The sequence below is a fragment of the Cydia fagiglandana genome, chromosome 22 (assembly GCF_963556715.1).
Source record: "Cydia fagiglandana chromosome 22, ilCydFagi1.1, whole genome shotgun sequence".
NCBI lineage: Eukaryota > Metazoa > Arthropoda > Insecta > Lepidoptera > Tortricidae > Cydia > Cydia fagiglandana.
Genome location: NC_085953.1, coordinates 415,831 through 653,326, shown reverse-complemented (window position 1 = coordinate 653,326; position 237,496 = coordinate 415,831). Strand labels below are relative to the sequence as shown.

Below are 237,496 nucleotides of genomic sequence, written 5' to 3'. Positions count from 1 at the left end.
GAAAGACCAAATCAACAATTTTCGTATACTCCAAAACTTAGTCTAAATTAAGTTTTTAAATCAACAGATTGAAATGTCATTTCGTTAAGTACGTTCTGAACCCGCCGGCCGAGACCCACGGCTAATACAATTGAGCACAAGCTTATTAGACTAAAATAATAAAAAAACATGTCAATAAATTTCATGGTTTCAAAAAATTGGTTTCGTATATACAAAATATGTACAAAAAGTGTCAATACCGAATCGTAAGCAAATTTGGCCACTTGAAAATTTCTATACAAAATGGAAATGCTTAAGTTATTTTTAGAAAATATATTCGACCTCCGGCGCTTTGGGGCCAAAAGGAAGACGACATTTTCAATAAGGATAATACTTAATAAATCATAAGTGCCAACAGTAGACGATAAACTAAAGGAATATGAACTAAATAGGAACTGAGTGCGAAAGTGATGTGTAGAGAGATCTGCGCGATAACTAACGTATACAAAATGCAATACAAACCGAACATAGTGATTTCAAGACTACTGTCACTAAGAATAATTTTATCTGTCAGGAACTTTCATCTTTGTGTGTAACGCATACTGGGATATTGATAATTTAAAAGCCTTAAATAAATACATTGTCCTATCTTTTGCATTCATACCAAATATATTAACACCAAGTTTAAACTGGGATCGGAAGTTCGAAGTAAATATATTTACAGAAAATAATATTATTGCTAAACTTAACGATTAGTTTTCTTTAAAGCAGTTTTAATTATATCTAGTTTTTGATTCGCAGTCAAAATTAGAAAATCAACCAAGCTTGTTCTATGTTCCACCAGAAATGGTTCAACTAACTCAGCTACGGACAAAAGGGATCCACTTTCAGAAAACTAATCAAAATCTCTATCAATGAATGATTCAAATCCTTGAAATCACATTTCATACCCAGTACATTTGAAATCTACTCACAAAAATTCAGAGTATTGAATACACGATATCAATTTTAGTCTAAAAACATGAATTTTCATAAACGACAAAAACGTTCGTATTTCATACATTCATAATACCACTGTCTTCGAGAGCGAGATTCTAAATATTATATATTTCGTTAATTATACTAATAATACCATCGTAAGTACTAGAAGTAGCTAGCTGCGAGTTACTGTTTATCTTTGTGTGAGAGCGCGTGGGGGAGGATGTGCTCGGCCGGCAGCAGCGCCGCGGAGGGCTGGTGCGCGTAGTTCCGGATCTGGTGCAGCGAGATCAGCTGGTTGGGGAAGCTGTTCGGTTGCTGCTTGCCCTGCTGGAAGTGCAGCGGGTCGTACAGGTACGGCCGCGCCGGCAGCGCGCTGTGGTGCGACAGCCCGTTCAAATGCGGCGCCATGGAGTTAATCGGCGTGAAAGCCGAATTCGCCGCAGAGACGGGCGGCTGCAAGGATCGTTCCTCTTGTGCCTCGTGCTGCGCGAACAGCGCCCGGTGCTGCTGCAGCTGCTGCTCGTGGTGCTCCTCCTCTCTTTGCTGATGATAGCCACCATCATCAGACATATGCGCCGCGGAATCCGGACTGACTTTAGGCCAGTACGGATGGTCGCCGAACGGAGTCGCCGTCGGCGCCGCTGCGGCCAGAGACCTGTTTAAACCGCTCAATCCTAAAGCGGATATCGGGGGCCGCTTGTCAGCTCGCTCGGCATGCTTGTTCATGTGCTTACTTAGATAAGTTTCTTGGGTGTAGCTCTTGCCGCAATACTGGCAGATGTGAGTCTTCAAATGCTTGGACTCTTTGTGTTTGGGAATGTGTTCGAGCAAGTCCTTCTCGTGGGTGAAGCATTTGTAGCAGGAATTGCACTTGAAAGGTTTGTCGGTCTGGTGGCAGCGGCTGTGGCTCTGGAGGTTTGAGAGCTGGGAGAAGGCCTTGGTGCACCCTATTTGGGTGCACCGGTAGGGTTTGTCACCGGTGTGCGTGCGTATGTGCTGCTGGAGATGGGAGAGTTGGGTGAACTTGCGCTGGCAGATTTCGCAGCGGTAGGGTTTGATGCCGAGGTGGATGCGGGAGTGCTGCGCGAGGTAGGAGGAGTTGGCGAAGGCCTTGGGGCACTGCGTGCAGCGGTAGGGCTTGGCCTCGCGCAGGTGGATCTGCGTGTGCAGCTGCAGGTCCGCCTTCGAGCCGAACACCTGGAAGGAAGAGAAAAGAAACATTAATTTGGTTGAATTTTAGCTTATCTATAGGGAAGGTGTTAAATTGGTCTTTATTATTTTCTTTTAACACAGACTTTTGACTGAATAAAAATTTCGAACTGGTAATTTTTGACTCATAAATCTCATAATGTTATTGTCTAATTTCAAAGAACTTGCTACGTGAAAAATGTCCTTATATAATCAATCTCAGTCGAATTCTAGACATTTGTTTCTTAATTATTGATACTGTAAAGTGAATGTCAATATCGAATGCCAATGAATTGTCAAGGAATGTCAAATTATGTCAAATGTAAGGAGCGGTGCCGAGACACCAACGAAAAGATGTCAAATCTAAGAAGCGAGTTTTTACTGCATGGTTAGAAATTACAATGAATACAAAATGTTGATCTTATTAATAATTACAGCTAGGTTGAGTGGGAAATTGCGATGCGTGTGCAAGATCACGCTCTACTTTTTGGACAAAGTACAGATGCATCGTTTGCACGGAGATGTTGTTTTGGGTCAGATCAAAGTGCACATGCATAGCTGCAGAAAATGTACATCTTTGTACAGATAAAATAGACAATTAAAAAAATATTGACGGATTTTTTTTTGATTTAGGAAAGACAAGAAAGAGGTCGTTAAAGAGTACATTATCATTTTGACATTTAGATGTTAATAATACATGAGTAAATTATACATGTACATTTATTGACATGCAACACAGATCACATTGAGACATACACAAATGCGGGTCAAAGTAAAAACAACAGTTTTTATGTATGAAGGTAATTTAGCTACAAAATAAATTAATAAAACTTGTAATATATTATGAAAAACAGTGTTAAAATAATAATTATCTTTAAACATTTAAAACATTTAAAAATGCACAGAAAGATGCAGATTAATTAACTAAAAATATTTTTTAAACATACTTCTATATGTACTTATACAAATGTATGGTTACAAAACCTAATGTCTTATGTAAAAAAGTGGGTAGTGTAGTAAAAACATCTAGTATTCCGGCTTTATCAATTATTAAGTTATGATTATAAATCGCTGCTATTTTAAAATTATTGCGAACATTCGTAAGTTATTAACCTATTTACCTACTGCAAAATAACTCCCAAATGCCGCGTAAACGCAATCAAAAGTCCCATTATCGAGTCTTTTCCTATTTTTATTTTTCACAGACAACAATACACCATTCTAACCCTTACTCCTTCGACTTAGGGTACACGCAGACACGTAGCTGTTTAAAATTCATCATCAGAACCAGCAGAAAGTGAATTCTGTCCTTGGACGACATCCGCAGCGAAACGAATGACTGTTAGGCAAATAACTTGGCTTTTAGGGATCTCTAGCTTTGTAAAAACCTTTTCTTTATACAATTTAATAACATATTTTATGAGCAGAAAAACATTTTTGGGAATTTCAATCTTTAACTATGGTCCTGCTTTTATAAATAAGGTTGATTTTAAAAATTTGCAGCAATAGGTATTTTTTAGTGAAAAAGTATGTATATTATATAAGTGGGTCTATTAAACAGTTTTTTTCCAACAATCTACGTCACTGTTATTCCTTGGCGCACAGGACAGAGTACAGCAAAAAAGTTGATTTTTCCAATATTTTAATAGTACCTTAAATGGTTTAAATAAAACATTACCAATAAAAAAAAAATAGGTACATGACTTAGTAAAGTATCTCTACAGCACATGTAACTTCAAATGGCATTTCTAAATCATAACGCTCAGGTTTAAAAGTAGTACCTTATACAGTAAAATTACCTACTTAACTAATCCTAAATATGGACCAAAATTAAAACAAATATCTTTATTCAAAAGCGACTATTGTTTGAATGCCGTAGTTCAAGGGCAGCATATTTTTATAAATAAAATAAATAAATAAATATTACACGACATTTTTACACAAATTGACTGAGCCCCACGGTAAAATAAAAAAATGTAAAAATAAACGCAATAAATGTAAGAATAAACGCAGATAAAGCCGAAGAGAACCTTTGTATTGTATGTACTTAATTTCGTATCGTAGTGGACTACAGTTGGGTGTTTTACGGTGTAAGAAAAGTAATTTGTAACCCCTCCTTGCATGACTGCTCGTCACACTTAAACACCCAAAGGAGCAGGACGCCCGCAGCATCATGACTGTGGTCATGACATTTTTCACGCCTCGAATCACTTCCTCCGATTACCCACAATCACGGTAATGATGATGAACTTAGATGCTGAGCAAGGTGAAGTCAAGGTTTTGGGAAGTACCTTAATAAAAGTAATTTTGTTGAATGCAAGTTAACTAAAGATACTAAATTACTTGAGTGTGGACAGAGGATAATGTTACTGAATTTTTTGGAAAAGATGACTGTTGCATTGTAATGATCATTACACTAAAATGTAAGAAATTCATGAATATATTGTCTGCGTCATTATTAAAGTATTTGACGAAACCTTCTTAAGCATATCGTCTTAGATGATAATGCTAGATAGCATTGTCATTTAAATATTTATACCTAATAGTAAATCTAAACACGAATCAAGTACACGTGCCGGCAAGCGCCTTCGCACATTCAAAAGACTGTTTCGGTATAGCATTGGTCTTTGTTACATCCCAAATTAGTTTCATGAAACCCGCCAGTCATCCCGCCGCGTTGCCTCCACAATGCCGCCGACTATGCGAGCCACGACTCAATTTTAACGCAACAATCAAACCCTACCATCCTATCCTCAATTATGACCCAAATTACACAGGCAATAAAGCTCAAATCGACGCAATCGATGATGATGTAGCTAGAACCATTCTGGTTAACAATGAACGCGTTTTCAAAAATGGAACAGACGAAGTTAAACTTTAAATTGAAAGCGATAAAGCTGATGTTGGAATGGAGGAGAGGAATCTGGATGTAGGATTCGGTAGCACGTCGGATGACTTGTAAGAAAATCTGAGACACGAACGCGATTGGTCACAGCCCGGAGATAATTAAAGTTTGGAGCTAATGGTATGAGGCTGCAATTCGAAGTGGTGGCTGACTTTTAATAGGCAAGGACCGATTCAGGAATCTACACGATAAATAACTTAACGTACTTAATTATAACAAAATCGAGACACGTATAGATGCAACAAAAAACATGGATGCTTCAGATATTGATTGCTGTGCGACAAGCGAGGAGACAATTGTAAATATTACGGTGTCTAAACAAAAACTAAGGTATCTAGAACATGGCGACGACGATGAAGACAGTCTTGAAGGACGTTAGAACTATTTTTGGAAGCTAAAACTAGTTCCGACGACTTATGTAATATGCCGTAAAAATTTTCGATGTATTGAAACGTGTTCTTTGGCATAGTGAATGCTATAGTAGTCTATATCTTTAATTTGCCACATAAAACTCTCAACCACTTTTACCATACATGAAGTAGTAAGATCAAGAAGAAATGAAGCAAAATAACGTGGAATGTAAATCGAATATCTCAAAATTTGATTGAAACTACATTGATTACCGCGCATTCACTTACGTTAATACACAACAAGACAATCACAACCTAGTCAAATTAATTTTGAATTGAATTACTTAAAGCAAGACCCAGATTGCTTCTTACTATAAAAACTAGTGGGTCCTCAAGACTGTTTTCATGGTCCAATACCTCGTGATCGGAGGCCTCCAGAAGACCCCAATGTGTGGGGTCGCCGGCGCCCCGTGGGACCCCAAACTCGTCTGAAATGGTCTTTTTCCGTCCCCGTTTATCTCCACTGCTGGTCACCTGGTCAATTCGGGGCAATTTTGAATTATATGCCAATTAAATGGTTAATTGGTTATATAGAGAAGGGTTAGGAATATGGTAAGAATAAATCAACTTGAAGGAAGTACGACGATAAGTGTGAATAGCGAGGAAGATTGCATAAATAGCAGATAGACAAGAGACAAAAATACTATATTAAAGAAATGGGTTATTATTTGTAAGTTATTAGATTATTTTTAGAAAATTATCGTAGTTTTTTGTATTGAACAGCAATACTGTCCATAAGTGGACCTTATGCCTATTGTAATAAGGTTTATCGATGGATAGTTATCAGTGTGGGCGATGGTATAAGATGGACAGACAGAGTTGTTAATGCTAAAAATTTTAAAACACAAATGATACGACATAATTATTATAATGTTCAAAAGTTAATACCAAAAAAATTGTAAGTAGGTACCTACATAAACCCAATATGAACTGTCATGAGTCATACTAACATCAAGCTATTGCAGAGACTTAGGCGAATGGCAAAAAACCGTATTAGCTTTTTTGTACATTAAACGTAATAAATCCATATAAAAGATAGATAGATAGATAAAATCTTTATTCAACCACAACTTACATGCTTTTTGACACAATAAATAATAACAAGAGACAAAAAGAAAGTTGACAAGAGACAAAAAAAAAGAAAAAGGCAACATACAATTTTACACTACAATAGCAGTAATAGCAATTTACATATTTGACATATTTTAAGTAGAGGGTCATGTGTTGTGGTAAAGAATAGGCGCTGACTCAGCATAAATACTGCGGAGACCGCAGCGCTGATCTTCCGTCAGGACCTTAAATAAACCTACAGTTATGAACGACCAGTGCAGCGCTGGTCGATGTATGTATGAAATATATATAATTAAATTTAAAATTATATATATATATATATATATATATATATATATATATATATATATATATGTATGTATCTATATGTATTTGTACATTTGTAATTGTGGATATTATAAATAATTGAAAAAAATTAAAAATTAAAAATAAAAATAAAAATAGAATATACATAATATGTGTCGAGGAACGGTGTGTGTGTATGTGTGTGTGTGTACAAAGTATGACGTATAGTTAAATACTTACTTGTAGTAATTAAGTATTATAAGATTAATATGATGTGAACGCAAGTGGACAGGCGGCGATAGGTATAGGTAGGTAACGGCAGGTAATGGCAGGTAATGGTGTGAGGGGTGGGGTTAAGTTTAAGCATTTCGTTTTTGTGTTTCTAGTAAGTATTGGCGTAATTTTTTTTAAAATTGAGGTTTACTTTTTAATATACGGATTGGTGGCGGTATGTTATTCCAACACTTTGTAGCACTATACCTAAAACTTCCCCTAAAGGCAGCAGCCCGGTATTTTTGAGGCTGCAGCATCAGAATACGCGGGGCTCTAACTGAGTGACAGCTTCTGTTTGTTGACCAAACCAATTTTTTGTATAGATAGCTTGGAGTCTGAGTGTTTATTACATCAAACAGTAAGCATGCCAACATTAGTTCCTGACGTGGTAGCATTTTGAGACAGTTACCGTTATTTATAAATGGAGTGACATGAGTCCGCGGGGGAATATTGTAACAAAACCTGGCACATGCGTTTTGGATCCTCTGAATGCAGCGCTGCGAGCGCGCCAAGAGGCAAGGCCCATATACAGTAATACAGTAATTTAATTTCGATATAATAAGGGCTTCGCATAGTCTCACTCGCAGATCGACACTCAGAAATTCACGAACGTTGTATAAAACTTTTAGACGGTACATACAGTACCGGAATATTTCAGCAATGTGACCTTCGAAACGGAGGTTACTATCCATCAAAAGACCAAGATTTCTCGCTTCGGTAACTGGAGCCACATTCATACCATTCATTTCTATTACAGGATTACAGGCTGTTATAGAGTTTGTCTGGTGCGGTGAACCCAGGATCATGTATTTGGACTTTATAGGGTTTAGAACCAGGCAGTTTTTAGAGGCCCATTCTGAAATACGTTTAAGATCAGAGTTTATGTTAGCGACTGCTGAGTCCGTGTCGTTGGGAAAGAAAGAAAAATATATTTGGAGATCATCCGCATATAACTGGTATTTACAATGATTAATGCATTGGATGATGTCGGCACTGTACAAAATGAAGAGCAAGGGACCCAAAATAGAACCCTGCGGGACATGTTTAGCCCTGTAGACGAAGCACTAAAAGGGTTAAGCGACAAGCGTAAATCTAACTAAAATATGTCCACCTGTCATGTAAGAACGTACTCACGTCAAATAGACACACAGGATTATTCAACCCTTGCCCTGCGGCCGGAAAAATGTGGCAAATCTCCGAGAGGGTTAATCGCCGTAATCTGAGGTCGACATCTGAGAGCCTACAGGCTACTGAAGGGTTAAGTGGCCTCCATTTTACTTGTCCCGATATCTCGTCACGAAAATCTCTCAAAAAATGTACTCACAGTTAGCAATGTACAAATTGCAGAACATTCCCAAAAAGCGGAAACGTTCTCGAGAATGTTCTCAGAACATTCCTGCAACATGGAAATTTTTGTTTAAACAAGAGAATATACTTGAAATAAAGTTTAAATAGGCATAACTTAAAACTAAATGTTATTATGCATATATTATTGTCTATTACAGTTAGCTATTTTGTTGATGTGACAAATTTACCAATAAGTTGCTTAAATTCTCACTGTATATCAGAGAACATTTCGACTTTCGACAATATTATCCAAATTTTTTTTTTGTTTCATTAGAATCTAGAGGCCTCTATCTCCCGCCATGCCAAATCTCAGCGCGCTCGGACCAACTTGAAAAAAATAAAAGAAAAAATCAGCCATTTTGATTTTTTTTAATGCAGATTGTTTTGTCTCAGGGCCCTCTATGACATTTGGTCGAGCACCCCCCACCTATCACGTACCGTTTAAAAGTTGCCATACAAAATAAAAGTGGCCAGTTTTTCCGCAATTGTAGCATTTTTCCAAAAAAAATTTTTTCATAAGTATCTAGGGGACCCCGAGATTCCGTGACCAAAATTTCAGCGCGCTAGGACAAAATTAAAAAAGTTTAAAAAAAGTCGGCCATATTGAAAAAAAATGGCTGCGTTAAAAACTGCCAGGGTCCCTCTATGACATTTGGTCGAGCACCCCCCACCTAAGTCTGACCGTTTGGCCGGGCCGTCATACATTTTTTTGACCGGAAGCGGACGACCAAAAGTCGGAATTTTCTGGGGGTTAGGACTACACCTAAACTATCGTGAATATTCATGGTACAGTCAAACTACGATAAATAAATAAATTCTCGTTCTCGAGAACATTCTCAGAAGTTACCGAGAATTTCTCATGTGGAAAGTTTCGCAACTTTGGAAAGTTCTCGTGCGTGCATTGCTACTCACAGTACACTATGGAGTCACACAAACATAACTGATACAATTATAGTTACGCTCATATTTTAACGTAATTAGGGTTCCGTATCCAAAGGGTAAAACGGGACCCTATTACTAAGACTTCGCTGTCCGTCCGTCCGTCTGTCACCAGGCTGTATCTCACGAACCGTGATAGCTAGACAGTTGAAATTTTCACAGATGATGTCTGTTGCCGCTATAACAACAAATACTAAAAACAGAATAAAATAAAGATTTAAATGGGGCTCCCATACAACAAACGTGATTTTTGACAAAAGTTAAGTAATGTCGGGCGTGGTCAGTACTTGGATGGGTAACCGTTTTTTTCCATTTTTTTTTCGTTTTTTTTTTTGCATTATGGTACGGAACCCTTCGTGCGCGAATCCGACTCGCACTTGCCCGGTTTTTTTTTAAATAACGTGATATTTGACATGGTTGTTTAAGTAACATATATCTATATCTGTAAGTAACTAGTTAGTTAGCGTTGCTAAAAATTTTTCCTAATACATACATATTAGAACGAATAAAAATTTTGTATGTAAAACTTAAGTTTAGTTTAGTTTTCTATAGTTCGTTTTTTTTAGCATTAGAAAGAACTTGCAAGAAGGTAAGCGATCTTGACATGTCTTTTAATTGAAAAACGCTTTTTAAAATTCAAAAACTATTACTTATGAAAGCCAAAGAATATAAATGATCGTATTAGATTCATAATTGTTACATATTTGCCGTAACTTATTTTTAAAATGTGTTTTTCAATGAAAAGACACTTCAAGATTGTTTACCTAATTTCTATTGCTAAAAAAAACGAACTATAGTTTAAATTTTTTTTATCTTAATAAAAATCTGCTTTCATGCATTTTCTAAATAATTGGGAAAAGTATCGTTACGTAGGTATGTAAAACTTTCGTAGTATGTTACTAATGTAACTTTACTCGTAGGTACAGTCAACAGCAGAAGTTGCTAAGCGGGCGAGGTGTTCAAAATTACCTTGACACGCTCTTATTCTCTTATCAATAAAGTCGCGTCAAGATCATTTTGAACACCTGGCCCGCTTACCAACTTCTGCTGCCGACTGTACCTACTCTGCTAGCCATACCAGTACGTCTTCGAAAGACGAATGGAACTCTGTTTTTATACTCTTTGATCAATTCTTAATAAATAAATAAGCCACAAGACCATTAAATAATGTCAAAAATAAGGAAAAGCATAACCCATATTATTCGAATACACATTCGTATTAAATACCCGTAGGTAGACCCCGTAGTAACCGCAAACGTATAATATTTCCACTTTTGACATAGAACTTTAACCAAAAACGACAATGACAGTTTGTATATGAATTAACAGTCATTTTTATTTATTTAGTTAACTAAAATGGAATAAAACCTGTTGTATGTCTAAAATATATCTTTTATATTTTTATTTATTATTGTGTTTGTACACGTGTTAATTTAATTTAATAAATTAATCTGTAAATATTTTCTGGAACAAATTAATTTCATTCGTTCATTCAGGCGGTTGGGAAAGAAGTTGCGCAGTGATTTTCTAGTAAAGGCTGAGTTTTGGGACTGAAACTAGTTTATACGCATTTTATATTTTCCTTACACATCAACGTTATTAAACCTTCAATTAGACCGTATTCATTTAACTACAGGTGTGGCTCACTCCGCGATTTCGTCGCTTTGCAACAGGTAGCTACAAGTATGTACATCCGTTCCACACCAATTTTGGTGGCTAGCCATAAGCCGCGCGTGGCGCTGTCACCACCTAGCGGCCATATCTGTCCTGATCTTAACAGACGCGTTTTGTTAGAGAGAGAGTCTTCTGTACGTACTATTTATTTTGTGCCACAATCATTCCTAACCTCCTCAGTTAACCGGTAGGCCTATAGGTAAAAAAAAAACTATTCAATTCTTCGTTTAAATTGTCACTTAATTGTTTACAATCGAACTCAGAATCGGAAGTAAGTTCTTCAATTCCTGATTGCTTTGTCCATCAAATGATAGGCAAAGCAATCGATTTGCGACTTCGATTGAGCATTATTCACGAATTATCCGTCAAACGGATTGTTAATTAATCGATGATTGATTATCTTTATTGATTTTTGTAGTGAATTAATCGTCAAGTAATAATACTTAAAACTACGGCTGTCATTCATACTTAGTGAATGTGTACGAACGTAACTTACTCAAGTAAGTAATATTATAGTTAGATATTAAAATGACATATAATGAAGTATCTAATAATAAATAAATAAATAAATATTATAGGACATTCTTACACAGATTGACTAAGTCCCACAGTAAGCTCAAGAAGGCTTGTGTTGCGGGTACTCAGACAACGATATACATATATAATATACAAATACTTAAATACATAGAAAACACCCATGACTCAGGAACAAATACCTGTATCATCATACAAATAAATGCCCTTACTGGGATTCGAACCCAGGACCATCGGCTTCGCAGGCAAGGTCACTACCCACTAGGCCAGACCGGTCGTCAAACTCTATATAACTTGTATATCAATTAAACGTGGTATGAATAAAGTTAGGTTTGTAAAAAAACAAAAGAGTAGGTACCTACTTGAGACTCAACTCGATTTTCTTTAAGTCGTTTTAGGGTTCTGATTTAATTTTAATTCATTAACCAATTTTTTTAATATTTTATTTTATTTTTTATTCTAGTTTTTAATCAAAAATAAATAAAAAATATTATCAATCCACTTTACCCCTCTCTCCTCTCCAAAATCCACTAATCCAAGTATTAGAAAATGCTTAAGCATACAATCTTAACATGTCAGATGCCTGCCACGGTCAGATCTAGTCAGACAACTGACAGGCTGATGTGGGTACATTTAAATTGTGCTCAAGGACTTTTAATTACTAAATGCGTGGTTATGATCAATATGAGAAACATTAAATATAGATAAAAATTTGTAATAACATGTTACATGTTAGTACAAGTCTTTTCTGTAAATATTTCAAAAGTTAGAGTCAGGCTAAGCTTTTAAATTAGTATGATGTTTTTTTTTTGAAATAACAGGCTAATCCAACTCTGCACCGTGTTTAATAACACAGGGTGTGGAAGTGTTATCATAAACGTCAAACTTCATAACTTTTAAAATAGCACTTGCACACTCTGTGCTATCAAATACGGTGCAAAGTTGGCTTAGTCTGTTGTTTCTAAAAAATCATCATACTAATTTAAAGACACAAGAGTTTTAACATGCCGATAAGGATAAAGTACGATTTAAGCATAGTTCAAGATATTTTAATATTTTTAATATTTTAGGCAGTTAGGAATATAAAATTATTGAACAGTGTCAATGTTAACTCGAAATTTTCATATAGAAAAATAAAAAAAAACTACGCAGCACCAATAACGATTTAAATAACATGCATAATTTCCAAACTAAACAAAACAATCGAAGGCGTGACAGTTCCAGCCCACCGAAATGACAGGACTTATTACCATAATCAACCCAATGTCATAGCATTTGACATTTAAACAAAAATACGGAACGAGAGGAAAAAACTACGGGTCTTATTAAACCTTTAAAGGTCGCAAGTGCCGGCTTTTCTAATAAAACGTGCCCTTATAAGAGAAACTCAAAAAAGGGCGTAAGTGGAAATCCTTGGCTTTCAACATACGACCTTGTTAAGGAAACAGCCTTAGGCCAACCCCTAGATAACTCGGGATGTATGGGAACGATTAATAATAATTTTAGGGCAAAAACTGGCCGGTCCGTTTTTGCCGAGCCTCCCCTTTTTGCGACGGATTTTAAGAAAATTAGTTTACGCGGTGACGAATAAATCTTGGGGAGGCTGGGGACGAAGGTAAACATTCGGCTTTGTTTGTTTATTATTTGTTTTATTTAGATGTTAAATATTTATAACTGTAATTTACGTAAATACCTACTTGACATAATATATTACATACATAATTATATTAATTTAAAATTTTAATTTGTTAACAAGTTATGACAAAATAAAAAAAATATCGTGATGTCAAGCCTCGCTTGTGAATAAAATATTGTGGCTAAAATAATTTATAGCTATGTAAAAATGATATGAAACACATCAAAAGTGTGTGTATTTAGTGAGTTAAGTACCTACATTAGTAAGAATAGTTATTTACGATACAAGTGCGTAAAAGAGGAAATTCGAAACGAGTGGCGATAAATTAAAACATGACCGAAGAGGGAGTGTTTTAAATCGAAACGAGTTGTGAATTGAGCAAAGACATTGACATTGTACAAACTTGACATTTATAAGAATTTAGTAATTAATTGATAATATTTATAGATCGATATATCTTTCTTTAATCATGGACGAAATGTAAAAGATATTACAGTCGATTCAAGATCAACAACAAAAGCAAAGCGATGAAATAAAATGCTTAGGAGACACGGTCGCGCAAAAAGTGATAGAAAAGTTAGACCACAGATTAGTCGCAATCGAACAAAAACAATTAGACCTCGAAAATAAACTAGTACTCCAAGAAAATCATATAGAAAACCTAGAACGTCGTCTCCGGCAGAGAAATATCATCTTGTTCGGCTTAACGGAAAACGAACGAAGTTATTTTGATTTAGAAAAAAACGTCCTCCAATTCATTAACAACACGATGCGAGTACAATGCTATGAAATAGATATAGAAGCAGTGAGAAGGATAGGCAAGAAGGGAAACAAAACCAGGCCGGTTATTATCACATTCACAACGCTCAGCAGGAAAATTCAAGTTTTATGGAAAAAGAAAAATCTAGAAGGAACAAATTGGCATATAAAAGAAGATTTCACAGAAAAAGTATTGGAAAAGAGAAAAGGGCTTCAAGAAGAGGCGAAACAAGAACGTGAAAAGGGTAACAAGGTGATTATTAGGCAAGACAAGCTAATTATATTGAAAAATAAGGACAACCCCAGCCAGCGTAGTGAGAAACATTATAACAATACAGAACACAACCTGAAGAAACGAAATATTAACTCCGTATACTCACCTCCAAGGCCTCCAAGCCAGAGTTCTGACAAAGAGAATGAAATTAATGTTCCCGATACACTAAGCGTCAACCCGCAAGCCCCCAAGAAAAACAAATACACAATCACAGACTACATGACATCACCTATTGGATCAGCCCCAGCCAACGCAGCTAGCACAACATCAGCACAAAGACCACCACCAGTGCAGATGCCGCTAACACCAGCGCAAAAACTGCCAACACCAGTGTATAACAACAACAGCGAACGAAAAAACTTATAACTAGAACCCCTCTCCGCCTCCCACCACGGTTGGTCACCGAGGGAGAGCTAGACCGCCACCCTCCAAGGACACTTACCCAAACAAGTAAGACTTCCAAACCATCTACTAAGAACACTACTCAAAACAAAAAGCAAAATTTACTCCAAATAGGAACATACAATGTCAGGACACTTAGGACATACGAGAGATTGCTAGAACTTTCTGAAGCGCTAAAAATTATAAAATATGACATTATAGGCTTATCAGAAGTCCGTCGACTAGGCACTGAGATTGAAGAACACAGTGAGTTTATATTCTGTTACACAGGCCAGACACTAGGACTCTATGGAGTAGGATTTATAATAAAGAAATATTTGAAAGGCAACATAGTAAGCTTTCAGGGACTATCAGAAAGAGTAGCTCTATTAAGAATGTTGATTAACAATCTCAAACTTTCTATTATTCAGGTCTATGCCCCAACTGAAAATGCCTCCGATGAACAAATAAAGATTTTCTACGAAACTGTCAACAAAGCATATGATCAGGCAGACAAGCAAGTGATCATTATGGGTGATTTCAATGCCAAAATTGGACAGCCTAGACCAGAGGAATACCTGATTATGGGAAAGCATGGCTACGGCTCACGGAACCAACGAGGCGAACTACTAATAGACTATTGCTATGAAAAAAAATTAAATATTATGAACACATATTTCATGAAAAATCAGAATCGTAGATGGACATGGATCTCACCTGATAGCTCCATAAAAAATGAAGTTGATTTTATCCTAACAAACCATAAGAAAAATATAAACAATATTGAAATACTCAACAGTGTTAAGTTTTCATCTGACCACCGATTTGTAAGAGCAACATGGATACTTAATCAGCCAAAAAAAAGCAGACACAACTATAGAAAAAAAATTGAAAATAGCTTACAGACTGAAACTGAAATACAAGACTACTTAACCTGCCTTGAAGAACAGAGAGGACCGCTGATGACCCTAACACAAGAGGATTCAACACAAATATTCCATGACAAACTGATCAGCTGTATCCAAACCTCTATAAGGCACTCTCAGAAAAATACCAACACTAATCCCAAAAGTATGCTATCAGAAGCTACAAGGCAACTAATAATAAAGAGAACTGAACTACAGAGCATAAAACCCAGAACAAAGGAGACAAGATCTGAGCTAAGTTATATCTACAAAAAAGTCAGTAAAAGCATAAAAGAAGATTATAAAAAACACAGAGAGTTAAAAATAGAAAGCCACCTTCATGCAGCTGGTAGTTTGAAAAAAGCCTATAAAGAACTTAGAACACATAAAAATTGGATACCAGAACTACAAAGATCAGAAAAAACTGCACAATCTCGAGATCAAATACTGGAAATAGCTACAACCTACTATAAAAATTTATACAGCTGTCAAGACCCAGAAACACCACAAATAGACTTACCAAACATAAGTACCAGTGAAGTCCCAGTAATAGACGAAATAGCTATACTGAACCACATCAAAAACTTAAAGACTGGCAAAAGTCCAGGGCCCGATAATATCACTAATGAAATGCTAAAGACTGCCGCTTCTTTGATAGCTACACCATTGGCACACCTATTTAACCTTATTTTAAAAACTGGAATTACACCTAAAGAATGGGCACAGTCAAATATAATTCTGCTATACAAAAAAGGAGACCCAAAGGACATAGGAAACTATAGGCCCATCAGTCTGATGTCTTGCATATATAAACTATTCTTCATATTATCCCGAATAAGTGAAAAAAATTACAAACATCAACCTTGCGAACAAGCCGGATTCAGGAGCGGTTACTCAACTATGGATCACATCCACACTCTGGAACAGCTTATTGAAAAATATCAGGAACACCGTCAACCTTTATATACAGCATTTATAGACTATGCAAAAGCATTCGACACAATATCACATACATCTATATGGAAAGCTCTGAGTCAGTGCAATATAGAACCAGCATATATAAAAATAATAAAACATATTTATGAAAATAGCACTAGTAAAGTTCAATTAGACAAACTTGGGCAATACATACCAATAAAGAGAGGTGTTAGGCAAGGCGACCCGCTGTCTCCAAAGTTATTTCTAGCCGTACTTGAGACCGTATTAAGCAGCATTAATTGGAAAAAGTTAGGGATAAATATAAATGGTAATTATCTAAACCACCTGAGATTCGCCGACGATTTAATATTATTTTCAGAAAAAGGAGTCCAACTGGAACACATGATACAGACTTTACACGAAGCTAGTGCCAAAGTAGGTTTAAAAATGAACTTCCTAAAAACCAAGCTTATGACCAACATCATACAAAAGGCTATAACAGTCGACAACACACCTCTGGAGTACGTCGACAGTTTTACTTACCTAGGCAAACAGATATCTTTCAACAGTGAACGGCATGAACAGGAAGTTGACCGTAGAATAAAAATTGCTTGGAATAAGTTCTGGAGCCTAAAAGAAATTTTAAAAAGTAATATGGACATGAAAGTAAAAAAACAAGTTATGGATATGTGCATTTTGCCTTCATTGACGTATGCTAGTCCAACCTGGGTGCTTACTACAAAAATAAAATCAAAAATAATTACATGTCAAAGAGCAATGGAAAGAAGCCTAACAAACATTAGAAGAGTGCAAAAAATACCGCACATAAATATAAGAGCAATAACAAAATTAATAGACGCTTTAAAGCATGCCAAAACTCAAAAATGGAGATGGGCTGGACACGTTGCCAGGCTTTCAGACTCTCGATGGACCTTAACAGCTACTACCTGGAAGGGGCCCACAGGAAAACGCCGTAAAGGCAAACCAAATAGCCGCTGGGCGGATGACATTAAGAAAATAGTCGGTATAAATTGGAAACATACTGCATTAAATAGGGAAACCTGGAAGTCCTTGGAGGAGGCCTTCACCCGATGAGGGGTTCTGGTCCGACTAACTATATCAGTGTAAATACCTAAATAAAATGTAAGCTTTTCTTGACATACACCTTGTACTTAATTACAACTTTGACATAAGAAACAATGCAATGTAATACTAAAAAACTAGATAAGATTATGTAATCGATGAACCTTCTTACATTTTCTCTCCAAATGACTAGAAATAAAGGCTTTTTTTTTTTTTTTTTTTTTTTTTTTTTTTTTTTTTTTTTTTTTTTTTTTTTTTTTTTTTTTTTTATTATTTATTATTACGTGTATCGTACAACAGTACATATGGCCCTTTAAACTTTTGACATACACACGAAAGGTGCTATGTTACGCACTAGTGCGGCAAAATAGGGCCATATGTACTGTAAAAGCTTTTAATGTATTAATAATTAGGTACAAAACAAATATACCATAATATACCGTCACCCAACACCAGTACGTTTAATTAATTATTAATCACCAATAATAATGTATTTTATACGCCCATAGAATAATAACAATTTGTGAAAATGTATATCCATTTCAAACTATACTTGGTCAAGCAGATCTTGTCAGTAGAAAAAGGTGGCAAATTTGCAAAATGTAGGCGCGAAGGGATATCGTCTCATAGAAAATTTGAACTTCGCGCCTTTTTTTACTACTCTAGACGGTCAAGCAAATCTTGTCAGTAGACCATCTTATTCAGTTTTTGCCCTAAATCATCTTAAATTTAAATACGCAATCCAGTTAAAACCACTGATCAGGTGACAACTCACTGAACCGTCTTTAGTTTTTCTTGGCGACCTTACCGATTTATTTTTCCAAGATGGCGGCAAAAAGCGTCACCGGACCAATGTCACCCGCGACCATGCGTTAAACTTTGGCGCAACCGCTCGAAAAACCGCGTAATCTAGCTAAATAGCGAGAAATCGTTGCTACACCAACAATTTCAAGTATTGTAATCGAATAATTAGAATGGACAGATGAATTATTGCTGGCGGAATGAAGCACAAAATTGACAATTGTAAACTAGTTTTGACAGCTGAAACTGAGACGAATTAAATGACATTTGAATCGTCAAAATCCGTAAAATATTGTAGGCTCCTTAGATTCCTTGCCCGCTAAATCTTTTTTTCCATTAATTTAAATTATAGTCTGTCTAGTCAGTAGAAAAAGGCGGCATATTAAAAAAATGTAGGCGCGAAGGGTTATCGACCCATAGAAAATTTGAATTTCGCGCCTTTTTCTTATATCATTTCAAATAGAGATAGAGACACTAGTACTAGCACCCAATAAAACGAGATGAGTTAAATTATTCTTATTTACGCCACATATACACATTGGGTTTGCCAGACTATAATTTTATTTAACTACAAAAATTTCGGCAGGTAAATTTGGTACTTATCATTCAACCATCGTGAAACGAGATATACCGGGTGTGGCCTGTAACACGAGCAAATAATTAAAACATAGATTGTACTGCTCAAAAGGTGACACTCTCGTTCAACAACTTTTAAGAATTATGAAGTATTAAGACTCCCTATTTTTTATACAAAATAAATATTATCTTCAATAGACGCCATCGCGACGCCATATCATTGTGATTGACGTTGCTTGTCACGACTTAAACATAACAAAATTCGCAATCCATTGCGTCTTAGAATAAACTTTAAAGTGTATTAAAAATCAAACCCAAAGGTTTTTTTAAAAGTCGCTGAATAAATGTTGGTCAGTATGAGGAGTACAGCCTACAGTTAAATTTTTTGCTTATATTACAGGCCACACCCGGTATACCTACGGCGCGATTCGGGAAATGAATTAGAGATTCACTAGATATGAAATAGTAAAGATATGTGACGTTCCACGACAAAAGGTACCATTGCCCCGGCTGAATATTGGAGCGGCGTTAATAATAGCGTAAGCGCCTGCCGCCATAAGGTACCTTTATTACTTCATATCTAATTAATCTCAAATTCATTTCCCGAATCGAGCCGCTAGGCTACATTAACGCTTTGTCTCAAAATGGTCTAGTATTTCAAGATTGCACATTAAATAGAAAAAACTGTAAATTTAAACAAATATCGGATAACGAAACGCAAAAGCATTCAAATTTGGAATCAGCGGGGGGCAAGCGCGTGCCTAGCGAAAAGCGTTCAGTTATTGCTGCGCACCGTTTCCATGACAACAAGACCCGAATCCAAGTTTAAAATTCAAACGCTAAATTAAACTCTTTTCCATGGACATAAAAACCGGAAAGACGGTTTTTTTGTTGAGTTTTTTGGTGCCTTTTGTCACCCATAGCGGCGGAAAAGATCGAAATCGTGCTCCTGATATAAAATGTATGGAGCGAGCGGAGTTGATACAGATGGGTTCCGTATGCAGATTAGATGAAGTTCGCAGTTAGCAATTAGGTGCAGTTATGTTCAGACAAAGTTAGGAGTTGACGCTATGCTTGAAATTAGGTATTTAAATACAAAACAACAATAGCTTGTTGGTTAAGGAGTTGACGAGAATCACACCTGGTTCAAAGTGGTTTTATGATGAAAAAATACATTCGGTAACGAAAAATCGTGTGTTTAGTATTGTACCTCAGTTTCAGTCAAAGCGTTTCACAACGACTTAAAAAAAATGGTTCCCATAAAAAAATTAAACCCTAAAATCAGTTAATATTGTCATTGAACGGTTGTCGCGGATTTGCCGTGAAAATTCGAAATTCGAACGATTCGGCGCGAGCCATTGCATTCCTATTGGTCGATCTAGCTAAGACTATTCAGATTTAAGAAACACCAGTGTAAGAAGACCTCTAGACACGAAGCATTGCTCAATTGAACAGCGCACTTATATACTGGTTGTCATGAGGATTATTTTCGTCGATGTTTTACAAGCGGTTGGAATTACAATGGAATAGAATAAACGTCACGATCCAACGTAAAAAAAAAACATAAAACCGTCTTTTGTTGTGCTGATAGGTTGATACATTTCACGGTGTTGAATTAATAGGTGCTTGGATTTTCCAGATCTAAGTAGGTAATACAGGAGAGGAAATTAATTAAAACCATACTGTCAAGAAGACAGTGTTTTTTTACTATTTACCTAGAAATTATTTCAAGGTGACGCACTTACATAGTTAATTTTCAATCGTTAAGACGAGAATTCCACAATATGAATATTTTATCACTTGTCAGTTTATATCACCCATGCAAACTCTTAATGATTTTTGACCTAATTTTGACATTCTTTAATCAAAAAAAACCCTACGTGGCAAAAAATACCGTGACATGAAGCTTGAAAGAAAGAAAAAATAATAATTACGCTACTCGTTCGACATATAGTCAGGCAAACCAATTTTATAATTAGAAAAAGGCGGCAAATTTGAAAAAATGTAGGCGCGAAGAATCGATCTAAGGTTTTGTCAGTAAGTACAACCGTTTATGATTTAGTTGGCGAGACTCTGTTAGGTAGGTATATGTAGTTAAAACTGGCAGCTACACATGTATGTTGGGTAATATTTGACGTGCACCTGGCAGCTACCGTGCGACCGCACTCCTGCGCAAACATGGCGTCGTAATGACATGCAGACACACGAACATACAGAACTGACAGTAATATGATGAAGGGGTTACATTATACACCTAATTTATATCAAATATGGATAACAATACTTCTAATTCAACATTTGCAATTGTAGCGTAATGACAGCCCTTATAGCATTTTCTGTACAAAACAGTCTGCCGATTTTTTGCGGGGTAGGGGAACGTCAAATGTGTGGCTATTTGTACATGGTTTGTAATTTTGTACGTAACGTACAAATAGCCATGTCAGATAAACGCCAGTCCATACAAAAGTTTGCACAATTGTGCAAGGTTTTCGGCAGAGGGGTCTTAAAGGCGACTACGGTTATTAAATGCTCTAAGTGACAGCCAGACGTACAGTCAAAGAATTGAATTTCCATACCTACCATTTCCACAGTACCATAATTACCATACACCACCACACTACCACCACCACCACCACCATCATGCCACTGTACCATTTAGCACAGTGTTTCGTAAAGTACGAAATGTGAAAATTGTGAAGTACTAAAGTACAAAGTACTAGTAGTAGTAGTAGTAGTAGTAGTAGTAAACTCTTTAATGTACAAAAAGACATATTAAAAATAACATACAATTAGTAAGAGGTACAAAGGCGAACTTATCCCTTTTACCCCTTTATCCCCCTTAACCCCCTCCCCCCTTAAGCCCTTAACCTTATCCCTTTTATCCTTATCCTTTTTGTAACCCTTTTTTACTGCTATATATTTAATTTTGATTTTGAATGGACAGTCTATATAAAATTTGAATAAAAATGGAATGAAATAAATATTTTGTATGTAAGTACCTAAATATAAACACATAATATAACCTTTTAATTGACTAGATACCCTAAAGGTTTTTATCATAATCGTGTATTAGCAACTTCAAGAACAGAATAATAATTAACTGTTAAGTACGTAGTTAATACGTAACTAATGAGCACTAAAAATAAACCATTCATATTATTAATTATCATCTTTTCGTATTTTTTAAATAAATATATTTAAAAGTTAAATAAGTTTTGGTACAAAATGCTTGGCTATTAAATATAATAAACGTTATTTCTACTATTTTTAAGGGGTGGGGCAGAAGTAGGGGAGGCTGTGTACGTTGTAACAGGGTACGGTTGAAACAGAAATTCTTAGCTTATGGTCAGAGACCAGGGTGGGGCAACTGCCCCACCTTGCCCCACCGTGCGTACGCCTATGATGTGAAGTCAGGAATTATATTAATTTAGCTAAAAAACTAATAAAATAAATCCCAAGATTAGATCATGCAATATTGCCTTTTACTCTTTAACTAGCGACGCGCCCCGGCCTCGCACGGGTTACACAAAATCGTAACAAATTGTACACCTAAACCTTCCTCAAGAATCACTCTATTGATAGGTGAAAACCGCATGAAAATCCGTTCTGTAGTTTTTGAGTTTAACGCGAACATGAATACACAATTACACACAAACAGACAGACGCGGCGGAGGACTTTGTTTTATAAGGTGTAGTCATAATACATAGTTTTGTTAATTTTCATTAAATAAAATCCTGTTTTAATTAGGGTGGTCCCACACTGGCTATTAATGTTATATAAAATCGTGTGACGAGGACGATATGATATAGTATATTGATAGTATTTTATTGTGTTGTCCTTGTCACAAAATTATATATTATATTTTTAACAGCCTGTGTGCACCACCATTAGACAAACTTGATGGTAAGTATATCCCTACAACATATTCCAAAACTCTGTCCAAAAAAAAGATGTTGACAGATATCTCCAACTACCCTGACAATAACACTCGTCTTGACACATTAACAAGCAATGAAATCAGCTATAAAAATTCTAATGATCTATAAAAACCTTCTCGAATGTAATCATTATTAACACTATGGATCGGATCGATGGATCCCATCGTTAGTAAGCCTTGGGATCCATTAAGATTTCCGTCCGTTGAGATGTGCAGGAGCAAGTATACCTTACAATTGCGAAAAGGCCTAAGTAACAGAAACGATACAGTCTAATATCAACCTTATGATAGTAAGTTAAGAGTTGGTTTTTGATTAACTGGAAAACTCTTTATAGATATGGATTGTTGAATGTTTTTGTGCTTAAAAACAACTGAACTAAAGTTTATTTTCAATTGAAGCTGCTTATGAATGCAGCGTAAATCGAATGTGTTTTCGTTCAATGCAATTTGAGTTTTATTGGTTTTATATTAGAGTATGTTTTTGAGTAAGTTACGTTGATCGATTTGCGAAAACTGATGTTGTTTGGTATCAGTCATTTTTATAGTGGTTTTAAGATAATGGTATTGATTTACCACTATACAAGGGTTTTGTGTGTAGGCTGCAGTTAACCGGTACAGTCGGACTAATATATAAGAAAGAAGAAATCGCTGGAAGAGATCGCTCTTCAGCGATAATACCGCCTGTTGTTACCTCTATTGTCTTTGTTTATGTTATTGTACATTTATTGTAAACTACGCGTATGTGAGGTGTGCAATAAAGAGTATTGTATATATATAATTCACCAATAACTCTGTCGGTCTGTATGTCCGTTTTTTTGGTTTAGTTTAATGATGTCGAATATAATGGGTTTCTCTGAATATAGCAGGATATGGAAACCTTTGGATGCTTTAAAGATGACTAACACACATAATATACATTAGTAAAACTATGTAGGTATATATCAGTAATTGTGCTCCATTGTCTTTGAATGTACATACCTATGTGTTCGAAAAAAAAAGGTCGGTGTCTAAATGTTTTGAGATCTATTCTAGTTTGCCAAAGTGTATGTATGTAAAAGCCATTTATTCGGATTTTCTGGATCGGTTTATAATAAAAATATCTTGAATAAGCATTATGCCATATCGCGAAACATTACCGTCTTGATAATATGTAGGTATCTAGAAAATTTGTTCAGATATTTATGATCACATCGTTTGCTCCAAAGTATCTGTTGGCGACTGTACCACAGATTATATAATAGTTAAAAATTTAGCTCATTTGTCTGACTGTATCATAATTATTTAATTACACAAACGGGTCTACCGCGATATAATTTCATTGTTTTACCTTAAATCGTTTTAATTATATCGCGGTAGACCCGTTTGTGTAATTAAATATGTGTACAAAACGCCAGATTTTAAAAAGTGTTGTACCATAATTCTTTATTTGACAGACCAATGCATTGACAAAGCCATTACTCTGTCGACTGTCAATTAAATCGGCAATAATCTAGAATAGTCAGCTTGGACGTTATATGAATAGAAATAAGAATCCTACGTGCTTGGTCGGGAGGAAGTCTCGTGTCTCACTTTAACACTTGGATAGAATATTGTTGTCCTTATCTACAGAACGCGGTTTGGCAATACATGTTTACAATTGTAAAATATGATTTAGAATTACGGCCCGATTCGAGCTTTAAGAAACGTCATTTAATAGATCTAGAAACGATATGGATTAGATATGTCAGTGTCAAAAGTGACGTTTTTGTTTGAAGAAACGTCATATTTGACACTGACATATCTAATCCATATCGTTTCTAGATCTTAAATTGACAAATTTTAAAGTTAGAATCGGACCGTTGAACTTAGGGTTTGACGCTGTTTAAAATTAGTTTTGGTTTTATTATCATGTTTTCTATATTCATGTTTACAGTACATTAGATCATTAATTATTTTTTTAAGGTTCCATAGCCAAAATGGCGAAACGCCTAGCCATGTCTGTCTGCCTGTCCGTAGGTATGTCGTAGCATCCTTAAATTGGCGACGGGACAGAGGAGGCACATAACCTTTGCTCGTCTTTTTGCATTTTTTTTAAACAGAATCAGTAGTACTATTGACCACTGAGGAGGCTTGAACTCACGACCTTCCATATTCATTGCCAATTTAAGCATCAAAATTTAAGTTAAACCTTTGAATTAAGAAGATACATTTGAATTAAGAAGTTACAAGGCGTTATTTTGGACAATAGATTCCATAATATGAATGACTATAAAAGAATAATAGTATAAAATAATAAGACACTCCTTATTTAATAGCTTGTCCTATCACTTTACAATAGGTCCGAATAAAGAGACTCCATCAAGCAATATCTCAATATCTACCCGCTTTTCTCACACTCTAAGATAATCCCCTAAATAGATGCACATATTCAAAATCACAATAAAATCTGAATGCCAATAAATCTAATATGTCACTGGCACAATACTTGTGCAACGGAAATCGCGGGATGTTTAGAAAAAAAAAAGTTTCCACAAATGCGTAAACTTTCGTTCCCACGAGATCTATTAACTAAATGTACACAAAACTGTCTTACTAATCTCAACCGTATTTGTAAAGGGATACAGTTGGTTTTAAATTGAAGGGGACGTCAGTAAACACCATATGTGACGTCACCTGCAGGGTCTTAAGATCGCAACATCCCTCTCAAATCGAGCATCCTGTTCGAAATTCGAAATTCAAACCTGTGCGTCCTGTTTTTAAACATCGAATGATTTGTGTCAACACGTTCCGATTTTGAAAACAATCATAGACAATATTTTTTATATATTATATTTTATAACAATTATGTATGAATATTATAGTTGGTCAAGCAGATCTTGTCAGTAGAAAAAGGCGGCAAATTTGAAAAATGTAGGCGCGAAGGGATATCGGTTCATAGAAAATTAGACTTTCGCGCCTTTTTCTTCTGACAAGCTTTGCTTGACCATCTATATTAAATTTATTGTACTAACCAGTTTTATATTAACGACTTTTTAAATAAATTATCCGTGAGTTTTAATGGTTCGCTCGTAAAGCCAGTATTTTTATAATTACCTAAATAATATCTGTATGGACACATGGCTAAGCTAAATATTATTGCATTATTTGCAGCGGGGCATCTTCAATCATTACGAGTAGGTAAGATCCGCATTAGCAAAAACTAAATGTGAGTTTTAAATAATTAAATAAATTCTGTGAACATCAATGACATTTTAGCGACTAAACAGTAAAAATTATTTTCGGCTCAACTCACGGAACGGATGACTTGTATTTGTATGTTATGAATAACTTGTTTTATACAAATTAAGACAATGCATACTTATTTTAAGTTTTAATGTGAATTTCAATGATTTTTGTACACACCTGTAATAAGCATACTTATACATATATAAGTTCGTAGTTATTTCGTGCAGTTAATATTTTTTGTACTTCGAGCAAAACGTTGTTAACAGAGCACTTACAGGATAATTTCAGTCTTACATTGCAAGTCGGTAAAATGTTTTCAGAGACCGTTTGACGTAGATACATAGCAAAAATTTGGAACAGTTATAATAACTACCACCACTACCTAAATATTAGAAACGTTGTACTGTTTTTTAAACACTTCCTCAACGAAACAAGATCCACCGAATTCATAAGACTTCCTAACATTCTGTGCGAATCAGGTCATATGGTCAGTGGGACCACCATACACCATAAATGCGCAATTACATGGGAGAGCGCGTTAGGTTGGCAGCAGTTGTTTTTTAAACGCCCGATGGCACTGTCACCTGTAGGACAGACTGGTTTGACAGTTGCCGAGGTAATTATATGCAAACTTATTTGTTCGTAAGGAGCTGGTTGAGAATCTTGAGAATAGTTTTTGAAGTATGAAGCTCTAGCGGTACAAGAAATGTTGGCAATTTTGAATCATAGGTGTTAGAAAAAAATATCTACTGTGTTTTTTTAAATCGAGCGAAAGAAAACAAAAGCTACTCTGTTCCATTTAATAATTACGTAATTAATTTAAATTTTAGAGAATTAGTACTAGTGTTAGGACGGTGGGATACTAGAGGTTATGCTGGGCATAGACCCAATTGTTTACTTTTTTTAATCGAACCTATCAAAGAACAGTAGATAGTTTTGCCAAATAATGTAATACTTTTGCGTCATTTTATATGAATGAAACTTAATAGAAACGCTTATTAATAATTTGTTATTGTGCTTATTTGTGTATTGATATGATAATTAATTAATTCTAAACACAATATTTAATTTGGTACATAATAATATATTTCTTTTAAAGTAACTTTTAAATTAAACTTCGGTCGTTAAAACTAAAAACATGCTCATAAAATAATAATTGCCTTGCAACTTTGTTGTAGTTATGAGATCAATAAACTAAATTATGGCGTCTGCATAATTTGTTTGGTTTTAAACGAGACATTTCAAAGAATAACAGGCCAATTCAAAAGTACACTGATATCAGAATTATATTTTATTTGAAGCACGAAAGTGCGTCTCGCCCGAGCTTATCCAAAGTGGCAACACTGTAGTGTCTCTTTCAAATCAATTTATATAAGAGAACAGGACGACACTACAGTGTTGCCACTTTTTAATTTGTACTCTTTTTTGTCAGGCTTTACGGAAATGTACAGAAGAAATCCACAAATGACATCATTTAGATGTATACTGATATCAGTTTACGTTCGAATTGGCCCGCAAGTCTGAGGTTTAAACCAAGATATTAGTTCACCAAGCCATGTTTATAGTAACAACTAAATCCGTATTAAAAGCCATATAATGCAGGACAGGTACCATAATAAATTAGCAGTAAAATGCAAGATAAGCGTCTTGGCCGCCCGAATCTGTTATCTATGCTAATCGGCGGGATAATTTATCTGTGGCCGGTTTTGGCGGGAACTAATCGTTACTATTTTGTCTATGACATGGGGTGGGGTTAAGTTGGCAGCAGTGGGACGAATGGCAAATGGCGGTAGACGTAATTGAGCGGACATGTAGTATAATTTTATTCTATTATAACAGGTTATCATACCTATTCGTGCTTAATGTGTTACGGAGACTATTAGTTTAAATTCGCTTTAAAAGAAATTAATGCTTATTTACTCAAAGAATATTTACTTAGGTTCAAGTAGGATATGTGTAACATCGACATACACACACGATTGCAAATTTTACGGTAATTCTTTGTTTTATCACAACTTCATGTTACAACATGATAATGATGGTCTACTTTATATGAATAGGTATACCAACATAAGTACCGCAATATAATGATGTAAAAAATTAAATTAAATTTCGAGGAAATAAGTCACATTTTTTCAGGCGTGGAGACCACGGGGACAACGCCGTCCACGTCTATGGCCGTCCACGAAACTTCGGATAGTTTTAAAACTTAATTTTATTTGATTAATTCCCATTTTAGTAAATAATAATTTTACAATATTATAAGTAGAATGACACTCAAGGATTGAACCTGCATGACTAGCGGCCATGACTGGCGTTGCCATAACGACCACTTTAAGCGCCTGTTCTTGCTAGTTCCGCCGTTATTAATTACTTTGGGCAGGGTTTAATTACGGGAACTATTGAGGTTAAAAATATGTAAAGGGTAGAAATTGGAACCCCAAATTCGGTCATATTTTAGTGCATGATAAGCAGAATTGCTCGTGGAGTAGGTTGTGTGAACTTGTGTGCTCAAATCTCTCTCGGGCTCTTCGTATTTTTCTTTTTAATTTCATCATCATCTTCTTCGCTTTGTCCCGGCATTTTGCCACGGCTTATGGGAGGCTGGGGTCGGCTTGGCGACTAATCCCAAGAATTGGCGATTCTTTATTATTTCTTACTAATTTAACAAATTACATTTGCTATTTTTTTGGTTATAAATAAAATATTTAGACTATGAATATTGTTTTATTTAATTTATATGTATACATACATATGTAGTTTATGGAGGTTTTTCCTAAGACTTGAACCATTGATGGTAAAAAGTAATGCATGGACAGTGTATTTAAATTATGATCGCAAAAAAGATTCGATCAAAAAGATTTCATCGCACCTTTTAAATAGTGCAGGCAACATTATATTGAATGGAAAGTACCTAATACCGGTTACGGTTCAGTATCAAGTCATAAAATCAAGACGAGATAGTTCGGATGCCGCTAGACTTTAGAGCACCTGCGCGGGCGCAACAGAGGCCCAAGGCCGCCTAAATGCGCGCGTGACGTCACCCAGCGCAGCTCATTACAAACGTCACTCGAACTGTTTGTTAGTGCGTTCTTCCAGAAGAGGCAAACATAATTTAACTACATTTTACAAGATTCAATTTAGTTTCACCTGTCCCGTTGTCTGCCTGTAAACAATACTCAATACTCAATACATTTATTGCACATAATGGTTACAGAGTTAATCTTGCAAGTCAAAAGTTTGACCCAGCGTAAGTCAGGTGACAATGCAATATACCACGGAGCTGATCTGATGATAACACAGGAGATGGCCACAGGAACTCTGTGATAAAACAACGCAGCTTAATTGTGTTCTCGATGAGTATTAGTTGCCTGTACGGAAAATGAAATTTTTGTCACAAACTTATTTTGTTTAGAACTTTAGACTGAATAAAGCAGGAATATAACATAAGCCTAAAGTATACGTACTGATTCGTATCATTATTAATTCTACATGAGACATGCTCACATGTTTCTTTTAAGCATTTACTGAATTGACCCTAGTACCCCAAAATACTCTTATGTATCCAGCTCCACACTATAGTCTGCATCTTTAGGTATTTCAATAAAATTAAACATACAATTGGTACATTTTCGGGTAAACATTTATTGGCTAACCGACCAATTACAAAATCGCCTGGATCTGTAACTGAACGACCTGATTTTAACCTACATTTAGGGAATGCTCCCGTACTGAGTTTGTATGGCGAAAACCGGGAATTCCCGGTTTCGGTACTGTATTTGTATAGAAAACCAGTACCGGGAGCACTCCCTACCTACATTACAGCTTAAGGAGCCATTTGAGGGTAGATTTTGTTTACTTTTATTTAAATACCCAAAGATACAGAGGTTAGACCATGCAGACTGAAAGAGATCCCTCAAAGGGATAAGTTCGCCTTTGTACTTCTTGCTAATTGTATGTTATTTTTAATATGTCTTTTTGTACAATAAAGAGTTTACTACTACTACTACTACAGACTGACACCATCAAAAAAGCGTTTGGACCATAAATATAAAGGAAAAGCTTGATTGGTTACAGTACTGCACTCTGTTTTGAAAGAATACTCAAGAAGCGAGCATCTCAATACAATGACAAAAGTTAATGAAAACTAAAACTTGAACTTGACCTTTTAATTTAAATAAATAAATAATAAATAAATATTATAGGACATTCTTACACAGATTGACTAAGTCCCACAGTAAGCTCAAGAAGGCTTGTGTTGTGGGTACTCAGACAACGATATATATAATATACTAATACTTAAATACATAGAAAACACCCATGACTCAGGAACAAATATCTGTATCATCATACAAATAAATGCCCTTACTGGGACTCGAACCCAGGACCATCGGCTTCGCAGGCAGGGTCACTATCCACTAGGCCAGACCGGTCGTCTGAAGAATTTGAAACAGTAGAAAATGAAGCTATAAATACCGATACAATCTAATTTTAGAAATGAATAAATATGAATCGAATGACTAATAAGATTATTTACATTTTAATATTCAAGCAATCCGATTAAATCAGCGACTATACTTAATGTAAACGTGTTTAAAGATAAACTGCCCGATTCGAACTATTAATAGATCTAGAAACGATATGGATTAGATAAGATGTCAAAAGTGATTTTTTCTTTGAAGAAACGTCACATTTGACACTGTCATATCTAACCCATATCGTTTCTACATCTATTAATTGACGTATCTTAAACTTCGAATCGGGCCGAAAGTGTGAAATGTACAATCACAAAGAGAAGTAAGGTTAAAGCTGAACTGAGGAAAAAATGACAAATTGACAATCGTGCATTGAAAAACGCTAATAAATAGAAAAAATGTACCGGGTAATGTACAGTCACCTGCAATAGTATGTTACTCTTCGAAGGCCGCAAAAATATGTGACACGCTCTTATGGCTCTACAAATAAGATCGTGTCAGATATTTTTGCGGCCTTCATTTTGTAACATATTATTGCAGGTGACTGTACCATCGCTCACACTGTTAACTGTACAGTCGAGTGCACAAATCATACCCAAAAATATGTCCCATAGCTCTTATGTCAGCGAATTAAGAACTATGGGACATATTTTTGAAGTTGTTTACACTCATATTTTTACAATCGGTGGACCTTATGCCTTTTGTTATAAAGTCCACTGATGTACAGTTAGGAGTATTGCTGTTTGTACCTATGACTTTTAAATATTAGTGAGATAGAGAGACAGATAGCTATTCGTTGTCGAAGTGCAAACGATTGGCATCTTGGCTAGGCACCCTAAGGGGCCTACCGCCAACATCGGAACCGTATATAATCCACTCCGCTGTCGCTCGAATATGTATGAACGATAAATAACGGTATAAATTCATATATATAGCATTAATAATATGTTAAGTTCATAAATAATTATAAAATCAAAATAAATACCTACAGATAATAATTATTAATTATGCAGAAATCGTGAAGCGTTTGGTTGACGTAACTGGTGACCGAAGAGCTGGCGGCTACTTCGCACAACGTATCAGCATTGTGATACAGCGAGGAAATGCCGCCAGCATCCTTGGTAGGTACAATGCCTCAAGGGCCTGTTTTAGTTTTCAGCTAGTTATTAGGTAATTTCGTTTAGTAGTACCACTGTATTATATGTACCTATGTAAATAAATGATTTTTCTATTATGCTTATAAATAATTATGGCGTCAAGTAGGTATTAAAATATGAATAATATTGATATTCATCAAAGTTGTTTGAAGGCCTCTAATTGGATCTTAGACAGGTTACATTAATCTTGTGCTTTAGATATTTAAAGGTAATGTGACCTTGTTACTTCAGAAGTTTTTGGAAGAACCAACATCCTATATAGGTAACACCAAATTATTATTAGAGCCAAAACATAATAGGGGACATTACTGCGATGTTCTGCCGCCAGAGTGCAGCACTACCGACTCTAGTAAATTCATAGACTAACTTATACTTTGCCTTAAACTGTTTTTTGACAACTTTTCACAGGCAATACCATATGACATTGATGCATCAAGGCGGTTTGTTAACAAGGGCCTACCGGTAAACGGTTAGTTATCTGCCACTTTATCGCTCGAATATAGAGTGATAGAGAGATTAGATAACGAAATTTCGAATTTCTTGTTTCGCGGTAGACCCCCAGTTTGTGACAGATATTGGTAGTGGCGCCTACGCAGAGTTTCGCGTAATACTTCCTATTCTCGATGCAACATCGTATTAAGCCGACCACTGACTAACAGGCCGCCGGACGATATCGGCCTGTCAGTTAGAAAAAAAATTTGACAGCTCCGAACAACTGACCGGCCGATATCGTCCGGCGGACTGTTAGTCAGTGGTCGGCTTAGCGATGCGACGTCGTGCATGTCGTGGCACGATGCGACAATGTGACACGACGTTGCGCCGTGTTTTTGCCCTTAGGGGAGTATTTTCAAAAGTTTATTAGTATGTCACATTATGGTTACAGTCTATTTGGCTTTGGTTAGAAAAATAGTAGTTACTCAAATGCTTTCATAGTTGCTATATTGTGACATTACGATTTGGAGTTATAAGTTTTGTACCTATGTACTTATTGCGCTTTTAATTAATGTAATTTGTGACCATCAAATCAACAGGGTTCCTATTCTTCTCCTCATCTCTCCTTTACCCCTTCTTATGCCTTATCTATATTTTACTTGTCATTATTTTTCTCTGTCACATCAGTTATGTCTATTTAATAAAAAACCGGCAAGCGCGAGTCGGACTCGCGCACGAAGGGTTCCGTACCATAATGCAAAAAAAAAGCAAAAAAAAAAACGGTCACCCATCCAAGTACTGACCCCGCCCGACGTTGCTTAACTTCGGTCAAAAATCACGTTTGTGGTATGGGAGCACCACTTAAATTTTTATTTTATTCTGTTTTTAGTATTTGTTGTTATAGCGGCAACAGAAATACATCATCTGTGAAAATTTCAACTGTCTAGCTATCACGGTTCGTGAGATACAGCCTGGTGACAGACGGACGGACGGACAGCAGAGTCTTAGTAATAGGGTCCCGTTTTACCCTTTGGGTACGGAAGCCTAAAAATACACTTTTCTCAAAAATGGACGGCAAAGTCGACTTTGCCGTCTAAAAATTAGGTCGCGAAGCGCGTAGTTTATGGTCAGTCAAAAATTAAAAAGTTAAAAACATTGCAGTCTCGATTTTGGAACTGCAATGTTGCATACAAATTCCATTATTTGTCGAGTTCCAAACTTTTTAAAAGTTGAAATGACCATATAAATGAAGGCACAGGCCCATTAAACAGCCAAACAGATGATTAGTACCGCGACTATTTAACTGTCTCAAATAGTTTGGCGTATTTTTGGCACAAAAATACACTTCTATTTTTTTATTAAAAAAATAAAAAGGCGGCAAGGGCTTTTTTTCTGTGAAAATATATACGTAAGAACGTTGCTTTTGTAAAATACTTCTATGATATTTTATTCCTTGCACCATTTTTGAGAAAAGCACTATATATGACTCGGCTGGAAGGCTACTTGCTGGCTTCGGATTCAATTAAACGGACTCCCAAGGTCGTCCGTTTAAAACGAATCCTCAGCCTGCAAGTAGCTACTTCCGAGCCTCGACAACAATGTACTTATATATTTTGCGAGATTTCTTTTTATTAGTGAACCAGCTCGCAATATGTTCACATATCTTCTTTTATATCATCTTTTGGTTTCAATACGTTGGTATATATGGCTTGAGCTACAATGTGGATGATATCCAAACAATGCGGCCCCAACCACAACATGTAATTCAATATAACATGTGACATTTCGGTTACCAACTTCACCCGATACTCAAGATATTCTGTATTCAAGTTATGGCATTCCAGAAAAGTGTCGGATACGTGATAGTAATATAAGTTTCTTAGTTAGTGTTGGTCAAATTTTGGAAGCTAAATTTGAGCACTTCCCTTTTCAAAAGTTACATACCTATTTAAAAATATGATTTTTCACAAAAAAATATGGTAAATACCCAGTTAAGTTGAGTGGTTATCTGTATGATTTAATATTACATTACCTAACTTAACAAACTGAACCCCACTGATCCCGGTCCTGTGCCGTTTCTTGCCAGTTATCAGGGATCAGTGGCGAGCAGTCGTGTTGGAGGCCAAGACACACTTTGGGTCGCTGCGCCAGAGGAGTAAGTAAGTAAGTAACCTAATAAAGTTATTTAATATCAGTGGTAAAATAAAGAATAATGTTTCACATTCAATAGAAGGTGTTGTTGTATACTATCGCCTATAAGATTTACTTCCAGGTAAATCTCATCCAAAATTAAACCCTTATTCAAAGCTGTGAGGGCTTTATTTTAAAAGGCATTCTAGTTAACATCCGTTAATATTACAACATGTTACAATACATCGATTATATTGTAACAAAGAGATCATCAGTGTGGTGTTATTATTGCTTTGTTTTGATCCCTTTGAAAGTATTAACCCTTCTGTTTCTATTGTTTTTAAGTCCTTAGAAGAGGAATAATAAAAAAATGAATAATAATATAGCTTGGAATTAAAGTTTTATGCGTCTCCCTGTTTTTAGTTTACTAAGCACAAATTTTCTGTTTTAGTTTTAATCGGATAATTTAAATCAATCTGAAACTAAATGAAGTACTTAAGTAAGTTTAGTAGTAAGCTTTAGTAAATAATGTAAATATGTCTCCAGACAATATAATTGACGTACTATATTTAAGTGTTTATAAAAATAGCATATGGTCTATGGTCAGCAAGATTTTAAAACAATTACTAAAATATAATCTAAAATAACTACTTTAATTTAACAATATTACGGAAAATTCACTTAAAACCTACACCAAAACTCAGCAATTCAAAGTGAATCTTAACACAAGGTCATATAATACATTTTGGTGTACTCCGGAATAATGCAGTCGAGTAGTCGTTACTGCCATTGTTTTACGGTTTAATTTAGTTTGATCCAAGCGTTAGGAGGTTGGCTAAAAGTTGAAGGAAGTAATACAAGATATGTGCTTATTATAAGTAACCAAGAGCTGAGAACGCGCTAGTGTAGGGTAACCATCATTTTCGAAGTTTTATTTATTTATTTATTTATTTATTTAAAATTTAAGTCAGGCAACAAGGCCCATATTACAAATACCTTACAGACTAACATACATATATATTTTATAAACTTATAAGCTAAACACTATGAAAAAAAAGTAAGTATGAGTGAAGAATGAAATACAAAACAATGCATGTTGCTTTAAAATTTTCTATTTTAGTGCTGTGTTTAGTACCTATAAACGTAATTGATCCTACATAGCGCGAGGTTTTTTTGCAATGTTTATAAAAAAATATTAAAAAAAAAACCTAAAGTCGGAACAGAGTAAATGGGTCCACAGATTACCAGTTCGCCGGACGATATCATATTGTTAGTTGTTCGGAGCTTTAATATTTTTCGTTAAACGGACAGGCTGATATCGTCCGGCGAACTGTTGATCAGTGGGCCCCTTTAGGTTTTACAGTGCTCTCTATTTATGTTTAACGAAACAAAATCATAATGAAATAATGGTATATGTTAATAAAAAAAACGACCAGACTAAATGAACCCATTTTAATTTATATAACTATATTTTTTGTATCTTACATTTGTAATACCTGTAGGTAGGTAATATGCAATTGTAATTATCATATAGTATAGATATAGAAGAATATGCTCCTTGCATATTCTTCTATATCTATATTTTTTTATGTAACTCCTACTGTCTCCTCCATATATTGATATTGTATTGTTTACGTCGAAATATATTATTTTTACACATTCTTCTATGACAGCACAGAAGTTGGAAAAAGACAAACGCCAAACTAATACCCAGAACCATGGTCACCCCATGGAATGCCCATAGCCTGCGGCCAAATTATATCACCCGAGATAAAGATAGCCGAATCGCGTGTCAGCGCGGGCGCAGCTATTACAGCAATTTCGGTACTGACTCACCACCTCACTCCTAAAACGACTTAAACATCATTAAGTCGTTTTAGACTTAATTCCTTTTAAAACTGAGGGGATATTTTATACCTTATTAATAAAAGAACTTAGGTATAGTTTGAGTGGCAGGGATATATGCCCTTTTAAAACTGAATAAAAGTACCTTAGCCTGGCCTATTAACTTTGTACTAGTACATAGACAAAAGAGTACATAAGTTAATAAGTGTTCCGTAGAGGTTTTCAAGCCGAAGGGCAAAGATTCGAACTCGGTCCTAGTCACGCGATTGACTACGTCTTTTTATTTTTAACCGACTTCCAAATCTCGAAGAAGGAGGTTATCAATTCGGTTGTATTTTTTTTTTTTTTTTTTTTTTTATTATGCATGGGTTTACTCATGGCCACAGACTAGCCGAGGCGAGGCGAGGCGTGGCGGTATGTTTTTTTATGAAATATTGGTGGCAAACAAGCGTACATATCTTGTGACAAGCAGTCATCGTAGCCTAGGGCCACTCGCAAATAAATTGTATTGTCAAATGTATTGCTATTTCTACATGCTTTGTACGTAACGTACAAATATCTAGCCATGTCAGTCCATACAAAAGTTTGCACAATTGTGCAGGTTTTTCGGCAGGTGGGTAAGCTCTTAATGGCCACTCCACTTATTAAATCTAAGCGACCATTTGATACATTAACTAAGTACGAGAAACCTCGTCTCCTATTGTATGGCTACTAAAAAAAAAGCACAAAAAACCGCTATAGCAACAACATACCATTACCAAGTTACCAACATAACGAAAACGGTGGCGCGAGTAGCATGATCTATATCATAGTCATACCGATTACCAAGTCAGTTATGATAAAAAAAACCGGCCAAGTGCGAGTCGGACTCGCGCACGAAGGGTTCCGTACAATTACGCACAAAAGTCCAAAAAATCACGTTGTGGGAGCCCCATTTAAATATTTACTTTATTCTGTGTTTAGTATTTGTTGTTACGTCTGCGGCAGCAGAAATACATCATCTGTGAAAATTTCAGCTGTCTAGTGGTGACAGACAGACAGACGGACAGTGGAGTCTTAGTAATAGGGACCCGTTTTTACCCTTTGCGTACTGAACCTTAAAAATTAGTACTTTTAGATTGGAATTTATGTGTAATATTTTTTACGAGAAAAAAAATTTAATCTACAGCTTAAGTTAGCATTGGATTCCAACTTGCAGTTACGTCGAAGTATTGGTGTGGAAATTAATACAGCTTCACTATTTTACAGTTTTATCAAGAGTTTGAAAAGAAATCCATAGATACTGGTACTATCGTTAGAGCTCATTTAGACGATGCGAGAACTCGCATGAAACTATCATTACATTGCGGGTTTTGATCGGCCGGTTGAATTGGACGTAACCAACAGTCCGCAATGTACCTAAAATCGCATGCGAGTTCGCGAGCCGTCTAAATCAGCCTTTATTGGTGTTTTTGGCGGTTCTGTATGTGTATTGTCTCTTTGTTATGTACTTGTTTTATGCTATACTATTTCAAGCACGTTTATCTTTGTTTTTCTGTTAGGCTAATATATTGTTGCCAGCTAAATAAATTGTTGCCGCAAATTTTACACTGGGTCCTATTGGTTTTTCTATACGAACCCATGCTAGTATTCTTGACATTTAAAGCGTGTAATATGAATATGCCTAAATTAATATCTTTGACATTGACTTTGAATAGTAACATATGAAATTAATGTCAATAGGATGCATAGACTGTTATTATTTATTTATCTATGCTCACTATGCTAGCCAGTATGTATGTATGTAGTTATAATGGTGACGCAATACGTGCTCGTAATGGTTGGTGTCAATCAAAATTACACGCTAACAAAATTCAAACGCTCTTCCTAAACCCGCTTCAAGCCAAAACCGACTCTAAGCCAAATTAAAAAAGCCGTAATTACTTTACGTATTTTATTAGTCCTTGGGGGTTCTGAGAAGTCTAGCTGCTATAAATATATTTTGGTTAACGTTTTGGTAATTCGAATTTGAAGTTTTAATACGATAAATGGTTTTTGAATAAGGATGCGAAGATGAAAGATTGGCGGAGAAGATTAATGCTTTTTTTTTAATTCGAGTAGGTACTTTTTTAACAAAATAGCCTGTATGTATATACCAAAATTTACTTTGTAAGGAGACAAGTGCATTTATTGAATTTAACAGATTAGATTCATACGAAGTTTGTATACGTCACGATGAGGGTTTTAAAATAAGCATCGGGTAACCCTGTTAATTCCATATTATAAGTAAACATTTACATTAAAACCTTATCCACTATGCTAAGTGTTTAAAATATAAACAATTAGCATATGATAAAAATAGCAAACACTATCAAAATAGACTGACTATGACAGTTAAATTAGTTAAAGACAGAACACTGCAAATTCTTAATAAATAGAAAGAAGAAACTACGTCAGCCAAACTAAAAAAAATCGCAGAGAAGCGAGTAGCCAAAGAAAACACATCAGTCATCGCGCGACATTGACAATGGTAGGAGCCGGTATGCGGCCTTGAGTCGATTCGGACGGACGCATTTGCGCGGGATACGATCGATATTTCTAATCGATTATACGCACACGATTATGTTGGTAGCATTGTAATTGATAATTTGTTTATGGCCAGTTAGCACGCGTGCTTTCAAAATAGACCTTGTTTGAGGAAAGTTAAGGTTTGGTTTCCAGGAATTGATGTCGTTACTTTGCTGGTTTTTGAAAGTAGACTCTATTTTAATTTTGTTAAGGATTGTTTTTAAGAATTTAAAGAAAGAGGAAGGCTTCGTACCTATTGCGAGCTTTTGAATATTGGTTTCGATCTGATATAGTATCTTTATATCACGTTAGTTTATAAAGTATAGTTAGTTAGCTTATATAAATATATAGTTATCAGTATCACTTACTTTGTCATTTACCATCACGGTCCGCGTTTGTTACGCCATTTATGGTCCTAGCTGTATTGGTTGTTTCATACTTAAGCTATGGAATGTCCAATTCAGCTAGAAACCTAAATGCCGTATCAATCACGGAGCGTGACTGTACATGTATTTTTCACTTATCTGATCTTATTATCAAAGTTAGATTTTCTTAGTCTTTTTATCAGAGACGTGATAAACTCGTTGTTTTCTCTTTATAAAAGGTAAACCTACCTACAGTCAGATGCAGTAATGTTAGTTTGTAAGCAGTGACATTAGGTACTTTTGCTGACTGTATAGTCGACGTCGTGTATATTATTCGCCTTTTCACAAAGGAGTAAGATACAAAAGTGTAAATATATCTTTTACGTCGACTGTACTTAGAATTCAGACGCTTATAAAAGTGTCGATAAATATTTAAGATATTGTTGAGGCGACCCAATAAATCGGAAATTTAAATTCGGGATTTTTTTCGTCGCAAACTCATCAGATTCAAATTTGTGATAATCCCATACGAAGATTTGAAGGTTAATGGTTTTGAAAGTCAGATTTTGGGATAAACGAAGCTGTTTTGGGTCAGACTGCGTGAGCAAACAGGCAAGTAAAGTGACACTTTACATAGGGTAAAAGCACCAGTAGTCAGCCTTATAACGAAATTTCTATGTTCAAGATCGTATAATTTGCACACTTATGGACCAATAGGTATTATTAATGTTTTTTCTGTTCAAGAATTTAATAAAGTTTAATTTTTGTAAAAAATAAAACTTAATTGAATTCAACTTTAGGAAATATTTAATTAAATATAATAAAAGGGCATTATTGCCAGTAATCAGCCCCATGTATACCAATACACAGCCTTTAGGTACCCAGTGCCCAGCCATCCCATTCTAATGGCTGATTAGTGGGTTCGAATAGAGTGAGCTTATTGTCCAGTGGTCAGCCACAGGCTGACTACTGGGTAATTAATGTATTTCAATGAAATAAATTCATAATAACGTATTTTTTAAAGGGGCTTGATTTAACGACTTACACTTCATTTTAAAATAATAACAAATCCTAAATCCTATGGTCAGCCTCCCCCGGCTGACTTCTGGGTTTACGACCATTTTAAAATTACTGCTTCAAACCCAGTAGTCAGCCAGGAGAGGCTGACTATTGGATTTTGTACAAAAAAGTAGTTTCCAATAGTCAGCCGTCATAAAAATGTTACTTCCACATGGATTAATATTAATCTTTTACGTTTTTCAGATAGTTTAGGTATTAACTAAGTGAGGTAGTCCATACTCTTTTAAAAATAAATCACAATTCGGCTGCTATCATCTTATCAAAATATCATGTGACATTCCAAAAAAAATGGCGCATATCTCTTAACCTTCCATGTCAAAAGACACCACCACTTTGAATTTTTTTTGTGGATCATCGTAGAGTATTCGATTAAAAATTAAGGTATTTTTCAATGAATAGCTTATCAATCTACAATATTACCTAGTTTTCAGATGAAAATTAGAAAAACTTTATTATTTACAGCCAAAAATAGGCAAGAAAGGCTGACTACTGGTGCATGGCTGAGCACTGGTGCCTTTACCCTATGACCTTGATATTGGAACGCGAAAATCTTGGAACAACGTGGAATAATTGAACACATTGAATTGAAAAACTTACGTAATGGGGTTAGGTGGACTTCTCAAAATTTAGCATTACTTATAATGCAATTTGAAATATTATGAAATCGGCCGTTGTAGGTATTAAACATAAATCCAATAGTATTATTGGATTATGTGTGTAATTAGTAAAATATAGATTTTTCTTCAAGAAAATACAGACGTATCTTAAATGAGACAACCCTATGCCTCCGAGGAACGATCTAAGAGTATAAAAGAGTAGTTAAGTAGCTAAAGAAAGAGATTGTATTACATTGTACACCCTCATCTCACTCACACAACAAAGTTGGATAGTAGGTAATGTATTATCTACACGATGATCTTTTACACACACACGTTTAGGCAGGTGTGGTTCCTACTTTGCTAGATTTAAGTGAATATTTTGCTAGATTTAAAAGACTTAAGAAGAAGTAAAATACATATGTACAAGTTCAATATTATTTACCAGTCGCCAAATTTGGTTGAGACAGTTTCTAAAAATATCGATGTTATATGTAAAATACCTACTAAAAAGGTATAACCCATTTACACTGATATATGCGACCTTGATAATCATTTCCTCGCCCATATAGATAGCGGATCCAAGTAAGCAAATCGTATGTATTTTGTGTAAATTTAAATTTTGTGTAGATAGAAGTGATGCAACTGATAAGGCATTGAACGCACTCAGACGTTGATAATGATAATACGTTTTATACAGTATTGAAGTCATCGAAAATGTTGGTAATGTTGAAAATGTAAAATTAAACAAGAATGCTAAAAGCTAAAACTGTCTTTTCAGAATTACTTTTCTTGAAGCATGAAATAAGTTCCAAAGTTAAATTAGTTTAATGTCTTATAATTAGGAAGGACTCTGTAATCTTATAAGAATGTTATGGAAAATCCCAACAAGGCCACACATATATCTAATTCAGAGTATACGCGGACAACTTATAGGTAAGTTGAGTTGATTAACTTGTATTGTATAGGAAATAATGCATATGTTGGTATGTCTGGCTCTCGAACGGGCTTCTTTTGACGTAAGAAAACAGGGAACAGATGGTGTATTGCCTTTATGTCCGTGATAAAGCATCTGTCTTTCACGAACTTACGCATTTGTGGACTTGTCAAGAAGAGGCATTGGCTTATCTATGATACTATTGTAGCCACAGGTAGCTTTAAAAGCTTTACGAAAAGTATCGAGGTGGTTGCCTACTATGATGATATTTTTTTTATATAGCTTGGTATTAACGTTTAAATCAAATCAGAGCATTTATATTTAGGCAACTGAGGCCCATAGATTGTACATACCATATCAAATTTAGCTTTCTGGCGATACAATTGGATTAACAGTAGCGCGAAGTGACAATTGGAGTAAGTATGACGTTCTTGATGAAATAATGTTGCTGAATATTTGGAAAGAATATTAACGGCCAGTTGCACTAATTAGCGGACTGATTAACGCTACTCAGCATTGAATTATGAAACTTCCCATACAGTAAAATTTAGCAAAAGTATCAACGGTAACAGACGATTTGGTGCAACCAATCCTAAAACGTGCCTATGTTTTGTGTATTAAAAAAGCTCAACATTATTTATTTTCGTCAATTTTACAGCTTTAGTAAATTATAGTGATTGACATAATTTCATTTAAGATCTCCAAAAATGTTGGCACTATTATTTTAAATTTTCAATAGCGTCCTTGAAATAAATATTAACCGCCTGTGGAGACATATCCCTACCTATATTTGCATATCGAAATACCCACTAGCGGAGTTTATCGTTACGCGAGGGGTCCTTATCAAGACCTTCGAATTCTACCGGGTCACGCTCATCAATTGTGTCGATTTCTTGGATATTGTAAGAAAAAAATGTGTGACATTTATTATTATTATTTACAAGCTACCATGTTTGATATTGCGATCAAAAATGCAGACTTTTTATATGGATTAGTAAAATATGTAGATAAAAAGCGGGTCAATGTTTGAAAATTTAGTGGGAATTATTTAAAGAAGTCTTATTAGATTTTTTACTATTAACAGATACAATCTTAAAGCAGTTCAAGCTATCCTCAGTACAGAAAATATACTAAATGTAACTTATCAATCAGAGAAAACTCATCACGTATACGTATATTCAACGACATGTAATGTTGTAAACTTGTTCTGTTGTACCATTAAAATGTAACATTAGTAACAATCATGCAGGTAGTAAACATGATTTGAAGACGCATGTGAGCGATAAAGTCAAGGCCGAGCTCGACAAGTGCCCCGCGCATCAACTAGCACCAAAACCCGAAATTAAATCAAAGATCCCAATCTCCCGGAACAAAATTTACACAAAATTCATTAGCACTCGTTATCTATGTAATTGAATTTGTTAAAAAAAAAACACAGACAATAGGTATCGTCCTATACAACCTCTGCGCGACCCGGGGACCTTGGCTCGTTCAAGGCACATCCGTACTCATCAGACACTAATGACTGCCGTCACTCTAAGGCTTTCATTCCGACAATTGTCGAATTAAACAATTAGGATGATTTGGTATGTGGCGACGATGATTTTCGAGCTAATGAAGAAGTAGCATTAGGAGTTGAAGAAACAATACATGTTTAGTCAGCAGAGTAATCGATTGAAGATAAATAATTCTATCAATCCAAGTAGGTACAACGTAACTGGTGACCGAAGAGCTGGCGGCTTCCTAGCACAACGTATCAGCATTGCGATACAACGAGGAAATGCCGCCAGCATCCTTGGTACAATGCCTCAAGGGCCTATTTTAGATATAAGTTAGTTATTAATTTTGTTTAGTATTTGTAATACCTCTGTATATTTAATTATGTTAATAAATGGTTTTCAAAACTTACGTACACATAAAAAAAATTAACCCAGTGTGTAAAGTGGACTAGCAGATAATAAAAGGAAAACGTGGTACATATTAATTTCCATAATGACAATTGTAGGCGTGGCTCTATTGTTGCATAAGATGACAAGGAAATCAATAAAATCAATGGAAACACTGAATTTGAAGTACTTGTGAAGAAAAAAATCCACTTCTAATCAAGCGTTGATGAATAATTTATTGAACATGATAAAGCGATCCATCATTTAGTACATTAACATGAACGTCTAAATTTATTGAACTCTAATTTATGATTAGAAGGAAGTCTTATTATATAAGATAAGGTAGTATTTACAGACTTATAGGAAACGTCGGATGGTAAGAAAAATGGCGTATCAGAGTAATTCCCAATTGGAAACTCGAAACCCCTTTAAATATAAATAAATACTTTTACGGACTTATGCCAATAAGATTCGCCTCACAGCTATTTGGAGTTGAGAGGAAATAAATCTATGTAAAAATGGCACTTGAACCAAAAGCGTTTGAGAGACGCTATTAAAAATTTACCGCATGAACAGGGAAGTGTCAAGAATTGCTACGCAAACATCTTATTGAATAGGCGTACTTTGAAACCCAAAGACGTATTGAAGAATTTATTTATTTAAGAGCTCTCCAACAAGAACACGTTAAACTGCCCCTGCGCATGTTTAAGGCACTCTTGTCAGAATAAATAATTATATACAATTAAGATACAGAGCTAAAGATAATATTCATGTTGATTTAGTTGAAAATCCGTATACGACTTAGCGTGGAAACAAAATTAGTCAGATAAAGTCGAGAGATCAAACCGCCAACGGCATGATAACTCAAATTAAAGCTTAATTTGATGAGCGTAAGAATCATCTCGAGATTGATAGCTACGCGGAACAAACTCGTGCATCGTGATTCTGTATAATGATCCCCGAACAATGTGTTAAACCACCGAATATTACCAGGCGTCATGACGTCAGGTAACGTTGAAGACTTCCGAAGCCTTCAAGGATGCTGATCCAATCGTTATTAAAGCAAAAACTCTGACCTTTTCCTCCTGGATGCTATGTCCTCCGTTTTCGGAAAGGGGGGTCGATGGCGCGCTGTATCCCTTCGGCCCATCGTCGTGCGGCGTCATCTGTCGCTGCACCTCGTTCTCCTGATCGTTGTGTATCCTTATGTCTTGCAAACCACTTTTAAATTCGGATAGTCTTAATACGGACGGCTTGATTTCAGGCATTTCGTCGGGGTGTTCGTATCGCCTCAAGTCTGTGAGGTTGGTGGCGAGATGGCGGTGGTGGTCTAAGGGCGGAGGGACCCCTATAGATCTCAAGTGTTCTATGCTCCTGTGTATGTGGGAGTAGTTGTCTACAGGTATCTCGGCCATCAGAGGCGAGTTGTGGTAGTCCAGACCGCCCCCGTCCGGCCTGTAGTCGATTGTCCTTCCTTCCATCATCTTGGCAATTAAAAATGTCTATCTAAATATAAAGTATAATTATCGTTTCGATCGTTCGATCGAGTGGTTATTTGGCACTATCTTACAAAAATATACGGTTTCTGTCTTCGTATTCTACGCTTTTTGGGTGTCATGGAATATTTCGAGATCCTCCGTTGAGATTTGGCTGGAAGAACAATAAATCAAAATTTAAAAGAATGCTAATTGCTTTGTCTGAAATGTTGTCTTTTATCAACATCATTGTACAATCGGGCATGAATTTATCAATTGCTTTAAGCTCGGTCATTTAAAACTAGATTTGACGAGTGAAAAAAGCCGGTGTTTTTTTTTGTGTGGCAAGCAGGTGACGAGAGCCGCCGTGTAGGCTGTGTCAATGATCTAGCCCCTAGCCCACATGCCGCATCGAATAAGGCTTCGATAATCATGCGGCGTACAGGCGCGCTTACAATCAACAACGATTTTTATCTCATCTGCTTTTAAACCTACCAACGTATCTGAAATATCAATTAGTTCTCTCCACAATTAATTTTTTTACTAATGGGATTTGACTAATTGATATAGAATTAGCAGCTCCTAACAACCTTTTTGAGACCTTTTGTAACATAAAAGCTAAATCACACATTCAGAATGTAACAAATGTTAAAACAGATTAAGTCCATTGGTACGCTTCGGTAGTACGTCTAATTACACTTGTGCCGGCAAGTGTACGTGTAGAGACCGGCATACACGGCTGTCAAAGATATAATTGCGCGTACAAAGAACAAGAACATTTTGCCGTTGATGCTACCAATCTCCAAGCAAATATGGTTCTTACTGATATAGCTATAGGGGTGCATGGAGGAGTTGTTGGAGTAAAGTTTGTATAGGGCCCCACGGTTGATCGACTTCAAGATTCGTAATCATAATACTTGTTCGGGGCAAGGAAGTGGTTCGGCCGGTAATTAGGTTTTTGTTAACTATCCGAACTTACCTATCTAACTCTGGACACGCTTTGACGGAGTTTAGAGATGACAGTTTTGATGATGATGGTTTTATTGAATTTTTGATGGATTTAATAACAGGAGATTTATTTTTCTTTAAGCATCGTGTAGTATAAAATGACAAATATTTAAGTTAGGGATTTTGTAAATAAAAAAAATTGATGCTTCAGATTGAAGCAAGTCCGTCTAAACATGGAAAAAATATTTTTTGTCAAAAAAAAAAATACAAATTGACGTACGACAAGTATTAATAACATATTTTTATTTTAGTGTTATTTTTAATTATTATTGTTATATATTTTGACAACAATGTAAATTCAAGTCAAACAATCGATTTTTATATTTATATTCCATATAAAAACGTTTACAGATCAAAGCTACAACCAATAATTCCTTAAATTGGGGCATTTTTTCGAATATTCGTAGTCGTGTCAAGAGCATTTTTTGTTAAAAAACTGTGTTCCACGCACTTTTTGTGCCGGTTGGTGACACTTCATAACTGGCTTACGATATTTCATACCTAGTGGACCGTGCAATACAAGGTTAGGTGGCAAAAACTTTTGCCATGGCGCGAATTGCGTAAAAAACTAATTCTCTATGGTCACTTTAAGATAAATTTAAAAAAGACAACATTACAGACAAAAAAAATGAAATTTATATTTTTTAGGGAGTGGATTCCTTGAAATTTTTAAGAAAAATAATAAGTAGTAAACTAAACATAAACAAAACAAATCTTCATCGCGATCGTTAAGCTTCATACTGCAATAAAAGTTAATTTAAAAATAACATCACGGCACACTGCCCAAAAATATTTCCGTATTTATAGTCGGGCATCCAAGGTCGTCTGCGAACGAGGGATCTTACGTAAAGTTACCCTCTTACCCTCCCAGGGGGAGTCGGCAAGGAGTCCACCCCCCTTTAATTAAAAAAGAAAAAATCCATACCTGTCACTGTCCAAGTCCTCATACACCAATTATCACCATTTTAAAATCACAGTTTGTTCCTATCTAAATGTCACTTATTTTATATCACATAATAAAGGTAAACACTATGTCACAACACGGCAAGGCAGTCCAAGGCTTCGTCGCCAAAAATTCTCAAAAACACGAAAAACATTAAAAATAAAATTCGGAAAAAAAATGCCGGCCGAAAAAACGTGCCGTGCTCTTGACCCTGCGGCACAATTATGAATGCGGCGTCGTTACTAGGATCAAAATTACCAGATTTTTTGTGCTCAATATTTTAGTGTGCTATAGGTGTATAGTTGTGGAGACCACATGTGGTGAGGGCGTCCCTCTCGCACTCAGGGATTCGCGTGTGCTTTGGACATGTGCTCCGAGCTTGCTCGCTTGATGCAGGCCAGCGCTGACGAATGCAACTCGCCGCCTCAGAGCAGCGCGGCAAAAACGAGACTGAAATTCAGATCTATAGTAGAAAAAGTGAACTACCGCGCGAGGGGTACACTAACACATAAAATGAAAAAAATCACACGGACGCTAACAACGAAAGACGCGAGCTTAAAAAAAATGGAGTGGGGATCGGCGGTTCCGCTCGGCGCGCTAGCGCCGTCCCGGTCGCTCGCGAGCCGCACGCACACAGCGACGCCGCGGTTTAAGCGAAAAAAATGTGTACACATTTTTTTATTATTCACCATTTTTATGTGTGTAAGTGCGCCCAGTGGAAGAAGGACGGCGCGACGCCGGCGGGGCGCGACGCACAAGAGGGAGCGAGACGGGGTGCACGCCACGTGCTCGTCCCCCGGTATTAAATAATAATTAAAATGGCTACAAGATACGAGACGATTTTTTGGCCGAGCTTTTGGCTTTTTTGCGGTGCTTTTTGCCAATTCGTAAATTGGTGAATAAACGCCGATTGACACATATCGAGGTGCGCGAGTGGCATCGCGCCGAGAAAAAAGGCGAAGGCCGCGAAAAAGAAGTTATTGATTAAAGCGGGGTGTCCACGGCGCAAATGAGGGAGTCTAATTGTATGCAAGGGAACCGGTGTCGGGGATTTGCAAGTGAAATCGCCCGAGCTTTGGAGATCGAACCAATATCGACGACCAATCACAAAAAATACTGACGGTTTCTTACCCAGTCTCCATAGTTACTTAATATTAAAAAAAAAACTAATTCCAATGCATTTTGCGTGGAAAACATTGTCACTCATTTAAATTGTTAACATATTTTTTGCTAAGTAAAAAAAAACTGCAGACATATTTACTCAGAAATAAAACAATAACAACCTACCCACAATACCTATCAAAATTAACTAGGTGCAACATTTATCTAATTCTGTTAACGCCATAGTGTAAGAATATAGGCATTAAAGATTTTAATGCCTATATTCTATATTTTAATATAAAATGTGTACCGTCTATGCATAGTTAAAAAGTTTAAAAACACTGAAATTTTTACTAAGCGTTTTGTCAGTTTTGTCTAATCAGCCATTAATAATATTTTTTTTATAATTTTATTATATTAATATTTACAATACCTATGTAACATTATTACATTACATATTCATAAAATTACAAAACATGTCCATATGATACATCAACAAGAAAAAAAATAAAAAAATACAAAACCCAAAAAAAATCAAAGGACAATAAACACCACGATCATTTTAATACCAATATAAATAAACCAATTTAAATATTCATAGATATCATTAAGCCCGCAATAGAAGCTAATAAGGGCAGTGACACACGATCGATGTTCATTGTATGTATGTTTGTATGTATGTATGGAGGGAGCCGGCAGATGTTCAACCAGTGACCGTGGTCAGGGATACGCGGACATCGGAGATTAAAGCCCTAAAAAGGGGATTTCGTATCGGCATATTTTATTTTGAGATTAATTTTTGTTGCGTAATAACTATAATAAGTTCTATACTGAAAAGTATAAAGATAAAGGTATAAAATCGTTTGAACAGTTCGGTTTATTAGAAAATAAAAATAAACGAAAAAACGGAAAAAAACAAAATTGATGCTTATTTTAGTTTTTTTTAATGGGAATAGGTATCTAAGAATTTGTAAATGCATTTTTAAATTGAAGTACCTACATTACATTGAGTTTTGATATTTTTTATAATAATATCTCTTAATGACATTAAACAATAATTATGAGAAACTACATTACATACCTACTAGGCACTTTAATAAAAATATCAAAATATTTAGTACCTATGCACTGATTTGCAATTGCAAATAACCACGATTTGAAACTTACGATACGAGACCCGAGGGAGTTTACGATAATAAGAATTAATATCGTTTCATTCCACAGTCCAAACAATATTTCATTTAAAACAATACAATATAATACTGACAAGGAGTAATAAAATGAACTTCTAAAACACCGACATCTGTAGTCTCATACAAATCGGTTAATCAGTAAAGACAAGATACAAAAGGAGAAGATAGCGACCTTTTTATTGCACTAGTAATAAAGTTTTATAATAAACTTTCGATTTTACCGAAAAGCACAACGTGGTAAAAAATGGCCTCCCGGTTTTCGTTTTTATTATTTTTTCCTATAACTAATTCCATTTGTTCATTATGTTCGAAAAACAAGAAACTAATGCAAACACTTGTTTGCACTAACTTTTTGCTGTAAAAACTTTTTAGACACTTTTGTTTTCTAAAATTAGGGTTGCGTCCAAAATTGAATAAGAAATGTCCTTGAAGCTATGATTTTTTACTCGTCTAAACATGTTGACGTTTTTTACTCTGTGCAAGGGTTTGACAACAATTGAATGAAAAGGTTTTTTTGATGCCAATTCACCTGCTTAGGGACGGAAGTCGGATGTACGATAAGAATGTTTTATCAAATATAATTCATTATTTTTATTTAAATTGTGCATGATCAAGTGCTCCCACAGGTGTTGTAAGGACTTGATAATCTGATTTAACAAAAAATAAGTGAAAAAAAATTATGACTGACTTTTTTTTTAGTTTGTTAGAGGTCTTCAAATCCAAAAGTAGATTTAAAGGTCCACAATAATCTATAGACGCATCTTGCTCGACTCGAAAGATAAAACCAAAGCTACAAATCGTTATAACATGAGCTAGCAACTGACGTGTGCAACTAATTTCCTACGTGTTCCATTCCATCATCACAAAACCTGTATTTTGGGAGTCCGCCATTTTGATCTACACGATCTATAGCTCGTCACTATAATCATAATTTAAAATTTCCTTGAACAGTTAAAATCCCTGCACCTCCACCACTGCTGCTTTTGATTGCTTCAAAAAATTTTTCGTGGTGCAAACGCGTCGATGGATAGTGTGAATGGTAATATGGTCATGTAAGTTGGTTAGAGGGGGTGAAGTAGTAGGAGGGGAGGAGCGTGCGAGTGGCCGGTGATCCATCACGCAAATGTTCTGAACCGGATTCGGGACTGGTTCTACAGAGTAAGACGATTTTTCAAATTGTCTCTTGAAAATGTTTAAGTTTTTCGCCGGTGAAGTCATGTTTATTACCGATTGTAATTAGTTGGCTGTTTTATTTTTAGTTTAAGACTGGTAGTCAAAAACAGGTCCATGTCAGATTCATACTTTAGGTCAAAGTATAGCCTAAACTGAATACTTAGGTAGACTCATCCATACGTCCTTTACGCTCTACTGCCAGGGCCGGATTTTTTCCTAGTTTTTTTCCTTCGGTTTTAAGACGGGGAAGGGAGCCCCCCTAAATTCTAAGTGCCATACCAATTGCCCTTGGTCTTTAAATAAGGGCCTGTCTACTGCTGGGCACAGGCATCCTCATAAATACAAGTGGGCTCGGGCTACAAGCAGACCTTATCTTAACTCAAGTCAATACGGATTGGGGACTTACCCACACCTTGGAATTTATGCACAGCTGTATGCATATTACATTACAATATTTTTCCGAAAAGTAACAGATAAATATTAAATTATATTTCGTATATAAGTTCCAAACAACATACGAGATATTTATTGGATCTAGCGAGAGTTCGAACCTATACGAACTTGGAAGCCGCACTTTAGTATACCAATACTTTTTCTATAAATACGTTGTAAGATAGATATTTTTTAAATAAGGTACAATTTTACAGGACTTATAATTATTATGTTTTATTATTAAATTTACCCCTAATAAAACATAAAATAGAGTATAAGGAAGCCGACATAATTTTATAACTCCTTAGTGAACAAAAAGTTGCACTTTCACTTTTAAAATTACACCTATTTACAGGACAACAAAAAGTCTTTTAGCTACCGACCAAAAAACATGGGTGGTCAAAAAACTCACTTTTTGCATTCAAAAGGGGTTTTCATACAACTTTTATTACTAACCAAACAATAGTATGGGCTTTAAAAAACAAAGCTTCTTGTCTATGCACCTGGTTTATTTTTTATTTTGAATCAACCTAATGTTTATTATAATCAAATAAGTTCCTTTTCCTGTCGGAAGATGTGGGCGCCTGTTTTTTTCTTAATTTCCATTTGATAAACAGTGGAAATTATACTTTAGCTACTAGCCATAAAGTTGAAAGTGTTGTGTGTATTTTTTAGGCTTTATTGTGGCAATGTGTTCCGATGAAGATCTTTTTGTCCAGTATTTATTCAGAATAGATTGTTTTATGCAGATGTTTTTATTAAAATTTGACTGATTCTTTCTTATAGAGAATATGGCAGGTTAAAAAAATGTGAGAAAAACTGGCTAAGTAGATATAAGGTGTTCAGTTCACTTAGTAACTAAATACACCCAATAACTAGGTATTTAATAATGAAATAAAATAATAATTGTGGAAATGGGTTTCTTGGGTACCAATTTTCATCTTTTTTTAGACCTCTGTCTGCGGTCAATAATTAAAGATTCAAGTTTATGAGTCAACGGTAAAGATACGATATATCTTTTCAAAAATCAATGCAACTGGTCATATCTAATTAAATGTCTCGTCATTTCTGAAATCTTGAGTAGAATCTAAAACTGCATCCGCCGCATCGGTTCCCAGCATGACGCCGACACCATCTTTTGTATAATAGACCCTTATTTTTTCTTCATCCCTCAAAATGTTCAAATTTCTCTACCTGCCAGCATCCCTTATCTACATCTCGTCCTATATCACTTCACACAATCAACCCATCTTCAACCTTATTGTTAAGTACTAGAGCTTCTTTCTCATTGTTGTTAAAGTAATTTGTTACGTTTGGCTCTGAATTATCTACAGCAACATCTTGACAAGCATCCCTTAAATCTTAATACTTAAAGTGCCATAATTAGTTATCCCATTTAAATTCCTTTGCCTTTCAGTTAAGATTGACTTTTGCTTGGTATTTTCGGAGTTTATAGCAATCATTTTGTGATTAGGGGCTCTAGAGAATTTTGCTATGGCGTATACGAAAAATGTGCGTTTCCCGTAGTTTTGGAATTTATTAGAATTAGTGATCCTGCGGCGTCGACCATAGTTTTAAAGATTTTAAACTTTAACAAAAGATGGTTAATGCAGTGCAGATGTTAGGAGATCAGGTTTAAATTTATGCCTTTGCACTGACTTTAATTTAAGTTTGTGTTTATTCTTCGAAACATTATTTAATGTTTCAAAGTAGTCAAGATGTGTTTAATATTCATATGTAACGTCGCTAATGATTTTATCATTTCTCGGATAAGTTATATGTCAATTTAATGGAACTTTCTCAAGTCCAGTGTCGCTTAAGTTATTCTTGATAGTATAGGGTTTACTTTAATCACCTGATATATTATTTTAGGCTATAAAATTATTAACTGAGGATTCAATTAATACAAACCGAATTTCAATCCTTTAATGATTGCCACAAAAAATTATATAAATCATAAAGAACAAGTCATGGCAATTTCCTCCAACCGCCATAATGATTTCAAGTGACGCAATTTATTTCATAAAATTGTAAAGATCGATCCCGTGCCATATTTTATGGCTAAAATCTGTGCTATTCATGCGAGCCACCTGAGCCACTACAAAGAAAAAACCTCCCCTTTTGGAGTAAAAAGAGAAGTTTTATTTACAAAAAAAAGTCTCCCACGATGTAGTAATGCAGTTTTTTAGGGTTCGTTTTTGAACGGAAATATTGGTGTTTGTAAGTTGTAAGATGATTTAGATTTTAGTGCAAATTATGGAAAAGTACGAAAGCTAAGATTACCACATAGTACTTACTCTTTTGGAGGTGCTTAGTTTTAATTATGGAGCCAAATAACAACCACAATAATAGATAAATATGGATTACTGGTCGTCGATAAAGAGACATTTTTTTCATGATTTTATAAAAATTAAAATTTCTAGCTAAATAAGTTGTCATAATACGACTGCGAATCCGGATTACAATTCAAATGTACATAATTATGTTACAATACATTACAAATGTTTGTAAGTATGTACATACTAACTTCTATCCAGCCATTATGTACAAAAAATGCTGACTAAAATAAATATCTACCTAACGTATTTTTTACATAATAGCTACCTACAACCAAAATTAAAATATGATCTTGCATCTCGCACTTGTAAGTAAAATCAATATGTTTTACAGGAGCCTTAGGTAAAAGTCACCTGAAGACATGTCACAGCACATGCCCACCGATACAAATTTAGGGCACTTTTTTGACAAAAACTTTTAAAAAGCATTACGCCCCTCATTGTCACGGAACCCTAGAACCCACCCTGTTTCTTCAACATATCACCGATTGTCCGTCTGTCTGCAGTTTTATTGATTCGATCTACTTCATTGTCAGATGCATTGTCCAATGAAGCTTTTTAAGATTTACCTTTTTGTCCAAAATTGTATTTTTTAACATTTTTACTAGGTCAGGATATAAGATTTTAGAATCAGTAACGAATTGTGTCCTTTTCAAAGATTTGTTTGATCTGACATATTTTTGCGATACAATAGCATTTTGCTTTAGAGCCAATGCAATTTTGTTGTTATTATCAACTGTGATATAATAAAAGTAAATCATATTAAATCATTGCGAAGAAAACCATGGAAAATAAAAATTGCATCAATCAGGAATGTCATTGTTTTGGAACATCTGTTGAGTTTTTTGAAGCGGAAATCAAACTTAAATAATCTGAACTTGATTTGATGTTAAAACGCCTCTCGCGCTTATGTTAAGACATTGCAAGCGAACTACATTGAGAATAATTTCTAACAAATATATTTAGGTACATGATGCACGCAGGGAGACTTAAAAAACTGTTAAAAAAGGCTGTTAACAATATAGACCCCATTTATAATTAATAACTTTTGTATGATCAGAACATGGAATTAATATTATTTCTGGGGATCATCTGTGTAAGATTATCTTTCACGAATTTATTAATTTACCTCAATTCCTTACACGTCTTAAAAATCATTAGCGTTTAATTCTTCAATAAATTTAACTCGTTCTTTGTCTTCACAAATTACTTTATCAATCTCAAAAATGACAAATGGTAAAATTTTATCATTGCCAGTCGTAATAACTTTAATTACTCCCTTAAAATAACACTTTACCACGGCCACTGATTTGGTCAGTACCCTGACTAAGAATAAACCTTATTTTAAAGACAATAAGAACTAACAACAGTTAATTGTGTGTCAGTACTTGTTGGCCTTGGCGGTATGATTCACTAGTACTTAGTTTTTGCTTCCCATACATTACACGATACGATCTATTTGAAGCTTCCTTAAAAGGTTGGGATATTGGGCTAAATTGGGATGTTTTGTTGCGCTAAAACGCAAGTTAAGCTGGCTTTGATCTAAAATGCTAAAGAATTGTTGTGAAGAAACTTCTCTATTACTTTATATCGCTATAATGGTGCTTGATGCTGCTTGATACAAGTGCGATTGCCTATAAGCGGTTACCATATCCTTAAAACAAGTCCTCTGCATTTTCTAATATGTATCTTTAAATCTACATGTTTATTGGATTTGCTTCTTGGCTATTAACTCGAAAGAAAAGTGGCTATGGGCCCGATTCGGATTTTGAAATAGCCATCTATTAGATATATTTTAGACATTACCAAGATACGATAACGATATGTTTAAGATCTAACCTGTCAAATTTGACATTTGCGCAATTCTGGAGATACTCTTGAACGATTTTCACAGGATATGACTTAGAGATAGATATTTTACTCTATCTAACGTAAAAGTGACGTTGGTTGCCCGAATTGCGCTGCAAAAGAGAACTAGTTGATATCTAATCTATAACGTATCTAGAATGGATCTAGTACGTGTCGTCTCTTCTGAATATCTTGAAGTTCGAATACGGCAGTATTTAGCTGAGCTCGAAACATATGGTCTGGTCTCGTCTGAGAGCGTTTAAGGCATCGCGAAATCTAAAGACAGTACCTCGTCAACGATGATTGGACAATCTGGACTAGCATTTGAAGGGTGTGATAGGCGGTCAGAACTGGGTCTGTACTGAGGGAAATAACTAGTTAGGGACGTTAGCAAATACAGTGGAACGAGCGGGATAAGTAAATCTGCCTAGCATCTCTAGCATTTTCAAGTGCTCAAAGGTTAGCGATGGCGATGGCGGGATGAACTAGACTCCTTTATGAAGGAGTGGCCAGACACAGCATTGGAAAGAGATCTGTGGAAAAATGGGGGGGGAGGCCTTTGCCCAGCAGTGGGATACGTAAGGCTCCAAATAAAGCATCTGGCATCAGGCATCTGGGATTCAGGTTATACTATGTATAATATAAATAGGAAGGATATAGTGTAGTATGCGTCGGAGCATTAGTTGGTCGCTAATACGCATGCGCGCTATTAGGCAATGACCGTGACTTTCGTGTGGCCGCGAAACGAGTTTGTCTGTGCCTCTCGATTGATACTGCCCGTACACAATTCGGGGATACGGTATTTAAAGTATTTTCATGGCATCATCATCATCATCATCATCACCAGTATATTGATACTGCCACTATTTTCATGTAGCCGCGAAACGAGTTTTTCTGCGTCTTTCGATTTATACTGCACTACAGAATACGTTACTAAAATACCGTTTTGTATACGATGTTGATGGCAAACAAGCGTGCGTATCACCTGATGTTAAACGGTTACCGCAGCTTACGGGTTTAAGTTGAAATATAAATAGAATTAAATTTATTAGCGAGAATGTAAGTAATCAATCGATACAAGTTGAGTACCTTTTACTTAGAGTACATTCCGAAACATAATAACATGCAAAACATGATATACCTATAAGATAACTGAATGACATCATTTCGATGTAATTCTGATGTCTGTGTACGTTTGAATATGCGGCTAAGGGGCCCACAGATTACCAGTTTGCCGGACGATTTCAGCCTGTCAGTTGTTCGGAACTGTTAACTTTTGCAGTTTAACTGACAGGCTGATATAATCCGGCGAACTGGTAATCTGTGGGCCCCTTTAGATTAGAAGCGTTACACATTGCTGGCCCAATATTACAGGCTTCTAAGTTACGTTTTTAAGAGAGTTGAAATTCGACTTAATGTCACTATGACAGTGTTCAAATTTCAGTTCGATAAAAGTGAAACATAGAACCCTGTAATATTGGGCCAGCGACATACTGACTATTCACAAGAGACGACACGTACTAGATCCATTCTAGATACGTTATAGTCTTATAGTTTAGATATCAACTAGATCTCTTTTGCAGCGCAATTCGGGCAACCAATGTCACTTTTACGTTAGATAGAGTAAAATATCTATTAGATGTGAATTGGATCTCTAAGTCATATCCTGTGGAAATCGTTCAAGAGTATCTCCAGAATCGCGCAAATGTCAAATTTGACAGTATACATCTTAAACATATCGTTATCGTATCTTGGTGATGTCTAAAAGATATCTAATAGATGTATATTTCAAAATCTGAGTCGGGTCCATTGCGTCGTGCATTAAGTACCCCAACTACGAGTAAAAGTTCCTCAATTCGTGTACCGCGTCGCACAAATCGGTCCGTACGACTCGTTACAGACATTACATTATATATAATGTTAATGTAACACTTGCCACTGCTATTGGGTGTTATTCAAGTTATACAATGATGTGATATCATAAATCATAAAACGGCGTATTTGTATGGGGGGTTTTATACACTTACGTGTTTTAGTAACAAGGAAGTCGAAGACTACATACTTAGTAGTTCGATTATTTGATAACAAGTCGATCTTTTTAATAGTTTTAATGCTGACGTATCGTCGAAAAGTTTCCACAACTGGGAAATTTCCATTTGGAAACATTTCGGAAACTTCTCATATCTTTGTATAGGAACATATATTCTTATTATTTTGTTGTAAAATTGAGCCTAAGGCTCACTTGCACCATCCCAGAAACCCGGGGTAAAGCGGTTAAATCGTTAACCCAGCAGTGTCAAATTGTACCGGTAACCATGATAACTCCAGGTTTAACTGGTTAATCACGGGTTAGTGAATGGTGCAGGTGGCCCTAAGTAAATTAAACAGACATCTTAGTGCCACTTGCACCATTCACTAACCCGGGGTTAACCGGTTAAATCATGGTGTTACCATGGTTACCAGTACGATTTGACACTGGTTTAACGGTTTAACCGATTAACTCCAGGTTAGTGGAATGGTGCAAGTGGGCCTTAAAGTATCAGGAACCTACCGACACACTACAACATAAATACTTTAGTTATCTACTAGGCAACATTGCTCCAACATCACAGCATAAGGGCAGAGCACAGCTATGCGAAGGGTCTCAAATCTCGCAAGTCGCCACATTGTTGGCGATAAATCTCGTGCGCGTGTGTGCGTGCGCAGGAGTGCGGGCGGGCGCACCCCCGCGCGCTGCAACACACTTGATACTTGCTGAAGACTATGCTATCCGGAAATCTTTAATATTTTTAAGATGTAAATTTTTTATTTGTTAAGTAATTTGAAATTTTTGTATATTTTTATATTCCATACACAATTAATATTGTTCATGAATAAATAATGAATGAATGAATGAATCCAACTGAAGAGCGAATAGTCATACCCCCTTAATTATAAAATTACCAAACCCCTGTTTAATTTTATCGTTTTCGAGGAAACTCAAATGTCAAAATCACAGATAAGGACAAACGCTTGGTTAGACTTGACAAGCGTTTAGACAAGACTAGGAAGAAGGGGAGAGAAGATGTCTAACATCTTGTGTTTGTAAGAGTTTTTATATGTATTATTAAATAAGTTATCAAAACTAAATACCTATATACGAATAAACTAATAAATAATTCAAAATAGTTACGTATTTAATCTAAAATATAACTCATCCTGATCTCATAACGAATCATGGTTTCTCAGCTATATAAAACCGCTGTATGTATATTAACATTAAAATGAAAATATTTACTTCCCACCTCTTTAACAAAACTGCTTAAACTTCAAGTAAAAGACTCTCAAATAAACAACTAATCTTCCTGCGCTTACCTATAATTATCTACAAATATCTATAAATAACTAATTTGATAAATAAAAATCTATCCTCAATTTCTGTATCATATCTCGTTCCAAATCCTCATATAAGTTCCTAAAATTTAAAATGTTTCTCATCCCAAGTATCAACACTACAAATCCTAGACAAGCGCAGGCGCAGCAAGGGTCGCACAAAGCCATTTTTTCATCGCATCCACCAAACATTTTTTCTACCTGCGCCGTTTTTACCTGCCTCGTGCGCCGGCGCAGACTTGCGCCCGATTTTAGAAAAAAGTCGAATCGCAAGTGAATGTTGTATGTTAGGGGTGGTTTTTCTGGGATTTTTTTTGAAATTTCACTTGCTTTTGGAAAGTTTTTTGGTGTTTACAGTTTTTACAGAGGTGCGAATTTGGTTTGAGGTTGATTTCAATATAAGGGCTGTGGCTTAGAAGGAAAAATAATAATTTAATTCATTTAATTGTAATTTATATGCGTGTTTCTGTTTATGTAAATAAAATAAAAAAAGTACTACTTTTTTAATTAATTCATAAGTAACAGTATAAGAAAATAAATTAGGTATCTGTTTAGTACATTTAACAAAACAACAAAAATAACACCCCCGTGATTTACGTTTGTAAAGTATTCAAATATATGTAAAAATCTTAGGAAACGCTGTACTTAATGTAAATTGTTTAAATGAGCAGCTATGGAGACACAAAAAACATTTTCTGTGATATCTTACTACTTCACATTACTAAAACCGTTTCTTTTTCTTTTAGATGATTATGAAAGCAACCTTGTATAGATTTTTTTTTTAATTTCGCACATAACTTTAAAGTAGCAAACGATTAACGTAATAGGCCCGCACGAAGCGAAAGCGTACCACAGTCGCCATCAGATATATCGGAGCGGCCAAGGTGCTCACAATCATCTGAACACGCCTCTATTGTCAGGGCGTTAGAGTGCGTGTTCAGATATTGTGGACACCTTGGCCGCTCCGATATATCTGATGGCGACTGTACAATAAAAAATTGGTGAGTATGTGAAGTAACCAATACAAAATTTTCCATTCAATCTTATCGCACGTCAATCAAATTAAAAAAAATCTAAAAAAATATCTCATCTCATCCAGATCCCAGTATCAGTAGAAGCAAAAACCTCTAACGGGGTTCTTTCCGTTAAGGGTCAAAAATTCCTGGACAAGAAATCAAATAAAGCAGTCCTAAGATAACACGATAATAGCTACAGGTGATGCATTAATGGTTGTTTGTAGGCGAATAAGGGCTGATTTAGACGATGCGAGAACTCGCATGCGAGTTTCATACCATTGCGGGTTTTAATCAGTCAGTTGAATTGGACGTAACCAACATTCCGCAATGTAAAGAAAATCGCTAGCGAGTTCGCACGCCGTCTAAATCAGTCCTAATTCTACTCATAGTCTAAGAAAACATGGTCTTCTCTTCCAAGAGTGACACAAGCCTACGTCACAATAAAATTGCCACTTTATGTAGCGCTATCGCATATTATCATATAGCGTTGTCGCATGATGACGTAGGCTTGTGTCAGTCACGTGACCACGAAAAGACGGGAAGAGAGTACCAGGCAGAGTATATGTGGCGTTATCTATGAAAAGGGACCTTATTGTCGATGGCGCTTACGCCATTATTAACGATGGTCCGATATAAATACAATGCCGCGCGACGCTGTGCGGCGTAAGCGCCATCGACAATAAGGTCCCTTTTCATAGATAATGCCCCATATTATTATACCATGATTCTACTGATGTAGCGTTTGATAAACCCTAATTATAGTAGCGTTGAAATAAAGGTCTGTGACGTTAAGATCCTCTTTTGGTGATTAACCTATTAAGCTTCTATTCCACTATTATAGGTAGTTGTAGACGTTGTAGTACTGCTTAAATATGGTGGTTTTGAAGGTCGTCTATCAATAATGCCAACCTTCCAATACCATCAGTTCCACAGCTAAACTGTGGAGTGAACTGTCACCCGCAGAATTTCCGGACCGATACGACCTTAATAGCTCCTCTACACGATGGGCCAACGCCGGCCACTCCAAGGGACGCAGCCACCCTTGAAGTGGCCGGCGTTGGCCCATCGTGTAGAGGAGCCATAAAACCTTCAATAAAAGAGCTTACTCCCATCTTAAAGGCCATCAGCGTAATCGAAATATCTCTGGTGTTGCAGGCTTACCTTCAGGAGATTCGTATAATGTTTGCCTTATCATAAATAACCTAGTGTATCTAATAGTAGGTAAAAGGTATGAGTTCGAATGCTGGCAAGCAATTTTAAGTCAGAAACTTGAGCATGAGTTTTCCTTTAGTCTTAAGTAGTTATCTAAGAACCCATGGGATGTAGAGTAGGCCGTGTAGATCGATCCATATTTGGGTTGCTAAACCAGCCAACTTATGAATGAACCTATGATTTACAAGATGATCTTCACCCCCAATAAAAACTCAATCAAACCTAAAAACAAACCAAATAAACGAAATAAAAACCCCTCAATGACTCCACATTCCCTGTGTACAAAAACTCCTAACGGGTTCCGTCGTAAGGCCGAAAATTCTTTTTTTTTAGGGGCAAAAAGATGAACAAAAAGTACAATGTCTTGTTTTTGCAAATACTTTTTCTCCCCGTTAGCACGCGTTACATTTTTTGTTTTCGTTGGGTTAGGTCGTTGCTCGGATTTGCATTTTTCTAAAAATGGCCACCGTTTTTGTGACCAATCTTAACAATTGTACGTGATCATATGAACATGTGTCACATGCGTGTTGACTGTTGAGGCTACTTGTATAATCTATTGTCGTTATTTTTTGGTTTTATTTGACTACAGACGTGCAATTTGGGGAAAGTTTCAAAAAAGTTGAAAAAGTTGTGGGAATTTCAGGGAAATTACTTAGAAAATGAAGGAAACTTTCATTTTGGAAACGGAAAATTTCGACCACCATACAAAAATATGGGAAATTTCCGAACATTTTGGCTGTACTTGTTTGATGAAACGTCACTTTTGTCACTGACATATCTAATCCATATCGTATCTAGACGTAATATTTGATTTATCTTAAAGTTCGGATCGGGCCTTAGGTACCTAATGTCGCAGTGCTAAAAATATTGTTTGTCGTAGAATATCTATGTTTTATACATAAATTACATAATATATACGACATTTTTGCCATTATAGTGTCCAACATACTTAAATAACTAGCCGTCTTTTTACACTAAGTTATAATTATATTTTAGTTATAATTATTTAAATATACCTACAATGGCGCAAAAACGCAATGCTTTAAATTACTGTAATTATGAACCATCATAAATAATTCAAATTGGGTTTTACCAGATTTTAATGCAATTAAATATGTACGGCTAGGAGTAAAAATAAATTCGTAGGTAATCAAGTAGGTAATAATAAAATATCTCCATTATGATTTTTCTAGGCTAGATAAAGAGCAATAAAATAACTGCAGAGATAACTGACGCCCCTTGCATAGATAATTGTTTGCAGGGGGTCAGATATGTCTGAAGCTTACTGTCCACTACCTATGGAGTTTCTTATGAACTCACGAGTCTTATTTCTGTTTTTTCTTCAAAACATTACTCTTTTCACACCACGAAACTTCATCAATTCATTATATTCAATTCTGTAGGTAGCTATTTAACGTTTCAATAAGAATTTTAATCAAATTAAAATGAGATTTAATTAGTGAAGTTGTTGGCTTCAACAATATTTTTATAAGAAATGCACAAAGCCTAAAAATAAGTTATAGCCTGTGACAGCCGCTTACCATCAGTCGACGTCAAAGATATGTTTGCACTTTTGCACCTTACTCCTTTGTAATAAGGCGAAAAGTGTAAACATATCTTTGACGTCGACTGTACTTACCTATAGGTAAGTACCATACACTTGTTTTCCACCGTCGTGGTATAAAAATTGCTTGCGTAAACTGCGCAATAACATACAACATCACATAGGTACCTATAATTATAATTAAAACATACCCGCATGTATAATTAACGTGAAATGTAAATTTTGACAGATGGTCCGCCATCTTCCGCCCAAAATGGCCGTTGCCTAGCAACGGGTGCGTAGGCGCAGCCTTCCTCATTTGAAAAAGGGCTTAACCGACCGATTTTTGAACTAGTAGACGCCACTTTGTTTACAGGGCTTGTAAGAGAACAGGTGTTGTGTGATTTTTTTGAATCTGAGGGGACGGCGATACGCTTTGAGGATCGATGGGAAGATTTTGAAAGATTACATTTTTTGTGTGTAGGTATAATGTTGAGAAAATGTATGGGATCACGCTAATGTGGAAAAGGTAATTTGGTGGCTATTTGTTGCAATCCCATCCCATATCCCATATCCCATCTGTGATTTCTAGTTTAAAATGCCTATGAGGATATTTATAATTTAATGCATGCATATATCTATATTATACTTCACGTACAAACAGCACCACTCCTAACTGTAGGTACATCAGTGGGCCTTCCAAAAGGCATAAGGTCCACCGATGTACAGTTAACAGTGTGATCGATGGTACAGTCAAATAATTTGAAGAGAGAAATGAGAGCGTAATTTTCATCGTATGGCTGCAGCTAGGTTCGTGTCACTTATAATGCCGACTGTACACACTCGTCGAGAGTACCAGAGACAAGCCGAGACTCTCGGCGAGAGGTTCTCGACGATGTATACAGCCGGCATGGGGGTTCACACCCTTGGTTACGCAAATTCCATAGTAGGTGAGGAAATTCCTCCGAAACCAAACGTGACCATTCAGGTCCCAAGGACTCCAAAATAAACTTCACCCTGACATGTGTTCAAGATCAAATGTTACATCACAATGCCTGATTAGTCATAGTCATAAGAGTAGGTATATACGGTCCAAGATTGGTCCACATGTGCGCAACACTTGCTTGACATCCGTCCCTCGGTAATTCATTTATCGATCTGACGACACTAATGTGGACATGGCTTAAATTTTAAAGTAATCTGGAAATTAAACAGATATTTGGAGTTTTGAACGTTTTATTCAACCACCCATTTATTTAATTGGACGGTTGGTGCAGTCGCCATCGGATATATCGGAGCGGTCAAGGCGCTCACAAATATCTGAACACGCCTCTATTGTCAGGGCGTTAGAGTGCGTGCTCAGATATTGTGAACACCTTGGCCGCTCCGATATATCTGATGGCGACTGTACGTGAGAGGTGTTGATATAGGTTCCTATGCTGCACTGATACGTTTGGCATTTTTGTATATTTGAGTAGTAACACGCATAGAATTTTTGTATATTTACATATATTTGTTGCTATTTAAATTATGTTTTATTTGGTATTTGGCGGGAAATACTTCTCCTTTCTCTGTCTTGTCTTAAGGTTGAAGAAAAACTCTTAGCATTGAGTCTGCGTACTGTGTGTAAAGGTTTTCTCTGGTGCTATAATGATCAAATAAAATAATATACACAGTTAAAACTGACTGAAACCAAAAAAATAATTAAATTAGCTGGATTCAGTCATAATAATGTGACATTAAATTGCTTTACAGTCGTGTCCTTATTATGATTTCTCTACGAAAATATGGCAGTGGTAAGTCAACACTCGAAATTGGTGTGTGTTAGAATCGCATGCCTTCACTTTTATTTGTTTTCTATAAAACTTCAAAGCATAATATTTTTTTACTTTATTTTCCCCTTTACAATGAGTGCCGCTTGATAAACTGGCGATAGAGATTATTAATTTCTGTGAAATAATAATAGTATTTATCGACCGTAATGTGGATGTATCCCAATAAATTATTATATATACATACATATATCTTTTAATGAACCTACTATTTACGAGATTTCAGATGTACTTATAAAAAACCCAAAAAAACAACTGAGCATTTTCTATTTAGTTTTTTATTATATGTAATTATATCCCTATTCACTCTATTGACGGGACCGATGTTTACTTCATAATAAAAAAAAAATTGTGTTTGTCCTTGGTTTATATGTAACTACACTAGACTGGATACCTCTATAATATGTAAAAATACCTATAAGTTGACGTCCATTTCTAAGAACTAGGGTAAATTGCAAGAGAATCTTTGAATATAAGGACAGGTACTTTACATAATATAGTCAATCTGCATAGGTACTTATTGCTTAATCACGACAATTTCTGTGAATCGCGTGTTAACATACAAACCTATTTATCGAGAATTCTCACCTGAATTTCCCACTGTCAATGTTTCCTCTCAATTTTCTCACTAAGTATAGTTTGTAAAGAATACTAGATAAAGGAAATCAACGGGTTATTAACTGTCAAACGATTTTACCAATATTAACAAACTAATTGACTTTAACAGACGTTTTGGTAAAAGCTCCTGTCATAATAAATGTTGTAGTCACTGAAAATTTACTGCCATCTATCGACACACGACTATAACTCAAAATAAACACGTATAAAATTATCAAAAAAATTAATATATATAGATTTTATTATTTTTATATAATTTTGATCCATGTTCATTCACTGATATCTATGTGTTAAAATTGTTAAATATGAAACGGTGTTGTCTCGCCATCTAGCCGAGAATAGGCCAAAGGTGTGTGCGCCATCTATGCGAAAATCATCTATGCATCTATGACTTTTTCTTGATTTTCTGAGGCAGTTTTTTTCTTAGACTTTATTTATCTTATACGAAGTTACATATGTCTTTGCTAATACTAAAAGGCAGTTCAGTCAACATCAAAAGTAATGTAATATTCATAAAAAAATAACAAAAGGAGATATCTTATCTTATACCTTTTAACGAGCATTCTTGTATATTTATTTATTTATATCAGGGAGCTCGAAAACGGCTCTAACGATTTCGATGAAGTTTGCTATATGTTCGGGGGCGAAAAATTATACGTCGAACTTGGTCGAACAATCTGTAACATATAATTTTGAAGTGATATACCCTCACTTGGAAATGTATTCCAGGGTGGCAGAGTTTCATGCGCTGCGCTACTATACTGCAAAACGTAATTCAAGACCAAAAAAAGTAAGAAAATGTTGCCACTGCAATAATTTGTTTGTAAAATATTAAATTCATTTTGATAAATAATCACGCTAAGATAATTTATTCATTAGAACTTTTACTCCTACTATTTAAAAAAGTACTTTTATTTACATATTTGTACATAAATACAAGACGCCCTAGTAAAAAAGTGGTCTTGAATTACGTTTTGCAGTTTAATGATGATGAATATTCAATCGAAATGAAAAGACACCGCACCAACCACTTTTTGTTACCATATTGAAGCTTTAATTTGTATTAATATTTCGTACAACATTATAATGAAAATATAATTAGCTCAACATTTATTTAACCAGTAGTTGTTCATCTTTCGGCGTCTTGCGGATACACACACACACAAACATTGTTTTTGCGCGATGATGTAATGTTGCCGAATCTTGAATTATTGCTATTATGATTTAAATGCTCGCAGATTAACTTATGGAAATGTTCGTTAGGCCGTCTGTTACACCGCGACGTGATCTAATATTGTAGTAGGTACGATTTTACTAAGTTACTAAAATCCTTGACATATCTAAGTACTACATTTAACTTCATATCCTCATAGAGTCCTTCATAGAGTCTACGGGACATCATCTCGGTGTTCAAGGGGACCGATTCATCAAACATGCCCTCTTTCGTGGCGAAGGACCTACATCGGCTACCTGTCGTCTCGTTGGACCATGTTGACGTTTCCAGGCTGCTAAGGGATATAATTTTCCTGAAGGACAGTCTGGCTGAAATGCAGGCTAAGTTGGAGGTATCGAACAATACCATCAGTGAATTACGTTCTGAATTAGCGTTAATACGTAGTGCTAGTTCGGAATGTAGGTCAGATAACTCTAGCATAGCCGTGTGTCACGTTGCGCGGAATGCGTCCATCGGCGGTTTCGAGTCCGCAAATTTGGATGCGTCGGCGATTGCTGAGCAGGCGACTGCTGACCCGCGCCCCGCCGCCCGCCCGTCTACGTCACCGGAGACGCGCACGTCACGCGAGAGTACGTTGACCCCAAAACGTTCCTACGCTGCCACTGCCGCTAAGCCGCCTGCTGTGTCCAAGTCTAAGCAGCGGCCGAAGAAAGGGGTGCAGAGCCTTCGTGAACCTGTTCACAAGGATCGGTCACAGCTGACTCTAAAAGAGTCCGGATGCGACAGAGATGGCTTCAAGAAGGTGGAGAGGAGAAAGAAGTCAGCTCGTCCGAATCAGTGCGGTACCGCACCGACTGGACCTAACCATTTGCTTCGTCCTGCAACACCGACAACGCTGCTGTATGTGTCCCGATTACACTACCTTACGAAGGTCGAGGAGATCGTGAAGTATGTACGAGCCAAGTCCGGATTCATCCTGAGGGTCGTGAAGTTGGAATCTCGACACAATGTGAATTTTAATTCTTTTGTGCTAAGCGTTCCGACTGAACAACTAGCGACCTTCACCAAGGAGGAGTTTTGGCCGAAGGGTGTCAAGTTCCGGCGGTTCCGCGGCCGGCTGCCTGACACTGCGGGGTCTCGAACTGCATCGCAGCCATAATTTTGTTTTTAGTTTTAAGATATATTTTGTATTAATATGTATGCTAGTTTTAAGGTATTTATGGCCAATAGTTGCCTGAAAATAAATGTTTTCATTTCATTATATCCAAGATCAATATTTAATAAATTTTGATTTATAGGTCGAAATCGGAATAAATACCAAATCGGATCCAATCGGTACGCTATTAATCAAATTATAGGCTTCAGTGATAAGAAGGACAAATTGAAGTACCTACTTATAGTTTTGTGCCAGTTAACTATGTGTGCTTAATTTAAATTAATGTGTATATACGGAACTACTACACTTCTAAAAGGTTGCACACTTGTAATATAAGCGATTAAAAAAAAGAGTGGGGCGCGTCTTCGTGGATAGCACGATTTATACTTGTGTTTGAAGGCCCCTTTTATTTGTAGATATATACATACCTTATACACCTATACCTTATGCAAAAAACTATACGTACAATATTCGTATATAAATTAGCTTTGGTAACATTTCGATTTGATTTTCTTTTAATGTACGTGGACAGGGCAGGGCTTGGTGCACTCTATCTTTAATATTCGTCTGATAACACAGAAAACTTAATATACCTAAATGTTATTTGTCTATTGCAAGAAAATTTTGTTATTTGTTATATACTTTTGTGATTTCTACAAGTAAGAATAAATCAAAGCTTTGTTACGCGACGGTGTGAGAGGAGGACGTATGATGATTTTGACAGGCACTTTAGTAGTAGGTATTATTAGCATTCGGAGGATCGTGTGGTCAAGTTGGAACCGTGCTTATCATACACAAGACAAGAGGCTAAAGCTTTGTTACGCGACGGTGTGAGAGGAGGAGGTATGATGATGTTGACAGGCACTTGGGTAGTAGGTATTATTAGTTATTAGAATTCGGAAGATCGTGAGGTCAACTTCGAGTTGCTTATACAAACTTGCTTATAGGGTAGCCATGATTACATGTAGGTGGGTAGAACCAGTGAGTTAGTACCTATACAAAAAAAACCGGACAAGTGCGAGTTGGACTCGCGCACGAAGGGTTCCGTACCATAATGCAAAAAAAGGCAAAAAAAAAAACGGTCACCCATCGAAGTACTGACCCCGCCCGACGTTGCTTAACTTCGGTCAAAAATCACGTTTGTTGTATGGGAGCCCCTCTTAAATCTTTATTTTATTCTGTTTTTAGTATTTGTTGTTATAGCGGCAACAGAAATACATCATCTGTGAAAATTTCAACTGTCTAGCTATAACGGTTCGTGAGATACAGCCTGGTGACAGACGGACGGACGGACGGACAGCAGAGTCTTAGTAATAGGGTCCCGTTTTACCCTTTGGGTACGGAACCCTAAAAATACTAAGAATATACAATTTTTGTAAGAGGAATCGGAATAACTTTGAAAATGGGATAATTTTGAAAATCATTGAATCTTTTTTACATTACGGCCGTCACCGTAGCATATGGACTCCAACACCTGCAACTGCGCGTCGCCTTCTTAACAACAATGCATATTATTAAGTGTCTGCAACACTTAGGTATTGATATTATAATATCTAGGAATAATAAACATAGTTTAGTTCTAGAAAATTACCTATTAAACGAGAGAAATGAAGTACCTAATAAAATTAGCATGTAGAAATATCCAAGACACGCTCAACGAAAAAGCGTATTGTCATTTTTTTACGACATTTTGCAACACGTGTATGCTCTAATGATTGTGTAGTTTTTTTAGAAGCACAAAAACGCGTCGATACGACACTCTACTTTATTTGGAGGTGAAAAAAGGGTTAATTATATAACAATGATAATTAGTCATTTTACTTATTTAAACTTTATTGCATAGAACATAAAAATAATGTAATTTTAAACAATCCTACTTATTTTTTTCAAGCCGTTGATTCCAGTTAGAATTATAGATATTTTCAACCGTTTACCTATAATATTAACACATACCTAACTAGCCGCCGCCATACGAAAAATAGTACAGTCGCCATCAGATATATCGCAGCGGCCGAGGTGCTCAAAAATATCTGAACACGCGCTCTAACGCCTTGACAATAAAGGCGCAGATATTTGTGAGCGCCTTGGCCGCTCCGATATATCTGATGACGACTATACTAGACATAGATATAAGTTACATTGTTAAAGTTTGCATGTAGTTTTAAGATGAGAGGGTAACTTCGATTAGTACCTACTGTCTTTAGATAGTAGATAAATTCTCAGCATCAACCACGATATGTCAAACCGTACCTTTCAAATGGTTCTTTGTAACTATAGTTCGTTTTTTTTAGCATTAGAAAGAACTTGCAAGAAGGTAAGCGATCTTGACATGTCTTTTAATTGAAAAACGCTTTTTATAAACCAAAAACGATTACTTATGAAAGTAGAAGAATATAAATGATCGTATTAGATTCATAATTGTTACATATTTGCCGTAACTTATTTTTAAAACGTGTTTTTCAATTAAAAGACACATCAAGATTGTTTACCTTTTTTCTAATGCTAAAAAAAACGAGGTATATAACACTGAATCAATTTACCTCATCTAACTTTCGTACTCGAATCGGATACAAATCGGATAGTGTGAAATCGCCCTAACGCTTATCTATACCTTAGCAACAGCGTTTCGTCAGTTTAATTCTTAATAATAAAATAACAAATTTAATGATTTAATACCTGTTTACCAACTTTATTTCAAAAAGGACGTATATTCGTAAGCATAGCAACATCAGTTACAACGTTTCCAAAGAGTGTTCGTCAGAAGTACGAGTAAAGTGAAGGCGTCAATCATATATACGGTGCAAAAACTTGGTCATAACATGTGAAGTCATGTGCTTAATGTATGTTTTAATCTGCCAATTGAAACTAAAGTACATATGTTGACTGATAGATTGGTGAATAGATAGATATATAGATAGAATACTCTTTATTGGCACACCTGGAACTCTGGCACAAGTTAAAGATAAAAAAGAAAAAAAGAATTGAATAATTGTGAATTTTTGGTGAACAGAGATAATTTTATGTACGGTCATAGTAACACAGAAATGAAATTCCTTGACTGTAGGTCATCAACAGTGTAACCATTTAGCTTTGTCACTAAATAGGTAAGGTGTAGGGGGACAATTTATACTAAAAGATCTTCCATGTTTTACATTGTTAACTAGAGTTACACACAATACATCTTTTTCTCTATCTGGACATATATGGGCCTCTAGTTAATAATGTCAAACATGGAAGATAATTCGATTAGTTTTAATGTTTAGTATTACCCCGCAGTCTAAATTGCCTGCACCTTAGTTCAACTTTTAGAAGCTTATCTGGCTCCATCTCACCTTAAAAAGATATGTTCACGCATTTGTTAACATTGTGGATTTTGGGATACCATTGTCTATGCACCCTTTTTCAGGTAGGTGACGTTTGCTATCTATAAATAAAAAGTACACTAATCCTAATCCTTTAGGAGGCTTATTTATGGCCCATCTTTATCGTCTAATCTGATCCCCCGCTAATTATTATATTTTAATGCCAGTTTTATCTATTGCAAACACGGATAATTTTACAAAATCCGATAGTTTTTGAATATTTTGCTTGATATTTTTCTGTAAATTCTTTTCCGGAAGTCGTATTCTGATTGTGATTCATAACCTGTTATTTTATTACAATCAGAATACGACGATTTTGGTACCAAAAGTACGTACCAAATCGTTTTTAGAAGCAGCAAAGGAACTGTGGGTACTGTACTAAAAATAAACCAATTAGGGCCTTTAAATAAACTAAAAATAAACCAATTATAAACGTGAAAGTTTTTATCTTTGTTCCTCATTTACGCAAAAATGTTGAACAGATTTCAATAATTAAAATTAAACAAATTTTATGTCTGAGAAAAAGGCTCAAGATACTTTTTATCTTCCGAGAATCATTCGCTTTGAGGATTGCAATTTTGAATACCTACGTGTATTGGCGAGGGCGAGACGCACAATAACTAAAATTTAACATCGTTCAGATATTTAAGATATCATTCTGATGTCAGTGTACGTTCGATTTGCCCTGTTATAGACGGACGCAGGCACGGGTAGAGGCTAATAGGTACCTAATAATCCAACCGGAATAAATCGATCGTTACTTCATCTATTCAAAGTTCATCTTCCTCAGTGGGTATTTAATTTAGGCATGAACTAAGATTAGGTATGAATTGGTCGAGTGCGGCCTTGAGCTTCGATGAGCACAATAATTCATCTTGTCACGACCTATGCATAAGTTGCTAAAATAAGTTAAGCTCTGTACACATCATCTATACGCACACGATTCTAGAACATTATAATTTGTTTTATTTTTCTTTTGTCAATTAAAAAAATATATTTCATGTCTTAAAAACCCATATGACATCATATTACAAAATCATTAAAATTAAGTAAGGTCTCGGCCGATATTAGTTTTAACTAGGATTTTTCAGTCAAAAGTAGGTTTCGCAAAAAAATGTTTTGATTTGCAGACGACGTTGTTTTCGGCACAAACAATATACGAGCGATCTTGACGTGTCTTTTCATTCAAGAACACTTTTAATTTTTTTTAACTATAACTAACTTAACCAAAATAATATATATGAACAAGTATGCTATATAATTGTTACATATTTGCTGTGGACTTATTTTTCAAAAGTGTTTTTCAATAAAGAGACACGCTTAAATCGTGTAGTCTCTTTCTAATGCTAAAAAAACGAGGTATAGACATAGCTTAAGAGTTTAGTTTGCATACAAGTCTTATCAGAGCTTGACTTGATATAACAAGATATATTATGTAACCGGCGGTATTTAATACCGGTATTTTAGTTTGTCTGCAGGATCTGATCACGCGGATCACGTGTTATCCGAGTGTGAAGTGACCATATACCGAAATAGAGGGAGGACATAATAGGGATATTGTTTTTGTTAATATGTTCATGTGATTTAACCTTTATTATAGTATTAATAACGATAGTTATGTTATACTTTTGTCCACATTATACGATACATGGCTAGAAAAAAATGTAAAAAAAATCTTCAATCAAATTTAATGAGCACACTAAGGAAATACTAGATAACACAAAAGATACGACATTAAAACTTGGATTAATTTCGTTTAGTAATACCACTGTACCTATATGATATATCTTGTATGTAAATAAATGTAGAAAAAAGGGAGTTAGATTGATTAACAAAAAAATGCATATTTCCACTTTTAACCCTAAAATTACAATTTATGTGCACTTGTAAATAAATTTAATAAAATAAGTCGTATTTATAAATAAATACCTAAGACTAAGTTGTTATAAGGAAGAGCTGATAAATCAAAAAGACAATCAATAATTACAAATACTACAAAAACATAAGTTTAAACAATGCTAATATAAACTACTAAAGAAAAACTGATATCAATAATATAAAATTCAAATGAACCGGCATTTTTACGTAAGGATGTGTCTAAAAAACAAACAAAAGTAAAACCAAACGCTATCCAAGTTAAAACTAACACGAGTTTACATAAAACAGCAAAAAACGGAATACATTAAAAGGTCAAGCTATCAAATGACATAATAAGGCAATAAACAGTTAGTCGGCTCACGGATTTGAATAAAAATTGTCTCAAAACCTGTTAAAGGACAAATAAACACAATGACCCAGATTTCTTTTAACAAAAAACTATTATAAAAACTGGCAGCAGTTCTAGCAAAAACGGTGTTTTTTGATACGTAGCGTACAAAAAAGGAATGGTTTAGAGAATGAACATTATTGTTTTTGCTAGTTGTGTGGATGATAATGAAAGTTTGCTTCTTGCGATTGAGACAAAAAGTATGCAGTGAGAGTAATTAATACTGGATATGACACCATATTACAACATATTGACGCTGCAGTAAAAACTGTCGAAGATTTCTCAAGAGATTACACTACTGTACTCCTTAATAATTGCACACCTCAATGGAAGAAAATAATAAAGAAATAATTAGCATGAAAAGTAGAGGTAAACAACAGCAGACTTCTTTGAATGTACATTAACCAATTAAAACACCTCATACCATACCTCGGTTTAATTCAACCTTAGTGAAGCAAAATGCGATAATGAAATTTTAAAATTAAAGGAAATAAAAAAAAATCGCCCTTTTGGACAAAGCTCTTTGCGACACCTTACAGGATGTCCTTTGCTATTTTCACGGTGATGTCAGACACACACAATTTAGATCAACTTCTTTAGGCAATCTTATTCTTTCTTATTCTTTTATTAAATATATTGATTTGTTTTTTAAGTAGTCACATATTATTACTACATAAAATCCGGCCTCCGCCACTGGAGGGCTTGGTCAAGTTTTCTTTAGTATATGACAAGTTGACAACTATTTTTTTTTCATTGAAATTCATTTATCACTCTGCCACAGTAACAGTCATGTTTTGAAAACATCACTGTATGAAGTAGGTACATATATCTTTGTAGGCACTCATTCGATTTTATCTTTAAAGCAATAAGTTTCGTTACTCTGTTTTTAATACCATCACTTAAATTAAAGCAAAATATTTAATGTATTCATTGTTAATTGAGCTTTATATGAATATTCATATTAATGTTTGGACCAATAAATATCTTTTGGACAAGTTCCGTAACATAATCAGTTGACAGTCGTAAATTTTATAAACGCGTTTTTATAGGTATGCATCATCATCAGAGATAGTAGTTTCTGTGGCAAAAACGAGTGTTTGAGAAAAAGAAACATCGATAAATCTGTTATTGATAAGTCATAGATTAATATTTTAAATATGACTGTAACTTCTAGGTAACTATTTGCTGTAGGTAAGTTACCGAGAAATTTCAATAATGCAAATCAATTACGAAGCGGTAGGTACTAAATTTCTTTATTACATATATACTCGTAATACTTAATAATTACAACGTAAACTGTAGTAGACAGTGCCAAAAGAATAGACTACCAATAGTTATATCAAAAGAGAAGAAGATATCGAACGTGATGTGTATTTCGCGGTAGCTATCTTCTTACGAAATGTAATAAATACCTATCTAAGTATAACGTTACGGTATACACGGTGTAACATGAGTAAACCGAATAATTTTAACAGCGTATTCCTGATCATATTTAGAGACAAAAATGTCCTATAAACTTTTTTTTAAAAACGCCTAGTTTCAGTGATAATATAAATTTAAAAATAAACAAGTTTTTGTTGTTACATAATGTAAAAGGCCTTTTTGATGGTAATGTTGCTGCTATGGGACGTAGTCTAAATATCCTTATTGATAGATGTCAAAAAGTGACAAGTAACACTTTGCAAAAAGAAGGTTTTACGAAAAAAAAAAAATAATTTTAAGTAATAAGTTTACCAATAAAATTTTTTTTAAGGTACAAAAAATTGAAAAAAGCAAAACAAAAGAGAATTTTTTTTTTTGCGAAATTGACCTAAACTCATATTACATTTTTTCCTTCTTTTGACCTCAGAAACGTGTGGTTAAAATTATTCGGTTTCCTCATGTTACACCGTGTATAAATGCATCAAGTATTGCCACAGGCACTCGTTTTTACAAATGCAATTGTCATCTATCAATGCAGACTCAAATGATAGGAAGTAAAATATCAACGAATATTTCGTAGTTACTCGTTTCGAGAACACGATCCTGGTTTGAACCCACACCACTGGTTCAATAGCCGCAAGCTTAGCCGCTTGGTTACTATCGCTCCTCGTTTTTATATTCACTTTTTTATACTATGATTATAACACGTGTAACTGGCTATTGTCTATTGCCATTTGTGTATCTCTGACTGTCAATTTCGCATCGATGGTCAAATAAATGTTTGTAAGTACATTAATCTTCCTCGTGTTATCCCGGCATTTTGCCACGGCTCACGGGAGCCTGGGGTCCGCTTGACAACTAAACCCATGATTTGACGTAAGCACTAGTTTTTACGAAAGCTACTGCCACCTGACCTTCTAACCCAGAGGGGAAACTAGGTATTATTGGGATTAGTCCAGTTTCCTTACAAAAAATCGAAATCTCTAGGTACCTACACTCTTTCTCAAAAATGTTTCTAAAAAACTTTACCTTCTGTCAGACCTTGTTTCCCAGTACTAATATTACTAGTATCTCTGTGAGTTATAGACCTTGCGAGCATAACTTAAAATTGAATAGGTATATTATATAGGTAGTATGTCTCCGCCATTTTCACAAAATTCCAAAAACTGTATTGACAAAAATATTATATTTAACGGTCGAACTTGCTCACAAGAATAGAGAACATTCGAATATACGAAAGCATTTTTGCACAAGTTGAAACGGAGACCTTCGCTTACGCTCGGCACGAATGTAACTCTATCTGGCTGTCTGTCTATTAACTTTTCAAGTTTAAACCGCTGAACCGATTTCTATTTGGTATGGATATAGTTTGAAAATAGGATAGTCTTTATCAAACAACATCATCATCATCATCATCCCATGCAGAAGTCACGGGTAGAGCTAGTCTAGATTTCTAGAATCAAACTTTTGCCTTGCATAAGTAGGTACCTACGTTCTGAGCTATTTGGAGTAAACAGATGAGATCAGCAGATTTATTCGATGTATTAAATTTTCTTTTATTTTAATATTTTTAGTAAGGCAATAGGGCAATCAAATTAAATTAAGTAGCTACTTATTGTCACATAAAATTTCAGAAAGGAGGTTTTTTTTTAGTCAGTCCCGGACTTTAATAGCTAAGCCATTTCGGGTTCACCTTTCTTTTGGCTTTTCACTTAAGTATTTAACACTAAAACATCTTGAATAATGTACCAACTGTATTCAAAAATTGAAGTGACTGTACCTAATAGTTGTGTCCATTATGCTTAAACCAACAGAATAAAATTAAACCGTTCAAACAAAACTTAATTGAGTTTGAAGACAAACAGACTACCGCACTACCCCGTAAAAAACCAAAACAAACAATAGAAAAGTCAAGCAACACTTCAAACGCGGAAAAGATCCGGAAAAACCGAACGTAGCGTAGGTAGCTTCGCGACTATGCGTCAGAGTCTACCTTTCATTTCCAAAATAACCTAAAATCCACTTTCAAATGTCAAAGGAAAGCGAACCTACAGTGTTAAGAGTTAAAGCTCATGTTGGAACGGCATGGAGTATGAATTAGGGCATTATCAAACAGTGTGATGTAATACGTGCCCGCCACAAGGTCAGCATAGACCGAAAATCAGGTTTGCCCCCCTCCCGCGCTGGCTGCGCGTGAGACGGTGTGCGTTGTGATGGTTGGACTTGATGGATTTTTAATATATATTTACTTTTGTATACGTACTTCGTTTTTAGTATGATATATAATTTCGCAGATATAAGCATGAGGATTTTTATTTTTATCGAGAACTTTACGCGGCATAGGTAATAATGAAATAATCTCAACTGCCTGTGCCTGTATTTATTGATAAAGCCGTGTTGTACGGTTGCGATTGTGGCCCACAAATGCCACAAATGGTCTCGCAGGAAGACCAGCGCTGACTTTGGGGTTAGGATTATGCTGAGGCCGGACCATTTCGTGGTAAACTTCATGTTTTAAATATACTTTTTACTTTTGTATACAATTTAGTTTTATTTTGCCATGAATAAATTAAACAATTGTTCTAATTCTTATTTGAGCTTACAAACAGATACACAGTTATAAACAGTGCACACACAAAAATAGTAGTCAAACTTATAACTCCCCTTTTTGTGTCGGGGGCTCGAAAACCGCATATAGTGCCTAATTTAGAACCCCATGCTTACTTGCTTATTATGAGCATTTTTAATATTCAGCCGGATGATGTTCAATATCGGCCAAAGGTAAAGTGACGGCAATATATTAAAGAATGAACACTTATGTGATGCCTTATTATGTATGTTAGTTCCTGAAGGATAATTAATAATTATGTAATAATAACAAACAAATACAAATTGGCAGCACGCTTAGTCGGGCAGAAATAAGATAAATACAATTAAATATTTTTGTACTATGACAATGAGGATAGCAAAAAAGAAATTATTGGCCTGTAGCATAGTCTAATAAAACATGGTCTTCTCTTCCCAGAGTGACACAATCCTACGTCACAATAACATGGCCGCTATATATAGCGCTATCGCATATTATCATATAACGCTGTCGCATGATGACGTAGTAGGCTTGTGTCAGTCAGATGACCTAGAAAAGACGGGAAGAGAGTACCAGGCGGAGTATATTAGTATACCATGGCCTGTAGATGTAGCTGAGGGGTGCAACAGGAAAAAACGTGGCATCTTGGCAATTACGTTGTGAGCAAAAAGTAAATGAAAAATGCTTATAACTCATTAATTTGTCGCGCTCACCGTTTTGACTTGTAAAAGGTACATAGTTACATATATACTTTCCTAAAGAGGTTTGAGCAAAAATGTATCTGCATACATATTTTATGGCTATTTTCAAATTTAGTCGTAATAATAAATATAGACCTAATGTAAAAGAAAATATTTTTTATACTAAACTCTTTTTCCGTAAGAAATTTCTAGAAAGAAGTTTGTAGATTTTAAGGTAGTTTAAAGTTTTTAGGGTATATCGCGTTTGTTGGATTATAAGACTTACCTATTAATTATAATAATTTTATTTGTTTAGTAATTTGCTAACATAATGGTAATAACTGTAATAAGCCAAACGTAACGTATTATGGATTGCTATTTGAAACAACCTAACCTAACCCGGGGGACCCGGGTATGTCATTAAACTACGTCCAAGACCACCGGTGGACGGGCAGCAGCGTCCCTCAAATTCGGTGTACTCGACTGCGATCGCCAACCCGCCTGCCAAGCGTGGCGATTATGGCATTCACCCCCCAAAGGGGGAGGCCTATGTTCAGCAGTGGACGTCTTATGGCTGAGATGATGATGATGATGATTTGAAACAATAATATTTTTGTATAATAGAAATACATTAAAAGCAAATGCCGTGGCAAAATGCCGGGATAACGCGAGGAAGATGATGAACAATTTTGTATTAACCAGATTAACTTAACTAAGGCATAAGAAAAAAAATCAATAAACTTTTGGTGCAATACTGAACTTAAAACCAGTTTTTGGATCTGGCAGTAGGTACCTTGCATCAACCAAGAATACATTTAAAATAAATACATAAATATACCGCCATTAGATACAACCATTCTAACGCACACCAAGTTCTATTTGGAATTCGTCAAAATACTCGACAACGAACTACCACATGGCTGGAGTCATTTTTCATCCGTCCATGTGTGGGTGAACTTGACACGCACACATGCTCGCGTGTGTAGGTGCGCTTGCGACGCTCATATTTTTTGTTAGCTCGAAGTTTGCTCTTGAAAGTTTTGTTGCTTCTATGTAAATATGGACAAATGACTACTGCATGACTATTACAAGCTTCTTTTTGTATCAGTTTATATTTACTAAAGTGGTATTTAAGTATTAAAACAAAACTTTTAAATCGTACTTTATTACAGTTCATATTTAGATTATCTTTTATGCTAATAAACGAAAATATTTATATTTATGTAAATTATCAGTTATAAAATCTATGAATAAATCGCTTTATGTCAAGCTCCTAACAGTCCTAACGCTTACACTATGATCGATAGATCATCGGACCGGTAACGCCATCTCGATGAGTTGCGTTGAACTAGCAAGTTCCACCCACGCATAGTAGATGGCGTTAGGAACACGAATGAAGTGCACCGAAGCAGTGTTTATTTTGTATCGCATAATTAAATAATTTATTTCTTTATGGTGTTTGAAAGTTTTTATTAGCATTCCTTTATATCAGCTTTAACGTAAAGTTATGTAGAATACATTTGTGTGTATATCTTAAATTATATTTTACGAGTAGCTATATAAAATTATACTGAACAAACATATTAAAGGTCATATTAGTAAAAAAATAAAATAAAATGCTCCACCCTATATTTAAATAGCGCAACAAAAACTGTAGAATCAACTAGACACTTTAATTTAACTTTTAATACGTTTTTACCTCTGGACAAGTGTTTGTAAACACACAAATAAAAATTACCTCTTTTTTCGAAGCCAGTTAAAATATATTTCTTTATAATAAATGCTTATCATAAATATATTTCTTTATAATATATTATTTCAGATTTTATATTTATAAAATGGATATACCATACACCGCCATTTCTTAAACAAGGTGTGTTTACTTACAAAGTTGCAAATAGTACAGATAAGCTCACCGTATCCTTATCAAATGCCAAAATACAATTATTACTAAAAAACACATGCTCCGTTAATTAAACCAACGGAAAATGTCTCGACGTGCACTTTAAGTACCCCAACCGTTTCGCAATGATAAACCTACATGCAACCCAATTAATTACGATAAAAAACCCTAACGGCTCTTCAAAAAAACTCGATGAAACCCAGGAAGATTCCCACACTAGAACTAAGGACAGCAACAGACACATTTGCATACGATTAAATCGTTAATTTTTTAACTCGCCTTTTCTCTTCCTCATGCCCCACAAAAACCTGAAAAGATTCACCATAATGCGAAGGTATTAAAATAAAAGATTAAGCACACCCATTTGCATACGCTCTGTGAGAAAGGAGTTCCGCAAGGAACTATCCTGGGTCCGCGTCTTAATGTATGCATAAGAGACAATGCCAAAATTGTTTTTATGTTTATCACTCTCTCATACAAGCGGTTTTTTCGCTATTTGTTTTTTACTTTTAACTTCGCACGAATATTTGCATATCCAGTTTGGGTCCCTTTAAAATTTGCGTACTATTTTGCATATAAAAGTTCAAGACGGTCTTCTCGAGTATGTGTGTTTACTTTGAGCTTTATTTTAGAGACAGTGGAATTTTTAATTTCTTTAGAACGGTTAGGGTCAGGTTTTTTTTCTATAGGAATAATTGCACGGGTATTGTCAGTGTCATTAGAGATGCTTTTGGTATCGTGTGAGCTTTTTTTGCCTTTTGTGCAAGGTGAATAATTAAATTTGGAAATACTGTCCCCGCAGTTTTTTATCTAAATTAAATCCAGTTCTGATGCGCCAGTCATCGTTCATTGTTTGATGAATATTTAGAAGTAGTTTTGTAAGGACTTTGATTCCGAGTGCTTTATTTTTTAAGGAACAAAACATCTGCTTGGTCGTAATTAAAAAAAAACTGTGAGAACGTGGGGATGAGGATGTCCGCATTAAATTAGCAGTATTGTTTGTGATCTACCGTTATATAGTAACCGTCATTTTGCTGAATCAGTAATTAGAATGAACTTTAGTCTTCAAATCATTATTTCTATTGACGATTGCTTTTAGAGTCGGTATTTTACGAACAGTATTTATAAGACCAATTTGAGTTCTTTTGTGATTATTTGCCATTGTAATTGATTGACAATACCGGTCAAACCAATGACCCAAAGCCAACCCCTGTCAGATTTTCATCAAGCCAATTCCCAATCAAACGATTAGGGTAACAATAACACAATTGCTCTTTTTAATAATCGGCACGTAACCCTTTCACAAATATTAAATTTCATCAAAGGGCTCGCGACAATCATAACTGTATCGATCACAATAGCCGATCGACGCGTGCGCCCGATAAAGATCTATAGATCGATTTTGCTATGAAACTGGATATTTTTTGCGGTGACCACGATTCGCAGTGATTGACAACCTGGTTCCTGTCAGGCCGTCATTTTTAATGTTAATTGTTTCTGGTTTTTCTGCGTTTTCTTTTATCATATTGATTTGTGTTAATTTTCTTTTGTGTTAATATTAATCGATTTCCCTACTTTATCTCATGGATAGTATTATTCAACATGGTGATACATGCGTTTATGAAATATTAAGTTACTTATTTTATATTTATATTACCTTCTTATTTTCTACGGTTTTCTTCCTTTAGCTGGTTTTTATTTTTATTTATAGGAGGCCAGAGAGCAGACGAATTGCCTGATAATAAGCGATTACCGTCGTCCATGGACACCTGCAATATCAGTTCTACGTTCTACAAAATATTATTGTGTCCAATCTTTTTTTCTATATTGTCGTTTAGTAGCAATATGTATCAAGTGCAATTTTAATTCCACAATACCTATATTTCCATTCATTATCAGCTCTCAACTTTAGTATTTAAATCGTAGCACCAGATTTGATTTCTTCAAAAATATCATATCCCTTAGTTTTTTTACTTCAATACGTGCAATACCATTAATTGTTTCAATTTCACCAGCTGCTTTATCGGATTCGCTACCCTTCGATCCTCAATAGATGTTTTGTCTGTCCGTTCGTCTGGGGTCGCTACCCCTTAGCCTATTATAGGATTATTGGGTATTGATCTATTGTTGGGGGCGCGAAAGGGTTTAAGTACTTCTTGTTACCATTTTTTCTTTTCATTTTTTTTTCTTAAACTCTTTAGTATTGTAGATGTGATGTGGTGAAGTATTGGGTGTATTGATTGTATTCATATTGAGATTTTGGGTGGTACTGAAATGTGTTCGAAGGTAAATAAGAAATTGATGAATGTCTCGAAAGGTGTTGTCAGTAAAATAGCGTTTTGGTTTTAAAAAACTTATTATTTTATACGTTTTTGTCTATGCTCATTTAGGTGGTAACTTGTCGAGGTCTGTCTCGACGTGCATAAATATGGTGTAGGTACTTGATCTTATTGCTACAATATTTCAGTTAGTTTTGGTTGGTAAATTGGCTGTGTCGATATCTGAAACCTTTACTTCAGGGTTTCGAAATTTGTCTTTAATTTTCTTTACCTTAGTTTTTTTTAATACTAAAGTCTTAAGAGTGTTGCTTTAGTAAAATCTCAAGATCCGTTAACCATCGTTCGTTTGTATATATTTTTGTTTATATAAAATATGTTGTTTAAGAAGACATTCCCACATTTTAATAATATCGATTCTCCAAAATATTCACTAACAGAAATCGTATTCCTTAAAATCTTCAAATGCAACAAATTTCATACTCCACCAACTAGATCATTTATATCAATTCCAAATCTCCCGTTATCCACTGTCATTAACAAAACCTCCCAGTTCCCATGAAAATACCCACTAGAACATGCAAATGATCCTAATCCTCCGCATTTCCATACATTTCTACTTCCTTATATTTGGCAATGACAAATTACTTCCAACCATCGAAGACGGTTCTCACATACCAATGGAAACCATCTGCTTATTAGACTCGATGTTTTATTCAGTAATTGACATCCATTTGGTTTATCATGCAAAAATAGTGCATTGTGATTGTGCATGTTGACATAATACCATCAATCTAGTGTTTGATTTATGGGTGACGGTGTCGATAGATTTTGTATCGATTGTCGATGATTTTGCGGTTAGGTGTTTAGTAGAAATAGTTATACATAGATACCTTTGTGTTTCTGTTGCATGTTAAAGAGGTGTTTGTAATTAGTTGCGAACATGATAAAACTTGCTCATGCAATTTAAGAAGATTATTCGAACTACTTCAAGTTATTCCAACTTTTTTATGTTTTTAATATTTTGTAGTGGGCTAGTATTATAGTGCTAAACCATTGCACATTTGGCCAATTAAAAAAAAATCTTTAAAATTTGTCATAGAGAGTCGTACATTTTAGAAAGGTATACTTAGCCATTATGAACGCTATGGTAAGTCAAGACTTTTTAGCAAAATGTCAAAAAAAATCTAGATAGTGACAACTACAAGTAAACGCGATGTGCTTATTGTACTTATAGTTTTTTCATAATCTTTGTTGCAGTATTGCCGAAACAACGCTTAGCGCGTAATTAGTTAAACGTTTTCGACAGTATTTTAATTAGCACAACGATGTTTGGTGGTTCTTCAACTATGTGTTTTTTTACTCGGTTAATGAAACAGTTATTTTATGTCGTATGCAGTAATATAACATTGATGTACATTAGTAAACTTACTAATTATTATCAACAAAACTATTACTATTTATCATTGGTCGTTTATGTGCATTCTCTGACCTTTTCTTCTACTTAGTTTTAAAATGATTAAATTAGTACATGCTTTCTTATATATAATTATTAAGGATAAAATCTAAGTCATGAGTATACGATCATTCATTCAAAATTAAAAGTACATTAATAAAAAAAATTGAAATCGTTTTTTTCTCGATCTAAAAAAATACTTTGAAATTATCGATATTTTCCCGTAGCCCATCACTACCCTTTAAGTAATGACGGATTATCCTCAAGACGTCGACAAAGACCCCACCGCAACGCCTGCTGCGCACACGCATTGTCATTGTAATGCTGTGTTTAACCTGTAGGGTGCCTAATGCAGTAATCGGCAGCTTTGGGACTAAGTGCAGGGAGTGCAGCGTGCGACTGACAGTTTCATCATAGTGTTTAAGTTCAGCAATACTTAAGAAAACATACACATTAGAGCGTTACTCGTATGTTATTAAGTGCCACTTGCACCATCCCACTAACCCGGGGTTAACCCGTTAAACCGTCAACCAAGTGTCAAAAAACTCCTTACTAAACGTAGAGGCAGACAACAGGCGGTCTTATCGCTAAAGAGCGATGTCTTCCAGACAACTCATATCTGACAAATAGAATGCAATGCACAAAAATAACAAATATATGTAACACAACAAAACAAGAATTGGCTTACTACTCCACGATGAAACCAATATTGTCAGGAGTTCCACAGGGAAGCATCTTAGGGCCGTTGTTGTTTTTAGTATATATAAACGACCTCCCTCATCATGTTGAACATCCAATAGTCTTATTTGCGGATGACTGTACAGTCTTAATTGAAATGACGAATCCTAATACATATGAGTTTGAGATCAATAGTGCACTATCATCTGTCGCGCAGTGGCTTGAAGATAATAGATTAAAGATCAATACTACAAAAACTAAAATAATGCAGTTTTATCAACCTCTCTCAAATGCAATGAATATTAATATAAATTATAATAATGAAAATATTGAAGATGTAAAGGTCATAAAATTTTTAGGTTTAGAAATAGACTGTCATATCGATTGGAAACCGCACACTGAGTTTTTATGTAAACGTGTAAACAGTTTCGTATTTGCTCTTAGAAAAATGTCGCAAACTTCAGACCGCAATACTGTTTTACTAGCGTATCATGGATACATCGAATCTATTTTAAGATATGCAATAATATTCTGGGGTAACTCAACAAACAAACTACTCGTATTTAGAGCGCAAAAAAAATGCATTCGCGCCATATGTGGCCTAGCAATAGACGATTCATGCAAACCTTATTTCAAAGAATTAAAAGTACTGACACTTGCAAGCCTATATATTTACGAACTGGCAGTTTTTGTTAAATCTAATCCGGAACTGTTTCCACTAAGATCGAATCCGAACGTGAGAAATACCAGATATAGACATGCAATACAAACGAGAAGTGGCAAAACTGCTTTATTAAGGAAAAGTATATTAGGCATGGCGTCCATAATATACAATTCACTACCTGAAAGCCTCAAAGTATTAGAGATCCAAAAGTTTAAAAACATATTAAAGAGAGAGCTCATCAAAGGAACATACTATACCATCAATGAATTTTTATCTGACAAAAACTTTACCCGTGACCAAAAGTATCCTTTCTATTAATGTATTCTATTTTATGTGACATAATTTCAATGTATCCGAATGTAAAATTAATTTGCTATAATGTAAATATATAATAAGTTCTAAGCTATCTAATAGTAAGTTATGATAATAAGTTAGCTATAAGACTAAATATTTGTACACCTATATGGTAGATCACAGAGTACTATATCATTTCACTGTCATCTGTATAACCTGTGTTTCACAAATAAAATATTACTTACTTACTTACTTACTTACAACCTTACTGATACTACTACTGACAAGCCATCCTCCCTGATTATGTATACTAATGACGTAACAAAGTTAGTAGGTAGACTCTTGAATTACAAATGAAATCTTTCCTAAATTGACAAGTAAGATAATGTTCTAATATACCTAAATAATTCCTACTGTTATTTCAAACATTGTACGTAGGTATAGGTACCCACAAAATCATAAATATATTTGTAATGTTTTGAAGAAGTGTGGTTTGTGGCGACCACAAGGAGCTTACTGTTTGACGTCTTAAATCGTCTTCCAGCTTACGGGAAAAGTTAACGTATGACTTTATAAAACATGTGGTCAAAATATACATTTGAATATACACAATATACAAAGAGAGCAAAGAGAACCCCTTTTAAGAGAATTTTTACACGTTTGACCAAGGGCACAGCCATGAAAAAAATCATACGGAAACTATTTTGGCCCTATATATGCAAGGGTAGATTTCAACCAAACCTTAAAAGGTTAAAGTTGGCTCGATAGGAAAAATCACGAAAATATAATTTTAGTATAAAATAGCTAGTGATATAAGCCAAGGAATAAAAGCCAGTAAAATCTTAAACAGAAGTTTAGTTTCAGTGTGGTTTCTGGCGCAGTGGAAGAATAAAAAAAATTGTAATCATTTTTTCTTCGCAAGCTTTGCGAGGCGTGCCATGTCTTTCCTTCTTTAGATTTCCTTCTTATTTCCTGTACGGCTACCATCAGTTCGACATTGACATAAACGCTATCGTGAACGTAACTTACTTTCTATGCATCTCGCTCGTACTGACATATTAGTGCGAAAGACATATATAGAAAGTAAATAACGTTCACAATAGCGTTTAGTCAATGCCAAACTGATGGTAGCCGTACTGGCTCTCACCCCCTCTTAGAAGTCTTAGACCATAAATACAAGTATTCTAGAAAAGCCTTGAAGTGTAGCTATTCAACACAACACCCCATAATAGCGTGATAAAAATAACAGTTTTGAATTATTCACTTAGTTTCACTAGACCAATATTTTGACGCAGTTACATGCATCATATGGTTAACTGAAAATAGCGGGTGAGTGTCAAAGTTGTGTAGACCGCGCTCGGTCGAAATATCGCGAGCTCGAAAACAATACAAAAGGTAATCACGCTCCATATCCCGGTCGAATTACCTAAGTCTATTGATAAAAATACTCATCATAATAAAGACACAGTCAACTAAGTACATTAAGTGTCTGACGTCGCCACCGGCAGTGTATCAAACCCTCGGAGGCAGCTCGATTAATCTGTGTCACCGACAGAGGGAAACTTTGTGTGTGACGGCCGTAATGTTTAAAATTCACTTGTGAGGAAGTTGCTGGGGCATAATAATAGGTATCAGTGGCAGAGAAGCTGTGAAATAAATAAATATAATAATATTATAAATAAATATTTACTACTAAATATTAGATATGCCAAAATAACCATGTCTGTCTGTTTACCTTTTCACGCTTAACACCTGAACCGATTTAGATGTAACTAGGTGGAGATAGTTTAAAGCCCGGGGAAGGAAATACTGTAGTTTTTATCAATCATTATCATCATTCAACGTAGATAAAGTTGCAGTCTTTAGTAAATAATGTAACAACAGTTAAAGAGGCTCCAATGACCAATGGCTTTGCCAGCAACATGCTGAGTTGTGACCCTTTTATGGCATTTTTCACTAAATGTTATACATTGTATATTTGTCACCATGTTTTTGTCATCTGTGTTTGTTTGTCATAAATAAATGTATTTCTATTCTATTCTATTCTATTCTTCTATTCTAAAATTGTTAAGGAGAGTCAAATAGAAATCGATTTAGTAGGTAAGTACATCAGATTCTACATATTTTAATAATAAGAACAAAAGGTAAATACCCATTTTCATTATAGCTACCCAGAAAAAAGACAGGAAAATGTTACGAAATGTAACTTAGGTATACTTTTTGATTACAAATACTGGAATCAGTTATGTAACGCTGCCATACATGACCCAAAATTTTTTTATTAAGCTATGAGCTTCATCACATCTAATATTTGAGTAATTCTAAGCATTTCTAGCCTGGGGTGGGGGGGAGGGTGGGGTACAAAGACGGCCGCCACCCGTCATCTTTAAAAAAGATCTATTCTGATCCTGGTGGGTACTAGGGCAAGTTTGGTATCATTTTCGTATAAACCAAAGACGTAGAATTCATTGCTGATATTTGTTTTTTTCAGTTTCATAGTAATTTTACAAGAAAAACGTAAAAAGGTGAAAAATTTGGTTGGAGATTTTTGCTACGCGGAGCCGAAACTACAAAAGATAGAAAGTTGAAATTTGCACACTAGATTACATTTATAAAGTGTATTAGAGATAAGAAGCGATTTTGAGAAATTCAACCCCTAAGGGGGTTAAAAAGGGGATGAAAGTTTGTATGGGGTTCAAGTTTTATTTTAAGCTAGGAATTTGAAACTTCGTAAAACGATATATTATTAAAATACAAGAAAACTAATTTCAGCGTTTTTGAAAATTCATCCCCTAAGGTGGTGAAAAAGGGGTTGAAAGTTTGTATGGATATCAAAAAATTTTTCGAACGCGGGAACTTGCTTGCGAGCTTGAACCTTTGTATTTGGGGATATTATTAAAAGACAGAAAAAGTAATTTCAGCGTTTTGTAAAATTCATCCCCTAACAGGGTTAAAAAGGGGTTGAAAGTTTGAATCCATTACAAATCCGAGTAGACACACATTTCTTATTGCCTCCCAGGCTTGAAATGCTTAGAAATACTCAAGGAACGTATGTGATGAAGCTCATAGCTTAATAAAAAAATTTTGGGTCAACTTTATAACTGCTTCCGCTAAAAATAAAATAAATGCTTAAATTAATTATTTTTTGTCTTTCATAAACAACATGTTTTTAACTTTTATAAACAACAATTTCCCGAAAATCTCCCTACGACCCGAATATTCATTCTGACATGTGGTTTACAAGATGGCTGACTTCATAAATGGACCGCAATCCGCTTTGGGACTTAAGATGCTTACATAACAACACATGTACTCGTATCTTTATTTTTCTTCAACCTCGACCAAGAAACTGTGTCCGGGCCGGAGCTTCCAGCGCTTACTTTTCTACGAGATGACAGGTGATAACGTGATGCTTTCCATAGAAAACGATGCGCTGGAAGCTCCGGCCCGGACACGGCCCGGTCTAACGTGAGCCATCTTTAATCCCTACCGCATCGCTTCTTTCCGCCATCGCTCTAAGCGACAATTCCATCTCCACCCACTCACAAGGAAAGGTACCCAACTGTGCGGCTCCGATTTTTTTTTTGTTATAGAGTAATTAATCCAAAATAAGAGACACGTATTTTTTTAAATGCCCATACTCAACTTACTGGGAGAAATTGCCCTCCAAAGTATTGAAAGTGACAAAACCCTCTAAATTCTGTAGAGAGTTTTGTTCAAGCAAATTGCTAGGTAATTACTGGTTTGATTATATACATGTTGGAGAAAATGAAAAAATAATGGACATGTGTTTTGTTATTTCGACTCAAACTCATATTTTACAAAAAAAAACACTTTAACTTCATAGTTTTCATCATAGTACCGCCGTACCTTCAATCTTCATGCCTTTGATAAATTACCTTTATGTTAAATAGAGATATTTTTTTATAGTTTTATATAAGCCACGGAGTTTAGACACTTGCAACTGCAGTGGCATCATGCAATGCATATTTTTTACATGCATTCCTGCTAAGTGATCACCATAAAAACCGATTTGCACCTTACATAAGTTAACTTTAAAACTCCCATTTCTAAGACCCGTGTAAAACCATAAAGATTTAAAGATAAAACAGTTGAAAAGCGTTAACTTTATAATGAAACAATTAACTCAAAAGCGTATAACACTGTATCAACATAAAGTCGTTATAATGTTTAAAGACATGGAAAATTGTCCACTTCCTCCGATCGTCTTTGAAAAGGTCGTAAGAGTCATTTCTTTTTCTTTCAGTTACGACTTTTTTAAGGTAACTTATTTTAAATGCATCTTTCTGTATGAAGTGCAGTTTTATGCATTCGTAGCGTGCATGCTAAATGCATAATTAGGGATCGGTTAGAGGAAGAATACAGGTTAAGTTTAGGGGCGTCTTTTATTACTTTTTTCTCAATGAGAAAGTAAGTTTGTAAGTAAAATAAGTTTATGTTTTTATTGACTTAAGTTGTCTCTTAATAAGACATAAACTAACCTCGTGTGGTAGCTTTTAAGTAATTCTATTTGTTTTTGTGAACAGTTCTAGACAGCGGTATTAATAAAAAATAAAATATTTATTTATATATTTAGTGGTCTGACAAAGAAAGATCGGTTCTAAAAACCTTCTTGCTGAAAATCTTAATTTTACCGTTAGTATTCTCAAGAAAAAAGTATAAATAAAAACGCTTTTAACTCAGTGCCAATACTTAACGTGTAGTAAAATTTTACACAAAGACGCGCATAAATATATGACATGCTTTTATGGCTCTACAAATAAGATAAATAAATAAATATTATGGGACAATTTTACACAGGTCGACCTAGTCCCACAGTAAGTTCAATAAGGCTTGTGTTATTGGTAGGTACTAAGTAAAAATACTTATAATAGAAAACATCCAGAACTCAGGAACAAATATCCGTGATTAACACACAACTAAATACCTACTTTTATCGGGCATTATAAATAATATTTTACATTAAAAGTGCTGCAGAACCTTTACCATAAGTAGTATAAGTAGTAACACAAGCATAACCACCAGTTAATTTAGATAATAAATAATTGTTAAGAGAGTTGATAGGCGCTTAACCGCCACAAATGAAGATTGTTATAAAAATGCTAAATTACTGCCCCTGCGCATCGCGTGCTATGCGGGGCCAGGAGAGACGCGGGCGAGCGGAGAGGTAGCGGAAGCGATTTAATATGTGAGTGAGAAGTGGACGTTCGAATTAGCCTCGTCTCTTCGATAAGAGCCAGACAGAGACATATACTCAGAAAATATCATTTAAAACAAGCACAGAGTCGTTTCTAATAGAAACAAATTGGCGAATTATCATTAAAAGATTATAATTCATAATAATGTACATAATAAATAGTGCATCACTGCAGATGCCGGGAAAGAAGGGCTTGCCGGCCGAATAGGTATAGAGTGTATAGACGATACGGGTAGGGATATGTGGCTGGCAAGCATTTATCTACTTTTATAGATTATATACAGTATTGTTGTCTAGTACCCACATCACAAGCCTTATTAAGCTGTGGGACTTGGTCGATTTGTGCAAGATTGTTCCACAATATTAACAAAAAAAAAATATCGCTATAATCGCTAATTCCGTGGCCGCACACAGAATGCTCGACGGCGACGAGTCATTCATAATTGCACTCACCTGCCGCCCAACCGTCTAACTGTAGCTAACTAACTAACTACCTGATTATAAAGTCTAATCCTAACTAACTTGACACTTAAATGTCTCATGTTGGTTAAAGGGTCGTAATGTAAGATACGTTTATTTATTTATTTATTTATTTAAACTTTATTGCACAGTAAAAAATTGTACAAAAGGCGAACTTAATGCCAGAAGGCATTCTCTACCAGTTATACGTTGATCTTATGAAGTTATTTGGTTCATGTCTATGAATGCTTGTTTTTATGCTTTAAGTCTTCAAAATGGCAATCGGCGCAACTCGGGAAATGAATTAAGATTCACTAAATATGAAATAGTAAAGATATGTGACCTTCCACGGCAAAAGGGACGTTATGGCGGTTGGCTATCACGCTACTATTATCGCTCTCCAATATTATTGCGACAGCCATGAGGTACCTTTTGCCGTAGAACATCACATATCTTTACTATTTCAATCAATCAATCAATCAAAAATATTTATTTGCATAAATAAGGGTACAATAGGTGGTATACAAAGTTTTCAGTCGCATTCCTTATTTTACCATAATATGGCGTACAAATATTCAATATGTTACCCCTAAGAGCTATATTCTGGCTATATGTACATACATGCATTCTTATAAGCTAAGTATATGGCACAATTTTACACAAAGTCAAAAAATAATAATTTAAAATGAAATTGATAATTAATGTCTTGCTTGGTAACATGTCTAATAAATATAAAATAAATAATTTCATAATCAATAAATACTTTATCAAATTATCATGCTTACAAATTACAATTTTCCAAAAACTCATCGATCGAATAATAGCAATTCTCAATTAAATATGTATATAATTTTTTTTTAAATAAATTAAATGGCAGTTCCTTAAAACTATCAGTAAAACAATTAAATATTTGTATTGCCATTCCATATACATTCTTCTTAGGTAGAGAAAGATTTGTTGTCGGCATGAAAAGTTTATTCCTATAAGCACCTCGTTTTGATGTCATAGTGATAGTTCTAAAGCAAGACGGGTTTCATATCTAGTGAATCTCTAATTCATTTCCCGAATCGGGCCGAATGATTCTAAATTCTAATAAATAATTCAGACAGACATATCAGTTAGATAGTCAGATCAGTAGAGCCACTGAAGAGATCAGTCTAGGTTATTTAATCTCTCTGGTTTAACTCATTGGTTGACTGGCAGAGAATGCCTTAAGTCTGATGCCGCCATGTGTACCTTTATGTATGGCGCAGTAAATATTAAATAAATAAATAAATGCTTGAGCAAGGGTCCAGACCCTGGTCCGCCTGGTTCGTAGACGGGGTCACTGCCGACTACATAGGAAACAATGATAATAATAAAGAAAACGTAAATCAAAACATGATTATTTCAGTAAATATTTGGGTAGCGGAATCGCCCATGAGAAATTCCATTTATTACTTTTTTTAAATCATTTATTTACATACAATATATATACAGTGGTACTACTAAACGAAATTAATAACTAGCTTAAATCTAAAATAGGCCCCCGAGGCATTGTACCCAGGATGCTGGCGACATTTCCCCGCTGTATCGCAATGCTGATACGTTGTGCGAGGTAGCCGCCAGTTACGCGTTACGCTTCGCGATTTCTGCGAACAACTTATGCGCGCTGCGCTGGGACCCCATGGACCTAGAGTTTCAACTCCAATTACTTTTTCATTTTCTTAAACATAAAATGTCTGTCAATATCTTTAATTTCCGGTTTCACAGAATTCGCTTTCTTTAGTTTGTGTCTACATTTATTTTTGTTTTTATTTTTCAGCGCTGGTTTTATATCTAACATTATGCTGAGTTGGGTGGTTCATTTTCTGTTTCTTTGATTTTGTTGTCTGGACATGGTTGTACATGTGCGTGATTTTCACGAATATTTTTTTTCGATTTGAACTGTTGTGAGACATACTAACATTGAATAATTTTACGGTTTAGACTCACTTGTATTTAGTCACTCCGAACCTAGACCTAGGCTCTCCGACTTGTCGCGCGAGTGACTAAAAACAAGTGAGTCTAAACCGTATTTTTTTTTATCTTTATAATTTTTTATCTTTAAGAACTGGCACGAAGTGCTGAAACCTAAAGTAACCGTTACTTAATATGTTTCCAGAGTCATTAAAGAAATTAACAATTCGCATACCTATAAGTTGACGACCCCTGCATCTAACGACGTTATTAACACCCCTGGTCGGGGATCGAATACAGGGTGCAATATTATTTGTATTAAGGGTGTCACTTTTTTATTATTATACCTAACCGTTCGATTTTGATTCCAAAAATGGCTACAATGTCACAGGTAAATAACATTTAAACATTACTAGAAATTTCGAATAAAAATAATCAATGTGTGAATGGTAGGATCTCCTGACCTAATACTCGTATTAGTAAAATATTAACATACTAATATTATTACTATAAAAGTAACACTGTCTGTTTGTCTCTCTGTCTGTTACCTCTTCACCCTTAAATCGCTGAATCTATTTAGATAAACTTGAGGCGTAGGGAAAAACATGTAGGTAGTTTTATTCATCATTCCATGCAGAAAAAGTCGCGGGAAAAAGCTAGTTTCAAATAGCTAAAATCTTCTTAGGCCCACTTGCACCATCCTACAAACCCCAGGTTAAGTGTAATTAAACCGTTAACCTAGTGTCAAATTGTATGGGTAACCATGGTAACTCCAGGTTTAATCGGTTAACCCCGGGTTAGTGGGATGGTGCAAGTGGGCCTTAACAAAATAGGGATACCCTTAGGGCTGTGCGACATGACGCATTAGTAAGCGTACTCCACAAATAGCCATAATAAATACACCATAACCACGATGACCGGAAATCAAGCACATTTCACGCCAAGAAAAATGACACCCATCAGTGTCACACCGCCTTAAACCCTTCTCACAAACAAAAATCAACCTTAACAATACGAAATAGAATATAAATTTCAATGACAAAGCTGGGCAAAAATGCTGAAGTGTCTTAAGAAATACCAAGCTCAATGTACAGTTAAATTGACTCGTATTTATATAAAGATAGAGTTGACTTTGCATTGCACGGATTCGGTTAATAAAGTGGTAGTAGTGATAGGGTGCTTATACAAGATGGTGGAAATTTGTAAGATGATTTTGTCGGATCTAATATTGGGTTTTTGTCGTTTGGGGTGTTTCTTTTATTGAATGCAGTTTGTGGAAATGATCTGTCGATGTTCAATGTGAATTACTTGCATATTGCATTAATAGGCGATATATTTATTTATTTAAACATTATTATACAAAATGGCGGATTTAATGCCTAATGGTATTTTCTACCAGTCAAGGGCTTAAGAGAGACGCAAAAATCGTGCAAAGAGAAAAGTAAGAAAATTTTAATTTGGAAATTACTGAAAAACATACTAAACTAAAAATTATACATAATTGTCTTATAAAAATACTATAAAATTAATTTAGATTTACTACTACAGTAAAGTCAGTAGCTTTACAGATTTAAAAAAAATGTTTAAATATACAATAACCGTTGCATGCCGGAGCTAAAGGGCCCCACTGATTTGATTACCAGTTCGCCGGACGATATCGGCCCGTCAGTTAAACGCAAAATTTGACAGCTCCGAACAACTGACAGGCTGATATCGTCCGGGACCTGGTAGAGACACACTTGAAAAAAAAACGAACTAAGGGACGTCAAACTCAAAGATGTCCTTCTGTTCTGCAGGAAAACAAGAAGACTTGAGGAGAACAGTGTGGGAATGCCGCCGGGACAGTAACCTGCAGTTCCAACTCCAGGGAACCGGGCTGAATGAACGCGACACGTGATCGACAGCCCGCCTGCTTCCGGCCGGGCGTCCCTACACTACGTCTACATCTACATCGTCCGGCGAACTGGTAATCTGTGGGCCCCTTTAGTCGCTCAACTGACTCAAAATGGGCAAGCCTGTAGCAATCGAGTTGTATGGACATGCCACTGATATCGAACAATAGATATGATAATTTATGTGCAGTTTAAAGGCGCGTTAGATGTCGGTGTCGTAAAAACGCCTGATAGCGAATTAATTGTCCAAAGTAGAGTCCGCAGAACAAAAACAATATAATTTTGAAATTTTGCAATGAGTTTATTTTGTTGATTTAAACCCCTAATTTTAGATATACTTTTTACATAGTAGTTTCACTTCTATTCGACCTAAGAGACAATCGATTTGCAATGGAGCCAGTATAGCTTTATTTGACGTTCATATCAGCGCATTGTAATATGCCTACTTGAATAAACTATTTTTTATCTTTTTATCTTTATAAATCTTTGGTTAAAACGAATAGAAAGGCTTGGTTAAAAGGTAAAAATAATTATTAACAATGGAATTCATTCATAATGTTTCTATGCAATTATGCAGCTCGCTCTGTACCTATAGTTATTTGATATAGAACTTGATTTCAAATACACAGGACATAATTGTACTTTAAATTATTATTAAAAAACAAATATTATAAAAATATTAAAAGAAAAAAAGAAATCCCCGCTATCGGCAAGACTCGTACTTACGACCTTACAATTCCATTCAGGTTTCCATTTTTCATTTAATATAAAAATTTGTACTATGGCTCGCAGACGTTTCTGCTTGATAAGAGTTAGTTTTATAATTGTACTTTTTTTAAAATGTCCTTAACTGTGCGTTTTTGTCGCCTGCGGTGTTGCCGGACCGATACAAACTTCAAACCTTCAAGAAAAGAACGTACTCCCATCTTAAAGCCGACAACGCACTTACAACCCCTCTGGTGTTCATGGGCGAAGGTAACCACTTACAATCAGGCGATTCGTCTGCTCGTTTGCCTTAAATAAATAAATGTAGGAATAACATTATTTCAGTTATAACAACATAAATAAATAAATTAAATATTATAGGACATTTTTACACAAATTGACTAAGCCCCACGGTAGGCTCAAGAAGGATTGTGTTGTGGGTAGTCAGACAACGATATATGTCATATACCAGTATACATAGAAAACAAACATAGCTCAGGAACAAATATAAGAAAACAATCGAATTTAATCTGTTGTGAGACATACTATTATTGAATAATTTTACGGTTTAGACTCACTTGTTTTAAGTCAGTCGAGTGACATGTTAGTGCTTGAGAAAGGAGACCTAGGCTCTCCGAAACATGTCGCGCGAGTGAATTAAAACAAGTGAGTCTAAACCTTAAAATTATTAAAAAAATATATTGTTATAATTGTGTGCGCACCGTACCGCGCAGTTGTCGAACTGAATTTTGATGAGTGGCCACCGACTCTTTGTCATTGTCGGGGCCTTCTGTATATATCCATGTATTGGCTATATTTCATAACTGGCTGTGACTAAAAAAGGTTCATTATCAATGGAAAGTTTTTTTTATTCGGGATGCTAAAGTCGCACCAATAAAAGTCTGTAGGGGATTTGATAGCCCACGCAGTGTAAGTGTTATTTATTCGTGATAATTTCATAGAAGTTTGACGTTTAAAATTACACTTACACTGCGTGGGCTATCAAACCCGCTGCAGACTTTTTACGGTCTGACTATACTGCCTAAAGTGTCATTCTATAGAACTTGCTAACTATGTAAACAAACCGCCATATTGAAATTGTCTCTGAATGGTGAATTTACTACTGACTTGTTTACATCGTTAGCAAGTTCCATAGAATGAGACTTTAGTATACATAGCCTCGTTCTGCCCAATATATGTACATTAGGATGTACAGTCGCCATCGAGCGGCTAAGGTGTTCATAAATATCTGAACACGCCTCTATTGTCGCGACGTTAGAGTGCGTGTTCAGATATTGTGAACACCTTGGCCGCTCCGATATATCTGATGGCGACTGTACACTCAGTTTCATGGAGTGTCAGCCTTAATTAAAAACAATATTTCATTTACGAAACAAATTTTCGAACAAATGAAATTCTACCTAATTGACAATACAACAAGATTCTAACTTCCTTGGCTATAATTTTATTTATGTATGTAAAAATAGTAAATGCATTTATAAATAGTTATGTAGTAAAAACATTTAGGAGCACATTTTTATTTCTGTCGACCGCTTAGCTCAAAAATTTCCTTTAAAAAATCTCCGAAAAAGCATTTACCAAAAGAATTTCTAACATTTCTTGCAAAAAAACGTTTTTCGTCCAACTATAATTTCTGTTTTGTTTTAATAAAAAAAACCTCACTCAAAAATGTTGTTTACCCCTGAGCTGTATAGAGTTCAAAATGGCGTAGCAAAGGCTTTCGTCATCGTCAACCTTTCTAATCAAAACCGGGAGCCAAAGAATGTCATTACAAAAATTCTGGATGCCGGCGGACGGACAGACGGACGGACAAAAAGTAGAATCGGTTAATACTTATTCGGTTTGTGTAAATTTCGGGATTCCGGGGCAGCGTCATTTCGCTTTGCTTTCCGCCGGTGGCCAGGGGTCGGTAACATACTGTGATTTTTTTAAACATTGATAATAATAAATATTTATAATTTGCCAAGAGTCGTTTGTCAGTAGAGCATTAGTAGAGAGAATCATACTTTATTTTGTTTATGCTAGTATTAACTCTTAAAAAAGGAATGAGTTTTATTTTTTTATTCTACTGTTAGGTACTCATTAAATTGTTCTCCCAGACTATATCAACCAACAAAAACTTGTCTCATTTTTATAAAGCAGATACGTCTGCGATCGATTCTAATATTTTTTATACATATTAAAGGCAAAAATCAAAACTGCCCGAAGCAGTAAAATTATTTCAAATTTTTCTTCAATATAACTTTAGTTTAAATGAGTAGACTACTCATTAAATTGTTTCTTAAATATACACATTTTCATTTTGTTGTTGTATTACTATGCCTATTGCACTTATAAAAATGCAGAACGAGACATATTTCGTTTATACATTAATCGTTTCTTATTTGAGGGAAGTTTTATTGAAGTTTACTTTTTAAAATCAAAATGATTTGTAGGTTTTAACATATGTAGCAAATAATTTTCAATATTATTGAAAGTAAGTACTGCGATAATATTGCGAATTGATGAAATAAAGTAATTAAAAATATGATAATATTAATCTACTATTGAAACAAAACCGTTACAATTGGTCAGCATTGCCCTGCGTGCTATTTGGCATTAATTAACATGCATTACAATAGGTTAAGTTTTTTTCTTCAATAAATATTAGTTAAAATAATATAAGACAATTATGAGCAGGAACAACGGCTCATAAAACATCAAATTATCAGGTAGGTTTGTTGATTACAATAACTAAACATATAGGTATAAATTTAAGTATCGCTTTTACTTCGCTGGCATACGCCCCCTAATAATCTATTAAAATTGAAGTAAAAGAAAAGTCATTTATTCCATAAAGCTCACATACACAGGACAAGATGAAAGAAAAAAGAAGACAAAGATAACAGCTACAATACAAAAACAGCAGATATAATTATATGTATACACACAAGAAAATTACACACGGGGTCCAGAAATGTGTGCAAGGAATATTTCCTCGTAATCTCTCCATCAATTTCTTATTAAAAATCGAACATCCAAAAACCGGTTGTCGACACCTAGCCCCACAGCGGTCCTTTTATGCCGCGGCGACGCCAAAATATTTAACGGGACAAAAAGATCGCGACGGGAAAGTGATAAGGACTGTTAAGAATGTTGGCGGCATTATTGTCAAATCGGTGTACTGGAAAAGTTTACTAGTATACGGTCTAATAGAGATAATTATTTACCCCCTTATTCATAAACATTTACTAAAGTTGACAAGCCGATAGTAATCGTTTGTCCCTTTTCATCATACCGATACGTCGGAAAGGGACAATCGATTATTATCGGCTTGTTAACTTTAGTAAACGGGAGCCTCCCCCCCCTCCTCACACCTCTTATTAGTAGTAAATATTAATCTCAACTGCCTACTCGTTTGTCGTCTCGTCAAAACGAAGTGCATATTTGACCAAAGGCTCGTTGATGTCCTTTGTTCCATTGTTTTGATTTGGCTTATTTGAGACCACTAATGTCAAAATTGAGTACCTACATAGGGCGAATATGGAATTTCCGAGATTCAACGGGAATTATTAATTCATTTTAAAGGCGCAATATATTACTGGTCGAAGTGGCACTCAAAAAGGCACACAATAATTATAATAAAAATACCACATACCTGAGGGCACATCTTGCAGTGGTACTTCCTGGCGTGGGCGTGCAGGGGTTGCAATTTCGCGGGCCCCTTGCCGAGCGGCTGCGGGACCACGAGGAGGCCGCTGCCGGTGTTGGTGCCCCCGACGGGTGAGGAGGACGAGGAGCCTGGAAGGAGTGAGGAGGTTTGTAAGGGCTTCTGTTTGCAGGTGTCCATAGGTTACGGTGATCAGCCGTTCCATAGAAAACATTGACATGTGATTCACCAAAATGTATGAGACGGCTTTTCGGGATTGGCCCCATAGTAAAAGTTGTTCGGTATTAAGGTCTATCCAAATTTCTCTACATCTCGTCTCTCGTATTTGGTGACCACTGACAAGAGTGTTAGTGCACTGGTGGCCTAGCGGTTAGAGGATGCAACTTGCAATCCGGAGGTCGCGGGTTCAAATCCCGGCTCGTATCGTACCAATGCGTTTCTCGGAAATTATGTGCGAAAATATCATTTGATATTTACTAGACGATTTTCGGTGAAGGAAACCATCGTGAGGAAACCGGACTAATCCCGATAAGGCCTAGTTTCCCCTCCGGGTTGGAAGGTCAGATGCCAGCTGTTTTCGTAAAAACTAGTGCCTACGTCGATTGTTGGGATTAGTTGTCAAGCGGACCCCAGGCTCCCATGAGCTGTGGCAAAATGCCGGGATAACGCGAGGAAGAAGACTGACAAAGTGTTTATATCGTCGTCGTCGTTGCATTGATGTATTTAATAGTTCCATTCCTTCAGTGAAGCGAAAATTTAACCCACTTTGATCCCGATTGTTTTGTTTTCACCTTCAAGTAACAGGTTTGTGATTTGTCTGGGTGCTTAAGTATTTATTACGTATCCTCTATTTTTACTGTTATTAGCAGTCCATCCTAGATAAGTTATGAGTTCTATAAATTAAGTGTCTTTATTTTTTGATATTTTGTAAATGTATAAAACGTGATAGTATGTGTGAAATTGCGCGCAAAGTTTGATATATTGTCTACTCCATTTCTATCTGTGAGTACCTGTAATTGGCTTTGTATTGTTACCTAAATCTATAGAATGTTTTTGCAGCTGTTAGTACTCCTTACAAAATAAAATAATTATGTAAATAAAATAAATAAAGTGTGTGGGGTACAAACCTGATCGTCCTGGGCCTAGGCCAGCTCCGTACAGCATCTGGCTCATGGACTGATGGTGTCCGAGCCTTTCGTCGGCTTTCTGGTGACCACCGACGGTGCCATCGCCCGTGCTCATTTTGGCCTGAAAAGGGAAAGAAAACTTGTAAAATGATAATTTTATGACGATTTGTGTAAAAAGTCATCGTTTTTGTTTTAATCCAGAAAGATCTCGTGAAAGAAAAAAAATTTCGGATACTTATATCGCACAACTTCCTCATCATAAATGTTAAAAGATAATATGATAAGGTAAAACAGACAGACAGATAGACGGACGTAACGAAACTATAAGGGTTCCGTTTCTCTAAAATCAAGCGAAACTTGGCAACAACAATTTTTCCAACATTATCATGCTTTTGTAAAAAAAGAGGCAAATATTTCTTATTATCCTAAAATACTTAAGCACCTATGTCAAAAATACAGGTCATAAAAACATTGGTAGATTGCTAACTTTAAAAAAAGGTTATGGTAAAGAGCAGAGCAGCGTTGCACTTTTAATATAGGTAACCAATTCCAAATCATACTTTTGAATGTATGCTATGTATGTATATCAAAATATTATCATGCTAACATGCAAATATTAACGCATCTAACAAATTAAACAATCTACCGCACACACAATACCAAAGAAACATATCTCACCCTCTTTGGCTAAGTGACATAACTCCAAAATAATGAATAACTAGGGTGCGGTGGTCACTTAGCCCGTCTGATAAGGATAAATCATTCAAGTGGACGTAATTTAGTTAAATTATGACTTATGGACTTGGTCAAGAATGGGTATATACCTAACCTACGAGTTTGTTTGGATGGAGGCTATAAATAAATAGTTATAAATAAATAAATGCAAGCGGAAGACTAGCAATACTAGCATAGCATATTTACATACATAAAAATCTACATAGTGTTTAAGAAAAAAAACTTAAATGTTATGGGGCAAAAATTACTGTTTATAAAAAATCAATAAATAATGGGATTCCTTTATTCAATTAGGGTCTTATTTATTATTATTATTTCCTTTTAGACAGGCAGCTGATGCTGGTGCGTCTAAATCGTAGTTCACTTAGCACGATTTCACTGTTTAGATAGTTTATCCAGTCTATTTTTATATTGATTCACGCTTGTAGAGTTCACAACTGTATCGTTTTATTTGTGAGAAAAGTTTTTTCAATTGGAATATTGTGATATAATATTTTAAACTTTCGCGTTTTGAATACATATTAACTCACATTATAGACGGGTCTAACGCGAATTATATTCAATTACCTTTATTTACCGACGTTTCGACACAGGTTTCACTGGTCGTGGTCATGCACAAATCTCTGTTTTGACATTTTGCTGGGACAATCAGTCAGCCGCGACCACGACCAGTGAAACCTGTGTCGAAACGTCGGTAAATAAAGGTAATTGAATATAATTCGCGTTAGACCCGTCTATAATGTGAGTTAATATGGAATATTGTGACCCACTAGGGTTAAATTAACCCAAAATTCCTGCAACTAAAATAACTAACCTTTTACCGACGTTATTGTAACTACCAAAAATTAATTGTTTATGTTTTGTTTTAACGTTTTAATCTCTAGACTGTGTTTGAAACTGATTGTATGTATTGTCCCTACCGCATAAGCGTTTTGGCATCCTTAGCTGTAAGTTTATGCATGTGATTTAAAATAAAGAAATAGGGCGACCATTTCATCACCTAGGACTGTCCCATTAGTCACGCGCGATTTGTCCCGTTTGTCCCGCGTGTCCCGCGATCGTACTAAATTACTATTGTTTCAAACATTAAAATATTGGCGCAGGACCGCCCTTTGACGGCGGTTAGGACCGGTTAAGGATGTATATAGAACCGTAATATAATTTTCGACTTAGGTAATTTATTTATTTTTACCTGATTAGGTAATACGGCAAAGCGAAAGGAGGGTTATGATTTTGACTTGCACGGATATCATGGTCGCATTTTTATCACTTGTCATATCATGCGTCCCTTTCGCACTTTCATACGTGTTAGAACGTGATAGGCATGGTGACAAATGATAAAAAGACGACCATAATTAGCCTAGCTGTATGTATTTGGACTTTTAGGTGGGGTAACCTAACCTTATGTAATATATAAACTTGCGTTTTGCCCTTAGAATTTCGCTATATCTTTGACATTGGCAGCATATGGATAATCAAGTTGTTCTTTTCACCTTGGAGGTCTTCTAAAAATATTTTAAAGGACCCGCGGTCAAGTTTACTAAATTCAAGCCATTGAAAATGTTTTGTCACGCCATAGGCAAATTGTCAAATAAAAACAATATACATACAAACAAAAATAACTCGCGATATAATACATAGGTACCTAAATAATCTGAATATCTATAATAAATTTTTAGAAACGATATGGATTCGATATGTCAGTGTCAAATGTGACGTTTCTTCAAACAAAAACATCACTTTTGAGTCTTTTGACACTGACACATCTAATCCATATCGTTTCTAGATCTATCAATTGACGTATTTTAAAGTTCGAATTGGACAGTTATAGGTACAAGAACTCGAATTAGAAGTAAGATAAATTATATTAATCAACGGGAGTAATAACCACTCCATGTAATGCCTCAATATCCAAGATTGCACTGACCAAAGGGGTTGTTTTTGCTCCCTTGTCGAGGTTAAAGTGTCAATACACTTTGCTAAAGTTATGTCCTAGTTGTAGATACACCCTGTATATGTGTATGTATTTATTTTATTTTAATCTTTATTGCAATATAAAAAATAAGTACAAATGGCAGACTTAATGCCTAAAAATTCTCTACCAGTCAACCATAGGGCAAAATAGAAATTCTTGAATGTGGGTGCAGTGAGAAAAATATTTCGAAAAATGTACCAACTAAATACAAGCAATTTAGTTATATTATATATTCATTTCAAAAGCCTTCAGATACAGTTAAGACAAAATAATTAGTATCTCGCAGCGAGATGCGGCTCGATTCGGAAAATGAATTAGAAATCTATTAGACATCAAGAAGTTACAATATGGAGAATTTAAAGATATTTGTAATGGTAACATTCCATTTCTAACCGCAGCTGCATTACTGTTAATTTTACTATGGAAATTGACAATGACAGCGACACGTTTAGTACCGGTAGTGCAGCTGCGGTTAGAAATGGAATGTTACCATAAGATAGATATGTCAAATTTGACGTTTCCGCGATTCTGGACGTCCACTTGAACAATTTCCACAAGTTATGACTTAGATATCCAATTCACATCTAGTCGGTATCTAATGTAGATCCCAAAACTGATTCGGCGTGGAGCATACTTGTCAATTTTGACAGATACGTCAAACTATAAAAACCTATCCTATCTGACATATAGACTAACCGTCCCTCTTTAATTTACATAGCTGGAAAAAGACAGGTATAGTCTATCTCGCCACGAGATAGGCCTACTGAATCAACTGTGTCTTTCTTTCTTAATACCATGAAATTAAGTCGATATAAAATGGCTCAGTTAACTGTAAAAATGCAACATTGTATTGTATAAATATTCATGGTATTTGTTTTTAACATCGATCTTGATCCACGGGGGGTGAAATTCGTCATTAAGGAATCTCTTTTTCTTTTATAATTTTATTGAATAGGTACTTAATGCGATGTCTGAATTAAAAGCCCACACACAAAACGCTCAATTCGACTTGTATAATAACGGCGCGTGACATCGCTGTGTCGTCAGGAAAAAAAGTGATATTTAATCTTTTTTATGTATTTGAGTACCTATATTATTATGTCTTTCCATATCTCGGGACCATGGTATTTATTGTTGTTGGTTTAATTATAATAAAACCCTTAAAGTTCACAAAATGCAATAATTGCCCAAGCAATCTATTTAAATAAAATAATTGTTGTTGTTGTTGTTGTTGTTGTGTTGTACAGTCAGTAAAAACAGTATTTTTAAAGTATTTTAAACAAAATATTTCTAATGATCGAACCTTAAATAAAAAAATTGGAAAATACAAAACTTTGTTTTTTAAGCTACCAACGCCTTAATCATGAAGCTTTTTATTTTTTAATCGCACGTATTTATATCATAATCCGTAATATGTACAATAAAGTAGAGATGCCCCGAATAGTGAATTTGGCCGAATACCAAATATTCGGCCTCTCTCTCGGCCGAATACCGAATATTCGGCATGACATACGAACATTTTGAGCCACAATTATGTATTATGAAAACTGTTCGCCATCAAAGCACAACGTTTACTAAAATAAATTTTTATGTTGAACAGAATTAATGAATGTGATTAGAGTCAATCAAATCATACCCATGTAAAAATAAAATATTTTGTAATCAACAAATACTCAAAAACGTGGCTTCGCATTTAACTATCTTTCCAAGAATAAATTTTAAATATACCTAGGGTTTTGTAATTTTCTTGTGTAATTTTTCTTTTTAGCTAGGTGCAACAGATATTCGGTGTTCGGCCGAATAGTAGGCAACATTCGGCCGAATACCGAATATTCGGCAAAGTGGCCGAATAGGCCGAATACCGAATAGTTGCCGAATATTCGTGGCATCTCTACAATAAAGTGTCAGTGTCACCCTACACTCCTAAACTTTTTAATTAAGAAACAATTTCCACTACAAGCATGACTCTTAACCCTCAAACTGCCGGCGAAAATTAAATTTCCCACCGCATCGCCAGAGGGCGTTATCGGCAAAATTAATTTGACCCGTCGCAGAATAGGGTTAGTTTGATTTACGTACTACGGAAATTTAATATCAAGAACGTCGTAAGTGTTTGTAGTCTTTATTAAGATAGGCCGTTTTCGGGTTAGGGTTGAAATAGTTTTGGTGATTTATCATAAAGGTTTTAGAATTGTTTTGGACTGTGGTCAATTTGATGTATTGTTTGAGGTTAAGTGTGAAATAAAAAAAATATTGTAAGTATGTGTAATTCTTAGATGATAGCTATCTGTCTGACCGTCTGTTCGTCTGTCTGTCTGTTACCTCTTCACGCTCAAACCGTTAAATAGATTTATTTATTTAAACTTTTTTGTGCTAATATTATACATATACAATTATGTACAAACGGCAAGTCAGTCATAGGTCCAAACAGATACACTCTTCTTCTACCTAGCGTTATCCCGGCCTTTGCCAGGGTCCAAACAGATACACTAATTTATTGAAATTGTTTGAGGCCCTATACCCTACATAGGCTAGATTTTATCAAAAATTAATTTTAAAACAAATATTAAAAATTTGTGGGTAGATAATTTTGATGCGTTCACATCCGCTTTTATTGATGTCGACTGTCCTATAAAATTAGTGCGGCAAGATTTAAAACTAACCCACTTTTCTAAAAACTACCAGTATGATTTCTAGCACTATATCACCCAAACTCATACATACCATCATATAAATATCTGCCCTAAATTCAGCCAACAATATACTCATACTTTATGTGACACCGTAAAACTGATATAACCTTCCCAACTTCTCATCTCTCACACTTACATCCCAAATTTCAACCTTATCTGCTATACATAAACCAGCTTTTGCAATAAAGACGTTAAGTTTATACGACTTTTTGAAAGTTGGTGGGAGAGTGGCGTTCTGTTATATATTCTTTAGTTTGGCGCCATCTATCGTCAGTTATGGGCAACTTTGACGTTTAGCCTTCCCATCGCTGAGTACAACTAAGAATAACCATTGTAATGAATGGTCTCGAGATCCTTATACATTCTAGAGTAATAGGGAGTCAATTTATGCTGGTTATGCTGAAGTATAGGAATAATGGCTCTAAGATAGTAAATAAGATGTTTTTCGACCTAATCCGGAATAATGGTGAAGAATGAATTAAGTGTATTTAGATTACTTACCTGTTTACTTATATTATATTATGTAGGTACATATTTACAATAGGGTTCCTGGGCGCTGGGTCACAACATTATAGGGGTAGGTATACATATATTATATATTATTATGTTACGTGTTAATGCCAAGTTTCACGTAATCAGGTTACGCGTTGGATTGTAATAAAACTTTGCACATACAATGACATGAGGTTTAATATCTATGCCTGTAATTATTTTATAACGGGTGTGGCCTGTAACATGAGCAAAAAATTCAACCGTAAGCTGTACTCCTTATACTGACCAATATTTGTTCATCGATTTTTAAAAATAACTTGTGGTTTGATTTTTAATACACTTTAAAGTTTATTCTAAGACGTAATGTATTGCAAATCACAATGATAATGGCGTGGCGAAGGCGTCCATTGAAGATAATATTTATTTTGTATGAAACATAGGGAGTCTAAATACTTCATGATTTTTTAAAGTTATTGAACAAAACTAACAAAAGTGTCACCGTTTGAGGAGTACAATCTATATTTTAATTATTTGCTCGTGTTACAGGCCACACCCGGTATAGCTTCAGCTTATAAAACAAAGGAAATAGAGCAAAAACAAGTTTTGTATGACAAACTTTAATTCGCTGTATTTTTTTTATTATGGTATCCGAAGCTACATAAACCAATTACAGGTACCTATAGATATATGTAATGCTAGTTATTGTAAGTACAAAGTTTCAGAGCAATCTAGCTAGATTTAGAGAAAATGAGAGCGTCACTGGGGGTTTAAAAAATTGGGACCATTTACTTTTTTTCGAAAAACCATCAACTTTTACGGTTACTTAGACTCATAATCACGAGTACTATTGAATAAGGCAAAGAAAAAAAGTGTCCCCAGTTTTTCATACAAATTTTGGGTGTCAGTTTTGTAACGGCCCATACAGATTGTATGTGAAAATTCGTTACAAAACTGACATTTTTGGGACACATTTTTTTTCTTTTTAAATCGATAGTCCTCGATTTTCGAAAAGAAGCATATGGTACAATTTTAAGTGAAAATGTATAATTATGTTTGTATGGAGAACCGAGCTTGCTGCGGACTCTTAAGCATATCGTTTTAAACTTCGAATGTATAGGAGCGGCCTCTGGCGAGTTCGCGAGTCTTAAACACACGTCCTAAAAATGACGCAGAAGACCCTCGTGGGCGTCACTTGTCGCGTGCGACGGACGTTGTCAAATGACGCGCCTTGTCACCCCGTCACCCGTCGCCGTCGCCGAGTGCAACGTGACACAACTTGGTGTGGCATGAGTGTTTTATCGATATACTGCAGATATCTTTTACACACACTTACTTACAGCCATATTCGAACAATGAGATACGTCAAATACTAGATATTGAAACGATATGGAATAGATATGTCAGTGACAAACAAGTGTCAAAAGTGACGTTTTTGTTTGAAGAAATGTCAATTCTCGGTCCTGTGCGACCTCTCGCCAATTGTTGATCATTGTTATCTTTACACATATTAACCGTAATTTTAATAGGTACTTAGACCTTTAACTTTGATTATAAACCGGAGGTGTTATTAAAATGTAAAACGGCACTTAATCGCGTATTTAAGTTTTAAGATTTACCTCCGACCTCCGACGTTTCTAGGACGGAGGAGGTGGGGTCAGAGGTAAATCTTAAAACATAAATACGCGATTAAGTCCCGTTGTACAATTTAATAATGTGTAAAAATCGTGAAAGTATAAATCAGTGTTAACCGTTGGTATGTTTTAGGTGGTATTTGGTGTTTATATTTTCGTCTACTTTGAAACAAAGAAAAAGACACACTTAACACCTAAAATTACTCTAGGGACACAAACCACTAGGCACATAGGAAGTTCCTATTTAAGCATTTCCTATTAGGTACACAAGCTGACCACAAATATAGCTATTCTGCGGCCATACCTTATCTCTGTTTGAGGACCATGATACCTATGGTCTATGGTCACGTGGCGTACTCCAGTTCATTTTTATGACAATTATGCGTATCTAATATGGCTACGTCACACTACATAAAAAACAAAAAAATACTACATACACTAATGCACAATAAAAACTCTTTTGTGGGTATAATCTACTTTAAAACAAAGAAAAACACAGCTAATAGAAACAACTATTTAGTGGCCATGGCCCAACTATGGCCCATACCTTGTAGCCCTGTTTAATGGCCATGACGCCCCGTGGCCGAGACCACGCGGCGTATTCCAGAGCATATTTTCGTTGCTTATGTTTATATCGTTTATCTACTCAATATTACTACATAACACTACATGCCGAAGAAAAAGACGCGAAATAATCTGCATAAAACAGTAAACTAGAAACAAACTTTAAAAAAAATGAGGCCATGGCCCATACCTCGCAGCCCTTTTTGATGACCTTGACGCCCCGTGGCCGAGACCACGTGGCGTATTCCAGACCATATTTTGTTGGCTTTTCTGTTACATTTAAAAGTATACCTACTACCACTTCAGCTAATGAATGCATGCTAGTCTAGGCATGCTAGTCCAAACTAAATACGAAAAAATGTAGCGAAATAAATGAAGTCACAAAACAAAACCGCGCGAACAACAAGAGGCTAGATAAAACAGAACTGCTTAGCTATGTAGCGGCCATACCTCGTAGCCCTGTTTGATGGCCATGACGCCCCGTGGCCGAGACCACGCGGCGTACTCCAGGCCATCTTTTTGTTGGCAGTGCTGTTGGACAAATAATTATGTTGTTATTGTATCCACACGCTTTTATTCTCTTAACCAGTGGTGGGCAAAGTACGGCCCGCGGGCGAGCTCCGGCCGGCGAATGGATTTTATCCGGCCCGCCGCCGGTCTTATGAAATAATTAGTATAATTGTCAAAATCAATTCTGGCCTTCCTCTTAAATTTCTTAAACTTTCTGACCCCCCATGAAGCAAGTTTGCCCACCACTGCTCTAAACAGTATAGCCGTGTTTAGAATAGTTTAGATTATTTTGAACTCTTCGCCTGCTCGACTACTTCTGCTAGTTATATTATTCGCGACCAAACAAATAACTTTATAATTGAAACAACAACCTAATAATGTACTGAAACCTTCTACAATAGCAATAATTCTTTATTATTGGAGAATTTTCCACCGTAAAAGACATATACGTTTATATATGTAGGAAAAGCGATTTTTATATCCATGACCCGGCTAACATATAAAATGTTGGTCCGAAACCGAGTTGCCGTCTCGCTCTAACTCGCTGTGCGTGAGAGGGACGGGTGCATGAGTGACGCAGGCGAGTGTGCATGTATGGGGATACGTGTAAAGGTGGGATAGGAAAGGAATGGAGACGACTATTTTTTATGACTTTATTATAATTATTTTTATTTAACAACATGGTGAAGGAAGAATCTATGTTATATAAGGATATTGAGGATTTAAACGGCACATAATATATTTCATAATTTAACAGGGAGTACTAAATTATAAATTTAATAAAATGGTTTATAACTATTTTTAGGTATTTCACGGATTCACAACAGTAAAGCATAATGCTAATCAAATCAAATCAAATATCATTTATTATCAGGCAACTAAGGCCCATAGATACATACCTTACAAACTAACATACATACAATAATAAAATCTTACAAGCAAACAAATTAATTCGGCGACACGGCGGTTTTCAGTTGTGTCGCATGTTCCGGTGTAGGATTTGGATTTGGTGGATTTAGTTTGGTGTGCTAATGGTCAGTTGTTGTTAACAAATTTAATAAGGTTCGTAAATTAGATTTCAATTTAGAGATATCACTAATGTCATCATCACTAGCATACACAATGCACAATAATTTAAAAAAATACAAAATTATTTATTCATGTAACATGCACTAGGTATACTAGGTGTGTCGAATCCGCCTTTTTAGTTAATAATTTGTATAAGGAGGAATTAAGGTTCAGGTAATAAGGTTCCGATTTATGATGACTAAGTTAGAATGTACACAAGCATGAGTTCCTAAGCCAAAATCCTCTTTTACGATGATAAAAGTGCAGATTGATGACTTTATTTTATTTATTTATTATTGGGAAACAAACAGCGAAAAAATAATACACATATTTAAACAAATACAGAAAACACATAAGCCATGACAGTTTCCACTTATACAATGATAACATTTTTGTTGCTCAAACTAGACTTACACAATTTGCTTGAACTTATGACTTAGTATGGTTCATAGTTACACATATTTTTATTGATTCGCAGATTCACGAGATATAAAGAGGTTTTGTATAATAACAAAATATTGGCAAAGTGCGGCTCTAATAAAGTCATTATTAAATTATCTATATTCTGAATTGAGTGTCATTGTTTTATTTCGTAAATAGGTACCTAAGCATCGCAGTAACCGACAATAAATATTACACATACATAGATTCAAATTATATATTTATATAAATAAAAGCATACCAATAGGTTAGTTTATTATAAGAATATAACGTATTTTCAGTGAGTACATTCTAAATAAAACTGCCGCTATTTTTAAATGCCATATTTAAATCATAGAAAAAAGGCATAAATAAAAGCGCCTGACAACCAGCGAATGCAAATCCCTTGGAAACTATGTTTTAATAGCGAACAGTATTAGGCTTATTCACTCTAAAAGAATATACAGGTTTTAAAGGATCAACAATGCCCCTGGCGTTGCTGGCGTCCATAGGCTAATTGTGACCGCTTACCATCAAATAGGCCATATGCTTGTTTGCCACCGATATAAAAAAAGAACAACACCAAAAAATTTAAGTCTAACACCGTCTCCACGCCTCCCGTAGCTCTAAGAAAAACCCAAGACATGAGTATTTTTCTTACCCCGTGTGTGCGCTATGTGTGTGTGCACACACGGGCATTGCACACATGCACGCGTACGTCTCGGGTAGTAAAATATTATGCTGTCGGGTCTGAAATAACATTGTATAGATAATCAATAACTGGGTTTTATGCGTTTTAAAATTGTCGGTGCTGCTTGTTAATGTGTGCAATAATATCTAACAAGACAAGGGTGCAGAAATATATGTTACTAGCTTTTGCCCGCGACTTCGTCTGCGTGGGATGATGATGATGATTAATAAAACCTATTTTAAGTCCTTCCCCGGGCCTTAAACTATCTCCATTCCAAATTTCATCTAAATTGGTTCAGCGGTTGAAGTGTGAAGAGGTAACAGACTGACAGGCAGACAGACGGAGAGCAAGAACAGACAGACAAGTTACTTTCTCATTTAATGATGCCTGTTAGTATGGATTTTAAAGTACTTTAGTCTATATTAAAACATTTACACGGACAAGGCGTCAGGAATATGTCTACGTCTTATTGACATATTAGTGTTATTGCTTAGAATTCAGATTGGAGATGGCAACTATTGGAACTGCCTAGCAGTGGGAAATTTATGTATTAACAAAATATTTTAACTTTGGAAACTAATAGCTCGTAGCTTTCGGCCCCATTCGAACTTTAAGATACGTCAGATAATACAGGGTGTAATTTTTTACGTGATACAAAATATGTTTTTCTAACTCCATAAACAACTAGCAATTGAATGCTCCTACTCTCGTTGAAATCAGACAATTTTATTTTTATTTTTTTTATTTTTTTTCGTGATATTTTTTGTACTTTTAAAGGATATTATGATATTAAAACAGCTTTAAAATGTAAAGTGAACTAAATTACTTTTCAAAGTAGCGTAAATCACAAGTCATTAAACATTTTTTGTGATTTATGCTACTTTGAAAAGTAATTTAGTTCACTTTACATTTTAAATATCTTATAAAGCTGTTTTAATATCATAATATCCTTTAAAAGTACAAAAAATATCACGAAAAAAAATAAAAAAATTAAAAAAAAAATTGTCTGATTTCAACGAGAGTAGGAGCATTCAATTGCTAGTTGTTTATGGAGTTAGATAAACATGTATCACGTAAAAAATTACACCCTGTAGATCTAGAAACGATACGGATTAGATAATTGTCAGTGTCAAATGTAACGTTTGTTCAAACAAAAACGTCACTTTGACACTGACACATCTAAGCCATATCGTTTCCAGATCTATTAATTGACGTAAGTATGTTAAAGTTCAAATCGGGCAGTTTGAAAAACAGGTGAAAAAACTTAATTAATCCAGTGATCCTATAAGGGTCCCATTTTTTGAGGTACAGAACTCTAATATAAAATAAAATTATACTTGGGTTAATATTTAAGTTCTTTAAACTTATTACTGGTCATAAAATAGCCAAATTTCAAGACCAAAAGCTTCTGAAGACTCAGATGTGGCCACATTAAGCGAGCTGGAAGTAATTCCGTATAATGACGCTAAGCCGGAGGCGTCACCGCTGACGTAGACCGATGCGTCATTGGGGGCCATTTTTTTAAGCCACTTGAATACAGACATACAATACTTGAATACAATCACAAATATCTACAGACTATTCTTTCTAGGACATCAAAGATTTTTTTGGACTAACCAACAATTTATAAATGGAATTTAATAAGTAATAATTATTTAATGAAATTTAATTGAATAATTTAATCCTAAAATTTTAATAATATTAAATGTTATAATCATATCCGTACTGGTTAAGGCAATTGTACATCAACAAACGCCAAACGAAATGTATAATACCTAAATGAATCGGTATGACAGATGATAATGTGATTATTTCCATACATTATATAATAACACGCCAGCTTGCAACCCCCCTTTAGTAATCGGCTGCCGTACTTTATTGGCGCCCGCAACTCCAGAGGTGTCGCATGCGCGTTGCCAATATTTTAAATATAGTAACAATATGTTAATTATGCAAAAACATCGTGAGGAAACCGGACTAATCCCAATAAGGCCTAGTTTCCCCTCTGGGTTGGAAGGTCAGATGGCAGTCGCTTTCGTAAAAACTAGTGCCTACGTCAAATCATGGGATTAGTTGTCAAGCGGACCCCAGGCTCCCATGAGCCGTGGCAAAATGCCGGGATAACGCCAGGAAGAAGAAGATTATGTATGACGTTCTCTATCAATGACTGTCTTCTTGGCTAAGCCCCCTTTTCTCTTATTTAAAATGTCAGTACCTAATATAATTAGTAGGTAGATTTTTATAGGTAATCAGAAAAGGATTTGAAAGAGACAACCTTGATTACAAAATAGTCCAGATCCCAGGGAAGGCTCCAGCGAAGTATTTCAATAAACTAGGTCAGAAGAGTGCCTAGGTGAGTCTGGGACTATATAAACACATTAGTGAGTTTTTACTTGCCTACCAAAATAAATGTAGGTGCATTATCTCATGGGTTTATTATGCGGTCTGTCCCTATTTCCTTTATAAGGCTGAATTCATCGGAAGCGCCTTTCCGATATCGGATGTCGGAAGGCGCCTATGGCAAAAACAGCTGCAGGAAAGTGCCATTGGTATTTCAACTGTCTAGCTATCACGGTTCATGAGATACAGCCTGGTTCATGACAGATAGACAGACGGACAGTGGACTTAGTAATAGGGACCCGTTTTTACCCTTTGGGTACGGAACCCTAAAAAAGTGGCATAACTATCGTTGCATTTTCCTACGAATACGAATTATAAACTACGATTTTTTTGTTACAAAAAATGAACTAAATTGTTAGTCAGAATTAGTGGATGTTGTAACTTACATGTCACATTAAGAGCTATTTAACAACGTCTTTTCAAGATTTTTCGCGGATTTTCCGTGATGAAACATGTGAAAAGTGCGTGTATCTAAAATCGCGCGCTTATCGTGACGTTGATAAATTCGCGCGTGTGATGCGTGCTTTATGGATATGGACGTGTGTTTAAAGACGATGTAGAAGGGCCATATGTACTATAAAACGTTGTACGATACACATGCGAATAGCTGTGATTCGCAACTCGTGTCGATTTAAAACACTCCCTATTTCCTATTTTTCGCACCTGTATCGTAAATAATAATAATGTTATTATACATTAATCTACACTATTGACTGTTTTCTTTATTCGTTTCTAAGGACGTTGCAATTCCTACACTCGGGTGCTGTGCACGCAGCAAATTACCGTGATGGGCCGAGATGTCCTGTCGCCGCCCGAGATGGATGGCAGGGCCCTGCGGACTCTATACGCCGAATGTTGTATTATCTTATACATTTAAACGGGCAATTCTTATATATTTATTTATATATATATTTCGGGGATCTCGGAAACGGCTCTACGTTTTCTATGAAATTTGCTGCATGGGGGGCGAAAAATGGATCGAATGGATGGATGTGTTATCTCTGGGAAAACGCGCATTTTTGAGTTTTTATATGTTTTCCGAGCGAAGCTTGGTCTCCTTCATATTACATATTAAGGTTTAATTTCTGGATTAAGTAATTTAAAAATTAGTAATTCATCTATTTTTTGTGTTCCTTTAAATTTTACTATGTGTTTATATACGATTTGCGTATGAAATCATAAAAAAAATTAAAAATGGTTGAGAAAATTATTTGCCTCAACAATTTCTAGACTGCAGGGCACTTAACTACGGTCTCCCTGTGCCGAATTTCTCCGAGCGTTTTCGCAAAATATGCAAGACAATAGCATGGGGATTAAGACTACAATTATCAGCAATTCTCACTTTTTAGAAAGTCTTAACCTTTTTACAAAGACAATAAATAATACAATTTTAATAATTTTCTAACAACGAATCTTCATAGATATATATTATGTTCCATACGTGCAAATTACCGCGATGGGCCGGGATATCCTGTCGTCATATAATCAGTAATACGGTAGCGGGTGATCTGTCGCGTTATTATGCCCTCTCATTTAATAAGATCAACACAACGATTCGCCGCTACGAGCTAGAATAGATTCGTCTCAGCGAGGCGGTACTCAAGTATAATTAACAGTATTACATTGTATTACGGTAGCGGGTGATTGGTCGCGTTATTGTTTTCCCTCATTTAATAAAATTGACTCAACTATTCACCACTATGAACCAGCACTCGATAGCATAAATGCAGCGATTCGTCGCAGCGAGCCGGCACTGAAGTATAATTAACAGTATTACGGTAGCGGGTGATTGGTCGCGTTATTGTTTTCCCTCATTTAATAAAATTGACTCAACGATTCACCACTATGAACCAGCACTCGATAGAATAAATGCAGCGATTCGTCGCAGCGAGCCGGCACTCAAGTATAATTAACAGTATTACGGTAGCGGGTGATTGGTCGCGTTATTGTTTCGTCTCATTGACGGTTAATGGTGTAGACATACCTACATACACTCACGCTCTAGGGGGAAACATGCTCCATGACGGGTTGTTGTACTATTCTAATCAGAAACAGTATCACGAATGACATTTGATTATACTCAATGAATGAATGAATGAATAGGTACTAAAAAAATGCTAATTAATGTTAGCAATCTAATATTCATATTCATATTCATATTCATATATTTATTGCGATCATGTTCATTACAGAGGATGGTATAAAACATTGTGAAAAGTAGGTACATGATACCCCGTTAGGGCATTGCAATTATCTTAATGCTACTTAATGGTAGCTATTTACAAATGATACATTACATTATTAAACTTAAGAATTGCAAAATAAATTATAATAATAAACAATATATTAAATTTTAATTAAATATCATCCATATTGCATTACTACTTATTTTATATATATATTTAGTTCATCATAAAAGTCCAACAATAATAAATAATAAAATACGTCGGTTCCTTACTCTGCAGCCCTGACCACCGGCAGCTTGGGCCCTGCCCCGCTGCCGGCGGCACCCTAGGTTAGGTTTTTTATAATGTGTTTATATGTATTTTTTATTGTTTTGTAACTGTTTTTATATTTTACTTTTATATTCATATTATAAATAACCTATCCTAAGACGCAAAATAAATAAAGAGAAAAATAAATAATAAAATTAAATTAAAATAATCAACTAATATTTACTCCAATTCATTATCTGATAAAAATTCCTCGATTGTATAATATGCCTTTCGTATTAGAATTGATTTAAGTTTATTAATAAAAGATTGCGGTTTTTGCTCACTAGTAACGCTTTTTGGTAATTGGTTGTAAATTATCACAGATCTATAATGAGGGCTATTTTTAAACATTTGTAAATTTGGTTTTGCTGGCAACAATAGTTTATCCTGTCTTCGGGCACTTTTTACATGGTCGTACAATGTAATATGTTATGTGGAACACACTTTAGCGATAATAGCTGGCTTATAGCCAGTTATCTACGTAAATGAATAACTAACTCGTAAAATTTGTCGTGCATTTTTTTACCCGTGTTCATAAAGAACATTGTATGTATTATTAACTTAAAATTTAACGCATTCTAAACACAGAGTACTCAGTAAAGCGTGAACATTTTTCTGCGTAAAAATTATAAATTTTAGTGAAGACTAAAATCAGTTTGCAGATTGTTTCGTCTTATTCAAGTTTCGGTTCAAATGGACACTCTCGCCGTAGGGAGAATGCGTACAGAATATAAATGTTTGAAGAAAAGTTACCTTAATTTTCTACGTAACATTCTAAAAAAATCAGTGAAGACTCTAAATATTCTACCATGCGTTTTGTCATATTTTTTTCGCGTGAACGTATTTTAAGCTTATGATAGTATTTAATTAAGTAACTGTTACATCTGATACCTGAATTCGTCGCAGCGAGCCGGCACGGGAGTATAATTAACAGTATTACAGTAGCGGGCGATTGTTTCGTCTCACTGCTACTTAATGGTTCAAACGGACACTCACGCCGAAGGGGGAAATGTGGCTATAGGTAGGTGTGGGTGTCTGACGAAAACTTGTCCCAGTTTACTTAGTGGTATTATTAATAAATAATATTTAATAAGTAAAGATGAACAGAATAAACAAGCAAAACTTAAACTTGAGTACAGTTTTTCCATGATATACGTAATTCTCTTGAAGCCGAATAAAATTGTAGCCTACCCATGTAACTCATAAGCAGTAATCGGGATTTTGGTTGCCACTCGGGGTGAATTACCTCAGCCCTCAATAACGCTTATTTAATGTTGTATAATATTTTATTATTATTTTTAAATCGACATTTTTAAAAGAAGCCTTTATCAATGAGACATGTCGGCTCCGTTAGGCCTCTACATTAAATAAATAAATAATAAATAATTTCATTCAGGTGTTACTCGATATCAAAAAAAATATACACGTATTTCGCAGTTTCAGACAGGGGTTCCGCCAATAGCGAGTGAAAAAACCCCAATATCAGTTACTGCATAAGTAATGATGTATATTTTATAAATATGTTATCTACGTACACTTCAACAGCGTTGTTATCCAGCAGCTGTTTAAAAGGTATCGCGGGCTTAAAGGCGTATCCATATTACTATTTTTGTGGCAACCAAAACCCCGATCTCTGCTCCTAAAACAATTTAATTTAAAATCATTCTAAAAACTGGTTTAGTAATTCTGACGCTCCAGAAGAATACACACAAATATTCCTTAACCCTTTGCGTAGTCGGGCAAAATTACTAGGTAAAACAATTCATACATTTTAAGAAATAGCAAATCGAATAAAATACTAGGTACTTAGACTAAAACAAAGTAAAAGGTAAAAAGGTAAAAAACGATTCTAAACCGACTGCTGATATGAGTGATTGAGTTATAAAATTTGCTAACAACTTGCCAAGAAAAGAGGTGAACAGCAATATAGTAAAAAAACCTGCGCACAAACATTTTAAAGTATTTAATCCCCATTTTAATCCTTTTCTAATAACCATTGACTATTCAAGCACTTAAAAAAACAACAAAGAGCGTCTTCTATAGTTTTTTATTAATCTAACTGTACGGTAGCTTAAAAAGACGATGACAAATATGGTAAAAAAAGGTTAAGAGTGAGGCGGCCCTTTCAGAGTTAAAATTATGTTGTCACCCGAGTTATAAGAATTAAATGATGGCCCATACCGTGGTTCTAAGTATAGTTGGAATTAGTAGTTTTGATAGTTTGGATAGTTAGGTACATGAGTTATTCCTTAAGTAGTGATAAAGTTAAAAATAATAAGAATATATTAAAAATTTAAGTGTGGAAATAATTTCTTATAAACCCTATTGAAGGTCTCACGCTTGGTTGCAATTGTTTTATTTTTATATTTTAAATACGAGTATAAAGACTTTACCGTAAAATGGGGTGAGTTGGGTGAAATTTTACTTTCAAATCTCGATAAAATTTTATTTTTACATGTGAAAACTGAATGGTGTATGTAATAATTGGTTCGGACGTTTGTATTTTAGTTAGTATTTTATTTTGGGTAGTTCCATTTCATAACTTTGACGATAAAGAGGAAAACCCACCTCACCCCGTAGTATAACACTTTAAACTCTCGCGTTTTGTACACATATTCAATTACACAAACGGGTCTACCGCGATATAATTTCATTGTTTTTACCTTTAATTCCGACGTTTCAGCTGAGTTGCACCAGCTGTGGTCACGGAAAGACCTTGACCACTTTCCGTGACCACAGCTGGTGCAACTCAGCTGAAACGTCGGAATTTGGGGTGAGAGGGTTTTTCATACAAAGGTGATTTTGGAAGATTGTTGGATCGATCCTTTTTTATTATTCGTTTTACTATAGCCCCATTTTTAATTGGAATTAATTATTTTTGTAGCAGTAGCCTTAAAATCCCTTCTCACCCCCCCTCTCAAACCTTCTCTCCCCATTCATAACCCAACTCTCCCCGCGAAACTTACTCACCCTGTTTTACGGTATATCCTACAAATATTATAGATGACGTAACATACACGAAATAATTATACAGTGAGTAAATCTAATACGGGCGATAAATTAAATCGGACATAGTATTCATTAGTCTAATCATGATGTAAAAGGTTTTTTTGAGTTGCAGTTCATTACGACCCCATAATTAATTTTTTTTAAATTTCTCAGCAGCAATGTACTGTAAACATGGTTGCGGTACCGAAATGTCAAATGTTCATTAGCAGTACAACAATAGCATTTACAAACTTACCTATCTGGAGGAACATTCACAATACATGTTAGCATTACACTGCGTTTAATGTTTTGTAGTTATTTTGGTAGATAAAAATACTACTAGGCGTGTTAAAAGATATTAAATCTTATTTATTTATCAACAAGAAACTGACTTCATTTTAATCAGTCACGATGACAGCACTTGATTATTTCTAATCTGAGCAATAGACAAGCACCTTTGATAGCACACCCTTTTTGAAAATTCATCTAATATCAGTATTTCATAAGTGATTATTGTGTATTCATTTCGTATTTAATTTGCCTGATTTTTTATACCAGGATGGCGGAAAATAAGCATACGGCCCGCCTAATAGTAGTTGTACAGTTATTACCAAAATTATTTCGAGCATTAACTAAACCGTCTAAACACCACAAAACTTGGTTGGTACATTGTGTGAAAACGTGGCAAACTCTTTGGTGGAATTGCAAGTTTCTTATTTTATTTCAACTCTGATTTGACAATGTCAGTCGTTTGATTCAAAAGTAATCGTATGTTATAAAAATGCCTCTTTTAACAACTTTTACTGTTCCTGAATTAATGGACATGATTTTAATTTACGGTGAAACACTACAAAATGGTCATCGAGCGCTAGCTGTGTACAGAGAGCGATTCCCTCATCGGGTTGTACCAAGAAACGCTCGAGTAATTGTAAATGCGATACAGCGAGCTCGCGAAGGATTGCCCGTAACTGGAAGGGTGGAGGGGGCAAAACTAAATTCAAGTTTCTCAGAATTTGTATCGTTGTAAATTGTGTTTTTGTAGTTTTCTTTTTTAGTTGGTTTTCTTTGGTAAGTATTTCAGCAACTTCAGTAAATTTCAGTTGTAATTTGAATGGGTCGTTATTAAAATGATTGCTTTAATAAGATTTTTTGATGTAATTTGATTTTAAACTAGGTAGTAATTTCGTCCGATAAAAAACATCATACTTATTTATTATTTACCCACTCATGACAGTTAATGACATTACATACGCAATAGGAGTTTTTGAAAGTAACTGTCGACGAGCGTTTAACGTGAGTGTGTTTGCATTACATTGCGGGCTGAATTATTTTGTATGGACAAAATTATTGTTGCAACTTTAAGTAAATGTTATCTAATTACCTGTACTTTGTCCTATACTAACCACCGTTAAGAGATTCGCCCGTATTAGATTTACTCACTGTAGATAGCTTGTAGATATCCTGGGAAAAAGAGCCATATTACAGGTTGATTTAAAAATCAATAAATTACTTCCCAACAGTGTCCTAAAATTATTAACTTTTTGCAATGTGTAAGTGTGCCTATTGGAAGTGCCTACCTGTAGAAAAACAAAAAAGTCTATAGCGTCCTTAGCCTAGATTCCTATCCAAGACTACTTAAAGTATTTATTAAAACCTATTACAAACCAAACTATTCTCAAGACAGGTATAACACCCCTTTGCAAACTCTCACCCTATCGCCAAAAGTCTTAAGAACCGCAATGTCACAAAGGCATTCCTCCCCATAACGGGTTAACTTAGGAGGGTTGATATTTACGACACCAATAATACAGTGTGTTATCAACTCAATTGAAATTGTTTATGACGAAATTTATTTACAAAAAAACTGTCATTGGAATTTTAATCTTCATGCCTAGTAGATACAGTCGATATTTCAATGATTTATTTCTCTAAAACTCAAATATTTGTCTATACTTACTTATCTGAATTGACATATTTAACCGTAAATGCTCATGCAATTTTATGACTTTATATAATAGGAATAAGAAATAAACTGCCATGAACATTTAAATTGAATGAGGACATTTTGATTCTTGATACTTGTCGGTGGTAAAAGTTAATGTTTGTAAGAAATGAGTACAATGATGACTGTTTCACAATATTGAATAAAGAGAATATTTATAGGTGTTTTATCAAATTTATGACATAAAATAAAAGGTGTTATAGTGGCTTTTAAGCAGTGTGTTCTTACACTTAGTTGAACTTACAAATAAATCGTCAGGTATGTAATATATCGGTATAATAGTTTAGAATTGAAAATATCTTTGATGTTAGTACATAAAAAAAAAATCTTGCCCCCTTTGTAAATTTGGTTGACTGTTCGATTTTGGAAATTTTATCTAATTATATCTGATTTACAATCTCTTAAATAAAATAACTGTCTCTCTTGTGTTTAAAAACTAATATAAAACTGAATTATTGTTAAAACAACATTATTATAACGATATACGAAACTATAGGAACAAGGTTTCACTTATACCTTTTCAATCTTAGTACCAATAGTGTTTAGTTTAGTGTAATTTAAATTAATAATTGTAATTGTAATCTTAATTTGGAATGAAATAGGGTTATACCTTAAATAAATAACATTTTATTTATTTAAAAAGCAACAAAAATAAATAAAATTCACACAATATCGTATACGGACTCTAAATGAACTTGAAAACGTATCTTAATTTTCAACAAGTGCTTATGTTGAGCTGTTTGGATATATTACAACTCAGGAGCACTCTATATAGAAATTTCCCAACAAAGTGACCCTTCTTGATTGCTCTCGAGTGTATATCTGTTGACAACAGTACACCGATCGATTAGTTTGCAGGCCTCTAGGGCCCGGTGACCAAAGTTTGTCGTTGTAAACGAATAAAAACTTTTATAGTGCCTCTCGTTTTCTTTTTTATATACAGAGGTCAGAGTGTTTGGTACATTGTTTGCCAAATTAAAACGCAGATAGGTTGGGTCAATGCTATCTTCTCAGGCCTAGAAATATTAATTTGGCGCACATTTTTTTTTATTCTATGCCAGTTTTTCGTAAATTTCAAATTTTTACTTGCGTAGTAGTAAAAAAAACCATGGCCAATTTTGTTTTTCTAGGCATGAGAAGATAGCAAATGACTAAACCTATATGCCGTTTTAATTTGGCAAACGATGTACCAAAAAACCTGTATTCTGGGTACATTATGACAAAAACATAGAAGTGTCTGATTTGATCAATATTACTAAAATCATACCATTTCCTGAACTGAGAACTAGAATAGAGTGCGCAAAAATAATGAAAATAAATTAAAATTTGAATGGCGGCTACCTCGCACAACAACTTATCAGCATTGCAATACAGCGAGGAAATGCCGCCAGCATCCTTGGTACAATGCCTCAGGTGCTTATTTAGATTTAAGTTAATTATTAATTTCGTTTAGTAGTACTACTAAACGAAATTATACCACTGTATATATCTTGTATGTATGTACATAAATAAATGATATTTTCATTAAAATTATAATTTCATTAAATTGGTTATTGTTAAATGAATCGCGTGCTCTTGACAGTTGCTTATCATGAATAGTGACACAAAACAAAATGAAATGCCATTCGATTTTAAATCTTACCAGTAAAAGATAGAATATTAAATGCAATAGCATTTCATTTTGAATTGTGCCACTGTTAATGATAAGCGTCGTTGTGTTGAAGGCCAAGACTCAGTTTGGGTCATTGTGCCAAACTTAAGTAGCAGTAGTAAGTATCGCCGAATGAAATGCAAATCCTTCACAATAACTGCACCTTTCGGCTACAGTTAAAGTTAACCCAAACAGTTAAATTCGACCCCCTGTCATCCACACTTACATTACTCACTTGAAATTAACTCACAATACTAGGGCGACCAAAAACAAAAGCTAAAGTGAGACAATGCCTACACATATCTATCGTACGGTGGCCACAATTTTGACAGGCAGGAGACCGGTCCGCAAGATTAATGGTGGTTCTGCTCATCGTGGTAATGACCTCTCTGAACGTTAATGACATCGTAGGGTGGCTGCGGTTACGGGGTTTTTCTTGAGATAGCATCTTAAGATTTGCCGAAGGATTATGTGTGGTTTTGGGACGGTAGCTTTGCGTTTAAATCGTAGTGTGGTTTACAATTGAAAGGTAAATATATGTATGTAAAATGTATATTCTTATTCGTGTGATGTTCAGTATTCTCTATATAGGAAGGTGTAGTTTTCGGGAATGAAATGACTGTGTGTGTATACATCAATAGTTTTAAGACGTTCAAATAAAATTAATTTGATTACAATGAAAATATTGGCTAGTTTTTATACATTATTTAACGTAAACTGAGTTATTAAATATATTAAAATGGGTCACTCACGTATTTTAAGTCGTTCGACATGTGAGTACGGAGTGAAATATGTCGAGTGTGTTTCGACTTCAAATATGTGAGTGACCCATTTAATTTTAATATATTTAATGTGTCTCACGGAAATTTAGTTGTAAGCTGAGATCGCGCGTTAAATTTTCTATATGCAAAAAAATATTGATAGACTAATAAACAGACAAGAGTTAATTTTGCATTTTAAACAAATGTATGGGTTTTACAATACCGGTGTTGAAATACCAAATGAGTCAAATGACCCAAAGAGGATCTTGTTCTCTGTTATTTTTGATACATACTTACTAGAGCTCGTTACAAAGATTCTCAACTGGACTTAGGTTGTATTCCATAATTATAGGTAATTCAAATACAAGTATGCATCTTATAAAAGGTTTTACCTAATAAAACTCAACCTACCAGGTGTCAATAATATCTAGAAAATAAAAACATAATCAAGGAATGCATGCATCGTACTAATTTTAGAAAATCTAAGACTATATTTGAACATGTGGATGAAAAGTTTTTTAGTATGAGTTAAATTAATATGGTCCACAAAAAAGACACAGGTTTTCCCTTATTACTTATTAGCTCTAATAAAAAAATGATTTACGAACACATATTAAATTCCTATCAGTATATACGTATAACTTTACTTTTCACGCACTAAAACTCCACAATCACCATCGATCTAACCGAATCCCAAAATCCACCAACTCATGGTCGCCCCACTATCCTTGCTTAATGTCTTTGCCGTAACGGAAAAAAACCATGTTTATCTTGGTCGAGCCGCAGCGTCTCTGCGAATTGCCGGTCCCTTGAATTTCGGCCGGCTAATCGATTTTACCCGGGACTGTCCTAATTTGGCGGATTAATCGTGGACACCCTCGTTCGCGCCCAATTTCCTTGGTGCAATGATATTGCTACTATTGTTTTGGGAATGATTTTGGGTGCTAATGATTGATGATGTTAATGATGCGCGTTTGTTTTCTTTGTAATTATTATATCAAGGACGTGTGAATTAATTTGGGATAAACGTGGTTTGTAGGCTTTTTATCTTATTGCTTTTCCTGGATTAGAAAAGTAATAAGATAAAAGTGTTAGTATACATGTGATACTATTCTACAGAATGTTTTGAGGTGAAGTCACAGTGGATTTTGCACAGTTATCCCTACTTAATATTATAAATGCGAAAGCAACTCGGTCTGTCTGTCTGTTACCTCTTCAAGGTTAAACTACTGGCTCGATTTAGATTAAATTTAGTATGGAGATAGTTTGAGGCCCGGGGAAGGACATAGAGTATTTATCTATCATAATTTCACGCAGACGAAGTCCGGGCCTGTAACCGCGAACATCGAAGTTCGCAAATTGTGGGCCTTTTTCTCTGTCACTCTAAGTACGCCTTCATTGGAGTAAAAGAGAAAGATCCTCGCAATTTTCGAATTTCGGTTTTCGCGGTAACCCCTCTGAGCAGAATCTAGTCAAACATAATACCTCTCACTTAGACGATTGATAAATTGACAATATCTGGGAGACCGAGCTTTGCTCGGAAAAGATATAATAACTCAAAAATGTGCGTTTTCCCAGAGATAAGACTTAGCTAGATCGATTTTTCAGCTCCGTATAGCAAATTTCATTGAAATCGATAGAGCCGTTTCCGAGATCATATAAATAAATATATATGCAAGAAATGCTCGTTTAAAAGTACACGATTATTATGAAAAACAAAAATTTAATTTTTTTTTACACAAACGGGTCTACCGCGATATAATTTCATTGTTTTTACCTTTAATTTTAATGCAATTTAACCTTTAATTTCCGCGACCACAGCTGGTGCAACTCAGCTGAAACGTCGGAATTAAAGGTAAAAACGATGAAATTATATCGCGGTAGACCCGTTTGTGTAATTAAATATGTGTACAAAACGCGAGAGTTTAAAGTGTTATAAAATTCAAATTATCAAATTTAGAAACAAAAGTTACGAAAATTGAAACGCTTTTTCTTTTTATATGCTTAACTAAGTTTTGCCATTTCATTATTTTTAAATACTTTTAGACTAACTTAAAACTAACGAACAACGCTATTCTTAAAAATAAAGACATTATCCCCATACAAATTATATAAAAACCAGTTCACATGTTAATAACAAACAATGATACCGTATCAAATCGCTTTAGGCTATCAGAAGTTCAAACAACCATGCATATTCAAAAACTATCAGTCATATCGCACCTGGACGAATAAAGGAATAAAAGAATAATTAAATGGGGAACAAATTATTCTTTAATCAAGCGGAAACTTGAGACAAATGACTTGAAGGAATTTTTATTCTTATACGTCGTATGTTCATAGGAATTGTAAGGAGTTTAAGTTTATTGAAATGGAATATAGAGAGGCAGAGGGGTAAAGGCACAGGGTATGGGGCATTAAATAAAAAATATATTGTAAATAAATTGAAACGTAATTCTTGATGCGGCTGGCATGACATCTAGTAGAGATGACAAGAAATACCCAAATCCTATGATATGTTATATTCTAGATCAAAGACATATGTAACTCGACAAAATAGTTACCTACTACTACTACTACGGCAGACATGTCGGATTCCAAAACTGTCATCATTTTCGAATTCTGCACTCCTTGAAACCTATAAAACGGTACCCATGACGACTTTTATGTCAAAGTGCACGGCAGACATGTCGGATTCCAAAACTCTCATCATTTCCGAATTCTGCACTCCCTGAAACCTATAAAACGACACCCATGACGACTTTTATGTCAAAGTGCACGGCAGACATGTTGGATTCCAAAACTGTCATCATTTTCGAAACCGGCACTCCCTGAAACCTATAAAACTACACCCATGACGACTTTTATGTCAAAGTGCACGGCAGACATGTCGGATTCCAAAACTGTCTAACTATCCTTGTATTTTCGAAATCTGCTCACCTGATTCAAATAAGGTGCATCTATATCTAGTAAGCCAACATCAACAACATCTATACATATCTACTATCGAAATGTACTTTTGTTAGTAAAAGTACGAAATGTAATCTGAAAGGAATCAAGTAATGCATTCCTGTAATGAGGAATCGAAATTGATTCCAATTACTAGGAATTGTAATATTAGAAAAACTGATTCCTGATTCCTCAAATGGAATTGTACTTAGTAATTCGGTATTGTAGATTACAAAGTAATCTGGGAATCGGTAATCAGATTACAAAGTAATTTCGAGTAATCGTGGAATCAGGAATCAATTACGAAATACCCATCTCTGATCACTGATGACACGGTTGCAAACAAATAATACTATATTTTAGAAAATTAACTATAAAAAATATATTTTAGGATGCCACGACAACCATCAGTACCCCACCGGGATTTGACGGATGCCATACTGCTGGCAAAAGAAGAGCTCATAAATAAAACCACGAAGGCCATTTTGGGGCCTACTGCCGAAATTTGGAAGCAGTTAGCCTTGAAACTGAACACTAAGGTGTCATCCACATATATCTACCAGTATGTCAAGCAAAACCGACACGAAATTCAAGATATTCTCGGGTTGAACCAAAATTGCGGGGCTTCCTCACCTACTTACACTACGAGTACATCTTCGTGTTCAGACACAGATATGGTAGACGTAGAGGAAGAAACGCAAATGGTGCACCCCAGAAAGACGTTCCTAATAACCTTCACCCTAGAAGAATGACACACTATCCGGCCCGTCGAAACTAAGTATAAAAGAAAAGACTACCCGGGTACACGGGTCCGGATGGTGTTGCCACCTAACAGCTGGTCAAACAAAATTATTGAAAAACTTTGGGAAGGGCATACATTGCCATGTCCTTATACAATTAATCGTGGACACGTGACTTCTGGTGAGGACACGGAATACATCAAAATAGCCGCCAAGTGTAAAGTGTTGTATTCTGACGCCGTATTGAGGAAGGCCAAGCAAGAAGCAAGAGAGAAGGAGCTCGGAACCCAGGGACATGGCTCTCCTATAAATAGCCTTGTAAGTATGAAGCATTCTGCTAGATACGCTGGCATAATTCACGACATAGGAATAGATAAATTCTTCGTGCATTACTATTCCCATGCACAGCTTCTTTTATATAAAAGACACCGTAGGGCGTCATACACAAAGTTGAGAATTGATGCGACTGGCACATTAGCTAAAAAAATAGTACACGCCCCTGAACGCAAAAGCGGCCATATTTTTTTATATGAGACCGTACTAACATCAATGCCCAAAAGTGGTCCGCCTCTGAGCCTACCTGTGTGCCTAATGCTCTCTGAGAAGCATGACGCTAACAGCATCACTTACTGGCTAAATGAATGGCGAAGAGCCGGAGCACCCGTGCCACACGAAGTCTTAATCGACAATTCAGCTGCTCTGAAGAACGCAGTGGCACGGGTGTTCGCAGGAGTAGACATAAAATCTTACGTAAATACCTGTTTTAGACACCTGGCAGAAGGTAGTGGCCTGCCCAACACATATTTACGATTGAACGTTGCCCATTACCTAAACGCCGCATGTAAGTGGGGCATTTGGCAAGAGAGAACAAGAATAAAAGAATTCTACATGAGGTGCCTGGGCATTTTAATTAATGCCGAGTCTCTCGCGGACTTCACAGACAGATTCAAGGATATTATGACGGTCGCGACGTCACCCTGCAAGGCGGACAGTGCTGGAAACGACTTTCCCGTTGCTGAAAGCCTGTCCCGCCTTGCTAAGGTGATGCGGGACCACAAAATTGAATTCTGCGAAACCAAACCGGAGGGCGAAAACGTACTGCCAGATAGTGGTGAGATTGAGCTCGCCCCCGACGTGGATCGTTGGCTAACTTCCAGTACGAACCGAAATCTATTGTTTCCGCGGCGCCATGTTGATTATTACTAATTAATTAATTTACAATGACACTCGTGTCATTTTTTTTTCTATAAGTAAGGAGGGTAGCTCGACATATTGATGGCAGAATTATTCTGTTAGGTAGTAAAGTGAACCTGCTAGATTTTTTAAGTTCCATGTATCACGGGTGTTACGATGCCAAAATAAGGGTTAAATAAATAAAATACAGTACGTAGTCTCACATTGTAAACGAAACAGAACTGCAAACATCCTCAACACAATAAATATTGATATCGATTACATCCAAAAAAACATAATTGATCAGTTATATCGCGCGCCATGTAACTGAAACTAACTTAAACGAATGTAACACTAAAGTTTACACTGTGATTACTTGATTGCCATCTAATTTAAAATAAAACAAAGAATATAAAAACTACTCAAAGAGACCTCCCCGCGCTACCCCCGGCGCAAAGGTGCCCATCACACTCGCTGCGTAATCTAATCTTGGTATAAACTTGGGTCGTTTGAGTCTACATTTGAAGATCTAGACTTATTTTTACGAGGCTTTGCTTGCGCTAATAAAAAGTCCCGAGTAGTCTTTTATTGGGTTTTTTTAAGCATAACTCAAGAAGACTCGAGCCTCCGAATAAAGATTCCGTCAAAAATTTATGGATTATATCTAAATATTTAACAGTAAAAAAATAGATGTACCCATTTGTATAATTTACGTTTCTTACTCTTGAATTGATATGGCGACAATTTTATTTTTTCTAAGAAACTGAGAGTTATTTAAAAAGGATAAATGATTATAAGTTGCTAACAAATTAGTTACCGATATTGTACTACTATTGAAACTTGCTCGAATATACTATCTATTTTATCTCACGAGTTTCTAACCACATGTTCTATTTTTAATAAAAAATGCACTTTTAATGACCAAATCTGCATACCCTTTCAAATAGCCGAGAACAGAACTAAATGCTTCCATTTGCCCTATTAAATATAGGAAATGATTAATCTAAGTATCTCCTTAATGCCTTCAAGTATGTCGATACATTTACCTAATCCGTCATACTTCACTTAGACTTTAAAGTACATTCTAAAAACTACCTTAACTTTTTATACATAAGATTTCAACTTCAACCATATCCCCTTGTATTAAAACTACAACAGATATTGCACTTTATACCCTTAGTTTTAAAATTGAAATTCCAGTGAGGGCGTGTGGGAAAACTAGGGTTGTCCACGAACTATTTTGCATACTTTTGCGACGCCGCGGGTGACGGAATTTCATTGAATCAAGTACTTTGTGAAAATAAAAGGGTAACAAATTCCATCTATTGTTCGCGAATTCTAAATTATTCCTTAATATCTAAGTAATAAGGATGATAGTTCTATTAATTGGCGGTAAATTTAAAGCGGTTTGCGAGCAGTAATGATGCGTTCAGAATAGCTAAACAGGTTTTGTCTATTTAGTATACGATGCGCGATCTTTTTTCTTAATGTTAAAAAATGATCTAGTTTCTCCCAGAGGTATGCAAATTAGGATACGTGAGAAAAAATCAACGGTTTTCATACTGCATAAGAAAAAAACCAAGCAAGGCTTATCTTTAGCAAATCGCTAATTCTAGTTGCCTAATACGTTACCTATATATTTATGAAATATTTTAATTTGTTTTTTTTTAAGTAGTACATACCTAACACTATATTATATGTAAATTGTAAGCTGAAATAGATTTCATACGATGAATAAAAAGTGACTAAGCCGTCCCGTTGCCGAGGCGGGAATCGAACCGCTGATGCGGCTAACGCCCTGACCACTAGGCCAATCAGCCACTGAAGGGCTCGGTCACTTTTACTTGTTAGGATATTTTTGTAAAAACCATTTTGGTTTAATGTCTTTTACTTTTAAAATTACTATGGAACAATAGGTTCAATTAACGAAAATGATAATACTTAGTCACTTTTTGTTATACAATATGTTTATAAATTTAAATTTATATAAATTAGGATTGTTCATTTTTTTTCAAATGTTCTATTTCGAAAACCATTTCGAGATATAAGGTTTTTAAACAGTTTCCGACATTTGCTGCGATATAATAATTGAGGATTGAAGATATTTCAACAAATATCCTTATGACCTTAGTTTGACCTTCTCCTGGGCTGAATGTAAAGTCATTGCATAATAAAAGTTATCGAACCATAGTAAATAAATCCGTCACTCACGTATTGTCAAAGTTATCATTGTCATCGATTGTCATAACAAAAATTTTCAGTTAAATCGCTGCGCTTGTTTGTTACAATTTGATTTATAATTAATACCTAAACAGTAGATTTCATTGCTTAATAAATATCAAAAACCTTGTTCCTATGTGTGGGAATGATTCACAAAAATAATAGTTCGAATCCACGAAGACCTACGACGTGAAAGATGGTGCCGTGAATTAAACTTGGAATTCCTACCTACTTCACGTGTTACACACAGTATTGCTGTGAGAATCACGTTGATGTAAGTATAAAATTAATATTAATTTACTACAATTAAGTATTTAAAAGCTCACTTTATTGGTAGGGTCGTGGTATCTATTTATTTTCTGTGGTAATATAGCCAGAGTATCTAAAGGCAAACCGTTAAACAGAGATGGTGCCTACTAGAAAGAAGGAATATACAAGAATACATAGCCATACTCAAAATTCAGCCTGAAACTGCTTTATAAAGATATAATTTCTAATTTCCAGGTACATGTTGCAGTTCAAGCTGCTGATATCATGGTGGACGGTGGACAAAAGAGTTGTGAATAATAAAACATGTTTTTGTTTACCTACTTTTTTATTAATTTGGGAAATATGTTATATATGTTTCCAAAAAAAATAGTAACTTTACATTAAATGTATGTTTATCATGTTCTGCACGAGCATCTGACAATGATGGCTTCTTGTTGACCATCCAGTTTGTTATTTACTCTGTTCCCAGGCATTATTTACGGTCGTAAAGTATTACGACGATTAATAATTAATATGACGTTCGTTTCAATACAAAATGCTCAACTTTGTTCTGGGCCCAAGTGCAGTTACATATCTCACAGCTGTATCTAAATAGGAATCACGATGACCTGAAATAATAGGATATAATTAGCAAAATTGGCATGTTCCTAATATAGTAGTATAAGTATGTAGTACAATATCCAAACAATGGTGACAAGCCGGTAGAAAGCACCCTCTGGGTGCTAAGCTACCTTTAGCAATGGACGCTTGTAACGATTTTATGAATCCAATCTTCTTACAAATCGAATCAGTTAAAATATATATGATGTAGGTAACTTACATTTGTATTTTTGCTCCCTTGATTTCAGCCAAGTTATGGTTGGAGTTGGATGCTATATGTGTGGATACATACTCCAATAAAACTAAGTTATATTATATAACTTAGGCAGATTTCTGGAATCAGCTTTCTCAAATTTATAGCGAAGGTATTTTGAAATTAATGATTCAAAATAAACGAGTTTTCCATTCCAGACGATTGTTATTTATAGAAACACGTGACACTGACATTGTCGACAGGTGACATTACAATCAATTGACAATGACAACTATTTTTTTAATGCTTGTTGTTGCTTGTGCATTATCCTAATCAGCCGACGACATGTAATTTACGAGAAGTCGTATCTCATATTTTCAATAAATTATAAATATTCAACCGAGCCACGAATTACTAAATCATTCAAATTGGTATCTTAAATTAACCTATATTTTCAGAAAATAAAATAAAAATGGGGGTCTAAAAAAAATGAACAATCCTAATTCAAACAACACATCGTGACAGAGCATGTAACGTATTTATCCACATCCAAGCCATTGCATTTATAGAATTAAATAGAGGATTCATCATGTCTTGTTTTTCTACCAAGCAACTAACAAAGACATCAAAAAAGAAAAAAAAATCTTTAGAAAATTAATTGCATTTCTTTACCCCAATACATTCGCACTTAGGTAGACAAAAAAACTAACAAAAAGTAACAATACCGCATTGACATATCAAAATACAATAAAGAAAACGATCGCCGACAAAAGTCACGTTTTTTTGAGTTACGACAAAAAAATTGGCAATATATTTTGTGCGTGATAACCCTAACGATGTTTTGATGACTGCAGTGGGCTGGATAATGGAAGGATAAATAAAAAGATGGAGGGTGATCTGAGCCTGTGAAATTGCAACGGTGGCTGCAAGGTAATTGATTAGTAATCAAGAAAAAATAAAAATATATATTATTTATACAAATATATCTAATCAAAAATGAAATAACTACACAAGGACTTCGCTAATCCGGACTCTCGATAAAAAAATAAAAATATGTACAGTCACCTGCAATAATATATTACACAACGGAGGCCGCAAAAATATCGGACACTATCTTATTTGTAGAGATAGAAGAGCGTGTCACATATTTTTGCGGCCTTCGAAGAGTAACATATTATTGCAGGTGACTGTATAAATAAATATTAGGGGACATTTAACACAAATCAACCTAGCCCCAAACTAAGCAAAGCTTGTACTACGGGTGCTAGGCGACGATATAGTAGGTAATATACACTAGTAGGTACAGTCAAGATTTTTATTCAAAACTCGTAGAAAAAAAAAGTTGTACAATTCACATTGAAATACAAGATTGTAGTTTTTTTTATTAGAAAGAAGGCATTGTAGTTATATTATTGACATAATGAATGGAATAAAATATAATATATTTATTAACTTTTATTCTACTAATAAAAGTACAGCCGACGTCAAAGATATGTTTAAACTTTTAAACTTTTGCACCTCATCCCTTTATGATTAGTCGTAAATTGTAAACATATGTGACGATCCGTGGATAAAGGTACCCTATGGTCCCTATGGCAGTTATAGTTGATCAAGCAAAACTTGTCAGTAGAAAAAGGCGCGATATTCAAATTTTCTATGGGAAATTAAGCCTTCGCGCCTACATATTTTCAATTTGCCGCCTTTTTTTACTGACAGGAGTTGCTTGACCAACTATAGTGCTTATGGTATTATTAACGACGCTTCACTAGATACCAATACGACGGTGCCACGCGACGTAAGCACCGACCGCCAAAAGGCCCCTTTACACGTACAACGTCACATATCTTTAAAATAGTACATAATTCTGAAGTAGAAAAACCGTCGGCGCCTGAATTAACATTATACGACCACAATACATGAAGTATTTACATAATAGGCTATTGTTCGAAGACGAGCTGCAATCTAGAAATCGATATCGAAATACGTCGCTCGTAAACTGGGTATTTCATTATAAGTATAGGTTTTAAAAGGAAAACATGAATTAAGATGATTTTATGATGTATATCCAGAAGGCACTTTAGTATAAAATGTAGCAGTGGCCTTTATATTTTGGTTTTACTTAGTTGTAATATTTTTATTTTATGGTTTACTATTGCATAATAATGTGTTATTTAGGTAAAAAAAAATTACAGTTACACCAAATGAATTCAGTAATAACTAACATCAACAAATCGAAGCCTAATGAAAAGTCTACAATAATAAATAATCAATTATAACATATTATTTATAGGAGTATAAAAACAATTTGCTAACGCTGCTAACGTCAAAAATAACTGCACCCAAATTATTGTTATACTCTTAATACATTAGTATAACGGACATCTAAGAATCTAAGCCTTTACGTCCCATTTTCAGGAAATCTTTACTAAAAATAGAACAACTTTAAAGTTTTGGCAAATGTTCAAAATTTCACAAGTGTTAGAAACTTTTCACATTTACGAAGCATTTTGGATAAGGCCAGTTTTTTAGAAAAACATGGATTATGGTACGGACTATGCTAACTTGCTAAGGTGCTTTAAAATGGCCCATCGTTATTTTAATTTTATATTTTCTTATTTTTAATTATATGAACTTGTGCAATATTGACTATATTACTAGCGACCGTATAAAATTACAACTCATTTCACTTATTAAAGTATTAAGATTGGAAAATATGCAAACTTAAGAACCGGGTCATCTTAGGCACAAGTACATCTTTTCCATTACCAGAATTAATAACATAAAATTGGATTAAATTGGAGAATTCTGTAAAAAAGATTTTGAGTAAGATTCGCGTCCATTTTTTTTCAATTTAGCCACCTATTTTATTTCCCAGGCCATATAGGTACGTCCCAACAAAGGCGTGTAAAATGTGTACATCAAAATAGATAAACAATCAAACACAAATCCCACCTACAGAGAGCTCAATAAGGCTTGTATTATTGACATTTAAAACGAAATAAATATTCGTACCAAATTCGAAAATACGTTAGAATTTACATATTATAGTTAAACAATTAGCCAATTTAAAATTCAACTTTTCTCACGACCAGCACTGCCAGTACAAAATCAATTACACATAACGATCTATTTATTTCGCATAGATCATTATTAATCAAACGAGCCCACAGATAAAAAACCGCTCACACAGGATTTATTGGCAAATCAGTCAACCATCAAAAATGGAACGGAACAGATCATAGCTTAATTACATTATGTCAAGATGAATTGAATGTTTGAATACGATTAAGTCCATTGTAAAAGGCTTTTGTATTATCCAACCCTATCATCCCTCTGTTTTTTTTATAGCAAACGTGTACCTTGACCTCCTAAGTCCCAGAAGCTTTAGATTTGTGTTTGAAATTTATCTTATTTTACTGATGATGCTCTCCGAACCGATTTCGGCCACAGCGACTGTGTGCTCTGGAGTAGGCAATTTTTAACTCGTGTTATTAGAGTGTAGCTGATCCACTCTCTGGTTATTTTACTAGTAGCTCTATGAGATGCGGACGCGTCTAGCTTATTAAAAAAAGTCCTATAATTAAACCTAAGGCGATTTTACAGCTATAGTACCTATTAAGCACCTTAGACGGGATCCCTTTGTTTCCCACAAACTTATTGATATGATTTATGGACATAAACATATGGATACCAATTTTTGACTACTTATCGAAATTAGAAACAATAAGCAACCAATTTTTGAATAAATTAGTCATAATTTCATTGTTGCGGGCCGTAACTAGTATTTAAGCAAGTAAGCATTCCAACTATGTACTCGTAGTTGTACGGAACATACCCCACATACGGAACGTCCCGCGGAAAGTAAATTTAATTAAGTATAACGACGAGCATTTTCACAGATGACTGAAATAGATCGCTTTCAAGCAAAAAGCCAGACAAAAAGCGAATGCCTGTCGCCTATACCGGCGGGATTCTCACTACCCTATAAGGAATTAGAAACACATATCACGACAACTATAATTAAAAGACACATATCTTTATGCAGTGTTTAAATGGTTTTTAAGCGTTTTTTTAAGATAATAGGCGAAAGAAATCTAACGATTTGTCGTTTTTGCGTCGCTTGTGGAGGCGCGAAGCGTTATCAATAGTGCAAAAAAATCTAATCGTCTATGTGCCTTAACCATCATAAGGTTGATCTTTAATCTTGTCTAATTTTGACGGATTAACAGGTCAAGATATATTGGATAGAACACAGTTGAGTTCTGTGAAATATAATCCAATTCGAACGTATACTGATAATCAGAATGACATCTAACTGATGTCATTCAAATCTTGTGCATTTCACTCATACTTGTACGTACATGTATTGGCGCGGGCGAGATGCACGATAAAAATAAAATGATTAAATTATCATCCTGATGTTAGTGTAAGAATTGGCCTGTTAGTCGAGGCAAGAGCGAATCGGTTTAAAAAATTCGAGTCCATAATAGCTCTATTATGATATTATGATTAAGGAGTGTCTTCACCTGCGTGATAAGGTTTTCTTATCTATTAGAAAGCGCGTATTTATCGGTAATAAAAACTTAATGTCTCTATTATTGACTCGTTTTTTAAAAAAATCAGTAAGCAACTCCATTGCTGTCAGCAAAGCCATCATATAATAAAAACAAACGTTGTTTTTGTAAAAATGTAACGTTCTTGCTCTACGTTCTTTGTGCATTTAAACACATCTAGTCAAACAAAAACAAAAAACTTTATCTAGATACAGTCAACGTCAATACATAGGTAGTAGTGAAAATATCAAAATTGTCAAATATAAGTATAATGCTGTACAGCTCTTTAAAGAGCTCACAAAAAGGCTTAAAGACTTCACTGGTGACCGAAGAGCTGGCAGCTTTCTCGCTCAACGTATTAGCTTAGCAATACAGCGAGGAAATGCTGCCAGCGTCCTCGGCACCATGCCAAAGGGGCCCAATTTCCTAGACATTTTTTAATTATATTTTATTTTATTTAGTTTTAGTTTTTAGTTTTAATTTAGGTTTATTTTATAGATAAGTTAGTTTATTTTTATTTTTAACATTTGTATCTGCAGTATAATGTGAAAATATGTTTCATTTAGGTGAAAAGTTCTAGTAGACCCATACATTTTATCAAAACGGAGTATGCACGATTATTGAACTATCGGCGCGATTCGAACTTTAAGATATCGCGCCGTTAGACATTCACTAGATATGAAATAGTAAAGATATGTGACGTTCCACTGAAAAAGGTACCTTATGGCAGCTGGCGCTTACGCTTATTATTAACGCCGCTCCAATATTCAGTCGGGGCAATGGTACCTCTTGCCGTGGAACGTCACATATCTTTACTATATCTTTTCATAACGATATCATAAGTAGTTTTACGGCGCGATTCGGGAAATGAATTAGAGATTCAGTAGATATGAAATAGTAAAGATATGTGACGTTCCACGGCAAAAGGTACTATTGCCCCGGCTGAATGTTGGAGCGGCGTTAATAATAGCGTAAGCGCCAGCCGCCATAAGGTACCTCTTGCCGTGGAACATCACATATCTTTACTATTTCATATCTAGTGAATCTCTAATTCATTTCCCGAATCGCGCCGTTAGACTTCTAGAGATATACGAGTATACAATAACAATTAACAATGTGGCATACAGTCATAGACTAGGAATCCTCTAGACGGAGTTTAGAGTAATTATTTCATGCAACCGATGCTGCCAAAAATGCGGGGGTGCGTGGGACGAGGTGAGCGAAGTCCCGTGCCGTGATTGGTCCGTTCAAACGACGAACGAGTTCACGGAGGTCACACAAAGACACTTTCGACTCGAACATGGAGTAAAATTACCGTATGCGTGGCAGCGGGGGTAGTGCGACTATGCTCAGTCTAGAGGATGCACAGGCATACAGTCAAACAGACACGCTGATCACGTAGCGCTTTCCATAGAAAACCAAGCTTAAGCTCCGGCCCGGCCCCGGCCCGGTCTACCATGAGTCATCTTTAAAGGCATTTATTTGTGTGATGAACACAGATATTTGTTACTGGGTCATGGGTGTGTGTTATCTATGGGCCTTAGTTGCCAGAAAATAAAAATTTGATTTTGACAAACTGAACATTCTAGCTAATACTGTTTTTTTATTTAAAAAAATTGTTCGAAGAGCCAATATGGACAATGTTCATGATAAGTAAATGTCGGTATGTTATGCACTGACGATAGGAACGCTGAAGTTTCTTACGCGTGATAACCGCCGCTATTTCATGAAATTACTTTATTTACACTTGTACGAATAACTTCGCGGACCACGCCCGTCTTCCATAATAATGCACGAAGAAATACAGTAGGATTAACTTCCAAATGACCTGAAGCAACATCATGGTCGCATTTTTATCACCAGTCATGCCATGCGTCACTTTCGCACTTACATGTTTGTTAGAACATGACAAGCATATTGACAAATGACAAATAGCCGACCATCTTAGCCCTACAGCACTCTAACGTATTAGGCCTGGCCTAGCCAAGATGTTAACATTTATGCCGTAGCGAATGTCTCTCTATCGCACTAATAATGGAACATGGAACAGTGATAGAGATACATTACCTGTTCGTTCGCTACGGCGCAAACGATTGGCATCTCGCATATACCCTATGATTTGTCATAGATTGAAAAGCATCTGTATGTCCCAGGGTAAAGTTTTTGATTTTTTTTGAAAGATTATGTATTTTTACCTCCGACGTAAACAGAGAGAGGAATACTATAAGTTTTCGAAAGCATGTGATCCGATTTGAAATGGGTTTACAAAATCGGTTGATCCCTTTAATTGCGTACATTTTTTTTTCTTTTATACAGACAGAATCAATCGCCAAGTGGCTAATCGCAAGAAGCGCTGGTGGCCTAGCGGTGAGAGCGTGCGACTTGCAATCTGGAGGTCGCGGGTTCGAACCCCGGCTGGTACCAATGAGTTTTTCGGAACTTATGTACGAAATATCATTTGATATTTACCAGTCGCTTTTCGGTGAAGGAAAACATCGTGAGGAAACCGGGCTAATCCCAATAAGGCCTAGTTTACCCTCTGGGTTGGAAGGTCAGATCGCAGTCGCTTTCGTAAAAACTAGTGCCTACGTCAAATCATGGGATTAGTTGTCAAGCGGACCCTAGGCTCTCAGGGGCCGTGGCGAAATGCCGGGATAACGCGAGGAAAATGAGAATCAATCGCCAAGTGCGCCTACTGTGCCTCTATCAAGTACGCATCGTATCACTCTGCCTTATCAGTGAACGCACGCAAGCCACGCATGAACGCACAGTAGGCTAGAAAGTTGACTGCCTGTTTGTCTGCGGTTGACAGGCGTTTGACAGGCGTTTGACCGAATTTGACAGCCTGCGATGACAGTTGACAGGAGACTTGGTAGAGATTTATGATGTTATTCGGTTATTGCTTTTACAAAGTTTTAGGCACGTCGCTATTAAAATTGCAAGCTTGATGAAATTTGACAATGATTTTTTTTTTTTTTTATTATGAATGGGCTTACTCATGGCCACAGACTACTACGTAACGTACGTATTACGTATTTGCTCGAGACGTGACAAAGTGTTGCGTTGCATGTGTGTAAACTCGACGTAATAACATAATACGACAGTATATAAAACAATACAGTCATTCGACGAAGCCGTCTACAGGGAAATCGTGCGGGTGCGATGGGCGAGGGTAGGTCACACGCACCCGAGCTGCATACATCGCCATTGTTAGTAGCTCGGTACTACTACCAGGGCTAGTGTGTCTTATTTGAAATGTTTGCAATTTTTGAGCGGTTGTGTAAAAGTCTGACAGCCCTACTGTGTTATTGTGCGGTGTCGGCATTTACGCCATCATCAAAGGCGTCGGTCCACTGTTACTTTTTACATTGTGATAATACTGAGTAGAGTCAGTCTAAGCTAACACTGCACCAAGTTTGCATCGAGGGGCGGAAGTTGTGGAAGTGCCACTATTAACGTCAGCAAAGAATTAAATTTGTTGACCTTGCCTAGTCCAAGAGTTAACTTAGACTAAATCTAATTTAGTTTAAGAATGTGCCCTTATGGGGAACTGCGCCCACTCGACCATGTACAAGAATTGGACTCATATAAATTATACAATCAATCCAGATTCAAGTCTAATAGGAATATTATAGGTTAATATAAACGCTAATATAAATATAGAGTCTTGTCTCACTAGATCAGCTTTGAATCCAATTTTAGTAAAGTCTTACTTATTTTTCCAATTGGAAAATAATAATCTTACAAACGTAATTACCTTCTAACTTTTTATAAAGTATGCTTTTGCTCGTATTGATAGCATTATAGTTATTGCAAAAATGTTGATGCGAATGGTTTGACATTTAGCTGACCTTAGCATTCACCCTACACTGTGGAAAATTGCTTGGAAACGAGAGAGAAATTGAATTTTTGGTTAAAATTTTACAATATCGACTGCCTTTTAATAGATCAAGTTAAAGATTACCAAGCAGTCAAATAATGCTATGTCAAACATAAGAAAACAGAACATACTTCCTTTAGCTACCACATATCGAGTTTTTTTTGTTACTGTGCTTATCGTCAACTTACCCTAGCCAAAGTACTCATAGTAGCCAAGTAAGTCTTTTTTATCAAAATTAATTAAGTTAAATACTGCCCGATTCGAACTATACGATACGTCAAATATTACGGCTAGATACGATATGGATTAGATATGTCAGTGTCAAAAGTGACGTTTTTGTTTGAAGAAAAGTCACATTTGGGACTGACATATCCAATCCATACGTATCTAGCCGTAATATTTGACGTAGGTATCCTAAAGTTCGAATCGTGTCGATAGGTGGGAAAGTTTAGTAGTCTATGACTCTATGAAATATTCAGGACCTTTTCATGAGTGGACTAGTTCCAGAAATGTGATTTCGTCGCATTAATATAAGTATCCGCACAGCCCTATTTTCTGAGCTGGTCATCCTAAGCTCTAAAGATTCATGTATCCATAAGTAGCATAATGTTCGAAATTAGAAAAATTAATAAAAGTACTTACATCGACTCCGCCATTGTTCCACGGTGGCAGCGCGTAATGGGAGGGGTCGTGGTGCCCCCCTCCCATATGCTCCGCCATCACCGACATCCAGTGCACTAGGCCCTGCGCCCCGCCGCCGCCTGACGTGCCTGCAACCACCATACATTATAGACCTCTTGAGATATAAGGGGGATTCTTGGTGGACTTAGGAAAACATGAGATTTATAGTATATTGGCACAAAATCACCAATGTACTATTTATTAATTTTTACTATTAATTTAAGCTTGACATTAACAATAATTATGATAACTTGCTTGGGAGCAGAGCTCAATGGAAAATGGCTATTTAGCGACGTGTGGTCCAGGGAAGAGTGGGTGATACCAGGCCATGAACTAACCACTAATGAGATGGACAGACCAGATCAAAGCTGCAGTGGATGTTGGCACACAAATGTACCAGGAAGGCTAACAGAGAAGAATGGGGTGTTGTGAAGTTCGTCACCCATCGCTAAAATTATGTACACGTACTCTGTGGAGAGGCATACGATAAAGAAGAAGCAGATATTAGGGCCGAGTCCTGCGCAGCCCAGTGCGGGAGAGGCAGCTAAAAGGGCCTGTTTAGGTGACTCACCAGTAGGCACGGCGGCGGGCTGGGGGGCTGCCTGTTCCTGCCCCCCTCCCCCGCTCCAGACGAACGCGGACGAGGCGCCTGCCTTCTGGAACAAACATAAACGCATTAAGATCACCGTGTAGGCTAAAGCATCGATGAGCGGCATTCTGAGGTTGCTCAATTGCTGGCAATTGAGCAGCCTTTAAACTGGCTTTCCACTGAAACGGAGATGAGAAACGTACGAGAATCACCCAAAAGCATTGGTTGAATTCCAGCGGAGCGGAGAAGATGCAATGGCATCCCTTCTCCGCTCTGCTAGGATTCTATTGGTTCATTACCGCACGTTTCTTCCTCATCTCCGCATCTCCGCCTCAGTATATGTTCAGCCTTAGGAACATGAACGTATCACAAAATCGTGTACGGAAACGAATAGTATGGAAACGAAAAACGGCTTCTCTTCACTTTTCACAGGTAAAATGGAACTAGTTTAAAGGAAAACTAATAAAAAGCCTACAGAGGATTAATCACAAATAAAGAACATGAAATAAAACAATTTAACCGGATTATATCACGGATAATGAATATTAAATACATCTCGACGTTTCGAGCCCTTTTCTGCACAGTTTGGTCAGTCTATCCGTTTACCACGAGGGCCGGAAGGAAGGAAATTCCATGCGTAACTATCGCGGTAAGAGGAAATATGCTTTGTCACCATGCTTATCACGTTCTAATACGTATGTAAGTAAGTGCGAAATTGATGCGTGACAGGACAGGAGATAAAAACGCGACCATGCTACCGCCACTGTTACGATAAGGCAAATTTATTAAAAACGCAAAGGCAGAGTTGAAACAAAGAGGAAGCAGGGGAGACCAAGGAGAACGCACATGGTAGTAAAAGAAAATCTCAACTCGTATTAGTTTACAGGCTGCCAAAGAGAAGACATAGGACCGATAAATATGGAAATCGCTCCACCGACAAGAGTTTAACGCGTAAATTATAATTGATGATGATGATGAAGTATCGCGGTACGCGAAGACAATATTACAAAGAAAGTTGTCTAAATGTGTCGAAGTCTAGTCCAAGGTTCCACTTTGTCGATTACCATTATGACGAGATTTGCTTGAATCTTTATACAAATAACCTGCCAAATCGTCCTTATGGCAAGCGACAAGATTTTTTGCTTGGAAACGACACAAATATTGAAAGATTTTATCACAAACATGGTTGTTTAAAAATTCATCCGTCCGCCTACGGGGCTGCCAAGAAAATCTGTTAAGTCGTCGTCTTTTAAAACGCAGTTGCACTATTGCAGCCAATAAGTAGTTCCGCTTCTTAAGTGTCATTTGCCTAGTTTAATGCAAAAAAATGTATAAGCAAATAATGTGTTTTGTAAAAATGTGTGGTCTTCAAGAGCGAGTTTTTAGTCGGTCGTTTACTGTGAGGGAATAATGAGGGATTAAATCCCAACTATCCCTACCTACTAATATTATAAATGCAAATGTAACTGTGTTTATGCTTGCAGTTTCTGCCCACTACTTTGTCTATTGCTGATAAAAAAACGAACCTAGCTCTCCGAGCCTCAAACTATTTATCTCCATACAACATTTCTTCTAAATCGGTTCAGCGATTTAAGCTCAAACACAGGCAAACAGACAGACGGATTCTGAAAGCAAAAATAAGCGATAATTTCTAGAAAAGGGCATCTATCCTGACTGGGCCGGTCAATGATCTATTCGCGCTGCAATAAATTCTCATTGTTGGGTATAAACGTTTTTACGTCATTTTACTTCAGATTTCAATCGAATCTTTTAGTTTAATTTTATTTTTATATTTTCTTATGCAATGTTCATACATAATGTAAAAGATCAATAGCAAAAGTACAATGTTAAGTAAATTTAAGTATCAATTATTTGTTACACTCATCTACTTGAATTAAGTTCTATTAGTTTTCATTTAATGGATTAATTCTCTAAATATAATATAATGCCAAAAGATTAAATAAATTTAATTAGCTTTATTTTACAAAAGTGGACCTCTTTTACATTTGCCCATATACTTATACCTGCATTAGATCATACTAGTCTTATTAGAAATGTTCGACACTCCACTTTAGAACAGTAGAATAATACTTATTTAAAAGACAGTTTCCAATAAGATGAAAGGTTCCAATAAAAAAGAAATTTCTCTCTACTTAGGTATAAGTAGTACAACTTATTAGAGTAATAGGCTCCTGTCTATCTATTTATCAAATAATAGTTGAAGTCAGGCTATCAATAGAATATGATTAATCAGTCAATTGAAAGAAAACGATAACGAATCAGGGAATACGACTAAACAAACTATTTCTTAATGTACCTCATCAGGAGACTCCGTCGTCCTGTCTACATTATTCTCATCATCCGACACCTCCAGGCCAAATCCATTGGAAAACAGCATGTTCCTCTGATACAACGAATAGCATTCAGCCACGTTCCTTCTCCTCTTCCCGAGGCTCGCCAAGAAATTCTTATACAGCTGCGTCGGCAGCAAAAATGGAGAACGAGCATTTTGGAAGCCATCTTTGAAAGTAAAATTCTGATTTCGAAAAGGATTCGCAAAGTCAAAATCGGGTAGGAACTCTTTTTTAATAAAATCTGCGACCGGGTGAAGAGAAAACGCGTTCTCGGTAAAATCTAGCGCTGTATTATTAACTTCTTCATTAGGCCCGTTGTTTTCGAGGTCGCTAGACTCTGAATTGGCATCGCTTGAGTTATTATCTATCTGATCCATTTTGGCGTTGTCTTCACCGTTATATTCTTCAAACTCCGTCTTCATCGGTAGATTCATTGGGCTTTTTATAAACACGTTTGAGTTTGAAACTGTCACGGACATTATTTTCTTCGATCGCTTTTTGTTGAACACTTATTCTAATATATTTATCACTTTACACTACTTTTATATATATCGAAGGAAAAATAATTATATCTTCATAATTAAAGTAGGTATTTTTAGGAACTATCGTTGGGTTAGGAGATTCTGGACCAAAACTGAAAAAAGAAATGCTTTGATTCTTTAATTTTTTGAATATTATTTTCTTTAATTCTTCACCCGTTCCGTATATTAAGTTTAGGTTTTTATCACGCGCCATATAATTCGTTTTTAAATTAGATTTTTATTGTGATCTTTTTCGTTGTATTTTCTGATTAAATCTGATCATAGTGTTTTTTATATTTTAAGTATAATAGGTACAAATAGTTTATAATTTCTTATATCGATTTTAAGCCTATGAGTAGCATGAGTATAATTTAAATCTGGTTATAATTTCTTATCGGAATTTCAAATGATTTGATTTGGTTTTAAAGCCACTCTAGAACTTACAATTATTTTTTCATATTAAGTATTATTATTTCTTTATTGAACACATAAATCTAGTCAAGTTATTCTACTTCATTATGTTCATCAAATCATTTAATGAATGCTAAATTAACTTTGACTCATCATAAAAAGAATAGCTATTGTCGAAGATAAAAAATAAGTGTTTAACACTACGGGTGTAACCTAGTATTATGTCTTCAACATACTTAGGTACCGTAAACTCAGGTAACTTACAACTATGTCCAAATGTAAACTCAAGTTCCAGTAAAATAATTATGATAAAGTATTTTTCAAATTGTGTAGAGTATCTAATATAGAAAAAGCATTAGTAGGTATATATCTAACCTCCAAAATAAATTTAACGGGTTAAACCAAACCGGCTCGTTAATAATTAACGTTTAAAACTGGACCATAGTTGTATTATATGACTATAGTTACCAGAATTCACGGCACACCTACGTAAATTTAGAAGTACAAAGAACGATCTATACCAAACTAGGTCCCCCACCGACCTTTTCTGTTTTGGATTCAAGACACCGGGGCTGGTGATAAAATCGAAATCGATAATCTAGACCGAGTATTCTGGATCTAGGTCGACGGAGTAAAAATATTTTTGTGGAGACATTCGTCGCGGTACAGTCGGCTGTAATAATTATGCAAATATTTTATCACCATACCAGCTACTCGTAAAGGCTATATTTTAAATACACTACATAAATAATTTAAAACATTATTAGCTATTAATGTATTAAATGGATACTCTTTTATTTTTATTTCAATATTTTTATTTGTTTTAATTAATTAATATATATATATATATATATATATATATATATCACCAAAACATACATATATATACAGGGCATATATATATATATGTATATAAACATACATATATATATATATATACAGGGCGTCCCACGGCTATGCCACATGGAGGGAAAGTACCCTAAATATTGTAGATGGAACATTTTACTGAAAGAAGACATTATTTTATTTTAAAAAACAATTTAAACTACATTCATAGATTTTTAAATAATTACATGGTTGAACCGGGAATCGAACCCGCCGCACGAGAAAAAAAATCACCCTGTAGCTTTATCATACCGATCGAAAGGCTTGATCAAAAGGATTATTTTTTGCTAAATAACATAGTGTCGGAAATAAAAGGAAGCCCATGAATTTTAACATTTTTAATTCAAAATTAATCAATTTAATTTATCAAATGCTCAAAATGTAGTCTCATTCTGTTGAATACAAAGCCGCACTCTTTTGATTATTTCGCTAAATTTCACATCAAATGTTAAAATTCATGGTCTTCCTTTTGTTTCTGACACTATGTTCTTTAGCAAAAAATAATCCTTATAATCAAGCCTTTCGATCGGTATGATAAAGCTACAGGGTGATTTTTTTTCTCGTGCGGCGGGTTCGATTCCCGGTTCAACCATGTAATTATTTAAAAATCTATGAATGCAGTTTAAATTGTTTTTTAAATTAAAATAATGTCTTCTTTCAGTAAAATGTTCCATCTACAATATTTAGGGTACTTTCCCTCCATGTGGCATAGCCGTGGGACGCCCTGTATATATATTCTTCAAAATAAGTGTTCCGTAAACAAAGTTTTGTACGGAACACTAAAAATTTACGAACATCCATTAGAGAGGCTAAGTACTTCAATGCAAATTTTGAGTCGTTTCCTCATGTTTGCTGCTGGAATTGACTTTTAATTGATCATTTTAATGAATAGTGTTCATTTGGATTTGATTTGTAACGCAAAATTGTGTTTTATTAACCCTTTACCAGGCTGACATTTCAAAATGACAATCGAATGTCAGGCTTACTCATCGGAAATACCTTTCCTAATCAGAACACAATGCCGAATATCTTAAAAGGATCCCCATTATTTTTGTTACACCTTATATTTAATTTCAAGGTTATCTTTGAAACTAAACATTTTATGAAATATCTAAACATAAATTTAAGAATTTAAGTTAGGTAGTGAAACGTCTTCTATGTCGATTAGAAACGTTACTAAAATCCTTGATTAAAACAAAAATTATCCACTTTAGTGGCTGACTGTACCTAGAAGTTGACGTAACAGTGTATTCCGTCACAAAAGTCTATAATACGTTAGCATGCACCGATAAAATGCAACATATATTTAAAATGCTTTCACAAAAGTTTAAAGTTTACACTTTTTTTTTAGGTGCTAATAAAAACACTAAAAGGGCATTTCTATTTAAAGTTGTATTTTAGATTTTGGAATTTTTCTATTATTTCCACTCAGAATCATGAGCTCTTTTCAAATCATGAGCTTTTTTATTTTTTTCGGAAAAAGAAGTGTTCCCAAAATTTCGTACAATTTTTTTGTCCATTTTATTATGTACGGTCATAGAAGGTTGTATTGAATACCGTAACCAAACGGAACCAAAAATTTTGAGGACACTTTTTTTCTCAGAAAAAATGAAAAAAGCTCGCGATACTGACAAGAAATAATTCTAACACAATTCTTATTGGTACTACTATTTTAAATTAAAATGCCCAAAAACATGTTTTTTTAGTTTAAACTGTAAAATGTTAACGTTAAAACTGCCTAAATATTCTCTAACTGCTGTCTTGTGAAACAAACATGGAGAATTCAGCATTCATGGACGATTGAAAAGTTGCGACACTTCGGAAAACAAACAGACAAGTGTCGGGCCCAGTGCTGCATTCGAAGTTTTACCATTTCAGCTTGATTTGATACCGATTAGACGTTATTTTCAGCGCACATCATCATAATTTTCCTCGCGGTTTGCCGGCATTTTGCCACGGCTCATGGGCCGCTTGGCAACTAATCCCAAGAATTGGCGTAAGCACTAATAGTTTTTACGAAAGCGACGGCCATCTGATCTTCCAACCCAGAGGGTAAACTAAGACCTTATTGGGATTAGTCCGGATTCCTGACGATGTTTTCCTTCACCGAAAAGCGACTGGTAAATATCATATGATATTTCGTACATAAGTTCCGATAAACTCATTGGTACGAGTCGGGGTTTAAATCCGCGACCTGCGGTTTGAAAGTCGCACGCTCTTACCGCTAGACCACCACTAGGGAAGCCCCTAGGCTACCAGTAGGTACATACTTCCTTTCCATTGTGAATATCGAATCAACATAGTATTTCGAAAGTCCGAAAGCGTCTCTAAATTGAGCTGAATGTCTGATAAAGTTTCCTTGAGAGGAAGTATTTAGTTGCGGGACGTCTTTCTTCGTGAAATGCGTTTAGTTTAGATGTTGCATGATAAATATGCTTTTTGTATGAAACCTGTCGTGAGGCTTGATGTAATGTGTGAATAATAAAATTGAATGTTTTATTGCACTTCCAGATTTAAATATAAGTAATATCATAAAATTTTATCTATTTAAATTTTAAATAAATAATAAGGTGTTTTAAGTCGCCTATTCTGCTACTTTAATTATTAAAAGAGGAAGAAAATAGAAATAAAAATATTTTATGATATATTTTTTCTTCGTGAAATGGTGGAGTTTAGAATGCTACACTTATTTTTATTTATTATCTACATGTGTATGTTAAGTGTATGTTAATTTTAATATTGAAATTAAGTGTCGTATGAGAAAAATGATTCTTAAAAATCAATTAGATTCTTATCTAATTGGCCTTTGTCTATACAACGAAAAATAATGTTGCTAGTTACAAAAGAAGATAAGATCATTTAACAACAATTACACCAATTTTCCGACCAATCGAAATTTTAATTAATAAACCAATTAACCGAAAACGAACAAATATCATTTCACTTTTATCGCAGCAAAATCTAAACGTTTTAATAAGCGCGAAATGATATCACGCCAACTTATCACGCACAGAGACACACACTCACACAGCGAAACACTCATTAACACATTTACATCACTAATGTAACACCACCACGTGTCTTAGCCAACTCATTTAACTTAAAACCAACTAACTTTCAATTTATATGAAACTAAACGCTTTTGGCGCGTCTTTTTTTTTTCGTCTTTCGCGCGTTTCATTTGTTTTTAATTTGTGTTAACGGGACGGGTGAAGAATTTTCGAATTTGGAACGTCAGCGCGGCGGATCGATTTAGTTTTTTTTAAATTAGGCTTTTTATGGGCGCGTTTCGGGTTTAAAATTTGGTATTTTAGTTTTTAGTCGTCTAGATGTCTTTACCGCGAGGTATTCGCTATGAAACTCTTCCCAAGAGCTTGCTGCAAGGAAAAGCATTCACAACACATGGAAGGTTTTCTTCAGTTTTATCCAAGTGTGGGTGTTCACGTATATATCCACACGTGACGGTGTGTCCAGACGGGGGCTGCACAGCGCATGTGTGTGTACATTATTTGTCTGTGTGCGTATTTTATGACTCTGAGTGCATCCCTTTCGAGCTGCATGCGATTTATATGTGTGCTCTTATTTTTTTTCTAAACGGCGCTATTCTGTGTGTACGTTCGCGAAATTTTCGTGTATGGGTGCTCTGTTTTTTTAAACAGCGCACGAGATTTTGAGCCTTTTTAGGTAGCTGATAAAGGGTAGTTTTGTGTGAAGGGTCGAAATGTATTTTTCAGTTTTATATCGGCGATATGAGAATCGCGGATAGCAAAGAAAACGTAAGAGGAATAAAAAAATGCATGCATCGTACGTTTTCAGGTAGACACATTTTTCTTTAACCCCTTTATAGGTGTTTTGTGTGTGTGCGTGTGTGCATTGGGGGCCGGGGGGTTGGGAGGTGGGGGGTGGGGGACATATAAAAATGATAACGCATCGCAAGACGGCAGCTTTTATGGTTTTTCTTTATTTTTTAAAGGTTTTTTTTATAGGGTGAAGTAAAATTTCTTGAAAGAATAGTCGGTGTTTTCATAAGGAATGGTCCCTGAATTTTGCTGAAATAATATTGAAATGATACAAGAGACGATAGTTTCATTTGATATCGCGGATTTTTTTAATACTACTCAACTTTTCAACTATTATTATTTTTATTTTACCTACTCTATTTTTATTTCTATACACCTTGTTTATCATTAACATAGTTATAGTTACAGTCACCTGCAATAGTATGTTACTCTTCGAAGACCGCCAAAGTATGTGACACGCTCTTATGGCTCTACAAATAAGATTGAGTCAGATATTTTTGCGGCGTTCAAAGAGTAACATATTATTGCAGGTGACTGTACTTAGGTTTAAACTCTCGAACTGCAAGGACTTAAACGAAGATGTGCACTTATCATTAGGTGGTACGAACTCTTGTTTGTAACTTTTTATGCTAATACTTATTCTCATCATTTTATTTTACTTAAATTACATTAAAATTTAAATGACCCAATTATTTAATTTAAGTATATCAACTCGATAAAAATAAACAATAAGTAAATATTCTTACATTTATGAACATATTCTTATCGCTTAAAATATATTTATAAAACAAACATCAGTATTCACTACCTTCTTTGTGTTACGCATTACGAGATGCTTTATTAGGGTCAAGTTATAATCAAAAAGTGTTCACGAAATCATACTTTATTCCCATAGACGTATGGATCAGTTTTAAACAACAATATTGGAAAAGAGGGGCAAACTTAAATGCGACTGCATTTTTATAATATAATAAGATATGCCCCAGGTGAGAATCGAACTCGCGACCTTAAGATTACGAGACTTATGCACAGTCTACTGCGCCACTGAGGCTGATGCTAGGCTAGGTAGATGAAATAGTCAAACACAGAGCACAGTGCGGAGTACAGTGCGTTCTAAGTTTTTCAGATGCCTAGATAAGTGGTTTAACTTAAGAGAGGACATTAAAAATAAATTAAAACAGGACATAAAAAAGAAACAAAAGATATGACCGCGTGATGCTTGCGACGTAAGATATGGCCGTTGAGCGGGTTTTTAACTTTTATCTTAAATATACTTCTGTTTTAAGTTTTGTTCTTTATTATAACCTTGGCTATAATCACTAGTTACACAAGTATTTGTTAATTCGACCTGATTTATTAAATTATATGGTAGCACCCTAGTTAGTATATACAGTGTGGAAAGATAAGTCGGGCCCTAGAGGGAAACTACCTTAAATCCCTAAGCTGACTCATTTTACTTAAAGGAGACATTACTTTATTTTTAAAAAGAAACAAAACTGCATTTAAAATTTTTTCTTTTTTTTTTAAATTTGGCTAGTCTAAAAAAATCTTGAGTACTAAATATTAGATTTTATGGATATTTTATACGACAGACGAGTGTAAGACTTAATGTTTTGAAATATTATCATTAACATTAACTATATCGACTAGTAGAATAAAATTGCGAGTGTTTGTTTTTTGGAATTTTTAGTTCCCGGGCGAGGCAAGCGAGTTTTAGAAAATCTTTGAATGCAGTTTTGTTTCTTTTTAAAAATAAAGTAATGTCTCCTTTAAGTAAAATGAGCCAGCTTAAGGATTTAAGGTAGTTTCCATCCAGGGCCCGACTTATCTTTCCACACTGTATTAGCATCCATACACGACATTGTTTGTGTTGGGGAATGCTTATCTTTTTTATTTTTATTTATAATTTGATGTAGAGATCTAATTATGATCAATTTGTAACCTGTTTAGTAAAGGTTCGGGATAGCTACGAGTACCTATATCTAGAATTTTTTTTTTTGTTATAGGACAATCTTACACAGATTGACTAAGTCCCACAGTAAGCTCAAGAAGGCTTGTGTTGTGGGTACTCAGACAACGATATATATAATATACAAATACTTAAATACATAGAAAACACCCATGACTCAGGAACAAATATCTGTATCATCATACAAATAAATGCCCTTACTGGGATTCGAACCCAAGACCATCGGCTTCGCAGGCAGGGTCACTACCCACTAGGCCAGACCGGTCGTCAAATCAAATCAATTGACCGTATTGTTAGCGAAGGTCTCCATTTTAACTAGGGCACTTTGCTTTCGTATGCCTGGACGCTCTCCACGTGTCAAGCGAAATTTAATCTTAATGTGGATTCACGCGGTTCAGTTTCCATCTTACGAGTAAATCAATATTTTAATGTGTTCAGGAAATTAAATTAAAAAATAATACATAATTAAAAAGCGTTATAATATCTATAATAGAATAAAAACATAGATAAATTAATGGTGAATAAATTAATTATTAGTTATTAAATGCTTTCGTATCGTCATTTCGTCTATCATGTTAATTCGTTTTAACAAAATACATACTAAATTATGTTTTCGCTTAGGAACTTACTAACAATTTTACTGGGTGTAATATGGGGGTTGAATCCACGACCTTCAGTTTGGAGGTACTTCTCAACCGCACAGCAACAAGGACTATAAAATAAAACTAGAAAATCTTGTTACTAAAATTACCATTAAGACGTATTATTTTAACAAAATATTTCACAATTTCGCACATCAAGCTACCTTTTACAATAAACCACCTCAATTTTCTAGACAAAGAAAAAACACTGCAGCGAACGCAAGCAAAAAGTACCTATATACCTATGTAGTGAAATATAGGAAAAATATAAAATACGGGTAAAAAATAATATGGGAGCAACAAAAATAATTCTCAAGACGACGCGCACAGGTGTGCGTGGGTGTGCTTGTGTGCGGGACAATGGAAGGAATGGAGACTCCTTACTTTGCAAGGAATTTGATATTTACTATTAAGGGAACTAATTAAATTATTTTATGAAAATAATATTATTTGTGTTATTTTAAGTATAAACACTACTATATAAATTATAAACTGAAATAGATATCATGTACGAAAGAAAAAGTGACCAAGTCCTTAAGGGATTGCATTTACTTGGGAGAATTAATATTCATTTGGTTTGGAAAAAAATCGTTTATTTGGGAACAGAATGCATTTAATTTATAGGTTCCCTAAAAACAGGAGTGTGCAGATATTTTACAGATTTGGCAACCCACTCTTGGAGTTACTTATAAGCGTCCGTAGGCTACAGAACATGATAACTAGTTATTTTGCTAAACATAAATTAGACTATTTTTTATTCCAATTCTTGCATAAGAAAATAAAACACCAACCTATCGCCACTCCACAGTTTTCCTTTTAGCTATTCCTAGACCGAATAGGACGCATGTGTGGGGCACCTTCGAGCATAGACCACCGATGTCAGAAGAGAACACTAGCTAGATGTGACTAAATGAGTCGAAAATCTAATCGCGTCTCGAACAACTTAAAATCTTATACTCGTAAAACTCTTTAAATTATTGCATCAGGATCTCCCTTTTCCTTAGTACAGACTGAAGGTTCTGGGCGTCAAAAGAAAACTCTGGTGATGAGTTATGAAGATATATTTGTGAAAGATCTAGGAATAATAACAATTTAGGCAGCATCACGCATGGGAACAAAAGATGTTCATAATATTCATCGTCTTCAGTGAAGTTCGATTCATAATTTCTTCGACTTAAATCTTCATTAGGGTGATCTCCTTTCCTTGATTTCTATCTTCATTTTCTTACGCGATGCGCCGTGGTACGCTTCATTTTCCTGGTCCTCTTCTGGTATGGGTCGCCATCTGATGAGTTGGTAGTTGGAGGGTCGAATGGAGATTAAGGGCGGGTTGCACCAAACCACCTGCTAACGTAAGCACGGTTCGCTAAATTTTAACGCTGACGTGGGGGTCTTAACGATTGCTAAATAAAATGCGTTGCACCACCTATAAAAAACAGGACGTTAAAATTACTAATCGCTAATCGTATTGCCGCATTATGAACGCATTCCTACCAAAAAATTTATGGTAGAATGTTTATTTTATATAGCAACCCAGTCACAAATGCCAAAATGAATTGTCAAAATTCTCAACGAGAATAGTTTTGTAGGCGCGAACTAAACTTTCTTTGCAGATTTCATATCTAAATATTCAACAATATAAGCCATTCCTGAATATTATCAGAAAAACAATGTATCATCACGGGCTTCACGCTTCGAGCTACACTGGCTTCCGACAAGGCACTTTAAAGTGAAATTTCTGCCGATTATTAAAAGTCCAAGTGCTTTCCAAGCTATAGCCACACTGAAGGAGGCAGTTATCAACCTGAAGACCTTGCTAGGTTTCGTGAAGGAGCTGGGGTGGTTAAAGTAGGGCTACCTCGTTTCTCGCAAAATAGGCAGTGTTTGTCGATTTGCGGAAAATGCCCAGCAAAACTAACTAAGCTCTAGCCGAAATCAGACAACGAGCTACATGGCATGGTAAGTTATCTTATTAGTACTTATCCCTTACTACTTTTAGAACCGTATGCACAAGGCTTTACCTTTACTGTGCCAGTATGCCTTTACCTTTAAGCTGTGAACTGGCTCTGAAGCAGTTTATACCTTTCTTTTCAGGCTCAATTGGCAATAACATATTTGACACAATTGTGCATACCTAACTGCTAATTAGTAGTATAACATTCAAGTTACTTTTGTACATTAATTTAAAGCCGCTTGTTCTAAGCATATTCTTTTTACTGGTAGTCAAAGAGAAATACAAAATATTTTTTCATATAATAACATAATGTTGTTTTCTTTTCAGGATTGATTTTAATACAAGATGAAAGGATTGTACAAGTGAATCAACTCAAGAAACATGATGTTGTTTATTTTTCAGGATTGATTTTAATACATGATGAAAGGAATGTACCTACAAGTGAATCAATTCAACAATATGAATGTCAAATGCATAAGCACAACGAAATTTTTGTGGTTTAAAGTAACTGGAAGAAACTTGTAATTAAAAATAAAGTATTATAAATATTCTTATTTCCATTATTATTTAACACATTATAAAAAAACCTAACCTATGGTGCTGCCGGCAGCAGAGCAAGGCCCAAGCTGCCGGCGGTCAGGGCCGCAGAGAAGAACCGGCGGACTATCCGCGCCGTGTTTAAGATCACCGCCTTCTGCATTTGGCCCTTGCAGCTATGCTACTTTATTATTATATGATATCCTTTTTGATAACAAATTAACTAATAGAAGTAAAAGGTTATCCGGAGAGGGTTGACAGTAGATCAACAAATTGCACTTATTTTGCAATCATAAGGACTTATTTTTTCAGTCATACTGGTAACATGAATTGCTTATTTTCAACTATAAATATCTTTTTTCTTGAGGTGTAGATAAATAATATATGTAAACATGCATGGCCTATAGCAAAGTTTCTGACATGAGGATGATAAACTAAATAAAATAAATATGTATAACATAAAGGGGCTTTTCTTGCGACTGAACTCAGAGCTTAAGAACTATTGAGGTAGGTTAGGTATTTTGTGTTTAAATTTAGGGAATTGTATAGCCAAGTGAAAAATATTGGTGCATACATCCCACCCAAAAATATGTCCCTATAGCTCTACTATTAGCAAATCAAGAACTTTGGAACATTACTAAGCAAGACACCTACAGTGACCTACCTGATGTACCTACAGAGACACCCATATTCTTACACTTGACTGTAGTACCTATATCAACATAGCCTGGAATACATAGGTACATTTGTTACAGTGTATTATATTCATTTGATTTATATGTAACTTACAAAAGTCATACATGCAGGTAAGTCATATTCTATTTAATTTGTAAGTAAGTAGACATGCTTGTAGTGTGTAGATAGAGAAGTTGTTTGCCTAGGTCAAACCTAACAACCTACTCAACTTATCTCATGTGAGTATATTCCATGTTTCTAGAATAATTTAAGATAAGAAATAAGACTGATACCTGCCTCTGAACTTCCGCAGTCAAACTATATAGTTTTGTGGAGCTTAATTGCTACATCTACCTAACCGTTACTTGTTATACTTAGAAATAAAATAATAAAATCATGACTATGTAGCTATTGTAACGAACGGCTAACAAATCGATCTTAGCGCTCTGGTATATTTTGCAATAGACTACAACCATTGTACACTGTAGATATCTTTCATCTAAAAGCAGCACACATGATCAAAATCACTTTGCTTTTGTAATTAAATGATTTATTAGGTAGTAATAATAAATATTGGGTAAAGTCATAGTATGAAACAAGTTGTTTTAAAATTTGTTTCATGTATTCAGATACCTATATAGCTACGAAATAAAATTATTTCTAATTAAGTACTTGCAGAGAGCATTGTTATTGTTTCATAGGCTTGTGAATAATATATGTTGTAAAAACAAATAAAACACAAATAAGTAGGTAATAACTGAAACAGTATAATCATTTTTGCATCACACATTTTTCTAACTTATAGGTACCTAACCTATTCGGCCGAACTAGTCTGTAGTTGCTCCAATACATTTTCTTCACACTAAAATACTAGATTTCAATATTTCGCATCTTTTTTTTATTTACGTTTATAGTTCTAAATATATTTCACTTCTATTTTTGTTGCGGGTTCCGATTTTTTCACAGGTTAACTTTGGAACCATCATGCTCCAATATAGTTGCCATCTCACAGTTTTTGAGAATCATAGTTAATAGTTCACCAATATTTCCATAGGATTTTTCACTTTTATCTTGATTCCAATAAACAGAGGGCATTTTAAATTCATTTTAATGCCCAGTCTGCCGACAAGTACTTAGCGTTCATTACATGCCGTTGCGTTTTATTTGTTAAGCTGTGATAGCATCAATCTAGTCTTATCTTCAACTTAAGCTCATTCTGTTCACGATTTAGACTTAAAACACGCACATTTCTTTTAAACTATAAATAAAATAATGTATTTATGAAAGACGGATCGTCTCCCAACTATAATGACTTTAGAGCCATTCATGTCAACTGTCACACGTTTTTGCGTTTAGAAACTCCACATTTTATTGTTATTAACATGTTTTTAATAATTTAAATAACATATTTCCTAAAATTATTGAAAAATCAAATATAAATTCATGAAATACGGACAAGTTCAATAAAGTGCCGCCATTTTTATCAAACGGTAAAATCGTTAACCAGTGGTCTACGACCGGTTAAGGGCAGCGTAACTTTTTAACAGACGTTAGGCGTAGTGCAACCCAAATATGCAGTTAGCGTTCGTTAGCGCCATCTTTAGCCTTGATCAGCACATCAAATGGGCATGGTGCAACCCGCCCTAAGTGAAACGAAACATTACGTACCGAAGATGTGTTATACTCTCGGTATCCAAGTAATCTAAACATCTTTTAATCTAAACAGCAGAATCAGAATCAGAAATTATTTATTTGCATTGATACAGTATGGGGATGTTACAATATACCTAACATACATACTATAATTTATTTACACTGCATGCTATTTATATTCGCATATTTGCATTGCAGACAGTAATATGCTCAGCAGTGCGCGACTGAAGGCTAGAATGATGATGATGATGATGACTGTTAATATGTTAACTTAGGTATATAATACAATTGGTTTAATATTTTGGGTGTCATAAAAATCCTCAACTGTAACTCCAAAAAGCCGCATGCAACTCGCGAGCCGCGGTTTGACGACCCCAGAAGGCGTACTAAATCCCAAAACTTAGCCTCTTCTAGTGATATATATCCGTGGCGCCGCACACACGCGGACCTCAGTGTATGTTACGGCAAACCGAACTCATATCGTACTTACGCCCTTTTACTGCGAAACCTAACTGTACACTTGCTGCCAAAATAAAGGACGGTAAAAAACAAAAAAGTATTACTTAATTTTGTATTAAGGGCATTTCATATAACACTTAGATATAATACCTAGGGCAAAAATTATCACCCTAATAACATCATCTTTTTGTATTTTTTCATGCAGAATTTTTAGGACTTTGTGGAGGCGTAGGCTTGAATCGTGTATTTATTTTCTTATACAAACTATGGATCAACATTATCAGAAAGAATGATTATTCTATCATTAAACTCCACATCGGTTGAATCAGAAGTGTTAAACCCAAACTACCCCATTGATGAATATATGTAATAACAACACCTAATCATAAAACTCGCTAAGTAGTTTGAAGTAACAGAGCTTACAAAAAAGAAATCCTCTCTAACATGCTTATAGATTCTGCATCTTTTTTACAAAAACTGAGCAATGAAGCACTGAAGGAATTGACGACAGAGCCAAAGCTAAGGTTTGGCTAATCACTTTTACTCTTGCTTAGAATACACATAGAACTATTCAATTTCCGTTTTATAATCATGATGGTGTTAAGTCAAAAGAAGCTAAACCTACAAACTCCACTTCAATTGTCTGTAGTAAAATGAGAAAGAAGGGCAAAAAAGTACTGTACTAATTAAATATATATTGGATAAAATATATAAAATATATAAAAAATATATAATCTATATATATAAATGCAAGTGTCCTGACTGACTGATTCATCAACGCACAGCCGAAACTACAAAAGCCAGAAAGTTGAAATTTGCACACCAGATTGCATTTATAAAGTGTACAAGAGATAAGAAGCGATTTTGAGAAATTCAACCCCTAAGGGGGTTAAAAAGGGGATGAAAGTTTGTATGGGGTTAAAGTTTTCTTTCTAGCTAGGAATTTGAAAGTTCGTAAAAAGATATATTATTAAAATACAAGAAAACTAATTTCAGCGTTTTTGAAAATTCATCCCCTAAGGTGGTGAAAACGAGGTTGAAAGTTTGTATGGATATCAAACATTTTTTCGAGTGGTGGACTTGAATCTTTGTATTTAGAGATATTATTAAAAGATAAGAAAAGTAATTTCAGCGTTTTGTAAAATTCATCCCCTAACAGGGTTAAAAAGGGGTTGAAAATTTTAATCCATTACAAATGCTTTGAAACTTCTTAGAAAGGCAAAATAGCCTATTACAAAAAAAAGTAATTGCAACATTTTTGGAAATTCAACCCCTAAGGGGGTTAAAAAGGGGATGAAAGTTCGTCTTCAGGTGCAAATTTTATTTTAAGCTAGGAACTTGAAACTTTGTCAAAAGGTATTAAATTCAAATACAAGAAAATTAATTTCAGCGTTTTTGAAAATTCGTCCTCTAAGGTGGTGAAAAAGGGGTTGAAAGTTTGTATGGATATCAAACATTTTTTCGAGCGCGGGACTTGAATCTTTGTATTTAGAGATACTATTAGAAGACAATAAAAGTAATTTCAGCGTTTTGAAAAATTCATCCCCTAACAGGGTTAAAAAGGGGATGAAAGTTTGTATGGGGTTAAAGTTTTCTTTTAAGCTATGAATTTGAAACTTCGTAAAAAGATATATTATCAAAATACAAGAAATCTAATTTCAGCGTTTTTGAAAATTCGTCTCCTAAGGTGGTGAAAAAGGGGTTGAAAGTTTGTATGGATATCAACAATTTTTTCGGGCGCGGGACTTAAATTTGAGGATATTATTAAAAGACAATTTAAAGTAATTTCAGCGTTTTGTAAAATTCATCCCCTAACAGGGTTAAAAAGGGGTTGCAAGTTTGAATCCATTACAAATGCTTTGAAACTTCTTAGAAAGGCATAATAGCCGATCACAAAAAAAAGTGGTTGCGTTATTGGAAATTCAACCCCTAAAGGGGTTAAAAAGGAGATGAAAGTTCGTCTTCAGGTGCAAATTTTATTTTAAGCTAGGAACTTGAAACTTTGTCAAAAGGTATTAAATTCAAATACAAGAAAACTAATTTCAGCGTTTTAGAAAACTGATCCCCTAAGGTGGTGAAAATGGGGTTGAAAGTTTGTATGGATATCAAACATTTTTTCGAGCGCGGGACTTGAATATTTGTATTTGGGAATATTATTAGAAGACAATAAAAGTAATTTCAGCGTTTTGTAAAATTCATCCCTTAACAGAGTTAAAACGGGGTTCAAAGTTTGAATCCATTACAAATGCTTTGAAACTTCTTAGAAAGGCATAATAGCCGATTACAAAAAAAAAACGTTTTATGGAAATACAAGCCCAAAGGGTTTTAAAAAGGGGATGAAAGTTCGTCTTGGGGTGTAAATTTTTGAAATATAGGTATTAAATTAAAAACATGAAAACGAATTTATACATTTTTCAAAATTCAAAATTCATCCCCTAAGGTGGTGAGAATGCGGTTGAAAGTTTGTAAGGAGATCGGTTTTTTTGTTAGTGCGGAACTTGAATCTTTGTATTATAAGGGCATAGGTACCTATTATTAGAATACAAGAAAAGTAATTTCAGCAACCAACATCAAAATCCACTTGACTTAAAACTTGCTAAAAAAGAAAAGTAATTTCAACATTGCTTGGATATGAAAATTATAGATACTAAAGATGTAAAATGTTGAAGATAAGATTCCACGCGGACGAAGTCGCGGGCAACAGCTAGTCTTCTATAAATCTAAAATTTAATATTTTTAAAATTTTTAACTTTGGATACTTCTTTTGTCCCGATGTGCCCAAGAAAAGCGTTGTAGCGTCAGAAATTTCATGGAATATTTTATGAATTTATTTGAAAGATTTTCTTGACTCGCGACCGCTATACTAGAAGTTAATTTATTGCTTTATGAACTCCTTATATGTACTCCTTTATATTCTAATGATTATGTGTAACTTATTACTACTACATATAACTTTAACACTGTATAGACCATTCAGCATGTTATAGAGGATTGCCCCATAACGCGCTATGCCAACGGACCTCCTGAAGACCTGATCTTCCTTAGCGACGAGGCCACCAAGTGGCTGATTGGACTTAATCTGAATTTATAACTGTTTGCTTTCTGTTTATCATACTATGCCATACGATTAAATAAATAAATAAATAACTTTTACAAAATAAAATAAAATTAAATGCACACCGTTTCATCTGTGAAACAGTGAAAGGAAGTATAAAACAAATAAATTACATACTTATTTATTTTTATATACATATTAGTCATAGTTAGTTAAGAAGCGCTGGTGGCACTTGCAATCCGGAGGTCGCGGGTTCTAACCCCGGCTCGTACCAATGAGTTTCGAAAGTTATATATCATTTGATATCTACCAGTCGCTTTCCGGTGAAGGAATACATCGTGCGGAAACCGGACTAATCCTAATAAGGCCTAGTTTGCCTTCTGGGTTGGAAGGTCAGATGGCAGACGCTGTCGTAAAAACTAGTGCCTGCCTACGCCAATTCTTGTGATTAGTTGCCAAGCGGACCCCAGGCTTCCATGAGCCGTGGCAAAATGCCGGGACAGCGCGAGGAAGATGATAAGTCAGAGTTCTCAACAAAGTAAATACTATTTATTAGATTCTATTAGTGTTTTATCGCGAATTAAGGATTAGGTGTACTTATTTACCTATAATTTGGTACCGCGGCGGGTTGCTAATGTAAAATAATTTATACTTTATTTTTCAAATAATGTTGCTAATTATTTATAAAATATAATAATATTTCCTTTGCTATCCCTCCCCCTACCTTCCCTCTATAACTTATAGTTTCGGATAATGCATTAGGGAACTTCTTTATGGCTCCGAACATACATATCTATGTATGTATGAGTTATTTTTATTTGAACCGCCATTGTTGCCTCTAGAGGCTTCTAGAGGATTATAGAAGAAAGATACTTTAAAGAAGTAAAAGTATCATATCATACTAACTTTAAAATGTTTTTATTAAGTTTAGGTTGTAACTAAGTGATAAAAAGTGGCAATTAAAATATAAAATTAATTTTATGGTACAATCTTACACAACTCGATCTAGCCCCAAAGTATAAGCTCATTAAGACTTGTGTTATATGTACTATCTAACTGATATGTCTTATATAATTAATGCCATTAACGAGAAAAAATATAATAATACATATAATGACGAGTCTAACGCCGTTAAATTTCATTATTTTACCTTTTTTTCTGACGTTTCAGCCAGGTAAAAAAAAGGTTAATGAAATTTAATCGCGTTAGACCCGTTAATGACATTTTCATCACACTCATCAGTAAATGTGGAATTGTACGCAGGTTTAGCGGGAGTTGTAGAAAAAGCGTTCTCTCTAGGGAGTTATGAAGTTTCTAGTGCCATAATTAACAGTTTTTTGTCTTTACACTTAATTTTTGTATCGCAAGTGTGATGAAAAACATTGTAGGTATGTAACTCGGGACGTAATAATATTGCAAACTCGAGTCTATAAATCGCTCCGGAAAGCCATCGCGATATAATTTACTCTCGTTTGCAATATTCGACTTACGCCCCATGTTGCACAATGTACTATAATCATGTGTACAAAACGCGAGAGTTTAAAGTGTTATATGACTCCAATATATAAATTTGTTGTCAGATGCACGTTCGAATTGGCCTGTACGTCCATATAAACAACACTAATCCGCCACAAAAACGCGTTACATTTCCTCACCTCGCATTTCATAATCGATCATTAAAACGATTAGAACCATAATTGAGTGGATCAAGTAATTACTAATTAGTACAATGTAAAGTATTTTTGTTAAAACGATTGACGGTCGGCGGCAATTTTGGAAGAATATTGACCGAAAAACGACCAAATTGCAGGATGCAGGGCGTCGCTCGGTCGTGGGATAGGCGTAAGCGAAAATGAACCAGTAAACAAATTTAGGAGTAAAAGCAAATAAATATTTATATTTTCGAAGTATACTCGTAGTGTAGTGTTTCGTCGATGTAGTACAGTCATCAGCAATAGTATCTTACACAACTAGGGCCGCAAAAATATATGACGCGCTCTTATTGCGCTCCAAATAAGAACGTGTCACATATTTTTGCGGCCCTAGTTGTGTAAGATACTATTGCTGACGACTGTACCTATTTAGCTGCATAACAGATTAAGGATGACTCACGTTAGACCAGGCCGAGTCCGGGCCGGAGCTTCCGGCGCATCATTTTCTATGGAAAGCATTACGTGATCGCCTGTCACGTCATAGGAAAGTAAGCGCCGGAAGCTCCGGCCCGGACACGGCCCGGTCTAACGTGAGTCATCCTTAATTCTTCAAAAACACTGGACTGTCAGGTACATATGGTACTCGTAGATATTAATGTACCATCGAATAGTTATAGACTCGGTTTCATATGTATTACAATTCCAAACTTATTCGAAGTTGCATCCAACTTTTCTACAATTATGACCCAACTACTCTATAATATAGACCGATACCGATCCCGATATGAAACCGATGTAATAACCAACTTGCAACCTGTAACTAAATATCACTTAGATGAATGTATGTCATTAGTATCATCTGCAATATGATAAAATCACGTTTTTATCATCTATGACTCAGTAAGCATTAACATTTACAAACTGTAATCGTAATAAGTATAATTGTTATCACTTAGTATACTTATTAGGCTGTTGTATTGACATTCTCTGGCTATGTATTCTAAAATTGTTAGATATTACTTTTCAAAATGTGGGATTTAATAGAAGTGTCCTAAAATCCTCAAGATATTACCGATACTCATCAAACAATAAATCATACCTAGTGCATGTTGCATGACGCGATCCCGCGTAACTATGGCGTAACCGGTAAGCGGCGCAAAAACGTTTAATATCGTGTATTGAAAGTTAAGTGCCGCTATTAGGCGCGCCCTGAGCGGTGTCTTCCGGCTTGTCTTCAGGATTGTTTGCTTTGACACATATCTTAATATAGATTTTTGTCAAAAAGGAATATACTAAAGGGGCCCACAGATTACCAGTTCACCGGACGATATCAGCCTGTCAGTTAAACGCAAAATTTGACAGCTCCGAACAACTGACAGGCTGATATCGTCCGGCGAACAGGTAATCTGTGGGCCCCTTTACAAGCTTTCTATGACTGCACTTTTCTTTCAACAGGCAACTAATAGTTATCTAGACACTTTTTACCAACCCAAACAATTAGGTTGTGTAGTTTTAATTTGTTTCTAAGGTCACCTCCTGTGTCCATCATCTGATCAGCTCGATGTTACCCTATTATTGGATTGTCACCCAACTTACATGTGAAGTTTCCCTCTCGTGCATGAGAGGAGGCCTGTGCCCAGCAGTGGGACGAATGAATAGACGTATAGGCTGAATGGTGGTAGTTTCAGCTCAATCAAATATGTACTTATAATTTTTATAAGTAAGTTATGTACCCCTGTAAGTTAGACCCATTGGGTCAATGAAAAGAGATCGAGAGAGAGGAGATCCTTAGAGATCGCCCAGCAGTGATAGTATATCCTGTTTATCATCAATTTCATCGAGGTGACCATTGGGGTCTGCCTACACCAATGGACGCGGAATTGGCAAAAGCCGATAAAAAAGCTTCTACGCAATAAGAGCGACAAAGATGCCGCTCGGCTCAGCCGACGCCTTATGAACGTATTTTTTCAGAATTGTTAAAGTTCTTAGGCACCTTTTTGCTGGCAATGCTGAGTTTGCTTTGTTGCCAATATCATAATCAGCATACTACGGGGTTTTTTCTTGCGCGAATGTTTGATATTAGTAAAAAAATAGGTGAATAAAAAAACACGTTATCCAAACGTGAGATTTGGACACATACCACTTTCATTCATAATATCCATTACGACAGTTAAAACGCATGTTGCACCAAACGGAAGTCTCTCTTAATCCAACCCAAATCAACCTTACAACCAAATTACAGCTAGATACAGCTTACAACATAATCACAAACTAAAACAAATGGACCTAATAAAGACAAAATGAGACCAACTATAAGAAACTTTAATGACCACCGATTCGTTCCGACCAGCTTCCGTTACAAGATTCAAATTTTTTCCGTTTTTTGAGTTAATGGTTTTTTGCTCTTGTACTTATTGTTTTCGGGGCGTCTGATCTTTAATGATGTTGGTGTTTGTGTAATACGGGAGGTAATGAAGCGGGGTTGCGAAATCAGTTTTCAGATTAAGTGTGGTGCGTGAGTGATGGTTTATTTTTTATTTTTTAATAAATAAATATTATAGGACATTCTTACACAGATTGACTAAGTCCCACAGTAAGCTCAAGAAGGATTGTATTCTGGGTACTCAGACAACGATATATATAATATATAAATATGTACTTAAATACATAGAAAACAACCATGACTCAGGAACAGATATCTGTGTCATCACACAAATAAATGCCCTTACTGGAATTCGAACCCAGGACCATCGGCTTTACAGGCAGGGTCACTACCGACTAGGCCAGACTGGTCGTTTATGAATGTGCGTTTTGCTTGTCGGTTCATGTTCTAATGGAATTACAAGAGATCCTTTAAAAAAACAATATTTTATAAGGAAACGTTAATATAGGTTTATAACCACTACTGGACGTTTTAAGCCTTTATGGAAAACAAGTGATAATGATAACCTAATTTACGTTACGAATGATATATCTTTAAAATAATTTAATTTAAGTTAGTAAGTTAAGACACAAATACTGGACGTCAATAAACGTCAGATTCCTATGAAAATGTGCCATTTACACAAACAATTCCACAATATATTCTGTCGGTGCAGATTAAAATGGACTCCAGGTACTTCTACCTTTTCGGAGGCCATCTAAAACGCTTAAATCATCAGAACGAGCACCCTGATTGCCGTAAGCAGCGTCCATCCGGTGATTCCGGTGCGCCTGCGGTTGCAGCCGCACCGCAACGATATTGGTTTACTCCTGTAATTCCACGGATGGAATCATTCTGATGACTTTCGTTGGTTAAAGGGTAAGTGGTATAAAAATATGTTCTGATTTAAGCTATGTTCGTATTTGTCGCGTGATAGAGACAATCGGCTAGATTCGAACTTTAAAATACGTCAAAAAATTGCTGAAGAATCTCTCTGCTTTGCCTTAAGGTTAACTAGTAGAGAATGCTTTTGGTATTAAGTCCGCCTTTTGTACGATAAGTTTTTCTTTTGTGCAATAAAGTTTAAATAAATAAAGATACGGCATGGATCGTATATGTCAATGTCAAAAGTGACGTTTCTTCAAACAAAAACGTTTTTGACACTGACATATCCGATCCATATCGTATCATTAGCACATTTTTGTCGTATTTTAAAGTTCGGATCAGGCCGCTTGGTTGGTGAGTGGTAGTAAAATAATGAATGATATAATATAAAGTTCAAAATTCCAACTCTAATATATGAAATAACTTTTGGCTACAGCAATCAACTGAGAAAAATTTCTTATGCAACTTAAATACAAACAAGTTTTTTGTTAAAACATTAACACTTAAGATTTTGAGCATTGCAGAGTTTTATCCTTAAAAAGTGAGGCCTTGCTTATCTATGAGAAATGAGAAATTTCCGCAAAAACAACGAATACTAAGAAAAACAAGCGAACCAACACCAAAAGCTTTAAAATACAAGTTAACCAACCATTAAAGGTGCAAACTTAACTTAAAGCTTAATAAAAAAGCACAAAGCGCACACATATCATAAACGTCAGTTAAAGAAACATCGAGAAATCATCTCTCACCATAACTCACCACTAAAACATATACTATTTGTTTAAAATGTAAAGATGCGAGTTCACAAGCAGAAGGATGAATGTCTGATCGAGTATTGGTAATGCTTAACAAGCTATTGCCTCGATATAATCGATATAAAAGAGAAGTAAAGGTGAATTCGGTAAGAATTTAGTTCTTGAGAGTCTAAATCAGCATGTACTCAACATGCTTTAATGAGACGCTGTGCCTAAAGGACATTTCGGAGTTTATAGGGTATACCAGACCCAAAAATAACTTTTTCGATTTTGAAGGATGCCGCCACAGAGACCGGTACAGATAAAAGATATGATGTTAACAGCTTGATACACAGCATAATCATCATCATCATCATTTCAGCCTATATACGTCCCACTGCTGAGCACAGGCCTCCTCTCATGCGCGAGAGGGCTCGGGCTATAGTCCCCACGCTAGTCCACTGCGGATTGGGGATTTCACATACATCTTTGAATTTCTTCGCAGATGTATGCAGGTTTCCTGACGATGTTTTCCTTCACCAAAAAGCTAGTGGTAAATATCAAATGATATTTCGTACATAAGTTCCGAAAAACTCATTGGTGTACGAGCCAGTATTTGAACCCCCGACCTCCGGATTGAAAGTCAGACGTCATATCCACTCGGCCACCACTGCTTCTACAGCATACTGCCGGCCTAGCCAAGGTTACAATCGCTATCGCTTCGACAACGAAAAGCATTATGTCTCTCTATCACTCTTCCATATAAGTGCGACAGTGACAGTTGCGTTTCGATCGCTACGGAGCGTAAGCGATCGGCATCTTGGCTACGCGGCCTGTTTCTTTCAAACGTTATCACGTTCAACGTTGTTAAACGTTGTCGTGAGAAAGAAAGGTGTAAGTGCTGAAGTGACGAAAGACAGTGGAGAATGGAAGAGGGAAACATGTTGTGCCGACCCTGAATAACGTGGGATAAGGGCAGAGAGAAGAAGAAGAAGAAGAGAAGAACGTTGTCCATCATACTAATGATGCTTGTAATCATGATGCCACTGTAAATTTTGTATTGACTTGTGAAATAGAGCTACTTGCAGAATATATTTTTGAATTTGCACTGCTGTTTGTAAAATTCAATTGGCAGGGGATAGGTAGGGTAAGAGGTACGTAATCTAACAGATGTGTTCGCCAGTACTGTCTAACAGACGTATTTGACTATTCGATGTGTCAATGTTAATGTATGATCTGTCTGCCCATCCGTAGAGATTTAGCAAATCCTGCTACTGTCCTCGACTCGCTACTCCCAGAATTCGCGATACAAAATCCCATTGGAGTTACGACGTTCCTGACCGGACGGGTCGTAAGCTGTCAGGATGATGGTGACGGTTTTACGATACTAACGAGCCTTGGGAACGGGTAGACAGGGATGTGAGACTTTGACGCGTTTTTATTGTCTGGAGAGATTTTTATTTAGTTATCCTCCTGACGACCGGGTATCAAAATTTGCCAGTTTAGCACTCTCTGTTATAATGACAAATAGTTAAAACTTAAATGGGATTTTAGCACCTATTACGAGTAGGACGCATGTCGTTAGTAAAGTAGGTATCATGGGCGGAATATTTTGAACCAACTTTAAAAATGATGATCAGATTTTTCTGATTTTTTAATGTCCATAATTATCACAACATTCTAGAAAAAAGTTGGGCTGATTTCGAAAGGGAGAATCTCAATTTATACGAAATTTTTGATGAATGTTCCACAATTTCTTGGAGGCACCAGGCTCGCATTGGGTTAAATTTTGTTTGAATAAGTAAACTTTTTAGTTAATATGTACCTACAAGTAGCAGACAGGAAAATATGAAAACCTGTATTCAGGAGATACGGTGGCCGATTATCCCACATTATTACTCAATTAAACACTTCCAATGATACTTGACATCATTCCGAATTTGGTCACAGTTCTGATACTCGTATTTGACAGGCAATCGTATTATTGTGTAGGCAGCGCTGGTGGCCTAGTGGTAAGAGCGTGGGACTTTCAATCCGGAGGTTGCGGGTTAAAACCCCGGCTTTTACCAATGAGTTTTCGGAACTTATGTACGAAATATCTCTGGGTTTGGGATGGCAGTCGCTCTCGTAAAAAAACTAGTGCCTAAGTCAATTCTTGGGATTCCTTGTCAAGCGGACCCCAGGCTCCCATGAGCCGTGGTAAAATGCTGGGATAACGCAAGGAAGAAGATAACTAAATACTTCCAATCGTCGCACATTGCACAGACTCGACGTCGTTCCGATTTTGGTCAGAGTTTTGACACTGGTATTTGACTCTTGGGTTAGCGTAAGGACTATAGTCCAAGCCCTCTCGCGCATGAGAGGAGGTCTGTGCCCAGCAGTGGGACGCATATCATCATCATTATCATCATCTCAGCCATAAGACGTCCACTGCTGAACATAGGCCTCCCCCTTGGATCTCCATACGTGCCGGTTGGAAGCGACCCGCATCGAGCGTCTTCCGGCGACCTTAACCCTTATCTTGGCAAGACTCAAAATATCTTAAATATAAACATTTTTTTAGTTTTTCGTCACCTTTTGAGCATACTAGACTATTAAAAAATAAGGAAAAAAATCCAGGATTTTCCAGTTTCGGAAAATCATATGTATCATATTTGATACAATGCCAATCCCTCGACAAAATAGTTACCTACTTTTTAAAAGAAAAATGTGGATTATAGTAGAAATAAAACATGTAATGCAACAGAAATTAATATTTATTGCTAATTAAACGCAATCTAAAGGATCAGATGACTATCGCACCTGTAAAAATGAATTATATCTACGAATACCTGATCACATGGGCGGAAAATTTGATCCCGTAAAGTTGCAAAAAAGTCGTCAGCAAAAAGTTGAGTAAAATATGAAAAGTAAACAAATAAAGTGAAAGTAAAAAAAAATGTTTTTTTTACTTTGGGGCCATTTTTTGCAATTCATATATTTTCCGTGCTACGTGCTACGGCGTAGCAAAAAGGCTACGGCGTCCTAATATACTGTTAAATAATATCCATTACTTAAAAATAAAACAAAGTTCACTAACTAATTACTATGATGACTAATATGACGTATTGAAAACATATATTTCAACCCCTCACAAATATAAAAAAAATAAAAATAAAATAAATCATCTACAGCTATTTTGACGACAACTTGGAAATGTATTAAATATAATACACATGTACTTTTATGAGTTCTTGGCAATGTATCAAATATGATACGTAATGGTTTTATGTAAATATTTTATGTGTTAAATGTTTTTAAATGGGACCACTATGTGAATCCTAATACACTTACAGATAGTAAGTGTATTAAAATGTAGATTATGCAAAAATATATACTAATATAAGAAATAAGTGCAAAACTTACAGCACGAAACAAGATCTGTTGTTTCCGTGGCGCCATGTTGATAATTATTAATTAATTTACAATGACACTTGTATGTATTATTTTTTGCTATAATAAAGGAGGGTAGATCGGCATATCTATAGCAGAATTATTTTGTTAAGTAATAAAGTGAACCTGCTAGATTTTTTAATGTTCCATGTATCACGGGTGTTACGATGCCAAGATAAGGGTTAACAAGGTCGTCTGTCCATCTTGTGGGTGAACGTCCTACGCTGCGCTTGCTAGTCCGTGGTCTCCACTCGAGCACTTTTCGACCCTTTTTTGGGACGTATATAGGCTGAAATTATTATTGACAGGCAATCGTATTATAGGTACATTACATTGTAGACCTGTGATTGTGGCTGTGGGAGATGGTTATGATATGATTTAAAGCAAGTGTCCAGTATTGCCCACTGCCCGTGTCCGTCGAGGGGGCGGCGCCCATAAACCTGGGGTATAAAAACATTGTTTACGATGCGTACGACGAAGGCTCATTATGAATAACTTGCGTGTGATATGTTGGATAGTTTACTTTGGGATTTGGACGGTTAACAAAATAATATCAGTATTTGAATGAAAACTTTTTTGGATAATTTTACGGTTTAGACTCACTTGTTTTTAGTCACTCGTTTTTGGTTTCGTGTAAAAGGTACCTACATAAATTGTCCTATTACTGGTCTTCTTCCTCCTTCCCTTAGCCTAGTTTGCCCTGGGGTCGGGCCTCCTTGTGCGGTGCGGCCTGGACACCAATATACTGATATTCCTGATACTGGGTTGTCATACGGCCCATACGGGATAGATTCTGTACTTTTATCTCCCTCTTCATATTAGACCATCATGTGTACTGAGGTCTTCCTCTTCCCAGATATTTTGTGAGGATATTTAAGACATATACTAGGTAAATAGTAACTGGGAAACTTTCATCTCGTCATTTTATATTATACTAAACTAAGACTTTAAATCACGTTTTAATAGTCAAGGAGGTTGAAAGACTTGCCGGTTTCTTAATGTTAAATAATTAAAATCATCGAGTATTTTAATAATTAAAATACTCGATGGGGCAATATATACCGTAAAACGGGGTGACTAGGTTTCGCGGGTAGAGTTGGGTTATGAATGGGGAGAGAAGGTTTGAAAGGGGGGTGAGAAGGGATTTTAAGGCTACTGCTACAAAAATAATGTATTCCAATTTAAAATGGGGCTATAGTAATACGCATAATAAAAAAATCGATCCAACAATCTTCCAAAATCACCTTTGTATGAAAAACCCTCTCACCCCAAATACGAGGCACTACGGGGAGAGGTGGGTTTTCCTCTTTATGGTCAAAGTTATGAAATGGAACTACCCAAAATAAAATACAAACTAAAATACAGACATCCGAACCACTTATTATCAGAGCTCGGCAGGGGTGAGCCATTTTGACGTCACTTATGTCAAGTGTAGATATTAATATAGATACACCTTAGAAAGAAATATTAAAATAAAACTTTATTAATAATAATTAAACTAAAACGACAATGCCTTATGTACAAATAAACTTTAATAGTAGCATATGGATGGATATACATATTATTTTAAGAGGTTTACTAAAAAAGCTTGCTATAAAATTCATTTGTTTTAATAGCGACGTAAAGATCGTAGCGAAAAGGCAGCCTAAATAAAATAATTTCTTTAGTTATTAAATTACACCACATATACCATCGAATGACAAGGCATGTCCATGTTGTGCAAACTCTGAAAACAGCTCACCCCCGCCGAGCTCTGCTTATTATACACACCACTCAGTTTTCACATGTATAAATAAAATTTTATCGAGGACCCAACTCACCCCATTTTACGGTACAGCAAAGCTATTTATTATATTCGCGTGCTTGTGTTCAGTTTCTGTATTAGATTACAAAAATGGAAGCAATTGTTTATAATTCCAGTCATTAAGAGATCCTATTACAATTATTATGATTTATGTTACGATGATATTTACAAATTAATCATATGCGTTCTCATTAATCAACTGCTGCACGCAGAGAATAAAGTAAATCTTATACAATACCTGTTCATTATCGCCCCAAATCGCTGAAAATACTGCTCATACTCCTTTTCCCTCCAAAACTACGGAACTAAACACGCGCGACAATCACAACATAACCTAGAGCAGTCAAAACACGCTAATATCACTCAGAAAACCACAATTTCAAGCAAAAACAATGCTTTTCAAGCCAAATCGGGCAAAAGACGGGCCTCGGCAGCGGGACGCAAGCAAATTAAGTCGATACGATAATTAAAACCCTCGCACACACACAAAGAACCGACATAAAAATGGTCCAGCGAAAAAAAAGTATAGGTTTAAAATTTGCCCGGTATAAATTTGTGTTTTTTTCCTCAGACTACTTATGTATGGGGACATGCGCAGTAAAGGGTTAAGGAATACAACACTGCTAAATCAAAAAGTCACTTTTCTTCTTTAACCACCGAGCTTATAATACTTTTTAATTTAGCAGGTTTATAGTAATAAAAAAGTACTAGAATAATCCGTGGCGCTGCGATAGCTGTCAATACAGAAAGGTTCGTGTTTACATTGCGACGTGTTTCTCGATTCCGAATTCGAAATTTGAATATATAAGATGGTTATGTGCATGTTTTTTTTAAATTGGAACAAGAAGTAATGGTTTTTCATGCTGTGTTAAAACATAACCTACATGGATGTTTTGTGTTTTTACTTGAGTGTTACAATGATTTTATTGTGTTTTATCGTAAGTCAGAGTCAGTTTGAGTCAGGGTTATTTTACTATAATATTTGCAGCATTGTACCGCAAAAGAAACAATTGACTATTCATAATGTGATGGGCATTTACAGAAACTATTTACTTTTTTTAAACACCCTACAGTTTTGTAGTTTAATTTCTACGAGTACTTAAATTTAAGGTTTTGTGACACATTTTAACACATATTTTTTGTATGGACAGTCACAGTTTTCTATCACAAAGCTGGTCTAACAGACTGACACAATTTTGTATGGAAAACATATTTTCTTTTTTTATTCAATAGTTCTCGTAATTCTGAGTCTAAATAAGCCAAATAAAAGTTTATCATAAAACTTATACGGATAATCAAGAAAGGAGATATTTTCTAGGCATAATTTAAATTTATGATCTCTTTATTAGTAGTAAGAGTCGTAAGACCATTTGACAACGAATGAATAATATGTAATGTGGAGTAGGTTTTAGGTATATATTATTTTATAAATAATATGTTTTTCGACATTTTTTTTAAATATTGAAACCTTAAGAAAGTGCTTTTTTTTAGTTGAAAATATAGCTGGTCAAGCAGATCTTGTCAGTAGAAAAAGGCGGCAAATTAGAAAAATGTAGGCGCGAAGGGATATCGTCCCATAGAAAATTTGAATTTCGCGCCTTTTTTTACTGACAAGATTTGCTTGACCAGCTATATTAAGCATTCATTTTATTTAATATGTAATAAGTAATATCAGATTATTAATTAAGGAACCAAGTTATTAAACCAGTCATTATAGTAGGTAGACGTATTTAAAATTTAAAAAAATGTGTTAGTTTTATTTTGCGCACTTACAAAGTGTTTTTTCACGTCAGGAAAACATTTCTTAAAAGTTTACTTCCACCTGTGCACAGCGCCATCTATTGAAAGGTGCCTGCAACTGTTTTTTACCAGGCGTTTTTCTGGCTTGGACTAGGGGTGGAAAACTGGGAGAGGGCGCTAGACGGGTCCGCGGCCGGAGTGGGGGCGCCGCTGTAACACGAGTTTGGAAAAAATAGTTACAAGTGTTTGTTGTTGTTTTTAGATTTGAAAAGTATTGGATTGATAATGTTTTAATTTTAAATTGGAACCCGCCAGCAAAAAGCCTCTTCCATACAATTAGAGTTACGATCTCATTTTAAATGAGAAACAAAAATTGTAATATTTTCATTGCGTGTACAAATTTTATGTGTATTGTGTGGACCAGTGTAGTCCATAAATAAATAAATGAGTATGATTAAAACACTTGGCATGAACATTTACATAAATAATATCTAAGGCTGATTATTGACTGATGATAAAAAAAAATATTACACAAAGGACACAAAGTAAATAGAACGAGTAGAAATTTTGTATGTCGTATTAAAATAATGGAGGTTTATGATGCGATTCGTGCGACTCTAAAAAATATAATAAATAGTTTAAAGGTTTTTTTTACACAAACTTAAACAATCTCTGTTGAAAACATAGGCTAAGCTACGCTTTTGGAAACATCTCACGAGTTATTTTTAAGTTATTTTTTCAGAGTGAGTATTCGCGAAAGCCTTTTCCATTCTGACTTAAAACTTCAAATCAGCAGTTTTTGTCGTTTCTTTCAGAATAGAGTAATCATAAATCAATTATGTACACAGAAGAGACAAAAAGTCACCATGCCATACTAATTATGAACGGTAGGTATTTGACTCGGCCATCTTTAGGGCATGATAATAATACCCGGATTTTTTAATTTAATTGTCAGTGGTTGAAAACTGGTTCATAACCTATCCATAAATCATGTAAGTAAGTATACAGACATACAATAAAAGTGTGTATGTTATATAGATGATAGTGGACAGCCGCTTTTCCATATAAATGTAGTACTAGATATTACTACTATCTTTACCTTTACCTTACTAGATATTCTGCCGTATTCGAACTTCAAGATATTCACAAGAGACGACACGTACTAGATCCATTCTAGATACGTTATAGTTTAGATATCAACTAGTTCTCTTTTGCAGCGCAATTCGGGCAACCAATGTCACTTTTACGTTAGATAGCGTATTAGATGTGAATTGGATCTCTAAGTCATATCCTGAGAAAATCATTCAAGAGTATCTCCAGAATCGCGCAAATGTCAAATTTGACAGGTTAGATCTTAAACATATCGTTATCGTATCTTGGTGATGTCTAAAAGATGTCTATTTCAAAATCCGAATCGGGCCCATTGACATTACGGTTAATATTTTCACATTATTTGATAGACTATAGCCAACATTCAACGGTCATTATCTGAGCTTTTTTAAGTAGATTCCAATAAACCCAGCATCTTATTAACCTAAACCCTCGGATTGAGCCACGTGACAGTGATCCATCGTTTTTCTGTTACGCCTACGCTAAATAATGGTACACAAAAATAGGTCACTGTGGTATTCTCAACTTTTATCCAAATACAATACAGATCAGCAGTCGAAGCAGCGTCCAAGTCCAAGTGTCCAAATTAGCCCGAAACCAGGATGTGGGTCAAATTTACCTTCTAAGATTAGACCTGAATTATAAATGAATTCCATTCGTAAAGTGCACCGTGTTTTTCCGGCCCGCAAATAATTCGCCGTTTTCCCAAATATTCGGTTTAGATTTGCGACATTCACGACGTCTACGTCTACCAATACGTTAGCGGTGACTCTGTGACTGTGAAATGCAGCGGGATTTTCTTTTAACTAGATTTTATTTATTTAAACGTATGACAAACATAATTATTGTAAAAATAGAAACAATATGCTAGTATGTAATTAAATATCTACAGATCGACCAGTCAGCCACTTTATGACTTCGTCCCTCAGGGTGATTAGTTCTTCGGTAGGACCCGCGTATTATGTGCTGGATCTTTTGAACTTCCGCACCGCAGTCGCAGGTTATAATTTTAACTAGAATCATTTTATTAGTGTGAGTGTGATGGGCACCTTTGCGCTGGGGGTAGCGCGGAGAGGTCTCTTTGAGTAGTTTTTTATTCTTTGTTTTATTTTAGATATATTTAGGGTTGTTAGTTTTAATTTAGTATTATTTATAGATGTATTCAGTTCATAAGTTATTTATTTGTCTTTCTATTGTCTTTTTCCTATGAAATAAATATTGCTACATTTTATTAGTTACATACATATACATATTTGATATAACGCTAAACGTCTCAAAACTATTCCAAAGTCAACCGGATTTAGAAAAGAATTTTCCGTCGTTTTCCGAAAACATTCGGTTTAGATTTGTGACGTTCGCGACGTCTAACGATGCGTCAGCGGTGACGCGCCGTGACGTCATTAATCAGGATCGCCACACACGGGGGCCGCTGCTGAGCGCCAGCATGGGGTAGCGGGCTTTTCTTTTGCCTAGTACCTACAAGCAGCGACGGAATGTATAAGTTGGCGGCCGATCGCAAAATCAGACCTATAGTATATAATTCGTCAGGTTGTTTCGGATGCCCTAAGGGCAAACTGATCAGCAACTCAGGGAACGAGACAACAATTTTCACTGTTCACTATATGCCTGATTTTCATCATCATCATCATCATCATGATGATTAAAATGCTCGAGTATCAATATTTTAGCAACTTTACCCCTTGGAAAACAAGTAACTATTTTAATTAAATGCAATGAAAAAAAATTATATGGATTATCCAGGATGATAATTTAAACACTATTACTTACAGCCATTGTTTTAAGCTACGCAATTTTTTTAATCACTTACTTTAATTTTCGTTCATTATTATTTCAAATCTTAAAATAGCCTAAAATAGTAAACCATCTCATTTCCTAATATTTATTTATTTATTTAAACTTTATTGCACAAAGTGTATACAAAAATGTACAAATGGCGGACTTAATGCCAAATGGCATTCTCTACCAGTCAACCATAGGGCCAAACAGACATCTACAATTGGTGCAGAGAGAGAAATATACTTATTCAGTGAATAAAAAAAGCAAACTATACATATAAACTACATAAATAAATAAAATATATATAAACTACTTCATATTTATACAATACATACTATAAATATAATAATGATGGATATTATTCGAACTCTTGTTTTAGCAAATGCTTACGCAACAACCGCTTCAAAGAAAACTTACTTGGAGCTTGTCTAATATTTAGAGGGAGTGAATTCCAGAGTCGACTAGCCTGGACGGCGAAAGAATTAGTCATAAAACCAGTACGGTGAGAAGGTATGGTCAGTTTGAGAACGCGGGAGGTACGCAGCTCACATCCTGGACGAGGAGTATCGAAGACGAATTTACTTTTGAGATATCCAGGAGCAGAAGGCTCAAACAGGATCGAAAATAGGATACAAAGGATCCGGAAGGACCTACGACGACGGATGGAGAGCCAGTTGAGCTGCTGGCGGTAAAAGGAGACATGATCGTATTTACGAAGTCCAAATATAAATCTAATACAGTTATTGAGTAGACGGTCTAGTTTATTGAGTGATTCCTGAGTGGCATTAGTAGTACACACATCCCCGTAATCAATTATTGGTAACACTAAGGACTGCACTAACATTTTTTTCGTGCTTACAGGCAGAAAGTTTTTAAATTTATATAGAGTTCTAAGTGTACCTGTGACCTTCCGACTTGTCTCCGAGAGTTGACTAGACCAGGAAAGGTTGGAATCTAAAACTAATCCGAGATTCTTAACCCGACCCGACTGCTCACCGGAATTACAGCATCCTCAAAAAGGATCGGAGCAACAGGTACTGTACTCAACCTAGACATTTGCCACTGGCTACCTAAAATTATGGCTTGGCATTTAGCTGGATTTACACAAATGCCAAAGCTAACAGACCACTCGGCGATGTAATCCAAGTCAGCATTTATTGATGAGATAGCCGTGTTTATATCTTCCACGTCAACTTGCGAGTACAGCTGAAGATCGTCTGCGTACAAATGGTAAGAGCATCGAATCTTGGCGGTAATAAGATTAATAAAAATTGAAAAGATAAAAGGAGAGAGAATACCGCCTTGAGGTACTCCAGTACTCAGTTCAGACCAATCAGATAAGGAGCGGCTGGCACGGACTGCCTGGGCTCTATCGGAAAGATATGAAAAGAACCACTTTGTGGCATCTGAAGAAACCCGCAAATGAGTAAGAGTAGCCAAAAGTAGGTCATGGTCTACCGCATTAAAGGCGTTGGAGAAATCTATCAGCACTAACACCGTAACTTTGGAAGATTCCATACCGAGTCTTATGTCCTCTGTAACTTTAAGTAGAGCGGTGGTGGTGCTGTGTCCAGACCGGAAACCAGACTGCAGCGGTGAAAGCAGACTGTTGCTATGAACAAAGTGTGAGATCTGTTTGTGGGCCGCAGCCTCTAGTATTTTGGACAGAAACGGGAGAATAGATATGGGACGAAAGTGGCTAAGTGAGCTTGGATTATTAATTTTGGGGAGTGGGATGACAAACGCCTTACGCCAGCATGATGGGAAAACGCCAGTGAGTATAGAAGTATTGACTATGTGAGTAATAACTGGCAAGACGCTGTCCAGAATGTGAATAATCATAAGACGACTGACATTGTCATGGCCAACGGCCTTAGATTTAATTGATACTATAATTTTGCGGATTTCTTCAATGGCGACAGGAGAAAAAGTAAAAGGAACGATATCTGGAGAAGTAAAAGAGGCAATGAGAGATAAAGTTTTGAATTTGGTTAATGGATTGAGAGTTGATGTTTTAGAAAAATGCGAATTTAACTGGTTTAATGTAAAAGAAGAAGAATCTATATCAGGTTTACCCTTACCAATGCCAAGCGATCTCAAAAATTTCCACGTGTCAGCAAGGGATGAGTTCAAGACATTTTCGTGGATATGCCGACGCTTTGCTGCCCTTACCATTTGGTTACAGCGGTTTCTAGCAGCTTTAAAAAGACCCCAGTTACCCTCACTCCGATCCTTCTTGTATTTACGAAACGCTTTATCCCGTTTACCCATCGCCATCCGAACATCTCCAGTGATCCAAGGAGCAGGCGGTCGCTTCAGTCTCACTGCGCGAACCGGCGCGTGTGCATCAAATAACTTTAGGAGAGAGGAGTTAAAATTGGCTACTTTCTCATCTACAGTTGATGCACCCAACGCGGCAGCCCAATCAGCTGAAGCGGCGTCCCGCTTCAAAAGATTCATATCGAGCCGGGCAAAGCTCCGCAGATGTACGACTACCGGTTTTGGTTTCGGTGGCTTGACTTTATATGTTATGAAAATCAAATCGTGGTGTGAGAAGCCCGGTGCCAGAAACTGGCCAGAGTTAATAACGTTATCTAACGACGATGTCAGAATCACGTCCAGCCATGTATCAGGGGAGTCAGAATTGCGGTGCGTAGCCTGCAAGGGTACTAAGGAAAAATCTGCCGCTTCAACAATAGATCTTAGATGCCGTGATCTGGATGTGTCTCTCAGCAAGTCTGTATTAAGGTCGCCCATAATTATGTGATGTGTGCACTCTGAACCTACATCCGACAGAAGGTATATCAAACCTAAAGTGAGAACTTTTATTAAAAAAAAAAAACCGGGCAAGTGCGAGTCGTACTCGCGCACGAAGGGTTCCTTACCATAATGCAAAAAAAAAAACAAATAAAAGCAAAAAGAAAACGGTCACCCATCCAAGTACTGACCCCTCCCGACGTTGCTTAACTTTGGTCAAAAATCACGTTTGTTGTATGGGAGCCCCATTTAAATCTTTATTTTATTCTGTTTTTAGTATTTGTTGTTATAGCGGCAACAGAAATACATCATCTGTGAAAATTTCAACTGTCTAGCTATCACGGTTCGTGAGATACAGCCTGGTGACAGACGGACGGACGGACGGACGGACGGACGGACAGCGAAGTCTTAGTAATAGGGTCCCGTTTTACCCTTTGGGTACGGACATCTCGAAGGCCTTTGACAGGGTTTGGCACGCAAGTCTCCTTAGCAAGCTTCCTGCATACGGCATCCCTGCTGACTTTTGTAGCTGGCTATCTGATTTCTTGAGTGAACGGTCGATCAGAGTAGTTATTGATGGCTGCTCTTCGGACCTCATGGCCATTGACGCTGGTGTTCCTCAGGGGTCTGTTCTCTCCGCAACCCTTTTCCTGCTCCACATTAACGACATGCTGCAACCCAGCATTGTAGGTTATGCAGATGACAGTACGGTTGTTGAAAGATATTTGGCTAGTGCAGGGGACAGCAGGGAGGATATACGTTCACAGAGAGAGGCCATGGTTGAGCGAATGAACTTGACCCTTAGTCTCGTTTCCCAGTGGGGTGATGACAATCTGGTCACGTTCAATGCCTCCAAAACGCAGACGTGTCTATTTTCCGCAAAACGGAGTCCATTCGACCTGACTCCTTCTTTCCGGGGTGCATCTGTACCTATTGCCGACAGTCTGGAACTCCTCGGCATGGAGCTGAGTTCAGTCCTCAGCTTCGGCAGCTTCATTGAGTCTAAAGCTCAAACTGCGGCCAGAAAGCTGGGCGTCCTAAATAAGGTGAAGCGATACTTCACACCTGGACAGCTTCTAACACTTTACAAAGCTCAAGTCCGGTCGTGTATGGAGTATTGCAGCCACCTGTGGGATGGCTCAGCTAAATACCAACTCGCCGCTTTGGACTCAGTGGAGCGCAGAGCCAGGAGGATGATTGGCGACAAGAAGCTAACGGCTAAGCTTCAGTCTTTGGCCCATCGGCGGAAAGTCGCCAGCCTGTCGGTATTCTACAGGCTGCACTTCGGGGAGTGTGCCCAAGAGCTACACGAGCTTATACCACCGTCCCCATTCTACCATCGGACTTTTAGACGCACGGCCGGTTTCCATCATTACATGGTAAATATTCCACCAATTCGCACGAAGCGCTTTGCTTCTACTTTCCTTATGCGAACTGCCAAGGAATGGAATTCCCTGCCGGCGTCTATATTTCCGTGTTCTTATAACCCGGCAACCTTCAAATCAAGAGTGAACAGGCACCTTCTGGGCGAGCTCGCTCCATCGTAGGCCACGTCTACGCCTCGGCTAGTCTGTGGCCATGAGTAAGCCCATTCATAATAAAAAAAAAAAAAAAAAAACGGAACCCTAATAATAGGGTCCCGTTTTACCCTTTGGGTACGGAACCCTAAAAACAATTATGTGAAATATTTTACACGTGACAAATGTTTATAATGAAATGTTTGTATCTATCATTTCCTTTAATTAACTATTTATCGTGTATACTTATCCTTTATTAACCCTTTGTATTTTTATGACGGTTTGTCACACAACAATTAATTTTCTCTTACACGAGACGTGTCATCACTTCAGTTTTACCAACAGACAATCTTTATCAAGTATTATTTTGAATCAATGAACTGAATGTGTTTCTTTTGATTTATATTCTTTAGTTAAGGCAATACAGGGTGCCAAGCCAAGGTGACAATCGTGTTCGTGCCGGTGAGTAAGGTTGCCAGAGCTCAACTAGGGTCGGCAACGTGCACGTAACACCTCTGGAGTTACAGGCGTCCATAGGCTACGGAGATTGGTAAACATCAGGCGGGCCATATGTTTGTTTGCCACCGACGTAGTATAAAAAGGGGAGGTCTTTGCCCAGCAGCACAGGATAAATATGTAATAGTACTAGGTACAGAAGGTTCACTCTCTAACAAAACGCGTATGACTCGTCATCTCTCGAGATACAAGCTCAAGCACGCAAGCAGGCGGCCGTTCCATTGACGTGCGTGGCAACTACGAGTACTACTGCTAGACACCAAAACTGGTGTGGCGCATGTAAGTACTTGTAGCGACGCGACGAAATCGTGGAGTGAGCCACGCCTGCCCGCAGTGGGACACAAATAGACTATTAAAAAAAACCAAAGTCACATACCCGGTTGTGAGCGTCTCTAACTAAGCACATCAAGATAAACGCTGGGAATGATTTGACAGATCACCGCGCGGGGCGGAACATGGCCGCCCCGATAAATTGTCTTTCCTTAAAAATGGCGACAGATGATTAACGACTATTTGTTTCTGGTGGGATAATCAAGGGAAAAAGCATAGCTTAACATTGAACCATCGCACTGGGAGACTTCGGCAAAAGATCGGCCGAAATGGAGGCATACAGTGAGTACAATAGTGCAAGCCTTTGAAGAGCAGAGGCGAGTGGAACTCGGCGCGAAGCGTGACGAGTCAAAGGCCCGACCACCTGCGGTCATAAACTACAATTTTGTCGGAGGGGTGCTGACCTGCGGTGAGTGTGGACGTAAATGTACATTTACTGCAAAAATAGGCTACGTGAGTCACCTGAGAGCTCACGATCGTCGCTCTCACTAGCCAGTGCATACTTACTCAGTCGCCGAGGCCGAAAATGAGAAGCCATAGCCCTGGGATATTTCTTCTCTAGCCTCTAGCTAATTCAGACATCCAGAGGCCTATAAAAAGGTCCCGTTCCAATCTAATTTGAATCTTTTTGTCTTGGCAAGTATTGATGTCTGTCTAGAAACTAGATCAGGTAAAACGTTGACAACAAAACACTTCCCTCGTTGTCAGAGCCTGACGATGACTGTATGCTGGGATCGATTTGAACGATCACCACGCGGGGCGGAACATTGCCGCCCCCAATAAATTGTCTTCACTTAAAAATGACGACAGATGAATTAACGAGTACTTGTTTCTGGTGGGATCGTCAAGGGAAGAAGCCTATCGGAGCACCCTGTTCTGTATTCTTAGCGCCACTTGCGCCATCCTACTAACCCAGGGTTATCCGGTTAAACCTGGAGTTACCATGGTTACAAGTACAAATTGACACTGGGTAAACCCTGGGTTAGTGGGATGGTGCAAGTGGCGCTGAGTGTATTAGATTGCAAGACGTACCATTCCTCCTCGTTTTGCTCACTGTCGTGCCCACAGATCAACATATATACATAGATATCTAATAAATGTATTTTATTTATTTATTTATTTTTTATTTTTTTACGATAAAAAACGTGATTATATGTTTTTAAAATAAGGTTTATGAATTCAGTCTGTCGAAAAATAGCTCTATTTTCTTTGTACCTGTTACAATTTCTAGCAATGAAAAGTAGTACCAGACATAGACAATAATTATGCTAACGAAATGTTCATGACAAGTTTCATGTCATGTGGGTAATTTAAGTTTGTCGTTTTAGAATTGAAGCGCCTTTTTGACAGCTGATTCGTATCTTAAAGCGCGTGTTTAAATATTTTTGAGCACCTTTGCCGCTCCGATATATCTGACACACCGTAATCTGATTCCTCCCCCCGTGATGCGAGATATAAATCGTGCAAGATGACGGACTCGGCAAAAAACTGCCGAAACGGTCTTTAGCGTCCCTTGAGGGATGATTTGGTTTTGATTTCGGGAGGTCAAGGTATTGATTGGCTGAGATATGTTGGGTAAAAGCATCCTGGATTTGGAAATACGTGTATTTTTTTACTAGCTTTTGTTGATGATCATATTGATCATCCATCGTTGACATAATAAATAAAAAACATCTTTATTTCAGACCAAAAGCGATCCAGATTTTGTTAGTAACATTTTAGACGTAACACTATGTTTATTATAAATAACTATATGTAGAACATTGACATTCTGCCCGATTCGAACTTTAAGATACTTACATCAAATATTACATCTAGAATGTAGATACGATATGGATTAGATATATGTCAGTGTCAAAGGTGACGTTTTTTTTGTTATTATATACTATGGTTTATGGTTTTTGCCAACCCGCCTGCCAAGCGTGGCGATTATGGCATTCACCCCCCCCCCCCCAAGTAAGGGGGAGGCCTATGTTCAGCAGTGGACGTCTTATGGCTGAGATGATGATGATGATGATGGTTTTCGTTTATTGAACTGTTAAAGCAAAGAAAAATGTTCAATTTTTTTTTTAATTTTTCGTAATTAAGGTAGCTTTCAACAAAATATATTATGTTTTTAATATTATTTCTATATTAAACAAACAAACAAATATGATAGGACATTATTACACAAATTGACTTAGTCCCACAGTGCTTACTAACTGACTTGTATATTTTACATCTAGACCATTTTTTACGTAGACAATCTTCTTTCAACTTAACTCCGTCTTTTGTAGTCCACAAAGCGCTCGGGATCTTACGTCCTCCCCTCGTATGGGGCAATTAATTTAAAAGACTAATGCGGCGTTTCAACCGCACGCGCGGGGACCAGATAATGATAGCTGTGGACGTCTTTATTTTACGAACGACGTGTTTTGAAGTCACACGTATTTATAATAAAATAATTATCGTCGTAAATTTAAGAGTTAGACTTGTCGGTGTAGCTCTCTCCATTAGACTCTATCCAGGGTTGCCTCCTTGGTTTCCTTATACGACATCACAGCTACCTTTTCTTTTTTTGTGTTTTGTATCTTATCCTCGGCATTCCCCTTCCTCTCTTGCCTGCAATATTTCCTTCTATTATGTTATTTATAAAAGCGTCATGTCGTATAAGGTGAGGTGACAAATCATTTTCCCTCTCCTACTCTCTATTGTCTCCAGTTGCCTTTTCTCTCCTAATCTTTTTAACACTTCTTCATTTGTGGTTATTTCTTGATCTTTTCCAGTCTCCGCCAGCACCGCATTTCAAACGCTTCTAAAATAATTATAATACTTTTATTGGCTATTATTTCAACTGCAAAGGTGGGGCTCAACATATACGTATATGTTGTGGCAAATTAAGAATTACATTGTTATATCAAAATCATGTCATTTTGTTATCACTCACCCTTGAGTTTCGCACGTGCCAATAATAGGGAAATAAATATTCGCGCGAATGTAAAGCCTGACCAGTAGTATTATGATCATTGTCAAGAGGGCGCTGTTATTCTCATGTATAGGGCGACAATTCAGTATACATTGTATGAAAAAAATAGTTCCAGTGAAATTCCGCAACATGGCGCGTGATCATATATTCCTGGTCAGGCCTTAAGTTTGAATAACGTAGCCTCCCTATCATAGCACCCATTCCTTCCGCACAGGCACCCATTCATCCTCCATGAATGAGCCAACAGGTGGATCAAAAGTTAACTAGATGATTACCCACGTACCATAAACGTGCCGACCGCAGCCTCCGAGGAAGATTAAAAAATAAGGTAAAAAAATAAAAAGCGCGCGACGCCAAACCATAGAGAAACGGGCGATCGTGCGTGACAGTCGAAGAATAAACCAAACAGGTTGTTTTTTAAACTTTTTTTAATCTTTGTTAATGGCCAGCACGGGGACGGATGTTTGATAACCGTACCTAGATTGATAGTGAATGAATTTTACGTTGCACTTGAGACTTTTTAATTTTTTGTCAAGCCGGGCGCCATTGTGTGGTACCGCTAAAGCAATCTCGGATTATGACGAATTGATTAAAATTGTTCGTGAAAAGCTGTGAGAAGTAATCGATCACTTAATTATCTGTAAATTGAAATACCTAGGTTTTTTTTTGAAATTTCAAGATTAAAACTTACGTTGTTGAGTTGCGAATCAATCGAACTAATCGAAGTTGCAAATTAGTTAAGGTTAGATGGGGTAAGAGAAAAATTACGACATGAAAAACACTTGAGTAGGGAATCTATTTCTGTTGCCCCAAGCAGAATAAACTGTGTTTCTTTTACCCCAATGCCTTCATATTGAAACAGTTTCGATTGAATATTATGTTCGCAAGAAGTAACCAGATATAAACTCTTACAAATTTGGATGACTTGCGTTATCACTCTGCCTGGCAACATGTCCCGCTCTATTCCTTATGCCTTACAATACTTAACCGAATCCGTCCAAGTATGATTATTGGTACTTCCATCGATATTAATTAAGAGTAGGTAGGTACCTTAGTACAGTCACCACACGGGACTGTTATGCCATTTAGGGTTCTTGCTAAATTGGAAGTTCTATAGCGTTAGTATTGAACAACCAATTTAGCTAGGACCCTAGATGGCGCAACAATCGCGGAGCGTGATGGTACAGTCGCCATCAGATATATCGGAGCGGCCAAGGTGTTCACAATATCTGAACAAGCACTCTAAAGCTTTGACAATAGAGGCGTGCTCAGATATTTGTGAGCACCTTGGCCGCTGGTGGCGACTGTACATCAAAAATTCAAGAGAAATCGCTCCACTGCATTCAACCCGGAACCTCAATCACAATTAACAAATGCAAATCAATGGTAATCCAATCTAATCATTATTTTCCTGCTTGATCCATTGACAGCTGATAATGAGTACTAGTAATGAGTATGATTGTTTCAGAAATGATCTACGATTGAACAGCGCAATGGCTACGAATCGAACGCATATTAACTCTAATGAGAATAAATGTAAGGTTGCGTAGCCAACGTGTCAATCGTTATCGCTCCGTAGCGAACGAAATGCAACTGTCACTTGTCGCACTAATATGGACGAGTATTAGAGAGGTGACTACGATACGCTACGGAGCGTTAACGTTGGCACGTTGCTGCGCGCACCCAGAGTTTGTTGCATGTCACTTCACTGCAGTTGTGAGCACAATTCAGATAAAAAATTGTTATGGTTTTGTGGTACGACCTTGAAGATCTCTGACTCTGATTCTTCTTATGGTGCCGTCTTCGCCGGATGTTGGCTATCATTAGGGCTATTTTTGGGGTTCCGAACCCGAAGACTAAGCGCCACTTGCACCTTCACACTTACCCGTGGTTAACCGGATAAACCGTTAACCCACAGTCAAATTGTACTGGTAACCATGGTAACTCCAGGTTTAACCGGTTAACCCCGGGTTAGTGGGATGGTGCAAGTGGCCCTTAGACTCCACCGTCCGTGTCTGACTGTCTGTCCGTCTATCTGTCTGTGAGTCAACAGGCTGTATCTCACGAACCGTGATAGCTAGACAGTTAAATTTTCACAGATGATGTATTTCTATTGCCGCTATATATAACAACAAATACTAAAAACGGAACCCTCGTCGGGCGGGTCCGACTAGCACTTGTCCGGTTTTTTACTTTTGACGCTGCAGATCGAAGGAGCGGGTGCTCATCTTGAACCAGCACCGGTTTTTGAGCCACGAGGAACGTCCTACACGTTTTCCGTTGCCTTGGATTGTCCCCTGTATTATCAGCTTGCTCTTGTCGGTGGAGCAATCGCCAATCATTTCTTTCTTGTGCCAGTCTTTTAATTTCCACATGCGACGCATTTTTTTAAGCTCTTAATTTATGATGATGATGATGATTATCAGCTTGAGGAGGCGGTATATGTCATTTCGCAATACGTGAGCAAAGTACTGCAGTTACCGGGTTTTTTTTCCCGCTGTTTTTATATGGTGCATGCAAAATGATGTGGAAGTCATGAGTGAGATGCGCGCCAATGACCAACACAATTGTTAAGGCCATATCAAAACCAGCTCAAAACCATAACAAATTATTAGATTAGTATCAGCCTCCATGTTTCTACTCATATGTGGTTGAAAAAAAAATTTTTTTTCTTCTGTGTGGAATTAAGAACTTGAAGCTTACTCCAATAAAATCAAAGTCGATTAAAATCTTCTGCGAGTTGTGCAACACTCTGCAAATATAGTACCGTAAAATGGGGTGAGTTGGGTCAAAACTAAATTTCAAACCTCGATAACATTTTATTTTTACATATGAAAACTGAATGGTGTATATAATTAAGTGTTCCGGACGTTTGTATTTTAGTTTTTATTTTATTTTGGGTAGTTCCATTTCATAACTTTGACGATAAAGAGGAAAACCCACCTCACCCCGTAGTGCCTCGTATTTGGGGTGACAGGGGTTTTCATACAAAGGTGATTTTGGAAGATTGTTGGATCGATTTTTTTTATTATAAATAAAAAAATAAATAAATAAAATAAATAAATAAATATTTTAGGACATTTTTACACAAATTGACTAAGCCCCACGGATATGCGTATATGGATTATGCGTCTTACTATAGCTCCATTTTAAATTAAAACACATTATTTTTGTAGCAGTAGCCTTAAAATCCCTTCTCACCCCCCTCTCAAACTTTCTCTCCCCATTCATAACCCACCCCTCCCCGCGAAACCTACTCACCCCGTTTTACGGTACAAGGCACAGCAAAACTTATAAATCTATGTTAGCGATAAAAAGAAATAGAAACAAATAAAAATATAAACTAATTAAAAGTGGCGTGGTGCGGCGACGGGGTTTAAATAAATATATTAACTGCCTCCATCATGAAGTTGCTATTCACCCCAATTTAGTCTTAATCACACATCACACTCATATATACCTACATATTCATCGACACCGTTTGAACATGTTCACGTTCAAGGTTCACTGTTTGTTCAAGTTCAAGAATCATTGTTTAACTGTAATGTTTATTTTATATGTGTGTAAGTAGATCGCTTTTTTAGAACACAGTCATTAAGAAGTAATTTCAGTTCTGTATTACTTTTCCGCTGTTTTTTTTTAATATTTTATATTATAAGTAGGTACGTTTTTTCTTTCTTTCAAATCCACGACTACCAGGATCAGAACTGAAAAAAATGTAACCTGGTTCCAAATCGGGCACTATTTGCGGTAGAATTTTGGAGTAAATAAATTATAAGTATTGACCATTAGCATACATTATAATATTATTAACAATTAAAGAGCCTAATAAAAACTGTGGAGGTCTTTCTACTGATAAGACTTATTTTTAAAGAAAGAGTCTTACCTTAATAGGTGGGGCGTAATCGACCGCCATCATGCAGTCGCTATTGACCCCAGCTTCAGTCTTGATCATCGGCGGGCCGTGGTGGTACATGCCCATCTGGTGGTGCATCCCCCCATCCCCCCTGTACCACGTGGTGTACATGTCCCAATCGCGACACTCACTCATATATACATCGTTTATCGACACCGTTCAAACATGTTCACGTTCAAGGCTCACTGTTTGTTCACTGTTTTTCACTGCATTGTTTGTTCACTGTTTTTCACTGCATTGTTTGTTCAAAGTCCATTGTCAGTTCACGTTTGAAAGATCATTGTCCATTGTTCAAATTTCATTGTCTGTTTGAACGTTGTTCATTTTTTTATTGTTCATCATAAGTTATTTAACATTTTAGGTTAGAATTGTGGCGATAAATTTAACAAATCGAATTTTAAATTAATTGTGAAGTCCGACACATATTGAAGTTAGTAAAAAAAACACCAACATATAAAAAAGATCTGACTCTAATAAACTTAACAGGAAAGCACCAATAACTCGCGTTTAAATACGAAAATGATCTATAACAATACCTAAATTTAACATTGCACTAGTTAAGAACTTTTTTCTCGTAAGCTTGTGTGTATGTTTGTTTGTCTTCTCGGCATCTGAAAATAAACAAAAGCACAAATTAGTTCCCAAAATTCCGAAAAAAACTTAGGCTGGTTCATACATTTCACATTTGGCATTATGTGAGGGTAATATTTTTTTTCGCGATTTCGGGGTTGGTCCCATAGAAAAAGTCGCTCAGTATAATCCCGAAACCTCCCTGGCAACGGGAATGCAGTTATTTTATAGCTATTCTGTATATATCCTTTATAACAGACGGGTCACAATATCTAACTTACGCTCTTTTCTTGAAGAAACCCATACCTATTAGCCCTAAGAAAACCCTGTCAGAGAGTACATTACATACAGTCAAGTATGTGTCTAGGTAATTTTGTAATAAGTAGGTACTACATCACCAAAGAGACTTAAATTACCTATACACCTCTCCTCACTTGAAAGTTCTCTCTTCGTCCAGACCGATATATTTGACCATAGGATGACTCACGTTAGACCGAGCCGGGTCCGGCTCAGAGCTTACGGCGCTTCGTTTTTTGGAAAGCATGACGTGATCATCGATCATCTGTCATAGAAAAGTAAGCGCCGGAAGCTCCTGCTCGGACCCGGCCTGGTCTAAAGTGAGTCATTAACTCTACATTTCACCACACATTACTTCATACTTAGTGCATTTAATAACTGGAGTCGCCTTTAAGAGCTTACCCCTCTGCCTAAAACCTTGCACAATTGTGCAAACTTTTGTATGGACTGACATGGGGCCCGATTAGGATTTTGAAATAGATATCTATTAGATCTTTATAACTTTGTTTAATTGTAAAAGTTTAAATCATTTATTTACATACAATATATAAACAGTGCTACAACTAAACGAAATTAATAACCAGCTTAAATCTAAAATAGGCCCCTGAGGCATTGTACCAAGGATGCTGGCGGCATCGGCATTTCCCCGCTGTATCGCAATACTGATACGTTGTGCGAGGTAGCCGCCAGCTCTTCGGTCACCAGTTACGTCAACCAGACACTTCGCGATTTCTGCGAACAACTTATGCGCGCTGGGACCCCTGGGCGCCTTTTAGACATCACCAAGATACGATAACGATATGTTTAAGATCTAACCTGTCAAATTTGACATTTGCGCGATTCTGGAGATACTCTTGAACGATTTCCACAGGATATGACTTAGAGATCCAATTCACATCTAATAGATAATATATCTTACTCTATCTAACGTAAAAGTGACATTGGTTGCCCGAATTGCGCTGCAAAAGAGAACTAGTTGATATCTAAACTATAACGTTTCTAGAATCGATCTAGTACGTGTCGTCTCTTGTGAATATCTTGAAGTTCGAATACGGCAGATGGCTATTTATACGTTACGTTGAAATCATCTATAAATAGCCATGACGTCTCCAGTTACTAAATCCTCTAAGATTTAATACAATATGAAACCTTCATACAGACCTTAACCACAGACATGTACATACCCATAGAATTGCAAATGAGTCTATATATAGGTATATATCTCGTATAGCAGCCGGGTCAATGAACGCAGACCACGCCCCCCCGCCACGCCCCGCTCCGCCCACCCGGCGTGACGTCACGGATTGTAAGATCATTGAGAATTGATGATTATTTTGTTTGGGTTTTTGAGATTGTGTGTATGGTTATAACCTGTATTTTGGCACGGATTATATTATAATATTAACGCTATATCCACGCATATCATGATCTATATCACGAAATATTGATGCGTGCGTGTTACAGCGAATCCAAGCGATTAGATATCTCGTGATAATATCGACACATCAGTACCTATCGCGAATTTACTGATAGTCTAACTAAGCTATGCCAATAAAGTTTATACTTAACACGTTCACCGTCCCAATACTCCCAATCTGAATAGTTAATCTTACGGCTGGGCTTTGTAACCAGTGTAGGCGATGGTATTTTTTTTAACGGGGAGCCAACCGTTAACACAGGGTTAAATTGTACTGGTAACTCCGGGTTTAACCGGTTAACCCCGAGTTAGTGGCTAGCCCTGGATGGCGCAAGTGTCCCTATAAGAAGATTATTCCCAAAACATTTTTTTAAAGCAATCCTATACCTACAAATTTTCCTTAAAATTGATGGAATATCAGTTGACCTTACGGGTGAATACTATGCTAAACTATTCCGAGGGTCACCTTGGCATTGGCACGCATGATTCAACAAAGTATAGTAAACAAAAACGCGTCTGCGCAGTTTTGCATATGCAAGCGAATGCAATTATAATGCATTTTTTTCTAAGTAATCAGTCTGTTTGCGGTTGAAAAGGTTAGGCGATACATTTGAACTAATCCATACTAATATTTTGAATGCGAAAATAACTTTGTTCTAATAACTCCAAACACAATAAGTTTGCGTTGTTTTATCACAGAGTTCCCATGGCCACCTGACTCCATCATCAGAAAAGCTCCATGTCATCATAATATTGCATTGTCATCTGATTTACATATATGTACCTATGTAAAATTTCATCTCGATTGGAAATCGGGAAGTGGGTCAAATTTAGCTTCCATGATTGGACCCACACTAACTAAAACAAGCAAGTTTGAATAGAATTCTCCGTGGAAAGTGATTCGATTTAATTCCGTATGCTTAGTGAGTGTAAGTGTTAATTAAGTGTATAAATCGGCAGATTTGTTATTTTACTGTATCTTTAAATACCCTCCATGTTATTAGTTCTTTCGCTAATTTCATGCAAAATAAATGTATTTGTGTAGTTTTAAGTTCTCATATAAGTGAATTGTCAAATTCTTAATGAGAATAAAGAATCTTAAACCTAAATAGCTGTAGGTACAGTCGCTATCAGATATATCGGAGCGGCCAAGGCGCTCACAAATATCTGAACACGCCTCTATTGTAAAGGTGCTAGAGTGCGTGTTCAGATACTTTTGAGTACCTCGGCCACTCCGATATATCTGAAGGTGGCTGTAAAGTACAATCTTGCTAATTCGGCATCAATGCTTGTCAGCATTAGTGGAAAGTTAGAATTATTTTAAGTTAGAGAAAATCTATTTATCCTGTTCGACTTAGTCCGTGATTGATCTTGGGATATTGAGCGTTTATTTTATTTTTTGCCATTTTTATACAGGGTGGAAAGATAAGTCGGGCCCTGGAGGGAAACTACCTTAAATCCTTAAGCTGGCTCATTTTACTTAAAGAAGACATTCTTTTATTTTTAAAAAGAAACAAAACTGCATTATGAGAATTTTTATTTTTTTCTTCAATTTTGCTTGTCTAAAAAAATCTTGAGTACTAAATATTAGATTTTATGGATATTTTGTACGACAGACGAGTGTAAGACTTAATGTTTCTTGGAGAAATGTTATCATTAACATTAATTGTATCGAATAGTACAATAAAATTGCGAGTTTTTATTTTTTGCAATATTTAGTCGGTTCGAGTCCCGGGCGAGGCAAGCGAGTTTTAGAAAATCTTTGAATGCAGTTTTGTTTCTTTTTAAAAATAAAAGAATGTCTCCTTTAAGTAAAATGAGCCAGCTTAAAGATTTAAGGTAGTTTCCCTCCATGGCCCGACTTATCTTTCCACACTGTATATTGTGACCATTTTTGCCACTTTTGTGTTATTTCCACTCAGAATCACGAGCTCTTTCGATCCTAATGGGATAAGGGTCTCCCCTGATATATCGACGCGCATTCGGCAAAAGCCGATAGGAAAAAGCTTTATGTCCACGCAATAAGAGCGAAAAAGCCGTCGACGCGTCGGCAGGCGCCGGCCGATGCGAGCCGAGCCGAACGACGACTTTTTCGCTCTTATTGCGTGGACATAAAGCTTTTTCCTATCGGCTTTTGCCGAATGCGCGTCGATATATCAGGGGAGACCCTAAAAAATGTCCCAGGGTTTTTTCCTATTGTGTTACCATTTCCCCATACACTTTGTATGACGGTTACATAAAGAAAAGGTTGAAAAATGCATGGAAACTTTAGGCAACTTTTTTTCTCCTATAAGGATGAAAAGGGCTCGCGTTCCTGACTAGAAATAAAACAAAAGTGGCAAAAAAAGACACAATATATATACTTGGTCAAGCAGATCTTGTCAGTAGAAAAAGGCGGCAAATTTGAAAAATCTAGGCGCGAAGTGATATCGTCCCATAGAAAATTTGAATTTCGCGCCTTTTTTTACTGACAAGATTTGCTTGACCAGCTATAGAAGAAGAAAGACACAATACAAAAAAATAAAAGAAACGCTCTATTAGGGCCGGTACAGAGGGACTGCAACCAGACTGCAACTCGTATGGAAACTGCACGTCAACATTGCAGTTGGTGTGCAGTCGGCGTGCAGTTCCCACACAAATTGCAGTCGGGTTGCAGTCCCGGTATATCGGCCCTTAGACCTAGCTGATTCTACTGCTTAACAAGATTTTACATTTCGAACCGACCTCCATGTATTTTGATCACAGTTATGAAATGCATCAATGTAGGTAACAGTCAGCAGCAAAAGTTGCTAAACCGGTCAGATAATCAAAATGATCTTCAAAGCCGAGATATATATAACTCCGTATAAGATAAATTAAGTCTAAGAAAAAAAAAATGCCTCGGAAATCAAGAAAAAGTCCTTCTCGAATAGATGGCGCCACACCTTTGGCCTATTCTCGGCTATAGTTCGTTTTTTTTTGCATTAGAAAGAACTTGCAAGAAGGTAAGCGATCTTACCATGTCTTTTAATTGAAAAACGCTTTTTAAAACTCAAAAACTATTACTTATGAAAGCAGAAGAATACAAATGATCATCTTAGATTCATAATTGTTACATATTTGCCGTAACTTATTTTTAAAATGTGTTTTTCAATTAAAAGACACATCAAGATTGTTTACCTAATTTCTAATGCTAAAAAAAACGAACTATAGATGGCGTTGACGACACCGTTTGATATTTAACAATTTTAACACATATCAGTGAAAGAACATGGGTCAGTATGGAACAATAAAAAATAAAAATCATTTAGCCGTAAACATATTTTGATTGATTTATACATTTTCAATTTTCAATTTTATTTTAAGTTTTATCATGTGTCGATAGATGGCAGTAAATGTACCGTGACTACAAAATTTACTTTGACAATAGCCCTCTATACTATCTATTCTATTTGATCAAGGTAATTTTGAACTCCTCGCCCGCTTAGCAACTTCTGCTGCTGACTGTACGTGAGTGAGAGGTTAAAATTGGCAGTAAGGTCAGAAAAAATGCGGGCTGCTAATTTATCAAAGATAATATGGGTAATTAAATTATTATCATTAGCTTGACAAGGATTGTTTACAATAATTTGAATGGCAAATATGTTTGTCATGTATAATGTATGGTATGGTACATTCGCTGTCAAATATATCGGAGCAGCTGAAGTACTTAAAAATATCTGAACATGCACTTTAAAGTCATGATGATGGAGGGTTTGTTTGGATATTTGTGAAAACCTTGGCAGCACCGATATATCTGAAGGATTGCACTCGTACGGTGTCCATGGCTACACATATAAAAAATATTAGCTAATAGCAGGCGTGGCTCACTCCGCGATTTCGTTGCTTTGCTACAGGTAGCTAAAAGTACATCCGTTCTACCCCAATTTTGGGGTTTGCCATAAGCCGCGCGTGGCGCTGTCGCCACCTAGCGGCCATATCTGTGCTGACCGTAACAGACGCGTTTTGTTAGAGAGTGAGTCTTCTGTACCTAGTACAATTATTTATTCTGTGCTAATAGTTTGTCTGACTGTAGTAATGTAAGTAAAGTCGACGTCAAAGATATGTTTACATTTTTCGCCTTATTGCCAAGGAATAAGGTGGAATAAGGATAAAATATGTTTGTATATGAAATTGACACGCTGTATCGATTTATAATCATAATTATTGTAATTGTCAGACAAATTATCACTATATTTATTGATCTTGGAAACTGGTTCCAAAATAATTATCACTTATTATTATAAAGAATGGTGTGGAGCGAGTCATAAGCTTCAGCGTGTGATTATGTTCGCGTTCGCGTTTGTTTGATATCACTGTGAAGTCTGTGAATGTAGCTGCGTCCTTTTTGTGCTTAAGAGTCGCCTCCGCCATACAATCGAAGTAATGCTTTCATTTTAAAATGACGTTCTAAAAGAACATTGAATTTGACATGCGACATTCAAGTAGAGTTAGACCGAGATAAGTCTGCCTATAATTTAAACTATTACTGTGTGTGTACCACGAAAGCATGTTTTCGTTTTGTTCAGTGACTGTGTATAAATTTATATGTTCTAAAGCCGACCACTGACTAACAGGCCGCCGGACGATATCGGCCTGTCAGTTCGAACAAAAATTTGACAGTTCCGAACAACTGACCGGCCATATCGTCCGGCGGACTGTTAGTCAGTGGTCGGCTTAAGTGTAACAGTAGGTCATCTCCAACTTATATTTTAATATCTAAATGATGTCATTTTGTTGTCATTCGCTCGTGCATCTCATTCGCGTTATAGGTGACGGATGACCCAGAAATCCGTACGTAGAAAACAAAATGGATACCGAATTATGACTTACATTTGATGTCAAAATGTACCTATGCTCGAATTGGTATCCACTACGGACATGATGGTCGTTCTATGTCTACGTGACACAGTGCGAAAACGATGTCCATCACTTTCTATCCCGCGGTGTTAAAAAGTGACAGTTATTTTATCACGTGGATAAAACCATCCATAATACGCTGGCTATTATCAAAAAAAAATATTTTAAATAATATGTACCCAGTTTAACACTTTAAACTCTCGCGTTTTGTATATATATTTAATTACACAAACGGGTCTACCGCAATATGATTTCATTGCTTTTACCTTTAATTCCGACGTTTCAGATGAGTTGCACCAGCTGTGGTCACGGAAAGACTGACGTCCCAACAACAACAACAAACCCAACCCCAACAACAGACAATGATGTCCGTTTGTGTAATTAAAATATACTCAGTTTCTTTTAACTTGGACCACCAAATCCACGGAGCTGTAAAGCGCCACGGTGACTATTATTTGAAATTTACTCGTTCACTGTCAAATTACCGTGAACTTTACGATTATTAATCACGAGACCTCGTTAATCTGATTAATTGATTGAAATTATATTTTATTTTGAATTTTTGTACATTAGGATTATTAGAGACTCATTGTGAAACTGGTAAGCGTAAATTAAACCACACTTGTTCGAAAAAGATCTTATTTCATGCAGGTGTAGGTACAGTCAGCAGCAGAAGTTGCTAAGCGGGCCAGGTGTTCAAAATGATCTTGACGCGACTCTATTGTTAAGAGAATAAGAGCGTGTCAAGGTAATTTTGAACACCTCGCCCGCTTAGCAACTTCTGCTGCTGACTGTACTGAAGGACGAAGGCTTTCTTGCGGGAGTAATGGATTGTGAAAAAAAAGCTATAACTCCCTAGGGAGTGGTAGCTTTTTTTATTATGTTACTATTTCATTCGAATTATCTAGGTATAAATGAGTTTTACTTTTAAAATACTAACGTATATAATTTAAGATTTTGGTTTATTGTTAAAAATATTTAATTTCATTAATTTAATAACCTGGCCTAATAACAGAACCTAAAATGCTAAAGAAAACGTACTAGAACGGTAGATGGCAGCACTGGCTTTGTCGGCAAGTTTCAATGTACGCGCCGCGATTGTTGCGCCATCTAGGGTCCTAGCTAAATTGGTTGTTCAATACTTACGCTATAGAATCACCAATTTAGCCAGAACCCTAAATAGCATAACATCCCGTGTGGTGACTATACATGTTTATGTTTCCGATTCAGGTCACAAGATGGCAGACCCACAAACGCGCAGTCCCTATAGACAGGCGTGGCTCACTCCGCGATTTCGTCGCTGTGCTACAGATAGCTAAAAGTCCATCCGTTCGACCCCGATTTTGGGGTTTGCCATAAGCCGCGCGTGGCGCTGTCGCTACCTAGCGGCCATATCTGTGCTGATCGTGACAGACGCGTTTTGTTAGAGAGTGAGTCTTCTGTACCTAGTACTATTATTTATTCTGTGCTATAGATACAAGTGGTCCTTTACTCTCTAAGGTCACATCCTCTTTCGTACAATTCAACCTTCGATACTAAAGGCCTTAAAATAATTACTGTAATTTTATTGATAACTGTTTTCGATATTATTTATAGTTGCCGTGTTTCGTAATTGCCATTGTTATTTAATTTAATTTTATCAATTAAAGAAAGTTTATGGTCAATTTTTACGTCATTATGGTGTCTCTGTTTAACCCAATTATCTAAATATCATTATTTTTAGGGTTCCGTACCTCAAAAGGAAATAACAGAACCCTTATAGGATCACTGTCTGTCCGACTCCCCAGCCCCCCCCCCCCCTTTCCCTTTATCTCCGAAACTACTGGGTCTAAAATTTTGAAAAAATACACAATAGTCTTTTACTTAATAGATGACAGGAAAACCTATTAGAAATGTGCACCCAAGCGTGAGTCGGACTTAATGTACGGAACCCTTGGAACGCGAGTCCGACTCGCACTTGGCCGGTTTTGTATCATTCTGATCTACGTTCGAATAGGGAATATTACTGCAATGTTCAACCACCAGAGTGGCAGCACTAGTGCACATACTCAGACCTTAAACAGTTTTTTGTCAATTTTACACTATGACATTGATGTGATTGAGCTAGTGACGCCCTCTACGCAGAGTTTCTCGTAATATTCCCTATTTGCCTGTTAGTTTGGACTTTCGGAGTCCAACCTTTAGCTCTATATAAATTTACTTAGCAATATATACATTTCTAGTTTTTAATATTATATATTTAATTAGTTCTTTTATTTTTAGTAATTAACATAGGATTTAAGTTTATACCTAGGTCCTAATAACGCTATGGATCAATGATCTGAAATAAACGATTTTTATTTTATTTTTTATTTTTATAAAACAAAAGTTGAGCACATTTCACAATTTGACAGCACTGCGCCAGCAACATTGTAAAGTTATAATTCAGTAATAAATCACTCATTAATTCTAAATGCAATTAACCGTCGATTAACAGAACCTCTCATTTCTGCGGTCGGTATAATCGTTTAGCTGCACCACCAAAGTTCAGAAAATAAAGAAGACTGATGTCCCCTAATATTATTTTTTAATCCCCTGCGAGACATGCAACGCTGCGAGAATTGTAGATATAAATATGCAGGCGTGGCTCACACCGCGATTTCGTCGCTTTGCTACAGGTAGCTAAAAGTACATCCGTTCCACCCCAATTTTGGCACCTAGCGGCCATATCTGTGCTGATCGTAACAGACACGTTTTGTTAGAGAGTGAGTCTTCTGTACCTAGTACTATTATTTATTCTGTGGTGATGACAAGTCTCGCAGCGCAAACGAGCAGACGAATCACCTGTAAGCAGTTGCAATCACCCATGGACACCAGCAACACCAGAGGGGTTACAAGTGCGTTGCCACTCTTTAAGATGGGAGTACGCTTTTTCCGAAAAAAATTTTTGAAGGAAGGGAAGTACTGCAGGTGACATTTCATTCTGCAGTTTAGCTGTACAAGGCACAAAATTTTAGCTACTTACATATGAAAACTGTCACCCTACTGCTAATTGTAATTTCAAAACGTAAAATTCTGTTATATTCACCAAAGTAGATTTAAAAACTGACAAAATTATTGAATAAATTGAATTGAATCATTCTCTAAGAGCTCGCTAGATAGAGTCTGTGCGGAAAGAGAAGAGTTGTGGAATGTATGGGGCCCCATACATTCCACAACTCTTCTCTTTCCGCACAGACTCTAGCATCCTCAAATAAATTCTATGCCTAAATTGCTTTAATGTTGACGTGACGGAAACTAAACTGACAACAGTAAAAAGCGCCACCTACAACAATGATGAGGCTTGCGGGGAACGCTGTTGTGTGAAGGTTGTCAGTCTTAAGTATTCACTTATCTTTGTTTGCACGCATAATTTGACAGCGACTCGAGTCGAATAAGCAATTACATTAGAGAGTATAGTCAAACGCATTTATACAGTAGAAGCTGGTTATAATAATTACATTGTTATTTTGAGCCACTGAAAATCTAAGACACGATGCGGGAAATTTTCGAAAAGTTGGAAACTTACTGAAAAAATTTTGTACAATTTGCGGCGTTTGGTGTCGAAACTTTGGGGCCGTGGGGGCCAAGTGCGCGTCGACTGTACAAAGACTTGTCGGCGCGCTTAATAGAGGCTTCTGGTGACCAGAGGGCTGGCCACTATTTTGCGCAGCGTATTAGCATCGCTATACAGCGGGGAAATACGGCCAGCCTTCTGGGCACCTTGCCCGTTGACGGCGATCTGGGCCAAATTTTTTATCTATATTTTTGTAAGTTTTATTATGTTTGTTTACTTATTTCTTTGTGTTTATCAAGGAAGATTTATTAATTTTAACGTAAGTTCTATTTTGAAAATGAAAAATTTCAATCTCCGTACGAAGTTTTCGAAATTTTCCTGTTTAAATCAGCGAACGTTACCGGTAATATAAAAAAATAGCATTCGCAATATGTATCTGATATTCTAGAATGATATTTAGGTAAGGACAATAAAGTTATCAGAATAGCTAATTGAAATGCAAAAATATACCGCACCGCACCGATATACCACAATTGAAAACCGGTTAATTTGTATGAAACATATACCGGTATTCGGTCCCTGTCTTAAATTTCGCAACTTGCGAAAATTTTCCTCGGCACATACGTAGCATTACATAGGATTCGGAGTGGTTACAAATATGTAGGTTTTACAGTCAAATAATTTAATTTCCGTACAGTCGCCATCAGATATATCGGAGCGACTTAGGCGCTCACAAATATATGACCACGCCTCTATTGTCAAGGCGTAAGAGTGCGTGTTCAGATATTGTGAACACCTTGGCCGCTCCGATATATCTGATGGTGACTGTACCATTTCGTACCATGGTCACAGTGACAATAAATATGAAAGTCGCTAGGGACCTCATACTATCGTCGCTGTGACAATGTACGAAAAAGTACTGAAAATTATTTGACCGTACATATTACCTAAGTACTGACTGAACCCGGCGTGGCTCACTCCGCGATTTCGTCGCTTTGCAACAAGTACATCCGTGCCACACCAATTTTGGTGGCTAGCCATAAGCCGCACGTGGCGCTGTCGCCACCTAGCAGCCATATCGGTCCTGATAGTAACAAACGTGTTCTGGTAGAGTCAGTCTTCAGAGGGGCTACCGCGAAAATTCGCAAATTGCGGGGATCTTTCTCTTTTACTCCAATGAAGGCGTAATTAGAGGGACAGAGAAAAGTGCCCGCAATTTGCGAACTTCGATTTTCGCGGTTATAGCCCTGTACCTAGCACTATTATTTATTCTGTGACTGAACGATGATCCTGCAGTTGTTTGTCTCATGACATGCTTTTAACCATCAAAAATACTCTTAACGCCACTTGCACTATGCCACTAACCCGGGGTTAAACGGTTAAACCTGGAGTTAACTTGGTTACCAGTACAATTTGACACTGGGTTAACGGTTTAACCGCTTAACCGGTTGGTGCAAGTGGCTTTAAATCTTATAAACTTAAAGGGGCAACGTGCATGTGACAACAAATGTGAATTACGTGCAAGAGTCGCAAAACGTCCATAGGCTTCTATGTCTGCCTTTCGTTAGACGGGCCGTACGCTTGTTTGATACAAATATAATGAAAAATAATCTAACAAGATTCTTACATATCTTCGACACTAGACTTTTTTAAATTCATTTCTAAGAATTTCAAAATCTAAATAGGCTCTACTTTTTAGGGTGCCGCACCCAAAGGGTAAAATCGGGACCCTATTACTAAGACCACTGTCCGTGTCTGTCTGTCTGTCTGTCACCAGGCTGTACCTCATGAATCGTGATAGCTAGACAGTTAAAATTTTCACAGATGATGTATTTCTGTTGCCGCTAGAACAGCAAATACTAAAAAGTATAGAACCCTCGGTGGGCGAGTACGACTCGCACTTGCCCGATTTTTTTTTCAGTCGAGAGGCATTGTATGAAACCTATTCTTTTTTAAATCTCATTACCTACCTAATTTGCTTGTATCTACATAAACTTTAACATACACAAGAAAAGCGACCAATTTCTTAAAAAAAAAAGGGTTATGTAACTATTTGTGAATTGGCGGGAATTGAACCTACGACCCGGCGTTTTAATTTAAAACACATCTTTTCACAAAAAACCTAAAAACCTATAAACCATTTAATAGACCGGTATAGCGCATTTTGAAATCCTGAAGTGCGAACCGTCGGGAATTTTCCATTTTAATATATAGGTATACCTATACCTATATGTCTATTTATTTAAAAAAAAACAATCAAAACATCAAAAATTTACCTTCACAACAACCAAAATCACATCACAAATCACAACACAAAACACACAGTCATTCGCCGCACATCACAACCGAAAAACCGACCGTTGCAATTTGAAAAAAGAACCGGTTTTTTTTCTAACCGTTTTTGCGCGCTGCACGCGCTCCGATGTCTTGGCGACAACTAAAAAGTGGTTGCCTGAAATCGCGTAGGCGGTGTGCGGGGGAGAGAGACACGACTAGAAGGTATCTTAAGCTAGAAAGAGACAGCTTAAACTGTTGTAGGCGTGTATAGAGGGAGTGGTTAGCATAAGCTAAGCTCCATACGGCCTGGTTTCCTGTGGCCATTTCGGGCTATATTTTATATGCGTTTTTTGCGTCGTGTGCATTGTCAGTTGTTTTTTTAGGTTTGAACTTTACTATGAAGCGTGGTGGTATTAATTTATTTCATTGTGATAGGTTAGGGTCTGATTTGACTAGTCGCCTTTTTATGCAGTTTTCAGTGCGAGGGAAATTGAATCATCATTTTCTTTGTGATGTTTGGTAGATTTGTATGCTGATATAGTCGGTTTAGCTTCTCCGGTTCAATTCAAAACGATTTGAATATTATTAATACTATTATGTTGGCTTATTGAGTTAGGTATTTGTAATTATGTAGAGTCCATGCCAAGTTTTCCTGCCAAGTGCTACGTCAATCTGGGATGCTTTATTCCTGCCAATGCCAAGTCCGAGCAAATTTAGCGTGGTCGGAGTCTACTAAACTCTAAAGTATGTTTTTTTGTATTCCTATTTTTTGTACACCTATTTTTTTCCTGCCCACAGTTATCAACCTAAAAAAACTTCTTCCCGACTACGAAAGGGTTATCAACTTATCATTTTAGCAGTTTAACTAATTATGTCGTTTGATTCGTTTTTATTAGGCAGGAGACATAGGCTACATTTTTATCTGAATTTTAAAGAGGAGGGAGTTTTTTTAAGCACGATGGAGGTTTTTTATACGAAAGCGTAGACAGCTCAAAGGTGAAATTTTGCTTTGCTAATCCGCTAAAAATAACGTTAGTCAATAGGGAAGATTATGGCTCCTCTACACGATGGGCCAGCGCCGGCCACTCCAAGGGATGCAGCCATGCGGTAGAATGAGATAGTAATATCACTTGCTCCCTCTAACGCATAAATGCGTCCCTTGGAGTGGCCGGCGCTGGCCCATCGTGTAGAGGAGCCATTACGTAAAACTCTGCGTAGGGGGCGGTTAACATTACCCAGCCAGCGATGGGTAGACCCTAGGCACAAAACAGATAGGTACAGAAATCAACCTACATACAAAGCGCGCTCGAGCAACGCACACATAGACACTGCTCACGGACACGATATCTCGGACCAGTTGGGACCAGTGCGAGCGCGAGTGCCATCCGCTTGAGACACGCGTCTGTGAACTTTTTTGTGCAATAATGGAGAAACAAAACAAAAACTTATTATAAACTGTACAGTGGACGGTTGTTTAAATTCAACATTAAACGGTGAATTGTCGTTTTTTAAGCTACCAGTGGTTTCAGAGAGAATGCGTATGCGAATTTATTACATTGTACATGAGAATGCGAATTTATTACACTTAAAAATATAATAATCGTGTATTTCGCCAATATCGGAATCATCGCAAGATATTTTCTGTGGCAAATTTGTAATATAACAATGACATTAAAATTAAAATACCTATTTGAGTTATTAATGTTATTATTAATTTATATTTCCATTCTTCCCGTTTCATCCTCAACAATAAATCAAACAACTAAATACGAGATACGATACGATAGATACGAGTGCCACTACCACGATAGTTTTTTGTGCATAAGTCATAGTTCGCAGCAATCGCAACCCTAGAGCGACCGCCGAGCGTAGGTATGAAAAGTAAAGTACATACATGTGATTGACTTCTGTACTTATCTATTTTGTGCCCTAGGTGTGTACGGGTGAACCCCGAATACAGATTAATGTTGTTTAAATTTCCGGACTTTACCCAAATGGCTTAGGTAATACTAGTTATACCCGGGTAAACTTAAGTTTAATCAATTACCCGTAACATACCGTAAAACGGGGTGAGTAGTTTTCGCGGGGAGAGGTGGTTTATGAATGGGGAGAGAAGGTTTGAGAGGGGGGTGGGAAGGGATTTTAAGGCTACTGCTACAAAAATAATGTATTCCAATTTAAAATGGAGCTATAGCAATACGCATAATAAAAAAAATCGATCCAACAATCTTCCAAAATCACCTTTGTATGATAAAACCCCTCTCACTCCAAATACGAGGCACTACGGGGTGAGGTGGTTTTTCCTCTTTATCATCAAAGTTATGAAATGGAACTAAACAAAATAAAATTAAAACTAAAATACAAACGTCCGGAACACTTACTATATACACCATTCACTTTTCATATGTAAAAATAAAATGTTATCGAGGTTTGAATTTCAGTTTTGACCCTACTCACCCCATTTTACGGTATATTATATAATTTTTGGTATAAAATGGATTTTGTTGGATTATAGCCAGCGCTGCGTAGGAGTTTTTTATTTCTTAATTTAGTAGTAGTAGTAGTAAACTCTGTATTGTACAAAAGGACATATTATTTAATAGTTACGTATCATATTTATTAGCGTCCTGTTAAAAGTAAAGTGTTAATTTGCATGTCCCGCCTTCTGGTCGTCATAGTTAGGTCGTAAACTTTTATTTCACTACTTCGTTACGCTCGGTTTAGCTGGAAGAGAACTTAAAGCGATAAGATCTCCTCTGGCCTTTATTTTATAATTCATAAACACGCTCTTTTATTTCTTATGTTAAAAAGATGATTTAAGGTGACAGTCCATTTTCAACGACAGCTGCAATACTGTTCATTTTACTATGGAAATTGACAATAAAAGCGACGCGTTCAGTACCAGTCGTGCAGCTGCGGTCAGAAATGGAATGTTACCATTAGAGTGACATTCCATTTCCAACTGCAGCTGCAATACTGTTCATTTTACTATGGAAACGCGTCGCTGTCATTGTCAATTTCCATAGAAAATGAACAGTTTTGCAGCTGCCTTGTGGCCTATTTGCTGAATAAATGTTGATGTTTGATGTTTGATGTTTGCTGCAGTTGGAAATGGAAAGTCACTTTTAGACGGCGCGCGATCTCGCATGCGATTTTAGTTACATTGCGGACTGTTGGTTACGTCCAATTCAACCGACCGATTAAAACCCGCAATGTAATGAAACTCGCATGCGAGTTCTTGCATCGTCTAAACTAAATCAGCCATAACGAAGTACGGTCAGCCTCAAAAGAGTACGGAGTTCTACTCTATCTTGGGATTAGGTTGCCAGGATGAACACCTGGCTTTTTGAAGACGTATTAGGTTTGTTAAAACGAGGAGGTAATGATTACTAAAATAAAAAAAGAACGGATTTAGATTAAATTTAACCACATTTAAATGTACATTTTGGATTATTCAATATAAATTTTCTTTTTAATCATAATCTATCATAATACCTTCTGGCATTAAGTTCACCTTTTGTACAACTTTTACTATGCAATAAAGAATAAATAAATAAATTTACGATTCATAGATATTTATCTCATTAGTAGATGGTATAATAAAAGGATAGAGAAATAAGAGGTCCGTTATAAAACCGGACAAGTGCGAGTCGAACTCGCCGAACGAGGGTTCCGTACTTTTTAGTATTTGTTGTTATAGCGACAACTGAAATACATCATCTCTGAACATTTTAATTGTCTAGCTATCGCGGTTCATGAGATACAGCCTGGTGGCAGACAGACGGACAGTGGAATCCTAAGACTCCACGGTAAAAATGGGACCCTATTACTAATAATAGGGTCCCGTTTTAACCCTGGTACGGAACGCTAACAAGTGCCATGTTCCATACGGTTTATTAAGAATATAAAAACACATTAGGTAATTAATAATCCTTTGAAAAACTTGAGTTTTTGCCTCTAGACAATTAGCTAGGTACTCGCAAGATTTATTATGAATATCATTATATTCATAATGTTCCGCCTGCACGATAATAATTAGCGAAAAGAGACTTCATATGCATGTGCATTATTTTATTTAAAAAGTTGTGCACTATACTTTTTTTATTTGGATTTTTTTTGGGACATTCTTACATAAATTGACGAAGTCCCACGGTAAGCTCAAGAAGGCTTGTGTTGTGGACACTCAGACAACGATATACCTAGGTATATAGTATTACATTATAATAATACTTATAAAGTGCATAGAAAACATCCATGACTCAGGTACAAATATCTGTGCTCATCACAATAAATAAATTAACTGGTGGAGAATGCCTTCTGGAATTAAGTTCGCAAAGAATACTAGTAGTTTAAATAAATAAAAAAGTAACTAAATAAATGCCTTGTATCTATACACCTATAGGTGTTCGTAAATGCTGCTTCGCAGGCAGGGTCACTATATCGACTAGGCTCGCAGGCAGTTCAAATTAAATTCATAATTATTCATATATTTTATTGGTAATGAGTGATTACATGTCAACAGTTATATAACTACTGTAATTTAAACTATTTAAACTAATTTAAATACAATTAATTGTAAATAACATTCTTAATAGTTTAAGGTAATTTAAACCAAAATATTACTTTGCTAATCCGCGTAAAAGATAACGTGCTAGTCAATCAGTGCTAACTCGTTATACTTACTTGCGTATTTTTTACATGCAATTAATGTTCCCACCCTCAAAAATAAATACGCAAATAAATATAACAAACCACCACCAACAGAACAATACTCGACACGTGTTTCGCCTCTCTACGAGGCATCTTCAGGAGTTGTTGACGGTCTGACGCCCGGAAACGGAAACCATTAATTGCATGTAAAAAATACGCAAGTAAGTATAACGGGTTAGCACTGATTGACTAGCACGTTATCTTTTACGCGGATTAGCAAAGTAATATTTTGGTTTAAATTGATATGGATTTCCGCAAAGTAACGCCTGATTTTATTCACTAGTTTAAGGTACTATACGGAATAGAGAAGGTGAAATAGGGAATATTACGCAAAACTCTGCGTAGAGGGCGTCACTAGCACAATCACTGGGTCTACCGCGAAATACGAAAATCGAAAGTTCGGTTTTTGACTCTCTATCACTCTTGCCTATTCGATCGATGGAGAGGCTGATGACGAAATTTCGATTTTCGCGTTCCGCGGTAGGCCACCTGTAAAAAACCGCCTTGATGCATCAATGGCATAGTCAAAAACTTGTCAAAAATATGTTTAAGGTTCAGTATGTATAAACTATAAGTTAATTACTCTATGGTTTAGTATGCGCACTAGTGCTGCACTCTGGCGGCAGAACATTGCAGTAATACTCCCTATTGAATTACTTGTATGTTAGAATAAAAGATAAATTAAATGTGTACAGTAGTATCTACACGAACTTGACGTACCTACAAAATGTTAAACAAAAGTATGTTTTCAGAGTAGGTACCTAATTGATATAAAGGTTAAAAACCCGCGCGACGGCCAAATTTTCTGTCGCAGGTTTCTCTCGGCGCGCCATATCGTTTGTTTCCTTCTATTTTCCTATGGCTTTACGCCCAATGTTAATAAAGCATTTTCATGCGTCTCCAATATACCACCCCTTCCTTAAATAATGGATACAATCCATTCATCAATAACTATTTTGTAATACATAGTTTCAATTTGATAACTTTTGAATTTATACTTGGTCAAGTAGGTAAAGCTTGTCAGTAGAAAACGGCGGCAAATTTAAAAAATGTAGGCGCGAAGGGTTATGGTTCCATAAAAAAAACCCATTTTTGAATTGACAAGATTTGCTTGACCAAGTATAAACACACAATATAAAAAACACCTTAACTTTAAAAACAAAATATACTTTTTACAGTTTTTACTCAGCATTCTCCAGCCAGTATTTTATGCGTCTAAATTTCAAATATCGAACGACTTCGGATCCAATTTTCAGATTTGAACTTGGAACGTCCAGCCGATGATGCGCAAAAACTTACCGCGCAATGCTGGCCGTCATCTGCCCGCGCAGCGGCGCCTGTGGAGTCGCCGTTTTCGCTGGACACTGATAAAAATATTTAAGTAATTTTGAATAATTTTACGGTTTAGACTCACTTGTTTTTAGTAAATCAAATCATGTTGTTATGTCTTTTTGTTTGTAGTCGTTTTGTTAGTACCTATGTCTCACAACAGTTTAAATTCGCTTAAGTATTTTTTTTATTTAACTTATATCACAAAAAACCATCAGATCAGCTCAGGCGTATTCGGAGTATTCGGACTGAAATTACCTATAAATTTATCTATATTATTAACAAATTAATCAATAATAAATATACAGCCCGTATTTGTTATATGTTGCCACACCCATAAAATAAATGATACGTGATAACTGAGTTCTCATAGTTGTGGGTATTGACGTGACCACAGTACGTCGGTTTATGTTGAAATGCTTTCCGGACAAGCATTTTTTTTTATCAAAATGGCGGAGCCATGAGAGTTCAGAAGTTCTACAGTTTAAATAAATGATATTTTTTATGTTTACTTTCACAAATTCAAACAAGACAACTAAAAAATAGTTATATATCTTGGAATTAATTAGTAATCAAAAAAATATGGGTGTCTATAAAGTCGGCTTACGGACGATAATCTTGCGTGATAAGAAAACATTGATGAAAAATTGCTGTAACGTTACCATGGAGATCTGTCCACAACGCAACTTTTTCGTGCATGCTACCGGTGTTCATCGATTTATAAGACGTTATCACGTCAAAAGAGCCCGTACGGATATGTAAATCAGATTTCTAGTTTTCTAGAATTAATAAAGAATTAGGTAGGTATGTATATTATACACGAATAGGATTTTTCTAGAATATCATCATCATCAAAAGTATAAACTCTTAAAACTTTTACTGCAAACACCTACTCCACAGCTCTCCTGTCCTCAGAAATATGCCGCCTAGCTGGGCAGACTATGCGCAAAAAGAGCGTCCTCACCGCGCATGCGTGCGAGCGAGACAGCGACCGGCCGGGCAGCGGGAAATTCTAACTTACGGAATAAGAGGGATACTTCATAGTATATCGCACCTTTTAGGCCCACTTGCATCATTCCACTAACCCGGGGTTAACCGGTTAAACCTGGCGTTACCATGGTTACCGGTACAATTTGACACTGGGTTGACGGTTAAACCGCTTAACCCCGGGTTATTGGGATGGTGCAAGTGGCCCTAAGGGGTTATTAGATGTACTTACCTACAGTCGCCACCAGATAGGGTAATTGCGTCAGTTTACCGTCCGGTGTCGGTTTCGATCCACTTGACGGATTAACAAATAATACATTTTGTTTTTAATTTGCTACTTGCGAAATATATTTTTTATGTAGATAGATAAATTGTTTAGATATTAAGAATTGCAATAAGTCCAAAGTACAGCGATTAAGGTTTATATTAAAATTTCGCAAGGACAAAAACTAGCGCAATGACCCTGTAGTGGAGCGATCAAGGTACTCAGAAACATATGAGCACGCACTTTATCGCCTTGAGAGAGGCGTGTTCAGATATTTGTGAGCACCTCGGCCGCTCCCATGTATCTGATGGCGACTGTATCAAAAAGAGGCGTCCTTATCCTCACCATGGCAATCATGGTTCGGGTGTTCGGGGGGTTTAGTTCGGGAGTTGTGGACTGGTTATTAGGCGCACCTAGGTAGTATAGGTACTTGGTTACTAGATACATACAAAACTAATCTATAAGTTTTGAAATACATAAATATGAAACAAAGAGGTGACCTACCATATATATACTTTATAAAACTATATTTCCATAGACAATGTTTGGCGGCGAATCATTTTCTTTAACAACTGTGACGGAAATTACTTTGAACTTGCTTTGAACGTTTGTAATCGACTTGTTGCTTAATTATATGAACTCAAGTAACGTATAATGTGGCCAGTAATGGGCTATTTTCTTATATATTACTATGTAGAATTTTTATTATAAGCTTTTACAGTACATCTGGTGCTACATTACGACACTGGTGCTATAATAAGCACATTACGTACGTTGAAAATTAAAAGGACCATTATATGTACCTACTGTAAAACGTTGTACGATATAAGTATGGTAAATAACTATTATTAAGCCTACCTAATGATGCTAACCTTTTAAATCGAGTAAACTACAATAGTAGGGTCAGTAAGGAACACAAATGTATGGAAGTGCATGCACTTTAGTCTCAGGCGATGCCGCTTGGCACGATTGTTCCTTAGGTCAAACAAAGTTGATCTGGCCCGGTAGCCAGGAGATCGTACCATGCAGACCCCCCAAGAAGGGGGGGGGGGGAAGGGTCGGCTCCCCAGGTCCAATCTATGCTATATTCCTTCCTAGTCTTAGCAACTAGGGCAAGTTATACATCATTTTCGTATAAATTAGGGACGAGGAATTCATTTCTGAAATAATTATTATGCCTTTCCATACAAAAAAATGATTTTTGTACAAAACATGAAAATGTTATGTCATTTTTTGTGACAATTTTGGATGTTACAATCACAGTGTGGCGATTTGCACTAAATAAAAAATTGGACGATGTAGCCCATGTATTCTTTATTCTGGAAAATATCACTTTATAGTAGGCATTCATACATTATTTTGTAATAAAAAAATTATTTATAGCGCGTGGCGGTAACAATTTCCATACAAATGGAACTATGCCCAAAATCAAAGATTAAAAATGTTTACTAAAACACTGAATTTGACATTTTAAAAGTTTAAATATAATGTTTTAATAATTTTTACATGCGTTTTTGCCCTTTTTTGGTACAAATTTGTTGTTTTTATTTTTCTTCCACACAAACTTTCTCCCCCCCATTTCCCCCCTTTAAGCGTTGATTTTATAAAATTATATTTTATTTTAAATTAAACCTGTCGCATTTAATTGATGTTGAAAATTTTAGGTTTATATCTTCAGGGGTTTAGATTGTATGATGTCTGGAAGTAAGCAGAGTTTTGTTAGATATTATAATGTATGGGAATATTATGAAATAAAATGTCTTTAGCTCAAACACATGTAGATCCTAAACTACCGAACATTTTAACCTGAACGTTTGAACATCGATTAATTACAAAAGGAATAAGTTAGTTATAAAAACAAATTTAAAAATATCTACCCTTAATGGGGGAAATGGGGGGGGGGAGAAAGTTTGTGTGGAAGAAAAATAAATACAACAAATTTGTACCAAAAAAGGGCAAAAACGCATGGAAAATTTATTAAAACATAATATTTAAACTTTTAAAATGTCAAATTCAGTGTTTTAGTAAACATTTTTAATCTTTGACTTTGGGCATAGTTCCATTTGTATGGAAATCGTTACCGCCACGCGCTATAAATTATTTTGTTTACAAAAAAATGTATGAATGCCTACTATAAAGTGATATTTTCCAGAATAAAGAATACATGGGCTACATCGTCCAATTTTTTATTTAGTGCAAATCGCCACACTGTGATTGTAACATCCGAAATTGTCACAAAAAATGACATAACATTTTCATGTTTTGTACAAAAATATTTTTTTTTGTATGGAAAGGCATAATAAATATTTCAAAAATGAATTCCTCGTCCCTAATTTATACGAAAATGATATATAACTTGCCCTAGTTGCTAAGGCTAGGAAGGAATATAGCATAGATTGGACCTGGGGAGCCGACTCTTTCACCCCCCCTTTTTGAGGGGTCTGCATGGTACGATCTCCTGTCTACCGGGCCAGATCAACTTTGTTTGACCTAAGGAACAATCATGCCAAGCGGCATCGCCTGAGACTAAAGTGCATGCTAAATGACCTTACTGACCCTACTACAAGAGTACTTAAGCATTTGTATTCATTAACAACGGAAAAATAAACAAACATAGGTAATAAAATAAAACGTATTATGTACAAAAATCTACAGGTAAAAAAAAACCTTTTAAATAAATTAATAGGGAATAAATTATAAAATCCCATTTTAAGTAAAGTTTATTAATTATTGGTGGGTAATATAATATATTTTAATTAAAAAATACTTGGTACAATGCCTAAAGGGCCTATTTTAGATATAATTTAAGCTAGTTATTAATTTCTTTTAGTAATACCACTGTATATTATCTTGTTTGTAAATAAATGATTTTTCCAAAATTAATTAAAAATAGTAAACGATTTTAAATAAGTACACGTTTTTATTGATCCTCCGTATGTTATATTAACTTATCAGTTGAAACAGCCTTTTTAGGGTTCCGTACCCAAAGGGCAAAACGGGACCCTATTACTAAGACTTCGCTGTCCGTCCGTCCGTCCGTCCGTCTGTCTGTCACCAGGCTGTATCTCACGAACCGTGATAGCTAGACCGTTGAAATTTTCACAGATGATGTATTTCTGTTGCCGCTATAACAACAAATACTAAAAACAGAATAAAATAAAGATTTAAGTGGGGCTCCCATACAGCAAACGTGATTTTTGACCAAAGTTAAGCAACGTCGGGCGTGGTCAGTACTTGGATGGGTGACCGTTTTTTTTTTGCTTTTTTTTTTGTATTTTTTTTTTGCAATATGGTACGGAACCCTTCGTGCGCGAGTCCGACTCGCACTTGCCCGGTTTTTTGGACCACTTTTCAGGATTTTCGTAAGGTTATGTATATATAGGTTAGATTAGGTTAGGTTTGTTTTATGGCAATCCTGAAAAGTTACGCGTTTCTGAGAAAAACCAATTATGACTAACGAAAATTCGGACAAACAATACATTATAACTTAAAAGTCTTAAAACTACATATTTGGGAAACAAATAGAGACCCAATGGTTACGGTAAGTAAAACATTTGCCTAGTTACGGTAACCAATAAAACATTTTCTTTATTGGCTTAGTTGCTAACTCCAATCTTAGTTGTTAATGTAGTGTGACAGTGTGAGACATCACATCATAACGCAATCTTAGAAATTTAACACCACAATCATAAAAGAAAATTGCATCTTTTCTTTTGCAAAACAATCATAAAGAAAGCAAAAAGAACCAATGCAACCCATAATAAAATTACATCAAAGACAATATACCATGAACATGGTATTTAAAGCAAGAAAAAGCGCACGCATAGACAGACAGACACACAAAAACTACACTGTAATCTAGGCATGATTAGATAATTATCAAGTACAGTCAACTTTGTAATTTTTATTACGTAAATTTATTCAACTGTACGCGAAATTACTCAGACACGTTGTATTTTCATCTTATTTCAATGATATAAGGCGAATTACTGTGTACATATTTATGATTGATTGAATTTTTGATTGGGTTTGATTAGAATCATTGATTTGAGTGGTATCATTATTGATTTATTCGTGTTTAAAGACATTATTCATATTTTATTATTCATAGTGCGTCATTGTTATTTATGTATTTTCAGGACGGGTTGGCGCTAGAATCAGCTTCATCCATTTTACAAGAGTCCGTATAATTTGTTAGATATACTATTTCATTGAGATCAATAAGTAGTTATTTGGTTTACAAGGGGGCAAAGGGTTACAAGGGGGATTTTGGTTTATAAGCAAACTTTGCTACCGAGTGAAACACAACATTTTTCACCGCGTCAATGCAAGGAAAATACCTATCTACTATTTAACTGTTGAACATTACAAATCAAACCCAAATAAACGCTATTAAATATTCATAATTCAAAATCATCACCCAACCCAAGCAGGTAACTAAAAATCAATTTCATCAGCCAACATAAGGAATCAACTCAAAATTTGCATCAAACTACTTTGCCACTCTTGTGGATCAAAATTAAACTTTCTCAAATGTTTTTGAAGAATAAACAAAGCCTTTATCAGCTAATGTGGTGAAAATAAATATGGCATATGAATGCAAAACTTAAGACAAACTGCTGAAAATTTTGAGTAGTAATTTTAAATTGCAGTTTTAGACAAAATAATCTACCTAACTGCATCCGAGTGTACTAATGTAACTAGGTTGACAATAGAGCATTCGTTATATACGTTATATAAACCGATGGGACCTATAGGGAAAGTCGGGCGGCGTGGGATCCGTTTTTACCGCGCCGTGAGAAGAGGCAGGGGTGAACGCTAGTACAATCTCTGTAGAAAAGAAAGAAAATAGTGTAAACATGCAATTAATATGTACCTACATGCGTTCATATGTACTTACAACCACACGTGTAACCCAGTACTTTTAGACATCCATTCCACTTTTCGGTTGGTTGGAAGACCGATAGAATAAGAATAAGAAACATTTATTAGCACAAAAAATAACAAAACTAATTAATTTAGAACATAAATATTTGTGCTAAAAGGTCCACACTCAGCTTCTTGTCACGTTGTGTATCCTAGGACACACAACGTGACGCTGATTTTCAGTGAGGCCTGGTAAAAGACTAACACGCGTATTCGGGAAACGAGATAATCACAAGATCTAGAAACGATATAGAGATCAACTAGATTTACATTAGATATCGACTAGATGTGACTTGGATATCTAAGTCATAACTTGTCGAAATCGTTCAAGAGGACCTCCAGAATCGCGGAAACGTCAAATTTGACATATCTATCTTACAAATATCTTTAAATTATCTATATCGTAACTTGTTGAGGTCTAGTAGAGATCTAATACATTTTTAGAATCGAGCCGTAAAGCTAAAGCAATATAGAACCATCACACCTTCAAGAAAAGATTGTACTCCTATCTCAAATACCGGCAACGCGCTTGCAACCCCTCTAGTATTATTGCTTGTGTCCATATAGTTCGTTTTTTTTGCATTAGAAATCAGGTAAATAATCTTGATGTGTCTTTTAATTGAAAAACACCTTTTTTAAATAAGTTATGGCAAATATGTAACAATTATGAATCTAATACGATCATTTATATTCTTCTGCTTTCATAAGTAATAGTTTTTGATTTTTAAAAAGCGTTTTTCAATTAAAAGACAAGTCAAGATCGCTTACCTTCTTGCAAGTTCTTTCTAATGCTAAAAAAATGAACATGGAGATTGTATGCATGGGAGGTATAGTCCGTCCGTTTTCCTAAGATCAAGTACGCTATAATAAATTTATGGCAAACTTGATCTTAGAAATTGGAGAGGCCATATCAGTATCTGCTCGTTTGCGTCCTAAGTCATAAAAAAATATTAATTAAAATTCTATATGTTAAACATATTACAATATTTGATGTTGTCAGCGCGTGCGCATAATACACGTGGCGTCTTTCATAGAGTTTGTGCGGAAAGAAAAGTCGTGGAATGTATGGGGTCCTATACATTACGACTAGTTAATCTAATTCGTTAGGTTCATAGATTTTAATTCACTTACTAGAGAAAAGAAAACATTACATGCATAACTTAGCTCTGATACTTAATCTAAGCTAATAGTGAGCGTAAACATTAATGCAATGACAAAATCATAAAAGTTACAATTTGCCGGTAGAAGTAGAAATGTAGGTCTTGTTTTGTCTAGTTAATTGTCAAAAAACCGGGCAAGTGCGAGTCGGACTCGCGCACGAAGGGTTCCGTACCATAATGAAAAAAAAACAAAAACAAAAAAAAGCAAAATAAAAACGGTCACCCATCCAAGTAGGTACTGACCCCTCCCGACGATGCTTAACTTTGGTCAAAAATCACGTTTGTTGTATGGGAGCCCCATTTAAATCTTTATTTTATTCTGTTTTTAGTATTTGTTGTTATAGCGGCAACAGAAATACATCATCTGTGAAAATTTCAACTGTCTAGCTATCACGGTTCGTGAGATACAGCCTAGTGACAGACGGACGGACGGACGGACGGACAGCGAAGTCTTAAGTAATACGGTCCTGTTTTACCCTTTGGGTACGGAACCCTAAAAAACAAAAGAAATACACGAAACAATTAACTACCGTTCTAACAATCCTTCTGTTTGTTTATTACGAACAAAAACGTTAGGCAAAGTCATGAACGCAACTTCATTGATCGATTGATTTCACAAACCTTGTTATTATGGTGCCTGTTAACGGCACAGGAAATCGAGCCCATTACTCAGCCACCCTGTATGAAGAGGCGTATGTGACGCTAGTTTGCTGTCAGCTTGTGACTTTTTATGTGGATATGTAGGAAGAGGATGGTTGGTAGAAAAATGTCGTACAGGGGAAAATTTTTAATGTGATCAGAAATAAGAAATTATTTATTTATTTAAACTTTATTGCACAAGACATATACTTACAACAAAGTACAAATGGCGGACTTAATGTCAAATGGCGTAGATATGCCACTCAACATAGGGCCAAAAAGAGATGTATCTCTTTATTGTATGTACATATACAATAGGTGCGAGAGGAAAGTGTATATATTATAAGAAAGGGAAGGGAATTCAGTAGGAATAAAATAATAATTTAGCCTATAGGGGTCATCCATTAATTACGTCACACCAATTTCTAGGTTTTTTTGACCCCCCCCCCCCCTCTTGTCACACTTGGTCACATTTGGCAAACCCCTCCCCCCCTAGTGTGACGTCACATTTTTTCTACGAAATCGCCAAATCGAATTAAGTAAGTACCTAAGTATTATTAATATTTTATCAAAATATTTTTGTCGATATAAATATTAGTAATTTTATAACCCAAAACTGCTTAGGAAAGAAAATTAAACGATTAAAAACTATGTACAGCGAACTAAATAATTTAAATAAATTTTCTGTTACTGATGAAGTGGACGTAGTTACGCGAAAACGTTCCAACCCACAAGTCACTCGAAAATGAGTTACCATAACCAGGGTACTATTTTTGACATATTACATCATGTGCACACAAAGATGCTAGTATTTTTAGGTTAGTTTCATCAATAAAGTTTGACCCAAATGTTCCAACCCACCATTATACCAAGGACGTGTACTCAAAATAAAGTAAAAACATTACATGCATACTGAAACATATTGTTAAAAACTCCTTATAGAATAACATATCGTTATAATGTTCCACTTGTCTTGAAACATTATACTAAATTCATAAAACGCACATTTAATTTTTTCTTAAATGATCCATGTAGGTTGGAACGTTTTTGCAAAATCTTTATACATTTTTTATTTCTGCAAAAATGTTCCATGTAATTTGAAACCTTTTAGATTAATCCATACTGTTTTTTTAAGCCGCGAAGACTGTTCTAAATAAATTGGAACATTTTATTAGAATATATTATTTTCTAATTTTTTGCTATAAACGATCCACATATACTTGATCAATTTTTGCTATTAAATATGTTCGAGAGAAAAAATTTTTTTTTACCAAAATAAATAACTATGGTATATTTAAGTTTATGTATTTAGTCAAAACAATCAATGGACTATTTACAATAAAGGTGGCAACATTATTACTCTTTGCTCCCGTAAAATGACAGCACCAACGAAACGCACATGTGAAACGAAACGCCGCCGCGGACCTACCTGTCATTAAATGTCATGTAGCTGGTTTGTTAGCGCACACCGTTGTATGGGGACCTTGCACTTTGTGACTATGCGCTGAAACTTGGCACAGTTGATTCTTAGCTGGTCTTGAGCAGATACAGACCGGGGAGACATCGAGAGCCACCTCTCAATTAGTGGTGGGGGGGGGGGGGGGAAGTTCAACACTGCCGCGCTTTACTTGGAGCTGCATTTCTCTAAAACTATACCTATTAGGGCATGTAATATATTATTTTCGGATAAATTAAGGACAAGGAATCTATTTTTAGAACAAAAAATGCCCTTTCGAACAAAAAAGTGAGTAAAGTAGAAAAGACTAAATAACGTATTTTACATTTTTTTATAGTTACAATTTTTTTAAAAAAAGAGTAGCAGGAATCTGAAAAAAAAATATGCCGATATTGCCGATGTGCCGCCGACATATTTATGAATATGGAATTCTTAGAGATTTTTGATTAAAATAACTCATTTTTAGTTACTTTGTCAAATTCGATCTCGTCGAGATATTAATCTCGATCTCGAAAGTGTGACTCTCGAGATATCGAAACACCCAACCTCAAAAAAAACAAAAAATTTAAATTTTATATACCCAATCTCTATTCGGATATTTCGTGCGAGATTTCGAATCGCCAATCTTGTACCTAAAGAATTTTGTAAACCCATGACCATGCAATAAAATAAATTTCATATCAATTTCAATTTTGAAATATTAGAATCAAAAAGTTCAAAATAGATTTTATAGGTACATGACTTCAAAAATGTGTTCCCTCTCAACCCAAAACCCCTTGTCTCTCAGGATGATCTAGATATTTTCACACAAGACGGTTTATCGATAACTTCTTACATCACTAGATTCTTCTTCCTCGCGTTATCCCGGCATTTCGCCACGGCTCATGAGAACCTGGGGTCCACTTGACAACTAATCCCATGATTTGACGTAGGAACTAGTTTTTACGTAAGCGACTGCCATCTGACCTTCTAACCCAGAGGATAAACTAGGCCTTATTGGGATTAGTCCGGTTTCCTCACGATGTTTTCCTTCACCGAAAAGAGACTGGTAAATATCAAATGATATTTCGTACATAAGTTCCGAAAAACTCATTGGTACGAGCCGGGGTTTGAACCCGCGACCTCCAGATTGCAAGTCGCACGCTCTCACCGCTAGGCCACCAGCGCTTCTTACATCACTAGATTATCGACATTAAATGTCGACGATTGCCCATCACTTTTCTGTCTGTGTACTTACTTATTTAGAAACTTGACTCCGCCCTTAAAATTAGTGCGATAAGTACAACTGCAGCACAGGCGAAACATACTTACTTACTTACTTACTTACTGCCGTGGCGCAGTGACCCGAAGTGGATCTTGGCCTCTGACACTAAGGAACGCCATGCTTCTCTGTCAAGCGCCGTTTCTGTCCAATCGACGGCACCGAGCTCGTTCAGATCTTTCACGACCTCATCGCTCCAGCGATACCTAGGACGCCCAACCGGTCGTCGACCATCTGGACGGCCCGAGTACGCTCTCCAAACCGCTCGATCTTCACCCATACGGACCACGTGCCCGAGCCATCGGAGTCTTGAGGCTTTCGTTTCTCCGACTATATTGGGCTCGGCCACTAGATCTTCGATTTCCTGGTTCCTGCGTAGGTATCCTCCATGAGCCATCTTCTCCGCGAGTGGGTCCAAGTATCTTCTGGTAGATCCTCCGTTCAGCCACCAGCAGTGCGTATTCCTCTCTTTGTGTCAGGGTCCAGGCTTCGCATCCGTACATCAAGATCGGTCTGATTATAGTCTTTTATATACGGAGTTTCGTCTTTCTGGTCATTAGCCTGGACACCAACACTTTAAGAAGAGCAGCTGTGCACCGGAGCGCGTTCTGAATTCGGGTTTGGATCTCCTCTTCCCTCCGATTGCTGTCTGTGACGATACACCCAAGATATTTAAATTTCTCTACACCTTTGTAAGAGGTTTGTCCTATAGTGAGATCTTTCCTACGAATAGAGTTATTTCTGTATCGCTTCATACGAAGGTACTCAGTTTTCTCCCGACTAATTCGTAGGTCAACCTTCACTGCCTCTTCCTCAACGAGCAAAATGACGGTGAAAACGGGAGTCGGCCTAACAGACGTACGGGTACGGGTCTCAAGCAAGGGGATGCTCTCTCTCCCATACTTTTCAACTTGGTGGCGGAGTAGAGTTGAACGGTAGCCACCGAATTATTGGGTATGCAGACGACCTAGCCCTCCTGGGGGAAAACGAGGCGGATGTCCGTAGGGCTGCTCAGAGCCTAGAGGACAGGCGAAACATCCTGCGTAAAAATCTCAAAAATCGAGGTTTCGTACTCGACTGTTTCCTCCTCCAAAACTTAACCAATCAAACTTAAATAACCAAAAAGAAGAAAACAATGTTATATGCTTTAGGTCAATTTAAATTCATTACATACACTTAAATTCGTTTTGGAACGTTTATGCATAATTGCTATTTAACAAGTTTCATACAAAATTAAATTTAGCAAAAACGTTTCAAACTCGTTTTACCTATTTATATGCCCCTTGTATTATGTATTTACAAAAAATATGCATATCAATCAATAACCAGTTTGGCATTCCACAGTAAAACCAATAGTATTTGCCTGAAATAATTACAGGGAAAAAGTGTACCGCTAAAACACAAAATTGCGTTTATCTCAAAATGGGGTCGCTGTGGGTTGGAACGTTTTCGCGTAACTACGTCCAAGTTAAAGTGACGTCACAAAGTTTGTGTCTCCCCCCTCCCCCATGTCACAATATGTCACATTTTCTTGACCCCCTCCCTCCCCCTAAACGTGTGACGTAATTAATGGATGACCCCATATACGTGGAAAGTTTAATGCCACTGCTGGGCACAGGCCTCCTCTCAACCACAAGAGGGTTTTGGCTATAGTCCCCACGCTGGCCCACATTGGGCATTGTGTCAGTAGGAATAAAGTTACTTTAAATAGAAGTTATGTACAACTTTTTTGAAGAACCTTAAACTGTTGTAGTCTCTCAAGAAAGCCTCGGAAGGGAGCTCATTCCACAACCGGAGTGTCGGGAATTTTAAGCTGCACAGTGCGCGAGCGGCATTTAGGCTCTAGGGTGTAGGATAAACACCCTGCCGACGGCGAGCCGAGCGGTGCGGTGATAGAAAGCGGCCGTTATGTGAACCAAGTTTGCTGCAGAACACTACAAAATATTTATATTTATGCCTCCTATCCTATACCACTCTGTATGAACTTAAGTATATTCTACTCGTATTTCGCTTATCAGTTGGCACGCTCCACTGGGCATAATGTTTATTAAATGCAGTTATGTCAAGTCCATATTAAGAACTGATAGGAAAATAGCTGCAATATTTATATTTCAATGTGAAAGGTCTGCCTTATTTAGAACTTGACGTTAATATTGGTATTTTTTAGATGAAACTAAATAAAAAACTCACTGTTTCAAGAGATTCAAACCCGCGGTCCGCTCAAAGCAAAATGGTGCATTCCAAAAAATGTTGGGTACATGACGTTATTTTTCAACACTTCTGATAGTTCTGATAAAGCTAAAAGTCAATATTCGGCTTGATAATGTATAATAACTTAGCTTTAAATTCAACGAAATATAAAGCAGATTTTGTAGGTTGTTAAGGTAGCTGCCATTCGTCTCCGGCAAAGTAAAATACCCCAAATAATGAAGTTAAAAATGCATTCCCAACTCTAGATTACTTACTTACTTACTTAATAAATGTCCTTACGGCCTGAACCCGTGACCTCATGTTTCGTAGGCAGGGTCACTACCGACTTGGCTAGGAGGCCGTTAAACCCATTTATCTTTTCTAAGTCGGAGTAAGGTGTTGCGCGCGCAGTTAAGTCTAGCGTGTTTGGGATCTAGCGTTATGAACCATGGATCATTCTAGAACAGAGACCCGTGGAGCTGCTCTTAGCCTACTAATCTTTTTTTGTATATATTACAATTAAGTCCGAAAAATATGTATTTTGCATGAAAAAAAAGTAAGAAATTCTCGTGTAAGTGAATATTATGTATTCTTATGAGAAATAAAGATCTTTAAACCTAAGTCTAGCGTGTTTGGGATCTAGCGTTATGAGCCGTGGATCATTCTAGAACAGAAACCCGTGGAGCTGCTCTTATCCTACTCATCTTTCTTTGTATATGTTACAATTAAGTCTAGCGTGTTTGGGATCTAGCGTTATGAGCCGTGGATCATTCTAGAACAGAAACCCGTGGAGCTGCTCTTATCCTACTCATCTTTCTTTGTATATATTACAATTAAGTCTAGCGTGTTTGGGATCTAGCGTTATGAACCGTGGATCATTCTAGAACAGAAACCCGTGGCGCTGCTCTTAGCCTACTAATCTTTCTTTGTATATATTACAATTAAGTCTAGCGTGTTTGGGATCTAGCGTTATGAACCGTGGATCATTCTAGAACAGAAACCCGTGGCGCTGCTCTTAGCCTACTAATCTTTCTTTGTATATATTACAATTAAGTCTAGCGTGTTTGGGATCTAGCGTTATGAGCCGTGGATCATTCTAGAACAGAAACCCGTGGAGCTGCTCTTATCCGACACATATCGCATCTTTCTTTGTATTAGAATTTCTAGTATAGTAACGAAAAATAGTATCAAACATAGTAGACGTAGTAGTATTAATATGTATATTATTTGAATATTCATATTATATCATTTGAACTCATAAAACTTTAATGTTATTTCAGAAGACGACCAGTCTGGCCTAGCGGGTGGTGGCCCTGCCTGTGAAGCCGGTAGTCCTGGGTTCGAATCCTGGTAAGGGGATTTATTAGTGTGATGAACACAAATATTTGTTCCTGAGTCACAGGTGTTTTTCTATGTTTAAAAGTATGTATTTATCTATTATTATATAAGTAGGTATGTATATCACTTGATTCTTTTTGCCAACCGATTTTAATAATTATTAATATTAATTCCATACTTAGTAATACCTTATTACAATTTACATTAATTCGCAATAACTAATCGCCGTCGACTCCACTCCCTTATCGCACAAGCGGAAACGGCGACATTTTCCTCGACGGTCACGGGTTCGAGCCCGGGCAGGTGCTCAAAGGTCAGGACCGGTGCAACGGCTCGCTCTTCTAATTATTGATACGCTTCATGCCGTAATAAGGATAATAGTGAACTGGTACAGCAAAACAGCGTATCTAGATTGGAAATATGTTATAAGATACAATGTTTTGCCTTAATATGAACGATACAGAAATAACAGAAAGCAATGGCTCGGTACCGGCTTAGTCCAACGAACAAGAATAAGGGGTCCCACTGATTAACAGGCTGCCGGACGGTATCGGCCTGTCAGTCAGAACAAAATTTTGACAGTTCCGAACAACTGACAGGCCGATACCGTTCGGCGGACTGTTAATCAGTGCCTCAGTGGGCCCCTTAACTGTAGAAGTCAGATTGGAGCTCAAAAATGACCGAATGTGCCGTGAGTGACTTTTAATAGCGTCAAATACTAATAGGTTTACGTGAAAAAAAAATCACCACTTTACTATTTAGGGGAGGTACCCAAATAAAACAAGTTTTATTTGAAAAAAAATCTTTTTGCGCTTGAATACCTATTAATATACAAGAGAACCTTTTCAATGAGTTTTCCAATAAATTCTAAGCACTTTTCCATCACCCGAACAATGACATCACAAAACTATAGAAGGCAGTAATTATAAATATTCATAATAAAGCCGATGGCTTCAAACAATAGACTGATATGAGAAAATCGGCTTTCTAAGAACAGATAATGATGGAGAAACACAGACGAGTAAAATTAACAGAGTTACACTACAGCATCATTTCTGTTTACGATATAAAATTACACAACTGCGCGTAGCTTTGAAAGAATTATAACTCTTCAGGTGTCATGATTGAGTTGTTCAATTGAAGGGATGTTTACAAAAACAACATAACTGACTATACTGGTTGACACCTGAAACGATTAACAATGTTTTTAAAAAAGTGTCAACCGCTCTAAGCAGCAGTTGTGTTGTTTTTGTAAACATCCCTTCAATTGATAACTGTCGGTTAATTCATCAAACTTCACATTCGATTGACTTAACCGACCATTTTTCGACATTCTGCCACCTCATGGGACAAAACTGCATGGGGCCAGATTTTCACATTTAGCCAAGACCTCTGTATTGTTGTGTTGTGTAGGTTTCCTTGTTGCCGCCACTACACCCATCTGTCAATTTCCTTGATAAAATGGGTGACTACGCTGCCGCATTACTGCTGCGATTATGATGTTCAATCCGTCTCTTATTTTATCAAGCTAATTGGTGGCAGACACAGCAGATCACAGCTGCAGTTACATCCGACTATCACTTTAATGGTAACATTCCATTTCTAACCGCAGCTGCACTACCGATACTGAACGCGTCGCTGTCATTGTCAATTTCCATATTAAAATGAACAGTAGTGCAGCTGTCGTTGGAAATGGACTGTCACCTTAAGGGTAACATTCCATTTCTAACCGCAGCTGTATTACTGTCAATTTTACTATGGAAATTGACAATGACAGCGACGCGTTCAGTACCGGTAGTGCAGCTGCGGTTAGAAATGGAATGTTACCATAAGACTGTAATTCCACTGCACATCAGTAGACATAAAGCTGTTACTCTGTTAGTTTATTTCTCCGTGGCACTGTGCTATTTACGCGATTATGTGCAATCGTATAGACAATAGTTTTCCGGGCTCGAGTATTGGAAGTATCTCCACGGAGCTTGAAATTTACTTGATTAGGTATCTTTCGTCCTTAAATCTAGTTAGGTATGTGTTCGTATCCTTAAACCTAGTTAGGTATGTTTTGGTATCCTTAAATCTAGTTAAGTTATGTGCTCGTATCCTTAAATCTAGTTAGGTATGTGTTGGTATCCTTAAATCTAGTTATGTGTTCGTATCCTTAAATCTAGTTAGGTATGTGTTGGTATCCTTAAATCTAGTTAGGTTTGTGTTGGTATCCTTAATACTCAACCCTCAAATCAAACTATCGATGGGTAGCGTGTGGGAAGCTTCTGGCGCTTTGTTTTCTATGGATAGCACCACGTGATCACCGATCGGACGTCATAGAAAATGACATGTCGGACGCCACGGCCCGGGCAGGGCCCGGTCTAGCGTGAGTGATCCTTTAGAAATAGATTCAATGATTGTAAAAAGTCCTTTCCCTTTCTGAGTTAGATTTGACGGTTCAGACTTCAACTAGCTCCATTTTATATGTGTAACAATTTTTAGCAACAGAAACATAGATTTTAGCAACCAGACATAGATATGTAATAAACATGTCGTATGAAAATGAGAGCGTAAATTTGTATGGGAGCGGCTTTTTGTCGAGCATTTGTGCTATTTTCAACCAAACCCTTACTTATTGTCGTTTGTCAATATGTCAACCTTATCGACAACCTACAATGTGGTTCCTTTTAATTGAAAACGTCACATTTTATATTTATATTTATTATATTTATATTTATTAAAAGTTTATTAGGGTACCTAACATTAATGTACAGTTAGCAAAGAAAGCGAAGCGTGCTAAGTGCATAAGTACAGTAATTATTATTATGCTAAGTATCGTTGTCGGTGGGACCATCCAAAGTTAATTACTGTTTATATTATAATATGCAGTTATTACTCATTCGCTAAAAAAGAGTGCACAACAATTTTAGTCACGAACAGACTGACTCCCGTATTCGAACTTCAAGATATTCACAAGAGACGACACGTACTATATCCATTCTAGATACGTTATAGTTTAGATATCAACTAGTTCTCTTTTGCAGCGCAATTCGGGCAACCAATGTCACTTTAATGTTAGATAGAGAAAGATATCTATTAGATGTGAATTGGATCTCTAAGTCATATCCTGTGGAAATCGTTCAAGAGTATCTCCAGAATCGCGCAAATGACAAATTTGACAGGTTAGATCTTGGTGATGTCTAAAAGATATCTAATAGATGTCTACTTTAAAATTCGAATCGGGCCCTAAAACTTTTGTGCACTGGATTAACTGGACCTTACAGAAAATAAATGCTAGGTAAGTACTAGAAAAGTGGGTTAGGTTAGGTTAGAACTGCGATCCTCAAACTATCGAACTGCTATCAGAAATGTGGGTTAGGTTAGAACTGCGACCCTTATGGTAACATTCCATTTCTAACCGCAGCTGCACTACCGTTACTGAACGCGTCGCTGTCATTGTCAATTTCCATAGTAAAATGAGCAGTAATGCAGCTGTCGTTGGAAATGGACTGTCACCTTTACAGAAACGAAATTCTACTTGAAAAGTGGGTTATCGTAACAAAGTGGGGTATTGAATGTCAGGGGGTAAAATCCTATATCAATAAACTCAATTATCGATACTTTTCCCATTAAATAGGTACTAGTGATTGCTCGAAGTTTCTCCAAGATGGTAACCGCTTACAATTAAAAGGGTCGTATGCTTTTTTGCCACCGACGTGGAAATATGGCCCTAGGCATCCGTTAGCTCTCAGCCAAATTACATTCCTGATTCTTTGGAGATTTTTAGCGCAGTTTCGTAAAAACTTGTTGAGTTCTTCAAACCAAGAGTTCTTACCAACAATAATCTAAGCTTTATAAGACTTATACTTCATCAATAACCAATGTGGTAAACTACAATGTATACAATTATTTTACATTGTAACGATGAGTAGTTCACGCCAAAATACACCGTATTACAGTAACGGTAAGATCTAATTCATATCATTACATATAAAGCCATAATTTCCTACATCGACGGTTATATGTAGACTTATAATTTGGCTGTTAAAATGTCAGTTTCTTTAATCGAATAAGACTTTGATACCTGTATAATTATTATATCCGTTAGTTGTTTTATAAACCTCGTATCTTACTCCAATTCTTACTTAAAATCGACTTTATGTCTACAGAAATAGAGCTTTAAATGCAGAAAACATTATTTGAAGAGTTTTCCCGACAATATGCTATATTGCAATGGGAAACTTATGTAGTTTTAAAAGGGGGGAAGTATAATTATGATCTAATTGTGGCTTTCCATAGAGAAGGGTCCTTATTCACCCGACGCATAGACCCTTCTCTGGCGGAAAGCCACAATTACTTTTAATCCTTTTTTAATAATAGTGGAATGCTATAATTTTTACATAGTAATTATGAGGACGGCCGATACTGCTAGGTCTATGCATGCAATATAGGTATTATGTGGGACTAATTATAATAATAGAGTTATAATCTAATTCCTCCTGTAATTTACTGATAGAAAAGAGCCTTATTAGAATTAGAACATAAATCAATCAGTATTTTTTGTGATAAATCCATATAAAGGTAATTATATGGTACCTACATAATATATAGTACGTAAATAGTTGAGATATATCAGCTTACGTGGTTCACATTATTTTTTTAATGTGGTAATTTTTACGTTTGGACCCAACTGGAGGAGAGTGGCCCGCGATAGAGTACAGTGGAAGCAGCTAGAGTGGAGGCCTTTGCCAAAAGGCTCACTGAATTGAGGGACATACTCTGATGCAAAATAAAATCACAAAATACCAATTCAGGATGAAAAGGCTAATATAATAGAATATAATAATTTTTACGTTACGGTATACGTTACATTACGTTATAGTAGTCTATATTTCTACCCAGAATCACGAACTTTGTCGATCCTGATAGTAGAAAAAAAAATTCGAAAAAAGATTTTCCAGGTCCTTTCCAAAAATGTATGGAAATTTTAGGACCCCTATTTCTCCGGATCGAAAAAGTTCTTGATTCTGAGTAGAAATATAGACTACTTTAGTCGCACCAATAAACACACGCACGCAGTGGAAGTGTTATTTATACGTCATAATTTCATAGAAGTTTGACGTTTAAAATGACACTTGCACTGCGTGGGCTATCAAAATCGCTACAGACTTTTTACGGTCTACTGTCCATCAAGAAGATTAGAATAAAAAAATATTAGTATAAAAATTTAAAACATGTGCCTTCACCTATTTTTGGGGACATATTTGGACCTTACATAAAGCGCACTGTTATTTGGAGAATGTAGTGTGTTCTCATATAAGCAGGAAGTACAGACAGACAAACGTATGCATTGGTAGATATCGTCGCGCCGCCAGATCAGTGATAATAAATAATATACATATGTTAAGAGGACTTTCTTTAAAAAAAGGCCTACTTTTTTAAATCTTGTTATGAAATGGTTATGGGTAACGGCCTCCAAGTTCAAACCTAGTCGGTAGTGACCCTGCCTACGATGCAGGAAGTCCCGGATTCGAATCCTGGTAAGGACATTTATTTGTGTATTTATCACACAAGAATCACACGATCCCTCTACGAAAAAGTCACTCTCATGCAATCGAAATTAGGCTAGCATTAATAAGTTATATGAACATTTATCTGAGTTCAATGTGGCTAATTCCGTCATTGGGACTATTCCGTCTACTAGCGTTTTGTCGAACAACGAACAAAATTGATAATATCATCGACAAAGCAGCAGCTTTTAGTTTAAATCAAAAGTAGATGGTTTCTTTTCCTACGATTGAAAATTAAAGAAATACACGCTCGTGGACAGAATAGTCCCTATGACGGAATTAGTCACATTGACCTTATGAAGCTTTATATCTATGTCTGGTAAAAGTTTTCGTGGCTGAAAATTGTTATACAAAGTAAACAGAGCGAGTAGATCTTAGATTGGCGTGGATCTTACTATTTGGAATACACGAAACAACAGCTTGAAGCCGAGGACAGCACAGAATGGAGACGACTGGTGACAGACTGCCGTATTCGAACTTCAAGATATTCACAAGAGACGACACGTACTAGATCCATTCTAGATACCTTATAATTTAGATATCAACTAGTTCTCCTTTGCAGCGCGATTCGGGCAACCAATGTCACTTATGAGTAAGATATCTATTAGATGTGAATTGGATCTCTAAGTCGCGCAAATGTCAAATTTGACAGGTTAGATCTTAAACATATCGTTATCGTATCTTGGTGATGTCTAAAATATATGTAATAGATGTCTATTTCAAAATCCGAATCGGGCCCAGAGATCACCAAAGCATTTCAGGACGGACACGACCTTCCGCAGAAGAAAACGACATGATTGATATAAAGAGTTAGCCCACACTAGCGTCTTTTGAGCGTCGGTATCTAGTCAGCGCTATGGCAAATGGCGTCGCTCCGCAGTTGCGCCAACGTTGCGTCGAATAGCAGCCATAGACTTGAGTAGACGCCAACTCTCGGGAGACGCTAGGAAGGTAGAAGTACTAGTTGTCGACGCTGCACTAGTATTCGACATGGGCACTTTATGTCAAAGTAATATAGGTTAAATTTGAACGGCGAAGATTTTTCTGTATTCAAATTTAATCCTTGTCACTTCTACCTTAAGCCGACCACTGTGACTAACAGGCCGCCGGACGATATCGGCCTGTCAGTTAGAACAAAAATTTGATAGTTCCGAACAACTGTGTGGGTTGGCTCATACAGGTAGGTCCCCTTAAATAAAAGTGCGCCTCACAATGTAGTGCGAGTAAAATTAACAAATAATCACATGTGTAGATAGAAGATACAAGCCGCTGTTAACAGGGAGAACAGTTCATTCTGAGAAACAAATAATATGTTACTATATTGTTGATAAAAATTGTAAATATTGTAATACAAAGAAAATGGAGCAAATAGAAGCTTTGTAATGTAAGAACTCCCGCTTTGTAATTTTTTTTGTGTAACAGATAGCTGTATGCCACATTTTAAAGAACTGAAAATTCTTACTTTGCCGTGCCTCTACATTTTTGAGATTGCGATGTACATCAAAACAAACCCGACACTATTCAGGACGGTCTCTGAGGTATTTGCTAGAGATTCCAGGTATCCTCAGAATCTCTTTCCTGTTTCCGCAAAAACTGCCCTAATGCGCAAAAGTGTGTTCTGCTTAGCTAGTAAGATTTATAACAAATTGCCTGTCCCATTCAGAATGTTACCCATAAATCAGTTTAAGCACAAACTACTGACATTTTTAATTGATAATTGTTTTTACACTATTTCTGAATTTTTGCTGTATAATTTTAATGCTTCTGATTTGATATGACTTTAATATTAATAATAACTAGGTATATATATATATATATAGATATGTAAATTAATTTCGCATGTTAGTATGTAAGAAAATAATTCAAGTTTTTGTACGCCTTCAGGCAGGGTATAGTGCTACAAATATTTATTTACCGCCACTGTAATCAGTTTGACATATACTCACAAATAAAAACACTTTGACTTTTGACTTTAAATTCAAAGATGTAGGAGTGACTCTTTTATTTGAAAAAAAATAATAAAAAATTCATAAATCATTTATTTAGGAGCATTAAATCGTATATTTGTACAGTTTTTTCTTCTTACTACTTAGGTACTTACTTATTTACTTGACCCAAAAATCTATGTTATATATTTTAATATAAATGAAGTCTAAGGAAAATTAAGAAAAAAATATGCTCGTAAAGATGGCGCCATACCATACATATGCAACATTTGGCCAATACTCGTGTAGGTGGCGACACCGTTAAGATTTTAACACATATCAGTGAAAGAACAAGGGTCAAAGTCAAATGGCGTTCTAAAAGTTTTAATCCTGTGTCGAAAAATTGCAGTACATTTACTGTAACTACAACATTTACTATGACAATAAGCCTCTATACCTACTCAATTCACTTTGCTTGAGCTGATGTAGTACTAAATACCTAATAGATAGTTTTGTGTACTTATAAAAACAAATCCTATAGCACATAATAAATAATAGTACTAGGTACAGAAGACTCACTCTCTAACAAAACGCGTCTGTTACGATCAGCACAGATATGGCCGCTAAGTGGCGACAGCGCCACGCGCGGCTTATGGCAAACCCCAAAATTGGGATGGCACGGATGTACTTTTAGCTACCTGTAGCAAAGCGACGAAATCGCGGAGTGAGCCACGGCTGCCTATAGTAAAAAACGAAATCCGTGTGAAAATGTCAGTTATAACCTTATACCAGAAACCCACCATGGATTACATGCAGCTTGCCCAGGCCACCTTATCAGATAACACACGCACACCATACAAAACTTCCATACCAAGCACTAAACACTGGCTGCAAATAGACCTTAACACTTCGTATTAAGGGTTATTAACGGTCAGGCACTTTGTCAATGATCGTACGGTCGCCAGATATATCGGATCCGCCGAGGTGCTCAAAAACATCTGAATACGCACTCACGCCTTGACAATAGAGGCGTGTTCAGATATTTGTGAGCTCCTCGGCCGCTCCGATGTATCTGATGGCGACTGTACTAACATTCTTCTAATATGATTGATCATTGGTGATCTTTATGTCTTTCTCATAAGGTTTATAATTGGTCAAAGTGGATATTGGTTAGTAACTTAGGCCCTTTTTAGAATGCTTGTTGCAATATTAATGTGACATTCAGCGTGCACTTAAATTGCGATATTATAAAGTGCATTCGCGATAAAATGGACGGTTACGGCTTTTAATTATTAATTAATTTTGATGAGTTTTGCACCTCGTTGATTCGGTGGTAATACTTCGTTTTGAGTTGAAAATGCGTTATAGTACTTTTCAAACACGATGGGTAATGTTTACGTACATAGTATAAAAAAAATACTTTTAATATTTGTAGGGATTTAAATCTTTAACTGAATAGTTAGGTAAAAACAGTACATAATATTGTATTTTTCATACAAAGAAAACCAACAGCGATACAGAGTTTTTATCTTATGCTAAGTTACTTTATAGTATGGCCAATGACAGTAATTTGTATTCGATAAGGACAGAAATTAATACAAATATATTTTAAATAAACTAACAATTAATCAATACGTTTAAACGAGCATTAATTCGGGGATCTCAGAAACGGCTCTAACGATTTCGATGAAATTTGCTATAATGGGGGTTTTCGGGGGCCGAAACGGAAAACGCGCAAATTTGAGTTTTTATGTGGTAGCCAGTTACTCCCGGATACTCCCAGATAGGTACATACATATTAAATTTAAACATCAAACGGACTACTAAATTTAATAAAAACATCTCAAACTCAAACGAAAGCTTTCTTATAAAGAATATAACGACAACTCGTAAATATTACTAATAGAAATTCTCAATCTATATAATTGGCTATGATTACTCACATTTTAAATTCCTCAAATCGCTATTTCTTATAATTAACCTCTATTACCCGTCTAACAAACTAAAAAAAGTTATAACTTGCACTTTATCTGCCTATTAAAAAGGACTTTATTGCTTTAGCATTAGAGTTGTTTTTAATTTGGTTGGTTTTTTCTTTTAATTATGGTGGAGATTTTCATAGACGATAGCTCGGCTTATTTGTTAGAGAACCATAGAGCGTGGAGGAACTGTCAGGTTGAAATGGAAAAGCCAGGCGTTGCGAACCTTTGTTTTTTGCAGAATTTTTTTTTTTACATTTGGAGGTAATTAAAAAAAGAGTTAAGTGGGTTTTAGTAAAATATATCAAAGGGCTTATTAAATGGAATTGATCAATAAATTTAAATTAATTAATTAAGTAAAAATATAAATTTGTTATCTACATGGAAATGTATCAACTACAATACAATTTTGCTGACATAGTTTGGCTTAATGGGACTTGAAAATGGGTCACTTTTTATGTATATTACCTAAGTTACTCTTTTTCATTGTCCTTGAGTATATTACCTATTTTTCACCCATTTATTCATCAAATGTTATATACTCAAGCTAACTCTTTTACAGACTCTGCATCAACAAAGTGTGGCTGTGTCAACATAAATGTCATATTTTCGGAATTTTTCGTTTTTGGTGGCACTTCTGCTGGCGAGGTCCTGTCATTGAAGAGCTTAGTTTGACTTTTAGATCTAAACCATAAAATACAGTCTGTTATTCTATCTATCAAATGATCAATACTTTTTAAGAAGTCAAATAACTCTTTGTCCAATTATGTAAGTTATATGGATGTTGTAGACAAACTTAAATAATTATATAAAAGCGGACCCATGCTGGTATTTCACAAAACAATACATATCAGCACAAAAACTGACACATCGATGTAAAAGTTTAAAAATAACGGCATATTACCTATACATAATATAGCTACCCACCTGCCTACGTGATTAGTATGCGAGGTATGCTACTAATATAAGTCGAGAGAGTAACTGGAAATGTCACTGGCACTAGAGTAGATAATATCATGTCATAGCAAGATAACTGCAATTAAATATTGATAATATATAGTTTTGTAGATAATTGGTTAATTAAGTGGTTTTAAGTGTTATTTAGGCATCTGCTACTGTTAGAAATTGTATTACTTAAGAATGAACTTGTTATCAAAAAGCCGCTCACATACAATTCCTATACAATCCCATACATACGATTTTAAAATGACACGCTTAAACTAAGTAGGTACTTACACGAAACTTGGCATGGTTTAGGCACGTAAGTAACATAATAATATAAGTATGTCTAGTTTTGTATGTAAAACTTCTACTCTTCAAATTTCTTTGTATGTATTTCAATTTGTAACAACAAAACTAGTACATACAATATATTTATATATTAGGTGAATGTTTTTGTCAAATTTCATGTCATTTCAGAGTAACTTCGAATGTATGATTCAGATTAGTCTGACTCTTAAACCACTTATAACCCCAATGCGCTATCAAAATAACGAAATTGCTTATTTTTCAATGTATAAGTAGAATATAATAGTTTTAGAGTAGAATAGAATAGAAGAAAATAGACATACATAGAAAGAAAGCGCTGATCTTCCGATGAGACCATCAAGTGAGAAATAATCACGGAAGGTAACAGACAAAAAAAAAACATAAAGGAAAGAAACATAAAATAAGCCGAAAAATAAACTACACAATTATAGACACTTTCACTTTATTTAAAATCAATAAATACAATATCACAATCACAAAATCAATTAGGTAGTTTTTACGCCTTTTTGCCACCATGTAACTCTGTCGGTGTAATTATTTTCTTATATAAATGAAAGTATATCGCATTAATATACGCGATTGGGTAAAAAGTTGATACAGACGTTTGATGGTACAGTTCTATGAAACTAGTGATGCGACCGAGGGGTACAAAAATAATCGACATTACAGTGCTTGACGAAAATTGTCGACATTCTTAAAAAAATGGATAATTTTAGTATTATTATAATCATCATCATATCAGCCCTTTATTGCTTTCTGCTGAGCAAAGGTCTCTCGTCGAGTACGCCACTTGTCCCGGTTCTGAGCTAATGTCATCCAGAAGTGCTCGGCAATCTTCCGAGTGTCGTCCACCCAACGAACCAAACGACGCCAATTTAGCGTTTATCTAATTCGGCAATCTCTTAGCATTATGGTCCACTTGCCATCGCTTTGCCTAGCAATATGTTCCTCATAGCAATGTCATTTTTGTACTGATATCTAAGAGCCGCCATACACGGACTGCTCGAGCAGTAACCCAGTGATCAACATACACGGACTGCTTTTGCAGCTTGACCGTATGATGAAATTTCACCGCGCAGCCAACCGCCCGAAGCAGTTGCAACTGCTTGAGCGGTTCGTGTATTGCGAATGACGATTTTGTATTGAAACTGCAGTTCACCCAACGGCGACCGCTTGAAGCTGTTGGTACTGACTGCTCAAAGCAGTCCGTGTATGGCGGCCCTAAGAAAACAAGAAGGATCTGTATCAACTTATTCATGATTATAATTGTAGGTATGTAACTTTGCTAATAATAAGACAAATACTAAACCTTTTTATGAAATATTTATGTAAAATTGACATAAATACCTCAATCTACCCGGTTTACCACATAAATAGTACCTATAGGTAGGCTTATATTTCATTTTAATTTAAGTCTTATTTTAATTCACAAACACTCCCGAATTTCACACCGTCACAGACTATTTAACAAACATAATCGAAACCAATTTACTAATGCCAAATCGATTCGTAACAAAGTTATAATTGTTAATGTCAACATTCCTCGCAATTAACAGTATTAAGTACGTTTCCGTATAAGTGTAACAACGTAACAAACATACCGAAATAACGAACTCAAACAGCGCAACACTAGTCAAAAAACCTACGATTTAGCAACGATATAGCCACTAATTAAGAGCTAACCTAAAAACCGTCGCAGAAACCAAACCGTTTAGCGAAAAAGTGCGATAAAAAACGTAAACAACGCATACGAACGCAAGAACGCATCGCTAGGCGAAAAAAGTGTCAAAAAAATATTATAAAAAAGTAGAGTGGTGCGCCCCTGACTTGAAAAAGTGTGCGGAATGGAAATTATACGGTGATGTGAAAAACGGGGGGAAGAAACTGGCGTGGGCTGTGGGATGCGCGCACGCAAGCCGGCGCGGCGCGCGACTAGTGTGGAGACGGCTTTGATACTAAACACTCATCAATTTACGTATAAATGGCTCTTTAAAAAGAGTAGAAAAAATATATTCAGACTTATTTATGTTAACACGATTGGGAAAGTTACAAGCGTATTTTTTTATTGCTGCCGTTTTTTTGTCAGATTTTGATGAAATTTGGTAAGTTTGAATAACTTCTCAATCTGGGCGTAATAAATACGAAATCCCAAAATTGTATATTATTATCCGGCGAGTTACGAAATCGTAACTCAGAGGAAGATCTTGCAGGACATACGGTGAAGAGCTTACCTATATATTGTACAGAATAGGAAACTGAAAAAAAAAATCGATAAATGCTGCAGTCAATTATTAACCTATGCGTAACCCACTCAATTAAATTACCGTCATAGACAATTTTCTTATAAAACCTGCAGAAATTTTAGTAAGTGTGATAATTTCGATAAATTACCGCCGACATAAGTTCACCGATGTGAACAACATGTAAGAAGCCGTCTCCATTGTTAGTTACCCCTGCGCCGGCGCGGCCCCGCCCGGCGCATCTCGATCTATTCCATTACGAACGCACTTGCACTTCAGGGTACACTGATATTTATATACGAGTAGGTACGTACCTGGAAATATTCTTGGTGTCTCATGATTGGATTCTTTGGAAAGTTAATATCCTTTCCGGCGAATGAAAAATAATTCCGGCGAATAAATAACATGATGATGATGACGGATACGTCATTACTCATTACCTTAGAGCACTTAATAACCGGAGTCGCCTTTAAGAGCTTAGGCAGAGGGGCTGCCGAAAACCTTGCACAATTGTGCAAACTTTGTATGACTAACGTTTATCTGACATGGCTATTTGTACGCAACGTACAAATCATGTACAAATAGCCATACATTTGACGTACCCGTAAAAATCGGCAGACTATTTTGTACAGAAAATGACAGCCAAGGCGTCTCCATTTACTAGATGCTCTGTCATTACCAAAACTTAAAATGGAGCTGGACGGGACATGTTGCCAGGCAGAGTGATGGCAGGAGGGCCAAAATGTTAACGGAATGGTGGCCGCTTACAGAAGAGACGAGAGTGCCTGGCCTGGCGTCCGTTGGCTCGTTGGGCGGACGACATTCGAAAGATTGAGGGTCACTTCTGGATGCGATTGGCTCAGGACCGGGACAAGTGGCGTATTAGAAGAGAGGCCTATGCTCAGCAGTGGGCAATAAAAGGCTGATATGATGAAGATGATTATGAATTAAATTTATTCGTACCACAATAATGCAATCGTTCATTATGAAATATACTTAGGTACGTACCTAGTCATCGGCAGGGTAGCTCTTTGGCGAAACTGCGCAGCGACGCGATTTTCCATAGCGCTGACAAGACGCCGACGCTAAAAATGACGCTAGTGTGGGGTCTCTCTAAAGGGGTCATCCATTAATTACATCACACGGTTAGGAGGGAGGAGGGGAGGGAGGAAAATGTGACATATTGTGACATGGGGGAGGGGGGAGACACAAACTTTGTGACGTCACTTTAACTTCATCAGTAACCGAAAATTATTTAAATTATTTTATTCGCTACATACATACATACATATTTTATTAGGTACATTTAAATAACAAGTTATTAAAACGATAATCGTTTTATTTCGTTTAATTTTCTTTCCTAAGCAGTTTTGGGTTATAAAATTACTAATATTTATATCGTCTAAAATATTTTGATAAAATATTAATAATACTTAGGTACTTACTTACTTAATTCGATTTGGCGATTTCGTAGAAAAAATGTGCCGTCACACTAGGGGGGAGGGGTTTGCCAAATGTGACCAAGTGTGACAAGGAGGGGGGGGAGGGGTCAAAAAACCTAGAAATTCGTGTGACGTAATTAATGGATGACCCCAAAGATGAGTATATTTTCATAAGATTCATAGAGTTATCTCGGTAGAAGCTACGGCAGTGTGTTATGGGAAACATTTAAGTGACTTCTACCTAAATTCGAATTAAAAACTTCTTACAATAGGTACTTTAAAAAACGCGTTCAAATTTATTGAAAACTCCTACACGGCTGTTGCCTGAAATTGAAAATAATCAATTATTTTGTATACTGATGAAGCTTTTTAAAATATGTGATATAGAGTCTGGCTAACCAAAAATTGTTGACAGATATTTCGTTGTTGTATCACCAATTGTCTATGATTTAAAAAAAAGCTAAAAGTCAGTTGTCAATTTATGTCATTCATTCAAATTGTTTGCGGTTTATAATGGGTTTATTTTAAATAATATTAATAATTTCTATATTGAGTGAGGTTCGCTAACTATTATTTAAGCTCGTAAATAATTACGACAATGTGCGAAGTCGACGTGTAGCGTTGTATAACGAAAAACTGCAATGTTTACAACTCCTAACCAAATGTAAACAAATTAGGAGGTTGGTGCTCTATAAATATTTTGATACTTTAAGTACTAGTTCTAACATTTGCGTATTACTTTGATTAAGTACGTGAATTTATTAATGCCTGAATCTCATAAATATGACAAGTGTACAAAGAAACGGATAAACTAAAAGTTCTGAAAAATATCTATAAAATCTAAATATTGGAACGTAAACATTAGGTGTTTCTCGTTGACTGTACTTTAAATAGTGGTAGAAATTATGTGAGCTGACTTTGAGTGCACGTAAACGTTTATTTAACTTATTTCCTTAGGTACCTTACTTGTACACAGAATATCATAAATATTGTCGAGTATCAAAACTATAATTCCTACTACACAAAGTGTGACCATCCCAAAATTTTTTGAATTTCCCGCCAAAAATTTAGGTAAAATTTCAGTAGCCAGACTCTAGTATATTTATTTTAAAATACTGTGGAATGTTGAATGCAGACCAGAGCCATCTATAAAACACGTTTAAAAATATTTAGCAAAATAATAGTTCCCAACGTTCCGAACTACTCAAATACAAGCGCCATCTAATTTTACTTCTCTGAACTAAATACTCCCTTAGAACGCAATGTCCAGCTCAATCTATCGCGCTTACATTAATACGAAGAAGTTTGAAAGAATATCAGTAGATGGCGCTGTAACCCAGCAACCTGTAGTACCGCTGGAAACTGTGTCGTAATATTGTACTAGATGGCAGTATCGTCACAGGAAATTACGTATTATTTTATTGTATTTTTATAAAATGTTATTTATTTACTAATCAAATTGTAAATTACTTTAAATATAGTTTTTATTTTCCTCATGTTACTATGTTATACTAAAAATATTAAGAAAATCATAATTTATTTTATTTGGTAGATAGGTACTCGAAATATTTTATGTAATTAATAATTATATTCTTTTAAATATCAAATAGATATTTATTATTAATAATCGCTGTCGTGTGTTGCTCAAGAACCACGTGTATTAAACATAGGTACCTATACATAATAAAAAATAAAGTTATACTTCTTGAACATTTAAAAAGTTGTACTGCCTATTAGTTTTACTACTCGTTCATAGATGGTGCTTCTTGTCCTTATTCTTATTGGGGGCTACCCCCATAAGACTAACAAGGAAGGGTACCCAACTGTCCGACTCCGAATTGATTTATTTTGATATATGTTATAGAGTAGTCTAAAATAACGGACACGTATTTTTTTTTAGCTGCCCAAACTCAACCTGTTAGGAGAAAATGGCCTTCAAAGTACTGAAAATTGACCAAACCGTCTAATTTCTATGAAAAACTTTTTTCAAAATTCATGTTCTCCAACATATAACGAAACCAGTAATTAATTATCAATTTTTTTGAAAAAAGTTTTTCATAGAAATTAGGTTTGGTCAATTTTCAGTACTTTGAAGGCCATTTTCTCCTAACAGGTTGAATTTGGGCAGCTAAAAAAAAATACGTGTCCGTTATTTTAGACTACTTTATAACATATATCAAAATAAATCAAATCGGAGTCGGACAGTTGGGTACCCTTCCTTGTAAGCTACGGAAAAACTTTCGAATAAGAATATTTTCTTATTTAGTTATTGAACAATATGTATACTGCCGGACGTAAATGGTTGACTTGTAATACTAAATATATCATAATTATATTATTTTCTATCAAAATAAATATAAGGATGCAAGTTAATAAAAGGTCATTGAGAGCGAGAAAAAACATCTATTTTAATATATATTTTCTTGGCAACTTCACTTCACCTTTTTTTCTTTTATGTCCATGCCATGAAACTTCATGTAATTTGTAATAAACCTTAGCCATCGCTCTACTAGTAAAATGTTTAGAATCCGTCTAAGCTAACTTTACACCGATTTGAACAGGATAAAGTGAGGCCGTGTCGTTAGGTATAAACGTCATACTCGTATTTTCATAAATAAATAAAATAATAAAATAAAAAGCCTTTTATTTGTGATCCCTTACTAACATGTTGTAAATAAGTTTTTTCGTATCCTAAACCTAAGTATTATTTATTTTGAGATCCCCTTTTGGGTAAAGGCTTCCTCCAGCTTTAGCCACCTGTCTCGGTCTCGGGCCACTTGTGGCCACCCCATGCCGGCAATTTTCTTGATGTCATCCACCCAGCGGTCGAGCGGGTGTCCCGCGTGTCTGTTCCCACTCCCTGGGGGCCGATTTTTGAATTTCGACCGCACGATTT

General features: G+C 35.9%; 1 protein-coding gene and 1 non-coding gene across 5 annotated transcripts; both read right to left on the bottom strand.

Moving 5' to 3' along the window:
- Positions 1-540: 540 nt before the first annotated feature.
- LOC134675593 (zinc finger protein rotund-like) lies at positions 541-187,121 on the bottom strand. Of its 4 annotated transcripts, none has more exons than XM_063533909.1 (7): positions 186,926-187,121; positions 140,447-140,531; positions 139,837-139,964; positions 108,081-108,161; positions 99,541-99,661; positions 98,402-98,544; positions 541-2,157 (listed from the first exon to the last, which is right to left on the bottom strand). In XM_063533909.1, exons 1-7 carry the CDS (start codon positions 187,088-187,090, stop codon positions 1,144-1,146), a joined length of 1,737 nt encoding a protein of 578 aa, XP_063389979.1. In that variant the 5' UTR covers positions 187,091-187,121; the 3' UTR covers positions 541-1,143. The 4 variants fall into 4 exon arrangements, with proteins under 4 accessions (XP_063389979.1, XP_063389980.1, XP_063389981.1 ...); XM_063533910.1 differs by having other exon boundaries at positions 140,447-140,528; XM_063533911.1 differs by lacking the exon at positions 108,081-108,161 and having other exon boundaries at positions 186,926-187,120.
- On the bottom strand, positions 149,414-149,486 carry Trnat-cgu (transfer RNA threonine (anticodon CGU)). Its single transcript has one exon. It is a non-coding gene; the product is annotated as a tRNA-Thr (tRNA).
- Positions 187,122-237,496: the final 50,375 nt, after the last annotated feature.

What these genes read in the sequence shown, in the direction of transcription:
- LOC134675593 (XM_063533909.1), bottom strand. Translation starts at nt 187,090, where the DNA reads ATGAGTGAGTGTCGCGATTGGGACATGTACACCACGTGGTACAGGGGG. An exon ending in GCCCGCCGCCGTGCCTACTG is followed by an intron (nt 139,965 to 140,446) that starts GTGAGTCACCTA and finishes TGGTGGTTGCAG; the next exon opens with GCACGTCAGGCGGCGGCGGG. An exon ending in ACTGCAAGATGTGCCCTCAG is followed by an intron (nt 2,158 to 98,401) that starts GTATGTGGTATT and finishes TCTTCCTTCCAG; the next exon opens with GTGTTCGGCTCGAAGGCGGA.